This window comes from Oreochromis niloticus, linkage group LG15 (genome assembly GCF_001858045.2).
Source record: "Oreochromis niloticus isolate F11D_XX linkage group LG15, O_niloticus_UMD_NMBU, whole genome shotgun sequence".
Classification (NCBI taxonomy): Eukaryota; Metazoa; Chordata; class Actinopteri; order Cichliformes; family Cichlidae; genus Oreochromis; species Oreochromis niloticus.
In genome coordinates, this window is record NC_031980.2 from 25,460,321 (window position 1) to 25,723,101 (window position 262,781).

General features: G+C 43.9%; 9 protein-coding genes, 3 long non-coding RNA genes and 1 pseudogene across 34 annotated transcripts; 7 read left to right on the top strand and 6 right to left on the bottom strand.

Annotated features, from left to right (window-relative positions):
• The first annotated feature begins 10,312 nt into the window (after positions 1-10,312).
• On the top strand, positions 10,313-12,388 carry sox11b (SRY-box transcription factor 11b). The gene has a single exon (XM_005452480.4). The coding sequence runs from the start codon at positions 10,500-10,502 to the stop codon at positions 11,799-11,801; it is 1,302 nt and encodes a 433-aa protein (XP_005452537.1). The 5' UTR covers positions 10,313-10,499; the 3' UTR covers positions 11,802-12,388.
• Positions 12,389-22,636: 10,248 nt separating this feature from the next.
• kidins220b (kinase D-interacting substrate 220b) lies at positions 22,637-45,447 on the bottom strand. Of its 7 annotated transcripts, none has more exons than XM_005452482.4 (30): positions 45,142-45,445; positions 43,187-43,341; positions 42,793-42,891; positions 42,564-42,662; positions 42,365-42,463; positions 42,126-42,227; positions 41,702-41,800; positions 41,401-41,598; positions 41,222-41,320; positions 40,726-40,824; positions 40,547-40,645; positions 39,902-40,079; positions 33,051-33,215; positions 32,771-32,950; positions 32,517-32,682; positions 32,285-32,436; positions 31,901-32,190; positions 31,477-31,617; positions 30,329-30,566; positions 29,863-29,954; positions 29,490-29,634; positions 29,174-29,336; positions 28,914-29,092; positions 28,553-28,788; positions 27,863-27,988; positions 27,380-27,409; positions 25,874-26,011; positions 25,700-25,798; positions 25,260-25,490; positions 22,637-25,179 (listed from the first exon to the last, which is right to left on the bottom strand). In XM_005452482.4, the coding sequence occupies exons 2-30, from the start codon at positions 43,316-43,318 to the stop codon at positions 23,989-23,991; spliced, it is 5,265 nt and encodes a 1,754-aa protein (XP_005452539.1). In that variant the 5' UTR covers positions 43,319-43,341; positions 45,142-45,445; the 3' UTR covers positions 22,637-23,988. The 7 variants fall into 7 exon arrangements, with proteins under 7 accessions (XP_005452539.1, XP_005452538.1, XP_005452540.1 ...); XM_005452481.4 differs by having other exon boundaries at positions 43,187-43,345; XM_005452483.4 differs by having other exon boundaries at positions 29,863-29,951; positions 43,187-43,345; positions 45,142-45,444.
• On the bottom strand, positions 34,036-36,818 carry LOC109194774 (general transcription factor II-I repeat domain-containing protein 2-like; annotated as a pseudogene).
• A 4,263-nt stretch (positions 45,448-49,710) lies between the features above and the next one.
• mboat2b (membrane bound O-acyltransferase domain containing 2b) lies at positions 49,711-61,302 on the bottom strand. Its single transcript, XM_013272249.3, has 13 exons — positions 61,141-61,302; positions 59,755-59,900; positions 59,232-59,309; positions 58,711-58,806; positions 58,571-58,626; positions 58,442-58,496; positions 52,762-52,945; positions 52,370-52,562; positions 52,090-52,193; positions 51,937-52,001; positions 51,714-51,846; positions 51,407-51,558; positions 49,711-51,215 (listed from the first exon to the last, which is right to left on the bottom strand). The coding sequence occupies exons 1-13, from the start codon at positions 61,267-61,269 to the stop codon at positions 51,044-51,046; spliced, it is 1,563 nt and encodes a 520-aa protein (XP_013127703.1). The 5' UTR covers positions 61,270-61,302; the 3' UTR covers positions 49,711-51,043.
• A 66-nt stretch (positions 61,303-61,368) lies between these two features.
• Positions 61,369-80,533, top strand: cep43 (centrosomal protein 43). 9 transcript variants are annotated; one of them, XM_019345572.2, is made up of 20 exons: positions 61,369-61,496; positions 63,454-63,507; positions 64,026-64,080; positions 65,707-65,795; positions 67,156-67,293; positions 67,379-67,414; positions 70,043-70,099; positions 70,189-70,262; positions 70,364-70,425; positions 70,528-70,589; positions 70,716-70,793; positions 71,431-71,478; positions 72,310-72,473; positions 72,884-72,958; positions 74,214-74,282; positions 75,150-75,271; positions 75,524-75,589; positions 79,393-79,426; positions 80,204-80,291; positions 80,366-80,533. In XM_019345572.2, the coding sequence occupies exons 2-20, from the start codon at positions 63,460-63,462 to the stop codon at positions 80,444-80,446; spliced, it is 1,446 nt and encodes a 481-aa protein (XP_019201117.1). In that variant the 5' UTR covers positions 61,369-61,496; positions 63,454-63,459; the 3' UTR covers positions 80,447-80,533. The 9 variants fall into 9 exon arrangements, with proteins under 9 accessions (XP_019201117.1, XP_019201114.1, XP_013127704.1 ...); XM_019345569.2 differs by lacking the exon at positions 61,369-61,496 and adding an exon at positions 62,444-62,576; XM_013272250.3 differs by lacking the exon at positions 61,369-61,496 and adding an exon at positions 62,444-62,576 and having other exon boundaries at positions 70,192-70,262.
• A 115-nt stretch (positions 80,534-80,648) lies between these two features.
• ccr6a (chemokine (C-C motif) receptor 6a) lies at positions 80,649-97,029 on the top strand. 3 transcript variants are annotated; one of them, XM_013272255.3, is made up of 3 exons: positions 87,655-89,188; positions 89,292-89,359; positions 94,195-97,029. In XM_013272255.3, the coding sequence occupies exon 3, from the start codon at positions 94,245-94,247 to the stop codon at positions 95,415-95,417; it is 1,173 nt and encodes a 390-aa protein (XP_013127709.1). In that variant the 5' UTR covers positions 87,655-89,188; positions 89,292-89,359; positions 94,195-94,244; the 3' UTR covers positions 95,418-97,029. The 3 variants fall into 3 exon arrangements, with proteins under 3 accessions (XP_025754885.1, XP_013127709.1, XP_005452549.1); XM_005452492.4 differs by having other exon boundaries at positions 89,292-89,338; XM_025899100.1 differs by lacking the exons at positions 87,655-89,188; positions 89,292-89,359 and adding an exon at positions 80,649-80,769.
• Positions 97,030-109,978: 12,949 nt separating this feature from the next.
• LOC102078402 (uncharacterized) lies at positions 109,979-123,859 on the top strand. Its single transcript, XR_266263.4, has 5 exons — positions 109,979-110,304; positions 110,511-110,751; positions 114,332-114,361; positions 114,446-114,515; positions 120,266-123,859. It is a non-coding gene; the product is annotated as an uncharacterized LOC102078402 (long non-coding RNA).
• Positions 123,860-134,131: 10,272 nt separating this feature from the next.
• Positions 134,132-138,630, top strand: LOC100695134 (C-C chemokine receptor type 6-like). 3 transcript variants are annotated; one of them, XM_019345575.2, is made up of 3 exons: positions 134,161-134,204; positions 134,290-134,459; positions 136,680-138,630. In XM_019345575.2, the coding sequence occupies exon 3, from the start codon at positions 136,730-136,732 to the stop codon at positions 137,930-137,932; it is 1,203 nt and encodes a 400-aa protein (XP_019201120.1). In that variant the 5' UTR covers positions 134,161-134,204; positions 134,290-134,459; positions 136,680-136,729; the 3' UTR covers positions 137,933-138,630. The 3 variants fall into 3 exon arrangements, with proteins under 3 accessions (XP_019201122.1, XP_019201120.1, XP_025754884.1); XM_019345577.2 differs by lacking the exon at positions 134,290-134,459 and having other exon boundaries at positions 134,132-134,204; XM_025899099.1 differs by lacking the exons at positions 134,161-134,204; positions 134,290-134,459 and adding an exon at positions 134,952-135,320.
• Positions 138,631-158,670: 20,040 nt separating this feature from the next.
• On the bottom strand, positions 158,671-162,536 carry LOC109194773 (uncharacterized). The gene is made up of 3 exons (XM_019345564.2): positions 162,336-162,536; positions 159,058-161,706; positions 158,671-158,964 (listed from the first exon to the last, which is right to left on the bottom strand). Exons 2-3 carry the CDS (start codon positions 161,427-161,429, stop codon positions 158,691-158,693), a joined length of 2,646 nt encoding a protein of 881 aa, XP_019201109.2. The 5' UTR covers positions 161,430-161,706; positions 162,336-162,536; the 3' UTR covers positions 158,671-158,690.
• An 18,278-nt stretch (positions 162,537-180,814) lies between these two features.
• Positions 180,815-183,472, bottom strand: LOC102078540 (kelch repeat and BTB domain-containing protein 11). Its single transcript, XM_005452494.4, is given in 3 exon segments — positions 180,815-181,806; positions 181,809-182,024; positions 182,027-183,472. Coding segments are annotated over 3 exon segments (1,170 nt in total). The 5' UTR covers positions 182,280-183,472; the 3' UTR covers positions 180,815-181,105.
• Positions 183,473-191,370: 7,898 nt separating this feature from the next.
• Positions 191,371-258,039, bottom strand: kif26aa (kinesin family member 26Aa). 5 transcript variants are annotated; one of them, XM_025899071.1, is made up of 16 exons: positions 257,657-258,039; positions 249,316-249,579; positions 237,084-237,521; positions 234,269-234,399; positions 216,376-216,568; positions 210,998-211,180; positions 207,879-207,972; positions 207,532-207,794; positions 206,091-206,274; positions 204,309-204,465; positions 203,185-203,347; positions 199,368-202,485; positions 196,191-196,381; positions 195,835-195,858; positions 194,864-195,014; positions 191,371-194,583 (listed from the first exon to the last, which is right to left on the bottom strand). In XM_025899071.1, the coding sequence occupies exons 1-16, from the start codon at positions 257,714-257,716 to the stop codon at positions 194,396-194,398; spliced, it is 5,802 nt and encodes a 1,933-aa protein (XP_025754856.1). In that variant the 5' UTR covers positions 257,717-258,039; the 3' UTR covers positions 191,371-194,395. The 5 variants fall into 5 exon arrangements, with proteins under 5 accessions (XP_025754856.1, XP_025754857.1, XP_025754859.1 ...); XM_025899072.1 differs by having other exon boundaries at positions 195,835-195,855; positions 257,657-258,038; XM_025899074.1 differs by lacking the exon at positions 257,657-258,039 and adding an exon at positions 249,869-249,954.
• Positions 212,834-213,922, top strand: LOC102078621 (uncharacterized). The gene is made up of 3 exons (XR_003214230.1): positions 212,834-212,996; positions 213,075-213,153; positions 213,555-213,922. It is a non-coding gene; the product is annotated as an uncharacterized LOC102078621 (long non-coding RNA).
• Positions 258,040-260,480: 2,441 nt separating the features above from the next.
• Positions 260,481-261,641, top strand: LOC112842461 (uncharacterized). Its single transcript, XR_003214231.1, has 3 exons — positions 260,481-260,539; positions 260,676-260,775; positions 260,999-261,641. It is a non-coding gene; the product is annotated as an uncharacterized LOC112842461 (long non-coding RNA).
• The last annotated feature ends 1,140 nt before the right edge of the window (positions 261,642-262,781 follow it).

A 262,781-nucleotide genomic window follows, 5' to 3' on the forward strand; every position in this document is an offset into this window, starting at 1 on the left:
TCCACCTGATTTTCGGCACATTTATGAACTGAACCGCAACTGAACCACAGACGGGATGAAACAGGCGATACCTGCGGCTGCAGAGGCACTTCCTGCTGTTTTTTAGTGGGAGAAACGATTCATCCAGGTGACGTTTACAGCCACCCCCAGCTCTCTGTGAATGCTGCTGATGACCACTCATCAACAGTCATTATAATTTGCATTTTAATGACCATGAGACTGAGCTTGTGGCCCATTGTTCATCAACAGTGCTGGTTTCTGTCATTATGTAAATGTTTCTAAGGGTCAGCTGACACTCAAAGCTGCGCTTCGCACTGAGAATACAACGTCCAGACAAAGGATCAACTTCCTGGGATATCTACAGAGAATTTTGCTGATGAGTTACCATCTCAGTCACTGGTTTCGGTGAAACATGAACATTTTTGATCCTGTAAGATTCAGAGAGGTTAATCCAGGATGTCCTCAGCATCATGTATCATATTGTATCTGACAAACAAAAACATATTTCATGATAAAATGTATCTATTTTAATTAACAAAGGTTGGTCAAAAGAATTTATGTGGATTTTCACAAACCTGAGGTTGTTGTACCAATCTTAGAAATATGGTATCTAACCAAGAACCTTGGCCTCCAGTAACACTGTGAGAAACCTTGGAGTCAGTTTTGATCAGGATATGCCCTTCACTGCACATATAAAACAAATATGCAGGACTGCTTTCTTAATGACCTTATAGTGCCATATCACCCCAGTAGAGCTCTTTGCTCTCACACTTTAGGCTACACACACACAGGGATTATCACGACATGTCGCTCTGCAGGGAGTATTTAAAAGTAGAATGTGAGGCAGAACCTTCAGTTTTCAGGCCCCTCTTCTGTGGAACCAGCTTCCCGTTTGGATCTAGGAGACAGACACTATCTCTACTTTTAAGATTGGGCTTCAAACTTTCATTTTTGACAAATCATATAGTTAGGGCTGGATCAGGTGAGCCTGAATCCTCCCTTAGTTATGCTGCAATAGGTTTAGGCTGCTGGGGGATTCCCATGATGCACTGGGTGTTTCTTCTTCACTCACTGTGTGTTTATACGCCTCTCTGCATTTAATCATTAGTTATTATTAATCTGTGGCTTTCTTGCACAGCATGCATATGTCCCCTTACCCCTCCACCTCTGCCGGAGGTTGCTTCCTGTTAAAAGGGAGTTTTTCTTTCCCACTGTCGCCAAAGTGCTTGCTCACAGGGGGCTGTCTGATTGTAGGGTCTTTACCTTACAGCAGGGGTCTCAAACTTAAATAAAATGTGGGCCACTGCTGGCACTGTCCTCTCATTGTAGGGCCACTTTAGTGTTCAAGTAGTAGAAAACAAACAAACAAGAAAACAACCACAAATATTGTGGTTTACAATGGGGGTGTAACCTTGGATTTATGTTGCCATGGAAACGGGGCCCATGGTGCATGATGGCTGGAGTGTCAATGTACATGTATTTGTACATTTGTACATGTACAGGTGTCTGTGTGTGTGCACATGTGTGAATATTTATCAGTCAGTGTCACATCTATGCTGATTCATGTGATCAGTACAGACATGAAACATGCTCACACCTGAAGTGCCTCCAGTTGCTGCACCCAGAGGATCATGGGTAATGATTTCCCCTGCTGATTAGCTGCAGGAACTCATCTGTTCTGTTAGAGATGGAAAATAAATACAAACTGCAGACTTTTTGTATCTCTGCTGAGGAAAAGTAGATTAGACTCTGGATGCCAAATGCCAACTCTCTGGGGGAAAGATGTAAACTTCAGGAAGTAGCCTGCACAGCGCTGTCCTCCTATGGCTGTCACCATGAATCACCTGCTGTGGATTTCATGTTCAAAACTCAAGAGGAAGACTTCTTTCTTCTTCTGTGGTTTCTGAGGCTCAGGCTGATGCTGGGTCCTCCACAGGCTGCTTACCTGGCCTGATGTGTGGTCGCTGTACTGAATCAGCAGCGCTGTGATAGACGGGTAATTCAAAGCTACACATGCCTGAGGACTATCACGACTCGACGCCCTGCAGGGAAAACATTTTTGAGACGTGTTTGTTTCTTTAGATTAGTGTGAAATTCAAACATCAGATTACTGTCAAGTGATCAACGTTAGATCATTACTGGAAAAAATTGACTTTTTTGCAGGAAATCTTTCGGCTTACTCCATCTTGCATCATCACGGCCCTCTGTCCCAAATGACAGATCCTGGCTCATGCTGATGGTGAGAACGAGCAGTGAAAATTTCAGGTGTTTATCATTAATTGTTTGAGATTCATATTTAATTTATATTTAACATAATTTCCTCATGGATTATTAAGATAAGATAAGATAAGATAAGATAAGATAAGATAAGATAAGATAAGAAGAACTTCATTTATCCCGAGGGAAATTCTTTTGTCATACACATGCTCAATGCAGCAAGAGAGAAAGGGGAACAGAGGAATAAGATATACAATAGAATACTAGTATACAGTAAAGTATTCTGATTCTGATCATCGTTAACTTAAATGTGCAGAAAATTTCCTGAGTGGGTGTGACAGTTAACCCGTGCCCTGTAGAGAACTAAGACAGCCATTCTCGCATGTCGTGAGTTGTATGCTTTTTCTATTGTTTTACTACATCTAGCCAGCAAAGTAGTTTGTGTTTCAGTGTGAACGTGCCGCTAAAGCTGCTGTGGACCAGGTGGAGTCAAATGTGTATTTTTGGTCATTCTCCAAAGCATCTGTTGTACAGGCTTATAGAATAGAATAGAATAGAATGCCTTTATTGTCACTATACAGTTGTACAATGAGTTACAGAGCATCTCCTACTCAGTGCAAACATGCTGGGGGGGGGGGCACAGTTCTGCAGGGTGGTTATGGCCACGTTATGTATTCAAACCCATTTCTTGAGGTGGATTATCAGTACTACCACAACATTTGAAAGTTGCTCTATTCCATGTTGCCACCCTCTTTGAGGTCCACACTGCCAAACAGGAAATGGGAAATTCCAAACCTCTTTATATTAGGGGGGAAGTGGGATCTTGCCAAGTAGTTAGAAATAGAGGGGAGTTTGTCAGTCTTAAATCAGGGTTGTCGAACCCCAGGCCTCAAGGGCCGGTGTCATGCAGGTTTTAGATATCACCCTGAGGGTTTAAGTTTAATAGTGGAGTGCATGATGATGGGATAATCATCATCATCATTATTATTATTATTATTATAACCACCAGTTTAACCACTATAACCAGTTTATCTCATTATATCATTCATTAATGTTCGATTCATGGTAACTAGAAAGATTTTAAAAGCAGAACCTGCAACATTAGAAAAAACAGAAATTCATCATTGTAAATTTTAACTACGTTGTAAATTTTAACTAAGTATGTGTTTTTTAAAACACGATTAAACTGGCAGATATTCTTGTTAAACCCTGAGGGGCGTAAACCTCAGGAACAGCAGCAGGAATGACAGCAGTGAATGACACTCGTGGATGTTTTCTCAGTAACTCCTCATCTTTGCTTTTTATCCATATGAATAAAAAAAAACACGTAGAATCCTTTCTTGCTCCCATCGTGTAAATAAAGATCTTTACTGCAGCTAACAGCCCTGACATATAACTCATTTCAGCTTTATTTATATAGAACTAAATCATAACAACAGTCACCACAAGGTGTTTTACACTATAAGGTAAAGGCCCTGCAGTAATACAGAGAACCCCAACAATCAGACGATCCCCGATGAGCAAGCACTTTGGCGAAAGTGGGAAGGAAAAACTTCTTTTTACCAGGAAGAACCCTCAGCAGAACCAGGCTCAGGGAGGGGTGGCCATCTGAGAGACCAGGGGTGAGGGGAGATTACTTGGTGTTATGCCCATCACAGCATGTGACCAGCAGAGCACCAGCTCCCCATTTTAAGACACCAGCAGTGGAAAATATTAGAGCTTAAATGTGACTGAAAGCATTATCACCCACCAGCTGATTAACTCTGATCAGCTCACTCATCATCTTCTTTTCAAAATGATTAAGATTAGAAATGATTTCATCTGTCTGTTAGATCATCATCATCTCACTGATGACTTTATTTTGTGGTGAGGAGTCATGTGACAGGAGGTGATCAATGAGAACAGGCCAGATAGCTCTGAAGCAGGAAGCAGTGTCGTGCCTGAAAAAACACAAGTAGATCAGACAAAGTTTAAATCGCAGCCTCAGACTCAAAAAGCATCAATGGCTCGAAGGGTTTCATCCGACAACTCGAAACTTCCTGTTAGACTGACCTGTCACACCTGAACCAGAACCGCCTTCAGCAGCTGCACACAGCCTTCAGGTGATAAAACATGGAGCTGCAGACCTCCCAACATGCACTGGGCCTGCTGGACAACAGTACCAGCAGACTCAGAGTCGGTCCATCGTAGCATGTTTGTTTCCTCCTGCAGCTGCTCCAGGCTCAGGCAGGCGTCCGCTTGTTACCCACATGTGGATCTGTTTCTGCTGCAGACTCGGATCCATCATTCAAATAAAGATACTGAGCTCAGAGTCACCTGAGAGGTGAGGCTAGGACCTGCTGACAGGTTAAAACAGGGCTGCTCAATCTGTAACTCTGGCTGTGATTCCATCCATCCATGTTTAGGGTTATGCTGACATCCACAGGTTTCCAGTTTAAAACCTCAGTTTTATTTTCACACATCTCACCAATCCACATTTTTCAACTCCAGCATGAGTCTGAGTTGGGATCAGGTCATCGACAACGGCGGTGATTTGGGATTATTTAAGATTCCAAATAGTGGGACAATGATCACCACCATTATCATCATCACCACACAGAGCTCAGTCCTGATGCATGATCTCACTGCGGGTTGTTGCCTTCGCTCCTCTGTGGTTTGAGAAATCATCGTTGGCAGTAATGACACCTGGTTACGCCAATCGGAGGTCACTAAAATCAATATTGAATCGGTGTGCAACTTTGCCAAAACAATGTCGGACTCTGTAGTTTTCTCTGGTCCCCTCCCCAATCAGACCAGGAGTGACATGTTTAGCCGCATGTTCTCCTTAAATTGCTGGCTGTCTGAGTGGTGTCCCAGAAACGATGTGGGCTTCATAGATAATTGGCAAACCTTCTGGAGGAAACCTGGTCTTGTTAGGAGAGACGGCATCCATCCCACTTTGGATGGAGCAGCTCTCATTTCTAGAAATATGGACCAATTTATTAAACCCCCCAAAATATGACTATCCAGAGTTGGGACCAGGAAGCAGAGTTGCAGTCTTACACGCCTCTCTGCAACTTCTCTCCTCCTGCTACCCCCCAAAAACCTGTCTCCATAGAGACTGTGTCAGCTCCCAAACAGACAAAAAACAAACTAAAAACCAGCAATAAACAATTTAAACATAAAAAATCAAAAAGAAAGAACAATACAGTATCCACATCTGAACCAAAGAGTAAAACAATGAAATGTGGATTATTAAATATTAGGTCTCTCTCCTCCAAGTCTCTGTTAGTACATGACTTAATAATTGATCAACAAATCAATTTACTCTGCCTTACAGAAACCTGGTTGCAGCAGGATGAGTATGTTAGTTTAAATGAATCAACACCCCTGAGTCATTCTAACTACCAGAGACCTCGAAGCACAGGCCGAGGGGGCGGTGTGGCAGCAATTTTTCACACCAGCCTATTAATTAACGAAAGACCAAGACAGACTTTGAATTCATTTCAAAGCCTGATGCTTAGCCTCGTCCACCCCAGCTGTAAAACTCAGAAACCAGTCTTACTTGTTATCATCTATCATCCACCTGGGCCTTACACAGAGTTTCTCTCTGATTTCTCAAACTTTTTATCTGATTTAGTGCTCAGCTCAGATAAAATAATTATTGTGGGTGATTTTAACATCCATGTAGATGCTAAAAATGACAGCCTCAACATGGCATTTAATCTGTTATTAGACTCAATTGGCTTCTCTCAAAATGTAAAAGAACCCACCCACCACTTTAATCACACTCTAGATCTTGTTTTAACATATGGCATAGAAACTGAACATTTAACAGTGTTTCCTGAAAACCCTCTGCTGTCTGATCATTTCCTGATAACATTTACATTTACAATAATTGATTACACAGCAGTGGAGAGTAGACTTTATCAAAGTAGATGTCTTTCTGAAAGTGCTGTAACTAAGTTTAAGAATATAATCCACCCACTGTTATCATCTTCAATGCCCTGTACCAACATAGAGCAGAGCAGCTACTCGCTCTCGCTCTGCAGGCCTACTTGTTGTTCCTAGAGTATTTAAAAGTAGAATGGGAGGGAGAGCCTTCAGTTTTCAGGCCCCTCTTCTGTGGAACCAGCTTCCAGTTTGGATTCGGGAGACAGACACTATCTCTACTTTCAAGATTAGGCTTAAAACTTTCCTTTTTGCTAAAGCATATAGTTAGGGCTGGACCAGGTGACCCTGAATCCTCCCTTAGTTATGCTGCAATAGACGTAGGCTGCCGGGGATTCCCATGATGCATTGAGTTGTTACTTTCCAGTCACCTTTCTCACTCACTATGTGTTAATAGACCTCTCTCCATCGAATCATATCTGTTATTAATCTCTGTCTCTCTTCCACAGCATGTCTTTATCCTGTTTTCCTTCTCTCACCCCAACCGGTCGCAGCAGATGGCCCCGCCCCTCCCTGAGCCTGGTTCTGCCGGAGGTTTCTTCCTGTTAAAAGGGAGTTTTTCCTTCCCACTGTCGCCAAAGTGCTTGCTCATAGGGGTCATATCATTGTTGGGTTTTTCTCTGCATTTATTATTGTGCGATCTATGTACAATATAAAGCACCTTGAGGCGACTTTTGTTGTGATTTGGCGCTATATAAATAAAATTGAATTGAATTGAATTGAATCGTTGCTGTTGGGTTTTGTGCTGCAGACCTGAACCTGCAGGTGGTAGGACAAGCATTAATGAGGCTCTCTTCCATCATGCACCTGATACTCGGCCTGCCTGATGTGAGGAGAGCAGGTTATGATGTCCCACCTGGTCAGCCTAAAGAGGGTGCAGATTTCCCTGACCTGTCAGTACGTCTCTGTGTGAGTTGCAGTTTATACCGAGGCTCAGAAAGCAATTCTTCTGAGCTCGCCTCACTAAGTCTGCGTATTGACCATTTGTCTCGCTCGCTGTAGTGTTGGTAGGAAAACAGCAAGCGATCCATGAGGACAGTTTAGCAAATCAGAATGTGTGACATCATCTCTGTATGAGACAGGAGACGATGAGGACTCTGGCTCATTGTCCCTGCTGTGACTTAATGTGTTAAAATGTGTAAAAAAAAAAAAAGTCTTTGTGATAGAATAAAATGTTTTAAAATTGGAGTTATTAAAGTCATTGCTAATTCAAATAAAAGCAGAATTTACTCCACACCAGAGAAATATATGTAAATTTAACAAAGTCTTTGAGTCTGTTTGAATCATAATGATCATGGAGGTCAACATTTTGTGTTTCTGCAGCCTCACTGTGAAGCATGAACACTCAGGTAGCGAGACCAGATGCAGGAGGACGGTTCATTAAATGCTTCAGATCAAATTGGACGCTCATTCATGGCCCCCTCACACCCAGCTGATTTCAGGCCCTCCAAGGTATGGAGGCCTATCTCCCCTCACCACACTCCCTGCTGGTGGCTGATGCCCCCAGGCGTCGGTGCGTTGGTGGTTCTTGGTGTCCGGGCCTGGGCGCTCAGGTATGTACCGGCCCACTCCAGGTGGCTGCTTGGCGGGGCCTGGCGCCCATGACTCAGTTGGGCCCCTTCGGTTGGACTGAAGGGGCTTGGTTCACTCTGCCACAGCTGGCTGCCGGCAGAGCCTGCAGGCACTTCACTGCAGCCCCTCTGGCTTCTGCTCCTTGGCTGCTGGGTGATCCCTCATCTGGGGCTGTCCTCAGCTCTTCCCAGGAGGGTGGCACGGATGCCCCTCCAATGGTCCTCCTTGGGCTCTCGCACTCTGGGCCCTCTGGATGTCTGGGGCCTGGATCTTCTCCATGCCTGCTTCATGCCCTGGGGGATGGGGCCAAGTCAGTGCTGACAGGAGCATGGAGGTGCACCCTGGGGGTGTAAAACTTGAACGTCCATGCAGATCTCTGCTGCACTGATGAACTGCTGAGGGACCAAAGATGCTCTAAAACACAGGACCCGACCCCTGTGACCTCTCAAAGTGTTCACAGTATGAAGGTTAAATAAATATGCTGAAGTAATTATAGATAAATCATCAGCTGATCCTTTCGGTGGGGGTGGGGGTATTAAGGGCGAGATGCTGGGATAGCGTGGTGTCAGTGTGGAGGAGCTGCAGGTCAGCCCGGGGGTTCTGGGTCGTTCTCAGCTCGTCTGAATGGAGCCATCCTGTCTGACACAAATACCAGAGCTCAGCCACGCACACTTGGAGACAGTCAGCAGCATCTTTGCTGTAAGATGCTGCTGACTGCTCAACATGTAAACACACAAAGTGAGGACTGTTGGATTAAACTAAAAGACATGAAATAAAAGTCAAAATTGTGACTCAGTTAAAACAAAACATCGTCTTCAAAACCTTAAAAAAGGTTAAAAAATTTAAAGTTCAGATCTTTTCAGTAGAAACTCTGAGCTGCAGACACACACAAACAGAAACAGACACAGAGAAACACAGACACACACACAAAAACATGCACACACACACGCGGACCCTGTGCTGGTCCAGGATCAGCAGCTCATAGCTGGATTCGGGAATCATTAAATCAGAGAGCACACTTGCTGTTTTATCCAGAAGTTCACTTTATTAACATCCACAATCTACCTGCCAACTGTTACAGCAGCTGGCAGGTAGAAGCCCTGACTGGAGTTGGAGTTGTTTTTTTGTTTTTTTATTTTAATGTAAAGGTCAGCTGATCAGCTGCTCCTGAATGTACCCATGACTGGGCGTAAACTTAGAGGAGATCGTGCTTTTGCTGTAGCAGATCCCAAACTGTGGAACGATCAGAGATTAAACAGGCCACTTCCCTACCTGTTTTTAAGTCACTCCTGAAAACTCACCTCTTTACCCTGGCCTTTGACACCACGTGAGATGTTGGTTTTTATTTTTAATTTTTATTTTAGATGTTTTTAGTTGATTCTATGCTGTTTTATCTTGTTTTCTTTTTTAATATAGGGCTGTTTGAATTTTTATGTATTATGTGTTTTATTTATTTATTTTTGCTGTTTTCTATTATTCTATTGTTTTTAACTTATTTTCTGTACAGCACTTTGGTCCTGTGCTGGGTATTTTATAGTGCTTTATAAATAAAATTGAATTGGATTGTATTGGATTAATGTGATTTTTTATTGAAATGTGACCTTAAATACATGTTCCTGAGGACTCAGACCAGTGTCAGCTGATGTCTACATGTTTATTTACTGTACAAGTGGGACTCTCTGCAGGGCGGCCGTGGGGGCGTCGTCTACCTGACTGTCCTCACACAATGCTTACAGATGGAAATTTCCTGTAGGGCAGTTAGAAAGGCCTGGGGCTGGGCAAGGGGGGGCTGAGGGCACTGGGTGAGGACAGTCGTTCAGCTGAGGGGGAGCAGTTTTGGTTTCAGACTTCTTTTACCTGAGAGCATCAAAGCTGTGCGGCAATCACAGTGACCTGTGACCCCCTGAGAGGTGGTGTCTCTGTGGGGCTCCTGTGTGTGTTTGTGGTCATGCACAGGAAGTGCTTCATACCTGTACGTGAGCCAACATGGTTTGCTCAATTCCTGATGCTGACTGTCTCTCCTGATAAGCTCAGTGTTCTCCTGGGATCCGTCTGTGGTTCTGGAAGAATCCAAACCGGATCCACATCAGGAACTGAGATTATCTCAGCAGAATAACTGGAACTCCTTGAAGACTCCAGGAACCTCCCAGCCCTCCTCAAGGATTCCTGAGATGTACTGAAGGACTCTTCAAGGACCCTTAGAGGGCTCGCTAACTGAGCGCTGAGCTTTTCACTCATTTAATGTCAGAAACACATCAAGTCCAGCTGTGATTGTTATTAAACAGTGAAATAAACCAGGCTTTATTCACTATGTGAGTGAAGTCATCAGTTTATTCACACTGAACCCTCTCTCATACACACACTCACACACACAGAACACACACACACACACACACACAGTGGGAATATTTCTGGGTATTCTTTCTTTGTGTCGATAGAGAGCCGTTAGCATTGATTACTTTCACTGATTGATCTATTGAGAATGATTTGGAGTAACGGCCTGAGGCGGGTGGGCGGACACGCGGGGGAGGAGCTCTACACTGTGACTCGCTGAGGGCGAAGCGGAGGCGGGAAGGTGTTATTGAAAAACAACGCTGATTGGTTGAGGGCGGGAACGACTGCTACTTCGGTTAAAAAGACGCCGGTTTGGGAGCTCCCGCATAAAATGCAGTAAGAGTGATTGAAGAGCGCGAGGACAGACAAACTGAGAAACAGAAGGAAACCGCGGGAACATCAGCGGGATCAGCCGGTCCGGCGGCTTTCAGGGATTATTTCGGACGATGGGTCTGCACACGGAGCCCGCTGAGGCGAGGCTTACCGCCGGGTACCGTGAAGCAGCTGCCCCGGAGCGGAGCGGGCTGGTGGGGGCCTCTGCCGGCAGCCCCGCGCCGCAGAAACCGGAGCGGTGTAAGACCGCCTCGGGCCACATCAAACGGCCCATGAACGCCTTCATGGTGTGGTCCAAAATCGAGCGGAGGAAGATCATGGAGCAGTCTCCGGACATGCACAACGCCGAGATCTCCAAGCGGCTCGGGAAACGTTGGAAAATGTTAACCGACACCGAGAAGGTTCCGTTCATCCGGGAGGCGGAGCGCCTCCGGCTGCAGCACATGGCCGACTACCCTGATTACAAGTACCGACCCAAGAAGAAGCCCCGGACTGAGGGGAGGTCGGCTGGTCAGTACCAGGAGCGAAACGACACACCGTCTTACAAGACCCCTGCGGCGGCCAAGAAGTTCCCCCGAGCCGGTAAGTCGGTGGGCGGGGCCGCCAAAGCGGGCAATCTCCTCCTGCAAGACCAGGAGCAGAACTCCCGGCACCAGCAGAAACCACAGGAGCGAGATAACCCGCACCAGCAACTGAACTCCCGGTACCAGCTCAAACACGAGCAGACGGACGCCCAATACCAGCAACTGAACCCCCGCTACCAGCCCACCGCCCGGCAACCGGATCACCGGTTCCGGTACGTGCCGAGCACTATTACACCCAGCAAACCGGTTAAACGGGACTATACGGACAGAGAGGAGGAGGAGGACGACGACAACGACGACTCATCATCATCATCATCATCATCCTCTGAGGAGGAGGAGGAGGAGGAGGAGGAGGAAGAAGAAGAGCTGCCCTGCTACAGTATCACCAAGCTGCCCCCCAGGGGTTCCGCTGTGAGACCTAGCACGCTCCAGTCCTCTGGAAGCCTCTACTTCAGCTTCACCCGGCAGAGCACGCCGGTCCACCCTGCCTCCCTTTCCCCAGCTTCCCCCTCCCGCTCCGTCTGCACCTCCGCTTCCTCCTGCTGCGGGGAGGACCTGGATGACCTCCCCGTGGAGCCGCTGGATTTCACCTCCAACTTCCTGGGCGGCCTGCAGTCCTGCTCGGACCCGTGGAACTCGTCGTCTAGCTCGGCCTCGGGGAGCCTGAGCCTGTCGCTGGTGGATAAAGACCTGGACACCAGCGGATGCACGGAGGGGGGCAGCCTCGGGTCCCACTTCGAGTTCCCGGACTACTGCACGCCGGAGCTGAGCGAAATGATTGCCGGGGACTGGCTGAAGGCCGACTTCACGGACCTGGTGTTCACCTGCTAGTCTGACCCTTCACCCCCGCTTCGAGCTCCGGTCAGGGACCGGGGTGTTGCGGCTGCTGGTGCACGGGCTCCGAGCGCTTTGGCCGGCTGCGTTCTGGCGTGGACTTGCTCGTGCAGAGATGAACCGATAGGGTTTTATGGACTCGTTCCTGCCGCTCGGGTAGAACCCGGGCGACACTGACTGATTTTTATTTTTTCCTGTTCAGGTGTGGATATTTGTGATATTACCGAACCGAGCATACCTCATCTTTTTAAGGAAACCAGATTAAATATTTTCAAGCCTATTTTTGTACAGTCCAAGGGAATGTCAGGCTCTTCCACTGCTCTCCTATGTGAGGGTTCAAAGCCCCCTGGCCTACCTTGCTTTACTGCCTTGTTTTAATGGGTAGCCACATTCAGGCCTCGCTGTACCTACCGGTGTGTAAAAAGGTTGTAGGGAAACAGGAAGTTTGTTGCTTTTTCATGCTGTTGTTTGCAAATTATTTTTGGTGCAATATGAAGGAAAAAAGGGGAAAATCCAAAAACCAGTGATTCTGTGCGTTATGATGGAGTGTGTATGTGAAGCTGAATAAATCAGCTGCAAACTGATCAGCGCCTCTGTCTCATTATTGATCCTTCTGGGATCTGATTGGCTCCTTTAAGATCCCTGCTGCTTTATTAAACCTTCATCAGTTTGTAATGTTCATGTTTTTGACTGAATCCACGCTGGGGTAAAAGTGTCTTTAAGATGTGTTCAGTCATCCAATCCAATAATCAGAAATCTATAATCTATACATTTCTCAGCTGTTTCTACTTATCTATATTTTTATCTGTGCATTAAAGGAAACGGCTAGTTAAAAGAAGGTATTTTGAAGCTTCTGGTCACCTTACTCGGGCTTCATCGGCACATTAAGTTTGGCTGTTTTTGAAAATGTAATATTTCTATTTGCACCTTTGCACGTGAGGCTTTGGAGGGTTCAGACTGGCCTGTGAGCTCAGGTAGATTTAAACTGATGCTTTCAGTGTCACATGATCTTCATTAGGTTATGTGATGTAAGGTGTCTTTTCACAGATCTTACACATTTTTATAAATTATGTATTTTTAATTCTGATTTGCCTTTAAAGCAGTTTCCACAGAGTTTTTTGAGTTCAGTCAAAAAGGCTAATGAGCTATTCAGCACATTCAAGCATCCCCAACACAAACATGAGGTTTGGATAATTTTCAGTGAATTTTTAAATTAAATAATAAAACTCAAATTGAAGAGACTCAAAAGTCTTCAGTAACATTTTTGCTCTTCATCGGGTTCCTGATGTTTCCAGATGTTCCATTAAATATCACTAAATCATCAACTGTTTAACTACCATCAGGTCAACTCAGGTATTTTATACTGTGTATGGAAGCTTCTTTGTGCCAGTCAGAAAATGCTGATATTAAAATCGTACTTTTGATTTTAGAGCTCATTTATTTTAGTTTTTATGTAGGGTTAGGGTTAGGGCTGCTCAATTAATCGAATTTTAATCTCGATTACGATCTGGGTTTTCAACGATCATTAAAAATGACTGAGCCGATTATTAGCACCTCCCTCGTGCTTTACTCTCGCGCTGCTCCGTGTGGCAAATCAAGCGCACCTCTCTGTGTTTCGAACACACCTCACAACAATTAAGAGGACCCGAGGGAAGCTCGGAAAGCTAAGCAGAAGTTATTTGGAGAGGAGAGGATAATGGCTGCTGAAGAAAGAATGCCGTTGGTTGAAAAGAGAGGTAAAACGACTTCAGTGGTGTGGAAACATTATGGGTTCGCGGAGTCAGACGTGGATCAAATATTGTGCAGTATTTTGAAGTTCACTAAACATAGATGTTTACATTTTTCATTTATTTTTTATATTGCAAACATTTGCACTGTAATCAGTATTTGCACACTATTTTATATTATTTTTTGACAATCTTTAAAGCCATTATTCAATACATTGTTATTGTTAAATAAATATCGTCAAATAATCGAGATCTCAATTTCAGTGAAAATAATCGTGATTATCATTTTTGCCATAATCGAGCAGCCCTAGTTAGGGTTGAGCTTTTTTCTTTACTTGGACTCTTCTGATTTTCAGTCATGTATATTACATATATACATCTATATATTACAGTGCAGTCTGTCTGTGCAATCCTGTTTCTGGCACAAACGGTCTTCTGTATATTTCAGTCATTGGACAAACTTTACAGATTTAAATTTTAACTGGATTTATTCAAATTTGTTCTGGTGTTTTTAGTCAAAAACATATGCATGTTCGTTTTTGCATGCATGGAAGCCTGTTTGTGCCAGAAAAAATAACCATGACTTCATTTTTCCTTTAAAAATAGGAAAAAGAAACATCCTCTTTTTTTTATTCATTTTTTTGTGCTTTTCATTGACAGTGGTGATTAAAGCTGAAATATATTTGTATCATATTTTTGTCTCTTTATTCCTAAATTTGTATTTATATTTTTTAGCTTCATTATTCATTTTTCTGTTTTTTAAACTGATAGTTTTTAATCTCATTCCGTGTTATTTGGATTGAATAATTTTGAACAGATTTTTATGACAGACTGTTAGGGTCGTGTGAAGAAGAATTATTCATTATTTTGAAATATGGACATTACAGTTGTTTCACAGCGAACTGTCAAAGCTGCTTTTCTCTCTGCTAAATGTCTGGTGTGTTGGTGAGGTCAGACTTCAGACTCCATTTTAGTCATAAGGAGATGATTGGTCTTTAGCTCATGAGCACAGGTCTGTGAAAGCTGAATCTGATCAGAAGGAAAACACAAACGTGGAAGACGTGGGCAGATTTGTGCAAAATGATCTGCTGCTGTGGACGGACGCGAAGTCATCGATGGTTACAGCCTCGTGCGGTAAAGATGCCACAGCAACTGTTGGTGTTGAAACAGCTGGAATCTCCACATTTGGACTTTTTTTTCTAAATGATCAGTAACTTATTTTTAATTCATGCAGTGATCATTATGAATTTCTTGAGATTTAACTTTTTTCACGTCTGGTGTTTCTGAGGCTGTTTGCAGGCATGCGTCACATTAAATGAGATTAAACTTCTACACTTTGATGACTCCCCGTGATGTCTGACCTCCTCTGGCGTTTCCAGAGTGTGAACCAGTCCTCCCAGTTCATCAGAGCGAGGCAGAGCTGGGCACGATGTTTTCAGTGGTCACAAGACTCATGTTAACAGTCAGTGGATTTCAAAACTGATCACGAAAGAGTCAAGAAGTTAAGAACATTAAGAGAAAGTGACATCATCGGAGGCACTGTGAGGGTTTCTCCTCATGCAGCTTTAAAAACACTAACGGCTTTATTCACGACACACAAGCACAGACTGCAGGAGTTCAAACGTATACCTCCAAAAGTTGATTCTGTTCATCTGGACATAGCGTTTTCAGTGGGAGAAACATTTCGTCACTCATCCAAGTGACTTCTTCAGTCTCAGCTGACTGCAGGTTTCCCCAGGATGTACACATCCTGGACAGGGAGGAACGCTGGTTTGAGCGCGGAGTCAAGGAGGCCATTTATGTGAAAAGGGAAAGACCATCTCTGAATCGAGGAGGGGGCCTAAGGGTACATCTTTTGCCATCATACAATGCTGTGATTTCAGCCATTCCCCAACTCTCTGTGAATGGTACTCATGGCCATTGATCAGTGGGCTTTGATCAGTGGGCCTTGATCAGTGGTTGTGGATCAATGGTCATGAGAATTTGCATAATTATGATTAAGGAACTGACCTCCCAGCCCATTGTTCCTTCAGTGGGCTGGTTTCAGTCATTATGCAAATGTATGTTTATAAGATTGGGGAAACCTGCAGTCAGCTGAGACTGAAGAAGTCACTTGGATGAGTGATGAAACGTTTCTGCCACAAAACGCTACGTCCAGATGAACAGAATCAACTTTTGGAGATTTACTTACCTGGATGATTGAGCATGCATCAGGACGTTCAAACGTATACCTTTGTCTATCTGTCACTGTGGGGACCTTCTCTGACCTACAGTATTCCCAGGACCCTAAAACAGCCCCAAAGATGTTATACAAACATGGCTGCTACAGCACCACTCACTGGCCTGTGGACAGTCTGAAGCCTCAGTGTTGGTTTCTGGAGTCTGACTATTTGGATGAGAGGGCAGAGCACTATGTTGTCAGCCAACTCTTGATTATTGTACTGCGGCCAGAGACTGTTTGGTACCATCAGATGCAAAACTGGAGCTCTGCCTTCTTGGACCATCTGTTAGTACAGTGACCTCACAGCAACCATATTATTGGCCACTGATGATGTCATTAAAATGTTTGAAAAGGCTCCAACAGCACAAACATGGGCTAGAGGTCCAGTCCAGGTGAAATTAGCAGACAGCTAGCGGCTACAGCCACCTGTATCACCATCCACCTGTCAGTCACAGAGACCACACCCCTAATAATGGAACCTTTAAATTAGCTATACATACCAAAAGAGTTTTTGTATCAGGTGGAAACATATTTATTTCTACTGACTGACTCACTGCTACCTCTGCTGGACGCTAGAGGAACTGCAGCTTATGTTCTTTTTCCAACTCCTGTTGATATTAGGTCTGAACTTCTAAAAAGCTCTGTCTCAAAATCATGACCTTTCAGGGACCTTTATCTAACCTTTATTTAAGCAGGAAGTCCCAGAGATCGAGATTTAAACCAGTTTTAGAGGACTGGCCTGACCTAAGCAGCAACATGTTCAAGCTTTTATTACACACTGTGAAAATGTGTGTTATCAGTAAATATACAAAGGAGCAGGGATGAAGATGGAGTTTGCTTAGATGGCAGAGAGAGCTCAATACCTGCTAACCAGGTGTGTGTGTGTGTCTTGTCACACATTATGGTAATGCCTCTGGACAGTTATTTTAGCTAGTAGCACTCTATAACTTTAAAGCCAACGTTCGACAGGTCATGAAAACTGCACAAACAGGCTGGTTTGGCCCAGTTTTAAGGTTCTCTGCAGATTACTCTTCCACTCACATCCACAAACACTCAAACGTTTAGAGCTTGATACTGTATTTGTTATATTGTATAAATTAATAAAGAAAATGCTTTTAAGTTTTGTACAAACCAAGCCGTTTTCTTTTTTCTCCACATCCCAAAACTTGGTCACCAGTGTTGATTCTGGACCAACATAATAATGATAATGGTGACGACACAAGTATATCAGATACATTATTGTGTAGTGTGTAGTAATGTCTACTCCGAGTGCACACCTCAAACTGTGATTGGCTCACAGGTACAGGGGCAAGAGTACCACAGATTTCACACACCTGTTCTTACTGGTGTCTCTTCTGAGAAGGTTGGTTTTGATTGGCTGTTGTTTGAATTCAATTCAATTCAATTCAATTTTATTTATATAGCGCCAAATCACAACAAAAGTCGCCTCAAGGCGCTTCATAGGTACAGAGAAAAACCCAACAATCATATGACCCCCTATGAGCAAGCACTTTGGCGACAGTGGGAAGGAAAAACTCCCTTTTAACAGGAAGAAACCTCCGGAAGAACCAGGCTCAGGGAAGGGCAGCCATCTGCTGCGACCGGTTGGGGTGAGAGAAGGAAAACAGGATGAAAGACATGCTGTGGAAGAGAGACAGAAGTTAATAACAGATATGATTCAATGCAGAGAGGTCTATTAACACATTCTGAGTGAGAAAGGTGACTGGAAAGGAAAAACTCAATGCATCATGGGAATCCCCGGCAGCCTACGTCTATTGCAGCATAACTAAGGGAGGATTCAGGGTCACCTGGTCCAGCCCTAACTATATGCTTTAGCAAAAATGAAAGTTTTAAGCCTAATCTTGAAAGTAGAGATAGTGTCTGTCTCCCAAATCCAAACTGGAAGCTGGTTCCACAGAAGAGGGGCCTGAAAACTGAAGGCTCTCCCTCCCATTCTACTTTTAAATACTCTAGGAACAACAAGTAGGCCTGCAGTGCGAGAGCAAAGTGCTCTAATAGGGTGATATGGTACTACAAGGTCATTAAGATAAGATGGGGCCTGATTATTTAAGACCTTGTATATGAGGAGCAGGATTTTGAATTCAATTCTGGATTTAACAGGAAGCCAATGAAGGGAAGCCAAAACAGGAGAAATATGCTCTCTCTTTCTAGTCCCTGTCAGTACTCTTCCTGCAGCATTTTGGATTAGCTGAAGGCTTTTCAGCGGGTTTTTAGGACATCCTGATAATAATGAATTACAGTAGTCCAGCCTGGAAGTAATAAATGTATGAACTAGTTTTTCAGCGTCACTAAGAGACAGGATATTTCTAACTTTAGAGATGTTGCGCAAATGGAAGAAAGCAGTCTTACATACATGTTTAATGTTGCAGAGCATAGTTTGTCTTTGTTCATTTGTTTGTTGGTTGTTACCTCTGACATCAGGGCCTGATAAACAGTCAATCAGAGAGCAGTATACTTTCCTTCACCTCTCGGTTGTTAGAGAAGATCCTCCTTGATTTTCACCTGTGCATACATCACAGAGGTCGGGAACGCGGGGATTTGGAGTGAGCTGGCTTCAGCGCATGTCACTGCTCATGCTCAAATCAGAGGAAACACTCAGTCAGACTGCTAGTATATGTGAGGGGGCAAACTCCTCAAGATGGGTGGTGACCATGGTGGCCATTTAGAAGTCGGCCATCTTGGATACAACTTTTGTTTTTTCAATTGGAAGAGGGCCATGTGACACATCAAACTTATTGGTAATGTCACAAGAAAAACAATGGTGTGCTTGGTTTCAACGTAACTTTATTATTTCATGAGTTATTTACAAGTTTCAATTTGTTCACAGCCATTGACACGTCGAAGAGGTTAACACGTGAGGAGCGGATCGAAATTGTGTTGATATCTGGTGAACGCAGTAACCAAGTCATTGCAGCAGATTTCAATGCAAGACACCCTACGAGACCACCCATCTCCCATGCTACAGTCAGCAAACTGCTTGCTAAGTTTCGTGAAACTGGTTCAGTGTTGGATTTGCCAAAATGTGGACGCAAGAAAACTGTCACTAATGAAGAAACATAAGTGGCTGTCCTAGCTTCATTCAGCAAGAGCCCACAGCGTAGCACTCGCCGCATGTCACTGGAGAGTGGCATTAGTCGAACAGCCCTTCGGCGGATATTACCTACTCACAGATGGCACCCTTACAAACTCCAGCTACTGCAGCATCTCAACGAGGATGACCCAGATCGGTGCACAGAATTTGCAGAATGGGCAAAACAAAAATTGGAACAGGACCCTCAGTTCATGCAGAAGATTTTGTTCAGTGGTGAGTCAAACTTTTATGTGAATGGTGAAGTTAACAAACAAAACCACCGCTATTGGTCTGACACTAACCCACATTGGATGGATCCCTCCAAGACTGTTGGAACAACAAAAGTGATGGTTTGGTGTGGTATATGGGGTACAACGATAGTGGGTCCATTCTTCATCAATGGAAACCTCAAGGCCACTGGATATTTGAAATTGCTACATGATGATGTGTTTCCCTCTTTATGCACTGAAGCTGGCACATTCCCTGAGTTTTTCCAGCAAGTTGGTTGCACCACCACATTATGGGTGCCAGGTCCGAGCATTCCTAGATGAACAGTTTCCTGGAAAGTGGATTGGTCGTCGTGGGCCAGTTGAATGGCCCCCAAGGTCTCCCGATCTGACCCCCTTAGAATTTTATCTTTGGGGTCATCTGAAGGCAATTGTCTATGGTTTGAAGATACGAGATGTGCAGCACCTGAAACTACAGATACTGGATGCCTGTGCTGGCATTTCTTCTGCGGTGTTGCTATCAGTGTGTGAAGAGTGGGAGAAGAGGGTTGCATTGACAATCCAACACAATGGGCAGCACATTGAACACATTTTATAAGTGGTCAGAAACTTGTAAATAACTCATGAAAGAATAAAGTTACGTTGAAACCAAGCACACCATTGTTTTTCTTGTGACATTACCAATAAGTTTGATGTGTTACATGGCCCTCTTCCTATTGAAAAAACAAAAGTTGTATCCAAGATGGCCGACTTCTAAATGGCCACCATGGTCACCACCCATCTTAAGGAGTTTGCCACCTCACATATACTAATGTGCCACAAACAGGACTTTAATATCACCAACCATTCCCATTTTATTACGGTGTATCCATATAAATGGCCCACCCTGTAGATCAGTGAAGTAGGTCGGCACCAGAAACACTGTACAGAGAAACTCTTCCCAACAAACATGTGAGTAATTAACCACAAAATAAATATTGTAAGGAGCTCGGAAAGAAACCCCACTGGACTTCTTTAGGTTTCTTGAAGACGTGTTGCCTTTCCTGCAAAAATCAGAGCTTTGTAATCAAAGGTAAAGCTCGTCTTCCTCGGGCCGACTCCACCTCCTGAAAAAGTTTAATGAAATTCAGCCTGGAGGTTTTTTGTCACTGACGAACTGAAGCAAGAACAGCTGAGACAAAAGAAAAGTAATCAATAAAACATGAAGAGACACAAACACAGAGGAGCCGACGCCGGTACCATCACAGACCCCGGTGACTGCTGCGCCCCTGTCAGGCCGGCAGGTGTGGCCCTGTGCTTAGTGAGCTGCGGAGGCGAACAGCTAGAATCTGATCCCGGCTCCTATTGACTTCCTCCGCTGCGTTTGCATATTTTCACCGGAGCGTGAAGTCGTGCTCTTATCAACCACTCGCTTTTATCTGAAACATCAGAGCAGCAGCTGCGATGCATTCACTGACACCCCACAGGGACTGCCATCAAGTTCATCTGCATAACGATGCATTCACTGACGTGCATTTTTGAGCTTCATGTTTTAAGTGCGTCTGGACTTCTTTGAGTTGCTGAGGACGTTTCACCTCTCATCCGAGAAGCTTCTTCAAATGAGAGGTGAAACGTCTCCAAGCAACTTAAAGAAGTCCAGACGCTTTTCTTTCCTCTGTCAGTGATGACGATGACCTGGATGACTGAGAACCTACACAGACAAAGTCACCCAGACTTTTTCCTACATTTCCCATCATGCTTCTCACCTTCTCTGAAGCTGATGGAGGACAGAAATAAAACTTTATCAAGCAGAGACAAAATAAATCAGAATGTGGCTCAAAAGCACAGAAATAAAAAGCAAATAATTAATGAACATAATGAATAAACACAACCGCAATTTACCAGATAAAAAACAAAAAAGAAAAAAATCACAAAGAATTCAAATAAAAAAACAAACACACACACACACATATATATATATGTATACACACACACACACACACACACACACACATATATGAATTAAATAAATGGAAGGAAAATAAAAGTAAAATTAAATCCAAACATAAATTTGAATTTAAGAAGTCCAAAGAAGTCAAATCAAATATGTGAAAAAAAAAAATAGTCTTTAAAGTCCAACTTTTAAAACTTATCCTAATGGTTCAGATTTGTTTGCCACGAATGTTTGTTGATTTTTTTGTGAAGTGGAGACATCAACAGATTTATTTCCTCACAGGAAGTGAATGATGAACTTCAGCGGGTTCATTTGGTTCAGTTCATTCCTACATTTCCCATCATACCCATCATGCCCTCACTTTTACCTGGTGGCGTCAAACCAGAGTCATTGAATGGGAGAGTTGTGTCATCTCCAGTCGCTCCTGTGGCGGTAATGGCGGATCATGGAGTGTCGCCATAGTTATGATAGTTAGCAGTCTACGTTAGCCATGCCCCAGAGATGTATCAGTACAGACTCCAGGGCCGTGAAGAGATGTTTGAAAGGGTGGGTCCTCAAGTCCCTTCCACATCCCCCCTCCCCTGCATGTGTCTGACAGACTCCGAGGCATTTATAAAAGGTAAAAACAGGTCTGTGTCATCAGCACACAATCCAATGGGCTGCTCAGCACTGTGGGAACAATGTGACGGCAGTGAATTCTGCTCCCTGCTGACACGTCTCTGATTTAACATCGAATCAGCTTCAGACTGTCTGATGAACTCCAGTTTTAAATAAAGCACTGTTAAAAACTTTAATCATCCTTCAGCTCCACAGACAAACGACGAACAACCTTAATCATCATCATCTTCATCACATCTTCATCATCAACATGTTCATCGTGCTTCATTGTTGCTGTTTCCTGCTATCGTCCAGGCGGATCAGAGTCATGTGACTGCAGGTGAGGCAGATGTTTGGCATCTTATCACCGTGATGATTATCCCCATGGTAACGGTGTTCCGATCCAGCTGGAACATCCAAACCAGGACACACACACACACACACACACACACACAATCACACTTGTTTTTATATCTTTGTGGGAACATCTAATTGAGATACTTCCCCTATGCGCTTACCCTAACCATCAAAATGAATGGTTAATTCTAACCCTGAGCTTAAACCTAACCATAACCTAACTGTAACCCTGACACTAAAATCATATTTTGAGTCTCAGACATGTCTTCAAACTCGTGGGTACGGGCATTTTGTCCCCATAAGGGCTGAAACTTTTTAATTACTGAAATTTAAATAGTTTATGAAAATATTTTTAAACATTAATTCTAATAAAAATATTTTTCCACTCAAATGAAAAAAGTATATTTATTGTCTGTAAAATGAAAATAAGAAACCTAGCATAAGTTTTTGGATTTTCCCCTTTAAACTAAGGAAGACCAAAAGTTAAAAAATCCAAATGAAATACTGAAATTAAAAAATAAACATGCAAAAATAAAAAATGTATTTTAGAAACATTTGTTTTTGCTTCTTTATGTCTAATTTCCTGTAAAAGTTCCTAAAAAGTGTTCTGCAGAACAAAACAAAATTTTTTAAAATGCTCACTACTGTGTTCACTCGTTCAAGAAATTTACTCGGATACTTTCGACGTGCAGGTTTTTTTTATTTTCAGTTCACAGAAACATTTTTTTCTTTAACTTCATCCTGAGACAGGTCACATGATCACTGAGAGCGTGAGACACCAACGACAGCGTTACAGAAACATGCTTTTAGAATCTAACACTGAAAAAAAGCTATAGTAGTCAGAATTTATTTTGAAGGAAACATTTATTTTTGTTATTTTATTCTGAAATCTGAAGATATCTGAATCGTTTTGGTATCTTCATTTTCATTTCCTGTCGTTCATAAATGTCTGACAAAGCTCACGTTCACTGCTGATTGGTCAGAATTTTCTGCCTGATGATTGGAGGATGTTAAACAACTCATCGATGATTTCAAAGATCTTCAGACCAAATGACATGATCACAGATTCACTTCACTGTAAGAGCACCACGTCAGTATGACAACAAACACAAACAGCCGATTAAATACGCATTCACGAAGATCATCGCAAAATAGTTAACAAGGTTTTTTTCTGATTATAACTGACTGCAGTACACCCCAGCAATGGGTGAATAACCCATTTGTAATGCTGAATATCACCAGGGGGCGAAGTGGAAGTCTGCGCTCACCTCTCCAGGTAATTTCTCAGGGTGCAAGTTCAGTGTTTGATCAGTTAGAGCAGGTGTTGTTCCAACTCTTTCTCCTGATTGGTCTTGAAGGATCTTCTACTAAACAATCAGGAAGCTCTGCTGATGTTTCTGGACTCACAGGAAGCTGGTGATTTGTATCACCATGGAAACCTTCTTGCTCTAACTGATGAAACACCGGATGAAACACCAGATCATTCCCATTGGCTGGTTCAACCCTAAATACGTTAGGTGTCTGTGCCAATTAGTTTGTGGTGTTCTGACAGCAGGAAGTCACCTCTCTCGCTGTTAAACAATTGGATGCGATGTCAGTGACGATCGGTTTCACGGGCGTGAACGATAAGCATCAATAATGAACTCTGTCACAATATAAACAGGCTGGAAGCGCCCAATCACGTCACAGCGGGACAATAACGACATGCAGCAGCTTCACGTTACGTCTCTACGAAGCTTCGTGTTACCTACGGACTACAGGTGTGAGCATGCACAAACATCTACCATTAACACTGAAACCAAGGTCCTCCAGCAGCCACTCTTCTTCTTCTGCTCAGATTTAAAGTCCGAAACTTCTAAACATATTTTTTCTTCCTGATTTCAGTCAAATTCAGCTTTTTTTCTTTTTCACTGATCAAATGTTTTTTCTTCTTTAGGACTCATTAAACCTTTCTAAGGTCCTGATTGGTTGCAGAAGTTCAAAGGGGACTCTCGGCGGACCCTTGGCACTCTCCCCCTCCTCGCCGTGAGGTCACAGGATGCTCTCACGCTCCTCGCCAAAGGTGACGGTGTCGGAGGACACAGTGCAGATCTCCGGCGGGTCTCCAGGCTTCAGGCCACGCTTCAGGTGAACCACTCTGACGTTCTCGTTGTTTGGCCCCGGCCGGGTGGAAGTTGAGGTGGTTGTGATGGTCCCAGAGCTCGGGGGGATGATGACCTCGCTGGTGGAGGAGGTGGAGGAGGAGGGGTTGGAGGAGGTGGACCCCTCGGGCTGGCGGGCGCGGTTGGCCTGCTGGGCGTTGGTGTTGTTGTTGAGGGTGACATTGCTTGGTGTGCGGTTCAGGTTGTAGCTTCTGGACGACGGCCAACTCTCCTCCGGGCTGCTTGCCAGCAGGCTGCACTGGTCCTCGGAGCAGATGGACATGCGCGCCACCGCCGGGTCCTGCAGGCCGCTGAGGCTGCTGGGAAGGCCGCGTTTCCGGGCCAGGCTCTCTTCATCCAGCTCGATCAGGTTGGCCCGGTCCAGCTGCGACAGGTCCGCCTCCTCGTCCTGCAGCGAGTGGTTGGGGGAGCTCTCGTTGGACCTCACGCCAGAGTCAGACGAGTCTTTCTTGTCCAGCATGGCGTCGGAGAGGTAGTCCTTCCCTTTCAGCGCCAGTGAACCGCCGGGCAGTTTGGGGTCCACCACCTTCTTGCCATCTTTCAGCAGGGGGGCGTGATCAGACTCTTCAGACTCTTCGTCATCGCTGGTCAGCTTCTGGTAGCGCAGCCCACCACCGGCCTTCAGCTTGAGGTCAGCAGCTCCCTGGAACAGCCCGCCTCTTTCAGCTGAGGACTTGCGGGTGAGCACTGACTTGGAGGACCCGTGGTCACCCTTCTCATCTTCTTCTCTGATGGGATCTAGCACCTCACCGTTGGAAGCAAAGTCAGTGTTGTCCGCTGCCGGTTTGCTGCTGCTCCTCTTGTTGAAGGATTTGCGTCCATCCTGCTCGGTGCCATCCTTGCTCTTATCCTCAGATGATGATGTCATGAACTGTCCCGGTTGTGGTTGGATGGGCTTCTCCCCGGTGATGACGCCCAACTCCAGCTGGGCCATCTGGGCGATGTACTCCTGGTAGGCATCGCGGTACTCTGCCTGCTGCTTGTCTGTCAGCTTGGAGATGTCATTGGAGGACTCCTGCGAGTTCAGACTGTTCATGCTGGCGGTTCTGTGAGCGCCACCCTGAAGACAGACAGAGAACAACATTGTTCAGCATCAGACCCCTCACATCTGACATCACAGATCTCATGTTCTATAGTTACCATCCACGGCATGTTTCCGTGTCGCTGCGGCTCATCCAGTCCCACCGTGCTCAGCTCCTCGAAGCTCAGGTTGAAGCTGTACATTGGTGATGCATCTGTGTTCGAGGCGCCAGTGTGGGGTGGAGCCATCACTCGCCTTACTGGCTCAATGTGACCGCCAATGACGCTACCTTGCTCGCTGGCGGTTTCCTCATGTAGCACCTGGCTCTCAATGTGACGCATGTCCAAAACCTTCAGCAGGAAGGAGGAGGTGGATCTTATTTTAAGTCATTACATCATTAAGCATTAAACCAAGCTGCTGCAGGTCACTGAAAACTCTGTTTTAATAAACCCAGATTTTTTGGTTTTCCACTGCTGCAGGGTTTCTGTTTTAGAAAATTCACCAATATGCATATAATGTTACGCTATTAGTCAGTAATGCATTCACTGCCTGGACTGACCGTTGCCCTGAAGAGCTGCCAGTCTCCAAAGTTCATGTTCATTTCTTTCTTCAGCTCATCGATGTTGCACTGAGACAGAACTCTGCCGTTAACGTTTGCCTGAAAATGAAAAACATTTGTATTTCAGTCTCAGGTCCCAGGCTTTCTGCTTTCTTGTGAAGTTGTGTCACTGACCTTTCTGATGGTGGCGGTGTACTGTCCTATCATACTCTGGTCGATGCCTTCAATATGCCGCACGCGCTCACAGACGGCCTCTGTGGTCATGGAGCTTAGGAGGATGGGCGGAGTGGCAGACGCGACCGAGGCGGAGCCCTGAACATAGATATATTTCACAGGGAAAAAAAATCCAACATTTTTTAGATTTTAATAACAAATGTCATTATTTTCAGATGTGCTATCCAGCTGTGAGATGAATGGAAACTTCATCCAAATCCTGCCAGGTTAATGTAAGTCTCAACCTGAGCTTAACCCTTTTAGCGCAACATTTTTCCTCAGTGACTCCACCAGTCTAAAAACATAAACGCTAACTCAGGTAAAAGTACACCTGACAGACATGTAAAAGATGGACGTAGCGACTGTGAGGTCACCCACTGATCAGCTTCACCATTGCTAACTTGGTCTTTTGAAATCGGATGTGAGGAAGCACAGCGGCTCTGAAAATCATCATGCATACCCGGAAAAATTTCTCTGATGCTCAGAATGACCAAAATTTATTGAATAACCTTGTTTTGACCCGATATGAGAGACTAAGTCAACATCAGGAAGGTATTTATAAATGTCAGAGGTCATCCCACACATTTCTATAGAACCAGAAGAAATTTTACAGTGTCGTATCCTGGTGGCCATAAAAATCCAAATAGGTTTCAGGCACTTCCATGACTGCTTTATTTTTTGGACCCAGAAGCTACGTCCATGTTTTGTACTGCCTCTGGTGTACGGTTTATCTGGATCTAGATAACCATGTCACATGACTTTGCACAGCAGGCACAGGACTGTTTCTTTTTGCTGAAACGCGGCCTGAAACACAAAAATGTCCCCAGTGATGTAAAAAATTACTGTCCAACAGATGTTTTAAAGCTTTGTGAGCACCTTTAACTCAGTCAGGACATTTTTCACCGTGCAGAGGTGGGGCTGGGGGAGTTTGGGGTAGTGAGCAGCTGTGTGGGTTAGCAGTGAGGGGTCAAAGGTCAAGTTAAAGTTTCTGAATAGATCAAACAACTACTTTATTGAAGCCACACGCTAGTAGAGGCAAGGTGCATGCTGGGGGTTGTAGTGGTTGGAACACTTCCTCCTTTGGTCCACAGCATCCGGCTCAAGTCCGGCTGAAGTTCAGATCGGTCGCGGCTCAATCACGGGCTCATGTTCATGCTTGGATTTTTTTTTCCTTTCACTGTAACTACAAATCAGAAATGTTGCTCCTTAAATGAAAACAGAGTATGCTCAGTTGTGAAGTGAAATATTTCATAAAAAAGTCACTTGTTATGTTTCAAGTGTTCCTGTGGGAACCTGTTGTGTCTGAAACGTCCTTGAGAACCTAACAGGAACCTTCTGAGGCCGATTTGTCAGCTGGCTGAACGAGAGCAATCAACACCAAAACATGACGCAGACCTTTGCTGTGGACACTTCAGGAAGGAAGGAGGGAAGAAGACAAGGAGGGCCATGTTAGGTAAGGTTAAATACCTGCTTCCTTTTCAAAGACGAACTCTTAGACTGCAGACGGACAGTTGGGGATGAAAACATGAGGAAATACAGATGAATGACGGGACAGCACAATGATTTCTACTGAAGGCACAGTTTTAAGAAACCACCACTGGTTCAGTGTTTCCGGAAACCAAAGAAGAAGAGGATGAGATTAACAGCAGCAGTAAAAGAGGAGAGGACAGAGGAGCCTTCAAAGACCACAAGCAAAGAAAACGAAAACTCTGATTAAGACTGATTTCTAGAGGAAAACTTCTGAGCAAACAAACGTCTGGTGGGCGGAGTTTCTAAAAGATTTTTTTCTAAAATATTTTACGTGTTTCTTCTTCACCAGGTAATAAAACAAAAAAAATTTAGTTTCAGATTCAAAAACTGAAAACAGACAAGTTTCATCATTTTTTTAACAATTGAACTTGTTAAAAACGTTCATGTTGGGTCATAGCTTCCAGCTATGGTCGTACTTACAGGAGCAGTGGCAGCAGTGGCATCCCTGCTGAAGGAGCTTTTAGGAGGTGGTCGTGGATGGAGGTGTGGTGGGAAGGAAGCCACGAGTGGGCGTGGCAGCTGGTAAAGGTGGTGGGGAAAATATGGCTGAGGGGGAGGAGGTGAAAAATCAAAATAATGTCGGTGGACGTGATGAAACATAAAAAACCCCAAAAACTGTCAAATTAAAGAGCGAATCCCTGCCACCTGACACCCGGCACCAACTCCAGTTCAACACCGTGGCGCCGTCCCACAGTGGTTACAAGAGGAAAAAAACTATTTGATGAAACAAATGTTCAAATAATCAAGATTTGTGTGTTTTTTTGTCGTTTCTGTTTGTATTTCTGTGCTTTTGTTTGTTATGATGTGAAAACTTTTGACGCATTAAAAATAAAAAGTCTAGCTGAAGCTAGCTGAAAGTTGAACTTCATTCAACTCTCTGTGAAGCTTTGTTCTTTTACTCTACAAAGCCGGATGAGGTGATTAGACGACAGCCTGTCAGCTGTGGGCTGTGAGACAGCAGGGATTCAATGAAACAGGAAATGAAATCAAACCAAGCAAAACAACACAAACGATGAAAGGGACTGAGCCGGGACAGTCGTCACGTGAACCGATGACATCGGTACGCTACCTGCCGATTCAATGACATCATAAGGCGGGGCCTTCACTCACCCTGTTGTAGAAGGGATGCTGTGTGCTGGCCATGCCGCTGTAGTAGCTGCTGTGAGGCGGCGGGGAGACCACGCCCCCCGCTGGTGGGTTGAAGGGCCCGGTGAAGGACGCGGAGGGCGAGCACGTCGACGACACCTGACTATAGACTGATGTGGGGCGGGGCTGAGCATCCTGCAGAGGCAGGGGCGGGTACGTGACTCCGCCCATGTTCATCTGCTCACGGGCAGCGCGAACATCTATGGAGAGGAATTTCAGACTGATGATGTCCTCAAATCACGTCACGCTCGTGAGAGCAACAGGTACAAGTACAGTCAGCAATACACTGAGCAGTATTTTCAGCAGTACTGAGGAGTACTCGTACCTGCAATGATCTCACGGAGTTTGGGGTCCAGGTTGACGGTGCAAGGCAGGAAGGTACGGATGTCCCTCGCTGTGAGGACGGGTGTCCGTGATGACAGGAAGACCTCGAAGCTGCGCACGTCTCCGTCGATCTCCAGCAGAGGCTCCACGTCCTTCGTTGTCGGGATGTTCTTGGACACTCTGAAGGAGAGAGAACGCACTGATCAGCTGACGCAGCGTCGTTTTACCAATGACACCTGCGGAGGGAGGGTGACCTCTGACCTCTCGTAGATGGTCTTGAGCGTGGCGTGGTCGGGGACTCCGTCGGTCTCCTCCAGGTACAGAATGAGCCAGGACGTTCTGTAGGGCCACTGCTCCGTCAGGTTGATCCACGACGCCAGGCGGTCCCAGTTAAAGCTGATCTGATTGGCTCGTAGCAGACGGCCTGGACAGGAGGAGGTGGGGTTAAAAACTACATTATTATTATAATAATAATAAAAAAGTTTTTTAATGTAAAAAAACTGGAATGAACCACCAAGATCAGCAGGAAGTGGCAGACACACCGTGTCCTGCTAATAATGAAGGTGATGGAGGTCACCTGTGACAGAGACGATGTTCAGCAGCCTCCTCATCGTCTGTGGGCTGATGTCGCTGAACCAATCCTCTGTCACCATCAGCTTCGTCAGGTCGAACGACATCTGACGCGTAACTGAGCGCTGCACCTGGCGCCGCCGGTACGTGTCCTGGAAAGTACACCACACAGGTCACATGACCACACGCACGAGGGACGGAGTATACACAAGCTGTCAATCAAGAAACAGCAGCTCATTGAAACACACTCTTTTCGAATTAAAACCTGAAAAGCAGCTGGATTTACTTCAATCAGAGGAAACATGAGACCGCCTACAAGTCATTAGATTAACACACACACACACACACACACACACACACACACACACGCACGCACGCACCCGGCGATTGAGCGTCGTCTTGCTTCCAAACTTGGTTAATTCTCCCAGACTGTGCTGAGACAGCTTCCTGTCCAGCTCCTCATGCCACCCTGCTGACACACAAACAGATGTAAACATCAAGTCGGTCTGTAACCACAGACAGAGGTGAGTATGATGTCAGCTTGCTGTGTGTACAGATATTCTGGGATTACAGATTAGCCTCTGCACTCCTGCTCCTCAAATTCATACTTTTATCTTAGTAAGAAAAATAAAACCAGTCAATGGTTTACTTTCAGGTCCAGACTGAATCTGAGTGAATCTCTGTGAGATTTCATCCAACATGATTTCAGAGCAGGCGCGGTCACGTGACAGCAGAAGGATGTGACAACAGGCTGCTGATGTCACCTGCACGCTTCATTAATCAGCTACGATAAAAAGCAATGTAATTGCGAGTCTTGTATAATGTAGTCATTGTATGTGTGGATACCGTCGGCGGTGGTGGTGTCTCCGTTGGCGGGCGTGGCAGTGCACATCTTCCTGGCGCTGGAGAGCCCCCTGCTGTTGAGAAAGACAGGAAGGTGCACGATGTTCCTCATGTAGTCGTGCCCGTTGATATTGGAGTCGCGCAGGACGCTGTTCAGGTTCTGGTTGATGGCCTTGATGATGATGTGCGGATCGCTGGCAAAGATGGAAATGAAGGGCCCTTTGGAGAACAGCACACGCACCTGCAGGAGGGGCACACCCACACTGACCATGTGAGGCAACTTCCTGTCCTTTCAAAGTAAATCTGACCCACGTGATGAGAGCTGAGCTGTTCCGACTGATCATGTGATGGCTGCACTTACAGCCACACAGTGGTAATATCACCATGTTAGTGTAGAGGCTTATACATAACATTGCATTCACATTTGTCTTTATTTAAATATAGGAATTAATTTACAGGACAAATAACTGGTTTGGTTCAGAATTAATTCACATATCCACATAACACTGCATTCTAAAATAAGTGCGCACATTTTAGTTTACACTGTTATGTATGATTCAATTTTTTGTTTTCTGAGTTACCTTAGTTGCAGCTGTTCCAGTCCCTTGATTGAGGAGCCAAGAGGTGGCTTTAAAGGAAGACTGCAAACTGGTTCATTCCATAACTCGGGACCATGGGGGGAAATTGGAGTTTATTATGTTAGTTTCAGTTAGGTTTTGTGTGTTTTACCCCTTTGTATTTTTGTGGGCTGATCAGCCACTATTTAAGTTTCCCCTTTGTCTTGTTAAGTTAGGTCAGTTTGTTTGAGTTATCAGTATTGTTGTCAACTTTGAGTAGAGTTCTGTTATTTTGACCTCTTTTATGGGCCCAAGATTTTGATTCTTTTTGCATGAGTTAACCAATTATGTTTTTTGGGTTAAATAAAAAATCATTTTTTTGGACTTTAACCTGTGCCTAAGTTTCCTTCACTGCTCGGTCCGTCACAGATCACATTCATCTAATAAAAACACAAGTCAGCTTGACTAAGTCTGTGATGTCACAGCTAACGTTTGTGCATTAAAGATGACGATGAGGTCAGACCGGGTCCACGCTTTTGCCTCGCCATCTTTAAAAACACTGAAAAACTGAATGAAGCCGTGTGAGCGTCTCACCGTGTCGAGCATCTGCAACACTTTGTCCTGTTCGCAGGAGTCCAGCCCGTCAATGACCACCGCCAGCCTCGTCTGGTGCTGCGTGAACCCATCAATCGTCTTCGCCATCCTCGCCATTAGCTCCACCTCGTGCTTCAGGACCTGCAGGAGAAACACACTAACAAACTGAAACGACCACCTCCATGCTCTTATTCTGAAAGTTCACCATAGCACACGAGCTACATGAAGCTTTTTCCTATGTGCAGAACCAGCCAATCACGTTCAAGGGCTCATCCAGAACCAGGAAGACTCCTGAGCTACACCCTTGCTCCCACCTCATGTTTTCCTCCATCAGAGACATTAGAGGATTTAAAACTTTGAAACTAAAGACCCTCAGCTCAAGGAGACCCCCTCGCCGCCCCCGTAGATTGTGTCCCCTCCTTACCTTCATGAAGCCCTCGCTCTTCAGCTTGTGCATCCTGTTGGCGGCGCTGTGGAGCCTCTTCCTCTGCGAGTTAAGCACCGAGTCGGTCACCTGCCACCACGTCCTGCAGTTGAGCAGCAGAGCGAGGCCAACCACGCTGCCGATGGCGATCAGCACCGCGTTCACTGTCCGGTTCTCGCCATCCACCTTGAAGACAGCCAGCAGCGCCATGCCGGTGACAAGGCAGCCCAGCACAAGGGTGAAGAGGATGAAGGACGGTACGCAGCACGTCTTCTTCCACTTCCTCTTCCCTGAGAGCACCGAAGAAGAAGAGATGAGCCGAGCTGGACTCGGGTCAGGTGACCTCAGCAAGCGCAGGCTGTCAGACAGGAAGTGATGCGTTACCTTGCGTCTCCTCAGTCTTAAACACTCTAAAGAGTCGTGTGGCGAGGAAGCCAAACTCTCGCTCGCAGGCATCTGACAGCGTGGCGATCATCTCCGCCATGGATGTTTCTCCTCCAACGCTGGACAGCCGGTTATAGTCTGTAAACAGGAACCTGCAGGAGACAGGTGACATCATCATGACATCAGCGTGACATTACTGTGACATTATGACCACCCTGTGCGGTGGCGTTACCTGACAGGCAGCGCTCGCGTGCTCTGCTCCGGAAGCTCCGGCGGGTTCACGAACATCAACTTCAACAGCAGCTCCAGGTACCCGATGTGCCGCGCCAGGCGGGTGCTCAGCAGCCATGCCCACGTCCAGTTATCGCCTTCCCTCCGGCCGCCAAAGTACACCACCACTACAGAATGTAAAACTTTATGTGAACACCGGTGACAGTACAGGAGGTCATGTGTTAACGTCCGGCATCACATCGAGGCATTTCTCACCAAAGAATAGGTAAAGCAGGGCAAGCAGGCTGAGGGAGACCGCCATAGCAAGCTTGGGGTCCACGCTGAAGCCGAGGATGATAGCGATGGAGCCACAGAGCAGCAAGGACAAGAAGACAACGAGCCAGGAGAACTGGAACAGCGGCTCAATCTGCTGCCCAGCAAAAGTCTTCATCTCATCTGAGGAGGAAGAGGAGCGTCAGTACGTGTTGGCCAGGTGTACGTACCCTTAGTGTAACGAGCGTGGTGAGCCTGGTGAGCGTGGCAAACACGAACTCACCCTCCAGCTTCTTGAGCAGGAAGGACTTGCCGCTGCCCCACTGAGCGTACAGACCCACACAGATGGGCGGCTGCATGGTGGGCTCGCTCAGGATGTCGGCGAGCGCCGAGCTGTACAGGTCGTAGCCCAGCATGTCGCCGTCCGTCTCCGAGGGCGACAGATGACCTGCAGGGGGTGGAGACACAGAGAGTCTTTTATTCTTTTGATTTGAGGATCCCTGAGGACAGAACAGATAAAAGTAATCCGCTTTGGCGATGTAATCAGACTTCTGGAGTTTTTTCTATGGAGTCAGAATGATTTTGGTAAGATGAACTGATCGGTTAACTCAAGCCTGCAGAGCAGTCTCAGCATGGCTGATTTCACTCCTCGTATCAATTTACAGCAAACACCAAGTCTGAATGAGCAGAGAGTTCAGAAGCCTGCAGCTTCTGAACTTCATTTTCTACTCATGACATTATTTCCTGTGAGCGGGTACGTCAATATACTGATGATACTCTGCTGTTCATTCACTCACTCTGCACTCAGTAACCATGAATCAGCTGTTATTGCAGATAAACTACAAGTTTTTCCTTCATCTTTGTTTTTTTTTTTTGTTGGTTTTTTTTTGACTGTCACGTTTGGTTCTTTAGCCATCAAAATTGTTGTCTGAAGGCCAACGAAGATACCCAACAGATTTACTTTACCAAGTGGATCATCACGGCCTTGCTGTATTGGTCCATTTGATCGACCTTTGTTGTTATTATTTATTTATTTTATTTTATTTTCAGTCGTTACAGATGGGACAGACATGGCTGGGGGATAGGAAAGGGAGAAAGAAAGAGAGGAAGTAAAAGAAAAACAGAGGGGGAGAGGGACAGTGAGAAAGGGCACTTAAAAAGAAAAAATCTCTTGGATCACCTGTTGAGAGAGAAAACCCCCCCCAAAAAAACAAACAAAACAGAGAGCCACATAATAAACACAACACCATCCCATTAATCTAGCTAAGTGTAAATAACAGTAAACACTAAATATTGAATTTTGTTGTGCAGCACGCAAGACCGACAGCGCACAATGTGCTTTGAGGTAGCAGCCAAGAAAGGTGTAGTTTATGTCGATGAACAGTGCACACTGGTGCACATGGGTTAGAAATATGAACATGCTGAAAAAAACCCCAGAAAAATAAATGAAAATTGTGCTTTTAAGTAAACGCTAAAATAACAACAAATCAAAACAAGGAGATTTTGTTGCTATTATGCCATTTTTATTTAAAAAAAATAAACTTAAAATATTTTGCTTTTTTAAAAAATATCTCCTGTCAGAATGATGCAAATTCAAAACCTGAACATGAGGCAAAAAAAAAGGAAATATAAATAAAATTTGTGCTTTTCAGCAAAAGTTAAAATAACAAATCATAACATTCAGTTTTCTTTGCTCTTATGCCATTTTGTCAGAGCTGGATGCTTGGCATCTTTTTTGGCAACAAGTTTAAGTTTGGTGTGAGGTCTTCTGTTGTGGAGATTCTCAGGATCGACTGCAGGTGTTCATTAGTGAGACGACACCTGTGTGCTGTTTTGTTAATCTTCATCACTGAAAACTGCTTCTAAGACAGATATGTGCTACCAAACATACACAAGGTTCGAGTCGGGCAGGTTCGAGTCGGGCAGGTTCGAGTCGGGCAGCTGGGGCATTCTTTCAGGAATGGAATGAATAAACTGTGCGCGCCCTTCAGTGTCGTACTTTGCCTTGAATGTCCCATTACACTGCAGCTCAATCAGCTCCATCTGAATCTGCACAGTTGCAGTTTCCACATCAACTGTAAATGGGTTGCGAAGCAGCTTGAAATTCTCTTTTCGTGCTTCAAAGTCACCAAAGTGCCGTGCGTACTCAGTGCGTCGTGCGCTCAGTTTATCAGCAAAGCGTGCATTTGGGAACACAGTTGCACCGACTTGGTTCAACATTACTTGGGAACAGGGAAAGTGAGGCAAATTGCACTGGTGCATTTGTGACTCCCATAAGAGCAGCTTCACTTGAAATGCCTTCACCGGATCATACAGTGATCATGCGGTCACATCCCTGCAGCTGAAGGTTTAAGACGTTGAGATGAGCTGTTATGTCAGCCAAAAACGCCAACTGACATTTCCACTTTTCATCCCTCATAACTGTGGGGTCTTTTCCTTTACTGTCCTTGAACTGACCGATTTCCTCGCTGAGCTCAAAAACTCTGTTGAGAACTTTTCCCCGACTCAGCCAACGGACCTCTGTATGATAAGGAATGTCGGCAAACTCTGTATCTATTTCCCGCATAAAAGACTGAAATTCCCGGCGATTTAAACCTTTAGCTCGGATAAAATTTACAGTTTGCGTTACGGTGCTCATTACATGCTCCATTTTTAGGACTTTACCACACAGCGTTTCCTGGTGTATGATGCAGTGATATGCTGTTAACTCACCGGTACAGTTCTCCTCCTGCATCTTCACTCGCATCCTGCTGACTAGTCAACCTTTTTCACCGCACTTTGGCGGCGCTCCATCTGTTGTAAGTCCAACAAGTTTGTCCCAGGGCAGTTTCATGTCGGTTACACTTTGACATACGTTTTAAAAAATGTGTTTTCCTGTCATTGTCCCATGCATCGATTTAATGTCCAATATTTCCTCTGTGAAGCGCAAATTGAAGTCCGCTTCATGGATGAAAATGGACAGCTGTGCAATGTCCATTATGTCTTCACTTTCATCCACAGCAAGAGACTATGTATCAGTGGCCATCTCACAAACGTGATCAGCAATCGTATTTCTACTCAGGCTCACATTTGCCAAAATCTGCGTTTTGTCTGGATACAAGATGTTGCACACCTTCATCATGCAGCTCTTCAGAAACACTCCCTAGGTAAATAGCCGGGCTGATTTGGCTATCTCCTCTGCCACAATAAAACTTGCTTTCAAAACAGCTTCACTTTATGATTTGGCTCTGAGGAAAAACGTCTGCTGAAATGTCAGATTCTACTTTAGCTCTTCGACTTTCTGCATTTTCTGCTCTGCATTTAGGTTTTTCATCTTATCCTGATGTTTTGTCTCGTAGTGCCGTCTTAAAATAAATTCCTTAATTACAGCCACATTAGCTCCACAAATAAGACATACGGGTTTACCGGCAATGTCTGTAAACATATATTCAGCCTCCCATCGGTGTTGAAAGGCTCTGTTTTCAGGATCAACTTTTCTCTTCGCCATTGTGAGGGGCTAGCTTCGCAATAACAGAAGCTTGATTTGATTGATGTGGGAATGTTCCCAGGTAGCCTAGCGTTAGGCAAGGAGGCTGAAATGCTGCATTATCGGATCTGTCGTTTGTGTGTTATTAGCGCCTCATATCGTTGGGCCATGCATAACAATAACAATAAATCTATATGAAATGATCTCGCAGGCCGGCCTACATTTTTTTAGAAAGTGTTCTGTATATTTTAGACAATAATTTGGGGGATTTAAGAGTAAGAAATTGTACCACACTTGGTGGTGTTTGTAATTCAACTTGACTGGGTTTAAATTTCTTTTTTACTATGGATTTAATTTGTTGATATTCTAAAAATCTTTTCTTGTTGATCCCATATTGTATAACTAGTCTGTCAAATGGAATAGTCTATTCCTTCTAATATATGTTCCAAGTATTTACGGGGCGAGCGTGGCTCAAGAGTTGGGAGTTCCCGTTGTAATCGGCAAGACACTTCACCCGTTGCCTACTGTTGGTGGTCAGAGGGCCCGGTGGCGCCAGTGTCCGGCAGCCTCGCCTCTGTCAGTGCGCCCCAGGGTGGCTGTGGCTACAATGTAGCTTGCCATCACCAGTGTGTGTGTGTGAATGGGTGGATGACTGAATGTGTAAAGCGCTTTGGGGTCCTTTGGGACTAGTTAAGCGCTATACAAATACAGGCCATTTACCATTTAATTCCTTTACAACCTCAATCTGGAAAATTAATCATATTATTGTTTTGTAGTATGTCCGGATTGTTCCAGATAGGTGTACGTTTGCATGGGATTAATGAAGACTCTGTTATTTTTAGAAACTCCCACCATGCTGTCAGAGAAGGGCTTTTTAAAGCATTCATGTCGTTTGATGTTTGAGCTGATAAATGGTAGGTCTGAAATCTCTACATTGTTGCATAGTGCCTGTTCTACATCTAGCCAAGGCTCATCTAAGAAGGTTGGTAAGGTCAAATGTTTTAACCATCCTGAGATGAACTGAAGCCTGTTGGCTAAGAAGTTGTGATGAAAGTTAGGCAGATCTAGTCCTCCTTTATCCTTGGTCCTTTGTAGCGTTTTTAAGCTGATACGCGGGGGTTTATCTTTTCAAAGGAATTTAGAAATATACGAATCCAGAGATCTGAACCAATCTTGTGATGGCTTACTCGGGATCATTGAAAATAAATAATTTATTTTTGGCAAGACCATTATTTTATAGCGGCAACCCTTCCCATGAGTGATATGGGTAGAGATTTCCATCTGGCCAGATCGCCTTCTACTTTCTTTAGAAGTGGGATGTGGTTTAATTTAGTTAAATCTGCAAGCTTAACAGAGACATTCATACCTAAATATTTAATATTTCCAGATTGTAGTGGGGTAGAAGAAGAATTATAGAAGGAGGAATTAATTGGAAGAACTTTAGATTTTGACCAGTTAACTGAATAATCTGAAACTCTTGAAAACGAGTTATTAGTGTAATTACGTCAGAAAGGTTGGTTTGTGAGTTTGGGGGAAAAATCAACACATCATCCGCATAAAGACTAATTTTATGTTCTACATTCTTGCATTTTATGCCCTTAATTAATGTAGCCTGTCTAATTGCTGCTGCTAGTGGTTCGATAAAAATTGCAAACAGTGAAGGGGAGAGTGGGCATCCCTGCCTGGTGCCCCTCAGGAGAGAGAAGCTGGAGGATGTTTGGTCATTTGTTCTGACACAAGCTGTTGGGGAATTGTATAATATTTTTAGCCAGTTTATGAAAGAGTTTCCAAAACCAAATTTGTGTAAAGTTGAAAATAAAAATTTCCAGTTAACTCTGTTAAACGCTTTTTCTGCATCTAGAGACAATATTGTGGTTTCAGTGTTTTTACTGCATGAGTAGTCTATTAAATTAAGTAATCTACGTGTGTTTGTTGATGAGTGCATACCTTTTATGAAACCAGTTTGGTCAGGATGAATTAAAAAGGGGGGTTATCTTCTCTAATCTTTTTGAGAGAGCTTTGCAGATTATTTTGAGGTCTACATTTGTAAGGGATATTGTTTAGACGAGGGGTCAGCCACCTTTAAGACCCAAAGAGCCATCTGGACCCCGTTTTTCCACGTAAAAGAAAACACTGGGAGCCGCAAATACTTTTTGACATCTAAAATGAAGATAACACTGTATATATTGTTTTTTACCTTTATGCTTTGTGTGAACAACTAAGGTGTGTTGCTTATGAAATCCATGAAGTGCTACAGAGAAAATTACATTTTATTTATGTAATTAACACATTTTGAACTCTTAAAGAAATATAACAAAAGGAAAGACACCCAGCTGAACTAAAATGATCCATGTAGCAAACAAAAACTGTTGTCAGCCGCCACCCTTACATTGCCTTTGGGCTTTTGGAGCCTTGACCTGACTTTTAAAAAATAATTGGAAAAAAAGCTCCATGCTGCTGACAAATGAAAAATAGATATTTGCAAAATTCTGCGTAAATATGTATTTTACCTGGTTAATGTGTGTGGCGGGGCGTGGTCTGCAGTGCCGCTGCAGGGAAGGCGGACGCACCTGAGCAGCACCCGCAATCACGTCTCGCCGCCTTAACGTCTGTGCTATCCATGCTGTTGTGTTGTTGTTGGTATATGTCGGGCTGTGAGCTGAAAAGCTACAGCCAGCTGTATGCGTACAGCAACCGTGTGTGAAAAGTGGTCAATAAAGACATGCTGAAAAGCATGTTCATGGAAACATCGTCGGGTCTGCCGTGATATGTTTACAACGTGATTTCTGCTCCTGAACCTCTGCGCACAGAGTCCGCAAATCGGGGCTGTACGAAGTCACTTTCATCTTTACGCAGGACTGTAAGCTGTCATCTGTGAGGCGTGAGTGTTTGTCTTTAACATAGTTCACGGTGGAGAATAGCTGCTGACATAATGTGGATCCGAAGATCCATAATTGGCCTACCTGGGGTTGAAAGTCTCGATAAATGCACGGCGTTTCGGCGGGTATACCGGCTTCCGCGAGTGTGACGCTTATTTTGAGCGATGAAAAAATAATAGAATATAATTTTATTTTTATATTTCAATATCACAATATTCTTCCAATTTAGAACTACAAGTTAAAAAAAGAACTAATATAAATAAATAAAATACACTTCAGCTAAATACTTCTATTTATTTTCCCAAACCACGCAAAGCCGCAGTACAAGGACTAAAGAGCTGCATGCGGGTCCGGAGCCGCAGGTTGCCGACCCCTGGTTTAGAATGATCCACATAGTGAAGCAGTCTCAGAACTTTTAAATATGAGAAAAACTAAAAAGTTTGGTTTCAGCCGAGGCTGTTATCACTGTGAGCTGTGCACTGAGGCCATGCTTTGATTTCTTCATAAAGCTCTGACTGATCTCTGACTGCAGACTGATCCAGTTATGTGTAACAAGCTGAGCCTACAAAAACACAAAGCATCATGTAAAGCTGCCTCATTACTTCATACTTTCCAATTGCAGCTTCTTTCAGCTGATTCACTCTTAAGTTTCAGCAGTGAGATCGGTCCGAGTTCATTTTAAGGTCGAGGAGTGACGAAGAGACTCAAAGCTGAGCAAACATCGACCGTAACACTGCGTTTGCATGCAGTTCAGGCTCACTATGAGGTGAGACATAAAAAAAGACGTACGTGCTCCAAAAATCTGTGTCAGGATGCTTTTCTGGTGGCTGCAGTCAACGTTGTACGGCGTCTCTCCAGCCTTGTTGGGGCGGTACAGCAGGCGACCATCTTTGGGGTTCCTGAGGAGGAGCTCGGCCAGGCGCCGGCTCCGCCCCCGGATGGCAATGTGGAGAGGAGTGTCTCCTTTCTGTGAAAACAGGTGTCAGCATCAGGTCCTCTGCAACCTGTTCATTCATTTCACTCTGTGACAAATCTACAGACTGAAAAACAAACTAAATATTTAAACCTGCTTTTACTTTGAAGGGCAGGTAGATACATGTGATGCTTGGGTCTATGGACTGATTGGTAAATGGTAAATGGACTGATTCTTATATAGCACTTTTCTACTCTCCCGGAGTACTCAAAGTGCTATATACAACATGCCTCATTCATTCACCCATTCATACAAGCACTTCTAAACTCAAGTGCAAACTAACCAACATTCACACACAGTCACACTCCAATGAAAGCATCGGAGGGCAACTTGGGGTTAGTATCTTGCCCAAGGATATTTGGCATGCAGAAAGCCAAGGATCGAACCACCAACCTTCCAATCAGTAGCTGATTTGCTCTATCACCTGAGCCACAGCCACCCCTAGTCTATCTGGCTCTCACCTTGTCCACAGCAGACACCTTTGCTCCTTTGTCAAGTAGCAGCTCCACGATCTCGATGTTCCTCATCTTGGTGGCTTTGATCAGAGGAGTCTCTCCATCCTGAAAGCAAAACTCAGGTTAACCACAGAACCCCACCCCCTACTCTCAGACAGGTGTTCTCAGGTGTGCCGGGCTCTTACCTTGGTGCAGGTCTCCGTGTCGGGGTTACACTGCAGGATGTCTCTCACCATGGTGGCGTTTCCTTTCTCCACGGCCCAGTAAAGAGCTGTCTTATTCTCCTGGAGGCGGAGCAGAGAGATGACATTAGCAACATCACTTTACTCAACGCTACATCTGATTGGCTCTGACCCTCAAGTTCTTCTTTACTGAATGCTCGCAGAGTAACAGCAGTGTGAAGCCCTCGGTCGTCCTTCTCATCAGAATGTTGAAGACACCAGCAAATCAAAACAGAGACAAAACGACGGAGGGCGCGAAGTGCCAAAACAATCAAACCTAAACCTGCGACTGAATTAAGCAATGATGACGAATTTATAAAATATCATCTGTGTTAGTCTGACTGCAGCGTGCCGTGAAATTAAATGGGAAAGATTTTTCATGTTCACAAACATCTAATGAGCTAAGAAATGAACTCACTGTTTCCAAGGTGATGAAGGAAATGTGTCTCCAAAACCTCACCTGCCCTCTAATGTCGATGTCAGCGTATTTGTGCAGCAGAGCTCTGACGATCTCCACGTGCCCGCCCCTTACGGCTCCGATCAGTACCGTGTCGCCGCTCTGGAACACACAGGACGCTGTTCAGCTTCCCTGTTATTGAAACCACGCGTGTCATGTAACGATGCCTGTTGGCGCCTCACCCGGTCAGGGATGTTTACATAGGTGCCGGCATCCAGCAGATCCTGGACGATCTCGGTGTAGCCCTCCTTGGCAGCGATCATCAGCGCCGTATTCCCGTCCTTGTCGGTCATGTTGACGTTGGGGTTCCTCTTCAGCAGCTCCTTCACAACCTCCGTATACCCGCCCCTCACCGCCACGATCAGTGCCGTCATCGAGTTCTGGGGACAGACAGGAAGTAGTTAACAGAGGCAGGCGCATATTATTCTGGCATGCCTGCAGTGATGGTGATGATGAAGGTGGTGAAGGTGAGTAAGGTTGTACCGCCCCCTCCTGGTCAACATCAGCACCGTTCTCCAGCAGGTGCATCACGCAGTCAAAGTGTCCTTTCCTCGCCGCCCAGATCAGAGGGGTGGTCCCGTACTGTAATGCGCACACACACACACACACACACACACACACCATCTCTGAGCTGCTTTATTGTAAAATGTGTCATGCTGTTTGGTGTGTGCTCCTGTGTTGTATCACTTCCTGTTGTCATCCATCATGCTACTTATTCGTGTTATTTTGCAGGACGTTTCCTGTGCAGGTGTTTTTACTTTCTTACTCTCGATTTACTCGAGCCCACAGAGATTCATTTATTTGATGTCAGTCGGATGTTGTGTTGCACTGTTTCCTGTGGTTTCAGGTTAGGTCATGCAGGTGTGTGCAGGTGTGTGTGTTTTTTGTCAGGCTCTCGCCCCCTCACCTTGTCTGAACAGTTGACTTTGGCTCCATTTTGCAGGAGCAGCTTCACGATGTCAGCGTGTCCTCGACCTGCGGCCCAGATGATTGGATACACACTGTACTGCTGTGAGGGACACAGGAGGATGTGTCAGCGCCATCACTGAAACACTGTGGACTGAAACAATCCAAAACACAACAAAATCTTCCTGCCAAAATCAATTCTCCCATCCGTGTGCGTTACCTGTCCTGTGTGTGCATTACCTGTCCTGTAGTGTTGGGGTTGGCCCCATGTTCCAGCAGCAGTTTTGTGACCTCCACGCGACCTTTATAAGCAGCCCATGTGAGAGCTGTCCAGCCACCCTGGGACGAACACACACACACACACACACAAACATACGTTAACCCTTGGTTTAGCCACTTCAGTCTCTGCACTACATTTCCCATGAGGCTTTGCTCCCACCATATCCCTGTGCTCGATGTAGGCGCTGTTCTCCAGCAGCTCCTTCACCACCTCCACGTGACCCTCCTTGGCTGCGGAGATCAGAGCCGACCAGCAGTCCTAAAATACACACAGACAAGGTTACCATGGAAACAGGAGCCGGCCACCTTGCCCACCTGTCTCCTAGCAACCACAGCACTGGAGGATGGGGTTTTTTTGTCATTGGTGACAGAGCACTCGTTTCGCTCACCACATCATCCAGGTTGACATTGGCTCCTCTCCTGATGAGCTCCTGGACGATCTCCAGACTGCCCTGCTCGGCCGCCAGCATCAGAGGAGTCTGACCGTTCTGCACATGCAGGCAGGTACACAAACAAACAGGTAAACAAACCAGAAAAATAAAACAAGCACTGAGGTAAAATCACTAAAGAATAAAAGTCATATAAAAAGTGACCAGAAATGAAAATAAAATAATACAACAGCATTAATAAACTGAATTCACAGAAAAAACTACAGTAAAAACAATGAAACTGAACATGAATATCATTAAATACAGTTAAAGGAGGGATATCGGTGCTCAAATGCTGTAAAACGTCTTCTGACTGTAAAGCGAGCGCTGCTACCGTCACAGCTCGATTACGTACATCACTGCGTCCATCCACCTCCTTGAAGCGATCCAGGTGAGCTTTCAGGGCGGACAGGTTCTCCTCCTCCACGTAGCTGAACAGGTTCTGGATGGCCAGCGTGGTCATCTTGATGGACGTGGTAGTATCCATGTCTGCGGTCTCTCACGGCCCCCCTTGCTGACACAACAAATACGGCAGTGAAATGCTTGGCCTGCTGGGTAAAACTGAGCTGAACTGAACTTCTGAGATTAAACTCTTAGATTCACTCAGCTGTCGCTCCTCTAACTGCAGCCAAACAGTGACCTTTGAACCTGCTGCAGAAACATGCCGTCCTATGGTATAAATCAAGCGCACCTCTCTCCTCTGCAGCGTGGGTGGTGCTGCTCCCATAGCTGCCCCACTCCACCACCACCGCCTCATTCCCTCATCATTAGTTTTTATTTGAATTCTGTTTTAAGGACAAACACGTGTTTCTGCGTGTTGTTGTTTGAGTTTATGAGACAAAGAAGATTTTAATTACTGATAAAAATAATTAGCTGCACTCGAGTACTTCCTGTTTGTCAATAACTGGTTCAGATCACACTGAAGTGTCAGTTTTTCTCCTGGCTTTCAGGAGCTGAGCAGCCTACAGGGGGCGCTGGCAGGTTTAGTGAGCAGCAGCTGCAGCCTGTTTAAATCTCTGTGACATTTCTGTGGTGCAGACATCAGCCAGTGTCTGAAGACAGTTTCCTTTGAAACAAGCTGACCTGAGATCAGCTGGCGGCTCTGCTCTACTCTTGATAAAACAGGAAGTCATCAGATAATGGACAAACCGCCATGAACAGACAGCCTGAGGTCTGTCCACATGAGCAAGCTTTTCCCTCTAATCAGCCACAAACACGCCCACAGCTTTCTGCCAGGAGCCAAGGGATAAAAACAATCCAGGTGAAAATGTTCATGGATTTCTCCAGTCGTGGATCCTCACTTTTACTCCTCAACTCATCCTCTTTTACACTAAAACCCCACTTTCTCCTCATTTGCTGGCTTCTGGAAGCCTACTGAGGGGCACGGCACAGATCTGCTAATCTGTAACATCCAAATAAAATTTTAAATCTGGAGCTTGTTGGACAGTCTGTCTAGAGGTTAGAGGTCACACAGAAGAGTCAGAGAAAGGTCAGAGCTGCTTCAAAGTCCCAGAACAAAGATAGAGATGCCAGTATGAGCAGAGTCACAGATACTGAAATCTTTATGGATTTAAACTGAAGAGCAGAGACAATAACTGTGTCTGAGGAGCAGCTTCAATATGTCACAGAATTCATTAATGTGCTAACAGTGACGTCATCGATAATCAGACTGTTTACAGCTCAGGACCAGCAGTAAATAAATAATAGATAAACAAATGTACATAAATCAGACAAGTTTAATCCGGTATAATCCAATAATAATGATAATCGATTAACTGCGGGTTTTTTTGTCTGTAGACATATTGATTGATCAGGTTTTATTGTAAGCTGAATAAGCAGGTAACTGATGACGTCATTTTATGATTTCTGTTATTATGTTTGTTATTATATTGACTCTCTCGGGTCCAGTGTTAATAATAACCACACTGTAAATTAAGAAACCGCCATGTTTCCGTGCAGTGGTGTATCTGACCGACTCGGCTGGTCCCGGTGAGGGCGGCGGACTCTCGGACTCATTACCGGTGAAACACCGCCGCCATGTCGCCTTAACAGCGCCGTTATCTCCCGCGGTAACCGGGATAACCTTCACCCATTCACCGCCCGGAGCCCCCACCCACACCAACCAGCAAAAAGCCCCATATTACACCGGTAGCACTCAGATTTTATGTTTTACCGTCGATACGGGGGCGGAAATCAAACCGAATCAGCCTAATCTGATTTTTCTGACCGATCCGGCGACGTGTCAATCAAACAGCGATCGATGGCAGGGAGGATGCTGCGGGGAGAGCGACGGGAGCGGAGCCCCTCTACCTTCAGAGGAGAATCAGAGGGAGTTCGGGCGGTCCGGGTCCGAGGGTTTGGCTCCCGTAGATCAGCGGGTCGGTGCGCGAGTCCTCGGCCTGTGTTCGGATGTCAGCTTGAGCTCACTCTCCATCCCCGACAACAGCAGCCATCTTGATCTGATCAGAACAACAGCAGGAGGCACGGAGACAAGGCAGCCAATCACAGCCCAGCGTCAAGCGTGCCAAAGCCAGCTCGCCGCTTCCGCTCTCGGCTGCCACGATAAAAGGACACACGACAGCAGTTTCCTGTTAGCTTAAAATGACTTAACTTAAAATAAAACACCCGCACTCTAAGCCCAGTGTGTTCTTTACCTCCAACGCGTCTTCATCACACATCACCCCCGACACCCATCCCCACCCACTCCACCCAGCCTGCACTCTCTTCTTCACCTCTGCTTAACCTAACTTCAACATCTGGTTCCCGTGTCTTCATCACTCTGTACTTCCTTCAGCTCTGCACATCACCATGTTCTCAAAACTCAGACCTGGTACACTTATTCATTTTCATCATCCTCTCAATTTCCAGTATTGTGCTGTACTTTTTAACCAGACTGTTAAAAAGTCCACCACCCTCTCTCCCAGACCTCTCCATACCTGCATAAGTGTGTCGTCTGGACCAACCTCCTTCAAGTCAAATCAAGTGGCTTTATTGTCATTCCAACCATGTACAGTGGTATAGTACACAGTGAAGCGAGACAGCGTTCCTCCAAGACGTTGGTGCTACATATAACAGACAATCAACACAGGACTACATAAAGTGCAAGTGTGCAAAAATTGCAGAACAATTGCAAAAGAACAAAAGAACAAAACAAAAACAGTGCAACACCAGACAAAACACAGCAATACAAACACAAGACAGTGCAGTAGAAAAGTGAAAAAATGACAGTGGTTGTGCAAAAAGACTGAGCATTTTGCAAAAGTAACTTGATGTATGAAAGTATACCTGTGTGTGTCAGTCCAATCACTGAGTGTTCAGGAGTCTGACGACTTAGGAGAAGAAACCGTTTCAAAGTCTGGCAGTGAGGGCCTGAATGCTCTGGTACCTCTTGCCAGAAGGCAGCAGGCTGAAGAGTGTGTGTGAGGGGTGTGTAGGGTCCTCCACAATGCTGGTGGCTTTGCTGATGCAGCGGGTGCGATAGGTGTCTGTGATAGAGGGAAGAGAGGCTCCAATGATCTTCTCAGCTGTTCTCACTATCCGTTGTAGGGTAGGATATTCCAATCCGATACCGTGCAGTTACTGTACCAAACAGTGATGCAGCTGTTCAGGATGCTTTTGATAGTCCCTCTGTAGAAGCTGGTGAGAATGGATGGTGGGAGATGGGCATTTCTCAGTTTCTGCAGGAATTAGAGATGCTGCTGAGCCTTCTTAGTTATGTAGCTGGTGTTGAGGGACCAGGAGAGGTTCTCCACCAGGTGAACACCAAGGAATTTGGTGCTCTTGACGACCTACACAGAGGATCCATCGATGTTCAGTGGACAGTGATCTCTCTGTGCTCCCTTGAAGTCGACGATCATCTCCTTTGTTTTGTCCATGTTCAAAGACAGGTTGTTAACTCTACACCAGTCTGTTAACTGTTGCCTTTGTGTAGCACTTTTCAAAACACAGATTTGCAGAGTGCTCACAGTTTCAGTAAATGCCACACAATAAAGATAAGTATACATATTCCAACATACACAGATGCATTCATGCATGGTTACAAACTATGGCTGAAAATTAAGTGGAAAAGATTAAGGGACTGCTAACCTATAAAAATGAGTTTTTAGCAGTCGTATAAAGAAAATGAAAAAGAGTGATCCTGATTGCAACAACTTCAAAAGCACGATCTCCTCTGGTTTTAAAATCAGTTAAGAGACCCTGGTTAGAGGGTCAGCTGCCGTGGCAAGGTTTCAGAGACTGCTGGATAAGCAGGGGCGAGTCCAAGTTGACATTTATATGTTGGTAACAGAATTTTAAGTAGATTTAAAATTAATATGAATTGTGCAATATGAATTCTGAAATAGCTGTAGAAGCCGGTGAAGGCATGTGAGAATAGGTGTGATATGTGAGCACCAGCTAGTCTTTGTTAGGAGCCTCGCTGCTGCATTCTGCGCTAATTGGAGATGAGCTTTGGAGGACTGAGAGATGCAGGTGAAAAGTGAGTTACTATAATCAAGGTGAGAGAAAAATGTGAACTACAGGTTCCAGATGATTGAATGACAGTAAAGGTTTAATTTTTTCAATATTTCTGAGGTGAAGGAAACAAGACTGGATGAGCTCTCAAGTGTGAGAGTAAAAGTTAGTCAAAGATGATACCAAAGTTTTTAGCGTATGATTTCATGTTATTGGCAAGGGGGCCAATGTAATGGCTAACCTCCTTAGAGAAACTGTCTGGGCCGAGCACTAGAACCTCAGTTTTACCGGAACTGAGATGGAGGAAATTTGAATACATACACTCAGTAATGGCAAAGAAGCATTTGTTGAGGCAGGAGACGCTGTCAAGGTTGCTGGGCTTAACAGAAAAGTATAACTGTGTGTCATCTGTATAGCAGTGGTAGGAGATCCCATTAAAACCATTAGACAGGTGATCCAGGGGTAACGTATGTAAAGAAAACAGAACTGGTCCAGGGATTGAGCCCTGGGGGACTCTACATGCGAGTAATGAGAACTTACACTGCAGCAGAGCTTGGGGAGAGTCTGTGCTGGCGGATGTGGGTTACTGGATGGGTAGCCTGGCTGCCACTGGGTGGGTCCGGGACGGGCTTGGGGGCTTGGGGATGCGGGGGTGCTCCTCATCTGGGCTGGGGCTCTGGCTGGGCCTCGGGGGCTTGGGTCCTGATGGTGGTGTGTCACCGAGGTTGTGGATGGGTCCATGCACAGGGGCCCAGCCCTGGCATGGGGGGCCTCTGGTGCATTGGTGGAACTGAGGGTCCCTTCAACCGGTGGGGAGGTTGTTACATCCTTGCAGGAGGTTTCTGCTCTCTAGGAGTTCGCTCTGCAGGTTAGGGAGAGATATAGGAGAAGTAGAGAATGAACTCAACCTGGGTATCTATTGTCTTATGTAGTCCGGAAGATGATTGGATGATGGAGTGGGGGTAGTTTTCTCTGCGGTCAAGTCGGATGGGCCGCCCTGGGCTCTGTGGGGCTTGGTGGTGCTACTGCTGTGGGTCCCGGTCCGGATGGGCCTGGGCCTCCTGCCCTTGGTGGATTCTGGGAAATGGGGGCGCCTACTGGGGTCAGCAGGGGACCAGATAAGTCGAGCTGGACTAAAGCTCACCTTTATCTGAGTGTATTAGAATATCCTTAGTCAATAAAGCTTGTTCAGTGCTGTGGGTTTATCTGTAACCGGACTGGAATTTAAACAATAAATGACCTGACAGACTTTCTCAAAGATTTCGGAAATAAATGTGAGTTTGAAAATTGTCCTGTAAGTATCTGAAACATTCGTATCTAAGGAGGGTTTTTCAGCAGAGCAAAGATGCTGGCTGTCATCTGGAAGCCGGCCAGATAAAAAGGATTGATTCATAATAGAGAGAATCTGGGGAAGATGAGGCATAACACCTTTGATGAATTTAGGAGCAATAATGTCCGCTGGGCAGGATGATGTCCACATGTGTGAGACTATATTGAGAAGATCTGTCGAGGAAACTGGTTTAAAGTCGAAGAACAGGACTGACAGATCTGGGCCGGTACAGATTTGAACTGTGACCTGATGCTGTTGATCCCACCAGTAAAGGAATCTAAAAATGTCTTCTGTTAGCCATTAGGACAGGTGGCGTGAACAGCAGACTGACGAGTCTGCTGATCACGTCAAACAATAACCTTGGATTGTGTTTATCATTAATCAAATTAGCAAAAAAAGATGTTCTCACATCTTTTATAAGCTGGTTGAGGATAGTTAGTAACTCCTTCACATGGGAGGGAGTCACTCTCACCTGCTGCACATCCTTTTCAGCTCGGTCTCTCTGCCTCTACAAGTCCTTCTCTCTTTCCTCAGAGTTCAGCCTCACTATAAACCTTACCTTTGCCTCATAATCACATTTATCTCAGTGTGATTCTCTCAGTGTTTAACATTTTGAGCATGTCAGGCTGTGCAATTCATTATTATGACTGTTTGTCCTTCAATCATGACTGTACTATGTAAAGCACCCACAGATACTTACTGAGGTTATACACACTGTAACAGAATGCACCTCCTGTACAAAAGCCAAAGTGAGTGCAGTGGAACATTTGGTTAACTCAGAATTAAGGAAGAAGCAGCAAAATCCAAGCTCAGGCTGAAAGGCCGGAGTGTGTGAGGATAGCGGAACATCTGGTGTATTTGACAGAAATCCACTTAGTGATAGCTTTAAATAAAGTGTTTGTGTGTGCATGTTTGTGGGTTTAATGGTGTGCTGGTGAAATCTCTGAACCGCAAACATCACCCAGCGACTTTATGACCTGATATTTGATGAATTATTAACAGAGTTGTTCTCTAGTTTGATTCCTATCAGCCTGCCAAAGTTTAAAGTGCAGACTCAAACTTCCACCCATCCCAGCAACAATTACACGTTCACCTGGTCAGGTGTCAAAAATCAGCTTTAATCACATCATTTACAAAACCATGAAGCCCAGAGAGAGGTGTCTGTGTCCCAGAACATCTCCACCCAGGAACAACACTGACGATACAAATATGGCAACAGGAAACAGAAATGTGCTTTCTTCAGTTTACAAAAACACACAGCAGTAAATGCTCCCGCTGGGACGTCCTCCTGGATCCGAAGACCGGGCTACAGAACCACGATGAACCCAACCCGAAGCACTTTCTTTATTTTCTTACATAATATTAGCATGTGTTCATGCGAAACATGGCCCAAGGTCAAAGTAATAACACTAGCATGTGAACATAATCCAGAGTAATCTAAAGTAACCCAATGTAAAGTAATCTAGTCTCAAGCCTGCTCTTAGCACTCAGCTTCAACACTGTTCTATATTTTTGTCATTACATTAGATTTCTTTACGTGGTCATCGCCTGAGGGCAGCACAGCTTACAGGCACTGAGTGCTGCCCCTCAGCAGGTTTCCAGAAGCTGGCCAATCAGAAGGAAGTGGAATTTTAAAGAAGGATAACTTTAAAGAGAGAGGAGCTAAAAGTATTTATTGAGCTGAGAAGCCAGAGTTAAATAAAGTAAGGTTTTTTTTTAAAAATTATTTTTGAATCACAGGAGGATAATCCAGCTGAGTAGAGCTGCAGGTTAGCTGAATAGGTCTCCTTTAACGTGAAAGATGATCACATGACCTTTACTGATCTTTCAGTTCATTTCATCTTCGAGCTAAATCTGCAAACACCTGACTGCTTGGAATGAAATGACATAAATCACCTGATTCAGACATCTGCTAATGTAAACGTGATGCCACCCTCTACAGGTAACACCTGCAAAAACCCAAACAGGTAAGGCTGCTGAGTGGACCTTTATCGGCCCCTGTGAACACTCTCATGCTGTGGTTTAACCTGCCTGACTTCCATTCGTGCATGCTTCACTCATCCAGCCGCTCTTCCCATCCTTCCTTTGTTCTTCTTCCTTGCAGATGAGCAGTCACCAGGTGTTTAACCACAAAGAAACACTACACAGGTGATCATGAGAGTTCGGGGCAGCTCGGTTCCCACACAGCAGCACCATGTCAACTTACACTGTATGTATTTATACACATGAATCACCACACATCTGGCTGAATCTGAGCAGTCACGAATCCTTTTAAAGACAACACGGGGCCTGTTTCCATACCCACCCCCCGTGACTCCAAGTAATCGTCAACATGTTTCTGTACCCAGCCAGCAGTAAGCTCCGTCTGCCCACTTTCTGTACACGTCCACGTAATGCATGGTGTCACATCATCGCTCTGTGTCCTCTGTCTCATGTGGTTTTCTCCTTCTGGCTGCAGGTCCTGTCTGTAGCCTCTAGGTGGCGCTGAAGGGACTCCTGCACTGTGCTCTTCTGCTGGTCTTTGAGAGGGAGATTCCTCTGTTTGACGGGCAGCAAGAATGCAACCAGAATGCAGCCGATGTGGAGGCTAAAGTACCAGGAACTGCAGAGAAGAGGAAAATTCAGAAATGCTGCTATGAGCAGTCAAAGTTACACATGGGTTAAACCTGGATTAAACTTATATTAAACCTTGGTAAAACCTGATTTAAACCTGGGCTAAAGCTTTGTTAAACATGCATTAAACCTGGATTGAACCTTGATTAAACTTTGGTCAACCCTTTCTGACTTACTGACCTGTAGAACTTCATGGATGGACCCACAGACAGCAGGACAAAAGGTATCACTGTGTAGCAGATGGCAATTTGAGTGGCTGCCCACGTGATGACATCATAGACCAGTTTGTGGGTGGAGGAGTGCAGGAAGTATGGTCGAACGTTGTGTCTGACCTGAGGACGAGAAGTTAACATGGATGACTGCTAAAATGGACACAGGTCTCATTTCAAAGGCTTAGCAGCAACATCAGTTAAAAGATAACAGCTAACTGCTAACAGATAATGGCGAACAGCTAACAGACAGCGGCTAATAGCTAACAACAGCTCACCGCTCTGGCTGCCAGCGTGATGACGATCCCTGTGAGGAAGGTGAGGTAATATCCTGGATAGGCTCCGTGCCACATGGCTGACAGGATGAAAGTGGCTGCTGTTGGATGGTAGGGACATCGCTCATAACACACCCTGTCAATCAGACATAAGAGGTTAGAGGTCACAAACAGTCATTTTTACATATGCCAGGCACAGATTTCAGATCAGGTAACTGAGTGTGACCTTTTTAGCCAGTGTGCTGTCTGAATGTTCCAGTTGTCCAGGAAAACTTTGAAGCTGGTGGCAAACTGGAAGCAGACAGAGATCCATTAGACTGACGCTTATCAAACCTTTTCAGTGACTCGTAAACTTGTCCAGGTCTGTGATGGTCCTGACCTCGATCTTCAGGATCCTCAGATTGGAGATGAGGTCCCAGCGAGCAGAGCCGTCGCTGTCGTAACCATTGAACCCAAAGCCGGCGGCGTTGTTGATGGCGTCAGCTGTAGCACAGATGAGACTGGTCAGAAATTTAGGTATGAACAGTGTGTTTGTGCTAACAGTGATCCCAGCATTTTCATTTCAGCATGAATGATTGGTTAGATTTTGATTTTAATCCAATTTCTCTACAGCAGCACATGAAGGTTTTATCTGCACAAAGCAGATTTCAGCCACCCACCAAGTGTCCAGACAAAGTAGTACTTGGGTCTGGTAGTCAGCATGGACAGGTACAGATAGACCACTTGAGCATAAAAAGGCGTGTTGGCGATGAAGTCATCGTCGATGTTTCGCTCCACTGGGAAAACCTTACACACCGACAGAAACACCAGCAGGCAGAAGAAGGAGGTGGTGACCTTATGTACGACCTCCATCTGTGGAGAAACAGGGTATTCATTCAGGTTCAGTATGTCTTAAATTCAGTCAGCAATCACGAACAAAAGAAGAAATGGACTACGCTCCTCAATTTAAACATCTCAAAGGCAAATGTCTTAAACGTGCTTTCTGTTTAATGTCAAGCGGGGGCGACTGCTCAGACTGTAAATACAAGTATACCTTAGTCATGCGACCTACGTTTGGGGAGGGCTCGCTCTGCCTCAGCTTGCTGCTGGACTTCCTTTCATCCTTGGAGTCTCTGTGGCATTGAGGGTCTCCCTCGATGAAGCCGATGTAGTCGTTGTAGGAGCAGGTGGGGCCAGCCAGGATCCCCATGAAGTTACAGTTGTAGCTGAAGTACTCCAGCAGACTGGGCATTCTCCTAAATAAATAGAGGGTTAAGACCATTTCGCCCACAGTGCTTTCTATTGGCGACTCCTGTGAATGTTGTATGCTATGAAAACAGCTGCGCTCCGAAAGAAGGCATGGAGAACTATTCAATTTTCAATTCAGTTTTATCTATAGAGCACCAAATTACAACAACAGTTGCCTCAAGGTGCTTTATACAGTAAGGTAGACCCTACAAGAATACAAAGAAAACAGAAAAAACCCCAACAACCACAGACCCCCTATGAACAAGCACTCTGGTGACAGTGGGAAGGAAAAACTCCCTTTTAACAGGAAGAAACCTCCAGCAGAACCAGGCTCAGGGAGGGGCGGCCATCTGCTCTGACTGGTTGGGGTGAGGGGAGGAAGACAGGACAAAAGACACACTGTGGAAGAGAGCCAGAGATTAATAATGAATGAAGCTCAAGTGTGATATGAAAGATCTGTCGTCACATGCCCTAATATCTATTACTGCTTGGATTCTGTTCTGCTGTGGTGGGCCATCACAGTCTCCTCACCAAATAGCTTAATTAAATTCTGTATGCCAATAAATACTGTTCAATTTCTTGTACTAATCTCTTCTTACTGAACCAATGATTAAATGCAGAGAGGTGTATAAACACATGAGTGAAGTGAGTGAAGAAGAAACACCCAGTGCATCATGGGAATCCCCCAGCTACCTTCACCTATTGCAGCATAACTAAGGGAGGATTCAGGGTCACCTGATCCAGCCCTAACTATATGCTTTAGCAAAAAGGAAAGTTTGAAGCCTAATCTTAAAAGTAGAGATAGGAAGCTGGAAGATGGAAGCTGGTTCCACAGAAGAGGGGCCTGAAAACTGAAGGTTCTGCCTCACATTCTACTTTTAAATACTCTAGGAACAACAAGTAAGCCTGCAGTGTGAGAGTGAAGTGCTCTAATAGGTGATATGATAATATAAGGTCATTAAGATAAGATGGGGCCTGATTATTCAAGACCTTGAATGTGAGGAACAGGATTTTAAATTCTGGATTTAACAGGGAGCCAATGAAGGGGAGACAGTATAGGAGAACCTGAACACAGAACAAAGAGCTAATGTGATTGGCATAGTGAGACTCGTAGTAAAAACCTCAATTAGAAAAGCTCTCTAAAAGTACCCATCTATTTATCATGTCTGATTTTTAGCTAACATCTGCACAGACAGCTAAGCTAGCCAAGAACTAAAGAGTAATGAAAGAGTGGAGTATATGCAGACCCCAGTCTAGCAGCCAGACCCTGAACTTCAACAGGGTAACAAAGGCAGTTCTACCTGTTCATGTTTCTAAAGCAGAATCACCATGACGACCGCTCTGAAGTCTGTGTGGCTGGTTTTAACTTTGCTTTTGCTCAAACTTCAAGAGTAAAGTGTGTATGTCCTCATTAGCACAGAGATCTGTGTCAGTGTGTAACTGTAGTCTGAGGTGTACACTGTTGATTGATAATTATCAGACTGTGCTTCAGGTTGGAGTGACTTGGAGGTAAAGTAAGAAATTACTTTCTCCAGCGAGTAATTAAGTAACATACAACATTATTTTTAATAAAAGTAACAAGTAATGTGCAATAGATTACTTTTTTGAGTAACAACTCTAACACTGTCTTGATGCATGCTCAATCATCCAGGTAAGTAAATACCAAAAGGTTGATTCTGTTCATCTGGATGTAACGTTTTTAGTGGGGGAAACATTTCATCATACATCCAGGTGACTTCTTCAGTCTCAGCTGACTGCAGGTTTCCCTAATCTTATAAACAGTATAAGATAACTGAAACCAGCCCACTGAATGAACAATGGGCTGTGAGGTCGGTTTATGATCATTAATATGCAAATTGTCATGACCACTAAGATGGTGAAAGATCTATCCTTAGGCCCCCTCCTTGATTAAGAGATGGTCTTTCCCTTTTCATGTAAATGGCCTCCTTAACTCCTGTCCAGGATCTGTACATTCTCATCCTTGAAAGTGTGTCCACTGGCCTGTAGGTGTGAATAGACTGTGGAGTCCTGACCTGACAAGTTAGCCCTTCTGTGTTGTGCCATCCGCTTAGCCAGAAGTTGTTTGGTTACCCTGATGTATCATGGCAGTCCTCCTGGCACTTCCTTCCTTCCTTCCTTCCTGCAACACTATTCTTCCCTCGGTTCTGAAGGACAAGCTGGAGAACTCTGGAGTGGACCATCACCTCACTACCTGGATTTTGGACTACCTCACTGACCGACCACAGTATGTGAGGACTCAGGGCTGTGTGTCGGACAGGGTCGTCTGCAGTACGGGGGCCCCACAGGGAACAGTTCTGGCTCCGTTCCTCTTCACCATCTACACTGCAGACTTCTCCCACAACTCCACCCAGTGCTTCCTGCAGAAGTTCTCTGATGACTCTGCAACAGTCGGCCTCATCACTGATGGGGACGACAAGGAGTACAGAGGACTAACCCAAGACTTTGTGGACTGGTGCCAGCTGAACTACCTCCAGATCAACGCCAGTAAAACCAAGGAGCTGGTGGCAGACTTCCGCAGGCACAAGCATCCTCCGCTGCAACCACTGAACATCCAAGGTATGGACATTGAGGCTGTGGACAGCTACAGGTACCTTGGTGTTCATCTGAACAACAAACTGGACTGGACTCATAACTCAGACGCCCTCTACAGGAAAGGGCAGAGCAGGCTGTACCTGCTGCGGAGACTCAGGTCGTTTGGAGTGGAGGGCCCACTCCTGAAGACCTTCTATGACTCTGTGGTGGCCTCAGCCATCTTTTGCGGTGTGGTCTGCTGGGGTGGCAACATCTCTGCCGGGGACAGGAAGAGACTGAACAGGCTGATTAGAAGGGCCAGCTCTGTTCTAGGATGCCCTCTGGACCCAGTGGAGGTGGTGAGTGACAGGAGAATGGTGGCTAAGCTGTCATCACTGCTGGACAACATCTCCCACCCCATGCAGGAAACTCTGACAGCACTGAGCAGCTCCTTCAGTGGCAGGCTGCGGCACCCACGGTGTGGGACGGAGAGATTTCGCAGGTCTTTCCTCCCCACTGCTGTCAGACTCCACAACAAAGACTTCAACTGATCAAACACACACATGTGCAATAACACTAAGTGCAATACTCTTTTTCTGACATAGTTGTATTTTTACTCAGTTCTATAAAGCATTTGTATTCTATTTTTATCCTATTGTATATTTTATTCTATTTATTCTACTGTATATAGTATTTTATTTTATTCTATTCTGTACAGTTGTGTACAGTATTTTATTCTTATTGTATTCTAATTTTGCTATATAACTTTTGCACTGTCCACTTCCTGCTGTGACAAAACAAATTTCCCACGTGTGGGACTAATAAAGGTTATCTTATCTTATCTTATCTTATCTCATCTTATCTTATCTTAAAAGCGCATACTGCATTACTCTGTTTGTGTGGGGGGACCCGATCCTTGGGGTTTAATCTGAGTAGCAAAAGACCGTGGCTGGTTTGAAAACAATGTGCCGGGAGTTCGCTGTTCTCGCCGGCTCTAGTGAGCCTTGACCTCACAGTCACCTATCGAGCTAGTGGGAAACAGACATCTGAGCACTTTTGCAAATATGTGATGTCTTGATAAATCGAGCAGATATTTGAAGTTTACACAGCTACATTCTCGCCTGAAAATATCTTAAAAGTTTATTTTGTGACCCAGAAAGAGTAATAAGAGTGATATTAAAACTAAGCAGCTGCCGCCATTGTTGGAAACTGGAATTGGCTGGGCCGCACTATGAATTCTGGGATAGGTTGGGCCACGAAGGACACACCCGACTCATCCTTCAAATCTGGGGAAAAGCAGGATGGATTTGTCAACCGCATTTGAAGGAGTTTTCGAATTGGGACAGCCTTCGTTGCGTCGCTGTCACGTATTCGGCCTACAAATGTGCAGCTGTCTATTGTAATTTTTGAATGTCTACTAAAATAAAAATAAAAGTGTTCTAATATCTCACCTGTTTGTTTTTATTCAAGCATACATGTATACTATTTTTATTGATAGAGAGATTAAGCTTGTGTTTCAGTCATGTAGTGACTGTGCTTAACTGTATGAGGCTTATTAGACATTATAAAACAGATGATATGTAATTTTGCCAAAATGCTTAAGATCGCATTTGGAGGAGTCTTCGAATTGGGCAGCCTTCGTTGCGACACTGTCACGGAATCGGCCTATAAATGCAGCTTCCGAAGGATGCGGCCCCTATATTTGTTTTGTTTCAGTATGTTATTACACTCTTAAATCCTACTACTTATTCCTGCGTCTTGCAGGATCTTACAAAGCTTCAAACGATGCATCGACTATTAAATTACTCGTCTATGATTTTGATAGTTGAAGTAATTGTGACTAGTTGACTAATCGTGGCAGGCCTACCTCCCTTGTGAATTTGATGTGTTGGTCCATCGAGTTAATGTGATCCATGAATTGTGGTACGTCCTAAGATTTGATTTTCACCCAGGTGTAATCCACATATCTGAGCCAATGACTTGGTGGTGTTCCATGGTAGGATAACAGAGCCCTCTTTTCCACTTCTTCCATGTACATGTTGGCCACAATGGGTGAAACTGGGGAAATCAAGGCACACCCATGTTTCTGCCTGTAGTACTGACCCTTGTATGTGAAATAGGTGGAATTAAGACACAGTTCCAAAAGTAAACACACTTGGTCCGTGCTGAGAGTGGTCCTGTTGCTAAGGTTGGGGTCAACCTGTAATCTCTTACGAACTACCTCCAACGCTTCAGTGACTGGAACACTAGTGAGGAGAGTTGTAACATAGTATGAGACCATTGTTTCATTTGGCTCTATAATGACATCTCTCACCTTCTCAATAAAACCAAAGGTGTTCTGGATGTGCTGTTCAGAGCTGCCTACCATTGATTGATTAATGATCAAGGAACTGACCTCAGAGCCCATGTTTCATTTAGAGGGCTAATTTCAGTTATTGTGCAAATGTACTGTTCCTAAGGTTGAGGAAACCTGCAGTGAGCTGAGACTGAAGAAGCCACCTGGATGAGTGACGAAACATCCAGATGAACAGAATCAACATTTTGCAACTCCAACACTGCCGATAACGCAATGAAAAATGAAGGCTACAGAATGAGGATTGTTCATGCAAAGATCTACTAAGAGCAGGAAGATGACCATTCAAATGGTTCCGCTATGTCATGAGATCTGAAGGACTGATCCAGTAACCAACCAGGGAAAGTGACTCAGCCGAGGTCCTACCCCTACACTCGAGTCTGATTGCGTATTTTTTGTTTTTAGTTTAGATTAAGCTATTTTTTCATACTAAACCTGTTTTGCATGAACAGAAGTACAGCTGGAAGTTGCATCACTTTTAGGGAGAAGTTTTAGGGCAGAGATACCTTTGATTGACAAGTGTCTACCATGGAGGTATGGATTTTGTCTTAAGCTCCACCCTCCTGCTTAAACACGTTGATTTCTGCTCCAGTAAATAATGTTTCTACCTTGAACAAACCTTATTGCCAGAATCTTCTGTCCCGCCGTCAGATGTTCCTCCTTCCGAGCCATTCCTGTCAGAAACACAGAGTGGACAGTAAAACCTGCAGGATTTACTGAAAACAGCCCGTCTGAGAGTGCAGCTCACCGTCATGGATCTCAAATGCCAGGCTGGTGATCTTCTGAGTGATGACCATCATGGGGCTGCAGAGAGAGCAGAGGCAGAGGTTAGAGCCTGGACATGGGGAGGCGTTTAGGAGTGAATGGGCCACAGAGCGGAGGTGTTACCCTGTGAAATCGGCGGTGTACATGCCGTAGTCAAAGACGTACACTCGAGTGATCTGACACAGGCTCAGGTATGTGAGCGCCACTACTAGGCAGTACCTGGAAAAACACAGAGAGCAGGCCGTTATTCAACGTGGGGTCGGCGACCCTGACGAGCTCACTGAGGTCTGAGGACCTCTGTGATGATCTGGCTCACTCAGGTTCCTGACTGTAGCTCATGTGAAGCTCCACGGGTTTAAGAACTTCACCAGTCTGAAGTTTGCATCCTTTTTAGCACAGAACACCTGCTGCAGTCATGTTTGTTTGGCTGGAAGGACCACATTGTTACTTTTACGACATCCGAATCTGTGCAAGTCCTTTTGTGCCAGTATTCATGACCTAATGTTCACAGAGCTGGAAATAACTGAGGTCCGACTGTGAGCTGCTCTCCTGACATCACAGGTGATAAAAAGTTTCCTCATTAACCCTGAGCTCGTTAATGGCTTGTTAGTACCGTTTTAATCCGTGTCGTTTGTGACGCTCACTTGTGCATGTGTTCGACTCCAGTGAGGATCATGATGCCATAGGCGAGTCCGCTCTGAACCAGGAAGTGGAGAGCATACCTGTAAAACAAGGAGAACACAGACACCAGCTGACCAGAACACGTGACGTATCTGCTGCTGCTGTGACAAACGCTCACGTTAAACATAACAAGCATTGAGAGCTTGTTTTAGGGTCATCTGAGACACAGAGCGAATCAGAAGAAAGCTTTCTTAAAGGGGGAGGAGCTAAAATAAATTGTTTCAGATAGCGAGAGAAAGAAAGAAGGATTATAATTACTGTGAGTCATGCAAAGCTGCTCTAACAGCGGCTTCTTATTTAATCCAGTGACATCTGATGTTTTCTGCTCCTAACACGTCGTTATTGTGTCATTTTTCCTTTATAGCTGAGATGAGCGACACAGGCATGACAGTAAACCTCTATCAGAACTCTGATTGGTTCAATTTTAGGATAAGTCAGACTTTGGAGAGCTCAGTTTTATTGATCCTGAGTCACAGTCTGTCTTACCAGCCAAAGCAGAACATGGCGAAGTAGAGTCCCAGCAGCGTGGCCACCGCGTGCCGGATGACGGGACTGGTCTTACTGGGATGAAGGAAGAGACGAAACCAGAAGGCAGAGATCAGAGCGCAGAGCTGGCACGCCACGAAGTTCACCTGCAGGCGAAGCAAACAGACAGCGCGTCATTGGTGCTTCAGGATGTCCAGGTGAGAGAGGGCAGACCCACCCACCGTTGGACTGCTCCGCTTCCTTCAGGCTGACCCCTCACCTTCTCTAACACCTTCACTTAGAGAAGGTGACTGCGCTGCGTCAGAGAGGAGTCACATGACTCTTTCAGAGCCAATACAAGCACAAAATAGCCGCCTTTTTCTCCAAGCAGCTCCTCCTGCAAGAGGGCGAGGAGGAGGATCTTAATCATCATCAACACAGTAACAGCCATGTTAATGTCCAGACACTGTCTGCTACAGAGTAATACCAGAGTACTACCAGAATACTACCAGAATACTACCAAAATAATACCAGATTACTACCAGAATAACATCAGAGTACTACCAGAATACTACCAAAATAATACCAGATTACTACCAGAATACTACCAGAATAACATCAGAGTGCTGTTTGAGATGGAGTGACCTCGGTGAGGGTCGCACCTCCCGGCCTCCTTCTCGGAGCACCTCTGGCAGCGCCCACAAACTGGATTTCTCTCTGCAGACGATGACATCAGCCCACAGGAGATACTGGTGTCACCAGTACTTCCCCGTAAAACCAGTAAACAGAGGCAGCTGGTCACCTGATCCGGCTCCAGAGGCCTGGCTGTCAGCCAGTCAGAGGGGAGGAGCGTGCAGCTCACCAGGATCACCTAATGAAGGTCCATACAACCACACTGTGATCTACATCTGCTGAGTGAGCAGCTGCTCCCCTCTGAGTTCTGGACTGAGGAATGACCAATCAGGAGCTGACGTGGCGGTCATGGCTGTGCCTGGTTATCACCTGAGCAACACCTGCGTCAGAGAAGCTCCACACCTGACCCCGGAGCAGCCGAGACCTCCGCCCACAGAAATGTGGAGCCTCAGGAGCATCACGGGTGACAGCCCCCCTCCACCACCACCACCACCACCACCGACATGACTTCCCCCTTCACCATCATCACAATAGAAACCGTCCGCACAGCCGCACTCGTACATCCCCTCCCTCCTCCTCCTCACGTGAATGGGCAGCATGAAGCCTCTCCTCCATCACAGCTGCTGGAGTCTGCACGAGGCCTCCACCCTTTATTTTTACGGACAAAGACCCCTCCCTTCCCCGTCCTCGTCTCTCTTTGTCCCCCCGTCTCCGACCTCCGGAGCGGCGGCCGCCGGGGTCCGGGGTGGAGGTCCGGGCTCCGGCGGCTCTTACCTGGTCCAGCGGCAGGTCGGTGAGCTCACTGAGCGGCTGCAGAAGGCTGGAGCCTGTGCAGGCCGTGGATGGAGCTCCGTCGTCGGCCATAGCTCCGATGTTAGGCCGGCCGTGCTGCTTCTGATACATGCAGCTGCGCAGAGACGGCGGATGCTCCGTGATCCACCGGCGGTCCGTGCCCGTGCGTCTGCGCGTGCTTCTCTGCTTCCTGCTCCTCCTCCTCTTCCCCTCCGTCTGCCTCCTCCTCCTCCTGCTTTCTCTTCAGCTCAGTCTCAGAAACATCTTTTGGCATCTGGCTGAAGAACACACACACAAACAGCTCACCTCATCTGAAGGCAAAGTCTTTGTTTCATCGTGTGAGTATGGAAGGACAAAACTGACAAAACACTAAATCATTAACTAATAAATTAATTCATTTTTTTAAGTCTGTCGGTCGCACTCAAAACTGAGGCACTGACGGTGTTTTACTGTATGTGACAGCCATTCCTGATTTTATCAGAATCAGAATACTTTATTAATCCCTAGGGAAATTATGTGGGTTACAGTTATAGAATAATCCTTTAATTGTCCCACAAGTTGCGCCAGTACAGTAGCATTGACAAAAACAAACTAGACCATTTATCAATACAATATGTTAAGATATGAAGAATAGCCCAATATATACAATATATACAAATAATAAATATTCAGGGTTGACAGATGTGATTATAAATAAATATCAAGAAATTGACAGAAACATTACAGAGTAAGAAAGAGTGTGTGCAAAAAGGATGTAACTATTGTAGTGTTTAGTGTGTATTAGATGGACGAGTTGTACAGGGAGATGGCCACAGGCATTTTGGTAATCTCTGGTAACATTTTTGTATGCAGTATTCCGTGCAGTACAGTGCAGTATTTTTACTCACTGGGGATGTTATGAGTCTTCTATTTTATTTTTCGGCCCCTGTGAAGCTTTTTGTAGCAGAGGTGGAACGACTGCACAGTTATGGATCTGATGTGAAGACAGACTCGGTCTGGAGATACAATAAATACAAGGTCACAAACTAGCTCAGAAAGTTAGAAATCACACAAACGCTCAAATGTAAAAATAAAATAAAATAAAAGTGGAAATAAAATGAAAAACGTGACTCTGAATCCATCTCACGGACCGTGAAGTAAACTAAGGCGTTAACGCAGTTTGTTAAACAGGTAAATTATCCAGCTCCAACTCAGCCTGCAAGCCAGCAGATGGCATTCAGATCGGCTAAAGAGCAACAGAAGAAGAAAGGGCGGAAGTTGCGTCAGATTGTTTTGGTGTGTTGTCCTGGCAGCAGCGGTTAGCTACATTAGCATCTTTAGATTCAGACAGAAACATGTCAGCAGCCGAGGACGACACGGAGCTGCGGGACCTGCTGATCCAGAACCTTGAGAACAGCGGAGCTCTGAACAAGCTGAAGGTGAAAGGTCACGTTTAACGTGAGGCGCCCTGACGGCGGGATAGGCTACAGCTACCCGCAGCTAACAGGCAGCTAACGGCTACTAACCGGCTACTCAGAGACTGTTTTAGGTTTATTTTATTTAACCTGAGAGGAGAGATGAAGTTCTTATTGAGTGTAGAGGCTCAGCAGCTGTGTGAGCTCTGTTGCTGCTGGTGTCGATGAAGCAGGATCTGACCTTTCGAAAATGGAAGTACAGTTTAAACATCCGCGAGAGTAGAGGAGACATTTTATTACTAATAGCGTGTAACTGCGGCTCAGAGTAGAACCTCAAAGCTCACAGCCAAGAAGAAGAAACCTCACAGAACAAATAAAAATGGTTTTCCTTTTTTATTTCCTTTCACTCCCTGTTTTTGTCATGTGACTCGACAGCGTCAGGTGAATGGAGCTGAGAAAGACTCGCCTCCAAACCTGAAACCACTCTGATTTATATCTGATCAGTTTGTGACTTATATCTAAACTAAGCGCTGTGTGGATGGTGGAGGTCTAGTTTCGTGCGTGCTAACTTCAGCACAGGTGGGACCTGTTAGCCTAAAATCTGATCCAGGAGCAAGGAAGATTCGGGCCGAGTGCTCGTATAAAAATAATGTGAAATACAGCAAATGAATGAAACGCTGTTAGTCCTGCGACACGCTGGTGACCCGTCCAGGTGTGTCCCGCCTCGGGGAGAGGCTCCATCCCCCACGACCCTGAATAGAATGAGTGGAAGAAAACTGATGGATGGAAATGAAATAATATTTAGGAAACTCTTTTAGTTTGAAATGTCTGTCATGAATGACATGTATGTATTTACTGATTGGTTTCAATAACTGCCTGTATCGATGACATGTTCCTGCAGGCGGAGATGAGAGCGGCGGTGTTCCTGGCAATGGAGGAGCAGGACAAACTGGAGGTGAGTGATTCACACAGTGTTGATCAGTCAGTGCTGTCCGTCATTGTCCAAGATAAGGACAATGCTGGACAATACCTCCCACTCACTCTGTGAATGGTGGCCAGTCACAACAAGAGCATGAGATTACACGTAATGCAGCACTGAACAACCCCTCCATCTAATGCACAGCACACACTGAAATATCTGCACATAAAAAGGGCAGTGTTAACCATATCTATTTAATTTGTGTAGCATACTGAATTATTTATAATAAGAGCTATTTTGCTATATTTTAACTTTAGTTTAATCAGTTCCTGTTTTTAGTGTCTCGGATCGACTGTGACCACATCATTAATAAAGTATTCAAATTCAGGAACACGTGTGACAGCAGGTTCATGGTGTGTGTAGATTAAAATCAATCGTTCACTCTGGAAAAGTGAACAATTGTGGTGGGAGGAGTCAGGAAGCTGGGAGGAGTCAATGATGGTGTGACTGACCGCTTTGACCTGATCTGAGCTCTTGCTGATGTTTCTCCTCAGAATAAAAGTCCGCTGGTCAACGAGAACCTGACGAAATGTCTCAACACCAAAGACGGTGAGTTCCTCAACTTCCTCTTCCTGCCTGCAGCTGTGAGCAGGTTAACAGCGATGAAGGTCATACTGCTTCATGCTTGCTTCGTGGCTGTTAGTTTACAGTTTTACTAAATTCAGTCCAACAGAAAGACTCATCAGTGAGAGAGTTCAGAAAGGTTTAAATAATTTCAAACATGCTCTAAAGAATCCCTCACTGATGGGAGCACCCGCAAGCACCGCGGCGCAGCATCCGCAGGTTCACGATACGTTTCCTTCTTATCCTGATGTCATCGATCAGCTTCCAGACATCTGATTGGTCAGCTGGTGTGCGATTACAAACATAACCTGTTCTGAAGCAGGCCAGCCTGCAGTATGTGTTACCATGGCAATGAGTAGGAGCTGTGACAGCAAGGGTTAAGCCTGCAGTAACCTCGGTCAGCAGGCGTTGCAGCTCCTGTGTGCCCCACAGGGGGGCGCTGTGGCTTCAGCTGTCAGCTCGTCTCCTCTCAGACCACTGCAGGGAGCAGAGTTGACGAGCAGGAGTTCACCTGGATTTCAGGTGTTCATTGTGACGTTTACATGGTGTCGGTATTTTTATAAGCTGTGCTCCATCAGCAGGAATCCACTAATCAGAGCTCACTCCGACTCACACGCTGAGACTCTGGGTACATTATGTGACTTCCTGTTGGTATGTGATTTTCTGTCCTCTATTCAGCAGTGATGACAACGATGATGATGAAGATCAGAGCGTTGATCTCTTTGGCCCTCGAGGGTGTCACACAAACTTCACAAACACACAGCAGCAGGACGCCACACACATGCACGCACACACACTCGTTTAAACCACTGGGATCGAACTGGAGGCCTGCAGCTGAGTCCTGGTTGGTCTGTGGCATGAGTAGTGACACGCTCACACACTCAGTGGTGTGAAAGCTGAGCAGAGAGTTGGAGGTCAGGACGTGTTCGTCTGACCAAAAACCTGCGCCACGTTTTTTTTTGGTTTCCTGGTGACATCACAGCACTCTAATCTTGTGTGCAGTGGACACGAACTCTGCCTGAAACCCTTTAATGTGCCGATGAAGAAGAAATGAATCTTAATAACATCAGCTGTTTGTTCTTGTGTGAGGTGTCTGTGCTTATAAAGATCACATTCTCCCGCCTGCAGGTACAAACACCTGTTTGCCTTCAGCCACTGACTGAAGCTGAGCGAGTCTGTGGGTTTAAAAGTGAAAACCTTTGTTCGCTGCTTCAGAGGCGTGTGAAGAGTTTGGACGTGTCCAGGAGGATGTTTTTCACCTTTGGGATTAAATTGAATGAATAAAGCGAGCACGTCCGGTCAGCGATGAGACGCCGATGCTTCGTGTGGCCTTCAGGGACTAAATGATGTTAAACAATGAGAAGAAAAAAGCTTCATTAAAATTAGTTTCAGGGTCATGGGAGCAAAGTCACATCAATCAGATTTCAGTGTTTGATCTGTCTTACAGATCATGACTAGTGACACGCTAGGTAATCAATCAATACGTGAAATGATTGATGAGTGATAAGGATTGGTAGAACGCAGCATCAGATGATCTCAGCTGCTGAGGGAGAAGTTTTCCCTCTGATGCATCCTGATGATGGTGATAGTGATGATGTCATGCCCCTCTAGGTCGTCTGGTGGCGAGTCTGATCATGGACTTCCTGCAGGTCTTTAACCTGGACTTCAGCCTCGCCGTCTTCCAGCCAGAGATCAACTCTGTGAGTACCAGAAGCTCCTCCTCCACCTCTTCCTCCTCATGCTGCATTCAGGTGTCATAAAGCTGTGAAGAAACTGCAGCTGTATTTTCTGATTGAGTGTTTAAGCTGTGAGAGCTGTGCAGAGCAGGTATCAGTAATCGATAATATTGCTAATCGATAATAATACATATTCCAGTGTATCGATAAATCAGAGGTGTGATGATCGCGGCCTGTGCCTGGAAATAAAATGTGAGCGATGATGTGTGAATAACGAGGGACCGAAGCAGCTCCTGAATGCTGTGTTCAACACTTGAAGCTCAGCACCACACAGCAAGTGGTTTCCTCCTCCTGCAGCCGAGGACTCGCTGAGGCGCGCTCGCGACCACAAGCTGACTCAATTTTCCTTCTCGTGGTTTGTGGGTTTGAAGCTTAGATAACTGGCTGGCTTCACTTCTGCTGTGTGACGGTTTCTGTTCCCTGTTCAGTAACAAACTCTGGAAAGCTCAGAAACCTTCGAGGACGATGCGATTCTCCCACGTTACAACAAACTGCTCGGCCCAAGCAGAGAAGCATCCAGCTGCACCTCCACCTCTGCACCTCCTCATACAGCAGAGGTGTTTCAAGGACCAGAACAGCTGGAGCTAGATGTACAGAGGGTCATCAGTAACAGTAATGGCTGTCAGATCAGCTGATGAAGATGATTTTACTGGTATGCTGAGATTAAGCTCTGTTAGGCCTGACTTTACTCAGCAGGAGCTTCCTGCTGTAGTTTTCAGAACACTTGATCTCTGACCTCTGAGGTCACTGAGATTTGAACTCCTCTGAGATTTTTAGTAGATACACCGATGGTGTTGATTTCAGGCTCTTGTGTCGCCTTGTTTTCAAGTTCTCACAGTAGCAAACTAGTGTGTTCACGCCGCCCGCCCTGCAGGGTGACAACAGAAAAACTTTGTTTCTGTTTTAGATGCAGGGTTCAATGAGAAGCTGCAGGGCAAGGGAGGCCTGCTGACAGGTGTGCAGACAGCGCCAGTGTCGTTGGTGAGCTCAGGGGCGACGCGTTCAGCCCACATTCAGACTTCAACCTGAATGCTGTCAGCGAATAAGAGCGCCAACAGCTCACTGATGAGGGTGAACGGACTGCAAATTAAACATTTCTGCTGACAAACACAACACAACCTTCATGTGACGGCTCCACGTCTGCGCAGCGTTTAAATAAAGTTTTGTCTGCGTGTTTTGTTTTGTTTTTAACCAAAGAGGCCGGTATCAGCCAATAAAGGATGTTTATGGTGTTGCTGAGCGTAAGGCCTGTGCTGGTTGGACAAGTTCTTGTTTAGTTTTTTAGATAAAGCTTTATTTGTTTCCTGCTGCTGCGTCTGTGCAGGCGAGCTGTCTGGATGGGCGGGATCAGGTCTGCAGGGAGCTCGGCCTCTCCGACTCGGACCTGAACAGGGAGTCTCCGCTGATGCTGGAGCTCGTCAGGAGGGGGCGCTACCAGGACAAAGCGGCCTCCTTGGCTGAGGTGAGACGAACCTCCTTAGGATGATGATGGTCAGCAAAGTGATGAAGAGTTATGGATGGAGTTTGTGTGTGTGTGTGTGTGTGAGAGAGAGCAGGGAGACCGAGGAGGGAGCCTTCCCAAGGTGAGCCAACTTCTCCTTCACTGTGTGTGTGTGTGTGTGTGTGTGTGTGTGTGTGTGTGTGTGTGTGTGTGTGTGTGGGTGGGTGTTTCTGGGTCATGATGTCAGTAGACGGAGGGTTTTGGTTTCCTGTTGATCTCAGGGTGTCCTAGTTTCTGCTCCGAACTCTGCAGCACACGCAACCAGCCCACAGTACTGTTACTGCAGTACTGCTATTGACACTGATAGTGCTAGTACTCATAGTAACATGCATGATGTCTTCTGCTCAGCGTCTTGACAGCTTTGCATGATCCACAGTTCAGAATAATCCTTCAGAAGCTCCACCCCCTCTGTCTAAGTAGGCTGTATTAGCTCCTCCCCCTTTAAATGGGAGGAAGAAGGTTTCAACTTTGTAAATTTTTGTGTAGACTTTTGGACTTTTAATCGTTTAAATACTAAAACAGTCTGCGGATGACAGAAGCTAACCAATGACATTGGTGGTTACATGCAGGTAAACAGTCTGCAGGTGATCAGTGGGGATTATTTGAAGCAGCAGCTGGGCAGGGCTTCACCCCTGACAGTCAGGTGGAGCTAACATGTCAGATATGTAAAAATTAAACTGCACACATCTGATCCCTCTGAGAGAAACTACTCAGCTGACATGAACATGAGAATCTGACTTAAAATTATTCCTAAAAACTCACTTCCTGCTGAATACGGACACCACAGACGGATGAGTCAGGAGGAGTGTGGACTCCACGGTATAGAGATTGACAGACCACGTGACTTTCACGCATTGCTTTGTGGGTACCCGTGGCAACAAAATCAAAACACTGCATCAAGTGCTAGCATTTCCAGCACTGGTAATCATTAATTCTGCGGTTTTAATCCCTACTTGCATTTTATTTGCCCCAAAAACAGTTATGTACAAAACGACGGACAACACGGCAAGTCCGTACAGAGACAGACTTGACGAAAAGGCAAAAAAAAAAAAGGACGAGGAAAAAATCAAAGGATTGAAAGGGTTAGGACCATACGAGCATACAGAGTGGAGTAAGGACGTCAGCGTCCTGCCCAACTTTCATCACGGACATACAGTATATATTATTATATGGTCCTAAGTGTGAGTGTATGCACTTCACGTTTATTAATTTCAGATCCCTGCAACAAGCCCAGGTCCAGTTTACTTTGGCGATTTGGACTATTCCATTTCACAGCTGTTGTTACATTTTTTTCCCATTTATTTCGTGTACAGGCCAAAGCAATCTATTTGTCGTTTCAGGTTGTAGTATTACACAACATTTTCAGATCTAATAGAAATAAAATGAGTGTTTCGTAATTCATTCAATTTATTGTCTTTATTTATAACTGGCATTATTGTTTCATTCTATTATAGAATCTTACAAGAAAGAGGCAAAATTGTATTCCATTATGCTTTATTAGCTGCTTCGGTAAAAAACAAATCAACAATGCAAAAAACCCCCAAAAACATTGCAAAACAACATACTGGAAAACAATTATTCATCACTCGATTGCTTCAATACAACACTTGGGCACATATATGCGGGACGTTTCGTGGCTGTTTTGATATCGCTCTCTCTCTTAATCGATCAAATCTCGCTCTGGTAGCAGCTTTAAACTCGGTATGACCCAGGTTGATAGAGGTGCCCAGTCTGGATCGCATTCCAGCATTTTGTAGGCTGGTTTTCCTACAAAACACAACAAACATTAGCCCGCAAAGCCACAGTGAACAAAGCAGCATAGCGCAACGAATTCAATTCAAATCAATATAAGACTTATTTGTAACCTACATCAAGAATTATGTTATGATAAATTACGTAATAACTACAACAGAAGACGTACCTTTGTGGAAATGCTTGGAGCAGACTAACATGTGAGCTGGAGTGTTCTGGCACGTTATATTTGGTCTTTGAGTTGCTGCAATACAGGCCATCTGTCGGCTCTTTGTTACTTCGGAAACATGGCTTGAACAATTTCTCTTCCACGACGTAATCCGATAAAAAAACGATCTCTTTATCCGTCGGCTTCCCGTGGCTCTCATGCGACCGGCTATTGCAGTTAATAATACAACAGCTTCTTGCCCTATCTTGTTTCTTTTTATCGCTGTGTGACTGTTTTCATGTGAAAGCCTGCGTGCGCTAGTACCGCTTGCCACGCGTTCCCAGAATCCTTTGTGGTTTTACCCCAGAATGACGTCACATTTTCAATCTCTATTTCTGGAGCTCGACTGGTCGGTTGGTCAACCCGTCCTCCTGTTAGGGGCATTTATGGGTTGGTATGGGCGTGGTCTCTGAATGTTTTTCCATCTGTGGCGTCCCTCAGAGGCCAACCTGAGTGTGAGATTAAGTAATCCAGAGTTATCCTTTAACCCCCCCCAGGTTTCTGTTCAACGTAGTTTAAACGTGTGTGTGTGTTAGGCGTGTGTTTTGTGTGTGTGTTTGCTTGCACCGGTTTGGTTTAATCTGTGGTTTGTTTTCTGTGAGCTGCAGTCTAATCTCAGCCAATATCTTGCTTCAGCTCTTTGACAACTGAGCGTGCTGAGAGAGGTCAGCGTGAGGTCACAGGTTCACACGTGTCACATCTGATCCTAATCAGCAAATAAACTACTTCCTTCCTTCCTCCTCGTTGTAGGAGCTGACTCAGAAACAGATCACAAATGCCAGGAAGAAGTTTGACTTTTACAACAAGGTGAGGCCCACACTGTACCTGTGTGTGATGTCATCAGCCATTAGCCAACCACAGGCTTCAAGTGTTGATCTTTCGTCTTTGACCCCCGGCAGGACCACAGCGGCTCAGTGCTGAGAGAAAATCTGAAAAACATCTTTACTGATTTGTTCCCCGCTGTGAACAAGTAGGTTTTATTTCCTGTTTCAGACAGTGCTGAGGGACACGGAAAGAGCCTGAGGATGATGATGACGATGATGAAGGTTAATCTATTTGTGTGACCTACAGGAACATGTTGGAGAGGTTCGTCACTGATGAGCTCAGAGCCTCAGACAAAGACTTCTCTACAAGTAAGAAAACGATTTTAAACCAATCACACTGATCAGAAACTCTGATGAAGCTCTCACTGTTCTGTCTGATTGATCTGGTTGATTTGATCGATCCGTCCACAGCAATAGACTTCCAGCAGTTCCTCGGGATGTACCGGCGGCTCTTCTCTCAGTGCAGGAGTGTGGTGAGACTCAGTTTTTGGTTTTTTTCTGATCACATTTTACGAGTTAATGTGAAACATTTAGAGTATAAATCTCAGAAAATGCTCTTCAGAGACTCCCGAGTCTCACGAGGTCTCATCTTTGTTCAGGTGCTTCAGGACTCTGATATGGGTGTGGCCCATAGCCAGTTACCTGAACAGAAAGTCAGCCCTCCACCTCTCAGTAAGGTACGTCTGCTCCGTCATCTGACTGGTCAAAGGTCATTCCGCTTTACTTCATCTCCCTGTCTTTAAAGGTGGTGACAGCACAGAGATTCTGGGTTTGTGTTTTTGTTTTTACCCCAAACGCGACAGCCTTGAGGTGGCAGTTGTTGTAATTTGGTGCTAGCTAAATAAAATAAAATTGAGTTGAATAAGGAAAGCAAGAATATTCAAAACACATACAGAAACAAACATAAAAGTAAACAGTTCACTAAAGGTCAGGGTGCAGCAGACTTTAGCACATGTGTACACGATAGAATGAACACCTTGGGGTAAATAGTTCACAAAACAGAATCAGAACAGTTTAATTTGTGTTCTAACACAGTTACAGCTGCTGGCACCACTGAAGATGCTGATGTCAGCCTGTTAGTTCTGCTGGTAGCTGCATGGAGTTGATGCTAGCACTGATGTTAGCTTGTTAACTGCCATGTAGTGAAGATGTTGGCCTGTTAGGTCTGCTGATAACCATTTAGCTATAATGTTAACCTGTTACCTGATAGCCATGTAAGAGCTGATATTAGCACTGATGTTAGCCTGCTAGCTGATAGCTGTGTAGCACTGATGTTAGCCTGTTAGCTGATAGCTGCTGTCCTGTCCTGCACAGATCCCCAGGTATAAAGGCCTCAGAGGACAGAGTCAGACAGCAGCCCAGGTAACACAATGAGCAGAGGAGAGACTCACCTTGTGCTATTGCTAACCATCACCATAAACAGCAGCTCTTCTGACTAACGCTCCTCTCTGGCCTCCTCTGTCACAGTTCAGAAACAGGAAGCTAATCTCACCTTTTCATCTCATGAGTCATCAGCTATAATGATCATAGCTCTTCTGGTTAGGGACTAAAATGAAAGGCTCTAACTTTAAATATTTTAACATTCAAACATCCCCAACTTTCCAGAGCACTTTTGCATCAGTCGTAGTTCAGAATAATCACTTATCCGATTATGGGAAAATACGTTTTAGCTCCTTCCCCTCGCTGCTGTATTTCTCCTGATTGGCGGACTTCAGGAAGCCTGCTGAGGGGCAGTACACTAAGCCTGTGAGCTATATCATCTGAATTCACCGGACACAATCACTCCCATCATAAACCTAGTTTATTCTGTGTTTATGTGATAAAAGGGCTTCTTCTTGTTCCCATCTTTCAGTATAAAAGCTGCAAAGGATTACACATCTTTAGTTTTACTGGTTAAATAGATTTGTTTATTTCTGAATGAAGACGTGAACATTTTTCTAACTTGTGGTGCTGCCTCTTTTAAAGCTTTTATTGTGAAACATACAGGAAGTTCCTGGCTGCTGAACATCAGCTTTTGTTTGAGACCTGCAGCTGATTATGATCAAAACTATCTTTTCTGCTCTAAAACATTGTGACCTGGTTACTGCAGCTTTAATCGGCCTCCACATCTTTCTCTTTACCGCGTCTTCATCACCTGCTCACCTCCAGTCTGGGGTGCACGGTGTGACCTGAACTTGTCATGTCGCTGCTCAGGACTCAGAACGCTCTCTGAGTAAAGGAGACTTCCAGCAGAAGGAGGAGACCTCCGCCGACAAGAGGGAGTGCCTGGACCTGGACCTGGAGGGGGAGGAAGACCTCGATGAAGGAGATTCTTTCTTTGACGACCCGCTGCCCAAACCACAGAAGACCTATGGCTGGTGAGCTTGGCTGACCTTTGACCTCTGAGTCAGTGTGAATTCATGGGTCAAACGTATTTCCTTTCAGCTTCAAACCACAGTAGTCATCCTTCCTCTCACATTTACGCTCCCCTCCAAAATAAAAGGAAAATTTCCAGAAAGTATTTGTTGAATCCAAAAAAGGAAAATAATTTTATGATTTCTTTTATGAAACAAATTGTTTCAATAAAATAAATGTTGCAAACAATCTGAACATTTTGATAAATGAAAACATGTTATAATAGAAAACTGATTTTTCTTTATTTAAAAGAAAATTGCTCCAGCTTTCTCTCTTTCATCTCACACCTGAACTTTACCTGTCTGTGCTGTGTCTGAACGTGCTCCCTTTCCTTCCTCTCCTCCTTCTCCTCCTCCTCCTCCTCCTGCGGTAGTCCCGTCCCCGTGTTGGAGGAGAGTCTCTCTGACTCCATCGTGTCCTCCTTGAGACGAGGCAAAAGTCTGAGCGAGTGAGTGTGCACGCCCCGTCCCGCCCAATCAGAGGAGCTGTACGTTCTTTGTTAAAGAACTTTAAAGAACTTTATTGAAACAGATGCGCTGAGACCAACACAGACACTCTTCACTTCACTACAGACTGCATAAGAATCATTGTTATTACTATTATTATTATTATTATTATTATTACTACTGTTATTTATAATTTATTTTTATTTGTTCTTAATGAGCAGATTTTCACTGAAGTGTCTCTGTGCTCTGGGCTGTTTCACTTACAAGCTGATGAATGCAAACATTCAGATTTATCCAGGATGATGATGATGATGATGATGATTGGCTGCAGAGCCCTCCATGCTGGGACAGATCCTGTGTTTCTCACAGCTTGTCAGGCGGTGTTCAGAGCTGTGAGCTGGGGTTTGAATGTGGAGCAGGATCACGGTGTTGGTGTTCCCTAGATGGACTGGGTGTGGACTGAGCCCTCTGTGGCTGTGACTGAGCCCTTTGTGGGTGAGACCGAGCTGTCTTTGTGTGTGTGTGGCTGTGCTCCATGTTGGTGTGACCGAGCTCTATGTAGGTAACCGCCTGTAGAATGTTACGCAGCTCTCAGTTCAGCGTTCGTGATGAAAGTGGAGCAGCCGGAGTCGGGGCAGCACCTGAAACCCTGTCACTCTGATTTTAAGATCAGTGATCAATCAGCAGTGAGCGGATGTTATTGATCTCGCTGCTCCCTGTGTGTGTGACGGGCTCTGCACGCTGCTGCCTGTTAATAGCAGGGAGCGTCACACCCATAAAGGGACACAGAGATACAGGAATGACACTCGTGTAAGCGCCGCCTGACGGAGCGACCACAGAAACACCTGCCGAAGATCTCCCAGCATGCCCTGCTCTTACCTGTGCCCGCTCCCAGGTGAGGCCCCGCCCTGCTGTGTCCCGTGTGATGTGTTGGGGAAGGTAAACTTGGAACTGCTCGCCCGTCCGCCTCACTAAGCATGAGTTAAAACAGCATCCCTGTTGATGCCAGTCCCACGGGCTAAGCTGTACTCAGCTCAGGTTACAGTTTGCTGGCAGCGATGTGAAACTTGTATGATGTTTGAAAGTGGGTCACAGGGGAGCTCCAAGCTTTTCCTCCTCCTCCTCTGCTCATGACTCCGAGGGTGTTTAACAGTTTTCATGGCTGATTACGTCCTCCTCACTAGAAGCTCAGACTTTGATGTTCACTGACACCTTTCTTTCCTTCTTCTCTCCTCTTCCTCTCTCTCCTGGCATCAGCTTATCTGTGCTGGCTGCTGACACAGAGGGCGAGCGAGACGAGCCTCTCTCTGATCCCTCTGAGCTCAGGTGAGCTGCAGGTGCACCTCTCTTCATGTGATTGGTCACTGATGAATCCTTCCAGGTGAAGCAGGTCAGCATCAAACCTCTGGGCTTTCCTGTCTGCTCTGACATTTTGGTTCCTCTCGTGAACACAAAAGTGTTTTGATAAACCTTTTTTATATTCCTGAACTGTGTGATGTCACAGAAAGGGGATGTCCTTTTATAGTCAAATGATTTATAGGCTTCACTGATAGGTCAGCTTTGAGTTCCAGGGATGACTTCAGGAATCATAAAGACAGGAAAAACTGATTAAACACCACTTTTTCTGTATTTATTTTTGCCTTGAAGCTGTTGCTGGCTTCTCTTTGTCATTAATCAAGTGCACCCCTTTCGGTTTTCAGTCAGACTCTCACTGACGTAACGAGAGTGTTCGATCTGTGCAGAAAATGTGAAATCTACGAAAGGTTTCTGAGTGTTTACATTACAGGGCTCGCAAAATCGCGAGCCCGACGTCCCGGGGCTAGCGATATCTCCGGTCGGGCTACCGAAAGCTATCTCAGCCCTGCCCAACGATAGGGACATCGGGCTAGCGATTTTGCGAGCCCTGGTTTATATATTACGAACCCTTGGGTTGAGCCATTGGAGGGCCATGCCCCACAGCATGGGAACCAGCAGCCTGAACTGTGCAGCTGTAGGTAGAGCCAATAGATCAGCTTCTTTACAACTCCCCTCTTCTCACGCTGTTTCTGGTCCATGTTGAATCTGCTGTTTGATGCTGTCTGCTCTGGTTGGGTGGGAGAGGGGAGGTCTGATCAGGGCTGAAGTGGGGGGTGTCTGTGTCTTGATGTTTGAGCACTGTCAGGGTCTTCAGTCTGTGCTGTCTCTTCTCTACAGGAAGGCGGAGGTGTCCGGATACAGGGGGAGTCCAGCAGCGTCACTGTCTGAGGCTCAGAGACCGGCATCAGGAGGAAGAGGAGGACAAAGCAGCGTGTCAGAGCCAAACCTCAGCAGGAACGGTCAGTTTGTTTGTCTGAGTGAGTTTGGGTCGAGTGTGTTTTTGTGAGGTCACCATATCTTTAATGAATTGATTGTGATCCTGAACGTGGCCGTTCTCTGTGGACTCCAACTGGTATGGTTGTGTGGTTGGATGTTAGTGTGGTTGGATGGTTGTGTGGACTGGTGATGTGGAACTTCCTGTTTGCTCTAGAGCAGTCTCAGTGAAGCTGTCGATGCTGACAGATAAAATGGAACTCGTGGTTTCTCTGCAGGAGCGTCTCAGGACAAAGACAGAGGCTTCAAGGCTCCAAGTGACAGAAGTGGATCTCTGCATTTAGGTAGGATTCAGCGCTGACACGCACTAGGTTTAGATCACATAACACAGAGTACATGAGCAGAAACAAACACCTGAACAAGGTCAAAACTCACGTGGAATCTCAATAAACAAGTATAAATACAACTACAAATATCAACTAATAAGATAAACATAGGTTAACGAGGACACAATGACTATCAGAAGCTGTGATCAGTCAAATGATCAGAATAATACTCTGTCCGAAACTAGCTGCTTTAGCTCCTCCCCTTCACATAATGCTTTTCTGATAGCTGCCCCCCCCTCTGTCACATCAAACAGATGAGCCTGAGCTCCCATACCTTTAGCTGATATTGACAAACTTAGTGGGCCTGTCTCAATATGCAGGGGTGCACATAAGTGGTTTGCAGGTGCGCATTCGCTATCAAAATAAAAGACGCACACCAGATAAGAAGTTGCAACGCGCGTTTGCGTACATAAGATTTTCTGGAGGAGGACAGACATTTGTTTAGAACTCTTAAAGATGTCGAAGAAGCAAGCTCCTTTAAGCAATTACTTTGGTGTTCCTCCACCTCCAAAGAAATGTCAGAAGGAGTCCGAACCACAAAAGAAGTGCGTATTCTCGGAAAAGTGGTTGCAGGAGGTGAGTTGGCTTCAAACAAGTGATGAACGCGAGATGTGGTGCAGAATATGCTGTGAAAATCCCACTCTAGCAGACAAAAACAGTGCCTTTTATATGTACACAAACGTGCGTTGCAACTTCTTATCTGGTGGGCGTCTTTTATTTTGACAGCGAATGCACACCTGCGGACCACTTATGTGCACCCCTGTCAATATGCGTACTTGTGTGTACTTGCGTTCTCGTGTACTCGTGATACATCATCAGTTGGAGACCAAGTACTGTTCCAATTCAAAGTATGCATCAAGCCGAGAACGCAAAAAATTCCTGGATGTGTTCTTGCTCCTCCCGTTTTATTGAGTATGCATCGGTGGTGACTTGTGTGTACTTGGTACAGCTAAATATCCCAGAATGCATTTCGTCCAAAACTCAAACGCGGCAATGGCGGAGCAGCACAGCTAAAAACTTTTAAATATTACTCTTTCTGGGTCACAAAATAAAGTTTTAAGTAATTTTCAGGCGAGAATGTAGCTATGTAAGCTTCAAATATCTGCTCGATTTATAAAGATATCATATATTTCCAAAAGTGCTCCGATATTTTCGGAGACGTCTGACTTCTGTCATAGCAGACCGGGAGGTCGAGGATCACTAGAGCCGGCGAGAACAGCAGACTCCCGGCACATAATTTTCAACCCACCCCCCCCTCTGCAGTCTTTCGCTACTCAGGTTAAACTCAGGTTAAACTCAGGTTAAGTTTATTGGATTTACAAAAAGTGTGCAATAATTGTTTAAACAAAATCAGGCAGGTGCATAAATTTGGGCACCACAAAAAGAGAAATGAAATCAATATTTAGTAGATCCGCCTTTTGCATAAATTACAGCCTCTAAACGCTTCCTGTAGATTCCAGTGAGAGTCTGGATTGTGGTTGAAGGTATTTTGGACCATTCCTCTTTACAAAACATCTCTAGTTCATTCAGGTTTGATGGCTTTTGAGCATGGACAGCTCTCTTTAACTCACACCACAGGTTTTCAATAATATTCAGGTCTGGGGACTGAGATGGCCATTCCAGAACGTTGTACTTGTTCCTCTGCATGAATGCATTAGTGGATTTTGAGCAGTGTTTCGGGTCGTTGTCTTGTTGAAAGATCCAGCCTCGGCCCAGCTTCAGCTTTGTCACTGATTCCTGGACACTAGTCTCCAGAATCTGCTGATATTGAGTGGAATTCATGTGTCCCTCAACTTTAACAAGATTCCCTGTCCCTGCACTGGGCACACAGCCCCACAGCATGATGGAATCACCACCATATTTTACTGTACGTAGCAGGTGTTTTTCTTGGAATGCTGTGTTCTTTTTCCTCCATGCATAACGCCCCTTGTTCTGCCCATATAACTCAATTTTAGTTTCATCAGTCCATAGCACCTTATTCCAGAATGAAGCTGGCTTGTCCAAATGTGCCTTAGCATACCTCAAGCAGCTCTGTTTGTGCTGTGGGCGGAGAAAAGGCTTCCTCTGCATCACTCTCACATACAGCATCTCCTTGTGTAAAGTGCGCCGAATGGTTGAACGATGCACAGTGACTCCATCTGCTGCAAGATGATGTTGTAGGTCTTTGGTGCTGGTCTGTGGGTTGTCTCTGACTGTTCTCACCATTCGTCGCTTCTGTCTATCCGAGATTTTTCTTGGTCTGCCACTTCGAGCCTTAACTTGAACTGAGCCTGTGGTCTTCCATTTTCTCAATATGTTCCTAACTGTGGAAACAGACAGGTTAAATCTCTGAGACAGCTTTCTGTATCCTTTCCCTAAACCAGAGGCTCCCAAAGTGTGGGGCCCGCCCCCTAGGTGGGGCGCAGAGCCATTGCGGGGCGAAAACATTTTTCTTGTAAAACGAAGGGGGGCCTGGCAAAACAAGTTTGGCAACCACTGCCCTAAACCATGATGGTGAACAGTCTTTGTTTTCAGGTCATTTGACAGTTGTTTTGAGACCCACATGTTGCTACTCTTCAGAGAAAATTAAAGGAGGGAAACTTACAATTGACCCCCTTAAATACTCTTTCTCATTATTGGATTGGACTGTGTATGTAGGTCAGGGGTCACTGAGCTTACCAAGCCAATTTGAGTTCCAATAATTAGTTCTACAGGGTTTGGAATCAATAAAATGACAACAGTGCCCAAATTTATGCACCTGCCTGATTTTGTTTAAACAATTATTGCACACTTTCTGTAAATCCAATAAACTTCATTTCACTTCTCAAATATCACTGTGTGTGTCTCCTATATGATATATTTAACTGACATTTTTTATTGTAACAACCAACGATTTATACAGGAAAATAATGACTATTAACACGGCTGCCCAAACTTTTGCATCCCACTGTAAGTCTCTTACATAACTTCAAAATGTTAATGTTTGATTTATTTCAGTGTTTTATTTGTTCCTGAGTAAATTGATTTGGCTGAGATATATTTCAATTCAGGAGGAAACATTTTCACCGGGAACAAAAACAGCATGTTAATACGTGGAGATTCTGAAGGCTGCTTCAAAATGATCAGATTATATTTTAAATATTTGTTCAGTTCTCTTCCAAACCCCAGCAACTGTCTATTGTAATTTTTGAGTGTCTGCTAAAATAAACTAAAAGCGTTCTAACTTCTCACCTGTTTTGTTTTTATTAAGGCATACATGTACACTATTTTTATTAACAGAGAGATTTCGCTACTCAGGTTAAACATGATATATAACTCACTTAGATAACTTCTAAATGTTAATGTTTGGTTTATTTCAGTGTTTTATTTGTTCCTGAGTAAATTGGATTGGCTGAGAGTAAAGTTAAGCTTCATAACATATTAATCACAGTTAAATTAAAAGGGCACGGCAGTAAAAACTCCGGACCTGTGACATCATCAAGTACGCTGGTGTTCCAATTGTACAAATCCTGAGTCCGTACTCACGTTCTCGGCAAGTACGGACTTCCCGAGAACGTGAGTACGGACTCACGTACTTGAGAATTGAGAAAGGGCCACTGTTTTATACAAGCGTCCGCCACAGGAACTGTGCAGCAGCATGTACATGTAGCTGTATGTTCTTCCTGCTCGATGACAGAAACATAACTAAAACACCAACAAACAAACAAACAAGTCCTCCAACATTCTGACTCTGAGCTGGATGAAGTCAGACGATTAACTAGGTTTTCACTTTCTTCCCTCAGATGATGAGGTCGAGTATGACGACGACTTCAACAGGTACGTACCTGTGTGTGTTTCTCTCTCTCTCACACACACACACACACACACACACACACACACACACACACACACACACACACACACACACACATACTCTTTAACCCTTATGTAACTAGCGTCATTCGCTGTTTTTATTCACGTCCTGTTTTAACCTCGAGGATTCAGAGGGTCTGATGTTCCTGTGATATCTGTGAACTCACGCTTCGAAGGTGCTGCTGGATCTGCTCATCATTATTATTACATCAGAGCCTGTTTTCACGGCACTGCTCCTTATTTGATCTTTCACTGGGAAACCCAGTTGCTCCAGATGTCTGACGAAAGTCCAGCCCTGAACACATATAACAGCTGTCATAGCACCATTTAGTGGCAAAAGGATGTTATGTTTCCCAAAGGGTGTTAGACCAGAGTTTAGACATTAACAGGAAAAGTAGTTTGTGGTTTTTCTTGCGTCATGTCCGCTGATGGGGATGATGGATTAAATCAGTATTTAACATCACAGCTGTGATTTTTAACGCTGCAATGTTTTTGCTGCCCCCAGATTTCAGGGATTTTTTAAATGTTTCTGCACGAAATAGTTGAAAACGTCCACTTCTGTAAAGCAGCTGTTCAGATTCAGTTTGAAGGAACAGAGGACAGATGTGTTGCTGACCGCAGTGCCACAAAGCCACTGTCATGTTTTGCATTAAAGTGATACCTGTCCTCTGGTCTTTGAACGCAGCTCAGGCTGGGCAGGCGGAGGTTCGTCTCACTCTTCTTCTGTTTTTTTTTTGTTAGTCACCGCTCTGACCTCTCCAAGAGCGAGCTGAGCATCGGTGAGGAGATTGAGGAGGTTTCCATTGAGGGTCCCGACCACAGCGACAAGGTGAGACCACGCCCCTCCAGCTTCACCTGCAGCTCCAAATGCAGCTTCAGGCTCATTTCTGTCTCTGTCCACAGGTGGATGAATCCACTCAGGACGTCAGCGTCTCTCAGCTCAGTCAGAGTCATGGAGCTGACTACATGGAGGACGTGGGCTGAGCCTCCCATCATCCACCTCTTCCTTGTATCCTGATATTTAAGCATTTATAGTCTCAGTGAACAATAAACTCTGTGTTCATAAATCAATACATCCTCCCTGGGTTTTACTGTGTGTGTGAGTGTGTGAATGTGAGTGTCTTTGTGTGTGTGTGCGTGTGTGTTCGTGCGTGTGTGCGCGTGTGTGTGTGTGTGTGTGTGTGTGTGTGTGTGTGTGTGTGTGTGTGTGTGTGTTTATGGGGGAATAAAACAGAGATAAGTAAAAAGCAGAAATAGAGTCTGAAGGTTGATTTTGATCCCCGGCTGACCTCAGATGACCTGAACAGGTACGTTTGTTCTTGTTTTGAAGCTCCAGCTCGGCTGTTTGTCGTTTCTCAGTAAAAATGAAGCAGGGCGAGAGGTTGTCAGTACTCAGGGCTGATTTTATTCCTCAGAGGCATTGCAGCCTTTAAAACTCCTCGGGTTCACTTTAAAGACAAAACAAACAAATGTTTTCCTGTTTCACGCTCTGTGGTGGGGAGGAGCTCACCGCTTGTTTCAGAGTTTGGCTCAGGCTCCTCTGGGAAACTGTGATTTATTAAAGCTTTCCATGATCAGAGTTTCTCTCTCGGATTAATTTTTTTCACTTTATTGACAGTATTGATATCTAGAACATGAAAAACAGATCAGTTTGACCTTTTTATAATAATATATGAATTATTCTCATGTTTAATTTGAAATCCTGCTGCAGAGCTGTCCCTCATCCTAATAACTGGATGTTCCACCCTTGGACTGAGTCGTTTGTGATAATTTCACTGAGTATTTCACATCGCTGTGGACGAACTTTGGTCCACTCATTCTCACTCTTTTCAGCACTCTTTTCAGATAAGGTCGCACCAAAGCCTCTCAGTCTGATTTATGTTCAGAGTTTGCCTCAGCTACTCCAAAACCTTCATTTAGTGCCTGAGCCAATCACACCTGCTGCTGTGTTTTTGATCATTGCCCTGCTGCATAAACCCAGAGCTCTTGAGTTTCAGGGCAGCCATCAGAACTATGAATTCTGCTCTGTACCAGAAAATGGTAGAAAGCAGAGTTCATGGTTTGTCCTGAAGCTGCAAAGCAGCCCAGACAATCACACTACCACCACCATGTTTGACTGTTGCTGTGATGGCCTCTTTATTGAATACTGTTAGTTTGATGCAGATATAACAGGACTCAAATGCTCCACAAACTTCAGCTTTTGTCTCGTCAGTCCACAGAATATTTCCCAGAAGTCTCGGGGATCATCCAGTTTCAATTCAATTCAGTTTTATTTATACAGCACGAAATCACAACAACAGTCGTCTCACGGCACTTTATATTGTAAAGGATACCCTACAATAATACATACTGAGAAAATACCAACAATCATATGACCCCCTATGAGCAAGCACTTTGGGCAGCAGTGGGAAGGAAAAACTGCCTTTTACCAGGCAGAAACCTCCTGCAGAACCTGCTTAGGGAGGGGGGGCCATCTGCTGCAACCAGTTGAATTGAGGCGAGGAAGACAGGATAAAAGACATGCTGTGGAAGAGAGCCAGAGATTAATAATGACTAATGATTAAATGCAAAGAGGTCTATTAACACATAGAGACTGAAGAAGAACTGCCCAGTGCATCATGGGAATCCCCCAGCAGCCTACTAAACCTATTCCAGCATAACTAAGGGAGGATTCAGGGTAATCTAATCCAGGCCCAACTATATGCTTTAGCAAAAAGGAAAGTTTGAAGCCTAATCTTAAAAGCAGAGATAGTGTCTGTCTCACGAAACCAAACTGGAAGCTGGTTCCACAGAAGAGGGGCCTGAAAGCTGAAGGCTCTGCCTCCCATTCTACTTTTAAATTCTCTAGGAACAACAAGTATCCTACAAGTAATAAATGCATGAACTAGTTTTTCATCATCACTCTGAGACAGGATATTTCTCATTTTAGAGATATTGCACAAATGGAAGAAAGCAGTCTTGCATTTGTTTAATATGTGCATTGAAGGACATATCCTGGTCAAAAAATGACTCCAAGGTTCCTCACAGTGTTAATGGAGGCCAAGGTAATGCCATCCAGAGTAAGAATCTGGTTAGATACCATCTTTCTAAGATTTTCAGGGCCAAGTACAATAACCTCAGTTTTATCTGAATTTAGCAGCAGAAAATTAGAGGTCATCCAGGTCTTTATGTCTTTAAGACATTCCTGCAGTTTAACTAATTGGTTTGTGTCACCTGGCTTCATGGATAGATAAAGCTGGGTCTCATGTATAGCAGTGGAAATGTATGCTATGCCTTCTGATGATACTGCCGAAGGGAAGCATGTGTAATGTAAACAGAATTGGTCTTTGCACTGAACCCTGTGGAACTCCATAATTGACCTTAGTGTGTGAAGAGGACTCTCCATTTACATGAACAAATTGGAGTCTATTAGATAGATATGATACAAACCACTGCAGCACAGTACCTGCAATACCTACAGCATGCTCCAATAATTCTAATAAGATATTATGGTCGACAGTATCGAACACTGAGGTCAAAAGCACAAGCACAGAGATGAGTCCACTGTCGAGCGAAATTTGTGTTAAGAGTCTCCGGAGGGAGTGGACGCTGGCGCGTTTTGGCTGCCGCTGCTCTCTCTACATACTGTCTATACTTAGTGTTTAGTATAGCTACAAAAGTTTGTTTTTATTCTCTTGGATCTTGTTTGCTGTACTGGTGTCACCCTAAAGAACTGTGCTGTATTGGAGATGCCTTTTTCAGACCATAAATTAGTTTTATTCAGTGTTAGTCTCCCACTGTACAAAAATAAACAAAACCTGAAAAATAAACAAATAAACAAAAGAATGGTTCAGACCCTTCCAATCTAAATAATTTCAGGCCAATTTCAAATCTGCCTTTCTTAGCCAAAATTCTGGAAAAGATAGTGGCTGCACAGGTTCATAGACATCTCACTGGAAATAACTTGTATGAACAGTTTCAGTCTGGCTTCCGTTCATTTCATAGTACAGAAATAGCTCTAGTAAAAATCACTAATGATCTTCTGGTTGCAGCTGACTCTGGACTCATCTCCATCCTCATTCTCCTTGACCTTACAGCAGCTTTTGACACTATCTCCCACCACATCCTTCTTAGCATCTATTGGCATCAATGGTACAGTACTCGCCCAGTTTACCTCTTATCTCTCTGGCCGCTTACAGTTTGTTCAATTACTCACTCACAGATCACAATCTACTCCAGTTAATTCCGGTGTACCCCAAGGCTCTGTCCTGGGTCTTTTACTTGTTGTCATTTATCTCCTACCCCTGGGTAATATTTTGAGGAAGCATAACATCCAGTTTCACTGCTACCCAAATGACACACAGCTCTACCTATCCTCCAAACCCACAGCTACTCTCCCACCCACATCCATTTCTGACTGTTTAAGTGAAATCAAGGTCTGGTTTACTCAAAACTTTCTTAAACTTAATGGCAATAAAACAGAATTAATTTTAATAGGCACCAAATCAAAACTGACTAAAGTCCCAACCAGAAGTCTTTCATTATCCATTGATAACGCTTTTGTCACACCCTCTATTCAGGTTAAGAGTCTTGGTGTCATCCTCGATAGCACTCTTTCCTTCACAGCACATATAATTAATATCACTTGGTCTTCCTATTTTCATCTCTGTGATATTAACCGCCTTCGTCCTTCACTCACTCCAAACAGTACTGCCATACTTGTCAATGCTCTTGTCACATCTTGTTTAGATTACTGTAATTCTCTTCTCTATGGTCTACCTCATAAATCTCTCCATAAATTGCAGTTAGTTCAAAACACAGCTGCTGGTATTATTTCCAGAATTAGATCCACTGAACATATAAAACCTGTTCTTAAACAGCTCCATTGGCTTCCAGGGGTCCGTTCTTCGTACCTCGCTAAGTAAGTTAGCTGGATTTGATTGTTGACGATTTCGCGTGATCTTGGATCATTCGGTTCTCCGAAGCTCATCCGGGACTTGCTGTCATAGCAACAGATCCGTAAGCGTAAACCTGCTTGGGAGCAGGCTTACTTTATGTAAACAGGATTAGATCGCGGCTACTCAGGTATGTCCGCTTCATTTATACGAAAGCAACAGCGATATTTCTCCACTGTTTTTCCATAAATAAATATTATCAATGTAACTAAAGATAATGCAGTATTTGATTCTTTTATTGATTTCATACAGATACATACAGGTCATTTCCTAAAAAAAGGGAAATGTACTATTAATCATTCTATTTCATGTATTTGATTATTTCAGATGTAATTCATATTTTAGAGTAGTAATAGTAAAACACTTCGTGTAATCAAGATGAGAGACCACGGCTATAAAAGCGAAGGTGGATTTGGGAAGTCTGTCGCAGCCATGTCCTGTCCATTTGTACGCGAGCAACCCATTGCGGAAGGTGCAAGATTGATAAGGAGAGTTTTCAGAATTCAGCGGATATTGCGGGATAGACAGGATCCTTTAGCTCAGCGCGACAGTGTGCTCATAGAGAGATATCGATTTTCCCGTGAGGGTATTATTTTCTTTCTTTCTTTCTTTCTTTCTTTCTTTCTTTCTTTCTTTCTTTCTTTCTTTCTCTCTCTCTCTCTCTCTCTCTCTCTCTCTCTCTCTCTCTATATATATATATATAGATATAGATATATATAGATATATAGATAGATATAGATATATAGATATATAGATATATATATAGATATATAGATATATATATATAGATATATCTATAGATATATAGATATATATATATATAGATATCTATAGATATATATATAGATATATCTATATATATATAGATATATATATAGATATATATATATATCTCCCAACTTACTGTGCATGCTTCAGTCACCCCTTGCATGGGAACAGGTAAAAGTGATGGAGTGTTATGTAAAACTACACACAAAAAACCCCACAATGTCAATAAATGTCACAGTACAAAAAGCCGGGGTGTGACGAGGGGGTGCAGGACCACCACCTGTCTTTATTTGCTCTGCCCTTTTCTTGGTTGCTGTTATAAAAAAACAAACAGATTATTTCAGGGTCTCTTTTCAAGAGACTAAAAGCAATATAAGTGATAAATATTACCATTCCGTAGAATATTCTTATATTTCACTTTTACTTGTTCCCATGTTCTAGTGGGTCCTGTTGTGGCTCTAATGTGAAAGAGGATATAATGTAATATAATATAATAAATTACTTACGAGTTTAATTTGTCAACAACTTTCTGCCAGCCCTCTCTCCTTGCTTTTGCAGCCTTTGCAGTGTTCCCTTGCGTTTTAATTGAACTCTGAAACTCCTGATATCCCTCAATTAAGAGTTCTTGCTCTGCTGCCGAAAAATACTGAGCGCGCTCCTTCGACATCTTCGCCGACCAATCAAAGGGTTGCCCATCAATGTTTCTACTATCGATGCGTAGCCCCTTTTAAGCCACCCAGTGATCTCAGATTACTTCATCCAGCTATACTAATCGTCAACAACAGGTGTGTTCGGAGAACCGGATTAGCGAGCTCAAAGTTGGCGCGATGATTTGATCTTGGATGTGTCATTTGATCTTGGATGTAGTAAGCGAGGTACAGTTCACCTCTGTGTCAATTTCAAGATCCTGCTTCTTACTTTCAAAGCGCTTCATAACCTTGCTCCTCCATATCTCCATACATACTCACCCCCTCGTACACTTCGCTCTTCATCAGCTTCCCTTCTGTCTGTTCCACCTGCTCGCCTGACTACCATGTAGGGATGGGTATCGAAACCCGGTTCTTGTTGAGAACCGGTTCCCACTGTTTCAATTCCTTGGAATTGTTTGCCATTTTTGCAAACGATTCCCTTATCGATTCCAGTCACCCTGAAAGACGTCAACACGTTGCGGAGCGTCATTTACCTGGCAGGTCACCTAAGCGGCTCAAATGCTCAAAAGTTTGGTTATACTTTACGAGAACGGATGACAACAGGGCAACTTGCAATACTTGCAAAGTAGATATTTCATTTAAAGGAGGAAACACTACGAATATGCAAAAGCATTTGCTCACAAAACACGCGATAACCTTAAATGAATGTCGTGTTTTTAATCCGCTCCAGACTCGTGAATCTCAACCCAGCAGCAGCGGTAACGTTTGCACGTCCTCTCCCGTTAATGCGGCAGGTAAATAATCAGCTAACAGTGCATATTATGTTAGCGCGATCTGCCTTATTACAAAACCTGCCATTACTGTGCGCTGCATTTAGGTGACCATGATGAGAGAGACAGACAGAGTCTGGCTGGCAGTTCTCGCTGCAGTCTACCGTTAGCGTCTCCTTTCAGGCCAGGATAGACGAATGTCACCGATCAGTGACTAAGTTTGTGGTCAAAGGCTTGCACCCATTTGCATAGCAGATGCCCCCGATTTTCGGTAAGTGAATGTGTTTAATTGTAGGCAGGGACTTTACTGGATATTCTTGTGTAATTGCTACAGAATAATTTATGTTATACTTTGTTATTGCTACAGAAGAATATTTATTTTATTATTTTACATTTACATTTTTTTTCCCTGGGGACCCTGTGACACCCCATTGAAGAGCCATAGGCTGTGGATCTCTTAAGATCTCACTGTTGGGTTTGTAAGGCCATGTTACTCCTAAATTTCTATCTTGTTCAAAGAGAAGATATAAAACAAAGTTCTAAGCTAATCGACCTTCGTGTTCTCTTTAAAAAAAAATAAGAATCGATAAGAGAATCGATAAAGAATCGAATCGTTAAACAGAATCGAAAATGGAATCGGAATCGTGAAAATCTTATCAATACCCATCCCTACTACCATGAGACTTTAGTTGTTCTGCCCCGAGACTTTGGAATGCACTTCCACCAGATCTCTGGACCACAAACTCTCTCACCACTTTTAAATCACATCTCAAAACCCATCTATTCAGAATTGCATACACCTGATCCTGTCTTAGTCCATTTTTACCTTTCTCAGCTTTTATACTTGCTTTTATACTTTCATGCTTGTTTTTTTTTTTTTCTTATTTACTTTATGTCTAAATTTTATTTGCCATGTTTTATTATATTGTATTGTTGCTATAAGAAGATCATTTGTAACCTTCACTAAAGCTGTTTCTGTGCTGTGATGAGCTCTGAAACCTGACTGAAACTCTTCAAATAAGCCATTCCTCTGCAGATGATCTGTTAGCTGTTTGACAACTACTCTTTCAAGAATGTTTGATATGAAAGGAAGGTTGGAGATTGGCCTATAATTAGCTAAGACTGCTGGGTCTAGAGATGGCTTTTTAAGTAACGGTTTAACTACTGCCAGCTTGAAGGCCTGTGGTACATAGCCAATTATTAGAGACAGGTTGATCATTTTTAAGACTGAAGCATTAATTAATGGTAGGACTTCTTTCAGCATTTTTGTAGGAATGGGGTCTAAAAGACACGTTGATGGTTTGGAGGAAGTAATTACTGAAGTTAACTCAGAAAGATCAATTGAAAAAAAGACTCTCAATGAATATCAATGGTACTGAAAGTAGCTGTCGATAATGTTACATCTGTGATTGTGAGTCATTATGATTATGAGTCTTTTGTGGGGGGGGGCTCTGATTTTTTTGTCAGCCTGGCTACAGTGCTGAAGAGAAACCTAGGGTTCTTATTTTCCACAGGGTTCAGATCTTATTTTCTTCAATGAGTGATGAATAGCAAGATGTTATAACTTTACGGACGCTTTTCTTATAAAGCAAGAAAACTATATTTGTCCTCTAACATCATAAATGTCTGTCCACAGGGTGTGTGGCATGTTATGGAGGGAATCTTCCTTTTTTACATCTTTATTTAATATTCACTCTGCTGCTGTGCATGATGGATGTCCTTTTGTTCAGCTGTCCTTTTCTTTTACAAATATGAATGTGTTCTCCCTTAGAAAAAAAGAATAAACCTGCAGGCCTATGTGAGCTTATATTGATGTTCTTAGTTTATACACTAGTTTATACCCAATAAAAAGCTATTCTATTCTATTCTATTCTAAGCTTAATTACAGCATGTGTTTGTATGTAAATATAATTACACTGTAATTTTACATAAAATCTAAACATGTAATGATGCCCATAGCCTCAGACCATGTTACGACATGTTACTGACATGTCTGTAATTCTGAGCAGTCCTTGAAGAACTTTATTAAAGCCGAGAGTCTGAACTTCACTGATGGCCTGAGAGTCGTCTGAGGTGAAGCAAAACTACAAGAAATAAATCATATGTAACACTGCTGTGACACTTTAACCCCCGATAGCACGAGAGGAACCACAACAGGAAGCTGACACGACAGATCATACAAAATGATTTTTATCAGCAAACACACACACACATACACACAGAGCCTTTAATCTTACAGCAGCGACCCCTGAATGTTATTAATATCCGTCTCCACAGGAGGTATAAATAAAGTTCAGTGTGAATAAAGACGAGGTGACGAGGCCTTCAGCACAAAAATGAAAAAATTCAGACTTTTATTTTTTATCACAGTGTGAGAGGAAGCTGATGTCATAGTAATGTGTGCTCGGCCAGGCACACACACACACACACAGAGGGCAGGGTAAAGAGGAAGGCTCGCGCTGAGGTTTCTCACTGCTTCGTATTTCTCTTTAATCGCAGCGTTTAGTATTTGTTGGATGCCGCGCAGCTGCATCATTGCCCTCGTCATCCTTGTCCTCACCTGTGCGGGATCAGCAGCCGGCTTCATCATCCACCGTCACACCTGTGAGTTTTCTCTGATTGGAGCTTTTGCTGTAAAGCTGACTTGGACAGTCAGACCTCAGCTTCTCTTCACGTTCCTCTGAAGACTGTTTTTACAACATTTCAGGCTGGAAACAGAGGCTGAAGCTCAGAGGTGGCACTTTGAATCTTCAGGTGTGTTTTTCCTGCTTTTCAGTAAGTTTGGGGTTAAACTCTGTCAGATGATGTAATGTGTGATATTTTTTAGATAAGATCAGGTGTGGTGCAGCGAGGTGTTTTCTGTTGATTTATCTCGAAAAGATTGAATCGATAAGACGACATTTCCCTGCTCGCACGAGCGCAGAAACCACACAGTAAAATCCTCTTCACTGCATCAGGAACATAGTTTAATCAAAGAGAAACCGAGTCTGTCAGCTGTGCAGTGTCTCTGCAGCTCAGAAACATCGTTGTTAAATCTCTCCGAGATAAAGTTTGTGCTCACTGAAAGGAGAGGTCGTAACCACGCTTGCTGTCACCTGCAGGTTAACAAACTTCAACAGAAACATCAAAGCAGATAATAAATGTCTTTGTTTTTTTTTTTTACTTTATTCAAGTTTTTACCAAAAAATCTGATTTTAAACTTTGAAGAATAAAGAAAAAAAAACGTTAAAATCAGTTCAACATGTTTTCTGCAGCCTGAACTTTTCCACACATCAGAAACAAGAAACACTCAATGACCTTTGGCCTCCCTGAGTGCAGGTGAGGGGCTGCTCTCAGAAGGACTGAGTATAAAAGTGCGAGCAGAGGCCGAGGCGAGCTCCAAGCTGTCCTGAACTGCTGCCTCACATTTCTACTCAAGCAGAAGCAAAATCTTCCCATGAGCCTTGGCGCGATGGCAGGACGGCGATGCAGCGTCTGTGTCCTGTAGGTTAAACTGATCTTAAAGGAGAAATAAACAGTTCCTCAAATGGCTCGGGTTCCTGCTCTGCACTTCTGCTCCCAGCGGCTCTTGGCTCTAATTTGTCCCCTCAGACTTCCCGTATTTCAAATGTCACCTGCGGGGAAGCGAAAGGTCCAGAAGACCTCAGACAATTTCATCCGGCACGCCGCCCGAAGGACGCACGCAGCGGAACGTCGGACGTGTGAGCGACGGGAAACAGCCACTTCCTGTTTGTGTCCTCCCGTCACCTGCTCAGGTGTTTGTGTAATTAATTTCCTTATTGGTAATGTCACAAGAAAAACAATGGTGTGCTTGGTTTCAACGTAACTTTATTCTTTCATGAGTTATTTACACGTTTCTGACCACTTATAACATGTGTTCAATGTGCTGCCCATTGTGTTGGATTGTCAATGCAACCCTCTTCTCCCACTTTTCACACACTGATAGCAACACTGCAGGAGAAATGCCAGCACAGGCATCCAGTATCCGTAGTTTCAGGTGCTGCACATCTCGTATCTTCACACCATAGACAATTGCCTTCAGATGACCCCAAAGATAAAAGTCTAAGGGGGTCAGATCGGGAGACCTTGGGGGCTATTCAACTGGCCCACGACGACCAATCCACTTTCCAGGAAACTGTTCATCTAGGAATGCTCGGACCTGGCACCCATAATGTGGTGGTGCACCATCTTGCTGGAAAAACTCAGGGAACGTGCCAGCTTCAGTGCATAAAGAGGGAAACACATCATCATGTAGCAATTTCAAATATCCAGTGGCCTTGAGGTTTCCATTGATGAAGAATGGACCCACTATCGTTGTACCCCATATACCACACCAAACCATCACTTTTGTTGTTCCAACAGTCTTGGAGGGATCCATCCAATGTGGGTTAGTGGTTTTGTTTGTTAACTTCACCATTCACATAAAAGTTTGCCTCATCACTGAACAAAATCTTCTGCGTGAACTGAGGGTCCTGTTCCAATTTTTGTTTTGCCTATTCTGCAAATTCTGTGTGCCGATCTGGGTCATCCTCGTTGAGATGCTGCAGTAGCTGGAGTTTGTAAGGGTGCCATTTGTGAGTAGCTAATATCCGCCGAAGGGATGTTCGACTAATGCCACTCTCCAGTGACATGTGGCGAGTGCTACGCTGGGCTCTTGCTGAATGAAGCTAGGACAGCCACTGATGTTTCTTCATTAGTGACAGTTTTCTTGCGTCCACATTTTGGTAAATCCAACACTGAACCAGTTTCACGAAACTTAGCAAGCAGTTTGCTGACTGTAACATGGGAGATGGGTGGTCTCGTAGGGTGTCTTGCATTGAAATCTGCTGCAATGACCCGGTTACTGCGTTCACCAGATATCAACACAATTTCGATCCGCTCCTCACGTGTTAACCTCTTCGACATGTCAATGGCTGTGAACAAAGAGAAACTTGTAAAAAACTCATGAAAGAATAAAGTTACGTTGAAACCAAACATACCATTGTTTTTCTTGTGACATTACCAATAAGTTTGATGTGTCACATGGCCCTCTTCCTATTGAAAAAACAAAAGTTGTATCCAAGATGGCCGACTTCTAAATGGCTACCATGGTCACCACCCATCTTGAGGAGTTTGCCCCCTCACATATACTAATGTGCCACAAACAGGACTTTAATATCACCAACCATTCCCATGTTATTACGGTGTATCCATATAAATGGCCCACCCTGTATTATATTTCCTGCCCTGTGATTACTGCACTGACTGAACTTTATTTAAAGCACAAACGCACCAATCAAATAAAAAATCGATTAAAGACACAATAAAGATCCAAAAGTAACACTTTCGAATAAAAACTGTAGACTACATTATTCAGTTTAATTTAATTTATTTTTTTAATTTTCCAAATCGCAACAAAAGCCTAAAAAGGTAATAAATGAATAAATACATTAATTTAATCTAAGAAAAATAATAAAGATTGAATTAATTTTTTTCTATTTTCTTCTAACTAAATCAGACTATAACACAAAGTGTAAAAAGTGAAGTTTAAAAGAAAACTAAAGGTACAAAAATTAAATATGATGCAAAATAAAATAAAGCAGATTGCAGAATAAATAAGAATAAATTACACAAAGTTAAAAGGGTCATAAAGATATAAAAATGAAAATAAATGAAACAAAAATGAGAAATGAAATTATATTAAAAAGATGATGAAAAAAAGCTACTTTCAGCTTCTCCCTTTCACGGGTTCAAATAAAATTAGATTAAATTAAAAATTAAGTTAAATTAAATTAAATTACATGAAATGTAATTCAATTTACTTAATGTAAATTCAATTCAATAAAGTTAAATGGACTCATGCCTTTTTTCTGCACGCAGCGATTTGGGACATTTGGACATTTATTGACATCTAACTTCAGCTGATGGTTAGGAGGAAGCTCTTTTATTATCAGGAAGCCCATCGATAAACAAACACACCTGAGCCTCTCAGGTATACCAACACCTGGCTCTTTCTGCTTGACTTTAATCTTTGATGTGAAGATAAAAATGTGAATATGTGAAGAAGATGAAGACGGGGAGGTGTTCGTTAGCATCTTGTGATTGTGGGGGAAGTAACCGAGGGGGAAACCACACATGCATAAAGTGGGTCACTCGCTGTTTCTGACCTGTTTTCTGCAAACTTCCTGCAAACGCTCAAACACCTGAAACGGTGTGACGCGACCTCGTTCGGTGTTTACCAGCAGCGGTGGCTCGAGCAGGAGCTGGCCTTTGCACCACTTTCGCATATTTAACATGTCAAAGTCCCGTTCAGGTTTCAGGACTCAACGCTCAGGGGGGACAAGTCAGAGCGAGCGCAAGTGCTGAAATCTGGAGGCTGTAAAGTATGTTACTCATTAACATCTCAAAGCTTTTTGTGACTGACACCATCTCACTCCAGACCTCAGAAGCTGTTTCCATCTCACTCTACAGTAAAAACTCACTGACAGACACCGACTCATACCCTCAGCCTCACATTGAGCTCAGAACCCAAACGAGCCGGCGGGGTTCTTGCCAAGTTTATGATGACATTAAAATGATCCCATCACATAACAGTGCAGGAACACGAGTGTGACACATGCAGAGAACAGCAGCAGAAACATAAAAATGCATCAAAGTTAACAAAACAAGTGTTTAAATTAGTGAATAAGAAGAGTCACTGTGGTATTTTAAAAATTCTGTTTCATCAGCTGCAACACACCTGCTTCAGGTTGGGGCTATGGTAATAGTGTGACACTTAGTTCTTGAAATTTGGGTAGTTTATTTAAAAGAAACACTGCGCTGGTTTGAGTGATTTCTCTCTGATAGACTCCAAAAAACAGAGTCGTCCTCATACACTGCGTTAGTCATGGAGAGTCCCACAGGGTTCTGTGCTGGGACCAATACTTCTTCACATCATACATGCATGAGAGAGGGGAAAAAGGAAGAGCAGGCAAGAGTGAAAGGGGAGGTGTGAAGACGGTAGTGAGACCTGCTGTGATGGAGGATTTGGACATGTGCAGACAAGGGCGAGTATAAATATCGGACAAAACATGATGAAGATGGAGCTGCCAGGCAGGAGGAGAAGAGGATGACCTCAGAGGAGGTCCATGGATGTAGTGAAGGAGGACATGCAGAGGGTTGGTGTGACAGAAGAGGATGCTAGGATAGGAAAAGATGGAGGCACATGATGGACTGGCTAGAGAGAGCAGCTGAGAAAGGAAGAATAATTGATTTCTCTTGGGCAATACCATTAAAAACATCCTGCTGAAAAACTAGTTCATCCATTTATTACTTGTAGGATACTTGTTCTTCCTAGAGTATTTAAAAGTAGAATGGGAGGCAGAGCCTTCCGTTTTCAGGCCCCCTCTTCTATGGAACCAGGAGACAGACACTATCTCTACTTTTAAGATTAGGCTTCAAACTTTCCTTTTTGCTAAAGCATATAGTTAGGGCTGGATCAGGTGACCCTGAATCCTCCCTTAGTTATGCTGCTAAGTGTTTGCAGAGATGCAGATGAAGAACATCTGGATTTTATTTAATTATTATGAAGATACAGAGCTCAGTCTTGATTAATGTTGAAGTTTGATGTTTTCTCTCTGCTTGCTTTACAGTCATTTACTCTGCAGAGGATTTGATATCCAACCAATCATACACCACGAAGATGTCCAACCAATCATACACCACTGACATGTCCAACCAATCATACAGCCCAAAGATGTCTGAAGATGAAAATAACTATAATGGCAGTGACAACCTAGATTATGATGGATTTTGTCTTTTTCACAACAACCAGAGTGTGGTGGATGTGATTGGCCCGTACGTTCACTCCATCATCTGCATCCTGGGCCTTGTGGGGAACAGCCTGGTCATTGTCACCTACGCCTTCTACAAGAGGACCAAGTCCATGACTGACATCTACCTGTTCAACGTGGCCATCGCCGACCTGCTGTTCGTGCTGGCGCTGCCATTCATTGTCTACAACGAGCTGTGGTCATGGCCGATGGGGCAGGTGGCCTGCAAGCTGCTGCGTGGCTCCTACAGCGTGAACCTGTACAGCGGCTTGCTGCTGCTCGCCTGCATCAGCACCGACCGCTACATCGCCATCGTCCAGGCTCGACGCAGCTTCAGACTGCGCTCGCTATCATACAGCCGCATCATCTGCGCCATCATCTGGATCTTCGCTATACTCGTGTCCGTCCCCACCTTCTACTTCTACGACTGGTACGAGCCGTCACACACCAATAGCATCATGATGAACGATGATAACCAAAGCGAGATCCTGAGTTCTGAGTATGTCTGTGAGTTCAAGTTTAAAGACCGAGACACAGCCATGGCGGTGAAGGTGGCCGTCCCCAGCACCCAGATCAGCGTGGGTTTCTTCCTGCCACTCTTCATCATGATCTTCTGCTACAGTGCCATCATCGACACCCTGCTGAAGGCCAAAAATCTCCAGCGGCACAGAGCGGTGCGGGTGGTGCTGGTGGTTGTGGCCGTTTTCATCATCTGCCACCTGCCCTACAACATAGTGCTGCTGTACGACACGGTCACCATGTTTCAGCAGCGCTCGTGTGAGGAGGCGGACATGCTGGAGATGGCCAAGACGGTGTTGCAGACCATTGCTTACATGCACTGCTGCCTGAACCCGGTGCTGTATGCCTTCGTGGGGGTGAACTTCAGGAACCACTTCAGGAGGATCTTCAGGGACCTGTGGTGTCTCGGAAAGAAGTACATGTCCCCACGCCGCTTCTCCAGAGTCACATCCGACTTCTACATGTCCTCCACTCGGCGGTCAATGGATGGGTCCAGCAACAGTGGCGCTTCTTTCACCATGTGAAAACATCAGTGGGTTGATCTCTGAAGCTCCAGGTCTCTAATACTGAACCTGATTCACTTCTGTCGCACCGACGAGATTCCTCAAGATAAAGAGATCTAACCCTATGCTGCAGCTCTTGTTTTGCTTCATTATTTTAATTATTATTTTTGAAATATCCCAACTCCTGCATTTTCTCTCTTTTGTGATTATTTTGTGAGTAATGACTGAAGATGAGTCTCCTGCAGAGCCTCCTGCTGTCGTTACTACACAAATGAAGCCCAGAGCTCAATGCTTATCATCTCTTGCAGCTGAATGATGATGAGCTCTAAGCGAGGACTAAAATGACCTTAAAGAGTTTCTCTGACTGATGTGTTCCTGAAACACTGATGGCGACTGGAAACTTCCCAACAGACCGAGTGTTTCCTGTCTTCTGAAGGTCTCAGAAAGAATGCTGAAACAGGCTCTGCTGTTCAGTCCTGCACACCTGAAATATTCCTGTGCTCAGGTAAAATAGCCATGTCACCTGCAAAGGCAGCAATAATCAGCTGCCTCTAAAATGAGTCCCTCCGCCCACAGCTGAATCCTTGGTCCTGGTTCTGCTCATGAAGCAGTTCTCCACCTGCTGCACCTTCTGGTTAGAGAAACCCTCCAGAACAGAAGCAGAACTAAATCCACTCTAATCGGACCATCAGTATCAGGAACCCCGACAGCAAGCACGTGAATTTTCAAATTAAGAGCGAAGGGGATTGTCCAATCCCTAACACACCTGGTAAGCTTGCTGTAGTAAACCAACACCTTCAGACCAACACCTTCCAACTCCGTTTGGTCTCCTAAACGTCGTCAGAGTGGAAACCAACATGTTTGGTTACAATGTCTGCAATTGCTTTGTGAAAACTTTTAATGAGCTGTTTTTACTGGAATCACTGCCGGCCACCGCCCATCGATGAAGATCCATAAAAGATGGCTGGCATGGCCTGAAGTACTGGTCATCAGGGATCAGGCTTAGAGTTTGGTTGTGTTCCAGCCAGATGATCAATGTTACAGTGATTCTGTCATGTAAGTGTGTCACACAGTAAAAGATAGCCATATAAGGGAGGAGCCTAACCCTGACCCCTGATCCAATAGAAGGTTCCTCAGCAGACTAACTGGACATTGACCATTAAAACCTACCGGCAAACAACAGCTGATAGGCTCCATCACCCACATGACAGGCATGTTTTAAATCCTTTTTTAACGTTTTGTACCTAAGAATGTATTTTTTATGTTAATTTGCTGTTTGTCATTTCATTCATATCAGAGCTGTGCGAGTGGTCTGCATTGATGCAAATGTATAATCCTAATCTGCTCACAGGTGATTTCCAGGATTAAGAATTGAAACTTTTCAGAGGTTTTCACATCCTCATTTAAGCCGTGATGAAATTCAGGTTTTCAGTTTTAATTTCGTCTCAAGGCTCAAACATTTAGAAAACTCTGCTTTAGTTCATATCCAACTCTTATTTGTTGTGATTCCTCTCATTCTTTTTTTTCATACTTGGGTTTATTTTTATGACACTGAATGTATCCTTTGAATGTAATATTACAGCTCATCTGTCAGATTTGTGCCTTTCAGAATAAATGCAGTTTATTTCGTCTATATCTGAGTTTTTATTTTAATGTCTGTGTCATTCTGTGGCTAAACACTAGGCGGCGCCTTTTCCAGAACTTTAACAGGTTTCAAAGCTCTAAAGTTTAAAGGACGTTTACTGATTTCCTTTTAAAGGAGTATTTTCTTTGTTGTACTCAGCTGAGTTATGGTGTGTCCTCGATGTTCAGACTCTTTGCAGAGTTAGACTCCACAAAAACAGGATAATGGCACAGAACAGGACAAATCTGCAAAATCGCACTACTTAAAACAGAAATATGATCAAATAAACAAAAAACATCATGCTTTCTAGACAACACTGACCTGGAAATGAGGGTTTTAATCCATTCTCCAAAAGTTAGCCCATTGTTCCTTCAGTCCACTGAAGGAACAATGGGCTGGGAGTCACCTTCATCATAATTATGCAAATTCTCATGACCATTGATCAACAACCACTGATCAAGGCCCACTGATCAAAGACCACTGATCAATGGCCATGAGTACCATTTACAGAGAGTTGGGGAATGGCTGAAATCACAGCATTGTAAGATGGTGAAAGATGTATCCTTAGGTCCCCTCGGATGGTACAACACAGAAGAGCTACCTTGTCAAGCCAGGACTCTACGTCTATTTACAGGCCAGTGGATCCTCTTTCAATGATGAGGATGTACACATCCTGGACAGGGAGGAACGGTGGTTTGAGTGCAAAGTCAAGTAGGCCATTTACGTGAACAGGGAAAGACCATCTCTGAATCGAGAGGGGGCCTAAGGGTACATCTTTTTGGGGACCAGGAAGCAGAGTTGCAGTCTTACACGCCTCTCTGCAGCTTTTCTCCTCCTGCTACCCCCCCCCCCAAAACCCATCTCCATTGAGACTGTATCAGCTCCCAAACAGACAAAAAACAAACTAAAAACCAGCAATAAACAACTTAAACATAAAAAAATCACAAGGAAAGAACAATACAGTATCCACATCTGAACCAAAGAGTAAAACAGTGAAATGTGGATTATTAAATATTAGGTCCCTCTCCTCCAAGTCTCTGTTAGTACATGACTTAATAATTGATCAACAAATCGATTTACTCTGCCTTACAGAAACCTGGTTGCAGCCGGATGATTATGTTAGTTTAAATGAATCAACACCCCCGAGTCATTCTAACTACCAGAAATCTCGAAGCACAGGCCGAGGGGGCGGTGTGGCAGCAATTTTTCACACCAGCCTATTAATTAACGAAAGACCAAGACAGACTTTGAATTCATTTCAAAGCCTGATGCTTAACCTTGTCCACCCCAGCTGTAAAACTCAGAAACCAGTCTTACTTGTTATCATATATCATCCACCTGGGCCTTACACAGAGTTTCTCTCTGATTTCTCAGACTTTTTATCTGATTTAGTGCTCAGCTCAGATAAAATAATTATTGTGGGTGATTTTAACATCCATGTAGATGCTAAAAATGACAGCCTCAACATGGCATTTAATCTGTTATTAGACTCAATTGGCTTCTCTCAAAATGTAAAAGAACCCACCCACCACTTTAATCACACTCTAGATCTTGTTTTAACATATGGCATAGAAACTGAACATTTAACAGTGTTTCCTGAAAACCCTCTGCTGTCTGATCATTTCCTGATAACATTTACATTTACAATAATTGATTACACAGCAGTGGAGAGTAGACTTTATCAGATGTCCTTCTGAAAGCGCTGTAACTAAGTTTAAGAATATAATTAAAATTCCCAACAACAAAAATAACTGGTGAAAATATAAATAATATGCAAACAACTAAACCCCCAAAGCCTCTTAGGCTGTATCCCAATTCAGGGTCTGCAGCCTTAAAGGCCACATTTTAAGGCCAATTACGTCACAGCGACGTGACGAAGGCTGTCCCAATTCAAAGGCTGCTCGAAATGCAGCCCTCAAATGCGTCCTTCATTTCCCTGAATTTTAAGGATGGGTCTGTGTATCCTTCATGGCCGAACATATCCCAGACTTCATACCGCGGCGGTGGGTGTGGATAATTTTGCCAAAAAAAACGGTGGACGGCTGAAGCGGGACGGCCAAAGAGTAAACTCTTAAAATTAAGTACTGAATATTATGTCACTTATTTATGTGCAAATGTTTAATAACAAAGAACATTAAAACATTACTGTTGGCCACATGTCGGCAAAGTTGTGTGATGACGATCGTGGGCTCAAGAGTTGGTAGTTCATCATCATAATCAGAAGGTTACTGGTTCGAGCCCCGGCTCGGACAGTCTCGGTCGTTGTGTTCTTGGGCACGACACTTCACCTACCGCCTAGGTGAAGTGCGTGATATGACAGCCTTGCTTCTGTCAGTCTGCCCCAGGTCAGCTGTGGCTATAACTGTAGCTTGCCTCCACCAGTGTGTGAATGAATAGTGGAATTGTAAAGCACTTTGAGGGTCTCGAAAAGCGCTATATAAATGCAATCCATTATTAGCAATGTTAGTACTAACTTAGTTTTAAAGCCTTTACTTTAAAATATACGCCGTTCAATAGTTGACCTTAATCTTTCAGAGAATGTGATGATTTTATGGATAATTAAAGTCAGTCATATATCCACAAACACAACAAGCTGAAAGTCAGTGAATGCTGCTCGGTTTGCAGTTCTGAATATCACAGCACAAGCAGGATTCACTGCACTGTTAATGTTAGCTATGTTATATTGCTGCCTCTGTTCGGTGGTGTCGAGCCAAACAGACTTTAACGTTTGTTTGAACGAGCTGACGGTTCACTCGTTAAGCTGAAAGAAAGATGCTTTAATCACAGGAGTCACACGTGTCCACTGTACCATCTGGGAACTCTTCTTGTTTAGCACAATAAACAAGTTTGTGTAATAACACAAACACTAAATCCTCCTTCTTTCGTGCTGTTTTGTAGCAGTGTATACACCGGAGACTGTCACCTGTCTGTCTGTCCTGCACTCTCTCTCTTTTTCTTTCTCTCTGATTGTGTAATAAAAGTATAAACATGTATTTATAAGTTACACTTGTGTTTGAATCCTGCAGCTTATCACACATTTGATTTCCATGTGTGACAACTGCAAGTGTCCAGAGTGAGGACAGACTGAGGGACCCACTGCTGCACATCAACCTGTGAGGCTTTGCACCCCTGATGATCCACCAGGACAAACTCAGCAGTGTGTGAGGAAGAGGAGGAGGAAGAGCCAGCAGCAGCTGACAGATGGAGAGAATAGACAGACTGTTCCCTGTTTGTGAAGGACTGCTAGAAACGTTTAAAAGAACTAATTGTGTGTCCTGAATCAGTCTTATTAGGTAATGTTCAAATAATTTTATCATTCCAGTGTTTTCAGTGTGGGAGAAAGTACTCAGGGCCTTCAAGTTACACACTATGAAAGACAGAAACAAGTTTAATATTCAGAAACCTAAAGTATGTATCAGCAGCAGAATGGACCTAAAAATAAATGTCCATGTTTGTTTCAGTTCTATGAAGCTTTGAGTATTTTGGATTAGTAGTACTGCTGTGTTTGTTGCATCATATTGCTGTAATTGTTTATATGCTTTATATATTTTGAGGTAAGTTGATCTATAGTTCATCCGGGCAGCACGGTGGCACGGTGGTTAGCACTGTTGCCGCAGAGCAAGAAGGTCCTGAGTTCAATTCCATCATCAGGCCGGGGTCTTTCTGTGTGGAGTTTGCATGTTCTCCCCATGTTTGCGCGGGCTTCTTCTGGGTACTCCGGCTTCCTCCCACTGTCCAAAGACATGCAGTTTGTGGGGATAGGGTGACTAATCCAAATTACCCATAGTGAGCGCGAATGGTTGTCTGTCTCTGTGTGTTAGACTGGCGACCTGTCCAGGGTGTACCCCGCCTCTTGCCCTATGACAGCTGGGATAGGCTCCAGCCACGGCCCCCCCAATTCCAGTTTCCAACAATGGCGGCCGCTACTAAATTTTAATCTTACTCCTATTAATCTTTCTGGGTTACAAAATAAACCTTTAACATATTTTCAGGCGAGAATGTAGCCGTGTAAACTTCAAATATCTGCTTGGTTTATCAAGACATCGCATATTTGCAAAAGTGCTCCAACGTTTTCGGAGACGTCTGTTATCCACCCGCTCGATAGCTAGCCGGGGGTTTCAATTGTCACTCGACCCGGCAAAGGCGACTAAGGCTGTATCCCAATTCAGGGTCTGCAGCCTTAAAGTACGCAGCCTTAACGGTCCACAAGGCCCACGTACTCAAAGACCGCTAAGGCCGGAAGTACGAGGCTTGTAGGCTTGTGAAATGGGACGGTCTAGCCTCCGTCACACTACCCAGGTTGCCTAGCAACCATGATACTAACCGCTGGAAACGTTTCATACAGCAGTAGCTGTGTCCCAAAACTCCTTCGATCTTCGGTCCTTCAAAGACTGAGAAGGCCGGAAGTGCGAGGCTGTGAAATGGGACGGTCTAGCCTTCAGATTTGCGTCACCGCTGTCTTGGTGTAGTTTAATAAACTCAGCCATCTGCTCGTTGCTATAACAGGACACAGAAGTAAATTCTAGACCATCTCACCCTTCTGTTTAATCAGTTTTCTGTTTGATGTTTATTCAGCTGTGTGAAAATCCCGGAGGAACCCACCCGATGGATTAATAAAGCTTTATTTAATCTAATCTAATCTAATAACTTTGATCTCAGCCAAACCGATTTACTCTGGAACAAATAAAACACAGAAAAAAGCCATTCTATTGTTATCCGAGTGACTTTTATATCATGTTTAACCTGAGTAGCGAAAATCAGCAGGGTCTGAAAACGATGAAGCCGGGAGTCCGCTGCTCTCGCCGGCTCGAGTGACCATTGAACCCCCCGGCTAGCTATCGAGCTGGTGGATAACAGACGTCTCCGAAAACGTTGGAGCACTTTTGCAAATATGCGATGTCTTGATAAACCAAGCAGATATTTGAAGTTTACACAGCTACTTTCTCGCCTAAAAATATGTTAAAGGTTTATTTTGTGACCCAGAAAGATTAATAAGAGTAATATTAAAACTAAGTAGCGGCTGCCATTGTTGGAAGCTGGAATTGGCTGGGCCGCGCTATGAATTCTGGGATATGGTGGGCCACGAAGGACACACCCGACCCATCCTTCAAATTCGGGGAAATGAAGGATGCATTTGTCGGCCGCATTTGAAGGAGTCGACGAATTGGGACAGCCTTCGTCGCCTGGCTGTGACGTAATTGGCCTTCAAATGCAGCCCCCGCAGGATGCAACCTAGGTTTTGGGACACAGCTTCTCTCTTTCTTTCGCTTGCTCTCGCTCGCCGGTGTCACTTCTAAAACTTCCCCCTCTTCCTAAACAACCAAATGCCACATGTTGCCATATAATTTTTTGATTGGTCGACATGGTACACTTTAACACCAATGGGGAAGGGAAGAGGTGTTTATTCTTTTTTACTCGCAAGCGGAGAGTGTTTGCTAGTGCTGTCCGTAGAAAACACTGTTTTTACCGTTTCTTCCTGCAGTAAAACACCACTGTTTTATTCAGAAAAAAACATCGCGTGTATTTTTGATCATAACTCTGGTTTTACGTGGCCTATCAACACGATTTAAAAACTGGTATATAGTTTGATGTCCGGGCTTTCCAAACAAGTTGAAATGGAGACTCTGGGTCGCTGCATTTTGTTGCTGTGCTGTCTTAAATGGATCATGTGATTTTGACGTGGCGGTGCGTCCGTTGACCCCAGAGGGTTAAGTGTCGTCCTTTTTACCTCCCCAGTGAGTTCACCACGGTAATCGCCAAGATGGTCTACAACCCACCCCTAAGCGGACACGGGTATGGGTCTGTCTGAACTACATGATGTGCTGAGTGCGTTTCAAAACAAGGATCAAGGCTCAGCCTTTATTGTAGCAGGAGACTTTAATAAACCAAACCTCCGACAAGTAATGCCAAACTTTTACCAACATGTCACGTGTCCGACAAGGGGAGATAGGATATTGGACCATTGCTACACTCCATACAAACAGGGCTTCTGGGAAGTCTGACCACAACACCATTTTCCTCATTCCTGAGTATAAACAAAACATACGGAGGGATGCAGTAACCACGAGGGAGGTGAAACGCTGGTCTGCCCAATCAGAAGCTATCCTACAGGCAGTGTTGGGAAGGTTACTTTTAAAATGTATTCCACTACAGATTACAGAATACATGCCCCAAAATGTATTTTGTAACGTATTCCATTACGTTACTCAATGAGAGTAATGTATTGTAAATACTTTGGATTACTTAACATATTACTATGCTTTTTACAACTAGGTGAATGTACTATTGCTGTGTGATTTATTACTGTTACTGAAGGTCTGTGGCTCCGAACCAAAGTAAAGGGACCTCTGGCTAATACGTCGGGTTCATGTTGGGCTCTTAGCCGAAAAATAGTTTTACTTTGTTATCTGGGTCAATTTTGCTTACGAGAGACAGAGAGAGGCGTTGAAAGGCTGCTCCAATGGAACTTATTGTTTTGGAGGAAAACACGAACACAGTCTTAATAGCGTACTTACAACTGGACTTGTCAAGCACTCTTCTTGGCTGTAGTGGTTATTATTATATTTACATGCTTCCAGCTCCCGTTTTTGCTCGATGACAACTTGTACTTTTCCACTCTCCTTTTTCTCCCTTCTCGCGCTCACAGACACATAATGTGTATGGCAGTCCATTCTCCCTGCAGCACGGACTACACTGCCCATTAGGCTACATTCTTTATGGCTATGCCTGTAGCATTCTACCTATTAGCTTTGCACAACAACAACAAGAACAAAAAGGTGCTCTCTCACCCAAGAAACACACAGTCGCAGAGAGAGCGCGTCACCCTGTAACCATGGCAAGTGTAACGCTGCCGCCTGGAACAACACAATAGCTGTCAAACAAAACCCAAACAGTCCTGACCCGCCACAATATGAAACAGGAAAGTACTGCCGTGTAATCCATTTATTTCAGCAAAGTAACTGTATTCTAAATACCACCTTTTTAAACGGTTACTGTAACGGAATACAGTTACTCATATTTTGTATTTTAAATACGTAACGGCGGTACATGTATTCCGTTACTCCCCAACACTGGCTACAGGACGCGCTCAACGACGTAGACTGGGACATGTTCAAAGCATGCATAGTCGACATCAACGAGTTTACGGATGTAGCTGTAATGTTTGTCAACTTGCTAGTGGAGGAGATCATCCCCACTGCGAGAGTCGTGACATTCCTGAACCAGAAACCATGGGTGGACAGATCGATTGGCGCTACAGTGAATGCCAGGACCGCCTCTGGCGATATGAGCGCCTACAAAGCGGACTCATATGGCGTGCGGCACGCGGTGAGGGATGCCAAACGACGGTATCGGAAGCGTGTGGAGTCTTGCTTCAGCCAGGGCGACACATGGAGCATATGGCACGGACTACGCACAATCGCGGATTATAAAGCCAGGGACACTGGGCCGATCAACATCGACTCTGCATTCACCAACGAGCTGAACCAGTTCTACACCCATTTCGAGGTTAACCCGGCGGCTAATGCTAACTACTGCCTGACAACTAAGGACGGTGACATCATCAGAGAGGGACCGATGATCAGCATCGCAGAGCACAATGTTTGAGCGGTGCTGAGAAAAGTGAGCACAAGGAAAGTGGCAGGACCAGACGGCATCTCCAGCCATCTGCTGCATTGCTGTGCTGACCAGCTAGCAGGTGTGTTCTTGTTATGGTTGATGAAGAGGACTCACACGCAGGACTCTGAGGTCAAATGCATACAAGAGAATTTATTTACAAAGTCCACCGGGTGTATATACAAAAGGTGCAGGGGCGCAGTGCTATATACAAAAAGGTGAGGGTACAGGGCTCCAGGAAAATCCAGGGGAAAAGCACTCGTTCTTCAAACAAGCCACACACTCGACCAGTCTCTCTCTCCGACACTCAACACACGGGGAACACAGGGGAAACAGTCCAGGGAGTCTGTACACAAAGAAACGCTTGTTAATACAAAAGCACTGAGACATGAGAGAAAATCTTGCTGAGGCTAGACTTCGCTAACGCGAGTCACACACAACGATCCAGCGAAGAACAGCAGTCACTCCCTGGCTTAAATGCTGGCCACACTAATGAGGCTCAGGTGTTTCCTCCTCCGAGGGGCGTGGGCCGAGGGCGTGAACCCGCAATGAGTTCCACCCTGGCGAGAGAGAAAGAGAGAGAGAAAGAGAGAACAAGAGAGAGAAAGGCAGAAACTGCTGATCAGCGCCCTGCTGATCCTCCAGGCTGTGACAGTTCTCTTTGATTTTAAACAAGTCCCTGGCTAAGTCTGTGGTCCCATGGGCGATTCTAGGATCAGAACTTTGGGGGTGCTGAGCACCCAGAGAGCTGCCCAGCCAGGCAAAATAAACTTTACACGTCACGATGAGACTTCTTCCCTGTCTCTGTTAGTCCCTGCATCCTTAAATGTCTCCAGTTGTCCCGAGTTCTCTATGGCTGTATTCCAATTCAGGGTCTGCAGCCTTAAAGTACGCAGCCTTGACGGTCCTCAAGGGCCGCGTACTCAAAGACCGCTAAGGCCAGAAGTGCGAGGCTTGTAGGCTTGTGAAATGGGACGGTCTAGCCTCCGTCGCACTGCCCATGTTGCCTAGCAACCATGATACTAACAGCTGGAAACGTTTCATACGGCTTTGTTTGACAGAAATGAAGGAGAATTTGTTTCTACATGAGCTTTGTGTGATTTGATAAGTATCTGAGGCTGAGACCACAGGACTGTAAAACATGATTGTTGGGCTTCATTTCTGTACTGAACAGTCATTTTAAGATTAGCTAGTAAATAACAATTACCTAATGTTGTTCATGAGACTAAAGTCATCTCACTTTGGTAATGTAAATATAATATGGCCAATATTATAGTTATTATATTAATCATTATTAGTTATTACAGCAGTGAGTTTGAACTCCGTGTCAAATACTGAGCTTCAGTAAAGATTCAAGTTGCATTTTTTTATATGTCCTATCACCTTAAATCTTCACTCAAAGACAAGTATCTTTGACAGTGTATATATAGATGTATTATATATAAGAGACAAATATTGTTCTTTTAATATGTTGGCATTACTAAATTTGGCTCAGTGCTTACATATATGTGTAAAAAGAAAATGTACGAGCTGTGATAACTGTTTCTGATAGAATGCAGAGTAGACTGATATATTAAATATTCCTTTATTGGGTGAGAAAATCATACCATGTCATAACTGCTTTAAGTCATACAGAATAGATATCAGAGCCTTAAACAGGCTGACTTCTGCTAAATGGGTCAAACTGGGCAGAAAGTATACAAACACATAACATCCTTATAGAATATGATGTAACACTATAGATCAACTTACCTCAGAATATATAAAGCATATAAACAATTACAGCAATATGATGCAACAAACACAGCAGTACTACTAATCCAAAATACTCAAAGCTTCATAGAACTGAAACAAACATTTATTTTTAGGTCCATTCTGCTGCTGATACATACTTTAGGTTTCTGAATACTAAACTTGTTACTGCCTTTCACAGTGTGTAACTTGAAGGCCCTGAGTACTTTCTCCCACACTGAAAACACTGGAATGATATAATTATTTGAACATTACCTAATAAGACTGATTCAGGAAACACAATTAGTTCTTTTAAACGTTTCTAGCAGTCCTTCACAAACAGGGAACAGTCTGTCTATTCTCTCCATCTGTCAGCTGCTGCTGGCTCTTCCTCCTCCTCTTCCTCACACACTGCTGAGTTTGTCCTGGTGGATCATCAGGGGTGCAAAGCCTCACAGATGATGTGCAGCAGTGGGTCCCTCAGTCTGTCCTCACTCTGGACACTTGCAGTTGTCACACATGGAAATCAAATGTGTGATAAGCTGCAGGATTCAAACACAAGTGTAACTTATAAATACATGTTTATACTTTTATTACACAATCAGAGAGAAAGAAACAGAGAGAGAGTGCAGGACAGACAGACAGGTGACAGTCTCCGGTGTATACACTGCTACAAAACAGCACAAGAGAAGGAGGATTTAGTGTTTGTGTTATTACGAGTGCTAAACAAGAAGAGTTCCCAGATGGTACAGTGGACACGTGTGACTCCTGTGATTAAAGCATCTTTCTTTCAGCTTAACGAGTGAACCGTCAGCTCGTTCAAACACACGTTAAAGTCTGTTTGGCTCGACACCACCGAACAGAGGCAGCAATATAACATAGCTAACATTAACAGTGCAGTGAATCCTGCTTGTGCCGTGATATTCAGGACTGCAAACCGAGCAGCATTCACTGACTTTCAGCTTGTTGTTTTTGTGGATATGTGACTGACTTTAATTATCCATAAAATCATCACATTCTCTGTAAGATTAAAGTCAACTATTGAACGGCGTATATTTTAAAGTAAAGGCTTTAAAACCAAGTAAACGCTGAAAGTACAAACATCACTAATGTCACATAACTTTACCGACATGTGGCCAATGTTTTAATGTTCTTCATTATTAAACATTTGCACATAAATAAGTGACATAATATTCAGTACTTACTTTTAAAACTTTACTCTTTGGCTGCTCCGCTTCCACCGTTTTTTTCGGCAATATTATCCACACCCACCACCGCGCTATGAAGTCTGGGATATGTTGGGCCACAAAGTCTACACCACCACATCCTTAAAATTCAGGGAAATGAAGGACGCATTTGAGGGCCGCATTTCGAGCAGCCTTCGAATTGGGACCGCCTTCGTCGCTGTGACGTAATCGGCCTTAAAATGCGGCCTTTAAGGCTGCAGACCCTGATTTGGGATACAACCTATAACTGTCTCCTTGGTGCATTTAAACCCCTGTTCCTCCCTGTCCTCGCCGTCTGTTGTCTTCGTCTCCGTTATCAGTCATAATTTTACCATCTCTGTGCAAGTCTGCAAATTTCCTTATTAAATCATAAGATTCTTAAATCCATCAAGTCTCTCTGTGCCTGGGTCCTCGTCTCAAAACATGACATCACTGTTGTGTACATTTTAACACAATTTAATCCCCACATTTGTGAAAGAAAAACAAAACACTTTTTTGAAAAGTCTGTAACAAAATCATCAAATATGACAAAGTTTATTTAAATGCTGCAAAAGAAGAATGGATTGGAATAAAAAAAAAAAAAAAACACATATCCTAACCTTAATTACTGGGGGAGAATAATGAATGATGCTCATAGTGAGTAAAAAGTAAACTGAGTGCATTTTTTGGCCAGAGATTCACTTTTAATGAGTATGTATAATATAATACAGATACATAAAAAATACTCCCAAAACAGAATAAATTATTACAAAATATTAATAAAAAAAATATAAAAATGGAGGCAACTTTGTATACATTCTACCACAGGCAATGTATGAAAAAATCTTTACTGCAGATACTAATTTGACTAATTTAATAATACTAATTTTGTGTTGTAAGATTTATGAGTTTCATGCTTTCATAGTTGTACTTGGGAGAGCTTGACATTTTTCTCAGGTGGTACACACTGTAAAAAGTTTGAGAAACACTGATGTATGTGTGCTTTTGGAAAACATTTAAAGCTGCTGTACAGAATCTTTGAAACAAGCTAGCTTAAAACATTTTTAGAATATAAACAGAGCACTCTGCTTCTTGTTACAGCTCCTCACTCCACCAGGGCAGTGTTTGGCACTTTCTGATAGTGTGCAAATGTGATGTACATACTGTGGCAGTCATACAGACAACTGGACGGTCCAAAAGTTGGCCTACCTATTACTGCCTGAGGTTTTAGTAGAGTTGTGGCTGAACCACATAAAAATATATCATTAATTTTAATCTCCCCAATCAATGATAATGTTATGTTGGAATGTTGTTAAAGAGGGTCAAAAATGTTTCAACCCAGTTTGTTTTGCAGATTCTGTATAGCAGCTTTAATATAGGGAGAACACAACTTCTAGATTGTATGAGTAAAATCAGTTTTCTCTTTGTCAGTTTAACAGTTTCTGTTTTGCCTGTCACTGTTCCCTGTCTGTTTTCTTACCTGGTTCTTCCTGACCTTGTACTTTCTCCTCACGTTCCCCTCTTTCCTCTCTCCCTCTTTGGAATGACAATCATACACAAATAGATTGTATTCAATTAGATGAAAAAATTACATTAATATGAAAAAAATACTATTAAGATCACTAATGAAAAGTCCTCCCTCAGTGTACTTTCAACCAAAAGGCAAATAACCAAACCACATGAACATCTAATAAAAGATATAAATATTGAAACACTGATCCAACATTATCCTTTATTGAGGGATCATTTGATCTTACACTTTTACCTGAATGTTGCACCTTTTTTTGAAAAAAACTTCCTTATATCCATTATGAACCTGGCTGTCTCTCTGTACACAAACACACACACACACACACACACACACCACACAACAGGAGTTATAAGGTTAATGGGCATTCAGTCAGTTAGCTAGTTAGTATCCATTTCAAACAGGACAGTGGTAACAACAGTAGGCTACAGACAATTTTAAGTTTTAGATTTTAAATTGGCTATATACATTTCAATGGGAACAACAGGACGGTCAAATGTCGCTGATTTTACTACAGAGCAGGACGGATTGTAGGGTAGCAAACATCGTCGTAAAACAAGTTTTCAACACTGCAGGTTACCTGGGTGTAATGTTTTTCGCTAAAATGAAACATGGTCTGATACCTACCTAACTATATAAAGAGTAACTGCAGGTTAAATGTAGCTAATATGTCCTGTTTTCAGCCAGGTACTTACACCTCCGCTCCCCTGCGTCTCAGAGTAGGGGAGAGGCGAGCTGGAACAAACCATTTTGGGAGGGGAGGGGGGGTTATCTATACTTTTGTTGCTGAAATGTTACGTCTCAACCAAGTACTGTATGCTTTTTATATTTTTAGTAGTGTGTCACAAAAACAGCAAATATTGTCAAAAAAGTAAGAAATCTTTGGGGGTGCTTTGATTCATTTTGGGGGTGCTGAAGCACCCCCAAAATGGGCTAAAATCGCCCCTGTGTGGTCCCCATATGCTTCAACAGATCCACCATCATCCCTGTGCCCAAGAACAACAAGCCCTCATGCCTGAATGACTACCGGCCAGTTGCACTGGTTATGAAGGTGTTCGAGAGGCTGTTAAAGAACATCATCTCCTCCTCCATCCCAAACACCGCTCCACAGATCCACTCCAGTTTGGCTACTGACCGAACAGATCCACAGAGGATGCCATCGCCATGTCCTGCACACCACTCTTAGCCACGTGGACAAGAAACAAGGTAACTATCTGAGATTGTTGTTTGCTGATTACAGTTCAGCATTTAACACAGCATTTAGACAGTTCACAAAACTGACAATCTAGGACTCAACAGCTGTCTGTGTGCATGGGTTTTGGACTTCCTCACTGACAAAACTCAGGTGGTGAGGGTGGGTAGGTGCATCTCGAGCAGCATCATCATCTGCACTCTCTCCCTCTACACTTCAGACTGTGTGGCCACCCATGGCTCCAGTACCATTGTGAAGTTTGCTGACGACACAGTGGTATTGGGTGCTATCTCCAACAATGATGAGGCAGTCTACATAGATGAAGTGAAGAATCTGGCATCGTGGTGCCAGGATAACCACCTCTAGCTGAACGTCAGCAAGACCAAGGAGCTGGTGGTGTCACAACACCAGCCAACACAGAGAAGAGGACTCAAATGCAGACACCACATGGAGGCTCGGAGGTATAGTGAAATGCAAGATTTTATTTTGGCACATGAAAGTGACACATAGGGAAAAAGGTAAATGCAAAAAACACTAAACATGAACTAAGGGTGAGAGGAAATAAACCTAACCTCTGGAGTTTACTCAAACTTAAACACTAACGCAATGCGCCACACTCAGGGGGCTAAGAAACTGTAAATTAACTCACTTTATGACTGGCAAGAACTTCAAAATTACTAGGTACTATACCAGAGTATTACTATAGTATGTTGTGAACGAAAGCAGAACTATAAAGCACTAGTCTCGGCTAGAACAGTTTCAGCAATAGTTACAAAACATGAAAACAAGAGTGACACTATGAGTGCGGCAGCAGAGTCCAACGGAAGAAAGTCTCTTTAGTCGGCTGGGGGAAAAACAGCCAGGGAACACCAGGTATTTTCCAGAGCAGGCACCCTAAGGTGGAGGATTACGGAGCTACACTCACAGAGTCATTGTAATGAGGGAGAGCAGAGTCAGAGCAAGCCCCAAGCAGTAGTCCAGGGAGAGAAGGCAAAATGCATTAATCTTACTTTTACAGGTGGAGGCAAGGCTTGGGGGTAAGTAAGGTGCAGGTGAGGTTAAACCAGTCCAAGTTCACTCACAGTGAAGAACTGGGCAGGGAGGCAGGCAGGTGACTAATGCAGAAAACAACGAGCAGACCAGCAGCTGTGAGTAGGGTAGGTAAATTACGGCGGGATCCAAACGTCTGTGAGATTAGCTCCAAAAACTACTAAGACAAGAATTACATAACTGTGACTTTCACTAACGAGGGTTAGCTAACATTCCGGCAAAGAGTGTTTGAGAGTGCTGGTCTTAAGAGCCTGCCAGCTGAAAACAGAAAAAACAGTGAGGCTCAAGAGGATCTTTTATCCCCAGGCCATCCCTGTGTTGAATCAGGACATGCCCCCCCCCCAAATCATCCATAAGTGACTGAGACAGGACACATTACACATTCTCATATCATCCTGATCCTTCTGGCTTCACTATGGCACAAGACACTTTAACACCCCACCCATGCAATGTACACGAGCTGTAAATTTCCATATTGTTCTATTTTATCTTTATTTATACAATGTATATAACTCACCCACTTGCTGCACATAATGTCCTCTTTCATTCTCTGTATATAAAGTTCTCTCTCTCTTTTTTGCACAGTCGAGGAGCGTATCAGGTCACATTTCACTGCGTGTTGTACTTGTATAACTATGCACGTGACAAATAAAGAATACTGAGAGAGTTACTCATGTTAACTTTTACTGAGTGGAAAAAAGTTAGCATTCATCCTCCAGCTTCACTGTTTATATTATGCTAATATAGCTGTGCTGCTAGCGATCACGTGGCACATTGTTATATACCAGCTAGCCAAACTTCAGTAACCCTACAAACGTCACTGTTGTTTACTGTTGTTGTTGTCTTCATTTATGGCGGAAGTGATAGCAGAACTGTACGTTTAAATTTTTACAGAAATCTCTCAGTCAGAACATGCTATATGTCAAGAGATTTAGTCTAAATGACACTTCTTCAGCTTAGAGTCAGAGAGTGGAGACACACACGCTGCAGTTTTTACTTGCAAGGGCGGTCACAGAATGCTCACACCAGAGTGGGGGCCCTGTGATGTGCGCTCTGTTACCGCTCTGGTCTTTATTTTTATACAAAAGTAATACAACAGTGAATACGTCTATTCATAGGCAGAGGAATGTTAGTGCGTAGGGAGTGAAGATAAGAGTGGTTCAGGTGTATGTGTGTGCGTTGTGAGATTCAGAAGGACGCGGCCCCTCTTCTTGTTAGGGAGCGCGGATAAAAGTGTCCAGCTCTCCTCTTCCTGGTAGGAGTGAAACTGCTTGTTCAGCTATTATCGCTGTGAGAAAGAATTTATAAAACAGAAACAGGTCTTGTAGTGGACAACAGTCTAAGTCATCAAAAGGTCATCATGCAGTATTCTATCATATGTAGACTTATCATTAAAAGCTTATACTGAGTACTAAGTACAATTTTCTTTTGACAGTATATTATATTTAGATGGAAACTATCAAGCTAAATCCTGCTAACTTCTAACTCAGTTAAATTTAATAATTTCCGTTTTCATGGATGCCTGGATGTTAAACTTAATTGTTACAAATGGTAGAGCAGCCACACTGATCATTTTATTACAGATGAAAGAATTTAGGTAGTTTTTCAACTCTCAGTGATCCCCCAGTGATCGTTTGACTTAGGGACCTGCAGCGGAGTTTGGGTCCAGACACAGGTAATGACGTCAGACTTAAAGACCAGATTGGTCCATTTGATTGACCTTTGTTATTTATTTATTTTATTTTATTTCATTTCATTTCATTTTATTTTATTTTATTTTAAGTTATTACAGACGGGACAGACATGACTTGGAGATAAACAATAACTTGGCGCACAGCGTGACGTCAAAAAAGGCGCACATCTTTGATGTTGCGTGACTAAATCTTTGTTTTCCTCATCCACACCTAAACGCAAAAACTGACATTTTGAAAATCTCCACCCTGGCAGGAGTTTTTAAAAATCTCTGTTTTCAGTGATCCAAAACACCATTTACAAAAGGCCCAAACGCATTAAAAAAAACTGGGTTTTCAAAAGTACCCGTGTAGGTGTGGACATAGCGTAAAAGAGTTAGTGTTTTATTTTATTGCTACTTGTAATTTATTGGAGTTTACTTTTATTTGCTTAATTGTTTACTAAAAGTAGTAAGTAGTCCCTGACTCGCTTGCACACCTTCATTAAGTTCTGACAGTTTCACACAACTATAAGCACTTTACCTAAATACAACAAAATCTGCAGCTAAAAGATGTCAGGTTGGGCTCTTATCTGAGCATATGATAAAGTGTCAGTATTGGTTTTCTGTTACTTCATGGTGGGATATCAGTAGCTGTGTATTTGGAGTACGACTCCAAGAACTTTTAACTGGTTGAATGGCCAGAGATAAGTGTTTTCATCCAATGTTAGTGAAAACTGTTGATTGAAAGGAAGTTTTTATTATAAATCCTCTATCATCACTTACTTGATGATTTAGCTGGCAATGAGAAAAGGTCACTGAGATGTTGCCTTTGGCTTTGACTAAGTTTTTGATTTTGCTCCTTCACGCAGTTAAGTTTGACACCTGCCTGAGGGTATTGCACCTTTTCATCGGTGGTCCCTAAATTCAATAACATCTTCATCATTTAGTATGTTTACATGTACAGTTTAAATTACTAGCACTTGACTAAACTTCTCAGCTGTGCTTATCTAAATAAACATGCATGTAAGGAATATCAATTTAATAACCAAAGTATATTTGATTCACCTATAGGAAGTGCTGAAATACTCTCTTCTAGTTATTAATATTGTGTCATTGACCAATACATGAGGTATATAACAGGTGGTAACCCGGTTAGAATAAATATCCTGCAACTGTTAATAGTATTATCATTATTATTATTAGTAAAATGCATCATAATGAATTTTTGTTTCAACAAGTTGTACACTAGAAATTAAGTGAGCAAACACATAAAGATCTTATGCACTGGCACTATTAAACATTTGGGTTTCCTTTTTTAGATTCTGTCAGAGATCAAGAAAGAAACAAGGGTGAGTAATCTTTTTCCTTAACAATATAAACATCTTTTACAATTTGGTGCTGTTTAAAGCATAACAACATTGTGAAAAACACAGGACAAAGCTGAAGAGAACTGACTGCCATTGGACTGCAAAGTGGGAGAGGAGAACAGAGTGGAGGAAGCAGGTGAGAACACAGAGGAATGCTGTTATTTAGTGTGGGAAATCAAAAATTGGGTTAGCAATCCTGGGAAAAAGGAAACTGACTGCTTTAAGTGGGAGAATTGAGAAGGAGTCTGGACCACAAAATGAGAGAGGTACACAAAAAACACACACAAACAGAAAATGCATTAACCCTACTAACACTTACATATACATACAATGAAACTCGTGAAGACCAGACAGCATCTTAAGCATGCGATTCTGTTTGTCATCTTGTCCAAGTCACTTAGTAGGTTAAGAAGTGATACATAGACTAGTGGACTAATATTATGGGAGGACAGATGATTGCATTATAGATGGGGGAAAACAGAATGCTGATGAGGGGTCTTGAATGAGTGAGCTGAGTTAGCTAACAGATTGTTGAGTTTCTGAGGTGTGTGAAGAAGTTTTAACATGGCACACATTTGGTTACATGAGAAGAAATTCATTATGTGATGAGACATCAGGGTTATGTTATGTGTTGTATGTTGTGTGGTGTGAGGTGTGTGGCTGATGGATGAATGTTTGAGGTTAAACTGGCTGATGATTTGTCTTTTGTTACAAAGTTGAGCCTGCCAATTACGTTTGGTATGATTTACCCTCCTGAGATGAAGAAAATATGTCATGACTTAACAAGGCTTTTCTTTTTTCCTTTTTATTTTGTTACTTTCATAGTGCACTGAAAGTATTGTTGTTTAACATCTCTGTCATTTAAACAGATCTGAACGTTTGAACAGAAAGAGCTACACAACATGTTGTCGGGAACGTATGGGCAGAAATCTGTGCCATCAGAAACTGAATTTGAATAAGTTAAATTTGAATTTGAATTGCTCGGATTGAATCTGAATTGTAACTTGAACAAATGCTTTTGAAAACTGAATTTGAATTAGTCTAATTTGAAATTGAATTTATGGTTTGAAAATGATCATCACTAAATTGAAATTGAATTTTATATATTGAAAATGAATTCATTTGCTTTGAAACTGCATTTTATCCTTTAAAAATTCAGCTCTCGAATAATTTCAATTTCACTCTCACCATTCAATTTCAGTTCCAAAATTCAGTTTTTTGGAACTTACATCCGGTTCCGGTTCAAGAGTAAACGAGCGCAGATTAATAGAACTATGTTTTACTAGCGGACTGAAAGTGTTACTGACGGGAATCTACAGCGTCTTGAGCTGAATTAAGACTTCAGAAGTCATTCGTCATGTCGAATGACCAGCGGATAAACTCTCAGGTTGGTAATAAATGTATTACATGTATAAGAACAAGCGTCATGTTAACAATTGATAGCCGTACAGTAACTTTTATGCTTATTGTAGCTGTTAGCTAAAAACGCTAACTTAGCCTAGTTTGCCCTGGATTTAGCTTTGACAAACAAATATGATCGACTGTTTCTAGTAGAATTCCAAAGTTGTCATCTTGTACCCTGTCAGAGCCCTGTATGCTAGCAGAGACCCCTACAGTAGGGAAACATGCAAAACAGTGTCCAAACCTTTGTATTTTAGCTTTATTTATGTCTTACACAGCATCCCAACTCTTTAGCTAACTTAATAACTTTAGCTAAAGTGAATAGTTAGTCTAATTCATTAGTGCAGCATTACTGGATCACCTCTGTTTGAAGTGATATAATATGATATACAACTATCACTGAAACAGCAAACTTTGTAAATAAACAACACTTCTCATTCTCTAAACGTTTGGCCACAACTGTAGATTACACTATCAGTGCTTTTTCACTCTTGACAATAGTTACATTTCTAAATTCTCTTTGTGCATTTACAGGTAAACAATATCTAATATTTTATCTAAATGACTGCTTTGTCTTTGAAAAGGTGAAGAGCCTGAGGCCGGTGACAGTCCAGTTTTACTCTAAGTTGGGGCTCGCAAAATTTCAAAATCTCTGGTAGCCCTTCGGGCAGGCACTCTTCAGTTTTTGGTAGCCCAAAATAAATGTAAGTAGCCCCAATAAAAAAGAGAACAATTTTTTGATTGATGTTTTTTTTTCCCTTTACAATATTATATATTAAAGTATAATATTGTGAAGGGAACAAAACATCAATCAAAATATTGTTAAAATACAAATTACAACAATTGTATCAAAATTACAATCATCACCTCAAATACTTGGTTCTAATTGAACAGAAATTTCTATGAACTTGTCAGAACTGTGTAGAACATGAATCAGTGTGTGTCAGATCCTCAGGTAAACAATATCTAATATTTTATCTAAATGACTGCTTTGTCTTTGAAAAGGTGAAGAGCCTGAGGCCGGTGACAGTCCAGTTCTACTCCAAGTACATCCTTACGGTGGCTCACAGGACAAGGCCACATTCCTGTCCTGCCAGAAGAGAAGAGAAACTTCAGAGTCTTCATGCAGTTCAACCACACCCGTCATGTTCCGTATGACAGGGGTCTCAAACTCCAGTCCTCGAGGGCCGGTGTCATGCAGCTTTTCCATGTGTCCCTGGTGCAACACACCTGAATACAATTAGTAGGTCATTAGCAAGAGTATAGAACTTGACTGCATGCTGAGGTGGCAACTCCTAACCCTACCTACTCAAGTAAATTTAAGTAAATGTATGTATTTGGAAACATATACTTCTAAAATACTTTTATTGCACCATGTTTATTCACTCATGAACTGCTGTAACGTGAATCAAATGGCTGAATTGCCAACTCAGCATGCATTCAAGTTCTATACTCTTGCTAATGATCTACTAGGTGTGTTGCAACAGGGACACATGGAAAAGTTGCAGGACAGCGGCCCTCGAGGACTGGAGTTTGAGACCCCTGCCGTATGGTGTTCATGCAGTTTTCTACCCCACAGTTACAGCATGTCTGACTGCCTGTTCAGCATATGCAAAAATATATGAGTTTAAGCATGTGATGACAAAGGCCTTCCATTATGGTGTTTGTCATCACATGTCACTGACATCTGGATGATCATTTGGAATAAACAAAAAACTAAAAACTTGTTACTTCATCTTTTATCTTTATTATTATTATTGTTCTTATTTTACATTTTTCATTGTTAGGCATTAGGTTTATTTATAGTAGTCCTTTCCAACTTCTTTCCCTCTTCCATGTTAATGTGTCAGCATCTATTTGGGGTTGGGAGTGGAACAGAAAGTAAGGAAATCCAAAGTGCCATTAAAACCAGGAGAGGTTCTTATATTTCAGAAGAAGGGATTAATTCAAAAGAAATGACCTCAATGCCATATTTTATTTAGGAACCCTAGAGAGCACTTTGCAAAATAACACATTCTTATAATTTCACCCTCAGATAAGCCAAGCTATGACTGTCAGGGAAGGTGATGTAGGTACAGAGCATTTGAGAGTGGTTAAGTTGATGTCTCTTGTCTAGATAAAGGCACAAGAGGGATCAATGGCAAGGCGTAGAGATTCAGTATCTTCAGTCTTCAGTGGACACTCCATTTCTGGCACAAAACACCTGTAAAAGATGGTCGATTTAGGAGGTGACCCGACAACTTCAGCCTGTCAAACACAGCAATGGAGCAGTATGTTAAAAAAAAACAAAAAACGACTAATTAAGCATGCACTCAGTACCCTAAGAATTATTATGATAGTTAAACACAGTGACAGTCACATCATATCACTTCAAACAGAGGTGATCCAGTAATGCTGCACTAATGAATTAGACTAACTATTCACTTTAGCTAAAGTTATTAAGTTAGCTAAAGAGTTGGGATGCTGTATAAGACATAAATAAAGCTAAAATACAAAGGTTTGGACACTGTTTTGCATGTTTCCCTACTGTAGGGGTCTCTGCAAGCATACAGGGCTCTGACAGGGTACAAGATGACAACTTTGGAATTCTACTAGAAACAGTCAATCATATTTGTTTGTCAAAGCTAAATCCAGGGCAAACTAGGCTAAGTTAGCGTTTTTAGCTAACAGCTACAATAAGCATAAAAGTTACTGTACGGCTATCAATTGTTAACATGACGCTTGTTCTTATACATGTAATACATTTATTACCAACCTGAGAGTTTATCCGCTGGTCATTCGACATGACGAATGACTTCTGAAGTCTTAATTCAGCTCAAGACGCTGTAGATTCCCGTCAGTAACACTTTCGGTCCGCTAGTAAAACATAGTTCTATTAATCTGCGCTCGTTTACTCTTGAACCGGAACCGGATGTAAGTCCCAAAAAACTGAATTTTGGAACTGAAATTGAATTGTAGAACTGAAACTGAATGGTGAGAGTGAAACTGAAATTATTCGAGAGCTGAATTTTTAAAGGATAAAATGCAGTTTCAAAGCAAATGAATTCATTTTCAATATATAAAATTCAATTTCAATTTAGTGATGATCATTTTCAAACCATAAATTCAATTTCAAATTAGACTAATTCAAATTCAGTTTTCAAAAGCATTTATTCAAGTTACAATTCAGATTCAATCTGAGCAATTCAAATTCAAATTTAACTTATTCAAATTCAGTTTCTGATGGCACAGATTTCTGCCCATAGGAACGGTCGCAAAGTGAGTTTCTCCACATTAAAATGGGCTCACTTATTGGGACAATCAGGAAGCGAGTCCCTGTCTAAAAGGATTCGGCGAGGTAATCCGATCTAAATTCTTTTTCTTTTTGAAATGGCGTCATTTTGCTGAGGGTGGAAACGAAATGCGACGATAGATTCCACTATCAGCAATGGATGAATAATGAGTGAAAATAAAAATGGGGCACTGACTGGACTGGTAAAAGCTGACAAGAGTTGACTGAGTTGACTGACTTGACACCACTATGCAAGGTTAACCCCCACCCAGATGTGACAAAGAGGTGAATGTATGGATGTGTGTGTGTCTTTTGTTGCAGGAGCAGGAGGAGACCAGAGGAGGAAACTTTGGGTCACATGACTATGTGAACTCTGCAAATTTAACCTTTCAGCTGTAATTTTTCTGGGGTTTTGTGTGACGGAAACTTTGTTTACAGACTATATGTTGACTATGCAATTACACTGTGTTGTTGGGAAAATGTGAATATTACAGTGGAAATGTGAATATAGTTTGAGACATACTGTGTTTGAAACCAGTGTTACTTCTTTTTACAGCAGAGTGTTAACTTTATGGGTCTTTTTACAGCACCTCTGGAATCTGGATGACCTAGGCCTGACCTAGGATGCTACTGCTAATGTTTTTCTCTTTAAGAGTGCTTGTAAAGGATTCAGCACAGACAGACAAGTGACAATAGAACAAATGTGCAGTGATTATGGAATAGTTTAATATGGAGCTCATTATCTGACCACTACTGAGCTCATAGTGATAAAATGAGTGAGTGACAATCTTAAGGAAAGTCACTGATTAAAATGAGACGATCTATGATTTGGAGCAAATTATGGTAAAAAATGATGAGGGGGTTAATGATTTGAGAAACTGCATTGATACTTGTCTCTGTGATGCTGAATACTTTATTAATCTTATGAGATACAGTTGTTTGCAAATGTGAAGTTGTTTTAACTTACAGGTTTTGTCCTACAGGCAAGGATACAGGCTCCAGGTGGAGCTGGGAGTTAAACAAGCTTAACATTTAACCACTGACTAATGTTTTTACACAGGGTTACAGGCCTGGAGTAGAGCTGCTCCAAGGGGGAAACCCTGGAGAATTTTTCAGAGAGAATGTACAACATTCTTGTGCATGTCTCATTGTGTGGAGTTGACACATGGCATGGGCCGTGTGGCAAAAGAGGAGTGTCAATTTGTAACTTGCAGGTGTCGTGAGGTACCATGACAAGGAGTGACTGAAGGAGATCATCCACAAGATGGAAGCTGAGGCCAGGAGAGAGGCTTCAGGAGGATCAGTGAGGAGCAGAGATCACCTTCAGCACAGCAGACATCCCACAGAGAGCTGTGCCACTGGGCTTCCAGGAGATCGTCGAGAGGAGACTTTGAACAACAAACATCCAAAAGGAGTGAAAGAGATTCGACATTGACGTTGAGGAAGACAACTAGGGTGTAAGACTTGCGCTACCCTAAATCTTCAGCGGCACTGGAACAGGGAAGCAGAAGGATGAAGGGAGCATGCCAAGCTCTAATCGACGGTGCAGAGAGGAAGTTCAGCAATGGAATTGTGATTCTGTGAACAGCACAGATGCCAGGTGATTGGGAAATAACTGACAGCACTTTCCCATGAAGATCATCTAAGGTGTTTCACTTTGCCATGCAGACTTTGTTACTCTGCAGAGGGGCTTTCGTTTACATTTACATCATGAACACTTCTATAAGCTGGATGGAGTTTTGAGCCATGGGCGTGGACATGACTCAAAAAGGGGGGGAGAAGATCATAAACAACTTGATCCAATTTCCTTTAAAAAAAATTTCTGCAGATGAAAGGAAAGGAGTCGTAAATGCAGATGACCCACCAGTTGACTCTGTCACCCCACAGGAAGGATGCCTGCAGTGAGAAGATTTGGGGGTTTGATAGGGGTCATAAAAATAAGTGTTGACCAAGCTACAGCTTTGAAGATAGCTGAAAGCCTCATAGACAAACAAAACAACCAGCTGGTGTGTTTGAATGTCTATTCTGCAGACATTTAAACTCGGGTCATATGGACAATGATGGAAACACCTGGAAGAGACATTTATGAAGCTATGCAAAACTCAACCACTCTGCAGAGAGGTGTGTGATTTACACACCAGGAGGAGATGCACCACAAAGCTGGAATTCTTTTGAGAATGCTGATTAGTGTTTTTGACTGTTGACATTCATTTGTTTACTTGCAGGATGCAGTTTACTGTATATGAGATGAATGAGAAGTAGGATAATTGCTAAACACGTTTAGTACATGTATTAACTGTGAACTTTTGCAGCGATAGGAGGTGAATGACGTGAGGAGCTGTGTATGAATGGAACCTACACTGAAACTGTCAAACACAAGGGTACATAAGTGGAAATTTAAGTACAATAATGACAAAAAGAGGGGACTGTTGGAGTCAAATTGTTAAATGTTGTCATTGTGTTACTTAAATTTGTAAGTCTTAATTCAAGCAGCATGATCAAAGACATTCCTTTGTATCTGACTCCCTCCCCAGTCTGTTGGTGGGGGAGGCTGTAGTGTTTTATTATAGGGACACATCCTATGTGAGGGTTCTGTTTTCTTGTTTAGTAAACTTCCTGCCTTTATGACCCTTTTGTGAGCAGGAGGTCACACAAACGCACCCCCAAACACAAACACACACACACACATACACACACACACACATACACACATTCTCGCACTTGCACACACACACACACACACACACACACACAGATGCTTGCACATACATGCACACACACACACGCGCAGTGTTTAAACCTTTTGTGACCATAGGGGGGTTTTACAATGGGTGGTGCTTGTGTGTACTGTAACTGTTTTCAATAAAAGGCGGCAAGCGGAAGCTAGTTCTTCGAAGTGGTTTGACCGAGGGCAGAAGGGCTGCTCTGAGATCCTTCCCTTGCGTAAGTAAAATCGCTGCTCATCTTGCTTCCTTGTCGTTAACGGGAATACGTTTCTAAACCAGCGGGGGCCTGTGGAAGCGCAGACCCAACAAACATGCTGGTGAATTTAGAAATATAACCAACTGCACAGTGCCTTGTAAAAAATATTCATAGCTCAACCCTTTTAAAATAATTGTCACAGTACAAAAACAAACTTTAATATAATGTTCTGTTAATTAGTTCACTTTCTGAAAAACACATGCAAATTCATATTAAAAAAGAAGGAAATATAAAGTATATAATGTCACATTTGAATAAAAAGTTAACTAAGATTCCCAAAGCTGAACAACCATTGTTTATGTTGTCATTCAGATCTCACATAGACTGACAAACTCTTCCTGTAGAGTAGTTCTATATAAGATAAGATAAGATAAGATAAGATAAGACTTTATTGATCCCACGACGGGGAAATTTTTGCGTCACCTCAGCTCAGGTACAGATATCAGAAGGAAATACAAAGAAAATACAAATAAGTACAATCAATGAAAAAAGTAAGATAATACACTATATACAATGGTAGCACACACAGTATAATACACTATATACAATGGTAGCATACACAGTATGTGATTATGGATATGGTTGGAAATATGGAAGACATAAACTATATCGCTTGATATAGCTATTGTACCACTACTATTCCTATTTATAGACATGTACACACACACATGTACACACTAAATATACATATGTATACATATACATACATATATACCTGCACATGTCCATACACATGGAAGGTCCATTATGCATGAAGTGGTGACCGTGGATGTTCACAGTGTCCAGTGACTTATGATATTGTGATTGAGGAGTTATAGAGTCTATATCAACTAATTCTGTACGATTAAAAAATGTCTTGACTGTAAGGGGATTGCTGTGCTTTGCAGAGTTTGTTTTATGATTATTGACGCCCTGTTATAAGTTATAAGCAGGTGAAACTTGAACTCTACCCTGAATCTGTAGTCTTATGCATTTATTATTTTCATGTGCAAGTCCAGCTTCAGGGTTCAGTAGAAAATGCCAGATGTAACTATGATGTCACAGTAAAAAGAAGAAGAAAATAATACTGAACACCACAGAGTCAGAGATGTTAGAATGTGTTTAAAATTCTAAGTGTTTTGTGTTAAAAAGTGTGTAACCTTTTGTTTTTTAGATGTTTTTAATCATTGAATTTATCAATAGCAAGACTGTAAACATCGTACCAAAGTCCTGGTTTAACGATGAAATTACGAGGTGGCCAAACTGTAGTAGCAATAAATGAATAAAGAGAGTGGTTCAAAACAATGAAGAGCCAGGAAAAGACTGGAAACGCGTTGATGTTTGAGTCCTCTGAAGAACAGATTGCTTTGCTCTGTTCTCTCTGTAAAGCTTCACTTTTGTCACACTCCCTACCTCTTCCAAGAAACTGAAGTAGAACTCTGCACTCTGTGACTTTCTGAAAATGGAGTAATTGTTAATCTTTTGTGAATTCTGAATAGGCAATTAACTAAAGCCAAGAGAGAAACTGAAGGAAGAGCTACAGACAGACAAAACCAAGGTTTGATTTTTATAGATTTGTCACAAGTATCCAACATTTGAAAAATACCAAAACCATTATTTACTTTTGTGTATTATCATGTGGTCAAGTACTGGACTGTTTGTGTCCTTTTGAGGCCAAATCCCACAGGGCTTCTTAGATTAGATTGATGAGTATTTGAACTGTTAGCAATTCTTGATTGTGGTATCTTTTATTGTAGTTCCAACACTGATTGATCAGTTATCATAACTGAAGCAAACGTTTCAGTTAACCATGCTAAAAAGTAACAAGACTTGTTGTGATTTGTTTTGTTTGGTAGACTCATCTTTGGTGATACTGACTCCGATAGTGAAACAAAGAGGTTAAAAAAATGAGACCCAGCAATTTCTCCTCTACTCCAGCACCACTGATTCCATCTCCTACTCCAGACGTAGCATCTTCTAAAGCTGGCCAGACCTCTGCAACACCTCAGCAATACATGGGGCACACTGAATTCTTTTTTACAGGTATCTTATGTTCTTTTTGGAGTCTGAATGAGTATGGAAATAAGAAAGGACCATGGAGTAGTAGTTTGTTGTCTTTTCTAAAAAGTCAAATTTAAAATAGTTTTTCTGTACAAACTAGTTATTTTTAGTGCTATTTATAGGAAAGGTTGGACAGGCCGAATGGAGCTGGATTTGGTTTAAAACAAAAAGAAGGATGGCGTTTGACAAAATGCTAAAGGCCACGTCTAAGAATGTATGTCACAACCTGCCAAATACGTTTGCCTGAGGTGCTTTATAGCTAAACGTAATCCTCACTGTGGTCATTTGAAAGAAAATGTGTGTCTTTCAGTTATGTATATATACAGTACATGGCATCAGAAATAGAATCATAATATAATAGATTTTTTTAAATCAATTTTATGTTTTTCAGAATGTTTGTAAGTCCTGCAATAATGCCATTATCTGAAAACTAATTGATAAACACTGTAATAAAACACTGGTCTTCAGTTTGGTGTAATCTTTTGAATTAGTTATTGTACTTTTCTAAATTTAATTATTTAATAACATATTAGCATAAATATCAAAGATGTAACATCCATGTAAATGGCTTTCTTTTTATAATATACATGTACATGTTGGTGTTTTATTGTCAGATATTGTATTGAAACAACCTACAAATACACCAGGAATTTGAGTATTGTAAAGTATTGTATTTTGAAAATGTGAAATGTACAGGAACCCTGTATTAGTGAACTTTCATAAGCAATGGTTATGTTTATGACTTTTTCCCTAAGAATGAAATGTTTCAGTGCTGAGGTGACGAGCAGTGAAAATGTGGAAGTCTGTGTACAGTTAAAAATGCAGCCATGCCTATGAAAATATTGTGATTTTCTCAGATATAATACTAACAGTATTTATGCTGTATTTATTTTACACTCTTATTGTTGTTGTTTAAGTTTTACTTTTAAAACAGGGACGATATTTGAAAAATACACAACATAATAAAAGTAAAACTACCCAGAGCAGCCAGTATTCATGTAAAATGTACTCTAAGTGACTTAGAACACCTTAGTTATCTCTACAAGTAAAAACTTATGACCATATTGAAATTAATTTGCCACAGCTGCAACATCTCTGCCCATGAATCTGTCCACCTTGCCTTCCAGTCCATTGCGCCACACTGATTTTTCTCATGATCAATGGTGTTACACGGGTAATGTTTTTGTGTTGTATTATTATCTGCGTGACCAATTACAAGCAGAAATGATTACTTCAACATTTATCTGCCTCCAGTCCCTCACCCCCCTGTCTCTCAAATGTCTTTGATGCCTGTGCAGCAGCTCACCAGGACACATCAGGCAGATGGGCTTCGGGAACATGCAACTTGCTCTGGTGAGAGTCCTTCCAGGTTACATGGTTCCTATGCAGTTTGAAAAATTCTTAAATTTGTTTCTAGTATTTTCCTGGTCAAAAGAACGCCAGAAAGCCAAAGAAGCCTCAGTTTAAAGTAGCTGTCATACTGTTTTCTATTTTACCATGTCCATCCATCCATCTTCTTCCAGGACAGTAGTCTAAGCACAGGAGCCCAGACCTCGCTCTCTCCAGCCACCTCCTCCAGCTTGTCCAGGGGAATACCAAGGCGTTCCCATGCCAGCCGAGAGATATAATCCCTCCAGCGTGTCCTGGGTCTGCCCCGGGGCTTTCTCCCGGTGGGACATGCCTGGAACAACTCACCCAGGAGGCGCCCAGGAAGCATTCTTATCAGATGCCCGCAGCACATCAGCTGGCTCCTTTTGATGTGGAGCCCTACTGAGCCCTCCTGAACTCCTCAACCTATCTCTAAGGGAGAGGCCAGCCACCCTATTTCTCCTGACTGGCGGACTTCAGGAAGTTTGCTCACAGGCAGTACTCTAACCTTGTGAACTTAGCATCTGAATTCATTGGATACTATCACTACCACCATAAACCTGACTTATTCTACGGGTATGTGATTAAGGGCTTCTGCCTGTCCCAGTATTCACAATAAAAGTTGAAAAGGAGTTCACAGAAATATATATATGTATTATAAATAGGACCATGTCTGGCTATTAGTTTTACTGGTTAAACAGATTCATTTTGTTCTTATTGAAGACGAACATCTTTCTAACTTGTGATGCTGATGAAACAGAGAATTTTTTAAACACTGTTTTGGTGAAGAACAACTTTTAAAAAATCAGGTGAAGTACACCTAAAGCAGAGGTTCCCAAAGTGTGGGGCCCGCCCCCTAGGGGGGGCGCAGAGCCATTGCAGGGGGGCGCGGTATGAAAAGAAAAAAAAAAAAAAGAGCGCTTGGACACTGCTAGCATAATGGACAGGTTTTTGACGGGGCTCCCAGACAAACGCAAAGCAGGAGATGAAGCATCGCCAAATATGTTTCCAAACCAACTTCCTTCCAAGCCAAAGACTAGAAAATATGGTGAAGCATATCTTCCCTTTGGCTTCACCTGCACAAGTGCCAAGGTAGGTCTCCCCTGCAGAATTAGTTTTCCCTATGTCGGGAGCACGCGCTGGGCTCTCCAAATCACGGACAAACAGTATCCCACATTCTTGATTTTTAGTTCACAAACACTTCTTGTAATAACTAACTACTCCTGACATTTTGGACATGTTAGCTCTTTATGCAGTAAAGTTACAGTGGGATACAAATAATATCAGGCTGATCCTGCCGTAATTTGTTCCCCCGGTTCACTATTTTGCACAGAGAGACATTTTTTGAAAAATGTATTGATAGCAATGTTGAATACTATTACACAGGAAAAAAAAACAACTACACGTAAAATAATTACACCGTGACGCCTCTGCCTTTCTAAATGGAGGGACAGTAACTGCGTGTGTATATGTAAGCGTGTAAAACCTGAAGATAGTAAGATTAACAGTAACAGTATTTTGTCTCTATCTGCCATTCTGCAATTCATGCCATGTAAACAATAACGTGGCGCACAGCGTGACGTGAAAATGTTACACCCTGAAAAGGGGCTGAAAAGGGGATAAGTCAATGATGACGCTCAGACACGATGCATCTCTTTCAGCAGCTTCATTGCGAACGATTCAGAAATATAAACATACATACAAAAGTATTAAACATCTTAATAACAATGTACAGTCTCTGTTAGTTGTAAGAGAATATATCTCAAGACTGTTTTCTTTCCTTTCCTTTAAATTACAGATTAAATTGAATGTAAGAATTTACAAAAACAGCTTATGAATCAATAAACAAACTTAGATCATTAAACTTAAATGTACAAATAAACAAAATATTCATATAAAAATACTAATAGGCATTTTGTCCCTTCACACAAAATAAACATGTTCTTTGTCCAGACCAAATGCAAAATGCACACAATACTGTATGTTTCATACACAGTCTGGCACGATAATGCTCCATGCTAGCCACCAACAGAGCGCTTAGCTTAGCTTGCTGCTTAGCTTATCCTAACAACACAGTTAACACAAATCATCTAAATATCCCTAGTATCCTCTTGGTACATTTGGAAACACGGTCAGTACAGCTCAACATACATATTTGTAACGTTCAAAAGCAGAATTGCTCAATTATTACCCAAAAAGGGGATAAGTCAATGATGACGCTCAGACACCATGCATCTCTTTCAGCAGCTTCATTGCGAACGAGGCATCGTGGCCAGAGCTCCCCCTTCCGGCAACGGCAGACATAACGAATCAATCATGATCACTAAATCACATGGATTATTCCCCAGGCTCGACAAGTAGATCACAGATTGAATTTTACACAGGTTATAGTCACATTAAGGATTGTTATCCGGTTGAACAAAGTCATGAACTCTTTTAACTGTTTTGTGTTACATTACATCTCTTTGATGGGACTTCTTTTACCCTTGTTTATACATTTACATATTTGAAACAAATTGAATAATAAATTGAGTAACTTTTAACCCCAACTGTTTACTCCATTATGGACTAATAATCAATCTATCACAAAAAGAGGCACATACCTTTGACGTTGCGTGACGAACTCTGTATTCCTCGTCCACACGTAAACGCAAAAAAGGAGTTTTAAATAATCTCCGTTTTCGGTGAATCGCAACGCCGTTTACGTGTTGACGAAAGGCCCAAACGCATAGAAACAGCTGAGTTTTCAAAAATACCCGTGTAGGTGTGGACGTAGCGTAAACGAGTTAGTGGTATATTTTATTACTACCTGTAATTTATTGCCGTTTACTTGTATTTGCTTAATTGTTTACTAAATGTTTGACGTGTGAAATAAACCGCAATGGAGTTTGCAAACAAAATATGGGTGTGTGTGTTTGGAGGATGTGTTTGTGCGGGGGGGTTAGGTGGTGGTGGGGGGGGGCGCGAACATTTTTCTTGTAAAAAAGGGGGGCCTGGCAAAAAAAGAAAGTGTGTGAGGTCCCTCAGCCTGAACGTGTCAGGAAAACTTACACAATCAGAATCAATATTAGCTCCTCTGAAAGAGCCATTATTATTCAGCATCACAAACACATCAGGAGCAGGTTTTTGTCACAAATAAAATTTTAACCATTTGAGAAAAAATGGCTCATAATCATCTCACAGATGTAACACTAACTACAGCTACTTTCAGTACAACTGATATTCGTTTAAAATCTAAGACAATCAAAAATAGTTTGTCACTGGTACCTCATCAATTCAGCCTGCGCTGCAAAAACAAAATGTCTCAACTTTTTCCTCACCTGGAAGAGCCCTCTACATTTTAAATTATGAAACAGCAGCTTCCCCTCTTTCTCTCCAATTGATCTTTGTGAGTTAACTTCAGTAATTGCTTCCTTCAAACCATCAACGTGTCTTTTAGACCCCATTCCTACAAGACTGCTGAAAGAAGTCCTGTCATTAATTATGCTTCAATCTTAAATATGATCAACCTAGCTCTAATAATTGGCTATGTACCACAGGCATTCAAGCTGGCAGTAGTTAACCCTTTCATGCATAGTGGTCACTACATTGGACAGCTATTCAAAGGCTTCTTATATCTGTGTCAGTGTTGATAGTATACTTGCACATAAACCACTAAATTGGACACTGATGTGTCACTATCTGCGCCCACTGGCTGACCAATATTTGTTATATTTGTTACATATATTGTTATAAAATATATTTAAAATATATATAAAAATTATATATAAAACTTTTTTTGTTATGTTATAGTTTTCACACAGTGTATATTATTTATTCATTTGTCAAATTCATAAGTCAAAACGTATGTTGTCCACCTAAGTGGACATGTAAAGAACTCTTTAACAAGTACACGTTTTAAAAAAATGAAGTTTAAAAATATTTTTCATGCCTAAAGATGAATAAAAAATACTTAAGAAAAAAATCCGGATTGAGGTTGTCATAATTCATGCATGAAAGGGTTAAACCATTACTTAAAAAGCTATCTCTAGACCCAGCGGTCTTAGCTACTTATACGCCAATCTCTAACCTTCCTTTCATATCAAAAATTCTGGCTATATGGATAAGGAATGGCTTATATGAAGGGTTTCAGTCAGGTTTCAGAGCTCATCACAGCACAGAAACAGCTTTAGTGAAGGTTACAAATGATCTTCTTATGGCCTGTGACAGTGGACGCACCTCTGTGCTTGTCCTGCTAGACCTCAGTGCGTTCAATACTGTCGACCATAATATCCTATTAGAGCGATTAGAGCAAGCTGTGGGTATTACAAGTACTGCACTGGAGTGGTTTGTATCATATCTATCTAATAAGAATAAGACTTTTATTTTAAATGATCTTATTCTATCGTCGGGACTGGACTTCTTATTCCTGACGGAAACCTGGCTTCGCCCCGGCGAACTTTTTCCCTTCTCGGAGCTGCTCCCACCTGACTATGCTTTTATTAGCTCACCCCGGACCACTGGAAGAGGTGGAGGGCTAGCTTCAGTTTTTAAAGACAAACTTCGATATCGGCAGCTGCCACCTGTTCTGTACCCCAGTTTCGAGGTGCAGTTATTGGAAGTGAATTGTGTCCCCTCCATCCTCTGCGCTGTGGTGTATCGCCCCCCGAAACATATCAAGGATTTTCTTCCAGAATTTGCCGATCTACTGGGGAGCCTTGTGCTACGTTATGACCGTATACTAATTGTTGGTGACTTCAACATTCATGTTTGCTGTGAGGACAGTTCGCTAGCCAAGGATTTCCTCGCTCTTATCAGCACCCTCAATTTCACCCAGTGGGTAAGTGAACCAACTCACACTAAAGGTCATATACTTGATTTGGTACTTTCTTACGGTTTGGATATTTGCATCACGGACATAAAGGACTCTGGGATTTCTGATCACTTCCCGGTTTTGTTTAATACTGTAGTGAGCGATGTGGATTTGAACAGTGATGGTCCTGTGCGGCAAACGCGCACGATTAACTCTCAGTCAGTCGCCCACTTCATTGATGCTTTCCTTGACTCTCCCCTCTCTGATGCTAACTGTAATGGGGTTTTATCAACGGATTAAAGCTGCCAAATCTGCCTTTTTGTCTAGCATTATTATGACTAATAGCCACAACCCCCGAGCCCTTTTTAATACTTTTAACTCTGTGATAAACCCTTGCACTGTCATTTTTAGGGATGCCTCCCCTGCTCTTTGTGATAAATTCTTAAAGTATTTCTCTGATAAAATCGCAGCTCTAGGGGCTTCTCATCCATCTCATTTTTCATTAGTATTAGACCCAGTTCCAGCCTCTGAATGCTTGACTGTCTTTCAACAGTTTCAGCCAGTGTCTTATTCTGCTTTAAAAGATATAATTGATCATCTCAAAATCTCTGGTTCCCCGCACGATATTCTTCCTTCTCGTTTCTTTAAGGAAGCTTTACATGTTATTGGTCCTTGTATCTTATCTCTGCTGAATGCATCATTGTCATCAGGTTGTGTACCATCTGTCTTTAAGCATGCTGTTGTGCAACCTATTATGAAAAAGAAAAATCTTGACCCTAATGGTCTTACTAACTACAGGCCGATCTCCAAACTCCCTTTTATTTCCAAAATATTGGAAAAGGTCGTTCTAAAACAACTTCAGGCATTTTTAGATGCAAATGGTATAAATGAAAAGTTTCAGTCTGGTTTTAAACCTTGCCACAGCACAGAGACAGCCTTACTTAGAGTTTTTAATGATCTTCTCTTAACTGTTGACTCTGGCTATTCCGTGGTTTTAGTTTTACTTGACTTGACTGCTGCTTTTGACATGGTTAACCACAACATTCTTCTATCAAGATTGGAACATGTTGGTCTCAAAGGTACGGTTTTATCTTGGTTTAAATCCTACCTCTCAGAGAGGTCGTTCTCTGTTGCTATGGGGCAACACTCCTCGGCTTCTGCCCCTATTTATTGTGGTGTGCCTCAAGGGTCCGTGCTTGGTCCTGCTCTTTTCTCTTTGTACATGTTGCCGTTGGGATTAATTTTTAGAAAATACAACATCTCCTTTCACTGTTATGCCGATGATATCCAGATTTATTCACCTCTGAAATCCGATGTGTCTGCTTCTTTGCAACCTCTGTTCAACTGTTTGCATGAAGTAAAAATTTGGTTATCACATAATTTTCTTACATTAAACGAGAATAAGACCGTAATCATAGTCTTTGGTAGTCACACCCCGCTAGACCAGTTGACTAATGCCCTAGGCCCTCTCGCTAGCCATCTCTCGCCCACTGTAAGAAACCTCGGAGTGTTCCTGGATGGCTCTTTTAAACTTGAGAAACAGGTCTCCACTGTGGTGAAAAACAGCTTTTACCAGTTGTGTCAGATTTCCAAAGCAAAGTCGTTCCTTCCTTTAAAGGAACTTGAAAAGCTTGTTCACGCATTTATCACATCCAGATTGGACTACTGTAACTCCCTCTATTCGGGCCTCCAACACTCTTCTCTTTATCGGTTTCAGTTAATTCAAAATGCAGCTGCGCGTCTTTTAACAGGTACAAGAATCCATGAACACATAACTCCAATTTTAGCCAAACTACATTGGCTCCCTGTTAAATATCGCATAGATTTTAAAATTCTTTTGTTCACTTTTCAAATTCTGAATAATTTAGCGCCCACCTATCTCTCTGACCTACTCCACCTATATAATCCCAACAGAGCGCTTAGATCATCCAATCACTTGCTCCTTGCACAACCTAGGTCTCGAATGAAGTCGAGAGGAGACCGGGCCTTTGCGATCGTGGCACCTAGACTGTGGAATAACCTCCCTGTACATATTCGTATGGCCGAGTCTATCCAGTCTTTTAGATCTCGTCTTAAAACTTATCTGTTTACTTTGGCCTTTGATTCTAACTAGTTGGCTGATTTTAGCTTATTGTGTTGTTACCTATTGTTTGTTGTCCTATTTTATTGTTTGTTTTAATTGTCTTGTGTTTTGACTGACTGTGAAGCACTATGGTCAACACTGTTGTTTTAATATGTGCTATATAAATAAACTTTGATTTGATTTGATTTGATAATAGAATTCAATTTGTTCATGTAAATGGAGAGTCCTCTTCACACACTAAAGTTAATTATGGAGTTCCACAGGGTTCAGTGCTAGTACCAATTCTGTTTACATTATACATGCTTCCCTTACCCAGTATCATCAGAAGGCATAGCATACATTTTCACTGCTATGCAGATGACACCCAGCTCTATCTATCCACGAAGCCAGATAACACACACCAATTAGTTAAACTACAGGAATGTCTTAAAGACATAAAGACCTGGATGACCTCTAACTTTCTGCTCCTTAACTCAGATGAAACTGAGTTTATTGTACTCGGCCCTGAAAATCTTAGAAATATGGTATTTAACCAGATTCTTACTCTGGATGGCATTACCTTGGCCTCCAGTAACACTGTGAGGAACCTTGGAGTCATTTTTGACCAGGATATGTCCTTCAATGCACATATTAAACAAATATGTAGGACAGGTTTCTTCCATTTGTGCAATATCTCTAAAATTAGAAATATCCTGTCTCAGATGCTGAAAAACTAGCTCATGCATTTATTACTTATAGGATGGACTACTGTAATTCATTATTATCAGGATGTCCTAAAAACTCCCTGAAAAGCCTTCAGTTAATCCAAAGTAGCTTTAGATAATGTTACATCTGTGAAAGTATTATGAGTTATTTTTTCTCTAATGGTTAAAATTTTATTTGTGAAGAAGTTCATTAAGTCATTACTAGTTAACGCTAAAGGAATGGTTGGCTCAACAGCGGTCTGACTTTTTGTCACCCTAACTACAGTGCTGAAGAGAAACCTAGGGTTGTTCTTATTTTCTTCAATTAGTGATGAATAGTAAGATGGCTTTGCGGAGGGCTTTCTCATAAAGCAACTATTTCTCCAGGCTGATGATCTTCTAAATTTGTGACACGCCATTTTCTCTCCAGCTTACAAGTTTTTATTCTTTAGACTTCGTGTTTGAGAGTTATACCAGGGAGTCAAGTACTTTTGATTTGAGGCTCTATTTTTCACAGGAGCTATAGTATCCAGTGTCATACGTACCGAGAAGGTAAAATTATCAACAAGATAATCGACCTCTGTTGGAGTAGTGTTCAGGTAGCTGCTCTGCTCTGTGTTCGTACAGGGCAAATGAAGATGAAGATGATAACAGTGGGTGGATTATATTCTTAAACTTAGTTACAGCACTTTCCATAGGACATCTACTGTCATGAAGTAGACTCTCAACTGCTGTGTAATCAATTGTTGTAAATTTAAATGTTATCAGGAGAACACGAGAGGGTTTTCAGGAAACACTGTTAAATGTTCAGTTTCTATGCCATATGTTATAACAAGCTCTAGAGTGTGATTAATGTGGTGGGTGGGTTCTTTTACATTTTGAGAGAAGCCAATTGAGATTAAATGCTGTGTTGAGGCTGTCATTTTTAGCATCTAAATGGATGTTAAAATCACCCACAATAATTATCTGAGCTGAGCACTAAATCAGATAAAAAGTCTGAGAAATCAGATGGAAACTCTGAGTAAAACCCAGGCTCACCAGGATAAGAATCAGAATGAAAATGAAAAAGTCGTGAGGAATTCAGAGGGCACACCTTATTTCCTGCTCAACTGGTTATTTGTCACAGGTGTGAGTCTCTGCTTCTGAGCTGCTTCACTCTTACTTTGGTTGAGTTTGCAGAGCTGCCTCCCTCTCGTGCATTGCTGGTAAGTCCTTTATTCCCTCACACTGCAGGTCATCACATCATACAGGTGTAAACAGGTGTTCTATTTGCACATTGTATCTATACAGGTCGCCTTCTTCTGATGCTAGGTGGAACCTGAAAGTCAGAATGAAATGAGCTGCTTTCACTTTGGTGTGTTCATCCTTCTCAGGAATGTTAGGTAGTGGTGGGCGGATCGATCCAAATATCGATAGTATCGATACCAAGTCGGCATCGGTATCGGATCGATACTAGCCTGGTGAGATCGATTCTTTACTTTGAGTTCTGCTTGTTTACAACGCTGTGCTTTCGGCAAAGACGAAACAGCCAGGTCGCTGGACTCGCCACTCCTGTGTCAGCGAAGAGCAGGCACACTTTGCTCCCTCTCCCCCACTCTTATGTTTCAGTGTTGCGCTGTCATGTCATGTGACTTAGACACTTTGGGGGTTTTTAAGTTGTTTACATACTGTATTAATTATATTTTTACCAGTTGTTTTTGTTGTTGAGAATTTTAATTGTAATTTTTGTATTATAGTTTATCAACAGTATGTCACGATCCTGGGTCTTATGACCCAGCGCTTTGAGTTTTAGTTTATTTTGATGTTTATAGTATATGGTTAAGCTCATTAGGTTTTCTAGTTCATTTGTTATTAGATTCCCCTTGTGTCGTCCAACCCCTGTTAAGTCTCCCCTGCCCTTCATGTGTTTCATGTCTGCGTCTCATGTTTCCTGTTTTATTTTGAAGAGATCTTGTGTTCCTGTGTTCATCGTGTTTAGTTTTACTCTTCCACTGAGGTCGTTATGTTCATGTGTGTCAGCTGTTCCCCCATGTGTTCCCACTTCTCTCATTAGCCTCCTGTGTGTATTTAGTCTGTGCCTTCTCATTCAGTCTTTGTCGGATCGTCTGTGTTATTCCCAGGCCATGTCCTGTGTTCAGGTTTTCATATATCCTCCTCATCATTGCCATGTTTAGAGTTTTGTTTGTGTTTCTGTTTGCCAGGGTTTTCATAGTTTGTGCTTCCTTTCTATTTTAACCAGTTTAGGTTATTGCTTAGTTTGAATTGTTTTTGCCCTTTTATTTTGTACTTTCCTGTCTGCCTGAATAAACACCTCATCATCAGTTAAGTTTTGAGTTTTAGAATGTCTGCACCTGGGTCCACTCCTCACACTCCACGCAGTTTGCCTCGGCAAACTGTGACACAGTATTTGTTTTAATTTGTTTACTGGTTTGCGTGCACTTAGGATTTTTCAAAAAAAAAAAAAAAAAAAAGATCGCCACCACGCCAGACCCAATGGCATTTTCATGCTTCGCAGCATCATTTATTCCTACAATAATCACACGGATGCTGTAACGGTACATTCAATGGCTGCAGCTCTCCCGCTGCCAGCCATACACATCACCACCACCGAAACTGCAGTGGCATTGCAGAACACACCCCACCACATACCCCCATCGCCTGCTTCAGGCCGGGCAGCCATCCGGCCGAACCTACTCCCCACTCCGCAAGCAGGTGAGGGAATCGGCCCGGACCATCGGCCCCAGCGACGGGGAAGTGTCGCTGGGGCCGATGGGCCGGGGCTCACAGGCAGCTGGGCAGACGGCCGACACGCAGGACCATGCAGCGTGCCGGCCTCTGTTGGAGGAGGCCGAAGCGGACAGCACGGCACCCTCGGGCGTGGCACGACCCCCGCGCACCTCGACCTCCGTCTCCAGCTTGGCAGGTCCCGCTGGCGCGGCAGCCTCCAGCTCACCCCGAGCCGCACGCTGTCCACCCTTACAGTAATCACATGGGTGCTGTGACAGTACAGCTCTCCCACTGCCAGCCATACGCATCACCACCAAACACAACAAAAGCACAAGCAGCGCACAGGTTTTAAGCCGGTGAGGCATGATTGTAGATGCCGTAAAGGTGAGTCCATCTCACCTGCAGCGGCATTGCAGACCATGACCCGCCACAATAATAAAGCATTTTTAATTTAATTATAAATAAATTATTTCTCCTAATTATGTCCTGGGTTTTAACTATTTAATAATAAAAAAGGAAATATCACAAAAAACACTTATGGTCATGAAAATTAATTGCGATTTAGCAATTCAATGACGCATCCGCCTTATTTATTGAAAAGTATCGGTATTGGTATTGGTATCGGCGATACTGGCCCATATTTAATTGGTATCGGATCGATACCAAAATATGCAGTATCGCACACATCTAATGTTAGGCCTGTATTGGTGCTCAGCCTTTTTGTTTTTACTTTAGTTGCAGAGACACAGATGAAGAACGTGGATTTTATTTAATTATTATTTGAAGATACAGAGCTGATTAATGTGCAAACTGAACATGCTATAGCATCCACACAGCTTCTTCATCATATGTTCTCTTCCTCTTGTCATTGTATTTGTTTCACTGTGAAACAAACCCTAACCCATCAGACACATTTGCTGTAGTTTTATGTTTTCTCTCTGCTTGCTTTACAGTCATCTACTCTGCAGAGGATTTGATATCCAACCAATCATACACCACGAAGATGTCCAACCAATCATACACCACTGACATGTCCAACCAATCATACAGCCCAAAGATGTCTGAAGATGAAAATAACTATAATGGCAGTGACAACCTAGATTATGATGGATTTTGTCTTTTTCACAACAACCAGAGTGTGGTGGATGTGATTGGCCCGTACGTTCACTCCATCATCTGCATCCTGGGCCTTGTGGGGAACAGCCTGGTCATTGTCACCTACGCCTTCTACAAGAGGACCAAGTCCATGACTGACATCTACCTGTTCAACGTGGCCATCGCCGACCTGCTGTTCGTGCTGGCGCTGCCATTCATCGTCTACAATGAGCTGTGGTCATGGCCGATGGGGCAGGTGGCCTGCAAGCTGCTGCGCGGCTCCTACAGCGTGAACCTGTACAGCGGCTTGCTGCTGCTCGCCTGCATCAGCACCGACCGCTACATCGCCATCGTCCAGGCTCGACGCAGCTTCAGACTGCGCTCGCTGTCATACAGCCGCATCATCTGCGCCATCATCTGGATCTTCGCTATACTCGTGTCCGTCCCCACCTTCTACTTCTACGACTGGTATGAGCCGTCACACACCAATAGCATCATGTTGAATGATGATAACCAAAGCGAGATCCAGATCTTGAGTTCTGAGTATGTCTGTGAGTTCAAGTTTGAAGACCGAGACACAGCCATGGCGGTGAAGGTGGCCGTCCCCAGCACCCAGATCAGTGTGGGTTTCTTCCTGCCACTCTTCATCATGATCTTCTGCTACAGTGCCATCATCGACACCCTGCTGAAGGCCAAAAATCTCCAGCGGCACAGAGCGGTGCGATTGGTGCTGGTGGTTGTGGCCGTTTTCATCATCTGCCACCTGCCCTACAACATGGTGCTGCTGTACGACACGGTCACCATGTTTCAGCAGCGCACGTGTGAGGAGGCGGACATGCTGGAGATGGCCAAGTCGGCGTTGCAGACCATTGCTTACATGCACTGCTGCCTGAACCCGGTGCTGTACGCCTTCGTGGGGGTGAACTTCAGGAATCACTTCAGGAGGATCTTCACGGACCTGTGGTGTCTTGGAAAGAAGTACATTGCCCCCCGCCTCTCCAGAGTCACCTCTGACTTCTACATGTCCTCCACTCGGCGCTCGATGGACGTGGCGCTTCTTTCGCCATGTGAAGACATTCGTGGGTTGATCTCTGAAGCTCCAGGTCTCTAACACCAAAACTGACTCACTTCTGTCGCACCGATGAGATTCTTAATCCAGAGCAAAATATTTAGAAGATAAAGAAATCTAACTCCATGCTGCACCTCTTGTTCTACCTCATTATTTTAATTGTGAAATATTCCAACTTCTGCATTTTATTTTTTGGGATTATTTTGTGAGTGATGACCGAAGACGAGTCTCCCGCAGAGCCTCCTGCTATCTTAACTACACAAATGAAGCAGAGCTCAAGTCTTTGTGTCAATGTTTTGTTACCTGAAACAGACGGCTGAACGTGCGGAACCATGAAAACACGTCTGGTTTAAACTCGTCTGATCTCTCCTTCATGGCGGCCTCCCCGTGTACCCTCGACCTCTTTCAGCACTGCTGCTGTTTTAAGGACGCCCTGGCGCTGTGCACAGCTCTGCTTATAGCTCTGCTGCTATAGCGTAACACAGGGCGGTGAATTCACTGTTTAATGCATGTTTTAGCCTCTATCTGACAGTGGAGATTGGAGTGTGTCTCTTCACTAACTGGACCTCTGGACTCCACATACTGAAGCCTGTGTCAATGTTCTGTCACCTGTCCTGCCCTCTGGTAAATAATGAGACCACATCTGTGGCTTGAGTTCATGTGCACAGTAGCGGTTTTAGATACGGGCGACACGAGCGGTTGCCCGGGGCGGCATCGTGATGGGGGGTGGCATCACGGGCATCGGCAAAAAAAAAAGAAAAAAAGAATGCTCATACTCATGCTGCCCCGACGGCAGCCAGCGCATATTGGGAATGGCATAGGCACCGATCGGTTTTCTATCGCCCATTTGCTGGGAGTAAGGGCGCCCTCCGTTTGCGAGGTGCGCCTGCTGCTTGCGGCACAGGGAGGAGAGGGCAGGGCGGCGGGGGATTCTCTGGCTGGCTGGAGCAGCATCTAATAACCAACTCGCAAAATAAAACAAAATAAAACAAAATAAAAACAAAACAACAAACACGAAAACACCGGACATTATGATACAGACTTATAATTTGCACCGATGTTTTTTCGAAATTCTATACACGAAAAGTGAGCGCGAGAGCGCGAGAGCCCTCGGTGCGCCTGCGCGCTGCTGAAGTCAAAGTAAACTTTATTGTCATCTCCGCTACATACAGTCCAGCATATAGAGAGACGAGACGACGAGGCTCCAGTTACAGCAGTGCAAATAAACGGACAATAAATATAGTAGAGTAAGAAAATAAATATACACTTTAGGACGAGGGGTAAAGGGATCAATAACAATTTAAAATTTATAATTTACAGTTTGATGATTTAAAGTCTCACACATAACCCGTCGAAAGGGGAGGGAGACCTGCTGCTTCCAAATAGAGCACATTTCATTCATAATGTTGTAAATCCAAGCCCATTATGTATTCATGATTTGGATCCTGGGTTGTGTGAAGTCTCAGAAATGCACCCTAGACAAAGTTAATCTGTGAACTAAGGTGTAGGTCTGTTAGGTTATGTTGTGGTGACCCTCTGGTTGAGGGATGGGTGTTCATACTGGAGTGCAAAATTAAAACCAATGGAAGATGGACAAGAAAAGTTCAAAGCCATCAGGTGCTCAGTTTAGAAAAAAGAGAAAAGAAGAGGAGGAGAAACGAACAAATGATACAGGTAAGCAGATGTGTCATTGGATAATGGCAGGTCATCCTGAAACAATCAGAATCAGAATACTTTATTAATCCCTAAGGAAATAATGTGGGTTACAGTTGCCCCAAGAAGAAATGGTAAAAATAGTAACAGTAACAGACTAAACTCCAAACAATACATTATGTTACAGATTTTAATATTAATTAGTCATTGTCAATTGTTGATTTGTCCTGTTCTCATTGTATGACGAATTATGATGGCTGTTTGGTAGCCGTTTGCATACTATGCATACTCTCTCTCTCTTCATATGTGTGTGTGGACAACAGTTTTATGTTAATGTACAATCCTTAACATGTTTTGTGTGTGTGGAGGGGGGGGCTAGGACCGCCACTGCATGTGCATGAATTAAATAATCAGGCCCCATCTTATCTTAATGACCTTGTAGTACCATATCACCCTATTAGAGCACTTCGCTCTCGCTCTGCAGGCCTACTTGTTGTTCCTAGAGTATTTAAAAGTAGAATGGGAGGGAGAGCCTTCAGTTTTCAGGCCCCTCTTCTGTGGAACCAGCTTCCAGTTTGGATTCGGGAGACAGACACTATCTCTACTTTCAAGATTAGGCTTAAAACTTTCCTTTTTGCTAAAGCATATAGTTAGGGCTGGACCAGGTGACCCTGAATCCTCCCTTAGTTATGCTGCAATAGACGTAGGCTGCCGGGGATTCCCATGATGCATTGAGTTTTTCCTTTCCAGCCACTCACTATGTGTTAATAGACCTCTCTGCATCGAATCATATCTGTTATTAACCTCTGTCTCTCTTCCACAGCATGTCTTTCATCCTGTTTTCCTTCTTCACCCCAACCGGTCCCAGCAGATGGCCGCCCCTCCCTGAGCCTGGTTCTGCCGGAGGTTTCTTCCTGTTAAAAGGGAGTTTTTCCTTCCCACTGTCGCCAAAGTGCTTGCTCATAGGGGGTCATATGATATGATTGCTGGGGTTTTCTCTGTATTTATTATTGTGCGATCTATTGTACAATATAAAGCGCCTTGAGGCGACTTTTGTTGTGATTTGGCGCTATATAAATAAAATTGAATTGAAATTGAATTGAATTGAATTGAATCGAATCAGAAAGACGCACATGAATGATATGACAAACTGTCGATATGTGAGCATATTAAATCAGACTGATGTGCCCCATAATGCCCATGACCACAGGTGTTTCAACTGCTGTTTGTATAAAAATTAGTGCTGTCAATAGATTTAAAAAAATTAACTAATTAATCTTACAATTTTCTGTAATTAATCGCGATTAATGTGTGTTTAAATTCAAAGAGAATTTGAATAGTTTTTTTTTAGCACAGGTTCTCTCCTGTGAAATATAACTTTAAAAAAAAACATACATACTAATAAGTAAGTATACACTAATATATAAGATATACAGTAGTGCTCTCAAACAATTACAATTTTTAATCAGATTCATTACAGGGTAACTGTGGATTAATTTTGATTAATCACGGTTAAATATCATTCATTTTTAATCTATATTAATCGCATTTCATTTTGCATGAGCAAACAGACTCGGAAAAAAAAGGGAAAAAATACGTACTTAACATGTTTATTGAACATCTTGAACATTCATGTTAACAAAAAACTCTGTAAACATTTATCCACTCTCTCTGTCATGCTTGGGGAGGCACTTCAAGTCCTTGAAACATGCATTACGCATGCATTACCTCAGCTATATTAACTGTTTTAGCAGTAACAAATTATTATATCACAATGGTAATATCAACAGTGAGGAAGAAAATAAGTAACATTAATGGTGATAATAACCATTTATTATCACTTTTCCTTTTAACAACCAAATGTATCTTCATTTACAAGCACTTTAAATCCTGAGATAGGCGGCTTTTACTTAAACTGAACAGCTTCAATAAAACCAAAACAAGTTCCTGTATTTGAATACTTTCCTCCATCCTGGGGGGTTTGGCTAACTGCACATAGCAGCTAGGATCACACCTAGCATCACACTGGTAGCATTAGCAGCATTAGCACACTTTAAACACCTATACCACACTAGAAGTAACAACAAGACAACTAAAATAAATACACAACATTCTCATAGCTCCCGACTGGAGTCTCTGAGGTTCACTGGCACAGTTCGTTCTCTAAACATAACTGTTAGCTAACAGCAGCTAACTCCCCACGATTTCCCAGCACTAATAACACAACAAAAACTAGTTTCTTTGTGCTCAAGGTTCTGGGCCTGATATAAGAGTAGCTTATATATGAAAACCATTAAGATTTATCCGCTGGGTTGTAGCACTCAGGGTTATGGGGCACTGTTTGTAAACTGACACATGCTGAAATTAATGGCAACATTTTTCCACATTTAGCTCAAAACCTTACAAAACATGTTTTTTCGAGTCATTTCATTAAATGTTGTAAAAAGTATTTCTAACTTTTTATATTTAAAACACAAATTTAAATGTTAAATCTAAATGTTAAATATTAAATCTAAACATAAATTTGTTAAATCTAAATATTATATTTAAAATGAAATGTTAAATGTTAAATCTAAATGTTACGTGAAACTAAATATTTAGCTATTGTGGAATAACAGGGATTATTTTACATAACCATCATCTTTATCATTGCATTAATTATCATTTCATCCAAGCATTTATTGAAGTTGCTGGCATTATGTTATAATTTGTATTACAGGTGTTATTATAATATTGTATTACAGGTGTTATAATCACATATTACAGGTGCAGTTAGAACCACTTAAATCGTTGAGTTAAATCTATAATCATAAAAGCTTATATGCTGAGTATATTGTTACAGTAAAATAGTAGCTGAGCAAAGGCCTGAATGTATTCAGCTTCTTGTTGCATTTGAGTTTGCCTAGCAACAGGTGACAGAAGATGGGCCAAAGAGGAGGACAAGTCCATGGGGACCTCATCACCATATTTGGAAAAGGATGCCAGAAAGGGGAACTCCTGTCTCTGTAGTTATCTCTTAAAATTGATCATTGTCTGTAGAAGAGGCAAATAATGTTCTTAAGATGCAAATTATGTGCTTGTAAACGCATGAGGGGGCGTCATAATACCCTGATGTTATAAAAGCAATCTGAAGTGTATTTTTGGGTGGGGATTTACAACTGATGGTTTCCAGTGTACGTCTCCCCACGCTGCATGCATTCATTAAAATCAATTGTTTGATCGACCTTTTCTGGACCATCATTGTTTTACTCTCGTCCTCAATTTCGGACCCTTAACATTTGGTGCATTGGCCGAGGGTTGAGGGGGAGAGAGTTGGAGGTTGAGACCGAGAGGGTCCGAGGCGCTCGAACGGGCAGACACGAGTCAGTGGTCGAAGTGAGTGGACATAAGCCGGCTTATTCAAAGGTAAGGCACTACCTGTTGAATTATTTCCAAAATGTGCCAATTGGATATTCCAAATTAAAAGTTTACTCACTGAAAATACTGGCAAAGGTCTGTTTTGATTTTGGTGAAAATCTCATGAGAATTGAAGTTGAAGTAAAGATAATGAAACGTTGAAAATAAGTAAAGAGTAAAGAGAATAAGTGTATTTAAAGCAGTTGGACTGCAGAGTGAATTTAGAGTTATAGGTTATTGGCGAAGAGTTTGTGACAGTTAAGTCTTAATTGAATATAAAGCCGGGCTTGGACATCAATAACATTGCTTGTGTAATTTTATGGGGTGTCTTCAAAAGTAATTAAATTTTTGTAGTACGGGATTCTGGGAATTCTGAGAAGTGCATTGTTCGGAGGTGACGCTCCAAATTTCCTGGCGACGGTCAGGATTTTCCTTGGGAAGGGATAGTCCGATTGGCAATCGTGGGCAACTGGGGACGGCCCAAAATAGCTACTGACTAGGTCAGTTTACCGTCCGGGGCGGTGGTTTGCACTTTTTTGGTCAGTAGAAACCGGGTTTCGGGCGTGTAACTTTAACTTAAAACTTCGGGGAAGCCTGGGAGGTGAAATGCCCCAAAATAGAGCTTTTCAGCAGGGGTTGAGTTGGTTGACGCTTTTAAATTGTGTTAGGGCATTAGATATGTGACCACGGTCCGGGGCCGATACTGGTTAATTGATCGTAAAAAACTTGGAGTTTGTCCCTTGGAGGGTTAATTTAAATTTGTCAAAATTCTGTAGGTTGTGCAATCTCAGGCCTGATAATTGTTGTTATTGTAATTATAAGACGTCTGTGTATCTGTGTAATATAAAGTAAGAGGTTTGGTGTCAAAAGGAGTCTGACCCAGCACTGAGCTGAAGTGCTGAGGCCATTTTTAGACGGAGTGTGTGTGAAAATGCAAATGAGGCAGCTGCGAGGTCCCTAGAGTTTTAGAAAGTTCATAGAGACTGTTACACATTTAAGACGCTGTGTTTAAGACGCTGGTTTTGTTTAGTACAATACTGTAAGTAAAGTTTTATTTCTTGCCATGACTGTATGACTTTTTGCTGGGTTTTGAGATAGGATACATAAACTGTTGATACTTAGGACCGTTATTTGGGGTCTGAAAACTGAAATTGACTTTGAAACAATTTCATTAATAAATATGTCTGTAAGTGATCTCTCTTTTGGTGTGTTCAAGTAAGATGTTTTAGGATTTTTAAATAGGTTTTGTTTCAGTTTGAGATAATATACACAGTTACATTTGGTGTTCCTAATGTATTGTTGACTTTGAGTGATAAATATAGGTGTAAGTCGTTTGATGTTTGTTGGGCAAAGGAGGACTTTAGAAGATTGTAAGTGGTTTTTTAGTCCGATAATATATAAGTAGTTAGATTTGACAGACTTTTTACATTTTGGTTTTATGTTAATATAGGTTGCAGCGGGCACAGGGGAAACACAGCACAACATCTTAAGGGTTTAAAATAATAATAAATAAATGAATGAAGTTAAATGAATGAAGTTTCTTATGGGTTTTTGTGTGTGTTTTTAGGGATAGTTTTTTGTGGGTTTTTAGGGGGAGTGTGTGTTTGTGGTGTTTGTGTGTGTCAAACGGGAGATAACATGTAAACAGAGGAATTAGAGACTAGAATGTTCTAGAAAGCAATAAAATGCAAATTAGCAAGCTGTGAACTGCTTAAACCACAGTTGGTTTCACAAATAATGCTGAATAGAAAGTTGAATGGGTGTGTTTAAGACGCCATTTGTGTTTATTAGAGGACATGAATAAATAAATAAAGTTTTGAGTTGCTGTAGTGGATGTATAGTAATTGACTGAATTTTGATAGATGTATATATCTTGAGTAATAAATGGTGGTGTGTTTTATTTTTAGCTATGTGTGTGTGGGGAGAAGCGGTGTGTGAGACGATGAGAGGTTTCAGTTTTCTTTTTCTTTTTTCTTTTGACTTGCTCTTTCTGATCATGGAAGGCATGTCCAAGATACTCGCATGAAAGCGTATTTCGAGTGATTTTAACCGTGTGAATGCTGTCAGTATTTGATTTGAGTGACTCTGCATGATTTGTCTGAGTGAGTGGAAAATGGAAGTTTGAGAGAGAAAAGGCAGTGCGTGTGAGACGATTTATGGCGTCTGAAAGAGGTTAGAGCATTTAAAAGGGGTGTATGAAATAAAGGAGTGTGAAATATATTTCTTTTGTGATGTAAAATAGGATGTTTAAAGTTTGCAAGTGCTTTTAATTCAAGAAACGCATGAGTGAGGGTATGAGAAATTGAGTTTATTTTTTCTGATGGAAAACATATAAGTGTATACGCTACAAACGGATCTAAAGAAGGGTGAAGGGTGATGTGTGTGGAGAAGTGTTAGTTGTTCTGATGTGTGAAAGAGCTCTATTTAAATGTGTGTGAGTGACATGAAGGTGTATTGTTTTTTAGATCAAGATTTAGTAGAATTAAAGAGGGTTTTTAGACTATGAATACAAAGAGAGACAGACTCTGCAGAGAACAGGAAATAGTGAACAGGAACTCTGCATGCCCACAAACTCTAGGCACATGAAGCAAATGAAGCCTTTAAGAAAAAATGAATATAATACTAATTGTATGCTTTAGTGTGTCAATACAGGTGGACGTCTCTCAACTTTGGAACCTTGAGTGCAGCACCAGAACAATAGATTAATAGAATTGGGAGAAAATAAGCCAGGCTTTGGCTCGAAATTGTGCAGCTTGATCTCTCACTTTGTCTTTGACCCTGAGAAGAAGCTTAAAGGCCAGTCAATCGCCTGATGAAGACCGACAGAACATCGTGGACTTGAAGAATTAACTGAAGTTAAAAGCAGTGCAAGTGAAAGCAGTAACACTGACGAAGAATGATGAGTCCAGCAGTATGAAAGATGCAACATGCATGCTGGTGAAGAACAGTGTGATGTGTCTGCTTGAAGGCACTGACTCTCATATTTGCCATGAATGGAGAAGAAAACAGAGCAAATGAAAATAAGACTGAAGGCACTGAATGTGATATTTTGCCATGCTGGGACTTAACCTAAAAGAAAGACTGTAAAGAAACAGAGAAGAAGACAACAGCTGAGTTGAGACTGTTTGCTGGAGCTTTGAAGCACGAACAGGACACTGTGAATGAAAAAGGACCGGTGAGAGATGAAGCTGGACGAGTTTAATTGCGAGAATACAGGATATGTTTGGACTGAAAATTGAAACCTGAACTCATGACTGTTTAGGGATGTCCACCACCGCATAACAAAGAGGTAAACATTAGAAAAGGTAAGAATAATGAAAGAAAATAATTGTCATTACCTTAATGAATAGAAAACACACATACACAAATTGTTACATGTGAAATTATTTTGAAATGAATCAGAAGTGAGATAGTTTGAATCTAAAGCTCAGTGAAAAGATGCATAAGTTAAATATGAATATATAGGATGCAATGAAGATGCAGCTTACACTTAATTCAGATGATCACATGGCATATGGTATGCAACGAAGAAAGCAGCTTACACTCAACTTGAAATGCAACGATGACGAAAACGCTTACATGCATGGCATAATTGGTATTTCTGATCAGAGATAGAGAAATGGGTTATTTAAGCACTTGTGGTAATAATGAAAATGTCTTAGTTTTGTTATTTTCAGGAGTAAAGCAGACCCGGACCAACTCTCCAGATCCAGCAGTCGGAAGGAAATTGTAGGTTAACACCAATGGATAAGTTAAGGCAAGTTTCTGGTTGAATTGTTCACAGAATGATGTGTCCATGAACCTGAAAAGTAAGCCCTAACACCTGGCTGAAGACCAGGAGGGCGGTTATTCTAGGTGGGAAATTAAAGTTTGGGCTAGTAATTCGGGAAAGAGAAAACTGACTGCTTAACTGGAGAATTGGGAAGGACTTTGAAAGACTGCGAAGCCATAGATGCATAAATAACACACACAAACAGAAAATGCATTAATCTTACAAAGACAAGCTCATGAAGCTTGTCTAATCAAAGCTTAATGCATAGAGACATTGATTGAAAACCTGGCTAAGAACATAAGCATACGCAATGAAGATCAGCTTGCTGCTTGTATGAGTGAGAGAATGGTGTGAATGTTTAATAGAATAGACTTAAAGCAGTTTTAAAAGAGTGCCTTAGGAGTGCCTTGCACTGATTGGTAGGAGTAAGTGATTAGTATAGAAAGAAAATGAAAATAATTGAATAATGTGATAAGGTTTAAACATGTATTTCTCTTGTCAAGTTGGCTGTTGAGCTGTGAGTCTATGCAAATTAGCTGGAGTGAGTGAGTGACAAAGACACTTCCTGTGTCTGTGTCTCGGAGGCTTTCAGTTCAAGAGAGAGCGGTGGCTGTTGAAGATTATTTGGCGAAATATATAATGGTAAAGTATCAGGATATTTGATTACGGTGGTCAGGTCTGTTCAGAGGTGCAGATTTGGACAGGAAATTTATAATTTAGGGATGACACGTTGTTGAAATCGGTGTATATTTTTTTGCTGAATAAAACATGGCGGAGTGAGGAAGGGAGACATTGTGCAAACGGTCTTTGATCTTTTGACGAGGTTTTCGGTGTGTTGAAAGGGTGAACTTTGAGATTGTTTTTGATTTTGGGGCTGTTGTTTTTCATTTTAATAGAGGGAGTTTTGATAAACATGGACATGTCTAAAAGGGCCCATAGTTTTTGTAACAGTGCACTTGAAGAACCTGTCAGGTGATTTTGTTTTGTACTTTGATGAGCTAATAATCAGCTCTCTTTTCTTTCTCATTTTGGTTCTAAGCAGGCCTGGAAGAGAGTGAACTGACGGCGCTGACAAAATTACCAAGTACGAAAATCAGGTGGGTTTTACAGAATTATAATTGGCTGAGGAGGAGACCTGATTGGCGGCGAGTCTCTGTCTAAAAACGGATTGTATCGATTCAATCCAGTCAAAAGTATAGAGAACTATTTTCCTAAAAAGGAAAATGAAATAAAACAAATGACTGAGCTCATTTTGCTGATGTGGAGCATCTGATGACGTGCGCAGAAGGCTGCAGTATCAGCAAAAAATATCATGTGTGAATGCATGTGAGTGAATGCGAGTGATCGGACCAAGAGGGGAAAGAAATAAAAGGTTGACAAACAGGAGGAGTGGAAGACTTAATTCTGGGGATGTTGATGTTTGTTTTGAGAAAATTATTTACTGGGGTTGGATTATGTTATTACATTATAGAATGCTAAATGCTAAAAGGGAAACATTGTTTGAGGTAACTCAAGTTACCATTAACTGAGGTAACACATGATTAATAACTGTTCTGTTTAAGTTTATTTTGTGTTATAACACAGGTTGGATCATAAGTGGGGAAATTGAGTATGAAATGTGAAGTTCTGGTTAACACACAGGTTTTTGTTTCTAGGACGTTCCAAGGATGCAGGCTGTGGATGGAGCCAAGAAAAGATTTGACATGATGATTAATTTGATTTCATTCCTTAAACACAGGTTTGAAGGTCCGGAGCATGTAGACTTAATATGATATGACTAACCTTTTCTTTTAATGCCCTAACCTGAGTGAAGGATTTTGAGTTTGTAACACATGAGATGTGTCACAAAAAGGGGGGAGTTACAGGATTTAAGGTTTAATTTGAAATGGGTTTTAGGATTACTTGATGACATTTGGGGTTTTTTGATAATTTAGGTATGGTAAAACTGAGGCAGAAAGTGTTATTTTCAGGTTATTTTTGATTTCTAGAATAAGAGGTTATAATTTAGGCGCGCACATACAGATATGTCAAAGGAAAATTGTATATATGTGATTAGCTACATGAAATGTGCTCTTTTAGGGTTACTAAGCAAATGTCTACGTGACTTTTTACCTAATAACCTTTGTGATGATAAACTTCTTTACCGACTAGCAGCTTGCTCTCTTCTAGAGCATACAGACTTAGGAAAGGGGAACCTCAGCTCTGAGTTCTGAGAATAACTCTAGTATCTTTGTAAGTTCATAGGAAACGTCGAGACAGCCATATAGGGCAAATGTGGTAGAGTTTGTAATTAAATGTGGGCTTGAAAAGAGGAAGCAAATTTGGTACAGGACGTGCTTGAGATGATCAGATGAAAGAAGGGGAAGGTCAGGAATAGTTTAGATTAGGATTGAAAAATTAAATTGGGTGAAAGGGGGGTGTAGCAAGTAGATTCAGGGCAGCTCACAGCCCGGCGTAAACGCAAGGTGCTGTCACACAGCTTAACTTATTTGTTTGATTTATTTTATGACAAAATAATAAGGAAACATTGAAAATATACAACACGTTGAGGAGACAGATAGGGTTGGCCAATCGAAAGGTTTTGTTTGTTTAGCATGATCTCTTTTGTTATATTTTAGCGTTTAACATGGAAAATGCCTCTCTGGAGCTTCTCTCCTGATGCTACCCCGCCAAAGACGCTTATCCATAGAGACTATGTCAGCTCCCAAACAGACAACAACAAACCAAGACTAGCAATAAACAATCTAAATATAAATAATAACAAATAAAGAACAATACAGAATCCAAATCTGAACCGAAGAATAAAATAGTGAAATGTGGATTATTAATATTAGGTTTCTCTCTTAAAAGTCTCTGTTAGCTGACGCTGCTCATTATCTTGTTATATGTACGTTAATAATGAAGGCTTGTAGAGCAAGGCCACCTTTTACTCACAAACAAGTGCTCAGCCAGACTGAAAAAACAGGAAGTTGTAGTGCACAAGGCATATTAATAGATATAGACACAAAAAGAGGAACTCCCCATATAAACAACGTTCAAAATTGTGTGACGTGTAAAGTACCGAAATAACACCATATAAGTCACAGCTGATGATTCTAATGTTAGAGAGCTCTTGCAACTGGCGTCTGAGCTGTGCAGAGGTCTCTCTTAAGACAGGTACTTATGTAGGTTAGCATAAGGTTGAGTCCAACAGAAGCAAGGCACCCTACATGCGCACAGCATGCAGCAGGGGTTACCAAAATAATATAGAAAACAGCACATGTAGGGAGAGAACACTCACTAAAAGTTCTGACTACACATAGTGTGGTGGCTTATGTGAACTCGCAGGCGTTCACTATGACATCATTAGCACAACAGAGACTGAGTAAAGTTTTAGACGCTCCAAATCTGACATTTACACATGAAGGAATCAATATGGCAGATTTAATGGGATCAGGAGAACCTCATGATTGTACTAAGAAAGCAGAACTTGAAGGGAAAGTCAGGGAAGATTTAAAAGCAGAACCTGTTGGGATTTGGGATTTAGAGATTCTTTTATTGCTATCATATAATCTGCCTTATGATGACTGCATTAATAACATGTTGTATAGTATTATTTTAATAGTATTGAATATGTTTGTCATCACAGTGACGTCTCTATTTATAGGGTGAGTCCATTTTATACACAATGCATATCTGTGCTTGTTTAGAGTTGATGTTCCGTCCAAAAGGGTTTTAAGCTTCACTGGTGAGAGTGTCCAGGTGATACATGTTGAGGGAAGATGAGAACATAGCAGGTTAATTGCATGCACGCTTACAAACACACGATTTAAATATAGGCGAGGCCAAAGGCCTGGACTTGATGTAGCTTCTAACTTTACAGCTCCTAACTTGCAGGGATGGCGTGGAGTGTAATGAATGAATGCAAAATATGCTTACAGACACAAACATGACAGGGGTTTATTTTATAGGGTAAAAGGTGGAACACATGTTGCTTTGTTTCTGCTTAGCAACTGATGAGGTAAAAGGTGTTAAAGATAAATATGCAATAAGTGAACAGGAAACGTGTGAGGGTGAGACGGGTGAAACAGAATGTTGTAGATAATGGAAACTTGTCTAACTGCCATTAACAGTAACGTTTGCATGTTATGTATATGCTTGAAGCCACAAGAGGTGTAAATCCTGATAGAAAATTTTGAAGTGTGCTTTCTAGCGGAGATTTAGGCTGACATGGGGATGGTGTGTATTTTACTCGGGGTGTGTTTAATAAAACTAAAAGCATTGCTCACACACATAAAGAGCATTGAGATTAAGTAAAGTTAATAAAAAGGATAAAGCCCAGAACATGATATTGTGAACCAAGTTTGAATAATTAAAGGAACATTAGATGAACACAGTAGATTAGTGAGGTGTAGCAGAGAGAGGCTGTTTGTTTTCTATCCCTTACAGGAGAAGATTTCCACTAGAGAGGGACCCAGAAAAGGAGCAGAGACCACTTAAGCATGAAGTGTTTTCAAGTGGGAGCTGGCGTTTTATTACTGGACCACCTAGATGACATGAGGTTGTTGTCTGATTTGCTGAGTCAGGGGACGGCTAGAGAGGGTCAGAGCGAAGGCAGTGGACCTGGGAATGGTGGTTTCGGGGCCCATGATGCCATTAATGGATCTAGAGGTGACAGAGTGGGTCGAGGAGTGACGTCTCTGGAAGAGACGTCAAGAGAGGGAATTGTGGAATAACAGGGATTATTTTACATAACCATCATCTTTATCATTGCATTAATTATCATTTCATCCAAGCATTTATTGAAGTTGCTGGCATTATGTTATAATTTGTATTACAGGTGTTATCATAATCACATATTAACAGGTTTATTACAGGTGCAGTTAGAACCACTTAAATCGTTGAGTTAAATCTATAATCATAAAAGCTTATATGCTGAGTATATTGTTACAGTAAAATAGTAGCTGAGCAAAGGCCTGAATGTATTCAGCTTCTTGTTGCATTTGAGTTTGCCTAGCAACAGGTGACAGAAGATGGGCCAAAGAGGAGGACAAGTCCATGGGGACCTCATCACCATATTTGGAAAAGGATGCCAGAAAGGGGAACTCCTGTCTCTGTAGTTATCTCTTAAAATTGATCATTGTCTGTAGAAGAGGCAAATAATGTTCTTAAGATGCAAATTATGTGCTTGTAAACGCATGAGGGGGCGTCATAATACCCTGATGTTATAAAAGCAATCTGAAGTGTATTTTTGGGTGGGGATTTACAACTGATGGTTTCCAGTGTACGTCTCCCCACGCTGCATGCATTCATTAAAATCAATTGTTTGATCGACCTTTTCTGGACCATCATTGTTTTACTCTCGTCCTCAATTTCGGACCCTTAACACTATCCACCAGCTCGATAGCTAGCCAGGAGCTCCAGCGAGAATGGCAAACTCCCAGCGGATCATTTTCAGATCACCGCGGTCTTTCGCTACTCAGGTTAAACATGATATATAAGTCACTTAGATAACCTAAAAATGTTATTGTTTGGCTTTTTTCAGAATTTTATTTGTTCGTGAGTAAATTGGTTTGGCTGAGATTATAGTTATTAGATTAGATTTGATCATGGGCGATTCTAGGATCAGAGCTTTAGGGGTGCTGAGCCCCAAGAGAGCTGCCCAGCCAGGCAAAATAAACTTTACACGTCACGATGAGACTTCTTCCCTGTCTCTGTTAGTCCCCGCATCCTTAAATGTCTCCAGTTGTCCCGAGTTCTCTATGACGGTCTCCTTGGTGCATTTAAACCCCTGTTCCTCCCTGTCCTCGCCGTCTGTTGTCTTCGTCTCCGTTATCAGTCGTCATAATTTTACCATCTCTGTGCAAGTCTGCAAATTTCTTTATTAAATCATAAGATTCTTAAATCCATCAAGTCTCTCTGTGCCTGGGTCCTCATCTCAAAACATGACATCACTGTTGTGTACATTTTAACACAATTTAATCCCCACATTTGTGAAAGAAAAACAAAACACTTTTTTGAAAAGTCTGTAACAAAATCATCAAATCTGATAAAGTTTATTTAAATGCTGCAAAAGAAGAATGGATTGGAATAAAAAAAAAAACACATATCCTAACCTTAATTACTGGGGGAGAATAATGAATGATGCTCATAGTGAGTAAAAAGTAAACTGAGTGCAGTTTTTGGCCAGAGATTTACTTTTAATGAGTATGTATAATATAATACAGATACATAAAAAATACTCCCAAAACAGAATAAGTTATTACGAATAAATTATTACAAAATATTAATAAAAAAAATATAAAAATGGAGGCAACTTTGTATACATTCTACCACAGGCAATGTATGAAAACATCTTTACTGCAGATACTAATTTGACTAATTTAATAATACTAATTTTGTGTTGTAAGATTTATGAGTTTCATGCTTTCATAGTGGTACTTGGGAGAGCTTGACATTTTCTCAGGTGGTACACACTGTATAAATTTTGAGAAACACTGATAAGGTAATTTATGTGTGCTTTTGGAAAACGTTTAAAGCTGCTGTACAGAATCTTTGAAACAAGCTAGCTTAAAACATTTTTAGAATATAAACAGAGCCCTCTGCTTCTTGTTACAGCTCCTCACTCCACCAGGGCAGTGTTTGGCACTTTCTGATAGTGTGCAAATGTGATGTACGTACTGTGGCAGTCATACAGACAACTGGACGGTCCAAAAGTTGGCCTACCTATTACTGCCTGAGGTTTTAGTAGAGTTGTGGCTGAACCACATAAAAATATATCATTAATTTTAATCTCCCCAATCAATGATAATGTTATGTTAGAATGTTGTTAAAGAGGGTCAAAAATGTTTCAACCCAGTTTGTTTTGCAGATTCTGTATAGCAGCTTTAATATAGGGAGAACACAACTTCTAGATTGTATGAGTAAAATCAGTTTTTTTCTCTTTGTTAGTTTAACAGTTTCTGTTTTGCCTGTCACTATTCCCTGTCTGTTTTCTTACCTGGTTCTTCCTGACCTTGTACTTTCTCCTCACGTTCCCCTCTTTCCTCTCTCCCTCTTTGGAATGACAATCATACACAAATAGATTGTATTCAATTAGATGAAAAAATTACATTAATATGAAAAAAATACTATTAAGATCACTAATGAAAAGTCCTCCCTCAGTGTACTTTCAACCAAAAGGCAAATAACCAAACCACATGAACATCTAATAAAAGATATAAATATTGAAACACTGATCCAACATTATCCTTTATTGAGGGATCATTTGATCTTACACTTTTACCTGAATGTTGCACCTTTTTTTGAAAAAAACTTCCTTATATCCATTATGAACCTGGCTGTCTCTCTGTACACAAACACACACACACACACACACACACCACACAACAGGAGTTATAAGGTTAATGGGCATTCAGTCAGTTAGCTAGTTAGTATCCATTTCAAACAGGATAGTGGTAACAACAGTAGGCTACGGACAATTTTAAGTTTTAGATTTTAAATTGGCTATATACATTTCAATGGGAACAACAGGACGGTCAAATGTCGCTGATTTTACTACAGAGCAGGACGGATTGTAGGGTAGCAAACATCGTAGTAAAACAAGTTTTCAACACTGCAGGTTACCTGGGTGTAATGTTTTTCGCTAAAATGAAACATGGTCTGATACCTACCTAACTATATAAAGAGTAACTGCAGGTTAAATGTAGCTAATATGTCCTGTTTTCAGCCAGGTACTTACACCTCCGCTCCCCTGCGTCTCAGAGTAGGGGAGAGGCGAGCTGGAACAAACTATTTTGGGAGGGGAGGGGGGGTTATCTATACTTTTGTTGCTGAAATGTTACGTCTCAACCAAGTACTGTATGCTTTTTATATTTTTAGTAGTGTGTCACAAAAACAGCAAATATTGTCAAAAAAGTAAGAAATCTTTGGGGGTGCTTTGATTCATTTTGGGGGTGCTGAAGCACATTTGATTCACTGAGTCAGTTGACCAGAGAGTGCAAAAAATGTACATTTTCACTCAAACTTATTTTCTTTTCTCTTTTCATGTATATCCTACTGCTAATGTAGTGGAGATATCAAAGAGAGGCACGGCTGTGGCACTGATTCAGACTTGGAGCACTACGGTCACCCCGGTGTGTCGGCCAGAACACCACTTAAGGCCAAATAATCCCAGAGTAGGAAATAAGAAGGGAGCTTCAGGCCCAGAGTACGAAGCTCGCGGCGCACGCCCCAAACGACATAGGTTAGCATATGAAATGAGGGTGAACTCACGCTTTGCATGCGTGGCCTACCGCTCCAACTACGGACTACATTAACTCCTAAATGGTAAACATACTACAGTACTGACACAAACAAAGGCAAAATACAACACAGGTCAATACTCACTTGTCATTTACGCACACATAACATTCCCCAGGAATTAGTGCAACCCCTCCAGACCAACACTGCTCATCCGACATTAAACTGCCCACCTTACTAACCGGATGATGTCACTAGAAGGTGGGCTGGCCCAAACTGACAGAAGACTGAATATTAAATGAACTTATATACACTTTTAAACACCAATAAACTATTCTATGAACTTTGGGGCCTTTTATACAGCCGCCCCCAAATGTATGTAAGACATTTGCTCATCAATAAGGCAACAAAGTTCTAGGGTTGTGGTGAGTTCGACGCAGAGCTGTCCTCATCTTCTCCAGAGGGCAGCGCAGGGAGGACAACCAGTCTGGCAACTGGCCGAGTGTAGACTCTCTCCTTCACCTTCATGTCAGCCGACCTGATGCGTCCATCAGGGCTAGGATGAGTTTTAATCACCCTCCCCACAGGCCAGAGAGCCCTGGGAAGCTGTGGATCAGCGATCATCACCACAGAGTCCTCAGCCAAATCAGCTGCTGTCGATTGCCACTTCTGGCGAGTCTGCAGACTGGGAATGTACTGACGGATGAAACGTGACCAGAAATGGTCAGCCAACACCTGGGAATGCTTCCAGCGACGGCGACTGAGGAGCTCATTCTCTGGGTATACTATCTGAGGTAGCGATCCATCCGGCCGCCCCATCAGAAGAACATTGGGAGTCACTGGATCTGCATCTCTGGCATCGGAAGACACATACCCCAGGGGTTTACTATTGAGTATCCCTCCCACCTCGATGAGTACAGTGCGAAGCACTTCTTCTGGAACTGACTGAGCACCAACTGTGGCATAGAGGGCATACTTAACCGCCCGGATCTCCCTTTCCCATGCTCCCCCAAAGTGAGGGGCACCTGGAGGATTAAAGCGGAAGCTGATCTTATGGGGTGCTAGAAGCTGTTGTAGTTCCGGGGCCATCTTCAGAAAGGTCTCACGCAGTTCCCTCTCACCTCCCCTGAAGTTGGATCGCCGAAGAGCCATCAGGAATGCGTCTGCATCAATGGTGTTAAGAACATCCAAGTGGATTGCCCTGGTGGTAAGGCACTTGAATATGATTCCCCATCTCTTCTCAATACGCCGTCCAACCTTGACCTCAAGCGGCCCGAAGCAGTCCATTCGCCTCTGTCAGTGCGCCCCAGGGTGGCTGTGGCTACAATGTAGCTTGCCATCACCGGTGTGTGAATGTGTGCGTGAATGGGTGGATGACTGGATATGTAAAGCGCTTTGGGGTCCTTAGGGACGATTAAGGCGCTATATAAATACAGGCCATTTACCATTCCCGTAGAGTAGAAAGCCGGTTTATATAGACACAGCCGGGCTGCTGGCAGGTCTACCATCTTCGGCACTGTAGGTCTAGCTCTCCACCTTTGACAATCAGCACAGAGGTGTTGGTAGCGCCGGACAGCTTCACGCCCTCGCAGAATCCAGTAGGAGCGCCGAAGCTCTGCGAACACCCGCTCCGGGCCAGGATGATGGAGGCGGCTGTCAAAGTCTTGGATCAGGAGTTTGGTCACTGGGTGGCTTGGATCTAGGATAATCGGATGGAGTGTCTCCAGTGCCAAATCTTCAGATCGACGAAGTCGTCCTCCAACACAAATGAGCTGTCTGGTCTCATCCACCTCGGGTGACAGAGAGAGAAGACGACTGCTCCTGGGAACTGGCTTACCGACTTTCAACAGATTGTACTCCTCCGGAAAACTATCCATCTGGGCCCTCTGTAGGATCAGCCTCTCCGCCTCGCGATAGTCCTCAGCAGTGGGATGAACATCTGGTTGGGCCGCCCCATGTAGCTCCCGCACTGCAACCTCTAACATCTCACTCCAGGTTCTGTAGCGGCTCAAATCTGAAGTTGGCTGACCTGACGGAGCAGCTGCAGTGGTCCCACAGAACACAGCTTTGCGCAGCTCCGCGGCATCATCTGCTTGGTCAACCGTGAGATCCTCTGGCCAGGAGTCTGAACTGTGAAGGAGAAAGGATGGTCCTTGGCTCCATCTATTTGGCACAGCGAGCTCCTTCAGCTTCTTCCCACGTGTCACATCGTCGGCTAGATTCCTTCCAGAGTCGACGTATCTCCAGGAGTGCCTGTCTGTCAGCTCTTGTATCTCGGCTACACGAGTGCCAACGAAGACCTTGAATCGGCAGGATTCAGACCTCAGCCATGTCAGCACTGCTGTAGAATCAGACCATAGGACCGTCTGGTCGAGTCTAAGGGTGAGCTCCCTTTCCAGCACTTGTGAGAGCTGTGCCCCAGTGAGTGCAGCACAGAGCTCCAATCGGGGCATGGAGTGAAACCGCTTGGGGGCAACCCTGGACCGGGCCACCAAGAACGACAGATGCACTTCTCCATTTCTGCCAGTGGTCCGGAGGTAAGCTACTGAGCCATAAGCTTCTTCAGAGGCATCACAAAATATGTGTACCTCTCTCTGACAGCCGAAGGGGTCCACTTGCTTAGGCACATATGGTCGAGGAAGAGTAACTTCAGGTAGAAATTGCAGCTCTTCCTCCCAGGCTGTCCACTGCTGCATAAGCTCCTGAGGTAGGTGTGGGTCATCCCAACCCCTTTGCTTGTCCCAAAGATGACGAATGATTACCTTCGCTCTGGTTGTGTAGGGTAGGATGAACCCCAGGGGGTCGTACTGGCTGGCCAGGACCTTGTAGATATTGCGCATCGTGGGGACTGCATATGGAACTTGACGATGCTTGTAGCCTAGGACATCTGTGTGGAATAGCCAGCTCAATCCCAGGGTAGATTCTGGGGTATCGACCTTGTTCTGGGCCAGCCATAGCTCCACACTAGCAGAGCAGCTCTCTTCTGGTAAATGACTGATGACGTCACGTTCATTGCTGGCCCACTGTCGTAGGTCAAACCCTGCTGAGGCTAGGATGGCCCGTAACTTGTCGACAAGGTTCCTTGCCTCTTCCACGGTGGGGAAACTCCGAAGGCAGTTGTCCACATAAAAACACCTTTCGACTGAGAGTCTCACGTCATCACCTGGCTGGCTGTTGTCCATGACGTGACGCTGCAGGGCGAATGTGGCACAGCAGGGGCTACACGTGGTTCCGAACGGGAGCACCCGCCACTCGTAGACTGCTGGAGGGCTCTCGTCATTGATGTCACGCCAGACAAATCTGAGCAGGGCAAAATCTTCTGGTAAGAGACGAACCTGGTGGAACATGCCTTTAATGTCCCCACTCACTGCAACTGCATGCTCTCTGAAGCGTAATAGAACTCCCAGAAGCGACGCACCTAAGGTGGGCCCAGGCAGCAGGTAGTCGTTCAAGTTCTATCCTCTGTACTGAAATGAGCAGTTGAAAACCAAGCGGTTCTTGCCATTGTGGTTCACCATGTGATGAGGGATGTACCACGCCTCCTGACTTTCTGTCACAGGTGTCTCAGAGCCACACTTAACGATGGAGCCAGCCTTGATAAGCTTCTCCATCTCCCCCTTGTAGGCTTCAGCTCGTTCTGGGTCTTTAGCCAGCCTTCTCTCCACACCCCGTAGCCTTGGCATGACAGCGTCTTTAGTGGCCTGCAGTATAGGCATCCCCTTCCGGCGAAGCAGTGGGGTGGCATAGCGGAGTATGCCTTCAACCTCTATTCGCACAGTTCTGGTCTCCAGAATGCGTATGGCCTCTTGGTCTTGCCTTGAACGAGTAACAACCTTCTCGTTTCGGAACGGGACGATGTTGACCTGCCATAGTTTCTCCACATGTTTCATTAATTGACTGACCTGAGGTGCCACAGTTGTCAGCAAGCACTGCTGTGGTTGGGCAAGCCGGCCGACTATACTTGCTGGCCCTTGTAGCGCCCAACCTAGCCTGGTGCGAATAGCAGCAGGCCCTCCTGGAGGTCCCAGCCTGACTGGTTCAACGGGGGTAACCAGATGGGGATGGTCACTGCAAGGGTTTCACATTTATCAAGGTGTGGATCGGAAGGCCAATCAGGTGTTTATACCTTTCTCTGAGTTGCTCCATGGGATAAGTGTGGCCTGCAAGTCCGATGCGTGCAGCAGTGAAGGCCCCAGCAATCTTGAACCTGGTCCTGGGCCTTGAGGGAGAGGAAACAGAGAACGACACTGACTCACCTCTAAGAGTCTGCACATCCTGCCTAATCGTGCGCAGTGGGACGTCCTCTGCGACCCCTTGCATGCCTAACTTCTCGGCAGCCTCTGGCAGAAGCATTGTCCTCTCTGACCCGTCATCCAAGACGGCATAAGTGCTGATTGTTCGCTTGCCATAATGAATGCAGACTTTGACGATCTTTAGAAGGACTCTGCAGCCTTCAGTGGGTCTGTCTAGATAGAGGACGTCGGTCGCCGCCTTCGAGTCACCGCTCACCACCGCTGTTGTTGGTGACCCTTTCAGTGTTCTAACATTGACATCATGCAGTACCTGCAGGTGCTTCCCTTGGCAGAGGCTGCACGTCTTCCTCAGATTGCACTGGGCCGCCTGGTGTGACCGTGCGCAGCGCCAGCACCTCTTGTTACTCTTTATCCACTCTGTTAGCTGGTCCTTTGTCAACTTGGATACCACTGTGCACTGACTGAGATAGTGCTCTTCCGTGTTACAGAATGGACAGTATGGTTTGTTCTTACTGGCCACACCACCTGGCCTCACTGCCTGTGGCTTTGTCGTTACCTCCTTTGCACCATGAAGGACTGTGATGGATCTCTTACCCTGGCGCACCTCAGGCCTGGACCACTGTTTCTCCTTTGTCACTTTCGCTGCTAGCTGCCCTTCAGAGTCTTGGCACCAGGACTCATACTTAAGCCACCCTGCGAGATCTGCCAAGGTATGCATCCTCACACCTTGTTGGAACATGCAGCGGCGGAACTCTGCTCTCTGCTCGGGGGTTAGTTTACTAAGCAGGTGAGCAACATGTGAACCACAGTGTAGTTCCACTTCTCCTTCTGGGCCTAGTGTCCTTAACATCCCCACTAGTGACTGTATCTGGAGGGCAAATCTCTCAAATGCCGAGATGTCTCCACGCCTGATGTCAGGCGAGTCCATCATTGCAGCAATACGCCTCAGCACTATCTGATGTGGCTGGCCGAATTTGTCATTGAGGGCCTCCATAGTATCAGTGAAGGGTGTGGTAGAGTTGAGGTAAGCATCGGCTATTAATCTGGCCTCCTCTAGGTGCAGGTGATCAACCAACACTTGATACTTGAACAGCTCAGTCGCGTCCTCAGGTAGAAGATTCCCCAATGCCATCTTAAGCCTAGCAAACTCACTAGGGTCTCGACTTGAGAAGTTGGGAATTGTTGGGCGGGGACCATGGTAAACTGTCTCTGAGGTGATAGAAGTCCTGCCCGGATTTGGTCTGTCCGGCAGTGGCTGTGTAGAGGACAGATTGAACTGCTGCTCAGGAGATGCTGGATTGCAGTCATGCTCAGTCTTACTGTCCCCATAGGCGGCGCGCGGATGCTTGGACCCGCCCAGTGGGAAATTGCCTGAGCGAGGTGGAAGATAAACCGGCTTAAACCAAGGAGGTGGTTTATGGGAGGCTTTATCTGGAAACCTGAGAGCAGGGGGAGGATCTGGTGACAGACTCTGTCCTGGGTGGTCCACAAACCTATTAGCAGGTGGGATTGCCATTGCCTCTGTCTTAATGGCTGGAAACACACCTGCATCTTTATGATGGGGGTTCAACACTGGTGGGTTACTAGGCAGTGGTGCTTCCTCAACTGGATCTGGCCACGGTGGTGGAGCAGGCCAGTCATCATCCTCCTCAATCTCTGGTGCATCACCCGGTAGCGGTGACTGCATTAACTTACTGGTTTGGAGGGAGGATGGGCCCTGCAGGCTCTGGACAGCTTCCACTAACTGTCTCATTTCTGCTCGCAGTGCCTTGAGTTCGACCAGATCTGATGACATACGTTGCTGGGTCTGCTGGATGAGGTGGCGCTCCTGACGGATATCCTCTAACTCTGCACTTATTTGCTTATTTGGATGTGTATAGGGGAGCACGAAGGGTAGAGGAGTAGAGTGATCATAGGCTTGTTCCCCACGACTCCTCTCTGGATACAGCTGGGGGGCCAGCCGATTCTCCTGGATGTGCTGTTGGCTCTGAGCTCCATAGCGCGAGGCCGTCTCATGGAGATTAACATCCCGCCTCCACTGAGGGCTGGCTAGGTTGTAGCTAAAGGGGGAAGTGAGGGAGGTCATCCTGGCCTTGTCCTCTTGGTGTGTGAGCTCTACATCCTCTCTATGTGCCTGGCTAATGTAGCCTGGGTACTCCATCTCATAATCTGCGTAGCGCACAGGTGGGCGAGCATGTCGTTTGGGGCGTGCGCTGCGAGCCTCATACTCTGGGACTGATTCCATCTCTGAGGCAAGCCTAGTGCAATCCGGCTCGAAGGACCATTAAATGTAGTGGAGATATCAAAGAGAGGCACGGCTGTGGCACTGATTCAGACTTGGAGCACTACGGTCACCCCGGTGTGTCGGCCAGAACACCACTTAAGGCCAAATAATCCCAGAGTAGGAAATAAGAAGGAGCTTCAGGTTCAGTTTGAGGCACTTTATTGTCACCACTCAATTCCTGGGGCTGTAAACACAGCGAGTGTACATAGGTGTGTGTGTGTGTGTGTGTGTGGTTTTCCTACAAAAGAAATACCCAAGGGAAATAACGATAAATAAAGAGAATAAACAAGTAAAACACTCAAATATAAACATGATCCAACATAGTTGACATAATCACATATATAGAAATAAGACAATACAGTACACTTCAAACTGCTCACACTATTCAACTAAACAGCATTAGTGCGAGGTTAAGTTACCGTCAGTACACAGGAACTACTTCCGGTAGTTGTACAAAATAAAAGCTTCCCCATTATAATCAGCCGTAATGCTCTTATTGTGAAGGGCAAGCGGGAACGCGATCCTTCCGGTCAAACTACGATCGCTACTTTATTAATCCTCGTACCTAATTGTACACTACAAACTCCGCTACTTCAAAGTAAACAATCACAAGCATCACATACAACATACAGAGAAGGTTTGATAACACAGGAATGACGTTATGGACATACGAGCGGCCGTACATGCGTCAACAAAGCTAAACCAGGATAAGCTAACGACATAGGTTAGCATATGAAATGAGGGTGAACTCACGCGTTGCATGCGTGGCCTACCGCTCCAACTACGGACTACATTAACTCCTAAATGGTAAACATACTACAGTACTGACACAAACAAAGGCAAAATACAACACAGGTCAATACTCACTTGTCATTTACGCACACATAACATTCCCCAGGAATTAGTGCAACCCCTCCAGACCAACACTGCTCATCCGACATTAAACTGCCCACCTTACTAACCGGATGATGTCACTAGAAGGTGGGCTGGCCCAAACTGACAGAAGACTGAATATTAAATGAACTTATATACACTTTTAAACACCAATAAACTATTCTATGAACTTTGGGGCCTTTTATACAGCTAAGATGAGTGATTCTAAAATAAAACAACTATTTTATAGAGCAAAAAAGAGAAAAAAAATTTCTAAAGGGAACATTTATTTTGTTTATTTTTATTTTATTAGTATTTTCCTTAAATGTGTCAAATATATATTTTCTCATCTAAATGTCCACTGAGCTGTGAGCTAGGGGGCGGTAATGCGCCTTAACATTGGTTGCCAGCCCAGAAGAAGAAGAAGCTGTGAGCCAGGAGGGAGGGGGTGAGTGAGTGAGTGAGTGATTCGTTTGCTTTATGATTCAGCACAGGAGGGAGGGGGTGAGTGAGTGAGTGAGTGAGTGATTCGTTCGCTCTACGATTCAGCACAGGAGGGAGGGGGTTAGTGAGTCCTGAGTGATTCGCTCGCTCTATGATTCAGCACAGGAGGGAGGGGGTGAGTAGCTCAAATGTGCTGTTAGCATGTTAGCAGAGCGATGCTACTGTGAACCGAGGAGCAATTGTCTTGATGTGAGCTTCTACTCAGGGTTTTTTCTTCCAGTTCAGAGCAGAAATGTTTTTGTTAAGATACTGGATGTTGTGTTTTTCTCCACAATTTTAATTATAAGCTAGATATATTGCTGCTAACAGCAACAGGGATGAGTCAGTGAGTCAGTTGGGCTTGTGAATCATGATTCATGAGTCAGTAAAGTGATTCTCAAGTATTGAACGATTTGTTCATGATTCGCGCATCACTATACAGGACAGAGATGTACCTAGCAGAGGTGGGACCAAGTCATTGTTTTGCAAGTCTCAAGTAAGTCCCAAGTCTTTATCCTCAAGTCACAAGTCAAGTCTCAAGTAAAGTCAAGCAAGTCAGAGTCAAGTCGCAAGTCAAGACAGACAACTTTCAAGTCAAGTCCCAAGTCCGAAACTTTGAATTTCAAGTCCTTTCAAGTCTTTTTTTTAACCCTCTGGGGTCCCGGGTATAATTGGCCGTTCTTGACTACTTTTGATTTTACTTCTATATTTCACTTTTAAAATATGTTTTTCTTGCCTTGTTTGGTATCATTATTTACAGCACAACCTCAAATATCTGAAATTTGAGTTATTTTTTTCATTTTGGTATACTATATTAGCACAGTTGATCTAAATTCAGACAAAAAATTCAGAATCCGAGTAGAAAAAAGTTATATTTTTTTACATGTTTAACAAATCATTTTCATAACTTGAAATGCAAATAGAAATTGTACATTTCTAAAAATTATGCACAAGTTTTGCAAACAACAAAGTTATATGGTACTATTTACCTAAAAATGCAGCCAAGGCCTCAGACGTTTTTTATATAACCATTTAAATCTATTTACAGAACTATCAGGTGTGCTGCATCAAATAAGAAGGCACACAAATTATTTGTGCCAGTCCAAAAAATGTAGTTTGTGTTCAGTATAAGACAGAGGAGAACACCACAGGCCTAAACCCTGCAGGTCTGACAACTGGAGGTGCAACAGTCCAGTTTTCTATGTGGAGACAGCGTTTACACTGGAATCTGCCTTTGACAGCTTTTTTAGATCAAATATGAAATTCAGCAGTCTAACCGACACACAATACAAAACAATAACTACACAACAAACTAACTATAGCCTCCAAACACGCTAAACGTCACTAATGTCTCACATATGAAAACTCTCTCTCTCTCTCTTTCTTTCGCTCGCCCGCTTTCCGTCGCGGGTGTCACTCCTAAAAACTTCCCCTTCTCCCTAAACAACCAAATGTCACATGTTGCCTTATCATTTTTTTGATTGGCTGACATGGTAAACTCTAACACCAATAGGGAAGGGGTGTTTTTTCATTTTCTTTTTTCACTCGCAAGTGGAGAGCGTATGCTAGGCTGTCTGTAGAAAACGCCGTTTTTGTCTAGCATCCCTGTTGAGAATAACCTTTGCAAATAAACAACAGCTAATAACAAGATCAAAATATTTTATTTGATGTATTGACATAAATGACAGAAGAAAAAGGCCATGTATAGCAGGACTACTCAATTACACACTAAGGTGGGCCAGATTTTCTAACCAAAAAAAAATTTCCCAGGCTCAGACATGCAAAAGTTAAACACGACCATACACTAATTGCAAATTAAACACAGTGATTTTGAATTGTGATGTGATGGTGAAATAAATATTTGTCAGTCTAAACTGGGTTAAATCTACGGGGTTAATGATGGGGAGGAGACGGAGAGAGACTGAGTACAGCTACAGAACCCACTTTCTGAAACGGACCCTGCTCACCATTCACCGACAATTCTGAGCTAACAAGTTGCATGTTATTCTTGGATGCGCTTGCAGGACCGGATTTAAAATAGCATGACAAACATATCATACCTGTTAAAGCCAAACAGTATCATCAACGTAGCCCGAAGAACATTTGCTAATAAGATGAAGTTAGCTAAGTCAGCTGTCTCGTCGTAGCAAAAAAAAAAAAAGAAAGAAAAAGCACCACCTACCGTTCTTTATGCAACTTCAAATGTCGGACAAAGTTGGAAGTTGTTCCATCTCCGTCTGTGATTCTCTTCTTGCATGTTTTGCATATTGCATTTCGTTTTTTGTTGACTACTTCGTAGTTTATGTACCCGAAAGAAATTACTCTTGGGAGCATTTTTGGCTCAAGCGTTTTTGTTCTTGTTTTTTTCAAATCTGGTTAATTTGATTGGCTGTGCTACAGCCCACGCTCACATACATACGGAGTGTGGTAAGAATGAATGAATGAATAAAGTGAATTAATGGTCCGCACTTTTTATATAATATGTATGTTAAATTTTAGATTTGGGTAAAATATCAAGTCTTTTCAAGTAAACAGGTTCAAGTCCAATTCAAGTCCCAAGTCACTGGTGTAAAAGTCCAAGTCAAGTCACAAGTCTTACAACCTTTTTTCAAGTCAAGTCTAAAGTCATAAAATTAATGACTCGAGTCTGACTCGAGTCCAAGTCATGTGACTCGAGTCCACACCTCTGGTACCTAGATCAGGGGTAGGCAACCTTTCTGATGATGAGTGCCGTCTAAAATTTCCTCAGAAGTCAATGTGCCATATGATTGCATTAGCAATATATTTAATAACGCTCTATATTAACAGTTACTCACTATATAGAACAACTTTATAGGATTATATTTGTTCGCAGATGTTGGCAGGTATCAGCGAATAGTTTGAAACAAAAAAAGACACTTTTTATCCATAACAAGAACTCCATAACAGCAAATGAACTGTACAACAGAAAATGCAAATGCTATTTATGGTCTCCTCACAACAATGATAAGAAAAATAAACTGGGCCAATATGGCATGTTTGTTAATACAGGGATACACATGTTAATGTGATTTCTGGTCTCCCACTCAGAGACACAGGTCTCCGAGTGTCCAGCATTCAGACGGCTACCTAAGGACACTCTTCGTGTGAGAGAAAATCTGCTCACACAGATATGTAGAGCCAAATACTGTCAATAAGGCCTCTGCAATGTTCTGAAGACAGTTAAACTTGTCAGGTAGTGATGTCCAGCAGGTGAAAATGCAAGCTCCATGAACACGCACAGCTATGGATTCCAGCTGTGTTCGTAGTTCTGCAAACTTTGACCCCCACAGAGTCGAGGTTTTCAGTTCAATCACCTGCATTTCGATGTCGCATTAACTGGCATTAACTCAGCCAGTTAATGCGAGACAAATCCAGCTGCTCATTAAAGCTTTCTGGTTTGATCAGTCTCGAGTCTACGGATGTATACGTGTATTTCCGTGGTGCTGATGATGCGCTGAGCGGAAAGCTCCTGAAGCATTTGAAGTGTCAGAATGTGGAAATTTCAACATTGCTTGAAAAAACTGCCAGCTAGCAACATCCCTCTCACCGGTAGGCTAAGTTATTTTTAGCCAATTACAAGTTGAATCTGGTAGTTCGGGTTTTTAGCTAAGATACCGTCATTAAGAATTGGCACAACTAATGTGTCTATGCGAGCTAATTTGCGATGTGCACCGCTGGCCCGGCCATTTATTTTTTAATGCACCTTCTCAGATTAATTCACTGCGTGTCATGCCCAGGGCTGGACTGGGACAAAAAATCGTCCCAGGCATTTTGACTAGAGACCGGCCCACCAGGTATTATAGGAAAAGCCATAAAGCCTTTGAATGAAAACAAACGCTGTTGTGACAGTGATGTACACTGTCTTGTTGGTATATGTATGATTTCTATACATTTTACATCAGATAAAAACTTTGGTTGTAAGATTCAGATAATTATTTAATAAAAGCTAGACATTTTAAATGAAAATAAGAAAGAAACGTATTTCTTTGTGCCCCCCTTTCCCTGTTAATGCCCTACCTGGCCCCCTGGCAAAACTCTGTTAGACCCGCCCCTGCACAGTTACCAGCTGTCAGCTACTTAGAAAAAGATCCTGGTGTTATTTGTCTCTCAGAAACAGTTCATAACTTCCCTTCAACTCATTCATGTCACCTAAAAGGTAAACCTGTTTCTCCATCACCTGTTCAGCTCTGATGATTCAGTAAGGGCATCTCCTGGTTTCATCTTCATGTTTCCCTCTCACCACATATCCAAACCGATATCATGACCAGCAGCTTTACAGCTGTGGCTCCAGCAAACATCAGCTGATACTCGATATTATTAAATAAATTCTAACATCAGCTAATCAAGCTTAAACGTGCTGCTGTTGTTTATCCGCTTCCTCTTTCTGGCGCAAAGTGGGCGATAGACAAGCAAGAGAGATGGGACTTGCAACAGAAATACTGATCAGCTGATCATTGATCAGTTTCATGATTGAAGCAGCAACAGGAGAGGGAGGGGGGAGAATAAGAGACAGCTGTGCAGCGTAACGACAGAATAACTCCAGGTTTGGAGTCTTCACACACCCCCATTCTCTGCAGCCTGTTGGAGCGGGGGGGCTGGGAGGAGGAGTTGGCCGTCCGATTGGGGTCTGGATTGTGGGGCCTCCCTGCTGCTGCTGAGTCGGGGCAGTCTGCTTCTCTCCACCCCAGGGAAAAGGGTAACACTACCTGGGTCTGGGTGCAGTTCCCCCCTCCAGGGGCAAGGGTACCTAGACCTGGGGCTTAGAGTACGCTTGGGGAGTGTGATTGTGTGTACAGTGTCTATTTATGTCTGTCTCCACGTTGGGTGAGTTTTGAGTAATTGCATATGAGAGCATGAGGGTGGGAATGGATGTTTGTATCTGTGTGTGCCTGTATGTCTGTGTCTATATGTCAGGTTGGGTATCAGACGCCACCTCTCTGGGGACATCTCAGGCCCTCCAAGGTATGGAGGCCTATCTCCCCCCACCACTTCCCCTGCCAGTGGCAGACGCCCTCAGACATCGGTGCGTTGGTGGTTCTTTGTGTCCAGGGATGGGCATCCAGGTACACACCAGCTCACTCCTTGGTGGCTGCTTGTCGGGGCCTGGAGCCTGCGGCTCGCTCAGGCCACTTCGGGGATGGGGTGCCCTCAGCCTCTCGGCCTGGGGCTCGGTCATGGCACAGCTGGCTGCCGGCGGAGCTCACGGGCACGTCACTGTAACCCCCGCTGGCTTCTGCTCCGCGGCTGCTGAGTGACCCCTCATCTGGGGCTCTCCTAAGCTCTTTCTGGGATAGTGGTGCGGCTGCCCCTCTGTTGGTTTTCCTTGGTCTCTTGTGTTCTGAGGGCCTCTGGATGTCTGGAGTCTTGATCTCCTCCATACCTGCTTCATGCCCTGGAGGACGGGGCTATGGCTCCCCACACCCTCTAGCAGATCATTACATGAAGGAACCTTTTAAATACAAGCGCGCTCATGCTCACAGGTGTACACACGGGTGCTCACACACACAAACTACACCCTTTTTGGCTCCTACCTCAAAGCACACTGTGCGCTGTCGATCCGAGCGGACCCGCCACATCAGAATCGCTAAGCTCCGACAGCGTGTCCGTGTTCGGGCCGTGGGGTGAGAAAGCCGAGAAAGACAAAGCTGATTCTGATGCGTCGGGTCCGCTCTGTGTTTACGTCTTTGTGTGGAATCCGTTAATGAATTGATATAGTACTGTACTATATACTAGTAATGTAACTAAGTTACTAATTTAAAGTAACTTAGCCAACACTGTTTATAACACATGGAAGCTGTCTGATAAAGAAGCTAAAAAGCTAAGTACCTATTTCGACAGGTTTGAACAGTACCTCATGCCGAAAACGAGCACCATTTTTGCCAGACTCCAAGGGGAAGGAGAGTAATTTAAACACTTTGTGACAGAGTTAAAGCTACCCGTCAAGCAGTGTGGCTACGTTAACAGTGATGAAATGGTCCAAGACGGATTGTCTTTGCAACCACTTTCCCACAAGTCAGAGAAAAACTGCTGAGCCAAGGGTCAGATTTGACGCTAGAAAAAGCCATAGACATTGCATGCTCCTGTGAAATCGTTAATGAATTGATATCGCTTTATTCAAGCTACTCACCTCCCTCTTCCACCTGCACTTTCAACTGGACCACGGCCAATCAGAGAGGTCCCGCCCCTGACTATCTCTGATTGGTTTAGTCCATGATAGGGATAATGTGTGTCGGTTGTTGACCACACGGAGAGTTGCAGAGATTTTTTTTTTTTGTTACCCAAAAATATTATTTTAGTTGCACCACTGCAAAATTTGGTCGCATTTGCGACCAAATTGGTCGCACTCTAGAGCCCTGACTTAACCCCAATAAATAAATAAATTAACAATACAATGTAGTAAAATACACACTATTTACAAATTAAAATACATTCTGTATAAAACTACAGCATGCTGGTAATGTTTAATTAATTTAATGTTGAAACAATGCATACTTTCTCATGCAAAAATATTTTTTGCACTCTTGCTGTGTTATTACAGGCAGTCAAAACAAGGTTTGCACATGTCCTTGGAAGTGAAGATGCTTTGCTGACTGCTGTGACACTACCAAAATTTAAGCTTCGTTGGTTACATGACCAGGCGTGGAAGGACCTTGCAAAGGGACGTCTGCTGGTAGAGTGTCAAAAACTTCTCCCTGAGCAAGATACGCTACAACCAGGTACCAGCACCACCAAGACAACACAGCACCCAGGTTCTAGCAAAGAGGATTTCTTCTCCTTTGAAGAGAATGAGGACATATATGCCACTGCTGAAGCTGAGGTAGCAGAGTACCTCAAATCAGGGGCAACAGGGTTAGACTCTCTGAAGCATTTCCTGATGATAAAGAACCTCTCTCTTAAACTTAATGCAGCCACTCCTTCAAGTGCCCCAGTTGAAAGGCTTTTCAGCCTGGGAAACCTGATTCTCACTCCAAAGAGGAACAAGTTGTCCGATCATAAGTTTGAGAAGCTCCTCCTCTTTAGGTACAATTGTTGGTTAGATGGAACCAAAGTTGAGTAGTGCTGATATGATGATGATGTGTCGCCTTCAGGTCAAGCAGGTTAATATTTCCAAGTGAAACTTAGACCACTGAAGCACTTAAAATACCATTATATTTTATTTATCTACATGGCCTGTATGAAGGAAATATTATTTTGGTTTGACTGTTTTTGAGGCTGAAAATACTTATTATTTATTTTATTTCTGTTTGTGAGGATGAAAATACTTATTATTTATTTTATTTCTCTTCTCTTTCTCTAAAAATACTTTTATTACTGAACATGAGGTCTCCAGTTGGTGCAGTTCAGCAGTTAAGTTTACAAAGTTAACTTCAGTTAAGTTTACAAAGAAACCTCATTGTGTTTATGTTAAACCATTTTTGCACTATATTTTTTGCACTTTGATACCTACAGCTCCTAAATGGTCTGAGGAACAGTTTAATGTTGGCACTGCTAAAGGCATACTTTCTGCCCATTTAAATGACAAAAATAAATATATCTTTCAAAAGTTTCAAAACACTGTATGTCGTGTTTTGTGATCCACTGCTTCTTCCTAGTGATACTACGTACAATGATTAGATTTATAACACTGCTGTATCAACCCCAAAATGATGTGTTTGCATTTATAGAGGTTTGAAACAATAGAAATAGATTAAAACAGACAGATAAAAAGTGACACATAAAACAAACATTGTTCATTTCTAATTTAGTTTCATTCATTTCATCATTAACTTGCACTCACACTACTACACTGCCATTTAACCATTTTAGGTTCAGGCCATTAGGTGGCACAGTGTACTTGTGGCAGGATAGTGCTAACATGTAAGCAAGCTAGAAGACTGGCATCCTTGCTGGGTATCCAGTTAGGGAAGCAACACATTAATACGAGAATTCTGAGTAAAATCAAAGTTACTTTCCCTAGTAACTAGTTACTTTGAAAGTAACGAGTAACTTGAAGTAACTGAGTTACTTTTGATAGAAGTAACTAGTAATGTAACTAAGTTACTAATTTAAAGTAACTTAGCCAACACTGTTTATAACACATGGAAGCTGTCTGATAAAGAAGCTAAAAAGCTAAGTACCTATTTCGACAGGTTTGAACAGTACCTCATGCCGAAAACGAGCACCATTTTTGCCAGACTCCAAGGGGAAGGAGAGTAATTTAAACACTTTGTGACAGAGTTAGAGCTACCCGTCAAGCAGTGTGGCTACGTTAACAGTGATGAAATGGTCCAAGACGGATTGTCTTTGCAACCACTTTCCCACAAGTCAGAGAAAAACTGCTGAGCCAAGGGTCAGATTTGACGCTAGAAAAAGCCATAGACATTGCATGCTCCTGTGAAATCGCACAAAACCAATTGAAAGCCATGGTCGACCCACACGAGCCTGCAGGGAGCAGGACCTGCGCATGCAGTATCCTCTAAGCGTCAGAGTATGCAGCAGAAAAATAGGAGGACACCCCAATCTAAAAAGGTGGGAAAATTGTGTGGGAGATGTGCATAAACACACAGCCCGAAGGATGAGTGCCCTGGAAAAGGGAAGTGCAAAAATGAACCAAATTGCCAAAGCATGCCATTTGGAAGCACCACATCAACCCAACCCAGTGTACTCTAGTAATCCTGACACTCCAAGCGATGAAGGGGAGCTATTCATAGATTCCATAAGAAATTGTGTAATGTAGGGGAGGCTAATGAGCAAGCTTATGCTGATGTTGAAGTAGGCTCACCACATCAAACCGTGAGTTTTAAGCTTGACACCGGAGCCACTGTTAACATTATCCCCATCAGGCTGTTCAATAAGTTTTCAAGCAGGTCAGCTTGGCACTGCCCACACGCACACTATCTGGTTATGGAGGAGAAAAACTCAAAATCAAAGGCACAGGCCAGTTGAAGTGCAGGTAGAAAGGCATTCATAAGATGCTGACTTTTGACATAGTAGAAACAGCGGCATCCCCCAACCTAGGCTTGAGAGCATGCCTGGATCTAGACCTAGTCAAGCTGGTCATGTCAGTACAGATCACAAGCATCATGAAAAAGTTTGCTGATGTGTTCAAAGGCACAGGGAAATTCTCAGGAGAATGCGACCTGCAAACTGACCCAGACGCCGTGTTCGTCGTATAGCCCCCACTGAGGATCCTTTTTACACTGCCGGAACGGCTGTGTAACGGGAGTTACATGACATGGAGAAAAACGGCATAATTGTCAAAGTAAAAGAACCCATAGAATGGGTAAATGGACTGGTGGTCGCAGAGAACCAGAAGCTCAGAGTGTGCCTTGATCCTTGCGATCTAAATAAAACCATCAAAAAACCCCATTACCCTCTTCCAATATTCTGGTATAATTTGTTCAGGAGCGGCGAGGGAGACTATAGGACCAGACATGCAGCCTGTCCTGTCCTAGTAGGAAGCAAATGGGTCTCAAATAAGTGGATTCATGAGCGAGGTCAAGAGTTCAGAAGACCCTGTGGCCTGACAGAAGTGGACTGAGGCGACTTTTGTTGTGATTTGGCGCTATATAAATAAAATTGAATTGAATTGAATTGAATATTGGATGACATCACACCAAAGCTGGCAGGAGCACAGTACTTCAGCATCATGGATGCTTCTTCAGGCTATTGGGCCATCCAATTAACCACAAAGTCATCGCTCCTCACCACCTTCAACATGACCTTTGGCAGGTACCGCTTTCTGCGCCTTCCTTTTGGAATAATATCAGCACAGGACATTTTCCAAAGGAAAATCGATAAGACATATGAAGGGCCCAGTGGAGTGGCAGCCACTATCGTGGACAACATCCTCGTGTATGGCAGAACAAAGGAGGAACATGATGAGAACCTCCGTGCCATGCTAGCGCGCACAAGAGAGTAAGGTGTGCATCTCAATCCAGAGAAATGTGTCATAGGCGCCACAGAAGTGAGTTACTTTAGACACAAGCTCACCTGGGAGGGCATCCAGCCAGACCCAAAGAAAATACAGGCCATCAAGGACATGCCACACCCCGAGAACAAGAATGAGCTCGAGACAATTCTTGGAATGGCGAACTATCTCTCCAGATTCACACCACGACTATCAGAAGTGAATGCACCACTCCGTCAGTTGCTCAAGCAACTTCTGGGATCAGAATCACGACAGAGTATTCCAGCAAATGAAGGATCTCATAACCAGAGAACCAGGCCCCATACTAGAATACTACGACGCGACAAAGGAGCTACGCCTACAGGCTGATGCATCAAAGTATGGTTTGGGAGCTGTGTTGATGCAGGACAGTCACCCAATAGCATATGCTTCAAAGAGACTGACCCCGACAGAGGTTAATTATGCACAGATTGAGAAAGAACTTTTTGCAGTGTTGTTCGGATGGACGGTTTCCACACCAACATATACGGCAAAAGAGTCATCGTCGAGTCAGACCACAAGCCGTTGGAGCACATACTGAAGAAGCCAATCTCTGTAGCCCCGGCTTGTCGGCAGCACATGCTTTTACAGCTGCAGAGATATGACATAGAGATTGTGCACCGGCCTGGAAAAGACATACCCGTGGCCGACACTCTGTCCAGGAAACCATTACTCGACCAAGACAGCACGTTGAGCGAAGGCATGGAGAACCAGGTCCACTCAGTGATAAACAGCCTTCCAGTACGTGGTAAAAAACTCTCAGAAATACAGGCTGCGACAGCAAGCGACCCACAGCTCACCCTGTTACAGCAAACAGTGCATGCTGGCTGGCCTGAGGACAGGAAAAAAATGCCCCCAAACCCTTTTGGATTTCTTGAACTTCAAACTACCATGGCATGATCTTCAAAGTTAACAAAATCATAGTGCCAACAGTGCTGAGAAACAATATGCTGGAGAGAATCAAAATTCGGCACATGGGGATCGACTGGAGTACGCAGAGAGATAGGGATGCCCTCTTCTGGCCAGGCATGGGCAAAGACATCGCTGCCACAGTGGAGAACTGTTCTATATGTCAGGAGAGGCGTGGATTGAACCCTAAAGAACCTCTCATTCCACACCAGATTCCTGAGAGACCATGGCAGGCCGTGGCCTCAGACCTCTCACATGGCGTGGACGAGACTACATCGTAGTTGTGGACTATTACAGCCACTACTTTGAGCTCGAAAGGCTATTCTCCACCACTGCAGGGTGTGAGATTATTCTGTTATCATATGTTACCTTATATATGTAATCAAAGTAGTTGAATTATGATACTGCTGTAGATCATATTATACCCCTTAATATAGAGTGTGTGATCAGTATGTAGTTTTAGTTTGCATTATACTTCTGACTTAAAAGAGTGTGAAAATCATTAGATCTATTGGATTGACCTGTGTTATTCGACACTGTTGAATGTGTTACACTGTTTCTTGACATTTCATACTGCTGAATCATGAAGAGAATGTTGTGTGCAGAAGACCTTGTTCTGATAGCAGAAGAGACAGACCACATTCCATACCCCCACCTTTACAGAGAGCAGAAAAACAAGGAGCCGAGGTCATAACTTAGGCGCCGTAAGAGAGAAAGAATGTGAATGTTTAGGCTTTTACGACTAGGTGGGGGCCACTAGGGGCTATAAGAAGCTGAGTAACCCGTCACCGTTTTGAGACTTGCTGTGACCCTCTGCAGGCAGGTCTCCCCATCATGATGGTTCTTATGCTCTTAAGTGTTGAATTGTATGGAAATAAAATATTGTTGATTGAGCATTTATACACCGAGTATTGTCCTTCCTTCAGCCCAAAGATTAAAAGAATTGGGAGATTTTAACAAGGGTCAGTCATCAAAAAGCTTAATGCTACATTTGCCAGACACGGTATACCAGAAAAGCTTATTTCAGATAATGGCCCACAGTACAGCTCTCTTGTATAGTTTATAATGTGTGCACTCCGTGCTTATTGTCTGCTTACACCATGTGCAGTAGAAAAAGGAAAGGTTTATCCTTAAGCGCTATAGAGAGGGTTTCCATTGGCACAATATTTATCACAGTCTGTAGCCACTGGTTGATAGATGGAGCCTTGTCAGAAATCCACAGTACCATAATGTACTTTTGAGCCTAGTGGAACAATATGTGAAGGAGATCTTTGCTGCGGAAGTTGGCAGGTAGCTCATCATTTAGTCCTAACAAGCAAGTCCTTGGACCCAGATGCAGCTGGCAATTAAATATGATGCATAGCTTGTCTATGAGTGATCTCCAAAACTGTAGAATAACAGGACAGCTCTACAGACAATGAAAAAAAGAACCAACAGCAGCCTGACATTTGAAACAGAGATTTGGCAAAGCTGGAAACATAGTGTGCCTCTTGTCAGGTGTAATATAAAGTCTGAGTTTAAACTGCCTCTCCCAAATAGAAATGGATGCCGATTCCTTAAAAGGTTGACAACACAACTCATCCTAAGCCTCAGCATCTATCACGCCTATATATGATTCCCATTGGCTCTTGATTATGTTAGAGTTATCCATTCTAAGATCAGAGAGAATGCTATAAATCTTTTTAGTTATACATTTTAGTTGAGTAGTTTTTACCACGAGTGATTCTGTAGGAGAGACACCAAACCCTCCATTAAAATCCTTCAATGTAGAAATAATAAAGTTCTTTATCTGAAAGTGCTTCAAAAAATCCTTATTGGTGAGACCAAACTTGATTTTCAATTTATTAAAACTAAGAAGAGAGTTCTCATGAACAAGATCGCCCACTATATTAATCCCTTTTTAAGACCAGTGGGCAAAACCAGCCCGAAGACCAGGTAAGAAGTCAGGGTTTTCATGAATAGGAGTAAGAAGGGAGAAACAATAATCATATCCTTCCAGGTGCCTGACTTTGCGCCAAATAGTGGACATGTTTTTTAACACTATATTATCTTGTGGAAGAACTGTGGCTTTACTGTGGAAATATATAGCAGGTTCCGCAACGGAATGCCATTTAAAGGAGTGGGCTCAGCGATGAGGTAAATGGAATCAGAATCAACTATAAACCATTCAGTGAGAAATTTAAAGTGTGCAGCCCAGTGGTATTGTGGGAGGGAGGGAGCGACAAGACCGCCTTTCTGAACAGGTAAATACAGAAAACTGTATCTTAATCTAGGTCTTTTCTTACGCCATATAAATGAGATAACTGAGCTGTTTAATTTTGACAGAACTTTTTTGGACAGAGCAAGCGGTAACATCTGGAATAGATACAAGAGGTGAGGAAGGATATTCATCTTGACCAGATGTATATGACCTAAAAGAGACAGAGGGAGGCTGCTCAACCTATCCAAATCGCAATTGACAGTCTGAATTAAAGGGGTGTAGTTCAGATTATACAAATCTTTTAGAATCGGTGAAATCTTCACTCCTAAATAAGTGAAACCGGACGGGGACCAACGAAAAGGCTGAAAAATATTTGGATCAACCCCATGTATATCAGAAAGGGGCATAGCCTCGCTTTTAGAAAAAATGATCTTGTAGCCTGAAAAATTGGGAAATTAACAAAACTAATTTCGGAACTGAGTAAGCTGGAGAATTTAGAGAAATTAAAACGTCATCTGCATAAAGTGAAATCTTATGTTGAGAATTGTTCAAGCAGAGTCCCTCAATAGTAGCATCTTCCTAATGGCTGTGGCAAGAGGTTCCATAGCCAAGGCGATTAAGAAAGGGCTCAGCGGACATCCTGCCGACTGCCACGTTCAATACGGAAATTGCCCGACCTATGACCATTGGTAATTACTGCCGAGAGAGGGAAAGTATAAAGGTATATAACTGCTCATAAAAAGTTTTAAAAGTGTCATTAATTATTAAATTATCATACTTAAGTAAACCAGATGAGCCTCTAACACATGGGATATTACAAGCAGATCCTTATTACGAAGAAGATTAGCCAAATAGCGGTTAGGTTTGTTAGCAAACTCATGCCTCATGACGAATATAGATTTCTCAGCCTTTTTTGTCAGGAGTCCCTCCAAAGCCGTTTTAACCACCTGAATTTCATTCCTTAAATGCTCAGAAGGTGATTCATTCTGTTTAACCTGAAGTTCGAGCAATTCTAATTCTAATTATTGTTGGTCCATCTGATTTTTCTTCTTCAGGCCTGCTGAATATGATATAATTAACCCACGGGTGTAAGCCTTGACGGTGTCCCAAAGCAGGCCCGGAGAAACTTCAGGGGTTGCATTACCCTTTAAAATATGTTTGAGCTTATCAGTTAAAAATATTTTAAATTTTGGGTGGTGAATCAAAAAATTATTAAATCTCCACTTATGAAACCGAGGGATAGGATTTAGATCACTTAGCTGAACAAAAAACGGAGCATTATCTGATATAATAATATTACCTATTGTACAACTCAAAGTATTTCCAAGTGATTTTTTGGGGGTGAAAACGAGATCAATCCTACTACTCGTTCTATGAACACTGGGGAAAAAAAGTAAATTCTTCATTGTTAGGATGAAGAATCCGCCAGGTGTCAACCAAATCAAGTTCGTTACAAGTATCTAAAAGTGCTTTGGCCCTTGTAGACATTTGAATTTGTTTGGGAGGGGATCTATCCTTAATTGTAGAAAAATAACAGTTAAAATTTCCGGCTATCACAGAATTATCACAAACCCAGTCAGAGAAGGAAGAGAAAGCATGAGCAATAAAGTCATTAGTCTGTACTGGTGGAAGATAAATATTCCGAAATGACACTGCCATAAGCTGCTTCACTTCTTGCCTACCAGCATGCTTGAATCTTGAATCTTGAATGCTGGCAACCCTAAATGTATGCATAAAAGAGTCTCACATGCGCCCCCATGTGACAGTGACATGCAATAAGTCGAAATATTTTGTGGTATTTTACTTTTTACCCCAGAGTTCTTCCCTGTGGGTGGAAGGCTGTATATATATTTTAAAAATTCCCCTCTCATCCCTGCAGGTATATATGTGTGTGTATATAGATACACAAAGAGAAGTCTGACTTTTGATTTGCTGTTGCGCTGTTAAAACATGCACAGACACAGACGTCCACTGTGGTCAGTTAGTCTGTTAGTGGTTGTTTTTGGGGTAGTACAGAATGCATGGGGGGTCTCAGCCTCTCATTGGATCCTTTAGAGGACGTGATTGATTGATACTGGAGGACCGTGGAGTGCAGCTTTCCTCACACTGAAATGAGTGCACTAAAATCCAGTCACTTGTGGAGTCCAGCCTGCAGGGTGGCTCGCCTGCGTCGCCCAGCGAAATGAAATGAAATATGAAGGAGTGTGTTCTCCGAGCAGACGAGGGAACGCTGCAGCTGTGGGAACATTAACAGCACTGAGCTCGATGTCACCAGTTCAGAAACAAAGAGCTGCATTCATGCTGCCTCTCCCCCATGTCTCCATTTGAAAGCCGCTGCTGGAGCAGATGAAAGAGTCAGTTATGTTTGTGAGGACTTCGGGCGCCTCACACAGAGCAGGACATCATACAGTGACACAGAGTCCACATAATATCTGCATTTCCAGTGAAACCAGCAGCTCCTTCACACGCCTGGATCTTCCTGTCCCTTTATCACAGTGTAGATGCTCCCCCTGGTGCACACAGTGAGTTTACAGCAATGGGTTAAACAGATGTGTGCGCTGATAAAGCTGTGTGAATGACTCAGGTGTGAAACTATGAAACAGGCTTGTCAGCAGCTTTGTGGCGTTGTGGTTTCTCAGCATGAATTGGCTGTGAGCGCCTGAGCTCTGCTTCCTGTTTCCTGAATGCCAAATTTAATCTAGAGTTGCATCATCGTCGTCGTCTCCAAATGCATTACAGCGAAGAAGAGGAGTGACAGACAGACCTTATGTTACAACTCTTTGTTCCACTAATGGCAGCCGTTACTGCCCTGGCTGTGTCCAAACCTGTGACTGTTCCTGTGGAGGCTTCTTCTGTGCTTTGTGAGAATGAATGAAATACTTCATGAATAAAATCTGTGCTTTAACAGGCTGTGCTGGACCAGTTCTTACCTCCTAAACACTCTGCTGTTTGAGCCTGGGACATTTCTCTGTTTTAAAGGAAGTAATCTCTTATTTAAGAGCTTCTAATTCCAGTCCAGATATCCTCCCCTGTTGTCTTCTTAATGAATCACTCCATGTCATTGGGCCAGGGATATAGTACAGTATATTTTAGTATAATTTATTTTTATTAAATGCTTCTTTGTCATCAGGCTGTGTACCAGCTGAAGCCTATGATCAAAAATGTCCTGGCAAGTTTTCAGATCGCTTTGGACTCTTGTGGTGATCACACATTCATGCTGGTGGTCCTGAAGGCTCATGTCTGTCAGAAAGGCTGTTTTCTGTAGCCATCACGGAATCCTCCTCTTCCTCAGCCCGTGTTTCCTGTGGTGTACTACAGGGCTCTGTTTTGGGTCCTACTCTGTTTTCATCACACCTGCTGCTGATTTTCAGGAAGTTTGCTGATGAAATCCAAATTTATTTACCTGTTATTTTGATGTCTCTGTTGAAGTGTCTGCACGATATCAAAGATGGGTCCTGAAAAAAAATTATTGTGGTGCCCCTCTGGATGATTTCACTGATGCCCTTGTGCCTCGTGTTTCTTATTGTTCTCTGACTGTTAGAAGTCTCAGAGTGTTTTCAGAGTGTCCTTTCTGTATTTGAGTCATGAACACTCATCTCTCCATTAGAAGACATGACAGCAGATTTACTCTGGATAAAGATTTATTTTTTTTTGCTTCAAGCTCTGACTTAGACAAAGAGCACGAAGATTGCACAGCCAGATGATGCGAGAGCGGCAGACGGCTCAGTTGAAGGGTGGAGGGGATCGGGCCCTCGCAGACTCTGAATAGATGGCCATTCCTGCTCTCTCTACATCTGGCCCGACCTCTGCACACTTGTGAATCAGCAGCAGGTTCATCCACAGCCTTCATTAGCTCAGAGTCCGTGCAGCTGCTTTTTTTTAGGAATCAGGCTCAGATCAGCTCTGTGAGCAGTCTCCTCTCACTGCTGCTTCAGAATCTACAGTGTCAGCAGAAAGAGCTGCAGCGGTCTGAGACACACACACACACACAGCTGCATAAGTGTGATGAATAACAAACTGCACCCTTCATTAAAAAGCTCTGACATCATCATGCTTCCATCTTCTTATCCTGTACCACTGTACCGCCTGTCATGGAACGCCCTCGCTGAGGATACGCTCAGCGTGAATGCAGACATCGCTCTGATGATCTGCCTTTACCTCCATCTTCAGCTGCTCTCCAACCAGCGTTACCTGTTTCTCTGTCAGCGTGAGCCCGACTAACTCAGGCTGCTGTTTTAATGACACACAGTCTTACTGTTCTCTGACTGTGAGGCTTTAATAATTATAATTATTTTATTAGTCCTTTATTTATCCAGGTAAAAATCTCATTGAGATTAAAAATCTCATTTCCAAGAGAGACCTGGCTGTAAAGACTGAACCTGCTGCAGGAGCTTTCCTCTGGCCTCAGTTAAAATGATTCAGAATTAAATTCCTTAAACATATTGATTTTAAACTATATTTAACAAGATTTTGCTGCTGAGTGCAAATATTTATTATTATTGTTATTATTATTATTATTATTATTATTATTATTAATAATAATAATAATAATAATAATAATAATAATAATAATTTCCCTGATCCGTATGTTAGTGGGTGTGGAGCAGGTTAGAGTATCTACTCGAGTACTTTATAGTACTTCTGCTGCTTGCTGATATAAAGATTTAACTTTATCATAAAGTTTTAATAAAGTTCTCTCAGGATGTTTGTTAACGTCAGGAGTCAAAAACATTTTAAACAGCTGAAAAGTGACAGTTAACTTTACATTAATGGTCATATTGTAATAATATGTGAAGTTATTGAGTCCATCAGCAGAGTGAAAATGAACTTCAGTACTACTCAGTAAGATGAAATAGGTTTTTGCACATCAATGTTAACAAACGTGTCCTTCCTCACGCTGACAGGTGATGATGTCACATGAAACACACACGCTCCCGTTCACTCAGATCTCTGCTTTATTGATCGACATGCAGCATAAGGACTGATCATCAAAGTCCGACATCAATAACTCTGAACACGCTTCAGCTCCTCTTCCTCACGAGCGGCGGCGTCCTCTCTGACGGCTTCAGTCACAAATCAAACAGGAAGTGTCTGAATAAAAACTGCACCACAGTCTCAGCTCGGCCCACCGCCACCAATGCACACGCAGGAAACATTCGTCAAAGTTAGGAACAGGAAGGCACCGAGGCGACAAGGAGGGGCCAAGCAGCCCGACTGCAGTTCTTAAATGCCAGGGTCAGAGGTCACGGTCTGTGATCCAGGGTCAGAGGTAAGAGTGTTCTGGGGCAGGCTGAGGACAAAGGGCACCAGGTTGCCCCGGGCCCCGGCGGGGGCTGGCAGGGCCTCGGGCAGGAAGCCGGCCCCCTCCTCGCTGACGTGGAACTGCAGCGTGCGGCTGCGGTTGACGCAGTAGATCCGGTCGCCGAGCACAGCGCAGCGGAATGGCAGTGCGTTCTCCAGCGGAAAGGTGGCGCCCTCGAGCCACACCTTCACCACTGTGCTGTACCTGTGCACGCTGACCTCGGCACGCTCGCGGTCCACGTCGAAGCGGTAAACGAGGCCGCGGTGCGCGACCATGTCGGCGGAGCGGCGGCGGCTCTCGTTGAACGGGCACTCCTCCCACTCATCCCGGCGGGGGTCGTAGCGCAGCAGGCGGTAGAAGAGCGACCCCCCCGACACAAACAGCTGGCCGTCGCACGCCGTGGCCTCGTGCGCCACCGCGAACGAACCTTTGGGCAGTGGCGCCACATGGCTCCACCTGTCGGCACGCGGGTCGTAGCGTTCCACACTCAGTAGGCAGCCCCCGCCCACCGCGTACAGCAGCCCGTCCACACCCACCAGTCGCAGCTGGCAGCGCGGCTCGCCCAGTGCCCGCACGCCACTCCAGCGCCCGCTCAGCGGGTCAAAACACAGCACGCTGTCCTGGGCCCGTCCCCCCGCAGACCACCCGCCACGAACAGATAATTGAAGAGCGTGCACATCCCGGAGCCGGTGAGCGGGGCCTCTTCCGGGAGGCGGGTCAACTCCCCCCAGCGCCGCGTAGTTGGGTGGAGGAACAGCACGCGCCGCGGGCCACGCGCCTCCTCCCCGCTCTCCGCCACCGCCAGCACCCCCTCCCCCACCCCTGCCCCGCCCACTCCGTCCTCCTGCTCAGGATCAGTGCGCGCTCCGCGGCGCTCAGACGGCCGTACAGCGCGGGAGCACGCAGCACCTCCAGGTAGTGAGCGCTCATGTAGCTGTACACGCGCTCCTGCTCGTCCTCCGCGCGCTCCCGCTTGGCTCTGCTCAGCAGCTCGTGACAGTTCTGCGCGCTGATCCGCGTTCCCTCGGAGGCTGCGCCGGGCTCGCAGCGCGTGCCTGTGGCCGTACTCCGGTCCAGGTCCTGGTTCCGGTCCATGGTCTCTGACGGTGACGTGTTTGCAGGTCACACCCTTGGATGCTGTCTGTGTACAAAGAGCTCCGTGCCCGCGCGCACCTCCTTCTCTCTGGGCTCCGTTCACACGACAATGTCTCTGCACACCGTGGGGAGGACCGGGGGGCACGCCCTGCAGCAGTCCCGTTATCAGCGCCGTGACAACGCGCGGGGTTCACCTGTGTGAGAACGCCCTCAGATACACGCTGCTGCACGAGCCCGACTCTGTGACGTCATTAGCTCTGTTTGAGAGAAAGAAGGGAAAAAAATGAGACCGAATGAAAAACACCGAGCTGGTTCTTTTCTGTCCCCCACGTCTGAGCTTCAGTCTGATGGACCAAACACAAACATTCCCAACTGTGTCTCAGGTGATTCTTATAATAATAATCTGACACTTTAATCTCAGCTGAGGAAACAAAATTGGCAAAATAAATAAACAATAAAGAATAAATTCAGTTCGGTTGAGGCTGTAGCTACAGGTACCTTGGTGTTCATCTGAACAATAAATGCTCTCTACGGAAAAGGGCAGAGCAGGCTGTACCTGCTTTAACTGCGGAGGCTCAGGTCTTTTGGAGTGAAGGGCCGACTTCTAAAGACCTATGACTCTGTGGTAGCCTCAGCCATCTTTTATGGTGTGGTCTGCTGGGGCAGCAGCATCTCTTGGGGACAGAAAAAGACTGAACAGGCTGATCTGGAGGGCCAGCTCTGTTCTAGGATACCCTCTGGACCCAGTGGAGGTGGTGAGTGAAAGAAGAATGGTGGCTAAGCTGTCATCCCTGTTGGACAGGCAGGGGACTCTGACACTACTGAGCAGCTCCTTCAGTGGCAGGCTGCGGCACCCACGATGTGGGATGGAGAGACTCTGCAGGTCTTTCCTTCCAACTGCTGTCAGACTCCACAACAAAGACTTTACAGATTACCACACACGTGCAGACAGACACACACACACATCTAATAGACCTGATAGCCTTCGCCCAATCTCCCTGATGTGCAATATTACAAAGTGCAATTTATCTGATGCAACATGAGCAGTTCTTGGGTGAAACTATTACTGCTAGGCACAATGTGCAATTTTTCTGGAGCATTTCTGATGCTGTTGTTTACGTACATATATGTATATTTTTAGAGATGTCCATATTTAAATTTTTAGATTTTATGCTGTACATTCTTTGGACCGTACATCTGAACATTTTATTTTACACTGCCTTGAACATAGTATTTTATTCTACAGGGTGGGCCATTTATATGGATACACCGTAATAACATGGGAATGGTTGGTGATATAAAAGTCCTGTTTGTGGCACATTAGTATATGTGAGGGGGCAAACTCCTCAAGATGGGTGGTGACCATGGTGGCCATTTAGAAGTCGGCCATCTTGGATACAACTTTTGTTTTTTCAATAGGAAGAGGGCCATGTGACACATCAAACTTATTGGTAATGTCACAAGAAAAACAATGGTGTGCTGGTTTCAACGTAACTTTATTCTTTCATGAGTTATTTACAAGTTTCTCTTTGTTCACAGCCATTGACATGTCGAAGAGGTTAACACGTGAGGAGCGGATCGAAATTGTGTTGATATCTGGTGAACGCAGTAACCGGGTCATTGCAGCACATTTCAATGCAAGCAGTGTTGGGGAGTAACGGAATACATGTACCGCCGTTACGTATTTAGAATACAAAATATGAGTAACTGTATTCCGTTACAGTTACCGTTTAAAAAGGTGGTATTCAGAATACAGTTACTTTGTTGAAATAAATGGATTACATGGCGGTACTTCCCTGTTTCATATTGTCGCGGGTCAGGACTGTTTGGGTTTGTTTGACAGCTACGTTCTGTTGTTCCAGGCGGCAGCGTTACGGTTGCCATGGTTACAGGGTGACGCGCTCTCTCTCTGCGTGTTTCGTGGGTGAGAGAGCGCTTTTTTGTTGTTGTTGTGCTAAGCTAAAAGGCAGAATGCTACAGGCATGGCCCTAAAGAATGTAGCATCATGGGCAGTGTAGTCCGTGCTGCAGCGAGAATGGACTGCCATACACGTTATGTGTCTGTGAGCGAGGGAGGGAGAGAAAGGAAAAGTCCGAGCTGTCACGGAGCAAAAACGGGAGCTGGAAGCATGTAAATATAATAATAACCACTGCAGCCAAGAAGAGTGCCTGACGAGCCCATTTGTAAGTAAGCTATTAAGACTCAACTGTACACTGTGTTCGTGTTTTCCTCCGGAAAAAATAAATTCCGTTGGAGCAGCCTTTCAACGCCTCTCTCTGTCTCTGGCAAGCAAAGTTGACCCAGACAACAAAGTAAAGGTAGTTTTCGGCTACCAGCCCGACACGGAACCCACCGTATTAGCCAGAGGTCCCTTTACTACTGTTCGGAGCCGCGGACCTTCAGTAACAGTAATAAATCACAGCAATAGTACATTCACGTAGTTGTAAACAGCACGATAATATATTAAGTAATCCAAAGTATTCAGAATACGTTACTCTCATTGAGTAACGTAACGGAATACGTTACAGAATACATTTTGGGGCATGTATTCAGTATTCTGTAATGGAATACATTTTAAAAGTAACCTTCCCAACACTGAATGCAAGACACCCTACGAGACCACCCATCTCCCATGCTACAGTCAGCAAACTGCTTGCTAAGTTTCGTGAAACTGGTTCAGTGTTGGATTTACCAAAATGTGGACGCAAGAAAACTGTCACTAATGAAGAAACATTAGTGGCTGTCCTAGCTTCATTCAGCAAGAGCCCAGCGTAGCACTCGCCGCATGTCACTGGAGAGTGGCATTAGTTGAACATCCCTTCGGCGGATATTAGCTACTCACAAATGGCACCCTTACAAACTCCAGCTACTGCAGCATCTCAACGAGGATGACCCAGATCGGCGCACAGAATTTGCAGAATGGGCAAAACAAAAATTGGAACAGAACCCTCAGTTCACGCAGAAGATTTTGTTCAGTGATGAGGCAAACTTTTATGTGAATGGTGAAGTTAACAAACAAAAACCACCGCTATTGGTCTGACACTAACCCACATTGGATGGATCCCTCCAAGACTGTTGGAACAACAAAAGTGATGGTTTGGTGTGGTATATGGGGTACAACGATAGTGGGTCCATTCTTCATCAATGGAAACCTCAAGGCCACTGGATATTTGAAATTGCTACATGATGATGTGTTTCCCTCTTTATGCACCGAAGCTGGCACGTTCCCTGATTTTTTCCAGCAAGATGGTGCACCACCACATTATGGATGCCAGGTCCGAGCATTCCTAGATGAACAGCTTCCTGGAAAGTGGATTGGTCGTCGTGGGCCAGTTGAATGGCCCCCAAGGTCTCCCGATCTGACCCCCTTAGACATTTATCTTTGGGGTCATCTGAAGGCAATTGTCTATGGTGTGAAGATACGAGATGTGCAGCACCTGAAACTACGGATACTGGATGCCTGTGCTGGCATTTCTCCTGCGGTGTTGCTATCAGTGTGTGAAGAGTGGGAGAAGAGGGTTGCATTGACAATCCAACACAATGGGCAGCACATTGAACACATTTTATAAGTGGTCAGAAACTTGTTTTTCTTGTGACATTACCAATAAGTTTGATGTGTCACATGGCCCTCTTCCTATTGAAAAAACAAAAGTTGTATCCATGATGGCCGACTTCTAAATGGCCACCATGGTCACTACCCATCTTGAGGAGTTTGCCCCCTCACATATACTAATGTGCCACAAACAGGACTTTAATATCACCAACCATTCCCATGTTATTACGGTGTATCCATATAAATGGCCCACCCTGTATTTTATTTTATACAATTCTATTGTTTTTCTTAATTTTTGCTGCTCTTAACTTTGTACTGTCCACTTTCTGCCATGACCACATGTGGGACTAATAAAGGTTTATCTTATCTTAAATAAAAGCTGAGCAGGTGGTGAAGCATCAGGTATGAAGCTTCAGAGGTATGATGTCACCTGATAATGTCACACTTTCAGACCTGCTGCAGGTCAAGAGCTCGAGGCTTCCCCTGCCTCCTGGTGCGGGCAGCTGAGTTCACTCGATAACCTTCCTGTTCTCCGTCCATCAGATCCAGGTGTGCCTGCGGACACCTTCAGGAGGTCACAGGTGGCTGCGTCGTGTCTGATGTGAGCTCACCTCTGAAGTTTCCTCTCACACTCAGACCTCAGATCAGCCGATCACGCTCTCTAACAGGATCTCTAAAAGGAATCCCAGCACAGACCACCCCTCCCAGGTACTCCGGCCCCTCCCCCCAGGTAACCCAGCCCCTCCCACAGTGTAGAAACCTGCTGGGAGTTACCTGGCGGTTGGAAACAGGCTCCAGGTGTGAGTCTGTGAGCAGACACAGACATGAGCTCATCATCTGAGCGGTTAGCTAGCCATCAGCTCCTCCTGCTGTTCAACACTCAGAGTCACAGCTGTGTGTAGATGTGCTGAGGCCCACGCTCGGAGAGACACAGGAAGCAGCAGCAGGTAAGTCGCCAACACACACTGAGCCAGGTGTGTCAGTTTTGACTGCAGAGCTTTGTCTGATCAAACCAAACTAAACAGGAGGAAACACCTGAATTACCTGGAAGGAAGCTAAAAAATAGTCTTAAGTGGACTGTGAGGGTTCTCAGTCATCCAAGTCATCATAGTCTAAGGAGCTTGGAAAGAAAAGCGTGAAAGAAAAAGATCTGGTACTCTCCACCATTTGACCTTAGAACTATAGGAGATTCACGGATGAGAGGTGAAACGTCTTCAAGCAACTTAAAGAAGTCCAGGTGCTTTTCTTTCCAAGCTCCTTAGAGTCTTTAGTGGAGGAAGTGACCAAAGCGATGAAACTGCAGCAGAAATGTTTCCTCAGAGGAGAGAGTCAGCTGATGGCAGCATGAAGCTGAAAGAACCAATCCTCACAAGCACGATGGACGACAAACTGAAACAGGAAGTTTCATGTGTCTGATAATGAAGGTCAGACCGCCTCATCCTCACTGCTTAGCCTCCAGACCTCAGACCAGCAGGGGGCACCACAATACCAAACTGGAGATTTCAAAATAAACCCCGCAGGTGTGATGGGATGGATTTACCCTGACAGAAGAACAAATCATTGATCCATCGAGTGACTGATAAGAGCTGCTGGTTCTGATATTCAGAAAAAAGCAGGAAGTAAAGATCACAGTGAGCTTTTCACAAGTTTCTTCTTTATTCATTAGAATCTGCCGAAGGTTTGATTCCCTCAGCTTGGGGAGAGACGAGATCAGCCAGCCAAAAATCAGCTGATGTCAGCAACTTCATCGTCAGGCCGACACTCATGGGACACACACACAAACAAACAAACAAACAAACAAACAAACAAACAAACAGAGACAAACAAACACAAAAATAAACACAAACTAACAAACACAAACAAACAAACAAACACACACACAAACAGACAGGCAGCTGCCCTTTGGCTGTGATGTCACAGTTTATGTAAACAGTAAGTGTTTCATGACAAACAGCTGGTTCCTCCTCCTTCAAACTCAGGAGCTCAGATTGTTTCTGACCTGCAGGTTAACCCTCTTCCTCAAATCAGCTGATGGGTGACGCTCACAGGTCTCCTGAATGTTAAAGATCATAAGAGCTTCGTCAGAGCAGAGGAACACAACTCAACAAAAAGGAGGAAGAGCGGGTATGTTAAGCAGAAGCAGTAAATCAAACCAGGAAATAGTGTGAACATGTTTGTAAAAAAAGAACATGTTCCCAATAAAAGATCAATTATTCTCACAGTTCTGATGAAGATCGATTTGTTTTATTGATCAGGTCGGCAAAAGAAACTCAAAGTCAAACATTTTTCCATCTGAATGAATCTAAACGACAGAAAATGTTAAAAACAAAAGAAACGAAGTGTGAATAATTTCCACTTTAATCCCAGTTTCATCGTATTTCACTGTTTAAATGCAGTCAGTTACTGTGAACCATTTACAGCATTAATCATTAATAATAGTCATTCATCACTCTGCTCTGTGCTCAAACTGTAAATTCATCCAATCTGATTTTAAACTTCTGTGGGGCCTAAAAAACAACAAAAATAAAATAAAAAATGAATAAAGACACTACCTCTGTACGAGTGTGAGCAGTTTTAACATAAACTAAATATAAACATTTCCTTTTTTGAGATGATATTTTTGCTTTACTTGTAGATTTTTAAAATTATCTCAATAAAAATAATAATTTTATCTGAGCTGGACGTGTTTGTGGGCCCTAATAACAGCGAGGAGAGCAAATCAGGCGCAGGAGGAGCAGCAGTTAGAGGTGACCTGTAGGTTGCCGTCAGACAGATCGATTCTTTAAACCTGCAGGAGGAACAGAACCACGGCGGCGGTCTCTGCACACACCTGAGCACACCTTTGCTCAGACCTTTACCCTGTGAGCTTCGCCTGTGGAGGTCCAAATGAATCATATGACACCACTGCTGAACTCTGAACCAACCCAGAGTGAGCGATCCCCGAGGTCCCGACAAACTCAGGGTCAGAGTAACCCCTTGAGGTCGGACACCAGCTCCAGGAGAACATCGTTTCTGTCTCGCCGATCAGGAACAAAGAAAAGAATTAATCTAAAAATAATCTGAAAACAATGGATTCATACTTTTCTAGAAAAGCCTGCCTCACCCTCCAGAGTCCAGGTGTAAGGTGAGCACGGGACCACGATGACAGCAATCGATCTGGACGTTGATGATGTGTGTCACACATCTGTTCCATGTGTGTTCCATGTGCAGCACTAACACACACACTGTGAGTGCATGAATGTTGGTCAGTGACGTGAACGTTGCATGTAAATTCAGGGCTGACCTCACCTCCAACCCATCTCATTTGTGCCAGTTTGATCACAGCTTTGGTCTGAGAGCAGCTCTCTGACACGACGTGAAGCTCAGCAGGAGAAACTCAGATTGTGAGAAGACCAGAGTGGAGCTCAGGTTTGTTTATCACAGCACTGAAGTCGTTGTTGTCCTCCTCTTCCTCCCTTGTCTTCATCAGATTAAATATGGAGGCTCTCGTTGGTTTTCTCCCTGCATCAGCCTTCACTGTAGCTGACTTCCTGTTTGATCAGACATGCCTTTAAAGCAGTGACGGCTCAGTTCAGCCAGAGTTCAGCTGATGCATTAGAAGGAACAAATTTTAATGGCAGAATTCGGAGACGGAGAGGAAGACAAGCCGCTCACTGTCCTCATAGGTAAAGATAAGCAACATCACCACGATGCTCAAACACAACCTTTCATCACTGAGCTGTCAGGAACCTGAAGTCAGCTCAGACTGAGACGTCAAACTGCTGCTCCTCTTCTTCAAAGACTGCACACAGAACACTCTGCAGACTCTGAATGACCCCGATAAACGGTGACGGCGTCCAGCATCAACGCTGATCCAAATCGCTCCACATCAGAGGCTGGAAGCAGGCTGACCACCTCACCGTTACAAAGTTTTTATTGTTGCTGGAGATCAAAGGTGAAAGCGCTGGTCCAGCCTCAAAGATTAAAGATGATCCACACAGAACCAAGAGGAGACGCACTTCCACTGTCAGGACTCCCCTAGACTGGCCGTCACACTAAGAGGACAGGCAAGAGAGCCAGAGAATATTTAGTCATAAGCTCCTCCCACATTTCTGACCGACTAATTATTAATTATTAATAATGCTGTTTCCTTGTGTCTTTAAAGCCTAACCAGGGTCCAATTCTCATATACGTATGCACTGGTTACAGCAACGTTAGCATATCGCTCCTGTTGTATAAATCAATACAAAAAGGCATCCACCATTTCCAGTTCTTCTTCTTTGTGTAGTGTTAGCAGCGTGTTCCTGCAGATGATGGCAGCAGTCAACGGGTGACCACGGGCTTCATCTAGCAACCGCTTGCCAAACGGTCGGGTCTGTGTTACTGAGACCTGGACACAGCATGTCTGTCCTCATCTTTAAACCCAGGCCGTGCTCACATCACGGGTCAGCTGTGTTCACAAATATTCATCTCTGTGAGCATCTGTCTGTGATGGCGATGTCAGATACGCCACACAAACCTCTGCAGTGACACAAAAACCATCAGTAATGCTGAGTGAAATCGTCTCTTTAAATCGAGGTCACAGTTTATAATCAACTGACAGCGAGCGTTTCCACGGCAATCAGGTCAGGTGACAAATGCTAATTAAGAGCAATTAGTGAGGGAGAGTGGAGGAAGAGGAGAGGTTGTTTCCACCTCCTGAACAACAGCTAATTTAGCAGAAACGAACTGATGAAAAGCTTTTTCATCTGTGTTGCCATGGCTGCGTGAAGCCTGGTCACATGAATTAACAAGAGCCTTTGATTTAGAGCAGGAAGATTATTACTGAAAGGTAAAGAGAAAAAGTCAGGGAAACAGGGAAACTCCACCCAGCAGGAGACAAACGGACGGTCGGCCTCCGAGATGTGATTGCACAGAGGTCAATGGCTCCCATGCCTTCAGAGGGAGCTGTGGTCTAATCCTTTCAGATCCCGCCCACAAACACTGAGATGGTGCAGATCTGTGGCGGTGCAGGTGGAACTGGTTAGATGTGAACCTCACATAAACTAACACGTTTGAAGCAGAGCTGATGACACCTGTCTGCACACCTGTGGGCATGCTCAGTGCGGCCTCAGATATGAAGAGTCCTCTCATCTGACATTTGTTAGACGTTTTACCTCCTCTGCTGCCACCGAGGTGTGAAGTCACATGACAGGAAGTGAAATGTCAGGTGTGTGAGGGACCTGGAGATGTGAGAGGAGCAGAAATTGTCGAGGAGTAGGAGGGGAGGAGGAGGAGGAGGAGGGGAGGACGAGAGGAGGATGGGGAGGAGGGAGGATTAGGAGGATAGGAGAAGGAGAAGGGGTGGAGTAGGAGGAGGCGGGCAGGAGGAGGAGGAGCGTTTCCTGAATGATGATGTCTCTTGTATGGAGAACTTTAAACAGGCAACCTGATAAAGCTGAGCTCTGTTGGGTCAGGTTTGATTTACAGACTTGCCATATGCTGATGTGTGATTGGTAAGTGCTGCAGTGTAACGAGTCCACCTGGAGCACAAACAGAGTTCACCAAATAACAAAAACATGAGATGAAATCTTTGAATCTTTATTCATGTTCCTGACGCTGCCTCTGCGCCAACCCACCCACTCCTCTTTTTTTACAAATAGTTAGAAAACTGTACAGTACAAAAACAAAGAAAAGGAAACAGTTAACACGTTAACTGACAGTTAACACGTCACATCAGCACAGCGATTTCATCAATTTAACGAAAAACAGGAAACCTGACGAACAAAAACAAGAGCACAATGCAGAACGATGCTTCATGCAGCCACTTCAGAAAGAGCCTGAGACGGGAAACATCATCTGCTCTCTTCGGACTGAGTCTGAGTCTGAGCGTGTCAGTTCCTGCTGCACGTCACACATGTGATGGAAATCTGAAATTTTACATCCTCACAGCTGACTCTGAACTTCAGTCGCCACGCTTTTATTTTGTATTCTTCAGAGAGTATACTGTGTTTGGAGGTGGGGCCATGTTTGGAGCTCAGAGTTTGATGTTCTTCGTTCTGTCTGAGAAAGCGTTTGGGGACAGTTTGGAGTTTCAGAGACATCTTCAGATGGCTGTAGAACTCGTGGAAGAGAAAAGATTCGGATGGATCATGACAAGCTAATGTTTCAGGGTCCAACAGGAAGTGAGTGTGCATAAACGTGGCCGCAGACCATTGATCAGGCAACCACAAGTGACTGATAGTTGATAATTTGGAAGGGCTTCAGTCAGAGATCTGCAGGTTTTACACATCAGTGTTCTTCTGGACCAGGGGTCTCAAACTTAAATGAGCTGTGGGCCACTCCTGGCACCGTCATCTCATTGGAGGGCCACTTTAGTGTTCAAGTAGTAAAAAAGAAACGAACAAGAAAACACCCACAAATATTTCTGAAAATGTAGTGTTTTGTTTGTTTGGTTTTTAAAATTTCAGATAGTCTATAACAAGACAAAACTGCAAACGTGAACGCAAATTCTTTTCCTCACTCTTAACTAACTAAAGTCTTTCATTGAACTACCAAATAAACACATTGGCCCTCTCTTTCTGGCCAGACACGTGGCAGCACTTGTGCTATCATTTTGTTCATATTTAACAAAATAAAAATGCACTCTCTGCTCATATTGCCTTCATATTAAATCATTTTTGGCTTTTTAAAGAACTTATTTTTACATTACACTCAATAACAAACACATCCTCCCTAACAGAAAAAAACTGCACTGTAATTCTTCACGTCAATATACGGACACCCCTGTTCTGGACGCTTCGACTTAAAATGGGCAGCTCGCGATCGTCAGTCACATGACTCGTGACGTCACCTGACCGACATTCTAGCTTTTATTTTGTGATTTTAAAATTGGATACCTTCGGATCATTGTTCTCTTTCAGAAACACATCCGAGTTGTTATTTACCAAGAGGAGACCATAGTTTAAATTTGATCTTGTTTTATTGGCACATCAAGTCAGTGATTACGCATTTACGCAGATGGTTGTATTTGTGGCATTACAAACAGGGAACCTACAGAGCGCCTTCTGGTGGACAACCTCACCCCTAATAACCTGATTAAAGGGGACATGAAATGCACATAATGTCATGTGGTTGGCTAATAGACTCACATTAGTTTATGCTAGCTAACTAGTGACAGAATGGATAGAGCAGGGGTCCCCAACTCCAGGCCTCAAGGGCCAGTGTCCTGCAGGTTTTAGATCTCACCCTGGGTCTACATAGTGTCCACTTTACTGTCTGTGCCTGTAGCAGGAAGTGGCTGTTTGCTGTTTGGTTAGCTGCACTGAAACAGGAAAATCCAGCTGTTAGCCATGATGTTGGGGTTTGTAAAGCACTTTATAAATGAGGACTGTGGAGGAGAGCCTGTGTGAGTCAGCAGACCGACACACCGGGTGCAACGAAGCACGCCATCGGCTGTTAAAGTACATGTTCACACAATGTCTATTTTATGTAATAAAATATTCTCTTTTCCAAACAACCAAACATGTGGCAGGATGTATATCAAACCACAAACACAACATATTAAAGACAACTAGAAATCCTGACATCCATCACCATGTCCCCCACCTTACAGTCTCCCTTACCCATACTGGGGCTTCGCTGGTCCTCACCTGTAATATGAAGTAATCCAGTCAGAGAGATGACGTGAGGAAAAAACAAAACGTGTGCCATCGCTTCCTTTTGTTTCTCCTTGACCCCTGATTTCCCTGCAGACGTGCTGATGGGACACCCTGATCGTTGTGTGATGAGCATGTTGTGACTGTTACAGGATGTGTTTGGGAACAGAGAGATTATTTTATTGGATACAATAGCTCTGATTGCATCAGGTGATTGGCCTGCTCGGTACTCTGAGCTGGTAACCACCATCACCTGGCTCACACAGGCGCTCCTGCACTGCAAGTGTACATTACGGCTAACTGCTATGATTTCTTGAACCCAGCGTCACAGACAGAGTTACATCTGTGTCAGCGTGAGAGCAGAAGCACTGGGTAAATTACCCTTTATGTGTTCAGTGTTTCACGTCCCCTTTAATGTGCATTTGTCTGTCTGTACATTTGTCATTTAGATGCCATTCCTGCTCTGTCGTTCTGGCTGCGGTGCAGATGATGTCATCATGTATGCTGCCACAGATGTTTTACCTGCTGAAACATCTTTTTGAGTCACTGAGAACGTGAGCAGGCTGAACTCGGGGTGAACAAGCCGGTTTCCTAAAACCAGCTTCAGAGTTAGTTCACATCCATTCGAGTGTTTAAGTGGTTGAGCCGGGATCAAACCCATGGTCCTGCTCTGGGTTCTTCAGGTTTGAGGCTCGGGGGTGGAGCTTACAGGTGAACAGAGTCCACGCTGGAGCTGAATCTTTTTTCCTAAACTCGGGTCTGCTGATGGATGAATTCAGCACCATAAAAAACACCATGACAAACAAGCTCACAGAGTCGTTGAGCTCATGAATAGAAGGCACTTGCAGAGCTGCGTCCTCTGAGATCTGATCTCTGATCAGCTGTTTGTTGCTCTGCTCCGACAGGAAGTCTGCTTCAGTCTTCCTGTCGATGAGTCGGCAAACCTCTCACACCTCCACCTCCTGACGGCTACCTTGCGCAGCGGCACCTGCCGTCATCACGGTAATGTCGAAGCAGGTCTCCATCATGAGGCGGGACTTGCACAGGTTGACGCAGTACTCCAGCTCCCCCGTGGCCTGAGCCAGAGCCTCTAGGTACTCCTGGGACTCGCAGTCCAGGTCCTGGTCCATGTCAACTGCAAACACGGAGAGAGCGGTTAGTTATTCAGATGCATGCGGGCCAACGTTTGTACCATGACATCACCATGCTGCCTCAGCTGCTCGTGCACAGCATCTCTGAATGCTTGGCCCTGTCTCGTCGGCAAGTTCAGTTAATGACGAACACATAAAGTTGAACTCTAAAGTTTCTGTGGATCATCATCACAGAAACATCACAGCCGGTCACTGACGGCTTTTTAAACGCTGAGTAATCTGTTATATGAGTACCAGCTCCCTCGCGCTGTGGCTCATACTCACACTCTCCACTCCACCTGCTCGGGTGGAGCATCAGCCAGCTCTTGACCTCCTCCAGTTCCGCCTTCAGCCTGTCGTGTTTGCTCTTCAGCTCTTGGATCTGCTGCTGCCGCTTCTCCAGCATCCTCAGCTGGGCGTTGAAGTAGAGCAGACCCTGAGGAGCGAGCACACAGTCAGAGCCTCGAACCAGCACACGCTGACTTGTAGAGGTGTGGAAGAGGATGAGGAAGAGGAGGGGGGATTAGCACGAGGCTTCTCCTAACCTGCTTCGAGACTCCAGCCTGTGTCTGGCTTTAATTAGGAGTCAGCGCGGTGCTAATCTGTGATCAGAGGAGGATTAAGGACAGCTGAGGACGAGCAGGTGACAGAGAGGTGGATCATACCTGCGCTTCATTACAGCTACCCCTCAGAGCACTTTATTCTGAAAATCCTGGGATGTTTTTATTGTGAAAGTCTGTAAATGTGGGCAGCTGTGCAGTAATAAAAGAGTTGATCATCCAGATGATAAGTGACCTGAACATTAACTGTGTGTTTATGTTTCATTTGCAGCTACTTCTCAGTGTCAGCGGAAAGAAAGCCTCGTTTCATTTAGAGCTACAGGACAATTTGGGATTTGGGGAAAGCATGCAGGTGTAAAATACACATGAACAGATGCAGCAGGACAGGAAGCAACTCTGACAGGTGAAACGAGCAGAATGAATCCAGTGTGAACAGGTAAACACACAAAAGCACGACAGGTAGACAGTGTGTGAGACAAAACTTTGAGCACAGACAAGCCACACTACACGGCCTCCATGTTGGCGTCTCTACACCGGCCACCAGTCAGACCGGCACCCTCTCTGACCTTTAACCCTGCACTCTCCGGTGGGATCACAGAGGTCCTCCACACCAGGACCGGTTCTGTGCTTCGAGTTTCATGTCATCGATGGTTTGTTTGGAGGAATGTAGGAATGAACGTGTAAAGGACAACTCACCTTCTCAACATCGTGGAACGTCTGCTGGGACACAAACAGAGAGAAGCCGATTACTCACCGAGCAGTGCTCTGGATATGAAGAGCACGTCACCTTCCTCTAATTGACAATAAATCAGAGCCCAACACGCCGCTCTGCCGAGGGTTAATGACCCGTTCACCCTGAGAGAGGCGGCTGTCATGGAGACCAGCCAAGCACAGCGCCCCCCCATCACTCTTATCTAAACTTTACTCTGACAGGTCTGAGCTTCAGTCTGGGCGCCCCCTAACGGTCAGTGTTCTGACCCTGTGATGGAGCGAGCTCACCGCTCAGTTATGTTGTGAACGCACACCACCTCCTGGTCAGGTGGAGGACTCACCTCGGAGCCCATGAGTGCCTCCTTCCTCCTCTGCACACACTCAACGTCGTCAATCTCATAGACCTTTATCTCAAACTGCTCCTTCAGGGTGCCGCCCAGCGGGGGCAGGTCCACCCACTGACTGCCCACCTTCCTGCCCAGGGAGGAGGTGTCCGGCAGTGGGGCAGGGATCAGCCGCCGCCGCAGGAACCCTGCAGGAGGAAAAGGAAAGAGATTAAATAACCCATGATCAGTAAATGCAGAAGACTTTGTGTCAGGTAAGGTTCACAGGGCTAGGGTTGCAGGTGTTTCCAGTTGCGAAAGCTAACATCAGGGCCTGTCGGGAACCTTGGATTCAGAGACTGGTGTTTGAATGCTCTCAGCCAGCTGACTCACTCAGTTAAAGCTGCAGTCAGCAAGGAAGTTAGTCACACCTGTGCTCTGAGCAGGTACCTGAGTCAGTGTCAAGGAGCCAGTGATGTCATTAAAAAGACAGCACTCAATAACAGGCAGGGTTATCGAGGCTGTAACGCAGCTGCACCACATGACCTTAAACCAGACCATGGGGTGGCTGTAGCTCAGGCGGTAGAGAAGGCCATCTACTGATTGGAAGGTTGGTGGTTCGATTCCTGGCTTCCCCTAGTGTGCATTCGAAATATCCTTGGGCAAGATACTAACCCCAAATTGCTCTCCGATGCATCCTTCGGAGTGTGAATGTTAGTTAGAAAGCACTAAGAAAATGTGAATGGGTGAATGCAAGAGTTGTGTAAACCGCTTTGAGTGCTCAGAAGAGTAGAAAAGCGCTATATAAGAACCTGGGCATTTCATGGGCCGTGGCCCAGGTTTGCCCCTTAAACCTTCCTGTCCAGCCCATGTGACCTTCACTGATGTGCAGATAAATGTTTACTGACCAACCTGCGATGCTGCGTTTCTAACAAGGCCCGGACTAAAAACTCTTTATTACCTGAAGTCAAAGGAAAAGCTGTAAGCTCAGTCTGTGGTGCTGTTTTCAAGAACCACAGTTTAAATCAGCACCTTAGCCGGACATGCACAAACTACAAGAACATGTGTGATGAAGGGCGGGTGAAGGAGTCACACGCTTTAGCAGAGACCGGTGACTGTAGCTATGAACTGGTACCAAAGGTAGCAGCTAGCATGCTAATGTAGTAAAACTCTGATTTTTGTGTTTTTGTGTGTGTGCAGTTTGTGTTGGAGTGTGTCAGGCGGTTGTGAGGACTCGGGGCTGCTTGGCGAGGATAAATGTCACATCCTGTGGATGTTTCTCCTTTACACAATTCAAGATTCTTTATTTGTCACATGCATCATGCAAGTACAACACACAGTGAAATGTGTCCTAAACTGTTCCTTTGACCGTGCAAGACATTATTAAACAATAAGTAAGGAGTCAAATATCAGCCAGCTGTAGAGTCTTATCCTTTATTTACTTTGAATCTGTCCACATTGGCCATAAAAACATTTTTATTTGTAATGTGTGACGCTGCCTTTAAATACCAGCAGCAGGTGGTGATGGACCTGAAGTCACAGCTAGAACGTAAACGCTTGCCAAACGCTAACAGAAAGCTGTCTGTCTGTCGAGAGGCGAGCCAGTGAAATATCACAATAAGCTAATAAAGCTTGCTGATTTCAGCAGACAGCCCACGCAGCTCATTATTTTTTAATTAGCCTCGTCTTCTTCTGTGGTGCTTCCTCCTGTGTCAACATCCATTAGTGCTGCTGATCAGGTTTTAAGGCCGCTGCTGTCCACCTGAAGACCTCACTCGTATTTTTGAAGACTTTGTACACGCGGCTGTCAAATTAGGTTCACAAGTAAAAGCAGAAGCAGGCGTGTGCTCCACAAACAAAAAGCTGTTATGGATTATTAAAAATATCCGGGCTCGCTGATGAGGATTCAGACACGATGACAGATCGAGGAGGAGTAAGTGTGAAGGCTGTGGAGTGCTGTGGAGTGGATGGGAGGATGTGTGAGTGATAATTGGAGTTGGATATGTGCACCAGGAATTGTCCTCATAAAATATTCATGAGGCAGAAATGAGGCGAGATCCACAGGCAGATGGCAGACAGATCACAAGAGCGCCGATTCCGTATGCATCAGGCCGCCGGCCTGCCTGCCGCACGAATTGCAATCAGCTGCTGGGAGCTGGGACGCGGCAGCGGCATGCCACATGATGCGCGCCCATGTCAAGTTTTTGTACAAAGACGCCGGCTGAGAGATAATTTCACACGCTCAGATATCAGGGAGGAGAGCTGCCTTTGATAGATGATCCCACAGCAATAGCACCTGTACTCTCAGTGTGCTCAGCATTCATAGGAATATTGTAGCGAGCAGCCATCATCACACACTGATGGATGCTGGAAAAAGCCATAAATATGTTAATTTCTCAGCAGAGACGAGTTTTATGGCTCCTTCACTTTCTGAGTCGATGCACGGAGAAATAGTTGCTAAATGTCAAATCTGAGATTTAAATTTTGGCCATCAGCTGTAATGATTTCACAGGTTATTTAAATAATATCTCATTGAGATAGAAAAGCTTCCACATTCCTCTGCACGAGCCGCTGTTTCATAAAATCCATAAACCTTGCGTTTTGCGTTTCCATAACTGCATAGATACCATCGCTCGGAGAGGAAAGGCTCGTATATGTCTATGTGAGCTGCCATGAGGTTAACGTGGGAGCGACCGGGGCAGATCTGCTGACAGACACAAAGGGTGGAGGGGTGGCCAGACATCGCTGTTTATGTGGCCCTTCATGGAACAGCAGCTGACATACCACATAATATTTACAGTAATAATGTTGGGATAAAAAAAGGAAAAGCACTTATCTGCACAATCTTACATACACACACACACACACACACACTCATACATCAAGCTACTTTTTGCACAACCCACTGTCATTGCTGCACTTTTCTATTGCACTGTTGTGTCAGCACTGTGGTTTAAAAAATCTTCAGCTTCCACTGAGCCTTAGAACTGAATTCATGTTATATTCAGCTGATGAGCCCATTATATGCACTGTACATAGGATTCTATGACAGAGTACAGAGACGTCAATGTGTTAAAGATTTTTGTTCTTCAGATCTGATCACTGTAAAAAAGGGGCAGTGCTGCATGTAGCAGAACCTAAAGTGTTACCTGTGTCAGTTACGTTACCCCATCCCTGGCGGCGGCATGCACTCACCGTTTCCTCTCTTCTTGGGCGATTTAGAAACTCGGCTCCTGTTTGATGAGGATGCTCCGCTCTCACTCATAGAGTCGTGCGCTGATGAGGTGCTGCCGGTTGTCTCGCTGTCTCGGATCATGCTCTCGTAGCCGCTGCTGCCCCCGCTGTGGTAAAAAAGGGCAGTGCGTCCCATGGCGGGGGGCAGCTCCCCACTCAGGATGCTGCTGTTGTCGCTGCCGTGCCCGCTGCTGTAGCGCTGTGGCCTCCGAGGCGCTGTGATCTTGCTGTAAGGTGATGGCAGCGGTGCGTTGAGGGGTGATCTGGTGATGCTACCGGTCCTGCTGCCAGGGATGGCGCTTCCTGTTACTCCACCTCCACCACCAAACATCCTCCTTTGGCTACCTGAAACTAACTCGCTAATCCGGCTGTTGGCTGCCCTGCCGATGGCATGCTTGGTGCCCATATTGGTGCCTTTTCCTGTCTTGGCTCCCGTTCCAGAGCGAGATGGGGACTTGCCATTGGAAGGTAGGTTGGTGTTGCATCCAGCTACATTCTCTGGCGGTTTGGGGGAGGAGCTTGGGCTCTTGGAATTGCTGGCAGACAGCATTCGAAGCTTCAGTCCACCAGAAGCTGCTGCTCCTGATCCGCTGCCACTGCGGACCTGCCACAGTTTGCTGGTTGCTGCAAAAACACCAGCTGGAACTTGGGACGGAAAGGCCGATGTGGAGGTGGATGCTGGATCACCGAGTCTTGGCACTGATCTGTTGGATCTGCCATTTCCTCCAGATGTAGCACCACTGTTCTCTCTGAACAGCTCAGGTTTGGACGCAGCTAAGGTTGGAGTGTCGCACCTTTCCAAAGACATAAGACTCCCAAAGTACCTGGAAGAATCTGCTTTGGCTCCTTGCGTCTTCAGGCTTGAGGATGTCCTTGCAGAACTGTGTTCAGTTTTTAAGCCGGATGTCCTGTGGCTGAATGAACCAGCTCTGAGCCTGACATGCACTTCCTCCTCTGAGGACTTTCCGGTGTTGCTGCTTGTTTTTAAGGCACTTGGAGACAGCACAATTCTTAATTTTTGTTCTTGACTCGACTGTCCAGACTTTGTGCTGCTTTTTTGTCCATTTGCCTTTTTTCCCAGTGATGAAAACCTCAGTGTACTGATCACTGATGCAGCTTCTTGGGGGGTGGAAATGGTTCCTAGAGTTGTTGCGCCCCGAGTGAGTCGTGGCAATTTGATGAGAGTGTCTCCTCTCCTGCTGCTGGACTTCTCACAGCCATCAACAACTCTCTGAGCTGAAGAAGACATCTGTGTCTTTGGTGGGCGAGGTACACTGTTGCTGTTCCCTCCGGACCTCTTGGAGGAAACGTTAGTCATGCCACTTCTTGTTGGCTTACCTGCAGAAAGAAACTCCGCCTCTCTGGGATCACAATAACTGCTTCGCTGAAGCAAAACATCATCCTGTCTGCCTTCCTGTCTGCTGCAGCCGACAGCTGAAGATGAGGTAGGCTTGGTTTTCCTGGGAAGACTGGAATGGGTGGCATGGCGGGGAATCTGTGCTGACACTGATGTGTTCAGGGTATTGGCTTTCACCTTCAGAGAGCCTTTCAGAGATGCTTTGGCTGTCTCGGGGGAAGGAGGGCACTTGGTAAAAGATGGTTTGTTTGGGGTAGCGGGGTCGCTTTCCAGCTCTGAAAAACAGACACCACTGTTGTTTAAGGAGCTCTTAATGCCATGCTGTAAGAACGACTGTTTATGGAATATACTTGGTGAGCTCAGAAGGGCAGCGTTGTCCATCGTTTTATCCCTCAGGTAAAGCCTGCTTTGTGAATGAAGACCATCACCTTCAGCTGATTCACAAAGCCATGAGCCAACAGACGGCTGCTTTTTGTCACGTTGGGAAAGCAAACCTTGTTGGTGTTCAGTGCCAACATCAGTGCCTGGTCCCACAGCTTCTTGTAAAGAGGTGTAAGCATCATATTCATCATTAATACTACTGATGATGCTGACCGGACGAGAGCCAGCAGCTAAAGCCTGTGGAAAGCAGTTGGTGTTAAAGCTGAGGAGGTTGGAGGGACGGCCGTTATCTGAGACAAGGCTGTGCGGGAGCTCCTCTATAACTGTGAACACGAGCTCGTCCTCTCCATTCAACTCCACGGGCTGCTGCAGAGTGATTGTGGTCCTCAGAAAGTCCCCGTCCAGGCATCGTCCTAACAGAGAGGCCCGGAGGTTGTTCACCTCCGTGGGGTACCTGCTTGTGTGAGTGGCTCCGTCTGTGTTTGGGTTAGGGCTTTCAGATTTGGGTGGCTGGTCTTGCCTCATTCCTTGTTGACTCATACCGACAGGCGGAGTCCTGCTGAGAGCCTCCCCAGGCCGAGGTGCCGTCCTGGTTGTCCTGGGTAAGGACGGTGAGGCCAGTGGCTTGGGTACAGCTCCTCTGAGGTAGACTTTCTCTCGAACTACAGGCTCTGAGTCATGGGTTGGAGCCCCCCCTGACTTTACCACACATGGCTGAACGGGGGTGCCTGAAAGCTTCTCTCCATCTGCACTCGTCCTTTTGGATGTCTCCATGAAGCCACCAGCTGAAGGTAGTTTGGGCTGATCCTGATCTGGTTTATCTGTGTATGTTGTCAGTGTGCTTTCTGAGAACCTGTGGGACGAGTTCTTCTCAGATTTGGGTGGAGACGTTGCCTCTATGGGTTTAAGAGGGACACTCTGAGCCTTCAGCGCTACTGATTTGTTCTCTGTGCCGAACATGGCCGGGCCCTCGCTGCCATCAATGCAGTCGAGTCTTTCCTGCAGTTCTGCAAACGTGTTACACTTAAAGTGGTCACCGTCGGACTTGGGTGCATCTTTGACTCGCTTTTTGTTCAGGGACGGAATAATGGGAACGAAGGAAGGCGGACCCTCGTTGTCGCTCAGTTCTCGGTCTGAGATTGCCTTCCCTCCCGGCCCAACGTAGATGACAGTGTCACAGGAGTGCTCGCTGCTGGAGGAATAGTCGGGATCACTCGAGAGTAGCAGCGGAACGTCCGGGTCAAGGGCCACGGTCAGAGGGTGGAAGGGTCGAAGACGAGGAGGCCGACAGGATGGGCCTTCCTCACAGGAGCTCTCCCCTCCAGACGAGCTGGAGGTGTGCTGCAAATAAAAGAGAAATAACACAGAATTAACCTCCTAAAGAGAGCTGGAGCATGCAGCGATTAAACTGAAGGGAAATCATTACGTGAGTGCCCATGCACTGTGTTACATTAAAATGAATGTGAGTGAGATACATATGCTGCTAACTCTGGTTTCCAATCTTCAACATATGAATACAGCGTGTTAGTCTGCCTAATGAGGCCCATCTCATCACACAAACGCCCATCCCTGTAGATACACTGGTATTGATTATCTATCAAACCATGATAGGAAAAGTCGGTGAATTATGAGCACATGACACTCTGAACTCATTAATATTATAGATGCGAGGGGTTTATTGTTATCAGCCTCAAGAAATCATTGAAAATTCATTTAGAGCCCAAAATGTTTGGAAATCCCAAAGAATGGTGTGAAGACTTTGATAACTTTTAAACCTCAGCATGTCCTTTGAATTTGTTTTGTCTTCAGTTTTATAGATGTTTAATGTTCAGAGACAAAAACTTGAGATTTAAGTTCGAGGTGCAGTTTTCTGTGAACTTCAACCTAACAACCATCAGAACCTAATCAATCTCATCCACATGTGAGTAAACGGTTTCTGTATTGGTGACATAACATTTGGTGTTTTGCACACTGTACCAGAGATCCGTGACCTCCGCCACAATGAGCTCCAGAAAGAAAACCTAAATAAAGATGAAGCACCTTGGACTTCTTCTTCCTCAAGCGGTGGATGCGGGAGGCCAACTGCACCGTGGTCAGTGTCTCCATGTAGCCCGCCGGAGAGTCGGAGATGTGGGCGATCATGGTCGTGCGGCAGTTGATGTTGCCCAGGGATTCGCGGAGCAGCATGGTGAGCTTGCTGTCCCTGAATAATACATTAAGAAATGCTTCGTTAGCTCAAAAAAAGAAGACGTGCCGCGGGCATGAGAATCCCCACGGGGCCGCAGATACCATTCATTAAACCACGCAACAGTTTGGCACAGATAGGCAAAAAGGAATAGGAATGATCTCTCATTTCCCATTAATGAAGCCTACTTTGAACTACACGCCACATGTGATCCAGAGGCAGAGACAGACTGAAATGTTCATGAAACTCTGCCTTTGAAAAGACCTGGACTATCGCTACAGAAGACGGATCAAACACAGAATTTACATACTACAGTCTAAGCTTTTTCTCCTTTTTAACCCAACACGACTGAACTCCAGCCACTGACTGACCTAAAATATCACAGGTCCTTGTTTGGGGGTTTTCTTTGGTTCAACTTCCACTCACTAACTTCACTCACGTAAATGTGTGAAAAAACACATCTTAATAATGGATGTGACTGGAGCATCAAACAACTCAAGGGTTGCTTGCCATTAAAAAACATTAAAACATAAAGATATCAAAGATTCCTACATTGACAGGCTTGTACGTTAGTCTTTGAAGTCTGTGGATGATAACTGATGAGATTCTTTGGTGCAGATATTCACTCCATAAATAAAACACGTGTGATGCTGATGGCTTCACAAACGAACAGAAAAGGGGATGAAGGAGCGAGATGGGGTGAAAGTTCACCAATATAATTTAAAAATAATATCCAGAAACCAGAAATAAGTGTTAAACAGAAAAGACCAAATGTGAGGAGCAAAAAAGGACTGAACATACACATCAGTTATCATTACTGTGACTTATTCATCAGGATAAACAACCATTTAACACTGAGTGAAAGCTCATTGAAGCTCAGAGCTTGACACCCCCCCCCCCCCCCACAGGGATCATTGGTCCATCTGTTGTTTGGCTGCTGTGACCTCTGACCCCGTTGAGCTCATCAAAATGCTCGCACCTGTAGGGAACGTGCTTGGCTTCATTGGCAAGGGCGAGGATGACGTTTCCCAGTGCCGAGAGCGACAGACACTGTCCCCCGCCCCCCTCTCGGGTCCTGCTGATGTCCGTCTCGCAGCTGCCCAAATCCAGGAGGTGGAGGCGACTCCGACCGGACACTGCCATGCAGATTGGGTGGGCTTTATAGTGTATGACACTGCCTGCTTAACTGCTCATTAGTGCTGAAACAACAATCTATTCATTAGTCTATAGACAGAAACATAATCAATAGCTTTGGTAATAACTTATTGGCTGCTTTGAATCATTTATCAGGAACCAAGCAGCCGTTAGAGTAAAGACATCTCTTCCTCGTCTGTGAATGATAGGAATTATGTAAAATGCCTGTGGGCTGTGTGCAAGCTGAAGCTATAAATCTGTGGACGTTAAGTCCTGCAGCAAATCTCGAGTCATCAGATCATGGCTCCAATACATTACTAACCAAATGTAGAAACATATTTAGGCCTACATGCATGTGCAAATGTTAAAGAAGCTTCATCTGAACGCGTCCCAACTGCATCCCACTAAGCTTCAGTATCAGTCTGATCTCTCCGCTCAGTTTAACTGCCTGCTCATTTCACTAATTCAGAGTAATGATGGCGAGAACCATCAACCGGCCACATCAGCAAGATTTAGAAAGTGCTGAGCGCCGCTGAGTGGATGCTTTTCCACCACTCTATAAATACTGCAGGATGCCAAGCCATCAGGCCTCGTTAGCCATGCAGATTTATTCCAGCATAAAAGCCCAGTAACGGAGGAAGCGGCTCTGCTGACAGGTAGACGTGGTTGGAGGCAGCGTTAGTGTAGCAGCTCTGCTTGTAAATGCTCCTGTTGAGCATGTTGGCAATTCAACACCAAGCTAATTAGCAGCTACATGTTTGGAGTGTGGAAAAAAAGAGCTAACGGCTAATTGAGCTGCCAAATTTCACAGTTGCATGGTCACTAACGGGAGCTTTTATTCTCGTCTCGGGGTCAGAGCCTCTAACCTGCTGCTGCTCCAAGTCTTTGCTAAGCTGATGAGTCTGCAGCTGGAGCGTGTGTGCAGGTCTGTGTAATGCTGGGAGGTTTAAGGATTAGCACATTTCGCTTCAGGCGAACCAAATAAGCCTTTCAGACTTCATTTAGGTTTTCTGTGACATGCTGAGTACCAGTTTCTCTTCAAATCGCCCTGCTTTTACCCAGATCCACAATTTGTTTGGAATGAATCGCTACGCTCCACTCCTCACACTCAGCACCAACCTTGCTTGCACCTTCAGAAACGTCTGTGAATATCTCAACAGGAGGGGAGACCAAGCACAACGCTAACGCTAACCATGAAGTCTCAAACTCAGAGAGCTCCACCCAGCCTGAATCTCTCAGCCATTTCATCCGAGCATCTCCAGTTACTTGTCTGACACAGTGTCAGAAGTGAACCATGTAGAGCATTAGTTCATCATGTATCTGCTTAACCTGCCATCAGTGTTCTCTTTGGTTAGTCACAGCCTTCAAAACGTGGAGTCCACAAACCATCAGGTGTCAGAGGAGTGAGGTGTATGTTCCTGGTATACTATCAATTCCCTCAGTGATCTTAAGTGTGAATTTTAAAGGGTTTAGATTTTATTGCTTGAGGTTCTGCTTCCTCATAACAAACATACTGAAAAGAGGAAGAAGCTGAGAAACTGGTCCACAAATATGAGTAGAGTTTTAACGTCACAGCAACTTTTAATAATTCTGGCAAAATATCAATTACGACCATGCACACACTCACTGGTTGCCTTGTTGCTCTTGTCCAGCCTCTCCTGGTAGAGGTGCAGGGTAAACAGGAAGTGGGAGTTCCTTCGGACTTCCTGGTCGTTCGGCATTCGGCTGCTCTTCCTTGCTGCCAGGGCAGCATCCAGGAAGGATGCTGCTCGCTCGGCACTGCTCGCCCGAAGCTCCATCTGGTTCTGCAGCTGATAGAAAGAGCTAATGAGACGCAGATAAGCTGGGACTGAGGTGGCTGCACAGAACAGAGGCATGCTTCCTGGTGAAATGCTGCGGGCTAGCATGAAAGTCCATGTTTTCAGCTTCTGCTTGCAGGTGTACATGATGAAGATCCTGCAGTAAGGAAGAGCTCTTCTTCTCTGTGCATATAGATCCAACTTAGATTTATATGCACAGAGTCTGTGAACCACCACAGGACAGGAGGAAGAGAATGGATGCATTCACATTCACATTTCACTGAGCTACGACCCTGATGGAAGCTGTATTTATCCAATGTTGATGTCTTTCTCCTCGACTCAATTTAACATCAGGCAATTAAAACACATCAGCATCTTTGAATCAGGCGCAGACACCGCCAAGAGTTTACCCCATATTACTCAGTCTCGGACTGAAACAAAGCTTTAAATCATTCTGCAGCACAGAAACCAGACTGTGATCATCTTCCTGCCATCTGCAGCTCTGTGATGTTCTTCTGGCTCAAAGTAGAAATCCTTCTTTCCTCTCAGAGAGAAAATGAACGAGATAAAAGTTAAAGTAAGACAGAATGAGGTTTGATAAAGGAAAAAAAAGGAAGGATGTCTGCATGAGAGGAGAAAAAGAGAAAGAAAATGAAAGTGAGCACAGACAGAAGGAGCCCGGGGAGATAAAACAAGCTGAACGAGGAGGAAGGTCAGGACTAATTGGACAGATGTCAACAGTGAAGAAGCCTCTAGAGTGAACAGGAGTTCAGTGAGTAGTTCAGGGACAAACAAAGAGAAGGAAAGGACTCAGGAGAGGTTCTTTGGAAAGGGAACGGCACGAGTGGCCTGGATGACTGGATGGTAAATGGACTGATTCTTATATAGCGCTTCTCTCCTCTCTTGGAGTACTCAAAGCGCTCTATACAACATGCCTCATTCACCCCCACTCCTAAACTCAAGTACAACTAATAAACATTCACACACATTCACACTCCGATGAATGAGGGCAATTTTGGGGTTAGTATCTTGCCCAAGGATATTTGGCATGCAGACTGGGGGAGCTAAGAATCGAACCACCAACCTTCCGATCAGTAGCTGATCTGCTCTATGACCTGAGCCACAGCCACCCCATGGATGAACACATTGTTGAGCTGTTGAGCTGTAATCATTGGTTATATATCATCTAATCCCAGTCCTCGATTTATATCAGAGGCCAGTTTGTGTGATTGGTTAAAAAGTGCTCAAAGTGCGAGTTGTTTCCTGTACCTGGGATCCACAGATGGGATCTTCTCTCAGCGACACGGCGGGGCCCGGTGCCTCCTGGTGGCCTATGGCCGCCAGTTCAGCCAGGAGGTCGGTGAGTGTCTCCTCGCGACCGGAGATCTCCACAGCCGACACTCTGACGGAGAAACGAGCTCCAGACTTTTCCTTCCGCTCCTCAATCACCCTGAAGAGCCAGGAGATTGCCGTCGGAGCCACGCCCAGGCTCTGGGTGGAGCAATCCCGACCAATCATGGTGTATGTCTTACCTGTGGAGGCAGGGTCAATTCAACAATCATGTGACTTTTCAGAATTATTTCTTTGTGTGCGTCGGTGGCGTATCATGTGGTTACCCAGGTGAGCGTGCCCAAAGCAGAAGATGCAGCCGTCTGCGCCATTCACCACCGACTGGATTACCTCTGCCACCGTTCCTGAACACACCTCAGCCTATCAGGAGAGAGAAGCCAGTGATCACCTTAGAGCGCTGCCACTGTCACAGCACCTCATACATAATAATAAACACATTACAGTCTTTATGACAAGCTTTAGGTCAGAGATGTTGGAGCGCTTGGTGTACTGAAGCACGCTGCTGATACGCCAGTGACAGCATGGCAGGTATGTGACCTGCTGCAGGTAACCAGAGCAGGAAGCTTCTTCAGTTCTGAAGAACTGAAGAAGCTTCTCGGATGAGAAGTGAAATGTCTTCAAGCAACTTACAGAAGTCCAGACACTTTTCTTTCCAAGCTCCTTAGACTACAATGACCTGGATGACTGAGAACCTTCACAGACACTTAGGACCAGCTGTAAGCGACAAAGTGAATTCTTCCCCATATGGATGCTTTGACTTTAAAGCCGAGCTTACACACCTGAGGGGTGTCCTACAAAGGAAGTTCAACATATCCAGGCTTCCTTTGAGTTAGCTAACTCAACTAAACCTGGAACCTCAGTCAGAGGTCATGGGTATCATCACTGTGGTTATCAACTTTCTCTGTTGTGGCTCTCTGCTCTCTGTGAGCTCCACCTGCTCCAATCAGAGACAATATCAGATTAGACGATGATAAAATCTAACAGTAAAATAGTCTGAGAGATAAAAGCAGCAGAAACTGGTTAATCTGGTGATTTGTGGCACACAGCAGTAAATTCAAGATTTGAATGGCAGTGAATGATGTGTCTGAGCATGCTCAGTGCTGCTGTTTGTTTCTAAGGTGATGGCTGCACATATAACATTCATATCACACTGAAAGCAAGATGGAAATAAGAGAATTCGTAAAAATCTAGTGCTTCCAGATGATTTTAAACCAAATCAGTGTTCAGCATTCATTACCATGGTGATTTAGGAGGTAAAAAAAAAGAGACATCTCAGTAAACGAAAGAAATCATCAGCAGGAATACATAAACGTGTAGAATTACAGGAAGTGTTCTGATAAAAACAAACAAACTAAAAACAGTTATTGTATATCTATTACTTAATTACTTTGATGGAGTATTAGTATCTTGACTTTTCTAGTGCCTTTAATACAATCCGGCCCTGTCTGCTCCAGGATAAACTGAACAGGATGCAGGTGGACCCCTGCCTGGTCGCTTGGATCTCCAACTACCTCACTGACAGACCACAGTACATCAGGCTGAAGGACATCACATCTGACACTGTGGTCAGTAGCACAGGGGCACCACAGGGAACTGTCCTGTCCCCTCTTCTCTTCACCCTGTACACCTCTGACTTCTGCTACAACTCTGAATTATGCCATAATCAGAAGTTTGCAGACGACACGGCCATCATGGGGTGTATCTGGGATGATCAGGAAGAGGAGTACAGGAGTCTGGTGAGCAACTTTGTCACATGGAATCACACAAACCACCTGCAACTCAACACTTCAAAGACCAAGGAACTGGTTGTGGACTTCGGGAGGTCCAGACCAGGTCCACTGCCAGTTCAGATAGAGGGAGAGGAAGTGGAGATGGTCAACACATACAAGTACCTCGGCTGTGAGTGGACAACAAACTGGACTGGTCATGCAACACGCAGCACCTGTATAAAAAAGGCCAAAGCAGACTGTACTTCCTCAGGAAGCTGAGGTCTTTTAACACCTGCAGGAAGCTCCTGAGGATGTTTTACCAGTCGGTGGTTGCTGGTTCTGTGCTGTGGTGTGCTGGGGGAGCAGCACAGCAAAAAAGGACTCATCCAGGCTGGAAAAACTAATCAGGAAGGCTGGCTCTGTGGTCAGCATGAAGCTGGACACTCTGTTGACAGTGGCAGAGAAAAGGACATTAAATAAACCGCTGGACATTATGGACAATGCTGGGCATCCTCTGCACACGGTCATAAATAATCAGAGGAGCCTATTCAGCAACAGGTTGCTTCTCCCAAAGTCAAGAGCCAACAATATACATTATACATGCTTCCCTTAGGCACTATCGTCAGAAGACATAGCATACATAGCATAGCATCGTGACTGCTATGCAGATGACACCCAACTTTATCTATCCATGAAGCCAGATAACACACACCGATTAATTAAACTGCAGGAATGTCTTAAAGACATAAAGACCTGGTTGACCAGGATTTTCTGGATTTTCTGCTTCTAGATGCAAATAAAACTGAGGTTATTGTACTTGGCCCTGAAAATCTTAGAAATATGGTATCTAACCAGATTCTTACAGTGGATGACATTACCTTGACCTCCAGTAACACTGTGAGGAACCTTGGAGTCATTTTTGACCAGGATATGTCCTTCAATGCACATATTAAACAAATATGTAGGACTGCTTTCTTCCATTTGTGTAAGAAGTGACTTTCACAACAACGATTGATTGTTGAGGAAACTGTTGGTGTGATCTAGTGCTATATACATAAAACTGACTGAAATGAATAAGAATGAGGGAAGTCTCTTATTGGTGCACTTTGTCCAGCAGTCAGACACCTGAGCGTGGATTCCACACTGATCCAAGTGTTTTCTCTAATTCTCCCATAAAACTCCTGTTAAACATGAAACCATTATATCACCGATGCAGTCAGGTGTCTAAAAAGAGAGAAGATCTGCGGCCCAGCAGGCGCAGTGATGCTGAGTGCCCTGTTGTTTGTTTGGAGGAGCTGAAAACTGAACATCATAAACATGTTTTTATGAATCCATCTGCAGATTTATGTCACATCACAGATACAAACACTCTGCACTGACACACACACACACACACACACACACACACACACACACAGAGCGCTGTGATCTGTCTGCTGCTGTCGTTGCTCTCTGTGGGTAAACAGCGTGCTGACACTTCGCTGATGAAGAGCTCAAACCTTCGTGTGTGCCCTGAATTTAGATTTTTATTCAGAAAACTCTGAAAGTTTCACTTTAAAGTGTTCATTCTGCGTCACCAGCAGCAGGTCTGTGCAGCTAAATGAACCAGCTGTAACATTACCCACACTAATCCCCGGAAGAAGATATGGTAAAGTTCCTGCTGCTGGAGAACTCACCTGGGAGGCGTCCTGCGAGAAGATGGCATCAAAGGTGAAGGTCTTTGGCGCTGAGGCTGAGGACCGTCTCTGGGCCGACGTCTCGCACAGCATGAGCTGCTTCTTCCTGCCGTCCACCTTCAGGAAGGACATGGACTCCGAGGACTCACCCTGGACCGAGCAGATCCGGACCATGACTCTGACCTGAGGACAAACAGGAAACAGGAAGCACAGAGAAGACTGCTGCGTTCATCACATCTCTGGATGGACAATGGAGTTGCATTATGAAACGTTAAACTAAGCCAGAGGTGCTCAGACAGTGATAGATGCTTGGCCTGAACGTGGCCATGTTTGCTTCACCTGCAGTGGTTATCTTGAGTACAAGCATTCAGAGATATCAACACCGAGGTGGAAGGAAACCGTGCTGCCTTCTTTGACTTTGTTTGGTATAAATTTGGTTTGATTTTTTCTACCTGGTGTTTAGTTTTTTTTCCAGTCAGATCACCTGACTCAGATCACCTGACTCAGATCACCTGATACACACCATCAACTGTTTGTGCTGAAAGAAGCTCAGAATCAGCCGTAAAGCCTGCAGAGACGTCCTGAGCTCTTCTTCAGGTATTCCAGGATTATATTTTAGACTCTGTGTAATCAGAGCTGGACTGAGCAGGGAGTCACACTGCCTTCCTGACCTTTGACCTTCAGCAGCCTGTGTCCCTCAGCCTTCTGAAGGGTTTTATTGTGCTGTCATAGAGCTGCTGAGCTGGTGGCCAGGAGCTCGAGTTTACAGCCAATAATGAGACGGAGCAGTTTTTAAACGACGAGTCTCTGCGAGTCAGCTCCTCTGTCATCGCAGATACAGACAGGAAGCAGCTTGAAAGTCGCCATCTGATCCAGTCACAGCTAATTTTGTGTTCCAGTCACTCGGCAGTAGGGGTGGGTTTTGATTATCAATTTTCCGATTAAAATCGATTCTAGCTTGAATAACGCAATATTGATTCATTAAAATCTTGAATGAATATAAATTTAAATATAAATTTATTTTGCCCGAAATGCCAGAATCTCAGCCTAAACCTCACAAAATTTCGACAATGACCAAACAGCTAAAAACGTAAATGAGAGCAGGTACACGAATTCTGCACAAAGACTTAAACACAAAGCCCGGAGCCGCCGATGGATCAGAATCTGTGAGTTGTTGGCTTTCTCACCCGACTGCATGTACACGGACACGCCGTCGGGGCTGAAAGCCGACAGCTCACAGATTCTGATGCGTCGGCGGGTCCGTGCATTATGTTTATGTCTTTTTTTGCGCTAGATTATGAAGTTTTAGGCTTTGTCTCTCTCCAACCAAATTTGACTGAACCAGCAGCAAAAGAAGATCCAAACTACGCTTCACATTTCGCTTCACATAAACATCATGAATTCTCTCTTTTGCTGTTTTGCTTCCACCACGGTAAAATGACACTTCATGCACAGCTCCCTCTCTCTCTCAGTGCACTTCAAAAACATTTTCCCATCTAAAAATCTCTGTTTTCTGCATTATTCACTTGCTTATTACGCACAATTTTTTATTTTATTTTAACTGACTTCTGACACGAAAGCCTCATTTCTTCTGTTCAATACTAAAGAAAATTTTTAAATTATGTGAAATTGCAAAACACCTCGCTGTTTCTCTAATTAAACCTCTGTAACTTTGCTTTCTTTCACTTCAGCAGCATCAGGTAATGTTCATATGTTGATTCATGGTTTTCTTCTGTTTTTGTTCTACTACAGAATATTTTTAATTTGGTTATCTGCTATAAAAAGACAGGCCAGGAAATTCTCCTTCATGTTTTTCTGTGTTTTTGCTTTTGTAACCCAGGTCATTGTTTGAGTATGGGATTTCTGATTATTTGATAGTCACTGAACGCACCACTGTGCCTTGCGCATAGCCACTCCCTAGTTTAGCCACAGAGTTTTTCCTCCGTTCGTCCGATGAGGCGCATGCTGCTCTCGTGCCCTCTGCGAGCTGGAAATTCGGGTACAGTAGACATTGAGTTGTTGTAAATAGTTTTAAAAAACCTTTATATGTGAAGCTAATGTTTTAATATATTGTTAGGAAAAGGAGTCTTGTAGCTGTTACGAACGTGAAGCCGAGCTGAATCCGACAGCCATTCGCCATTACATGAACCCCTCTGGTGAGTTAGCTTGCAGCTCATGTTCGCATTAGATGTTGTGCCTTATCATGCTGCAGCGAGGTATCGAATCTACCACTGTCATGTTTGTTAAGAAAGAGGCTAAATATTGTATAATGTGTGTTATTAGTTGACTGTTAGCAAGCTAACTGTTAAGCGAGCCTGGCTAATGTCCTAAAATGGCGGCCGATACGAGGTCAGTTACAGAGTTATTATGTTATGCCTAAGAGAACAGCATTAATAAGCATTGTTAACAGCATTTATGTTCTGATACTTTTATTTTGACAAGCCTGTATTATTATGATGGTAAGACTGTTAAATAAGCCATTAGTGACATGGACACTGAGTCAGTGGTACTGAGACTTATGAACATTTGGTTAATTCTTCTGCACACTTGTGTGTAGGCTGGTTTGTTTGCCCTTTCGATACCCTGGATCCTACTGGATAAACTGCCTTGTGGAAGTCCTCATCTGATGACTCCGCTGAGCCGTCCTGGCTAGTAGATGGTCTTTGCTGAGGACGGATGCTTCTGTTGCTGGATGCTATTATTGGATGCTACCCCGTTCCAACAGAGCGGTAGGAACAATTTAAAGGGCCCCAACAGTGCACTTTACTTTTCCCTGAGCTCAGGTGGTTTTCTTTTGGCCAAAGGACCTTGAAGGATACATATTTGTGTTTATTTTGTTTTTTTCCTTGGGACACTGAGTGGAAAGACACTACGAAAAAAGGCCTTATTATTTAAAATTGTGTTTAATAAATGTGTTTATGTTAAGCGAGTGTGGTGTCCATTGTGTGCTGGAAGCCTTACTGTTCCTGTGGTGGAGCAGCTACTACCAATCTCCTTTACGAAACTAGCCTCTGATGGGATACAGATATTTGGGACACATTTGAATTCTTGTAACCTATTTCTTGAGAAGCTGTGATTCTGGGCCTAGACATCGGGGTGAAATTGATGATACTGACACCTAGTGAACTGCCCAAGGTCAACAGTCCTGATTTCCAAGCATTAAAGCATTGGCGTAAGTACAGATTGCGTTACACTTTGTTACTTTGACACAAAGGCATTTGCTGTGATGCTTACACCTCTGATAAAGTCTCACAATGTCAGCTTTCTTTTTATAGATATAAAAATATGGATATGTACTGATAAATGATCGGAATTGTAATATTTCTGTCTGCCTGAGGCAAAATTTCCCAGATTCAAATCAAATCGAATCGAATCATGGATTGAATCAAATTGGGACCTTGTGAATCGGAATCGATTCTAGAAATCAGTGACGATACCCAGCCCTACTCAGCACACGTATGTTCAATCACAAATGTTTTTATAGGGATTTTTCTTCATTTTTTTCTTTCACCTGATCAGTAACATCCAAATAAAACCCTAAAACTAAAGCTCCGCCTTCCTGGACAGTCTGTTAGTACAGACATATGATGTCATTAAAAATGCTCCAAAAAGCTCCAACAGCACAAACACAGCGCAGAGGTCCAGTTTAGCTGAAGCTAGCAGCTACAACCACTTGTGTCACCTGTCAGTCAGAGAGGCCACACCCCTAATAATGCAAACAGCTGTTATGGAGGAACACCTATCTATAGAGACCAAACAGTTTGTGTATCAGGCTGTAAACATGTGGGCACTGACTCCCTGCTGCCTCTGCTGGACGTTAGAGGAAGTGCATGTTTCATTGCAGTGTTGCAGGAGCAGGCTGGATCAGATCCTCGCTGTGATATTTTATGATTAAAGGTACAGCAGCAGTAGGAGTGAAATCTGAAGGGCTGCTTTCAAACTGCAGAGCTTTAAACAGAAACAGCTCTGACCTCAGTCTGAACTCAGAGTTTGATATCGCTCACGATGAAGTGTTTACACCCAGAATCCAGCTCAGGCTCTCTCGCCCACACAGAGAGCAGCCAGAGGTCATGGTGAGAAGTTTTAAGACATTAAAGAGAATAACTGCAGGTTCAGAGGAACGAACGCAGCGCTGTTGCAAACGAGAGAAGAGACGGCAGTCAGAGCGAACACTTCCCTCTGACTCTTTCTGTTTCCAGGAGTTCATCTAATGTCACTAAATTCTTACAAAGTCAAAGCAAGAAGCATGTGCAGATGAAGGAGGCTAGAGGATGGAGATGGAGTTGCAGAGAAGGCTCGTGGATGAAGGAGAACATGCAGAGGAGGATGCTAGGACAGGAGGAGATCTCCATCTCCTCAAGTGATCTGCTGTGGAGACCATTAAAGAAAAAGAAGAAGAATACAAGCAGCTTCGGTTTTCTTAATGAGAACTTTGTTCTTTGTGTTTAGATCAGTAGGAAAGAAGGAGAAAGATGAAAGGATGAGCAGCATGTCGCTGTTCCCAGTAGCAATCAGCAGCTGCTGCTCTTCATCACAAGACATGATGATGGTCACCGCAGCCTTGCTACTCAGCTATGTGCACTCATGGACAGAGAGCACAGACAGCTGATGACCTCATAATGACCTCATGATTTTAACACATGAGGGTGCGTGATCATCAAACATGGGGTTTCTCTGCTGTAGAGACAAAGTGCTTACGTTTAAAGCGGACGCTGTGATTGGCTGAGTGTGAAACAAGCTCATTTGGATGGACAGTAGCTCTGTCTCCTGCAGAGCACAGTGCATTATAAGTAGTTTGTAGGTGTTGGAAGTGACTCTGTTAGTTCAGTGTAAGCTGCAGGAGCAGAGACGTATGATCCTCCTAACTTCACCGCGTCTCCTTTAAAATGCTCTTTCATTTCTGTCCTTGCCTCATTAACCGACGCCCACATGTTGCATTGGCAAGATGCAGATGTGAGCTCCTGCAGCTGCCGGCGGATGGAGATGAAGGAAGCTGAGCTGCAGCGTGGAGCGATGGAGTCCCTACACGGTGCCTGCAGGGCTCTGAAGCCAGCAGCACACACTGACCTGTGAGGACCTCACACAGGGCCCACCTGCTGCAGGAGGCATCACCTGACATCTGAATGCCAGCAGAGAGCTTCCTCTTCAGGATTCAGGCTCACTTACTGCTACAGTCACAGCAGCTGGCAGACTCTCAGAGTCAGCCAAGTGAGCGAGGTAAAGCATCTTCAGCAAACCTGAAGAAGTGCGGTCGATTCTTTCTGAGCTCCTTAGACTACAGTGACCTGGTACCCTCCCCTCCCCTACTCCATCAGCTGAGCAGGTAAAGTCCCAGTAGCTACATCCATCAGATCCGGACTAACACCACACCATCTCACCTTTCCCATCCCCGGCGTGTCCTTGACCTTTGATCCAGCTCGAAGGAGACATGGTGGGATGGCAGGCGGGGAGAGCTGCAAGGCCCCGCTGAAGCCCCCAGTGTAAAGCAGCGGTCCCGGGGACTGGCCGGGCGGGGAGGCGGAGCCGGGCGGGGACTTCTTCCTGCGGGACAGACTGAGCTTGTGAGCCGCCCTGAAGACACAAAACACAGAAACAGAGTCAGAGAGCACCGAGCTGCACCCGGAACACATCGCTTAACAGGAAATAAAAGAAAACATAAAATAAGATCAGAGAGAGAGAAGAGCTGATCTGAGACTGATTATTAACAGATGAGTTTAAGGTCCCTGTCAAACACAGGCAGAGAGAGGAGGGAGGAGGAGGCTCAAAATCTTCCTCCCGGCGCCTCCTCCCAGACAGATACTCTGAAAACAGAGCGTGTCATTATAGCCTCCAACCACCAGCAGGACTCACCGCCAATGTCACATTTACCAGAGAGAGAGAGAGAGTGTGTATGCGTGTGCGTGTGTCTGTGTGTGTCCGAGGGTGGAGCAGCAGCGTCTCCTGGTGGGTTGGAGATAGATCGAGCACAGGTACAGCAGGACGTGCAAAGAAAGAAAGAGGATCAAAAATGTCCCACTCCCATCAAACTGCAGCGCTGCATCACAACAAGAGAGCAAAGCATTCTGGGAAAGCAGAGCCACCAGCGACCAGGGCCACAAGGAAGGCACCTGTGTTTTGGTCTTGGGTTGGATGAGCCCCCTGACCCCTGTTCCCCACTGTAGAGACCAAAGCTGGTGGTCACACAGGTCACTTGATTATCTTATTGAGTTGATGCTTTTGCTCTAAAGTTGTTTTTACATTTCAAACTTCTCTCACCCCAATTTTCACCTCAAGAAAATTCTAAATAAATTCTAAGTAAAAAAAAAAAAAAAAATCTACTCTGATTGTTTTATTTGATCCCAGTCATGCAGCTCTCTCTAGGCTCAGCTGAGGAGGATGCTAATGAACATGCTCCGTGGCCCAGAGTCATCAAAGCGTGCTTAACATTCAGTTACTTCACAAAGAAAATGTGAAGCTCGGAAAACTTTAAAACTTTGAAGTTCATGACCTTCATGGAGAGTAGGATCATGGGTTAAAAGAAGAAGCTTTAAGGTGCACCGCTTTCTTTTAAAAACCAGAAATATGTTATTGACCTTGGTGGAGGAAGCACTCTGTGACTGTCACAGATATTGTAACCATGGTGATGAAGATACCACCATAAAGGGTGCAGATTGTCCACACATCTGCTCATGTAATCCTGAGCACAGTTTATCTGTTTACGCGCTGTGGGAGAACCACATCCTGATCACTGTGTTTAACCAGGTATGTATTAACCTATGCTAACCCTCGGCATACCCGACATGCTCTGTGCATGTCACCTAACAGGAAGTCATCCGCAGTAATGGCGGTTACGTCCTCCTGCGGTTGATGCCCTTCTTTAAAGGACTTATTAATGCTAATGCAGACGTGCTGATACTTTGACACCATCACCATCACCATCCACCCGTTAAATCACGTGATCTACATCTACACAATTTCACATGTTAGCTCGAATGATGGTGTTTCAGTGATGTCACAGGGTTAGGGATGACTCCATCTTCTCTGAGTGGATGTCTGACTCCACAGGTGAGCTACCGTGATACATTGTGAGGACAAAGGGTGTAATATGTTTAACAGCCCCTGAAGGAGAAACTGAAGAGACATCAGAGACTGTTATTTTACACTCTATGCTTCAGTCGTCTACAGTATCAATTATATCTGGACTTCATTTATCACCGTGAGCACATCTCTCCACTGCTCTCGGCTTTTGCCTTTCACAGAACCGTCAGCACCTCAAACATGAAGCTGGACTGAGATGAAATAGGATTTAAAAATCACTATTATTATTACTCACAGTTCCTTCCAATCCATTATCTGCTCAAACTTCTTGATCTTAAAGAGGAACTGGGACCAAGCTTCTTCTCGTCCTCATTCACCATTGTAAAGACCCAGATCTATTCAAACAAAGATTTAAAACCACAGCTGTGAAGGAGGGACACCTGGTCCGCATCATCAAGGCTGATCTATGAAGCCTTCTCCAGAAAATAGATCCAGGGTCAAACCAAGGGCACCCAATCTACCCATGACCGATGGACACTCAGCCGATCAAGGAAAAACGCTGATGGTGGTCCATATCCATATAGTCCATTTTCACTGTCTCAGGTTTACCCAGATGTTTATCCAGATGTGTCCTGTTTTAAAGCTCTGAAAGGTTTTTCTTTTGTTGTCCTTCTGCATTCAGCAGCAAACATCCACGAGTGTAGTGTTTCATAAACTCTCCAGGTAGAACAGGTGCCTCAAAGTCCGGAGAAGATTTCTCCAAAGCTTTAATTCATTTTCATGCTCCAACAAAATGGCTTTTCATCCATCAGTTTGACTTTCCATCCCCCCTGAACTCCAAAAAAACACTCTTTAAAGTGAGAATCATTTTACTTTTGAAACAGGAGAACACTGTCCATGCATCCAGACAATGATGATAACATGACGTCCAACACGGTTTTTCCTAAACTCGCAGTTTCTTGGTTCGTCAATCACAGCATCAACAGTGTGTCTGTCCTTTCAGATCGTTTAAACATTTTAACGAGTTAATTTTCATTTTCAACATCTGGTTTTTACCAAATCCATAAAGAAGTTTAGGGGTTGAACCTAAAAGATCTTTAAAACTCCCAAACTGCTGCGGAGGGATCCCAAATTTATGTTAATCCTAAAGCGTTCAGGTGAGTACATCAGATTTATCACCATGTTCAGTTTTCAGCAGATTATTATTCCTACTCACTTCTGTCAAACAATAAAGATTCAGTCTGTCCGTCAATCAAAAATAAGACATGAAACCAAAAAACTGCTTCAGGTTTTTCATGATTGTTCCCCTTAAAGCAATGACTCGCATCACATTCATTTCACGCACGAATGAACATCCTTCTGTCTTTGCTCCCTTCACAGGTCCAAACATATCCTCAAACTCTTCCAACCCCTTCTCGCTGTCATCGATCCAATCATCCTCTGCTGAGCGATGTTCACGTGATCAGAGTTTTTCTCACTAAAGTCCAAGAACACGTGCCAGGTTCCTGATCAAAAATACATCCAACGGCTAAGATTCGTCCAAAAATATCTGACTGTATTCATCTGTAAAGTGGCACCTCAGCATCTCAACACGTTCCCCTCAGTTTGTTCCATATGGCTAAACTCCAAATCCATCTTTCCGTGTTTCGGACAGGAAGTGCAAATCTGATCATGGGATGTTTTCATGTTGGTTGCAGCAAAGTTCTGCAGATACTCCTGGAGGATGAGTTCACTTTGTTTTATGATTGTTTTCAATCCCCCTGTGATGGTCTGTACTCCACGAAGCCGTCCATTCCTCCATCCTTTCCTCAATCCTCACGCCCTGCAGCCAATCTGTAGAACTCGCCTCACTTGGTCTCAAATGAAGAGCCTCAGCCGGCTTTCCTTCCTTCCACTCTTTCCTCGTACTGAATCATTCTTCCATCTTTCTGACCCTGCAGCAACTCATTCTCCACACTCTCACTTTCCTCTTCTTCTTCTTTTACCTTTCTTTCTTCATTATTTCCACCTCTCCTCCTCTCTCCTCTCGTCATCTCTCCTCTCCTACTCTCTCCTCATTTCTTCCTTTTCAAAAGCTCCACTTCTTTAATTTCACCTCCTTTCTTTTCTTCCCTCCTTCTCCCACCTCTCCTGCTCCTCTCCCTCTCTCTTCTCTCCCGTAGCTCCTCAGTCTGTTCCTGCAGTATCGCAATGCCGCTCCTCTCCACCCCTCCCACCTCCCTCCTCCTCCTCCTCCTCTAAATCCAGGAGAGAGAGAGAGGAATGAAAGGAAGTGGCATCAGCAGAGGAGGAATAAAGGACTGAAACAAGAGGTGGAAATAAACGAGTGAATGAGAGCGGGAGGATTCCTGCCTCTCACTGCTGTTGTTGCTGGGAAACACTGGCAAAGCTCCAGCCTCCCTCCCTCCTCTTCCTCCCATCCCTCCGTCAGTGGGTCCGTCTGCCTTGCTCACCTCACCTTCCCTCACTCTCCTCGCTCACCCCCTCTCTCTCTTTTCACTGCCCCGCCTTCTCGGCGTGTCGACACACAGCAGCTGTGAGACCACTGTTCACCCCACACTACCCCCACCACACACACACACACACACACACACACACACACACACACACACATACACACACACTTGATATGCTACATGAATACTTCATGAGATGACAGACACCCCCACTGCTGGACTTCAAAGACACTCAGCATGTGTGTGTGTGTTTGTGTGAGTGTGTGTGGTGTAACCTCTCTGAGAACCTGCAGGCTGGGTCACTGATATGAAACCACAGACTGACTGAAGGAGAGCAAACAGGAGACTTGAGTCTGTGAGCTGCAGTCACTGATCAATCAATTCAATTCAATTCAATTCAACTCAACTCAATTCAATTCAATTCAATTCAATTTTATTTATATAGCGTCAAATCACAACAAAAGTCGCCTCAAGGCGCTTTATATTGTAAAGTAGATAGCACAATAATAAATACAGAGAAAAACCCAACAATCATATGACCTCCTATGAGCAAGCACTTAGGCGACAGTGGGAAGGAAAAACTCCCTTTTAACAGGAAGAAACCTCCGGCAGAACCAGGCTCAGGGAGGGGCGGCCATCTGCTGCGACCGGTTGGGGTGAAAGAAGGAAAACAGGATGAAAGACATGGTGTGGAAGAGAGACAGAGATTAATAACAGATATGATTCGATGCAGAGAGGTCTATTAACACATAATGAGTGAGAAAGGTGACTGGAAAGGAAAAACTCAATGCATCATGGGAATCCCCGGCAGCCTACGTCTATTGCAGCATAACTAAGGGAGGATTCAGGGTCCTGGTCCAGCCCTAACTATATGCTTTAGCAAAAAGGAAAGTTTTAAGCCTAATCTTGAAAGTAGAGATAGTGTCTGTCTCCCGAATCCAAACTGGAAGCTGGTTCCACAGAAGAGGGGCCTGAAAACTGAAGGCTCTGCCTCCCATTCTACTTTTAAATACTCTAGGAACAACAAGTAGGCCTGCAGAGCGAGAGCGAAGTGCTCTAATAGGGTGATATGGTACTACAAGGTCATTAAGATAAGATGGGGCCTGATTATTTCAGACCTTGTATGTGAGGAGCAGGATTTTGAATTCAATTCTGGATTTAACAGGAAGCCAATGAAGGGAAGCCAAAACAGGAGAAATATGCTCTCTCTTTCTAGTCCCTGTCAGTACTCTTGCTGCAGCATTTTGGATCAGCTGAAGGCTTTTCAGGGAGTTTTTAGGACATCCTGATAATAAAGAATTACAGTAGTCCAGCCTGGAAGTAATAAATGCATGAACTAGTTTTTCAGCGTCACTCTGAGACAGGATATTTCTAATTTTAGAGATGTTGCGCAAATGGAAGAAAGCAGTCTTACATATTTGTTTAATATGTGCGTTGAAGGACATGTCCTGGTCAAAAATGACTCCAAGGTTCCTCACAGCATTACTGGAGGCCAAGGTAATGCCATCCAGAGTAAGAAAATGGTTAGATACCATATTTCTAAGATTTTCAGGGCCAAGTACAATAACCTCAGTTTTATCTGAATTAAGAAGCAGAAAGTTAGCGGCCATCCAGGTCTTTATGTCTTTAAGACATTCCTGCAGTTTAACTAATTGGTGTGTGTTACCTGGCTTCATGGATAGATAGAGCTGCGTGTCATCTGCATAGCAGTGAAAATTTATGCTGTCTTCTAATGATGCTGCCTAGGGGAAGCATGTATAATGTAAATAGAATTGGTCCTAGCACTGAACCCTGTGGAACACCATAATTGACCTTAGTGTGTGAAGAGGACTCTCCATTTACATGAACAAATTGGAGTCTATTAGATAGATATGATACAAACCACTGCAGTGCAGTACCTTTAATACCTACAGCGTGCTCTAATCAATCTAATAGAATATTATGGTCAACAGTATCGAACGCAGCACTGAGGTCTAGCAGGACAAGCACAGAGATGAGTCCACTGTCAGAGGCCATAAGAAGATCATTTGTAACCTTCACTAAAGCTGTTTCTGTGCTGTGATGAGCTCTGAAACCTGACTGAAACTCTTCAGATAAGCCATTCCTCTGCAGATGATCTGTTAGCTGTTTGACAACTACTCTTTCAAGGATTTTTGATATGAAAGGAAGGTTGGAGATTGGCCTATAATTAGCTAAGACTGCTGGGTCTAGAGATGGCTTTTTGAGTAAAGGTTTAACTACAGCCACCTTGAAGGCCTGTGGTACATAGCCGGTTATTAGAGATAGGTTGATCATATTTAAGATTGAAGAATTAATTAATGGCAGGACTTCTTTGAGCAGTTTTGTAGGAATGGGGTCTAAAAGACACGTTGATGGTTTGGAGGAATTAATTATTGAAGTTAACTCAGAAAGATCAATTGGAGAAAAAGAGTCTAACTTAACATCAATGGTACTAAAAGTAGCTGTAGATAATATTACATCTCTGGGATGATTATTGGTAATTTTTTCTCTAATGATAAAAATTTCATTTGTGAAGAAGTTCATGAAGTCATTACTAGTTAACGTTAAAGGGATTGTTGGCTCAGTAGAGCTCTGACTTTTTGTCAGCCTGGCTACAGTGCTGAAGAGAAACCTGGGGTTGTTCTTATTTTCTTCAATCAGTGACGAATAGTAAGATGTTCTGGCTTTGCGGAGGGCTTTCTTATAAAGCAGCAAACTATTTCTCCAGGCTAAATGATGATCCTCTAAATTTGTGACACGCCATTTCCTCTCCAGCTTACGAGTTATCTGCTTTAGGCTACGTGTTTGAGAATTATACCACGGAGTCAGGTACTTCGGATTTGAGGCCTTAGTTTTCACAGGAGCTACAGTATCCAGAGTCGTACGTAGTGAGGAGGTAAAATTATTAACAAGATAATCGACCTCTGTTGGAGTAGCGTTCAGATAGCTGCTCTGCTCTATGTTGGTACAGGGCATTGAAGATGATAACAGTGGGTGGATTATATTCTTAAACTTAGTTACAGCACTTTCAGAAAGACATCTACTTTGATAAAGTCTACTCTCCACTGCTGTGTAATCAATTATTGTAAATGTAAATGTTATCAGGAAATGATCAGACAGCAGAGGGTTTTCAGGAAACACTGTTAAATGTTCAGTTTCTATGCCATATGTTAAAACAAGATCTAGAGTGTGATTAAAGTGGTGGGTGGGTTCTTTTACATTTTGAGAGAAGCCAATTGAGTCTAATAACAGATTAAATGCGATGTCGAGGCTGTCATTTTTAGCATCTACATGGATGTTAAAATCACCCACAATAATTATTTTATCTGAGCTGAGCACTAAATCAGATAAAAAGTTTGAGAAATCAGAGAGAAACTCTGTGTAAGGCCCAGGTGGACGATATATAATAACAAGTAAGACTGGTTTCTGAGTTTTACAGCTGGGGTGGACAAGGCTAAGCATCAGGCTTTTAAATGAATTAAAAGTCTGTCTTGGTCTTTCGTTAATTAATAGGCTGGTGTGAAAAATTGCTGCCACACCGCCCCCTCGGCCTGTGCTTCGAGATTTCTGGTAGTTAGAATGACTCGGGGGTGTTGATTCATTTAAACTAACATAATCATCCTGCTGCAACCAGGTTTCTGTAAGGCAGAGTAAATCGATTTGTTGATCAATTATTAAGTCATGTACTAACAGAGACTTAGAGGAGAGAGACCTCCATCCATCCATCCATCCTCATCCGCTTTATCCGAGGTCGGGTCGCGGGGGCAGCAGCCTAAGCAGAGAAGCCCAGACCTCCCTCTCCCCAGCCACCTCCTCCAGCTCATCCGGGGGAACACCAAGGCGTTCCCAGGCCAGCCGAGAGATATAATCTCTCCAGCGCATCCTGGGTCTGCCCCGGGGCCTCCTCCCGGTGGGACATGCCCGGAACACCTCGCCCAGGAGGCGCCCAGGGGGCATCCTTGTCAGATGCCCGAACCACCTCAACTGGCTCCTTTCGATGTGGAGGAGCAGCGGCTCTACTCTGAGCCCCTCCCGGATGGCCGAACTTCTCACCCTATCTCTAAGGGAGAGGCCAGCCACCCTTCGGAGGAAGCTCATTTCTGCCGCTTGTATCCGCGATCTCGTTCTTTCGGTCACTACCCACAGCTCGTGGCCATAGGTGAGGGTCGGGACGTAGATCGACCGGTAAATTGAGAGCTTCGCTTTTACACTCAGCTCCCTCTTCACCACGACGGACCGGTGCAGCGTCCGCATCACTGCAGCCGCAGCACCAATCCGTCTGTCGATCTCCGGCTCCCTTCTCCCATCACTCGCGAACAAGACCCCGAGATACTTAAACTCCTCCACTTGGGGCAGGAACTCATCCCCGACCCGGAGTGGGCACTCCACCCTTTTCCGGCTGAGAACCATGGCCTCAGATTTGGAGGTGCTGATCCTCATTCCTGCTGCTTCACACTCGGCTGCGAACCGTTCCAGTGCGAGAGAGACCTAATATTTAATAATCCACATTTCACTGTTTTACTCATTGGTTCAGATGTGGATACTGTATTGTTCTTTCTTTGTGATTTTTCTATGTTGAAGTTGTTTATTGCTGGTTTTTAGTTTGTTTTTTGTCTGTTTGGGAGCTGACACAGTCTCAATGGAGATGGGTTTTTGGGGGGGTAGCAGGAGGAGAGAAGCTGCAGAGAGGCGTGTAAGACTGCAACTCTGCTTCCTGGTCCCAACTCTGGATAGTCATATTTTGGGGGGTTTAATAAATTGGTCCATATTTCTAGAAATGAGAGCTGCTCCATCCAAAGTGGGATGGATGCCGTCTCTCCTAACAAGACCAGGTTTCCTCCAGAAGGTTTGCCAATTATCTATGAAGCCCACATCGTTTCTGGGACACCACTCAGACAGCCAGCAATTTAAGGAGAACATGTGGCTAAACATGTCACTCCTGGTCTGATTGGGGAGGGGACCAGAGAAAACTACAGAGTCCGACATTGTTTTGGCAAAGTTACACACCGATTCAATCAACACATTTAATTAATAAAAAAGTAAAGTTTTTTCTTAAGGACAAAGAAAAAAAAAACCTTTCAGTTTAATGTGAACGGGATGTCCGGTTGTCCAACACTGCTTCTGTGCACATAGGCAGGAATGTGTGTGTGTGTGCACATGTTTAGACATCATTGTGAGGACATAAAATTGGCATGCTACAAAGTGCCCATCCCCATGAGTTTGAAGGCATTTTTGAGGCTCAGTGTAAGGGCCTAACGGTGCGTTCACACCGAACGCGATAGACGCGACCAAAAAGCACAAGACGCCCCTAGCTGGTCGCGTCCACATTCGCACCTCGACGTGGGACCAACGCGAATTGGTCGTGCTTCAAAATATGCAATTTTCACGTGCGTGAAGCGGAAATGTGGGAGGAAGTAGTGCCAGATGGTATGTTTGCAAGATGGCAGCTGTCGATCTAGCATTTGAAGAGAGTCTCCCTTCTCTATTTACTGTGGAGAGCAGAGCAGCGGCGTAAAGGACGTCCTCACCATACCTGGGTCCATCAGGTCCTCCACAAGCGTGAGCAGTTTGGTGAGTTTCACCACTTGCTCCAGGAGCTGCGTCTGGTTGACGGCCGCTTTCAGCGGTACCACCATCTTTCCCTCGCCCAGTTTGAGGAGCTGCTGTCCCGCGTCAGTCCAAGCATCACCCGCCTAAACACCAACTACAGGCGCTCAATCCCACCTGCCGAGCGCCTGTCCGTCTGCCTGTGGTTAGTAAAAGTGTTTAATACGGTAGTCCTTTATTGATACCTGTGCTAATATATGCTCATTTGAAGTCCCAGTGACTTCCCCACAACGGCTCTTTTAAGAGCCACCCACAAACCTCTAAAGAGCGTTCCTGCCTTTTTTAAAATTTTCTTAATAAATGGAGCTTGCCTCCAAAATAAACTAACCTCTCTTTATTCTCTTAAATAATTGGTCTTCACTATGTTCCTATATAGTAGTATATTTTTTCATTAGTATAATTTAGTATAATATGAAATAAATTCTACATGTGTCAAGTTGTGTGCCAATATTTGCTGTGTAGTAGAACTGAGACATTAGTCATTACAAAAATTTATTTGAAATAATATTAAAATTCTTGGTAGAGAAAGCAGCTGGTGTCGTACAGCTCCGGGTGTTTTGCTACAGCGTTGATTAGCCTTTCCTCCATATTGAATGAAGGGCTTTGGCTGAGCCTGCCCCTTTGAACTAGGTCAGAGCATCACGCCATCAGGCTCCTGATTGGTTGTCGCGGCACGATTTGACACTGGAGTTAAGATTTTTCCAACTCCAGCAGTAGACGTGACACGCGAATCCACAAAATGCACCACACAAACTGCCGCGCGTATTTTTATTCACGCTTCAAACGCGTCAGTCGCACTACTTGCATGCGCAACTGATGCTTTTTCGCATTTTCGCGACGCAAATCGGCTTCTGAATTTTCGCAGGACCCCGAGTCACGCTTCATCGCGCTCCTCCATTGACTTTACATGTAAACCTGACGCTCTGGTCGCGTCTATCGCGTTTGGTGTGAATGCACCGTAAGGCATCCCTTTTTGATGGTTAGGGTAAGTAGCTAAGGAAAGTAGCTACTTAACATGGCTGCTGCTAGGTTCAATAACATATGAAAACGAGTTTGTGTGTGTGCGTGTGTGTGCACTAAAACTCTTTCCCATCAAATCTCATCACAACCTTATGCACACGTGCACGAGCCTTGTTCCAGCTTTATGAATGAACACCTGTGCAGATACACTGGAACTCCTCATTTGCAGGTAAAATGTGTAGCTCGCAGAGTATGATATGAAAAAAAAGCAACGATGAGAGTGAAGGATTGTGGGTATGTAACCATCAGAGAGATGTAATCTTTGGAGCGTGTCCTGGCTCTGTCCCGGGCCTCCTCCTGCTAGGACATGTCTGAAAGACCTCAGCGCCCTCCTTTCGACCCTTCTCTATGGGAAAAGGAGTGCTCCCCTCAGCCTCCTGGTAGATCATAGATGCACCTGCAGTAAGAGTCTGACAATCTTCAGTCACAAAGTCAGGTGTCCACCCAGTGACAGCAACTCCACACAAGCATTTTATGGCAGAGGGGTAAAAAACCCTCCATAATGTAGCCGAACGGTGGTGACGCGCCGTTCCGGTCCAAAGCTGGTTGGCTGTTTCCTGAGCAGGAAAGTACACAGAGTTCACTGTCCTTTCAGAAGTGTGAACACGAATCAGAGCTGAGGAAAGATGAGGAGCATGAGGAGCTCAGGTTCATTCAGCGCTCTCGGCAGGACCTCAGCTGCTCTGAAATCATATTTATCATAACTCCCCTTCAGGTCGTCTCAGGCCAGACAAACCTGCTAAAACGTGCCTGACAGCAGTTTTACTGTAGTTCATACCTGCTGCTGCTCTCTGGGGACACGTTTGAATGCATGCCCAGAGAAAAACATGCAACATGTGAATGGAGAGATGATTATTGATCAGAGGAGGAGCTGGAGAGAGCTGTGTTATTGCTGCAGAGAGTGAGGAGAGGTATCACAGCCACAGATGCATTTCCAGATCAATTCTCCGATCAATAGGAGCAGCCCAAGGCCATCTGTCACAGTTAACCTGCAGGCAGGTGATGATCAGCTGTGGTCTGAGGTTCACTCACTGAACGATTAGACACAATTAAAAGAACCACGTCTGTGAGAGCGCTGAGCTAAAAGCTCAGAGGCTTCACCTCTCACCCTTCATATTTACAGTTTTTTTTATTATTGACTGTTTGGTTTCATCTTCTCAGTCTGGGCACAGAAACCACAGCATAATGGTCAAGACAGTCGGAAGTGAGAAAGCTCATCTTCACACCACAGCACACGTCTCCAGGTGTGCATGTTAGATTGACATCACCTTCTGACCAATCACAATAACACAAAACGGCTCTGTTTAGACCCGAACGAACATTAATCACCCTGTAGGGCAGACTGCTAATCAGTAACTTCCAATCAAAACCCTAAAACTGAAGCTCCGCATTCCTGTTCACTCTGTTACTACAGTAACCTAGCAGCAGCAGCCGCCATATTTTTGGTCACATGATGTCATTAAAATGCCCCAAAAGGCTCAAGCACGTTCTAGACATCCAGTTCAGGTGAAGCTAGCAGCTGCAGCCTGTGTCCACCTGTCAGTCACAGAGGCCACGCCCCTAATAATGCAAATTGTAGGCTTTATTCTAACATAAACAGGTGTGTTATGGTGTTATTATCATTGTGATCCTGGTACCACCTTCGGTCTGACACATGGTTTGAACACGAGGACGTCCTTCTCAATGTTCTTTGTTCCAGAATCATCTGATGACCCTGTGATCAGACGTCCTCTGAGACAGACGTTTGTCAGACCCAGGGCCCTGCTGTCAGTTCTGCTGTGTGGGTGTGAGCTCCTTTGGTCCAGCTTCTCCTCAGAGCGCCGCTTCAAACGTCATCTCGGCCCTTATTATCCTGGACGGCTGTCAGCAGCTCCACCTCTGCACCGCTAGCTTTTATCTTCCTGCCATACGCCCCACACTCCAGGCCGCTGAAGTCCGACTGTCTGACAGTCAGAGATAAACTCTGAGGCTTAAACCCAGAGATGTGCAGCAGTGGCCCATTTGGAAGAAGCTGCAGAGAAAATTAAGGTTTCTGTCTCTTATCTGCTGCAGGAACAGAGACAACAGTGGGCAGAGCTTTTGTGCTCAACCGTCACAGAATCACAAACAGTTGTGACAGCAATGACTTTAACGGGAATCAAATCGGCACACTCAGGATGGACTGTGGACAGTCACGTGCACTCCATGTGAGGATCCAGAGGTTTAACAGTTTACTGCTCGACACGACTCATCGGTTTGAGATGCTGAGGTCACAAGTGACAGGTCCACAGACTGTGGGCCGTCTCAGTGAGAGCTGTTTGTTTCACACAGTTCAACATGTGACGGGACATATGTTGAACCTGCAAAACGTCAGGATGTTCATAAAGTTTATTGACAGTAGAACGCAGAAAATATGATCTTTAATCAAATATGAACTCATTTTAAATCTGAGGGCAGTGTCATTGTCTTCAACATTGGTCTGTGAGCTGAGAGCAGCTGCTGCACTGTGGCAGCTGGACTCACAGCTGCACTGTATAACATTTAAAACATGTCAAACAGTTTCTCACTTTAGACACTTGACGTGTTTTATAAGCTCTGTTGATAATAAATTATGAAATCTGGAAATCATCACCTTCTGTTACTTTCAGTTTCACATTCATGATTACATGAGGTAACACAAGGGTAATTCTTCGGTACGAGACAGGAAACTGCAAGACAGTCTGGACAGGAAGTCCTGGGGTGGGCAGCAGCAGGTACTGACCCCCCACGTCACACTCGTGTCTGCAGCACGACCGGCTCAGTGAGGCCTTCAGGACTCAGCTCTGTCTGGATGTGGGTCACATTACTCCTCAGCTTTCCGCTCTATTAACACACTGCTCTCAAGGTTTAAGGTTTGATTCCCAGCTGAGCCCCGTGGGCTGACTCTCTGCTCTGTGTAACCTCCTTACATCACTTCCTCTATCACTCTGTATTCCACGCATACAGCAATCAGGGACATGGGTCATTTTAAAGTCTCACGTCTGCAGAAAGCTCAGTCTGCCTCAGTTACTGAGTAAAGAGGTTCCTCCTCACAAACATGCTGAGCTATGAAATAAAAGCCTGAGACAATCCGTATATCAAAGGCTGATCCGTGTCTCAGAGTGTCTGAGGACTGTGTTACTGCTGATTCCCTCCAACAGGACATGATAACAGAAGCTAACCTGAGTGGAAGATGTTTACTTCAATGACTGCAGGAATCCTGGCTGTACTTGTGACTCTTCAGGTCTTTGGAGTCCCACAGGTGTTAAAGGCAGGTCTGCACACTAGCAAAGAGGACCTGGACAGGTCACCGTCGTGGAGGTGGAGAGAAGTTTAAACTGTCCAGTGTGCAGCGTCAGGTGATCTGTCACAGGTTAAACCACAAGCTCTACCTATCTGCGCTCTGACTCACGAAGGTCTTCATGAGGCTCTCCCTGCGCAGAGAGCAGCAGAAGTTTGTGCTCCATGTTCTCTGACTTTCTCAAAGTCAGCAGCAGCTGTGATTGGGTTTCACTGACACTGGAGCCAGTTAACCAGCAGTCCTTCTCCGGGCAGACTCTGCTGCAGCACTGCGGCTCTGTTGGGTCTGAGCGGTTTGGGAGAGGCTCTGTTCTGGACAGGAAGTCAATAAAAAAAGCTTGGGCTGCGAGCCAGAAATCCACTTTGGGGAATTTGACTCTAGTAGTGGGGAGCGGATCTAATCCTCACTTTATTTGGGGGTTTCACTGTGAGTCTAAGCTGCAGGAGGTGCAGCTCTGCTCTGTGCTCCAGGCCCAGTGCCAGTCCGAACCTTTGGCCCCGTGTCTGCAGCGTCTCCATCACCCCCGTCAGCACCTCCTCACAGCACAGCAGCATCAGGTGGCCCTGACCGCTGTAAAGGTGCTGCATCGGGCTGAGCTAAGCCTACAGCTGTGACTGAGCAGCAGCAGTGAGCAAACAGCGAGTGGGGAGAGCGGCCCAAGGCTCGGGTGTCGTACCAGCAGACGGCGAGGAGTCGACAGTTGGAGATTCAACAGGGAATCCCCGCATTAACATAGCTACGTGAAAACAGTAGCAGAGAGCATGCTCATTACAATATGGCAGCCAGCGATGCCAGCGCTTCCATCTTTACTCCATCTGTTTGTCAGCGAGCGCAGAAATGCCAGAATCTCCTCAGAAAACTGTGTCAGACACAGATCATGTAATCTGAGCAAAGCAAGAGCCCACAGACCTGTTTTTCTACACACACACTAGGGCTGCCACAAACGATTATTTTGATAGTCGACTAGTCACCGATTATTTTTGCGATTAGTCGACTAATCAGATCATGCATCCATTGGACGTAAAACGTACAGCTTATTGCAGCAGATATTTGAAGTTTACACAGCTACATTCTCGCCTGAAAAACTTGTTAGACGTTTATTTTGTGACCCAGAAAGAATAATAAGAGTAATATTAAAACTAACTAGCTGCCGCTATTGCTGGAAACTGAGCAGGGCCGCGCTATGAATTCTGGGAGACAGCTTCTTCTTCTTTTGCCTTTAACAGCAGCTGGCATCCTTGTACATGCAGTGCTGCCATCTTCAGTCCGTTATTACACTCTCAAATCCTACTACTTATTCCTGCGTCTTTTGTGATCTTACAAAGCTTCAAACGACGCATCGACTATTAAATTAGTCGTCGACGATTTTGATAGTCGACGTAATCATGGCAGCCCGAACACACACACACACACACACATATGTTTTTGATTGGATGTATGTAATAAACACGAACACAAACAAAACATTCTGACAGTGTTTTGTTCGCGCCCTGAACAGCTGGCTAGAAAACATTTCAGATCATTTGTGTGTCCGAGCAGGAGGACACACCGCCTCCATTCCCCCTGTGAATTCAATTCAATTCAATTTTATTTATATAGCGCCAAATCACAACAACAGTCGCCTCAAGGTGCTTTATATTGTACAGTAGATTCTACAATAATAGATGCTGCTGCGACCGGTTGGGGTGAGAGAAGGAAGACAGGATAAGACATGGTGTGGAAGAGAAACAGAGATTTATAGCAGGTATGAGTCAATGCAGAGAGGTCTATTAACACATAGTGAGTGAGAAAGGTGACTGGAAAGGAAAAACTCAATGCATCATGGGAGTCCCCCGGCAGCCTATGCCTATTGCAGCACAACTAAGGGAGGATTCAGGGTCACCTGGTCCAGCCCTAACTGTATGCTTTAGCAAAAAAGAAAGTTTTAAGGCTAATCTTAAAAGTAGAGATAGTGTCTGTCTCCCGAATCCAAATAGGACGCTGGTTCCATAGAAGAGGGGCCTGAATACTGAAGGCTCTCCCTCCCATTCTACCTTTAAATACTCTAGGAACAACAAGTAAACCTGCATTGCGAGAGCGAAGTGCTCTAGTAGGGTGATATGGTACTATAAGGTCATTAAGATAAGATGGGGCCTGATTACTTAAGACCTTGTATGTGAGGAGCAGGATTTTTGAATTCAATTCGGGATTTAACAGGAAGCCAATGAAGGGAAGCCAAAACAGGAGAAATATGCTCTCTCTTTTCTAGTCCCTGTCAGTACCCTTGCTGCAGCATCTTGGATTAATTGAAGGCTTTTCAGGGAGTTTTTAGGATTTCCTGATAATAATGAATTACAGTAGTCCAGCCTGGAAGTAATAAATGCATGAACTAGTTTTTCAGCGTCACTCTGAGACAGGATATTTCTAATTTTAGAGATGTTGCGCAAATGGAAGAAAGCAGTCTTACATATTTGTTTAATATGTGCATTGAAGGACATGTCTTGGTCAAAAACGACTCCAAGGTTCCTCACAGTGTTACTGGAGGCCAAGGTAATGCCATCCAGAGTAAGAATCTGGTTAGATACCATATTTCTAAGATTTTCAGGGCCGAGTACAATAACCTCAGTTTTATCTGAATTAAGAAGCAGAAAGTTAGCGGCCATCCAGGTCTTTATGTCTTTAAGACATTCCTGCAGTTTAACTAATTGGTGTGTGTTACCTGGCTTCATGGATAGATAGAGCTGCGTGTCATCTGCATAGCAGTGAAAATGTATACTATGTCTTCTAATGATGCTGCCTAAGGGAAGCATGTATAATGTAAACAGAATTGGTCCTAGCACTGAACCCTGTGGAACACCATAATTGACCTTAGTGTGTGAAGAGGACTCTCCATTTACATGCACAAATCTGTTAGATCGATATGATACAAACCACTGCAACGCAGTACCTGTAATACCTACAGCATGTTCTAATCACGCTAATAGAATATTATGGTCAACAGTATCGAATGCTGCACTGAGGTCTAGCAGGACAAGCACAGAGATGAGTCCACTGTCAGAGGCCATAAGAAGATCATTTGTAACCTTCACTAAAGCTGTTTCTGTGCTGTGATGAGCTCTGAAACCTGACTGAAACTCCTTAAATAAGCCATTCATCTGCAGATGATCTGTTAGCTGTTTGACAACTACTCTTTCAAGGATTTTTGAAATGAAAGGAAGGTTGGAGATTGGCCTATAATAAGCTAAGATTGCTGGGTCTAGAGATGGCTTTTTAAGTAAAGGTTTAACTACTGCCAGCTTGAAGGCCTGTGGTACATAGCCCATTATTAGAGATAGGTTGATCATATTTAAGATTGAAGCTCAGCATCCAGAATGGGTCAGAATACCAGACTCGAGCAGACAGACAGAGCCAAAGCCCCCCTGACCTCAAACACCACTTCTGACAGCTTGGACAGGAGGAAAAGGCGTGTGAATCCTGCTAACGCACACATGAAGTTCAGCTGTATGAGCTTCCCTCACAGGACAAACACAACTGAAGCCTCACGAGCTTCATAAGATTCACAGTTTTCCCCACCGATAAGGACTCCCTCATACAGCAGTGTTTTGGTTTGTCCACAGTGACCCAGGTTTTCTGTGAATTAACAGAAAGGTGAGTTTTATGTTTTATCGTTACAGTCTGAGCTACATTGGCTGTAATGTTTATTTCTTACAGTTTACATACAGAGAGTCGTGATGACTCACTGAGCTCACAGACTTCATCCAGTCAGACCACAGGAGGCTGCCCCTGCTGGCCAGAATGCAGTTCTAAAGCACGTTAGTATTGGTTAGCCACACTGATCTATGTGCAGCATGTGCTGATAGCTCTGCGGCTCTCTGTGGTGTTGCGTTCACTGACCTGATCAAGAAGGCGGCGGCGGCAGACGGCGGCTGGCTGGTTTGGGTGCCGATGCTGTGGGCTGCTGGTTTAACAGGAACGTTCTGGGCTGTATCCGTCACGGTCAGATGACCTCCATCTGCAGTCAGACCCTGACAGATGAGACAAATATCAGGTCTTAAGCCAAAACATGAAATCCAGCATAACCTGAAGCCTCCTTTTGATGTTTGTTCTGTTCTTAAATCATCAAATCCTTTATTTTTTAATAAAATTTTTCATAATTTACATAATAATAAAAGCAGGCAGTCTCCTTCACACTGACACAAACTCACAGAGGATCCTTGTCTTCTCCTAAAAGGATGAACAGATGCCGTCAATGCTGCACCTTTAGAGAAACATCTGTACTCAGACTTTAATATTTATGTTTAAATATTATTTTTGTAGTAGTATAGTATTTATAGTAAATAATGCTGATATCCCAGTATTATTTTTATTCAGAGGTCAGACTTCCCCCGACACACTTCATTTATCAGAAATTGCAGATGAGCGCCATTAGCTCGTGGCTTCATCAGCAGTAGGAGGAGGAAGCTCTTGACGAGGAGGTCATTAGTTAATTAGCTCGGGTCGTTAGCCTGATCGCTGCCATCCACACTTCCTGTTCTGCTCAAACATGGCTGCTTCAACCACTGAAGGCTTTTTCCGGTGCACCATGGCTAATGGCTAATCCTACTGGCAGCGCTAATGACCGGACAGCACGGAGGGCTGGTCTGCTTCTATAATTACATTTCATCATACAGAGAAGCTTGTTTTGTCCTTTTGCGCTTTCATTCCAGGAAAATGGAGCCACACATGCGTGACTTCAGAAACTCCAGCTCTTTGCAGCTGTAGTAGCACAGCTCCTGTCTCTGGCCTCAGATCCGTGGCCTAGTTATGGTGAATTACCGCAGTTACAGGAAGCGGCACACTGGGGCAGATCCACTCTTCAGCTGTGCGACTGCGACACGCTCGGCCGGCTAACAGGATTACACAGAGAGCTGGCAGCGGGATGAGCCAGTGCCAAAACGCCATCCTGAGCAAGACCAATCAAACACGAGCGCCACAGAGCACGCTGTGATTACCGCCTCACACCGTGCAGTGAAGGTTTCCATCCAAGTTTGGAAGAGGAACAGACGCGTCGAAAATTTAAAACATCAGAGCAAAGAAAACATGCTCTTTGACCTTTCTCCTTCTGTTTATGTCATCACTGTCATCATGTCACACCTGTGTAAAGGTTTAATGAGTGAATTACTGTAACTGTGCTGAACTTGACCTTTGACCTGTGGGATATGAGTGGCTCTGAGGCATGTTGTGTGTTCAGGTGTGTATGTGGCTGAGCAGGATAAATCCATAAAATCATGTGACAGTCAATTTCATCATCTTCACCTCAGGCTCTGACTCGGTATCTCTTTCTCTGTGTCACCAGAATAAGTCAGTGTTCACCGTTTTCACAATAAAAGCCTGGTCTACTGAAACGCCGGTCATGTGATCTCCCTGCTGGCCACCAGCACAATAATCAGCTTAGTAACACCTGCTGAAGCAGCCACTGAAATGCAGTGATAAGGACATGACATCATCACAACCTCTCCTCACACTGTGATCGGTGGCCATGTTTACTCCTGCCCAGGCGTAAGTCTGAATGCCAATCATGGAGCTGAGATAATCGTGAGTATGATTGTCTGAGTTATTATACAAGAATCCATGAAACACACAATCCAGGTCTGAGGAGGTGCATCATGTCATCTGTGGGACTGTGAGGACATATCGCCATGGATGATAACGTCCTTGGCGAATCATGGCGTGACATCTCAGAACGATCGCATGACTGCTGTAGGAGAAGGGGTAAAACGGAGTTGGTGGAGGATCAGAGGCCGCCACGGCTCAACTCAGCACACTGATGGCGAATAATGAGGCACATGATGAAGACCTGGCTTCCTGCAGCGCTTTGAGAGTTTTTGGTACCGCTGCCGTCATCACGCTGTCACAACTGCTCCATCAAACACCTGAGACTAACTTTGTCTTTTTCCAGCAGAGCAGACTCACCTGTACCAGCCGGGCGTCACAGGTCGCACGTTCAACAGGAGCACGATCGCTAAATCAGGACGAGCTTTATATTTAGCATCTGCAGCAGTGCAGCAGTGCAGCAGAAGGGAGGTGATGAATCCATACAGAGCTGCTGAAGGTTGGGAATACCGGAGAAACTGGAAATTTCAGTCTGTTATAACTGCAGCTGACACACACACACAGAGTTGTAGCCTGACTTTGGCATAGTGTATGAATGAATCTGTCCATTTTGGCGTTAAATCATCTAGTTCTCCTCCTCCTTCTCTGAGTTGGTCCCAGCAACAGCGAGCATTGAGATCTGTCGGTCTTCATGTGATGTGACATCTTCGGGCATCCCTGGCGCTCTGATCAATAACCTCCTCATCTGAGTCTGCTGGTGTCTCTTCCTCCTCCTCCTCTCCTCGCAGTGAGTAAATTTGACTCATCGATCGCAGTGCCTCATTACAGCTGCATTAGAATCATGTGCAGAACAAAATGTGAGGCTGAAGCTTCTGGTTCCCGAGTACAGGTGTGCACGTGTGTACAGGTGTGCATAGGTGTGTGTGTGTGTGTTTACAGTTGTGCACAGGTGAGTACAGGTGGAGCCATACTGATCAAATTGGTGTGGGAAAACTGGACAGTTCATATAGAGACCAGCAGAGAGCGCACATTTGGAGAAATACAATCCTGACCCAGATGACCCCTGACCCTTGACCTCTGTGCTTCTCCTGAACAACTTGCTAAATAGGGTGCTTACCGTACTGTGTTGGAGCTCAGGTGTGCAGCAGGAGACCCTCCACACCCCCTCCAGGTTCTGAGCTGGGTTCAGGGGAAGGGGCGTTACTGTGGCGAGCCCTTTAGCTCCGCCCCCACCGAGGTAGGTGCTCTGCACTATGCTTGATCTCCACGGGGCTCCGCCCTCCTGCTGCTGCTCCTTGTGCTTCCATCTCTGCTGCTTCACTGGCAGCTCGTCGCAGACCCAGCTGCTCTCTGAGATTGGGGCAGCGGTGGGAGCAGCGAGGCGTGGTGCCATCTCCCTGCTGACGCCCAGAGCCCGCCGCAGAGCGAGGCACCTTAGTTGCTGGAAGGAGGCACCGCATACGTCACAGTGGGCTTCGATAGAAGCATGGCGGATGCAGCAAGGCAACTGGAGACGCTGGAGCTTATTAAAGAGGAAGGAGGCATAGGCCGGGTCCTGGAAGAGGTGAAGAGAGAGAGGACATTCATGTGGAAGGTTGGACAAAAATAACAGGAACACCAAAATCCAGTGACACAGCTGAGCACCATGAAGAATTTCAGCTGACAGTTATAATCTCCACATTAAAGTTTGTTAGTTCACTGCTGGTACAGCTGGACGACAACATTTATGAATCAACAACCAAAAACTGTCAGAGCAGCAAGCTTGGAAAACCTACACACACGTCACACACACACACGCTAACCCTAAACCAGTCTTTCTCAAGGAGTGGTACGCGTACCACTATTGGTACACGGGCTTTCTCTGGTGGTATGCGGGAAATCTCCATTTTTTTTAAAAGATTAAATAATATACTATTGTGGAGGTATGCAAAGATGACACGAGAGTTCCCGAGGCTTTTTTCTGGAGTCAACCAGAAAACGTGTCCCTGAGCATGAGTCCTCTATAAAGAGTAGCCTTTCCTTATCGCCAGCGGTCGCGGCCGCTACAGAGCGCTGGCGGGCTCATTTCCCTGCAAAGGCGGCATGATGCTGTCACGCTGATAGTAAAAATACAGCCCTTTTCTGCCGTGCCACCGTGCCGCAATCCCAGCCACCATCAATGAGTTGGAGGCCTCCAGGAGAATCGGTGGGGTCACGGGAGATGCCGTCAGTGAATCGGGAACTGTCGCCTTGATGCCGAAGCTCCTGGTAGCCAGGAGAATGAGATCCGCTTCTTCTGCAAGTTAGCGGTAATCCTTCGCGGCCAGCAGTGGGGAGTTGGCGAGGCCAGCTTGCATCGGCACCTGTCGGAGGAAGACGTGAGTGAAGAGGAATCCGCCGTCACCCGTTCCTAGCAAGGACAGCGTGCCCTTCATGAGATTGAGTGTGGTACCATCATCCAGGCCCAAGAGAAAGAGGAGTTTCTCGGCCGCTCTGCATCAGAGAGGGAATAGCGCCGCAGCAGCAGCGCCTTGAAAGTGGTGTATTTCCCTTGGGTGGGGGATCCCGGTGGAGGGTCATCACATGGCGGGTGGACTGAGTTTCGACGTGCACGAACCATGAAGGAGGGTCGTGAAGCCAAAAATCCGGCAGCTTAACCGCCACGGCAAAAATTCAAATGTACAGGTCTGCTGTCACTTCTGGCATAAATGAAGACAGAAAACTAAACAGCAGTGGCGTTTGTAGGGTTACCGATGTAGGGCTAGCTGGTATATAATGATGTGCTGCGTGGTGGCTAGCGACACAGCTATGTTAGCATAATATAAACAGAGTGAAGCTGCAGGATGAACGCTAACTTTTTTTCCACTCGTGAGGGTTCCCGATGGTTAGGAACAAAGGTAACTGCATGGCAGGATGCTGTTAACGAACCAAACTTCAGTCAGGAGAACAACTGCAATATAAGGTTAGTCATTAATATACTGCTGCATGGGCTGGGCTGTAGTTACATCGTAAGGTTTTAAAAACTGAGCTTTAAAATGAATAGTGATGATAAAAACTGAAAGAGGCCGACAATGATCACTGACTGTTTTAGGGGCTTGTTCAGATTAAATAGAACAAAATACATAGCATTAAAACATGTTAAAAACACAACAGCCTTGTTTGGGCCCGCAAGCAGGTTTCATCAGGTCATCACTCGAAGATCCCACCTGTTGTAAAGGTTTTATTGCAGTCAGTGGCGGTCCTAGCCTGTGTGGTGCCCTGGGCGAACACCTCCTCCTCCTCCTCATCACGACTCACCTCCTCTCTCATGTTTATGTGAAGAACTTTCCCTCTTTGGCCCAAATAAAGAGCCTCTCTCTAGACTCACTTTCATAAACCAGCTGCTCCGACACAAACAAATCTCTCTGACAGTCTCTCTGAGCTCTGACCTCCCCCGTCTGCTGCTGCAGAGCAGCTGGCAGGATTTCAGTAAAAAAAACTCATGAACAGGAACCACTTGTGAACTTTTACAGCCTAATACGAGCCATGAGAGAGAGGAAGGAGCAAAGGAGGCTGACAGATGGAGAGAGCCAGATGAGGAAAAATGGGAAAAAAAGATGAAATTAACATTTCTCATCAAAAAGCAACTTCCTAAAATGATTAAAAAGATTATCCAGTCAGAAGCTTTCACGTAATGTGACCATGTCCAGGAGATGCACAGCTCAAGCTGAACAAGATTATTGCAAACAGACACCGAGCAGAACCTCATGAACCCACCTGACACTGAAACATGCACAGCAGGAGCTGTAGGTGGAGCTTCAATCATGACATCATCACTGAACTCATCTGGAGCTCAAACTCTTTGTAACCTCAAACTATCAAACCTTTTCTACCTGCGGACAACTTACCGCTCATCACACACACGAAACGCCAACACACTTGCAAACAGACTGACGGACCGATCCCAGTTCCCTGGACAAGCTGACCCTAGTTCCCTGGACCAGCTTACCCAGGTTCCCTATACAAGCTGACCCCAGTTCCCTGGATAGTCCAGGTCGTGCAGTCTGATCCTGAAGCTACTTCCACGCTGAGCACAGTCTCAGTTTGAGAGCAGCTGGCATCTCTCTTTAAATCTCTTTCTATTCACACACATGACAGAGGGCTGTCCCACCACCTGGGACCCTGCATCTGCAGCAGGCCCTGTGCTGATGTCACTTCCTGTCCTCACTGTGGTCAGTCAAAACTGTGGCTGCGTGCTCACACTGGATGACAATGTTTTAAATATGATGCATGAAATCCCTTCCTCCTCTGTAGCGGAGGTGGAGGTGTTGGAATTGGAGGTGTTGGAAGTGGTGTTGGAGGTGGAGGTGAGAAGACGTGCTGAGGTGAGCTCACTCAAAGTGTTTCAGTGTGTTATATTATTGACCACCAGGAGCCAGGAGCCAGGACTGTGTAGCTCCCCAGGAGGGCCCTTTTCTATCTGAGCATGCTCCTCACGCTCGCTTTAATCACATGATTCATAGTTTTTATTAATCTCTGTCTCTCTTCCACAGCATGTCTTCCTTCTCTCACCCCAACTGGTCATAGGAGATGGCCGCCCCTCCCTGAGTGATTTTTGGTCTTACTGAATGAAACATGAAGTCTGTATGTTCTGGATTATTCAGAGCATGCTTACTCTGGCTAACTACCTGTCAGTCACAAGTCATCAGCCAATGAGAGCGCTGGCTCACAACTGGATCCACCCCTCATTGATATTGCAACATCCATCTTTGATATACAGTCTGTGGTTTAAAGTTTATCTAAAGACAGAGTGAAGCTGCTCCTGACCTTCTCTAAATCTCTGCAGCGCTCTTCCCCAGTAAGAGGTCGCACTGCTGCTGCTCTGTGACAGAGTGAAAACGTTTTAGACTGAGCTTCAATCATGTGATCTTAGATCCAGCTGTTTCCTGTGTGTGCAGGAAACAGCTGGATCAGTGCTCTTACTAACCTTACACTTATTAACCTTACACACTGGACAAGTCAGTGGAGCATCTGCTGGTCTGCAGGCCTCCACCCATCAGCCAGACACAAACACAAATCTTCATCACCGCTAATTAACTCATTAATCATCAGTTTGGTGGAAGAGGAGTGCATCCGCGGTTGCTTCAAAACAGTCCTAGTTGTAGCTGTGGGAGGTCGGTGGAGCGACCTACAGCGATGCCGCTGCAGGTGAGATGGACTCACCTGCATGGCAACAATGCTCTTCTTGTGTTGTTGTTGTTGGTGGTGGTGATGTGTACCGCCGGCAGCGGGAGAGCTGCAGCCGTTGAATGTACTGTTACAGCAACCGTGTGATTATTGTAAGAATAAATGATGCTGCGAAGCATGAAGCACCAATAAACAAATTAAAACAAACAAGTACTGTTGAGAAACTATAATACAAACATTACAATTAAAATTCTCAACAAAAACAACTGGTGAAAATATAAATAATATCTAAACAACTTTATCCCCAAAGCATCTAAGTCCCGTCACGTGACAGCGCAACATCTAAGCACAAGAGGGGGGAGGGGGAGCAAAGTGTGCCTGCTCTGCACTGACACAGCAGCGGCGAGTCCGGCGACCTGGCTGTTTCGTCTTCGCCGAAAGCACAGCATTGCAAACAAGAGCAGAACTTAAAGTAAAGAATCGATCTCACCAGGCTAGTATCGATCCGATACCTATGCCGACTTGGTATCAATACAATTGATATTTGGATCGATCCGCCCAAAACTAATCAGCATTGCCAAAAACAGTTTGTCTTTATTACAGTCAGATTCTGCACTTGTCTAATTCATTAGAATTTTATTTTTATTTGTTACATTTTTATTTTGTTGCAAGTTAATGACATTTTTTTGACAGAAATTCAAATGCTTATCAACAAAAGTGTCTAAAAACATGAATTTTACTGCTCATCTGTAACCACCAATCAGCTGGACAGTGACTCTATTTATTGTGATTGGTCAGTTTAAGGGGACATTTTATCTCGGCTATGCTTTTTAAAAACAATAAGAGTTGTCCTCTCTGGTTTGTGTGACAGTGTGCAGAAGATTTCTTTTTCTCAACATTCGTGCTTTAAGGAATATTTCAGCATTTCTTCCCAAGCGATCAGAGGGACGTCAAATCATCAACCTTCACTCAGGAAAACGATCAATGTGAGCCCAACCTGCTTTTTGCCTTTCAGTAAGAACACGCACACACACACACACACGCGCGCGCGCGCACACACACACACACAGATCTGTTAATTAAGAGTAGCTGGAAAATTAATCAGAGACTCCGACACATGACTGAGTTCATCACCAAAAGAAATGAAAACTGACAGCGAGTGAAGTGATATGGGGGCGGGGCCACACAGAGGGCGCCGTGGGTCAAAGTGTTTGCACAGAATGTTTTCAGGATTTAACGATGAGCTGAAACGATCCTGAAACTGAAGCCAGAGAAGTTTCAGCAGCTAGAAACATGTAAACATAGAAACACGTGAAGATAGAAACGTAAAAACAGAAACATGACCACAGAAACACAGGAAAATAGAAACATGTGAACCCAGAAACACGTGACCATAGAAACACGTAAAAATACAGGGTGGGCCATTTATATGGATACACCGTAATAAAATGGGAATGGTTGGTGATATTAAAGTCCTGTTTGTGGCACATTAGTATATGTGAGGGGGAAAACTCCTCAAGATGGTTGGTGACCATGGTTGCCATTTAGAAGTCAGCCATCTTGGATACAACTTTTGTTTTTTCAGTAGGAAGAGGGCCATGTGACACATCAAACTTATTGGTAATGTCACAAGAAAAACAATGGTGTGCTTGGTTTCAACGTAACTTTATCCTTTCATGAGGTATTTACAAGTTTCTGACCACTTATAAAATGTGTTCAATGTGCTGCCCATTGTGTTGGATTGTAAATGCAACCCTCTTCTCCCACTCTTCACACACTGATAGCAACACTGCAGGAGAAATGCCAGCACAGGCATCCAGTATCCATAGTTTCAGGTGCTGCACATCTCGTATCTTCACACCATAGACAATTGCCTTCAGATGACCCCAAAGATAAAAATCTAAGGGGGTCAGATCGGGAGACCTTGGGGGCCATTCAACTGGCCCACGACGACCAATCCACTTTCCAGGAAACTGTTCATCTAGGAATGCTTGGACTTGGCACCCATCATGTGGTGGTGCACCATCTTGCTGGAAAAACTCAGGGAACGTGCCAGCTTCAGTGCATAAAGAGGGAAACACATCATCATGTAGCAATTTCAAATATCCAGTGGCCTTGAGGTTTCCATTGATGAAGAATGGACCCACTATCGTTGTACCCCATATACCACACCAAACCATCACTTTTGTTGTTCCAACAGTCTTGGAGGGATCCATCCAATGTGGGTTAGTGTCAGACCAATAGCGGTGGTTTTGTTTGTTAACTTCACCATTCACATAAAAGTTTGCCTCATCACTGAACAAAATCTTCTGCATGAACTGAGGGTCCTGTTCCAATTTTTGTTTTGCCCATTCTGCAAATTCTGTGCACCGATCTGGGTCATCCTCGTTGAGATGCTGCAGTAGCTGGAGTTTGTAAGGGTGCCATTTGTGAGTAGCTAATATCCGCCGAAGGGATGTTCGACTAATGCCACTCTCCAGTGACATGCGGCGAGTGCTACGCTGGGCTCTTGCTGAATGAAGCTAGGACAGCCACTGATGTTTCTTCATTAGTGACAGTTTTCTTGCGTCCACATTTTGACAAATCCAACACTGAACCAGTTTCACGAAACTTAGCAAGCAGTTTCCTGACTGTAGCATGGGAGATGGGTGGTCTCGTAGGGTGTCTTGCATTGAAATCTGCTGCAATGACCCGGTTACTGCGTTCACCAGATATCAACACAATTTCGATCCACTCCTCACGTGTTAACCTCTTCGACATGTCAATGGCTGTGAACAAAGAGAAACTTGTAAATAACTCATGAAAGAATAAAGTTACATTGAAACCAAGCACACCATTGTTTTTCTTGTGACATTACCAATAAGTTTGATGTGTCACATGGCCCTCTTCCTATTGAAAAAGCAAAAGTTGTATCCAAGATGGCCGACTTCTAAATGGCCACCATGGTCACCACCCATCTTGAGGAGTTTGCCCCCTCACATATACTAATGTGCCACAAACAGGACTTTAATATCACCAACCATTCCCATGTTATTGCGGTGTATCCATATAAATGGCCCACCCTGTAGAAACATATGAAGACAGAAATGTGAAAATAAAAACACATGAACACAGAAACATGTGAAAATAGAAACGTGAACATAGAAACGTGAAAATAGAAACACATGAACACAGAAACACATGACCCTAGAAACACATGAACACAGAAAAACGTGAAAATATAAACACGTGAACACAGAAACACATGAAAATAGAAACGTGAAAATAGAAACACATGACCATAGAAAAACACAAACACAGAAGCATGTAAAATTAGAAATACGTGAACACAGAAACACATGAAAATAGAAACACGTGAACACAGAAATGTGAAAATAGAAAGATGTGAACACAGAAACTGTCATGGTCCTGAGGCTGTGGACTCAGTGGTTTTGGTTTTTATTATTATCTTATGTTTCAGGTTAATTCTTGGTAGGATTTCCTTGTTATTAGGTTTGGTTTCTGTTTTGTATTTTGAGCTCCTTTTGTTCTGTGTCTGCCCTGGTCCAACGTCTCTGTCTTCTCTCCCTGTTGCCATGTCTGATGTTTTGTGTTAACCTCGTGTCTGTGCATACCTGTTTCCTGTTTTACTTTGATAGTTCATGTCCTGTGTGTAGTGTGTCTGGCTTTGCTTCCCCTTGTCTCATCAGCTCTGATTTCTCCCGGCTGTGTTTCTCTCCTGTCTCCCATTCCCTGATTGCTCCTGTGTGTATATAAGCCAAGTTATGGTTTCAGATTTGTTGGTTAGATTGTGGTTTGTTCTTAGTTTCCGTCCGTCCCATCTCTGCTCTGTCTGTATTATCACCTCATGTAAATAAAGCCCACTCATTGCATCGTTAGTGCCTGCGATTGGGTCCTTTTCCCTTCAAACCCACACGACTGCTGCCAGAGCTGTGACAGAAGCATGTGACCATAGAAACACATTAAAATGGAAACGCGTGACCAGAGAAACAAGTGAACACAGAAATATGTGAAAATAGACACACATGACCATAAAAACGTGGAAATAGAAACACATGAACACAGAAACACGTAAAAATAGAAACATGTGACCATAGAAACATGTAAAAATAGAAACGCGTGACGAAAGAAACGTGTGAACACGGGACCACAGAAACACATGACCACAGAAACAGGAAACGTGAAAATAGAAACACGGGACTATAGAAGCAGAGTTTTATTTTCTCCCCTCTGCTCTTCTCACCACGGAAAATAAAGATGAGTAAAGCCTTTAACTCCTAAGACCTGAGCTCTTTCATGGCATGCATTTTTAATTTCTCTTTGCTATTTAGGCTGATTGGGACCTGATGAATGTAAAAACAAAGAATTATCTTTTTACCTGATGTAGTTTCTGAGAAAAATGATATCCACATATGAGGACATTCGTTTTAAATTTCGATAGAACACTAAGCCACAATTGAGTAATGATGTCCAAAACTCTTTATTTGGTTTCTGAACACAGCAGCATTTTTCCTGAGTACAAAAACAAAATGAGAAATAACAACTGTGCCCCTTTGAGCAATATAGCTCATTTGAAGTGCTGCTAAAAGTTGCAGGAAGACATATGTCTGTAACAAAGTACAACATCTTTTTGAAAGATTTCTGAACATCACATGAACTGCTACTTCAAACGTGGGAACATGTTTACACCTATGTGTGTAAAATTTAGTATTGTGGTAGACAACCCAAAATGTGATGTCCACATGTGGACGACAGGTCCTAGGAGGTTAATAAACGACTGTCCTTCTGATGGTGCCAGAAGAAAAGTTTAAAGGCTTCCACAGCTCAACAAGCTGTTTGAATCATACAGAAGTAAGAAAACCGTGTTCTTTAATTCCAGAAACATAATGCCGGTCTACTGAAAGATATTGATGAAGACACCTCGAGTAGTTTTTCTAAATTAATTCGCTCATTTCAAGTAAAAATATGTTCATATGCATCATCTTGTTCATTCTTGTTCATTTAAGGCTGGATGTAGTAGATGTTCCTTCCCTGCTAACCTCAACTAAACCTCTGACAGGATGTTCTCAGGGCTACAATGTGATTGTGTATGAATGGATATGAATGTAAATTCATGCATCTCCAGTCTTTTCCAAGAATAGTACTTTTAGAAGAAAAGGAGAAACCTCAGCTGCTCTCAGGCTGTGAAATCTGTCTGCTGGGTCACAGCCTCAAAGAAGAACCTTAGATGTTTGATTGAAGGTCACATATGTTGCATGTTTTCTGTGAGGGTGAAGATGTTCCTGTTACAGCTGGTGGTGTGAAGGATGGAGTCAATGAGCGGGTCCTGAAGAGAGCATCATCATTCTCAGTCTGTGCCGGCCTGCATTAGCAGCTCAGCATGGACTCCATTTGTTGTCTCTAACAGATCTGGGGCTTCCCTCTGAGGAGGTGGAGCTTCATCCGCCCTCCGTCACACAGTCGTTTATCTTAGCAGGCCTCCTCGGGGTCTCAGACTCTGAAAGAAATGGTCTTGTATGCAGTCCGCGTTTCAGAGCATTATGCTTCAGTGTCTGTGTCCCTGCAGTCAGACAGCAGGGTGGAGCTTTCACTGACTCTGATGCTTATTTAAAGCTTCTCAGGCTGCCTTTGAGAAGAGGCTCAGACTCCAGATCAGCGCTGCCAGCTGCTTTTATGTGCAACACACAAACAGGCTAGATGTTTCTCTTTAATTATTAGTCCTTTATTTATTCAGGTAAAAATCTCATTGAGATTTAAAATCTCATTTCCAAGAGAGACCTGGCAACTTTAAGCTGTTCTTTCATGCTCTGAAAATGATGTGCAGCAGTGCCCCCTGGTGTGTGGATGCAGGAGTCCACAGTGTGTTTGCCTGTGAAACCAGCTGCTAATTAATCAAACCTATAACCTGAATCATAGAAATTATTAGCAGCTTGTAAGCTCTGAGCATCAAAAACAGAACACCATACGGAGAATCAATGACGTAAACTGGGTTTATATATTTAATGATGAAAGAACTTCATGAAACTACGATCCTGGTCACATGACCCGTTTGAAAGCATTAAATTGGGTTTTTAAAGTCTGAAGACCCGAGCTCAGAGTTTATTCTCATCAAAACCTGCAAAACCATCATCACCATCATGAAGTGAGATATATGCTGTGGTGATGATCAGGATAATATTGGGCCTGAATGCACAGGCAGAAGTGACGCTCAGCACTTCCTGTCGGGCTCTTGAGGTCAGGGTCATAAAGCTGCTGCTGATTGCGTCACCTTTCTGCTGACACAGCACGTCCTCGGGGCTTTTACTGCAGCCGGACCTTCACTTCCTGCTCTGGCAACCTTGGTATCTTCGGTTATCTCTACACACCTTCCTTCTATAAATCCTTCCAGTACCCCCAGTAGTAGAGCATACTGTAATCAAACAGGATTCAGGATTAAAGCAAATGTGAAAACTTGTAGAGATTTAGTTACAGTGCAGATTTACATGAAATCAGAGAAGAAGCTGATAAAATTGTTTTTGCTTGCTTTAAATAAAATACCCATCAGCGAGCACGAGCTAAATCAGTCTGACACCAGGAGACGTTTCTGGGTCCAAACAGCCAAACCAGTCAGATCCTTTCAGCTCTCACACAATGATCAGTTTATTCTAAATATCAGAGATGTTTGGCGGGCGGGTGAGGTAAGGGCAGATGATGATGTACTGGTGGCTAACTAATGAGCTATGGATAGGCTAACAGGAAGACATTAACAGGAATATGGAGGTTGAGGGTTAAATTGTTCACATTGAGGGTCCCTGACGGGCAGGAAGAAGACGCCAACGATGGACTGAAGTCCAGCAGAGAGAATGTCTGAGGCGATCCATCCGCAGCACGAGGTCAGCCATGAATCTGCTGCTGATCCTCACGTCCACACTGAGAAGGATTCTTTTCGGATATTTGGTGTTTGGGACACCATGAGTCCCACGGCTGCAGTTACATTGTGCTTCATTTAAACTTGGAGCTAGAGCGACCACAGAGGATTTTCTGTTCAATAAAAGAGACAAAGAGATGGGAGGCTCATCCAGCGCTGGAGATGCTCGGACTGGAAACACTTTAATCCGTCGGGCTGTCAGTGAACAAGGCTGTTCTAATTCAGCTAACAAAAACTGGCGGTCAGTGCTCATTTTAAAGATTTCAGTATTTACAAGTAATAATTTACAATTTTTCCTTCCATACATGATCTAAATACTTCCTGCATACCAGGAGAAAATTATTTTCTCTGGATGTAATACATACTTAAAATACACATAACAACAAGATGGAGGGGAGAAAGAGTTTAAAGAGGCGAGTGAAGAAACACAAGTGATTCAGACTTTGTGACATTATTGTGTTCAGCAGAGCGAGCAGCGACTCGGTGACCAGAGTGATCATCATAATAATCACAGCTACCCGCTCTGCAGAGCGAGCGAGAGCGAAGAGCAGAGCTGGCTTGGCCCAGCAGAGACGTGAGCCACTCTGATGTTCATGCATTGATATAAAAAAAACTGACAAAGGAGTTCAGTGTCAAACATTCACCAGGACAGGAAGTGGACCTCCAGATCTCCCAATCAAAGTTCACAGCAAATACAGAAACATGAACTCCATCAAACTAGATGACCAAAGGAAACAATGAGAAGTCTGAGAGGACGGCGTTATCAGAGACTGCAGGCCTGCCTGCATCGACATGCACACAAATACTGACAACAAACTGAAAACAACTACAGAACAGGTGAGTGCAGTGGTCACACACAGGTTAGTCCCTGTGAATCCCAGCCAGGAGCCATCCATCCATCCATCCATTCGCTTCCGCTTATCCTTTTCAGGGTCGCGGGGGGCGCTGGAGCCTATCCCAGCTGTCATAGGGCGAGAGGCGGGGTACACCCTGGACAGGTCGAGCCAGGAGCCAGCCTCCTTTTAATGGGAACGTTTTTCCAAACATCAATAAAACCACAAAGTGTAGCGTGTGGAATATACAGGATGTATATGACGTATCTGTGTGTGCTACAGAGTTTAACGTGTATTCATGGGAGCCTGTGGTCACGCCTCAAAGGCGGCTGTGGCTCGGCAGGGGCTGTTATTCGCCCTCGCCACAGGCTTAAAGAGATTTTCAGAAACTACATCAGTTATGTCCTTGCACTGGTGCCGGGTTTCGTGTGTCCGAGACACGTGTGTGCAGATGTGTTTCTGACCTTCAGCGCTGTGGTATCAGCCAGAGCAGCAGCCTGTCGGTTCAGCTGGGACGCCATGATGTGGCAGCGCTGGCACAGTCTACGTAGCTCCTCCTCCTCAGGCTTCCCATAGCGGCTCAGCTCGCCGGCCGACAGGGAGCCTTCGGGATTGGGCCGAGATGCGCAGCTCCTCCTCACCTCCTCCTCCTCATCCTCTCCTGCAGAGTGAAGGCGCTTCCTGCGACAGGTGGAGCCCAGAGGAAGAGGCGTGTCCCCCTCCACCACCTGCAGACAGGTGTGCATCTATACATTTAATGTGGAGTGTGTAGTACAGGCCATGCATTCAGAGACACAGAAGTATAAGGATATAAATACTGAGCACACGTGACAGAAAGGGAGCAATAGACTGTTGATCACTCATACCAGTAGAAACTGTCTCTACTTTCAGCTCTAACATTTGTCTTGTCTGTTGGTCTCGGGTTTTCTACTTTCAATAGAAAACATCTTTAATCTAAACTGACCAGGTAAACTGTGCGTGAACAGCATTCCACTGAGAACTCAGAAGTGTGGATACCTGAACAACAGAAGGAACCAAACCCCCGGCGTGCTCGAGTCATGTGGCATCCTCTGCTGAAACGAGTCGGGTTTTGGTCAGAGTAAAATGGGTTGTTGTGATTGGTCAGGAATTGGCTACAACAGCACATATTTATTCTGTTGTTTATCAAAATATTTATTTTAATCATTAATTAAAACGAAAACAGGTAGTGGTGAAACGGATCACGGTTGATCCATAATCCGAACCGATTCACTCCACGGTTCGGGACGCACGTGATCCGAAGATTTGAAAAAGAAAGAAAGAAAGTATGTGTATGGTGCGCGTGGTCAGTCTCAGTGGCGTGTCTAGAAAATTTTTGTTGGGGGGGCCAGGTAGGGGCACAGATTTGGAGAAGGGTGGCAGATGTAATTGGCAGATAATGTTAAAAAAAAATTCTACCAACAGTTAACCATCATTCAATAACCCTATAAACCTAATAACTGAATTTGCTTTTGACTCTTATTAGAATGAGGTTTTAACCACTACGGTGCAAAGTTTTTAGATACTGCGTTGACGAAGTACAAGAGATACAATCAGTGCTTTGTCAGTGTTTACTCAGCATTGAAGGACAGCAATATTTGCATAGTATTTTTACTGACATATAGTGCACATATGTTTTGGGCAAAAACATTTTTGAATATTAAAATACGAACATTTTTAACATACAATTGGCAAATTAGCCAATGCAAAACTTTGTCTGCCTATTAAAAAAAGAAGATAATCTTCTCACAAACTGGAGTTTGATTTTGAAACAGGAAAAAAGTGGGGAAACAAATGAAAAGACTAACATTTGAATGAAACCTGAAAGCAAGTAAATACTTTCTATGCTGCCTTATAATAAACTTTGGTAATATTGATGTATAAAGAACAACACTGGCTGATGATAAAATACAGTCAGCTGGCATGGTGACACTGCCAGTATTAACCTGCAGGGCTGGACTGGGACAAAAAACGGCCCACCAGGTATTAAAGCCATAAAGCCTTTGAATGAAAACAAACGCTGTTGTGACAGTGATGTACACGGTCTTGTTGGTATATGTATGATTTCTATACATTTTACGTCAGATAAAAACTTTGTTCGCAAGATTCAGATAATTATTTAATAAAAGCGAGATATTTTAAATGAGAATAAGTAAGAAAAGTATTTCTTTGTGCCCCCCTTTCCCCGGTAATGCCCTACCTGCCCCCCTGGCAAAACTTTGCTAGACCCGCCCCTGCACAGTTACCAGCTGTCAGCTACGTAGAAAAGGATCCTGGTGTTATTTGTCGCTCAGAAACAGTTGATAACTTCCCTTCAACTCATTCATGTCACCTAAAAGGTAAACCTGTTTCTCCATCACCTGTTCAGCTCTGATGATTTAGTAAGGACATCTCCTGGTTTCATCTTCATGTTTCCCTCTCACCAGATATACAAACCGAGATCATGACCAGCAGCTTTACAGCTGTGGCTCCAGCAAACATCAGCTGATACTAGAAATTAATATTAAATAAATTCTAACAACAGCTGATCAAGCTTAAACGTGCTGCTGCTGTTTAGCGCGACATCTGCTGGTTTCCTCTTTCTGGCGCAAAGTGGGCGATAAACAAGAGAAAAGCTGATCAGCTGATCATTTATCAGTTTCATGATTGAAGTAGCAACAGGAGAGGGAGGGGGAGCGAATGAGAGAAGAAGAGACAGCTGTGCAGCAAAGACAGAAAAAAATCCAGCTTTGTGTCTTTTTCATTCTAGCTTAAGTACGGGACAAACTGCGTCTCTTCTCAGCTCAATACAAAACCTGTAATATTTTCTCTGAATGAGGGACGATTCCATTTTTTAAGGAGACGTTGGCAACTCTACTAACCTTATGAATAGAATAAAGTTCACCATCAGTAACATCAAAGCACCCACCCAGCTGTATAGAAACTCTGTCATGATAGCTAGTACGCAGTAAGCGTTATTGTAACTGACTGTAAAAAGTCAGCACAACGAAAATAAACTCCACCTAAACTTGGTTTATATCTGACCCAGATAGACTGCAGGTCATAACTTCTTACCTGAAGTTCAGTTCACCTGACACTCGGACTGGCGGCTGCCTCGAGTCTCTCCTCCTCCTGCCTACCCTTCCCTCCCCTCATCCACCTGCTAGCCGCCGTGGAAGCTCCGCCATGCTCGATGGCCAGTCCAGCTATGTTAAACTGTTAATCTTTCGCGGAAAAATTGTTTTCTGCGGTGCTGTCGTTCGTGCTTGGCTCTCCTACCTTTGCTAACATGATGCTCATAGCGCAGAAGCCGATGCTGCATTCGCTTACACTCGGATATCTGAGCTTCACTGTGAAAACATAATCGTACATTTGATATTTCATTGGATTTTATTGTTTTGGCTTCGGGGTGGCACCTGGGGTGGCCAGTCTGGTTGGGGGGTGGCCTGTGCCCCCCAGGCCACCCCGCTGGACACGCCACAGGTCAGTCTGTCAAGCGATAGTTATGCCCAGTTATGCCCGGTCCAAGGGGAGGAGCAGAGGAGTTTGCGGCATTTAAGCAGCCCTTTGCTCCCCAATCCGATCGGGCTAAAGCTATTACAAAAGCTACTGGGGTGTTTAGCTGCAGATGGGAGGCCGTATTCCCTTGTGCAAAACAAGGGGTTTAAACTATGATGAACGTGCTTGAGCCACGCTATGATATCCCGTTGTGCGTCCACTTCAGTGACAAGATCGTACCCAGGTGTGTATGAGCAGGAAAAGTTTAAAGTTATGGCTGAACTGTATCAGGCATCTTTTGTTGCCCAACTACAAATGGGTGGACCTCCAGGTCAACGGAAAGCTACGTGACCGTGACCGCTCATTATGTCACAGCGGAGTGGTAGATACAATGCCCTGTACTGCCCTATACTGCACCTTAATTTGTTTTTATATAATGATAATAATAATAATAATAATAATAATAACAATAACAATAATAATAATAATAATAATAAAATATACATATGTGTATATATATATATATATATATATATATATATATATATATATACATATGTATATTTTATTATTATTATTATTATTATTATTGTTATTATTATTATTATTATATATATATATACATGTATATATATGTATATATGTATATATATATATATATATATGTATATATATATATATATGTATATATGTATATATATGTATATATGTTATATGTATATATATATGTATATATATATATATATATATATATATATATATGTATATATATATATATATGTATGTGTATATATATATATATATATGTATATATATGTATATATGTGTGTGTATATACATATATATATATATATATATATATATATATATATATATATATACATATATGTATGTATATATATATGTGTGTATATATGTATGTATATATATATGTGTATGTATATATGTATATATGTGTATATATATGTATATATATATATGTATATATGTATGTGTGTATATGTATATATGTATGTGTGTATATATATACAGTGGCTTGCAAAAGTATTCGGCCCCCTTGAACTTTCCCACATTTTGTCACATTACAGCCACAAACATGAATCAGTTTTATTGGAATTCCACATGAAAGAACAATACAAAGTGGTGTACACGTGAGAAGTGGAACGAAAATCATACATGATTCCAAACATTTTTTACAAATAAATAACTGCAAAGTGGGGTGTGCGTAATTATTCAGCCCCCTTTGGTCTGAGTGCAGTCAGTTGCCCATAGACATTGCCTGATGAGTGCTAATGGCTAAATAGAGTGCACCTGTGTGTAATCTAATGTCAGTACAAATACAGCTGCTCTGTGACAGCCTCAGAGGTTGTCTAAGAGAATATTGGGAGCAACAACACCATGAAGTCCAAAGAACACACCAGACAGGTCAGGGATAAAGTTATTGAGAAATGTAAAGCAGGCTTAGGCTACAAAAAGATTTCGCAAGCCTTGAACATCCCACGGAGCACTGTTCAAGTGATCATTCAGAAATGGAAGGAGTATGGCACAACTGTAAACCTACCAAGACAAGGCCGTCCACCTAAACTCACAGGCCGAACAAGGAGAGCACTGATCAGAAATGCAGCCAAGAGGCCCATGGTGACTCTGGACGAGCTGCAGAGATCTACAGCTCAGGTGGGGGAATCTGTCCATAGGACAACTATTAGTCGTGCACTGCACAAAGTTGACCTTTATGGAAGAGTGGCAAGAAGAAAGCCATTGTTAACAGAAAACCATAAGAAGTCCCGTTTGCAGTTTGCCACAAGCCATGTGGGGGACACAGCAAACATATGGAAGAAGGTGCTCTGCTCAGATGAGACCAAAATGGAACTTTTTGGCCAAAATGCAAAACGCTATGTGTGGCGGAAAACTAACACTGCACATCACTCTGAACACACCATCCCCACTGTCAAATATGGTGGTGGCAGCATCATGCTCTGGGGGTGCTTCTCTTCAGCAGGGACAGGGAAGGTGGTCAGAGTTGATGGGAAGATGGATGGAGCCAAATACAGGGCAATCTTGGAAGAAAACCTCTTGGAGTCTGCAAAAGACTTGAGACTGGAGCAGAGGTTCACCTTCCAGCAGGACAGCGACCCTAAACATAAAGCCAGGGCAACAATGGAATGGTTTAAAACAAAACATATCCATGTGTTAGAATGGCCCAGTCAAAGTCCAGATCTAAATCCAGTCGAGAATCTGTGGCAAGATCTGAAAACTACTGTTCACAAACGCTGTCCATCTAATCTGACTGAGCTGGAGCTGTTTTGCAAAGAAGAACGGGCAAGGATTTCAGTCTCTAGATGTGCAAAGCTGGTGGAGACATACCCTAAAAGACTGGCAGCTGTAATTGCAGCAAAATCCGAAGGGCCAGCTTTGTTCTAGGATGCCCTCTGGACCCAGTGGAGGTGGTGAGTGACAGGAGAATGGTGGCTAAGCTGTCATCCCTGTTGGACAACATCTCCCACCCCATGGATGAGACTGTGACAGCACTGAGCAGCTCCTTCAGTGGGAGACTACGGCACCCACGGTGTGGGACGGAGAGATTTCGCATGTCTTTCCTCCCCACTGCTGTCAGACTCCACAATATAGACTTTAACTGATCAAACACACACATCCACAAATGTGCAATAACACTAATGTGCAATAATCTTTTCTGGCATCGTTGTATTTTTACTCAGTTGTATATAGCATTTGTATTCTATTTTTATCTCATTGTATATTTTATTCTATTTTATTCTACTGTATATAGTATTTTATTTTATTCTATTCTGTACAGTTGTGTACTGTATTTATTCTTATTTTATTTTATTCTAATTTTTGCTTCATAACTTTTGCACTGTCCACTTCCTGCTGTGACAAAACAAATTTCCCACGTGTGGGACTAATAAAGGTTATCTTATCTTATCTTATCTTAAAAGGTGGTTCTACAAAGTATTGACTCAGGGGGCTGAATAATTACGCACACCCCACTTTTCAGTTATTTATTTGTAAAAAATGTTTGGAATCATGTATGATTTTCATTCCACTTCTCACGTGTACACCACTTTGTATTGGTCTTTCACATGGAATTCCAATAAAATTGATTCATGTTTGTGGCTGTAATGTGACAAAATGTGGAAAAGTTCAAGGGGGCCAAATACTTTTGCAAGCCACTGTATGTATACAGGGAGTGCAGAATTATTAGGCAAGTTGTATTTTTGAGGAATAATTTTATTATTGAACAACAACCATGTTCTCAATGAACCCAAAAAACTCATTAATATCAAAGCTGAATGTTTTTGGAAGTAGTTTTTAGTTTGTTTTTAGTTTTAGCTATTTTAGGGGGATATCTGTGTGTGCAGGTGACTATTACTGTGCATAATTATTAGGCAACTTAACAAAAAACAAATATATACCCATTTCAATTATTTATTTTTACCAGTGAAACCAATATAACATCTCCACATTCACAAATATACATTTCTGACATTCAAAAACAAAACAAAAACAAATCAGCGACCAATATAGCCACCTTTCTTTGCAAGGACACTCAAAAGCCTGCCATCCATGGATTCTGTCAGTGTTTTGATCTGTTCACCATCAACATTGCGTGCAGCAGCAACCACAGCCTCCCAGACACTGTTCAGAGAGGTGTACTGTTTTCCCTCCTTGTAAATCTCACATTTGATGATGGACCACAGGTTCTCAATGGGGTTCAGATCAGGTGAACAAGGAGGCCATGTCATTAGTTTTTCTTCTTTTATACCCTTTCTTGCCAGCCACGCTGTGGAGTACTTGGACGCGTGTGATGGAGCATTGTCCTGCATGAAAATCATGTTTTTCTTGAAGGATGCAGACTTCTTCCTGTACCACTGCTTGAAGAAGGTGTCTTCCAGAAACTGGCAGTAGGACTGGGAGTTGAGCTTGACTCCATCCTCAACCCAAAAAGGCCCCACAAGCTCATCTTTGATGATACCAGCCCAAACCAGTACTCCACCTCCACCTTGCTGGCGTCTGAGTGGGACTGGAGCTCTCTGCCCTTTACCAATCCAGCCACGGGCCCATCCATCTGGCCCATCAAGACTCACTCTCATTTCATCAGTCCATAAAACCTTAGAACAATCAGTCTTGAGATATTTCTTGGCCCAGTCTTGACGTTTCAGCTTGTGTGTCTTGTTCAGTGGTGGTCGTCTTTCAGCCTTTCTTACCTTGGCCATGTCTCTGAGTATTGCACACCTTGTGCTTTTGGGCACTCCAGTGACGTTGCAGCTCTGAAATATGGCCAAACTGGTGGCAAGTGGCATCTTGGCAGCTGCACACTTGACTTTTCTCAGTTCATGGGCAGTTATTTTGCGCCTTGGTTTTTCCACACGCTTCTTGCGACCCTGTTGACTATTTTGAATGAAACGCTTGATTGTTCGATGATCATGCTTCAGAAGCTTTGCAGTTTTAAGACTGCTGCATCCCTCTGCAAGATATCTCACTATTTTTGACTTTTCTGAGCCTGTCAAGTCCTTCTTTTGACCCATTTTGCCAAAGGAAAGGAAGTTGCCTAATAATTATGCACACCTGATATAGGGTGTTGATGTCATTAGACCACACCCCTTCTCATTACAGAGATGCACATCACCTAATATGCTTAATTGGTAGTAGGCTTTCGAGCCTATACAGCTTGGAGTAAGACAACATGCATGAAGAGGATGATGTGGACAAAATACTCATTTGCCTAATAATTCTGCACTCCCTGTATATATAATGAGGCTTGAGTTGAATGTTTTAATAGGCAAAAAATACTTAAATAAGTTAATAAGTAAATGTTAAAATTTTGTCTTTTTTTCTTTTTTTGCTGATCTGAAAATTGATCCGATCCAAACCGTGAGATTTTTGATCCGTTGCACCACTAAAAACAGGGCAATCAGGTTGTTTTCATCAAGCCAAACAGAGCGAGACATGAAAGCCGCTTCCTCTTCAAAATAAAAGTACAGCAAAGCAAGTTTGACACATTTATACGTGAATTATACTTCTGTGTGAAATATACGTCGCCATAACCGGAACGCCATTTTAACCCTACACCGTAACCTGACGTGCACCTCGGGAGAAAAGCAACTCCACACCGACATGTACCAAAAAGACTTGAGTTTCAGTTCGGACTGAAGTTAGTCTGAATCAAGCTTTAGAAATGATGCCAAGCACATTCAGCAGTGAGCTCAGCGTACACCTAGGATGGATGTTTGTGATCACCTGTCTCACGTGTGAGCAGGATCAGAGTGGTTTGCGTTGTGTGATACTCACCGTGTATCTCCTGTAGTCCGGCCCGCATCGCCGAGCCGTGTTCCAGTACTGTGAGTACATCTCTGCTTAACGAGTGCTCTGTTATGAACTCTCTGGCTCGATTTTCCTTCAGCCTCTGAGGAAATCTGTGCTTCCACTGCAGAATAAAGGGACGCAGGGTGAGCGCGGGCTGTGGGAGGAGAATGATGTCGCTGAAGCGTGAACCTTCACACTGTGGGACGGGACAGGACAGGCTCTGACATGGGCTTACATAACGGCTCATCAGCACACTTCAGCTACATAATGCTGATGGTGCTCTAACACCAACCAAAGGAGTTTAAAGTGGGGTAGAGGTCAGAGAGCGAGGAGCCGGTCCTGAGGTCATGACACCAGGTCCGGGATTAACACCTCTGTCTTGACTCTGCAGGTGGGAATGCCTTCAGGTTCTTGTTCCTGGGGGGTGGGGGTGAGAGGAGCTGGAGACAACAGACAGGGTGGTGTAGCTGCTGTGAAGCTGTCACTGACTGAAAGCAGGCGAGGGTGAATGTAAGTGGCGGTGAGCCTCCTTTGAAGGGTGCTGGTGCTCAGCCTCGACTCACTGAGAAGGAGAACCACTGTGCCTCCTCACAGCATGGACGCAGGCCTGCAGGTGGAGGTAGAATCAGAACTTCCTGCTGTGGAAACTAGAATCATCATTATTATTTCAACCTTTGCCTCCATAATCTTCAGGTAATCAGTATTTATACTGGAATATGACCCGAGTCAGACCCGAGCGAGGCCTCAGAGCATCTGCTAAGTGTTGCAGGTTTAACCTCTGGGGGGCAGATTACTGTTGATTCATCGTGATAAACAAGACTGAGTGGAACTGGGGTCACAGAATAAATATTTTTCATGTCCGTTTTTTATTGTAAGATTTGTTGATTTCATCTCTTGACTCTTGACTGACTAGCGAACTGTCCCTTTAGTCTCGTGTTTAGTTTCAGGCTGCTCCTCTTGTCTCGTGGTCTCGATTGTCCTCACCTGTGTCTGTAACCTTCTGTGCGTACAGCCTGTTATCTCTGTCCTTTGTCGCTCTGCGATTTCTGTATTTTTCCTTCTGATTCTTTTAATTTTATTTCTTGTAATTTGGACTTCATTATGGACTCTTACAGGACATGCCCTGCGATCAGATAACAATAATGAAAAAGTTGGAGTTGGAGAAAAACTGGATGCAGAGAGTCGTTTTACACCCGAGCTGAAGGAACATAAGGCCTATCCACTGTTAGACGTCCTGCAGTTCATTAGATGCATGAATAAGAAAATGTGTCCTATGTGAAAAAGAGAATAAATCAATGTCTCGCTCCCCTTTTGTGATTGGTTTATATGGTCGATGTCATGTCTGAACTGATCTGACTGGGAGTCGTATCACGGCTCATATTCTCACTCTGAGGTTAGACATTTAGCTGCCGATTGGCTCCATCTAGTGGCCAAACAATAGAACTCCATCATCTGCTGTGAGCAAATATTTTTCTGCAGGTTTTGATGGTATTTTATGTTAGATTTGTATTGTTTATTGCCATTTATGCTTAGAAATATTTACTCATATATGCTTAGAAGTATATAATCGATTGTGTAGTGATAGGAGGTTTGATCCTTAATAGTCTGTAACAACTCTGTGTAGCATGAAGAGGGGAGTGTGTTCACTCCTCTTCAGAGTGTTCTGGCATAGATCACACACCTCCTAGGAGAGGTCGTATCTTCTCTTGCTGATATATGGTATAGCAAACACACGTATATCTGTTTGAGTCTAAGAGCCTTTTGTTTAGATGGACCACTAGACTCCTGGCACCAGCTTTGGGGAGTCACATTCCACACACACACACACACACACACAGGGTATCCTTTGTTCACATGTATACCTATGTAAGAGGTCATATGTTAATGAACCTATGCATATTCATGTAACCACAATAAAAGAGCAGTGTTACGGGGGAGCGGACGAGAGCAACTGGGGTCAAGCGAAGGAACCGCGCCTGTCCAGTTCTCTCCCGTGCACGTGAAACATAAAGAACTTGCCTACTCGTGTCTTGCTTGCTGTGTAATTACATTGTCTTCAACGTTCCAGCGAATAGGTTTGTAGCTTGAACCTATCATTTTACACTCTGCAGTTATGAGGGTGTGATGGCGTCCTCAGATAGACTCACCTGAAGTGGCCTCAGCATTCTTCCAGGATACTGCACACGATTCTACTGCAGAACTGTGAGCCGCAGCTGTTTTAAAAGATTGCATGTGCATGTTTTTAGGGAAAGGTTTATGATTTCACAACTGTACAACACGACTGTGATCTAAGTTTAAACAACCAGCAGTAAGTTTCACAACTGGTGTCACAGCTTTGAAGGAGTTAGCTGAAGCATGGAGCCGATGACAATCTCCTTAAAGTAGTCAAAAGGGCAATGGTCCGGACTCAGAGCAGATGGCATCAAAGGCATCAAAGGCTGGAGGCGAGACATGAGTTAGTGCTGTGACTGCTGTTCTGGCTAAGAGTAGGTCAGTTAACTCTGTTTGTTCTGAGTAGGAGGGACAGTCTGGATCTACAGCAGCTTCGGCGTTGGGGTTCACTGTTGATGAACTGAATACTGCAAACAATAATGATAGCTTTTATCAGTGGATCTGCTGTTGAGATGGCCGAGATGGTTGAGATGGTCAACAGTGTGAAGTTCCTGGGTGTGCACATGTCAGATGGCCTCTCCTGCAACCTGAACACCACCACTGTAATGAACCGCTGATCTGTACCATAAGTCATCCTTGCGGGGGTTGTCGGAACTGTATGCGCAGTCGCACTAAGGACAGATGTGCTCAGAGGCATGCCCCGTAACGTGTATGAGCAGTCTGTCGTGCGGCAGGAATAAGTTGTACAAAGTCCATGTAAGTTACGATAATACCTTGAAAAGTATGATGTGTGTTTCTAATGTAAGGTATGTTGCTGCGTTTGTATTGTGAGCTATCTAAAAACCTTTTTGTTCTGTATTTACATTACTTACATCCATGTGCTATTTTTTAGCTTAGACATGTGTGTCATGCAAGCTAGCAGCATCCCATGAGAAACGGGCCAAAGTGTTTAAGTGTTCACCGGAGTTTGCACCCTTGGCAAGCGGACTGAGGTATGTGATGAGAGGTGATCTGTTGTTATATTTTATTTAACCGAACTGTGTAACCCCTTGATGCTGTTTGAAGTAACCCCTTTTTGTTTTATTTAATCTGTGACTGTATATCTCAGAATTACTTGTTTGAACTTACCTGAATTAACTTGAGCTCATTGTTGTTATTGCTCATTGTTATACTTCAAAAGGACTGTACGGGTATCAATTTTTTCTTATTTTATAGTTTTCACGGTGCTCAATGTCCAGAGAATGAGGCGTGTGTGGTGAGGAAATAAATGGCTGCACCCGTTAGAGACTCTTCTGTCATTCTTGATGCCAAGGGCTGCTACAACCACTATCATGAAGAAAGCCCAATAACATCTTCACTTTCTTAGGAAACTGAAGAAGGCCAGTTTCCCTCCTTCCATCCTCACATCATTTTACCAGGGAACCACTGAAAGGGTCGTCTGCTGCTACATCTCTGGTGCGGGAACTGCACCTTCACTGAAAAGAAGTCTGTACCAGATAGTGAGGACAGCAGAGAGGATCATTGGAGGCCCTCTCCCACCCATCTCCAAACTCACATCATCTGACGTGCAAACAGCAGGGTAAAGGACACTTCACAAACTTCCAAAAATCCACTACAAACTGGGCCTGGGAACAATATGCTTATTTGCACACCTGAGTCACATAGTTACTGAACACATCTACATAATGCTATATTGCACATTTTGCATCTTGCATGTCTTCGTCCTGTCTTGTCTACAATATCGTGACTCATAACCTGAACCTGTTATTCAATACCTACTGCACAATCCACTTTGTATTGTCTCTGCCTGTCTTTTTATGTATTGTACATAGATATAGTTAGTTATAGTACCTTTCTTAGTGAGTTATTATTTATTTGCAATTTCTAGTTTTATATCTCTTGGAGATATATTTTGTTATCTTCATATAAATGCACCATGGGGGGAGGGGTTGGGGGGTGGGGTGAAACTGCATTTCCGTACGCTGTATACTGTGTATATTGTTGTACTGACAATAAAGACTTAGAATCTTGAATCTTTATAATACTGGTGCTAAACTGGTGACAGTGCAGAAAACACACATTCGTCTGATTTCCTTTTAAGGCCCCACAGAGCTGAGATGTATATTTTTGTATATTTTCTGCTGCATTACAGTTGAGCTTCCCCAGGCTGTGTAACTCAGGCTTCCACATGATTCCTCTGATATTATCTGTCAGTGTTGGTGAGTTTAGACAGTGAGTGAGGAGTACTGTCACTGTGCTTGTTTTTATTACTAAATCATTTAAAGTTAATCTATGATATGATGATATGATATGATATACCTTTATTAGTCCCACAAGGGGAAATTTCATAAGGCTGTCGACCTATTGCACGCAATGGCGGCGCCATCTTACCCTCCGACCATACATACATTACACAAAAACATCACATGGGGAAGACAGGTCAGAGAGGTATAACAATGGAAAATGCACCACATGAGGTAAGATAAGGAGAAAAAAAATAACTCCTCCCAGACTGAGCTCCAACAGGGAGATCAGTTTGAGAACAGAAAAAAAACACCTCTGCACATAGCACATGAAAAAAAACTCTTAATACACCAATATACTATAGCTCTAGTTTTCATATTTTGATATTATTTGCTTGTCATCCTGTGAAACGATCGATTGTTCAAATACCAGGTATAAGCAGCTGGTCCAGAACCAGCAGAACCAGCAGAACCAGCCCTCAGTGCGTTTGTCTCTGGAATGAATTTTTGATCCAGCACTGATTCTAGCAGACTTTCCCGCCACAAGGTCAGTCTACCCACAGACTTACTGCACGATTAGGCTAACAGATGCCTGTGTTAGGCAGAGACGCTCTGTGGAGGACAAATCTACTGTACTTTCTTACTGTTGTCTTTTTGATGCTGAGCATATTAGCCCGTAACAAAGGGAATAAATGGCCTAAACCCCCTTAGAAGCACCAAATCTGTGCCATCTAACTGGCTAGCTGGAGGCAGGG

Coding starts and splice junctions, on each gene's coding strand:
- mboat2b (XM_013272249.3), bottom strand. CDS start 61,269: ATGTATCAGAAGCAGCACGGCCGGCCTAACATCGGAGCTATGGCCGAC. Junction 59,901..61,140: donor CCGACCTGCCGCTGGACCAG/GTAAGAGCCGCC, acceptor CTTCGCCTGCAG/GTGAACTTCGTGGCGTGCCA. Junction 59,310..59,754: donor GCCATGTTCTGCTTTGGCTG/GTAAGACAGACT, acceptor CTTGTTTTACAG/GTATGCTCTCCACTTCCTGG.
- LOC100695134 (XM_019345577.2), top strand. CDS start 136,730: ATGTCCAACCAATCATACACCACTGACATGTCCAACCAATCATACAGC.
- cep43 (XM_019345569.2), top strand. CDS start 62,493: ATGTCAGCAGCCGAGGACGACACGGAGCTGCGGGACCTGCTGATCCAG. Junction 65,796..67,155: donor TCCAGCCAGAGATCAACTCT/GTGAGTACCAGA, acceptor GCGTCTGTGCAG/GCGAGCTGTCTGGATGGGCG. Junction 72,474..72,883: donor CCACAGAAGACCTATGGCTG/GTGAGCTTGGCT, acceptor CTCCTGCGGTAG/TCCCGTCCCCGTGTTGGAGG.
- LOC109194773 (XM_019345564.2), bottom strand. CDS start 161,429: ATGGAATCAGTCCCAGAGTATGAGGCTCGCAGCGCACGCCCCAAACGA. Junction 158,965..159,057: donor ATGGAGCAACTCAGAGAAAG/GTATAAACACCT, acceptor CCGTTGAACCAG/TCAGGCTGGGACCTCCAGGA.
- sox11b (XM_005452480.4), top strand. CDS start 10,500: ATGGGTCTGCACACGGAGCCCGCTGAGGCGAGGCTTACCGCCGGGTAC.
- kif26aa (XM_025899071.1), bottom strand. CDS start 257,716: ATGTACTCACAGTACTGGAACACGGCTCGGCGATGCGGGCCGGACTAC. Junction 216,569..234,268: donor GCCGCCGCCTTCTTGATCAG/GTCAGTGAACGC, acceptor TTGTGTCTTCAG/GGCGGCTCACAAGCTCAGTC. Junction 207,973..210,997: donor TCTCGCAGGACGCCTCCCAG/GTGAGTTCTCCA, acceptor CTCTCCTGATAG/GCTGAGGTGTGTTCAGGAAC.
- kidins220b (XM_005452482.4), bottom strand. CDS start 43,318: ATGGATACTACCACGTCCATCAAGATGACCACGCTGGCCATCCAGAAC. Junction 42,464..42,563: donor ACATCGAGCACAGGGATATG/GTGGGAGCAAAG, acceptor TGTTCGTCCCAG/GGTGGCTGGACAGCTCTCAC. Junction 27,989..28,552: donor AGCATCCCTTCTACAACAGG/GTGAGTGAAGGC, acceptor CCTCCCCCTCAG/CCATATTTTCCCCACCACCT.
- ccr6a (XM_025899100.1), top strand. CDS start 94,245: ATGTCCAACCAATCATACACCACTGACATGTCCAACCAATCATACAGC.